A 252832-nucleotide genomic window follows, 5' to 3' on the forward strand; every position below is an offset into this window, starting at 1 on the left:
GCAAAAGTCAAATTTCGTATATTTGCAGCCGAGCGATACGCACAACACGTTCGCACGAACGAAACGTACATTTTACAAGATATACATAAATAGAGGGGACCTAAAGGCCCGGGCAGTGTTTTGAGGGATGCGCGGTGGGGATGTTGTGCGGAGTGTATAGTTGGGGGCGCGGGAAGAAGGGGAGGTGGCGGGGAACTGTTGTGTTGGGGAAATACGAGCTTGACGATTGCCGATACGTTGTCGTCACCGTAACCGCTTCCACAGCAAGACCCCTTCCCATACGCTCTACGTAAGGCCCGGCACAACGGTGCATGCGAGAGCAGTAGAGTTCATACGCACCACCCGCCATCCTTTCCTGCTCCCACAACCCTCCCCCCCCCCCCCCCCCCCCGCATCGCTCAACATCTCCCTTTCTCCCTCCACACCTCAATACCTGCTCGTCCTCCTTTCCCCACCCCCAGGCGACCGCGACCGTCTCCGTTCCCTATCCCTTCCATGCTCCCGGTCCCTCTCCCCACCCCCACCGCTCCCCGGCCGGTTATAATCCTCGCGTTGGTCGTATCGCCGTCCGCCACCCCGTCCATGATCCCCATACCCCCCGGGCCGGCGATCATACCCCCCATACCGTCCCTGCCCGCCCTGCGGGGGCCCGCCATACCCGCCCCTATCACCTCCGTACCCTCCACCGCCGCCGTATCCGCCCCTGGGGCCGCCACCGTACCCGCCGCGGCGCATGTCACCACCGCCTCCGTGGTGATCCCGGTTGTTGTAGTGCCCGCCGTCATGGGAGTTGTTGTTGTTGTTGTAGTTCCCCCCGTTGTTTTGATGAGAGAAGTGTCCGCCCCCGCCGCCGAACGCGCCGCCAGCGCTGAACCCGGATTTTTTCATTTCGTCGACTTGGTCGCGGATTTTGACAAAGCCCATGTGCATCTGTCATGGAGAGAGAGTGTGTGAGTATGGGAACAAAGGCAGCGGACTGAACAAGGAGGGGCGATGGAGTGATTTGGTTTACCTTCCCGCCAAAATGATCCGCCAGCCGCCTATCACTATCAAAGATGGACAGATACGCAGAGCACACCTCGCACACTCGCAGTTTCTGCTGTTGCGAGTTTCCCTCGGCGCCCGTCAACTGTTTCAATTCCCTCTGCAAAATGACACACCCGTCAATAACTCTTCCCCAACTTAAGAAGTCATTTTCTACCCCTTGGGGATGGAAAAAGCCCCTACCTCTTTGTCATCCTTCAGCTTTTGCAAATCCTCCACCTTGTTCATGAGCTCCATCGACTCGGTCACTTTTCCTTCCTCGCCCAACGTCTCCACCTGTCCCGTCAGCGTCGCGATCTCGTTCGTCAGGTCCCCGATCTCCCTGCTCTGTCGTTCATCAGAAAAACATCAAGTGCGTCAGTATGCATAAGAGAAGCAGACCATCCGGTGAAAGTCCCAAGTGGGGAGATACGCACCAACTGCACCGCCCGCGCATCCTCCGGCGTCTTATCCAGCCGTCTCTGCGCAGCATCCACCTTCCGATCGCAATCCTTGACAAACTCCGAAAGCGAGCGGAACCATTCCTCCTGGAACCCCGGGTGTCCCGCCTCGCTGACGGCGCGCTTGTATTCTTCGAGGAGTTTGGGGGAGTGGGATTTGTTGCAGGGGCCGATGTCCATCTTCGTGTTGGTGAAGAGGTCGTGGGGGCCTGGCCGGGGGTGAAGGGAGGGTGGTTAGAGAATTTGTGGAAAGTGCATCCCACGGATCAGCAGGGGTGATCACGTCGCCATACACAGCAACTGAGACATAAAAACACCCTGATATCCCCTCCGTCATCAACTCACATAATCCACAAAGGTAATCCTTGCAGACCTGCGGATCTGTAAACTTCATATTGTCAGGCACGCCGCCGAGGGCCTCTTTGCCCATCAGCTCCTCAAGGAGCTTGCGTTGCAGGGCGGCTGACATTGTCGGCTATGTAAAGGCTTGCTTTTGTGTCGACAGGTGGATGGGTGAACGGTGGTGTGGAGTGGGTGTTGTGTTGTGGAGTGATCTTCAATATTCTCACTGAGTTGTGGTTGAGGTTGGGGGGGGGGGGGGGGGGGGGGGGGGAGATCTCCGTGGAAAGGAAAGCCAGGAGAATCGGACGAGGAAGCGCGTCGGACGTCTCTTTTCTCTTCCCCACAGCACATCGACACATTGGGAGACAGACAGACAGACAGACAGACAGACAGACAGACACAGAGACCGGGCTAGATTCCCACATCCCCCTATGCCCATTGATTGATTAACTTACCCCCCCGAAAACCCCAACATGCCTATCTACATCCTACACCAAAGTCTACCTACTCCACTTCATCCCAACCAAAATGAACAGCCTTCATCCTACGCCAATAACCGAGCTACGCTAACATGGCCGCACCGACGCTCAAATGACAAACAAAGGCGTCTCAGTCCGCGTAGACGGCAAGGCGTCCAGCAGCCCAACAACTTTCGCATGCGACGCGAGTGCGGGTGCGGGTGGCGGAGCTGTTGCGTTGATCTTTTTGCGTGTTTCTGATTCAAAAAGCTGTTTTTGCATGAATAACGAGCGTGAGTGAAAAAGTACAAGTGCGAAAGGAAACGAGTCCCCAGCAGATACTTGGACAACATACCGAAGTATAAGAATGATCCAAGAAATCCTCCATATCATACATATGCTGTTTAGCGATCGGCTGCTCAAACACGCGCACTAGGCCCGAGATTGTGTGCAGGTAGTGCGTTTTGAGGGTTTGCATTTCCCAGAGTGAGCTTTCGAGGGCGCGCGATTTTGCGGGGTCCGTTTCGGTGGGGAGGTAGGGATCTGCACAGCGAGGGGAGAGATGGGGAGTCAGCGGGAGACATTGAGGAGTGTGGAGGAAAGCAGGCGGCAAGTACCTGTCATCTCCGCAGCCCCCGGTTCCTGCTCCCTATGGATAATAACCAAACACGCCGGATGCTTCTTCAACAGGTTGAACACAAACGGCACGACCGTAATAATCGCCGCCGGTGACGCATTCAGCGCCAAGCGCGTCAGTTTCTTGATGAACGCCGCAATCAGGTACGACGGTAACTGACTACTCGACAGGAACAGATCCACCAGTCTCAAAAACCTCGAGCGGTACTTGACATGCAGCAGATTCTTATCAAACAGCGCATACAGCTTCGTGTAGAAATCCGGGTAGTCGAGGTTATGTTCCGTCACGAGCGTGAACAGGCCGTTCAGGGCCAACATGCTGACGGCGCCGCCTTGGTCGTACGAGTCGACGAGGAAATCGATCAGGAGGGTCGGGCGCAGCATGTAGGGGATGAGGCGTTTGTGCATGGAGAGGAGCACGCGTTTGTGCATGTCGGCGGACATGGGTTGGCGGAGGAAGGAGAGCCAGGTGTCGCTGAAGACTTTGCGGTGCTCTTTGACGGAGGATGGGGGGTAGGTTTTCTTCTTGGAGGGGGTTGAAGTGGGGGGGAGGTTGTAGTAGTAGGTGCCGAGTTGGGAGTCGTCTGTTGCGGGGTCGCGGATGGCGGAGAGGATGCGGTAGCCGACGTTGACCACTGAGGAGAGCTTATCTGCTGGAATCGAGTATTTGCGGCGCTAGAGGGAGCGAACAGCAGTGTTCAATCCCATTCCTTCGTTGAATTCGGACTTCAAGCAGCCTTACCTTGGTGACTGATTTCACCCCTGCTCCCGTGCTAACTCCGTCAGTCAGAGAAGCCAGATATTTCCTATAACCATCTCCAATCATCAGCAACTGCATCATTCACACGCCTTCACGAGATAACGAAGAATCTACTCACCCAAAGTCCTTGTAGAAGTAATATCGCACATCATCATACTGATTCAAATCCTCCACAATCCTCTGCAACAACTGCTCGCTCATATTCCCATTCACAACCACATTCTCCACGACCGAGTTGAACGCCGCATTCTTGAATTCCTTGGACTGCACGGACATGTCCTTCACGACCTTCATCAGAGAGTCCATCGCCGCGACCTGCATCGCGGGCTCCGTGTGCGACAGGTACCGGTACGCCAGCTGGACGTACATCGTCCGGTTGTCACGCAGCCAGGTCGCTACTTTTGTTTTCACGTCCTCCTCTTTCTCCTCTTCGACCACATTCTTATTCCGTGCCAAGTCTCCTCGTTCTAAAAATCGAGAATAGACGTGTCGCATGGATGTGAACGCTGCGTAGGCGATTTCCTCGTTTTCGCTCTGTTTTTGGTTCAGTAGAGGGAGGACTTTCAGCGCTAAAGTCCAAGGCATGTCCGTGGCACAATACTGTCGTCAAGTTTGAACGTACCTCACATAGCTCCAGAAGCTGTGCTATATTGTTGAGCTTCCCCTTGCTCTCCAGGGCCTCCTTTGCAAGCTGGCGCACTTGTGCCGGTGTGATGCTCGGCCCCTCGTTCTTCGGAGGCACGTTGGGGTTCAAACGTTTGTTTAGCAAGTTCTCCACAGCTCCGCTCGTTGCAACTGGCGGAAAACGACTTTCTGTGAGACACATACCGGTTGGGTGGCCCCGCCTGCGGCTGCTGCTCTCTTCCTCTTTCCGGTGCCAGCCATTTCTGTATAGCCGTTGTTTGTGGTCGGTCGGTGGGTTCGGGCAAGGACTGTGAGAAGACAGCCAACGCCAATTATCGGAGGACAACCCGAAATCGGCTCTTGCGCGCTTACGTGCAATTAAATAGGGGCCTAGTCACGTGATGCAAAGAATCGAAATGGTCCTAACGCGAACCATGTGCTTACGTGAAGGGCTGGAAGGACTGAATGGGCGCGCGCCCAACTTTTGAAAGCGGTGTTCCCATCCGACTTGCTCAACGTCAGAACTCCCTCCCTCTGCTCACCGCCATCCAGCCAGCCGCATAGTCTTCACATTTTCGATGTTGATGCCCACTTCCGGAAGATGTGTGTTCGGGTCGTATTCCAGTCGACGTCGATATTCAATGCTTTCGCGGAGCACCTGGACTTTGAGAAGATGGGGGGTTCGGATCAAGCTCGCCCTTCACATAAAACGAGGGCGGCCGTGACGGTCTGCCGACGACTCGCTAACCGTGCAGAGTAGCCATCTGCCGTCCGTCCAAAAAGAACGCGTACAATTGTCTTCGTCATCCGCAGCTTTGTGTGAGTCCAGCCGCCGCAGAGAGTCGGCGGTTGTTTTTAGGGGCGTAGGTCTATGCGGCAAACGAGAGGGCGTCGCGTACATAGGCAGAGGGTGTAACATGTAAGGGAGCCATTGCTTTGAGAGAAATTATGAGATTATCTCTAAGAGATGCAGTTTATGTGTAAGAAAACCAATAATAAAAACGAGGATACGCTAGATCTCGATCTAGAGAAGGGATGAGAACATTGAAAAGAACGCGCCACAAGCCATGCTGGGGAATGATGACGCAGGTGGTTGTCTCCAAAACAAGCCGCGGCAGCCTCCGTCACATCTCACTGCCCCTTCAAGTCAGCCAAGTACTCCTCATGCAACTTCGCCTGACCCGCATGTTCCTTCTCCACCTTTTTCCGGCGCGACTTGCTAAGCGGTTCGCCAGCGGCATCTTTGGTCGGTATACCCTGCGCGTCCCACTCGGAATACTCCTTGCGCAGCTCGTCCGTCTTGAACATGTCCGCGGGTGCTAGCTTGCCCTTGGCGAGCTTCTCGGCGCGCTTGGCGGCGGCGGCGGCAAGGCGGTCGTCTTTTTCGCGTTGTTTTTGGAGTTCGCGCTGTCGCAGAGAGAGTGCGAGAAAGTATAGTGAGATGTGAGCGTGGGGTGCGATTGAGAGAGGGGGCTGAACAATGTCACGACAGGGGGCGGCCAAGATAGACTGCGAGACCCCTACACAAGGCTTCTACTAACCTCCTTCTTCTCCTCCCTCTGCCTTAACAACGTCGCCTTATCGATCAATTTGACAAGCGCCTTTCCATCGTCACGGTCGTCCAGAACAACTCCAAGCTCGACAAGGTCGTCGTCGCGGAGGCGGTCGCTGAGTTTGAGGAGCTCTTTGTAGTCTGGAATCGCACCAGAAGAAAGCGAAACAATGTGAGTTTCCCAATCGCGAGGCACCAGGGAAGCCAAAAAAAATAAAAGCGGAAACAACGCAAAAAGACGATACGAACCCCCCTTATTCTGCGCCAACTCCCTAACCGCATCCCTAAACCTCGCCAACACCGTCAAATACGGCATAACCGTCTCCTCCACATCCGCTCCTTTCCCTGCCCCTGCCGACACATTCCCAATAGAGGGATTAGCATCCCCAAAGACGCCAAACATACGCATCAGCTCCGTGACATATTTCGCGATCTTGGCGAGCACTTCCGCATTGGGTTGGGTGTTCTTTTGCTTGGATTGGTCAACGTAGTAGCTGTTGGAGGTAGAGATGAGGTCACGGAGTTCGGACATTGCTGTGGGGGTGTTGAAGGAGTCGGCGAGGGCGGCGTGGATGGCGGTTTTCTTTTCTTGAAATCTATTTAGGACGAGTTAGAATGATGGGATTGTCGAATTGGGGGGATGGAAAGGATTACGTACTTTGCGACCAAAGCCTTCTCAGCCTCTCCGTAGTTATGGGCGCCGGTGAAGACGTAGCTGCCGCTCTGCTCGCGAACAACGGCCTTTATCGTTGTCAAGAAGTTCTAAGACAAATGACAAGATTAGCCCTTTCCATCTCATCCCAGTCCATCAACACACAAGCCGCTTTGAGCCCCTACCAAGATGGTATTCTCAATCGCCTTAGCCTCAACCAAAGCCCCAGACGAAAAGTCCAGCACAGTGTCCCATTGATGCAAAAGGAAGAAGATGCGGATCTGTTCAGCGGTGTTATTCTCCAACGCTTGCTGTTGACAGACAGGAAGATCCACGAATGTGAGTTGATGCCATGCGAAATGAGACCGATGTGTGCCAGCATACCTGAATCGTAACAAAGTTCTTCAAACTCTTCGACATCTTCTGGCCTTCAATGTGCAAGTGGCCAGTGTGGAGGAAGTAGTTGACCCATTGTTTGCAGTCGTAGTGTGCCTACAACACATGTGCAGAAGAGCAATCACGTCAGCGAATCGTTGCACTCACACCACGTTTGTTCTTAGGCCAGTTCGCTGGTGCGTCACCTCTCCCTCCCGTAGGGCAGGTACGCCCCCAAACTCATTCGGTGAATGTGCGGGTTTTGGATTCGATCCGTAGGCAAACACTCCCGCCAACGGTCAGAGAAGTCCCACCAGGCCCCTGTGTCCTCTTACTACTCTCCCAGAAGGAGGAAACGCGCGAGAGACAAAAGGGGCCTCCGCTTTTGAAGGTGGGTATAATGTCCACGCCCACGGAGCACGACCCATTGGATCGTGCGAGCGTGGTCATGAGACTCGGGTGAGTCTTCCAGTTCCCGCCTTCGGTCGTCCGAGCCGTAAGCCTCCCAATCCCGTTGCTCTCAAGCTCTCCCTGTGCACGTGATACCCCGTTCTGGAATATCTAAACCCACCTCAGCCTGCGCAATCTCGTTATCGTGATGCGGGAACGCCAGATCGATACCACCGGTATGAATGTCGAGCTGGTCGCCCAACGCTTCGCCAGCCATGACGCTGCACTCAATGTGCCAACCCGGTCGGCCCTGGATGTGTGGTTAACGGGTTCAGCATCAATTTTGATATTCGATCCGAGACGCTTCTGGCATAGTTATGTACCTCACCCCATGGGGACGGCCATGCAGGTTCTCCAGCTTTCGACTTTTTCCACAGGGCAAAATCCGCCGGGTTCTTCTTCCCCTTCGTCTCGACCGTCAGATCACCTATCGGCGAGTGGGGTCAGGTGTCAACCGTTCTCGGGTAGCGACACGGTACAGGGACGCTCATACCCTCTCCCTCCTGCAAGAGCTTCGTGTTTCCCGCCGACCACGGCTCCAACTTTGCGTAGTCGTGGTTTGGGTGCTTCCCGAAGGCCACTGTGTTGAAGTAGACGGACCCTTCAGATTCGTAGCTGGACGACGTTTAGGGGGGGAAGGTAAGCATTATGCGGTACGTCAAGGTGAGGGTGGAAATACATACGCGAATCCGTTTTTGACGATATTTTCAACGTAGGTGACAATTTCCGGGACATATTCACTGACGCGCGTGAGGAGATCTGGCCGGCGGATCTGATGGGATAGAATGCATCAGTGAACGGCAGCAGAGGAAAGACCAAGTCGATATCCAAGCCAACAGGTCAAAACCTACATTCAGTGCATCCATGTCCTTGAAATACTCTTCTTCCCAGTACGCGGCAAAGTCACGGAAGACTTTGGGATCCGTGACACTTGCGCCCTCCTGTCAACGTGTAAGACAGCCGGATCGTGAGGGTGCGAACTGGTATGAAGAGACCGTAGTGAAACATGCACGCACCTTCACGTCAAGGAAAGCAGCAACGATGTCCCTGCTCTCATCGAGCAAAGCATGTGCGCTCTCGACGGAGCTCGATCCGCTTTTGATTTGTTCCCGCGCTACCGTTATGGCTTTTGCAGATCGTCCCTGATTCCCGAAGTGAACCATGTCAGCACCTCAATCGTCTCGACATGGCTACGGACTGAATTGAGTTCCCTCCTGCTCAAAGATCATCACGCCCTCACCGCAGTCTTGACAAACAGGTCATATTTCGCCTCCTCCTTGGCCTCTGGAATGCCTCCTCCCTCGTACTTTGCAAGAAAGGCAGCATACTCCTCAATCGACGCTGGGGCTTGCGCTTTGAACTTCGATTTGCTGTAATCCCTCCATGCTGCCTCCACCGTCTCGAGAAGAGAAGGGGAAAGAGTCTTCGTCTCGTTTCTCAGCCTGTCGAACAGGTACTTGAAGCGAGCCTCTTTGATGATCTAGGTTTCCAAATGGCGCCTATCAATTCGCTGTTCTTCTGCCTTCCCACGGGTGAATGCGAGAGATGATCACCTTATCATCGATGTCGGTAATGTTCATGACGTAAAAGACGTCATATTTGAAGTAGTCCTCCATGATCCTCCGGATGATGTCGAATGCGATGTACGTCCTATCAACAACGAAGACATCGGTGAGTCTCATGCGATTGCATATGGTAATGTCTAAAACGATAGCTGCTCGCACAAGGAGGTTCGGCTCAGTTCCCAGAGAGCATCTCCATGCGCCTTCGCATACCGGGCTCGTTTCGCTCCGTGCAAACATATTGATGCCGCTGTCGTTCAGGAGACCCTCGCTCCGCTCGGTCAATCACAGCTCCCTGTCGCTCGCCACCATCAAGTTGTCCTCCGCTTACGGCACTTCCCATGGTGACCTCCTCAACACCGTCTCCCAATAGCCCCACAAGCTCCCCAATGCCACGCACCTAGCATGCCCCATATGCGAAAAGTCATAAACAGTAGGTCCGCAGCAGTACCAGCCCACTTTGTTCCCATTTATCGGAATAAAGTCCTCCTACAAAAAACCATAATTCCGCCGTTAAGCATCGCCCAGCGTGATCTACAAACCACACTCTCAAACAATGTGCCGTACCTTGGACTTTGTCATAGAGTTGTTGACCCGCAACCGGGGCGTTTCAGAGCCCTGCGGCTTGTGCCACTGGGGCTGTTTTATTGGGTTTGAGGACATTGTGCGGGGTGTTGTCGAGTGTTGTCGGAGGGTTGGGGAGAGGTGGAATGCGGGTTGTGATGCCCAGAGACGGGAATTGCAAGCCGGGTGGAGGGAGAGGAGGCGGCGATAGAGCATGCAACGGGGACGAGTGGGACCGGTTCCTCTCTTTTGTATGTGTCTTCGAGGGCGGTAGTTGGACTTGAATTCCGGTCAATGTCCAGTTGTGTTGTTCCCAGGGGGTTGTCCGTTGAGGCTTTTTGCGAGCATGGGGGATTACAGGATTACTCGCCTGACTCATGCGGCTCAGTTCGCTCAACGGCCCCCTCTTCCCGCGCGTCGCTGGACCCATGGAGGCCTCAGACAGCCTTGACACTTTCCCAAATACTCCCGTATACATGTACATGATATCGCATTGCAGGGAACGCATCGAAGGGACAGCCTTGCGCTTGACTGGCCAAGCCGCATCCTAGGAAACCTAACCTGTCAAATGTCTCGGTCTCACACCGGTCCACCGCCTGGGAACTCTTCTTCCCTCGGCTGATACGGGTGATACTGGACGCCGTCGACTCAAGACTAACTGAAGGGAGCGTGAAGAGTGGGAGGATCCCTGCAGATCCCACAGCCGCTGTCTTTGATCATTTTGACGTTGCTGCTGTTGTTGCTGTTGTTCCTGCTGAGCGGGGGTGGGGGTTGGGCATGTGGAGGCCACGAACGACGGCGTCCTGTGACAACAGCGGAGACGGAGACTGGATGGCGCATAGTCAGGATGCAATTCCGTTACGGGTGATCTTTTTGTGATATGCTCGGATTTACAAACTGGTCCATTGAAATCTCGTGTCAACGGATTCGGTCAACCTTGCGCTCCCATGTCTGAGCTTGGCTGCCTCGCCAAACCAGATTGACTAAACCCGAGGAGGAAGGAGGATCGGGTCCGGGTGCGGGTGAGGCGACGAAGGCCCTCGTCGTCGTCTTTGTCTGTCGTTGTGTGAGGTTGGGCCGTGCGTGGAAGTAGTAATGCAACGTGTAAGAGACGACAGAACCCGGATGCATACCTGTTGAGTGCGCCTGATCCTGCCATAAGCATCCTTTTCCTAAAACGACATGTACGCGGGGTTCAGGGATAACAGTAAAGAAGCTACTGAGATGTCGACATGGAGTGAAATTGGGGGATGCGGGGACAGCGGTTCGGATGGTGCTACATGCCTACTTAGACCCCGAAAAGGAACGCAGCGGTTCCTATTCAAGAGGAACTAGAGACGGGCAAAACATCACACCCCACGAACAGACATGTGATATCCTGTCCCTCGGTAGCCATGCCCGGAGAGAACCACGCGAGTTCATCCCACTGCTTCAACTGTTTATCCCGTCTCTCGTCCCGAAAATAATCGGAAAAAAGCTCGGTCGCGTGATGCTACATGCCTACTAGACCTCGAGAGAGGAACTAGGGACGGGCAAAACATCACACCCGCAGACAGACATGTGCTATCCTGTCCCTTCGGTAGGCATGCCAGGAGATGCCCCAGTGATCCCCAACTACAGAACGTAGTTTTGCAATGCTTTTGACCAACGCAACGGACCTTGCAGGACTTACCAGCATATATTTTTTCACGGCGGCTCTGCAGGTCTTCAGCTTGAACGAGTTTTTCCGTTTCGACGAGTTAATTACGGCAATTGAGTTTGTGAGATAGGTGTGGTATTCGCTCCAAGTGTGGGTCGGGTGTTGTTTGGCATAATCTCCTGGCCCAGTTACTTCGATCTCAATGTCATCTCCGGAGTCGTTGTCAGCCGTATCAGACACATTGTCCTTCCCTTCCGTCCTAGTGTCCAGCGGCGGTAGAGTTGCTTGAGGAGTTGGGTGGGGGATGGGTGTCTTCTTCCTTCGGTGAGGAGCCTTTACGAGATAGTCGGTCGCTGGGGGGCAATAGCAGGATGGGAAGGGAGAATCAAACTGCAGCGGATAATATGAAGTTGGAAGTGGGCGGCGAAAGCAGGGAGAGACGTAGCCAGATCTGGGTGGGTTGCCGTAGAGTTGGGTGATGATATGAGCTACGGTGCGAGCGATGCTGAGGGGGCGGCGCTGTGCCCTGTATAATATAGGTCCGGTTGTCGGCGGTGAAGTCCACGGTCTCTCCTCAAACCTCCTGCGACTTCCGATTTCCCCACCTCCGACACTGCCCTTCACACACAACACAACACAAAATGTCCACTCCACGCCCACCAACCGACACCGTCGTCACCAGCGAGGAACTTCTGGCTCGTAAGGTGTGTGTTCTACATGCAGCAACCGTTGTTGAAGACAGCGTGAAGGGAACTGTCACACCTCCTGAGGATGCCGTGAAGAAGGGCCATACTGTCAACGGGAACGTACACACGGGCGGGCACATAGGCTGGGGGCCGAGCGGGAGAGCCGTCCGACTTGTACATCCGAACGGGGGAAAGCGTTGGACCCAGGACTGGGACGTGAAGAAATCGGGGATCTGATTGATTATCCTTCTCTCTCCCTCCCATCACAAAAACTCAAAACGGAAAACAGTACGACAGATGCCTAGCCAACGCCTCCGTCAAAGCCGGCCTGGGTCTCGGGATCGGGATCGGGCTTTCGTTCCTGTTCTTCAAACGTACGTCTCAAAGGGCCCTGTTCATATCCGCCCCTGTGTGCGGTAACCTACCGATCGAACGAAATGTACTGATGAAGTATTTTGGGGGCGTGCTTTGCAGGACGAGGCTGGCCCATCGCGCTGTCGACGGGGTTTGGGCTGGGTGTGGCGTATGAGCAGTGTGCGAGGTATGTTCCCCCCCCCCCCCCCCCCCCCCCCCCACACCGAGTTCGGGAAAGTGGAAGGCAGATGCTGACCTGGTGTGTTTTGTGATATGCTAGGACGTTCAGCCCGCACGCTACGCTGGTCAGAGTTCCTCGGCAGGCCGTATGAGCATGGCTTCCCTGTAGTCACCTACCCATCAACACCTGAAACACATTCATTTATTCCCGAGAGCCACATCAGTATCTGTAGTTGGGATTCGAAAAGCGGGTCCCCGCTCCGGAGTGCGTTCTCGAATACTATCCATCCCCGCCTCATGGAAGGAACCTCCGCGCCGTATGTAATGTATGTAATGTAGATATACCACAATGCATACCCGATCAACGAAAAATCAGGGAGCACATCGGAGGGTGCTGGACGTGCTGTGATGCGGGTTTGTGGATGTGCGGGCCGGGAGGACAGAGTGAGAAAACGACGGAGTGCCTACCGTAGGGAGGTTCGGAGACCCCTTAATGCCCAACCGTAAGCCGCACTTCATCCTGCGACCCAGTAGACAAACAAAAACCGATGTCACGACGCTTAGGAATGGGCGGTACCGCTGTCTTTGCAAATGATCCATATCCCACATGACATGATCGCTGCCCGCAGCTTCGACATCCGCACAATAACCGGGTGTGGGGACCCCATCGCCCGGAGGGAGAAACGACGGAGTGCCTATCGTAGGGAGGTTCGGAGACCCCTTAATGCCCAACCGTAAGCCGCAATTCATCTTGCGACCAAGTGCAAACAAAAACCGATGTCACGACGCTTAGGAATGGGCGGTACCGCTGTCTTTGCAAATGATCCATATCCCACATGACATGATCGCTGCCCGCAGCTTCGACATCCGCACAATAACCGGGTGTGCGGACCCGTGCCCGGAGCTCAACCGTGCCTATGCCATTCCCAGGCCCGCCTGGATGATCCCGCTCAGATATGGGATTCGGAGAGCCATGAAAGCCCGTCTCCCTGCGCTCTCGACGACGTGTGTCAACTTCCGTATCGTGCGGGCGGCGGTGTCAGAGACGATGGGGTGTGGACGTGCAGATGATCGTCCACCTGGGCGGGTCGGGGTATAAGATTCCAGAACCGGGAGCTCGTCCCGTCCGTATCGTAACATGCCGCAAGGCGCAGAGGGGTTGAGGTACAGTCCCAGGAGCCGCACGACCCTCAGACATCTCCTCCGCAGCATAGGATCGCTTGAAGGGTGCCCTGCGGGTGGACCTCCGACGCGAATGTGGATTTAGAGTTTCTACCTTTCGAATGTACGCCGGGTGTCTGCGGTGTCTTTGGGAACGCGTGCTTCCGTGGGAGACGACAATCGCCGCAGGAGACCGATCCACGGCGCACCCGTCTCAGGGGCACAACCGTCAAGCACACGGTGCCTTCGATGCCCCCCCGACGGAGGCAATGAGAGACGAAGAAGAGCAGATTGTGTTTTTTCATATCACGAATAGATAGGCGATATATACAGCGTCCCAAAAAGATATACAAATAAAAAAGCACAAAAGCGTCCATGTAAAGAAAAGGGTCCGAGGTAGAAAAAAGGTCTTAATGAGTGGTGGTATGCAAAAGGGTAACTGAGCGACAAACTAGTGGTATGAAGAACGTGTCCGGGGGGGTGGTATGCATAGGGGGGGGGGGGGGGGGGGGGGGGGGGGGGGGGGGGGGAAGGTGCCAGCCTTTTGATGTTGATGGGTGGTGAACATGTGGTTGTCTGTGTGGTGTGTGCGATGTGGAGGATCTCATCGACTCCCTGCAGGACTCGCCGCGGGACTCCCCGCGGGACTCCCACTCCCCGCACCGTTGACCCTCCCCGCCGCGGCCCTCGCAGCCGCCACGTTCGCCGGACTGACCCCACACGTCTTCCGCAGATGTCTCCGCAAGTTATCCGCTCTCAGGAACGGGCGGAAGCATCGTGGGCACTCGTGTGTTGTTGGGGTCGACGGTGTTGCGTGCGTGGAGGAGGAGGAGGGGTGGTTGGGGTTCTGGGTGGCGGTGGTGCTGGAGGGGTGCGAGGGGAAGGATGTGGCGTGGAGGGTGCGTTCGTGGCGGTAGAGGTCGGATTTGCGGCGGAAGGCGATGGGGCAGGCGCGGCATTTGAGTGTGGGTGCTGATCAGATCCAAAGAACATTAGACATATGTTATTATCTGGATATGTTGAGAGGTGGGGGGGCGAACTTACGTTTATGCGAAACCAAATGACTCCTCAACGCCTGCAAGCTCTTCAGCTTCTTCACGCACCCCTCCTGCGGGCACGCATACAGCAACAGCTGCTTCTCCGCATTCCCGCCCTGGTGCTGATTCACACCGCCCTGCTGGAGGCTCAGGCCGCCGACCCCACCCACAACGCTGACAACCGCGGCGGATTCCAGTGATGCGGAACGGGATCGGGTCGCCTCGGCGGTGGTGGTGGTCGTGGACGAGTTGATACTGCAGCAGGCTTCGGAGTCGGAGCCGGAGTCGGAGCCGAGGTAGGGGAGTGTCAGGGGGTATTGTTGTTGTTGTTGTTGTTGTTGTTGTTGTCCTCCCTGCTGCCCGTGCTGTTGGTGTTGATGATGATGTGCGGTGTTGGTGGGTGTCCCATGCGAGGTCAACACCACCTGATTCTGTTGATGCGGCTGCGCGAACAGGTCCCCGACCATCCCATACCCGAACGGTTGCTGAGTATTCGTATTCGCATTCGGATTCGCATTCCCGACCTGGTAATACTGCGGCGAACTGCTCGGCATCGCGTACTTCCCGCCATACCCGTGCTGACTCACAAACTCCCCCACCGGTAGATCAAAGTACCCGCCATACCCGTCGGCAGCCACCGCCGCATGTGCATGGGGTGTATATGCGCCCAGGGTGTATTCCGATCCGGGCGTGTATTCCGTTGCGGGTGTGACGACGGCGGGGGGGAGGAAGTAGGGTGTTGGTTGCAGATTAGTGCTGTCTTGTTGTTGCTGTTGGGTGGTGTAGTGGGAGGAAGGGAGGAGGATCATGTGCGGCGAGTGATGCGCGGGGTTGGGGTGGGGCGAATTCGTGAGCTGGTCAGCGAATTGAAGGAGCGGGGATCGGTTGATATGTTGTTGTTGTTGTTGCGTATTCGGATTCCCGTTATTCGATGCTGGGTGAAGACCGTGCTGCTGTTGATGTGGTTGATACCCGACGTGATGAAACACGACTTCATCGGGTTCAGGCCCGCTGGTCATGACCAGCTGCGAGAAATCGGCGTAAGCTGCGTCGAGCTGTTGTTGTTGTTGTTGTTGTTCTTGTTGTTGTTGTTGTTGAGTGGTTTGGGGGAGGTCGAGCATGGGTATCGAGAGGGACGTGACGTCGAGGCCCATTGCTTCGAGAGCAGTCATTTCCGGTGTCGGTTCGTGTTGTTGTTGGTTGGTGTATTGCGGAACGGGGCTTGAGTGCAGGACCGGCGGGGCGGAGGAGGAGGAGGAAGGGGGGTAGATCATATTTGAAGGCGGGGTATTCTGCACGACCTGGCTGCGGAGATCTGCGAGCATCCCTTGCATCCGTTCGACGTCCTGTGAGAGGGTGGAGATAGTGTTGAGGAGGGCTTCGTCCGGTTGTTGTTGCGGTTGTTGGTGTTGTTGGTGCGGTGTGAGGGTTTGTTGTTGGGGGGACGGCGTTGGCGTGTGGGAGAAGGCGAAGCCGGGGGCTCGGCTGCGGGGTAATGACATTTGGAGGCAGTCGAGGGTGTGTGTGAGAATGAAACTTTATTCTATGGAAGACGGGGCCGTGTCATCAAAGGGGGGGGGGGGGGGGGTGTGTGGGTGAGATGCGAAGGAGAGGCGTACTACGACGATGAATGAATGTAAAGGAGCAAGGAGGGGGAGGAGGAGGAGGCGCTCAGAGAGAGCAGGGATGCGTGTTATGAGCAAAGAGAGGGTGAGCCACCGATCGCCGTGGTGGAATAGTACTGTATGTAGCGAGAGAGATGTGCGCTGTCTGTGTGTTCGAACACCGTCTGGGATGTGAGAAGAAAGGAGGTTCCGCCGACTCCACCCGCGAGCCTTTTGTAACTCGCTGCGCCCAAGTGCCCGATCGGTCTGGAGCAGTCCGCTTCCGTGTGATTTCCACAACCCAAATTTTTTTGCCAGCGAAAACACTTTCAAAAATGGTTTCCTGGTAAATTGGCCCTTTGGAGCTTGAAGGCCTTGAACGGTGCTGCGCCTTGACTGCGATGCCTCCGAGCGTCCGCTCCCAGGGCACTCGACTCCTCGGTAGAAGCCACGGAGGGCCGCCGGCCACGGAGGGAAAGCGCCAACGGCATGCGCACTGCCACCTCCTCCAGCGTCCTCCTCCGAGTCCTCTCCCACGGCGCGACTGCGTAAACGCGAACTATTGCAACAATTGTAACCATTACGTTGCCTGCGCATGCTTGGGGGAGTAGCCCGAGGTGCCTGCCCCTCCTCACACAGTCTCACGTTCAACATGGAACTTCGTGAATGCCGTCTCCCGTTTCCCGTCTAGTACCAGGGCCCCAGCACCGAAATGGATCGGCTACTGTCATCCCATAATGATACAAAAACATTATGATACTAGAGGGGATGATGATGGAAAACGGCTTCCGCCTGTGCACGAGAAAGAATTTGAAGCTGCGCGAAAGACCATGGAAGTGAGTCCATGAAGTTCGTCCGTCGTGCGTGCTGCTGTCAGTCTGTCGGCGCCGTCTCCTGTCTCATGGTCTCGAGTTGATGCGCGTCAACTCAAAGTGCCCCGTCGGAGCGTGCGGAGCTCTGTTCGGTTCGTCCCCCGCGTGCTCGGTCGTGAGGGCCCGCGTCCGGGATGTCGGTAGCCTGCCTGCAATCCGCGTGAACGGGTGCACTGAGAATGGGGAAACAATGTCTCGCATCGTGAAGTTCGACAATCACCCCATTCATGGTTTCCAAACCTGCGTGTCGCCACCCCCCGCGTCCTGGTCACCGGTCCCATCGTGCAACAAAGGGATTCTCAAAACTGCATTCTCCCTGATCCCACCCACCCTCCCACGATCCCTTTCCCGACTGACGTGACGGCGGGAACGGTCAAACGGTCGTGTACCGTATACAGGAGAGCAAGCCGGTCAACGGTCAGAACGGTCGACGGAAGGAATGGCGGTCAGGACGAGAGCCGGCGTGCGGAACACCGGTCAAACGGTCATGAACGGTCAGCAACGGTCGAGAACGGTCGGGTACGACACGAACGGTCACTAACGGCCAAGCGGTCGCGGATTCGAACGGCCAACCCAGTTAGTTCCTCACAGGATTCCCGCCTTCTGCGAAATCACGTGCATCTGGGGTTAAACGCAAACAAAACACGTGAGTTGCCAGCACCCTCGATGGTCACGCCCGGTTTCGCGTCGCCCAACCGCACTCACCGCCCCGCCGTCAAGTCCACGCCAACCGCAACCTGCAGAAACGGCCAAAGAGGCTCCTTTGCATGCCGTTGCGCGGGGCAACCCCTCCATTTGCGCGGCTTCCCAACGGCCCCCTCGCCGTGGCAGTCACTCCAAACCGCAGCGGCTCGCGTCCGTCCCACCGAGCCTCATCGCGTTCTTCCACAATCCCCCCCCCCCCCACAGCCTTCCGCCGGGTCATCGCTCGGTTCTCCAGTCGCGCTTTTTCCTTGCCTGTGAGAGAAAACACCCGTTTAGGAGAATGCCCGCGAGATACCACCACCCCCACCAAAGCCCAAGTGCCTCCTCCGCTCTCCTACCTCCCGTGCCGTGCCTGCCTCGACCCTTTTGCCAATTTCCGCGGGGGGGCGACATCAAGCACCTTGGCTCTTTATACTTGGCGGTTCCGTCGATGCCGAGCTGCCCCCGGGTCCCCCTCTTGGCATCCCCATCCGAGGGCAAAAAAAAAGGGGCTTTCGCGGGTGGCGGGTGCGCCGCAAAGGCTATGCCACCTATCCCCCTTTCGTTTCCCCCGACTTGTTGCTCAGCGCGATCTTTGCTCCTCTTTCATCCCTACTGCATCGTTCTCCGATCGATTCATTCGCAATTCATTCGTCGTTCAGTTCCATTCCATTGCACCTCCCACGTACGGTCTCTTGTCTATCACGCATGATGACCATCGGCCGCCGTCGTCGGGACTCGTTGGACGGACATGCGTGACATGGCGGATGCGGCGGTGAGGTTCTATGCGGTGTGGGTTGGTGATGTTCTTTAGCGTCTTTCTTTCTCTCATGTATAGTTAACTATACAACGACACATCCGGAAGCAGTAGAATGCATGTATGGAATGGCACACACTTTCAAATCCGCATATCAAACGCGCCCGGGGGCAATGCTCCAGGGGGGCTTTTGTCGCTCGCTAAACAAGAGGGTGTGTTTGCCCACGGGGGTAGAGCGGTTCCCAGATGTCACAGCTAACAGTCGTGCGTATCTGCCACGTACCCGGGGGAGATGTGTACAGTACGCGCAAGGATGCGTACGGAACCTCATTGGGAAACCTCCAGTTGGGGGGTGAATCCTAAATCCTTCGATCGGCGGTGTGGATGTGATGCCCCCGAGAATGGGCGAAATCTCGCAAGGCCGTGCTCCATTTGTGTCCAACCTCTATCTTATACGACTACGCGTATATCCACGAACATGTCGGGGGCAAGATGGCGTCGAGCGTACATTCATCCCCCGTGTTCTGTCAGTGTATACATCAGATGGTGAACGGTGACCGTTGATGCGGCGGCAACAATCAAGTGTCCATCCCTGTCCTGCGTCCATGCACGCCTCTGTGATGGCCTGTCCGTTCGGCCCCCGGGTGAGTTACCTGGCCTTTCGCGGCAGGGTTGGCGGCTGGCTGTTTCGATCGAATCGGCCAAGGGGAGGCGGATCTTCTCGGAGTGGGGCTCCATTGTAGATGGTTTGTCGTCTGGGCCCCGCTCTGCGTCCTTGGAGGGCTGTCGGCGGATTGGGCCACTTCTCCTTCCTGCAGGATGACTTGCACAAAGCGAATGATAGCAAAATAAACCCTCAAAACGCCCCAGTTTAGACCGATTTCCTTGCGTTTTCTGTCACTGCCCGTCTAAGCACTGGCAACGGTGACTCGAATTGAAGGTGTTTGCTGCTACTGCTGCTGCTCGAGGAGCTGGTGCAAGATCTAGTCAGGACGGACGACTCGGGGGGGGCATGAAATCTCGTAAAACATGACATTCGAACGACTGCTGGTAACCCCGCCCGACGGCCGCGGATAGGGCTCTCCGTAAATGATGGTTGATTTCGAAACCGCAGAGACGGAGCGTCCGATGCAGCAAAGCAGTGAGACTGTCTTTAAGCCACCGATCATCCGATGCTGAGGGGTGCGATGCTGATGTGTCGTGGATAAGCAAATCATGGAGCGCTTTGCAGGTAGCTTAGCTACTCGAGTCCTGCCATGACGGTATTTCATAATTTCGGGGGAAAATCTAGAACGGGATGAGAGACCTGTTGAAGTCGGGCAAAGGTCGCATCGCATAAATAATAGGAGCGCGCCTCCAGCCAATGGGCGGCGTCCAGCACTTACTGTTATTATTAAGTCGCCTGATGTCACTGCTGGCCTTCCCGTTGCTCCCTGTGGCCTCTCGCTCGCTCGGTTTCGGTCGGTCCTCGTCCAACCCCTTGTCATTGTCGTTCGTCTTGGCCGGAGGGATTCCCTCTTTCTTGAGCTGTTTATCTATTACTCACGGAACTCTCCTCTCTCGGTGGGAACTACGCACTGCGGGATACCATATCCGTATCCGTCCACCCTCAACAACCTTCGACAGAAACGACCGCAGCACAGAAAAGTGACACCGCATAGCACACTCCGAAACATTCGATACACTGCATAAAAAAGGATGCGAACGCCCACTCTTTCCAGTCTGCTGACGCTCACGCTAGCCCTGCTCAGCATCAGCGTCTCCGCACTGGCCGCAACAGCATCCTCCGCACAGACCCTCCTCGACCAAGCAAAAGCGCACCTCTCCAGCGGCAACTTCAACGCCGCCCTCGACAGCTTCGACGCCGCGATCGCTTCCGACCCATCAAACTACCTTACCTACTTCCGCCGCGCCGCCGTCTACCTTAAGCTGGGCAAGTCCAGCCACGCCGTGAAGGACTTTGATAAGGTGTTAGCGCTCAAGCCTGAACATGCTCCGGCGCTCATTCAGCGGGCAAAGCTATTGGCGGGACGGGGGAGCTTACAGGCTGCGATCGCGGACCTGGAGCACTATATGAAGTCACACGGCGCAAACGCGGCGGATAGTACGGCAGCCGAGGCCGCAGAGTTGCTGCAGCAATACAAAGAGGCGGTCGTAAGCGCCGAGGAAGGCGAAAAGCTCTACAAACAGGGCAACCACGAAGCAGCGATCCAACACCTCTCCACCGCGCTCGCCAGCATGCCCTACTCCCACCACCTGCGCACCCTCCGCGCCGACGCCTACTTCAAAACCAATAGCAAAGAGATGGGAATCGCGGACCTGACCCGCCTCACCCAGCTCCCCGACTCGACCGACGCAACCACCCTCTTTGTCCGTCTCGCGAACCTGCACCTGGAGATCGGCGAACTTGCCCGCGCCCTCGCAAACACCAAGGAGTGTCTCCGGCTGGACCCGGACCATAAACAGTGCAAGAAGATATTTAGGCAGGTCAAGAAGCTGGACAAAGCGATCACGGCCGCTGAGGAGTCGTTGAATAAACGCGCGTGGAAACCGGCGGCTGCGAAATTGACGTCGGCGCCGAAACCGACCGTGTTGGAGCAGGTTGAGGCGTTGGGGAAGGAGGCCACGCCGTTGAGGAAACGGGTATACGGGATCATGTGCCGGTCCCATGGCGGGGCAAAGAACGAGAAGGAGACGATGAGCTGGTGCTCGAAGGTGCTGGAGATCGACCCGGAGAACGGGGATGCGTTCATGTACAGAGCCGAAGCGAAAATGCAGGCCGAGAATTACGAGGATGGTAGGTGGCGTCCCTCCCTATCCGATTTTTTTTTGACCACCCTTCCCCCCCCATATTAACCCTATCCTTCTCCACAGCGATGCGCGACTTCCACTCCGCCTCCCAACACGCCCCCACGGACCCGCACCGCGTCTCCTCGGGCCACACGCAATCGCAACGCCTGCACCACACCTCCTCGCAAAAAGACTACTACAAGATCCTCGGCGTCCCTCGCACCGCATCAAAACGCGACATCAAAAAAGCGTACCGCAAACTCAGCATGCAGTGGCACCCTGACAAGTACTCGGGCGATCTGAGCAAGGAGGAGGTGGAAAAGAGGATGGGCGAGATCAACGAGGCGTACACGACTCTGAGCGATGATGAGATGAGGAAGAGGGTCGATATGGGCGAGGATCCGAATGTAAGTTGGGCCAATGGATTCCCCCCGTTGACTCCCACTCCGTTTCGATTTCTGGATTTTTTAATCTCATTCTTGGGGGTCCTTTTTTTTTTTTTTTGTTTTTTTCAGAACCCGCAACAAAACGCATTCCCGGGCCACGCCGGCGGCGGCACCCCGTTCTTCTTCCAGGGCGGAGGGTTCCCGTTCCAGTTCCAGCGCGGCGGCGCGGGTGGGGGCGGCGGTGGTGGGCAGCCGTTTGAGTTCAAGTTCAATTTTAATTAGAATTTAAGCGGCGGGGGGGCGGGGTTGTTGCGACATGGCTGGGGGTTTTTTTTATTGGGTGCTGTGTTGTGTGAATAGAGGGAACACTTGGAGTGTTGAAGGATGTGTGAGGGGCCTGGTGTGTGTGTGCTTGTTGACGTGAGAGGCAGGCGAGCGGCGTGTTGAACAACCAGTTGAGATTGGGTGGGCGGACCTTCCCGTCACGAACGCGTTTTTGCTGGCTACCGTCGACTAAATCGATTCCCACCTCAGGACGCCGTGGTTTGACAGCAACTGACACTATTATGCGTCTCGCCGTTTTCTGCACCCCCAGTCAAAACTCATAGGTTCTAATACTAAAATTACGCCTCGCCCGTCGTAACGTCCATATTGCGTGCAAACCACGCCATTGTGTCCGTACTAATTTTGATGAACATACCCTGGCAGTTCCGACATATGCCCTCTGGTCCAATAAATGTCTCTGGGCACCCGCACGAGGCTACCGGCGGAAGGGCGGTCGTTGGCATGATGTTGGCCCCCAGGCCCTCCTCATGTTGAAACACCCCCACTCGCCTCCAAGCCGTCCAACATGCCCCACAAACAATTGCCTGCGTTGCTCCCTCGCCGAAGAAGAAATCCCTCCCCATTGCCTCTGCCCGAGCCAAAACCGGCCACGGCGCACGATAGAAGCGAGAAGAGCTCTTCAACCGGCAGTCAATACAACCCGCGCTGTATCGATACTGCTTCCCTTGCTTCAAAACCCTCACTGCCCCTGGCCTCACCGCTGCCCCCCTCACCGCTGCCCCCGGGCTCGGCTTCCTACTTTCTCCCCCTTCGTCCCGCTCCGGCTGCCCAAGGTCCTGTTGCAAGCCGTTTTGTCCTGGGCAAATATAAAAAGGTCGAAAGCATGCGTATCAGAACACTGTGGTGAACTCCTGGAGCTGTACGACACCCTTGTCCACCGCAATCAGGTACGCAATGCCAGCGATGCTTTACTGCTTACCTTCGTCACTAAAATCCATATTACTCAGCAGCCTGTGATTCAAATTGAGTGTTGTTTACTGGGAACCTCAAGCCTAGGAGGTCCTGAGCCCGAATATCGCCGGCGGAGGTTCTGTATGTGTATGTCTGTCGAAGCGATGGCAATGATGTTGGCAATGGCGGGTAAGGAAAAAGGCCAAAAACGGCGCCGCCGGCGTCGCGACGAACGTCCAGAAATGGGTGGCGCAGCAAGGGTCGGCCTGAGATTCCCACCCGTGCGTGACTCATCCCCGCTGCCAACCTCCATCCCGGTACGCGGACGCCCTTCCGTGCACCGAACCCCGAAGCCACGGGAGCCCGCAAGTGCGTGCTGTGGGGACTCGGCGGGAGGAAGCAAGTTGAAACTCTCTGGCCGTTCAACGGCACTTTCGCTCGCTGCAGGAAAGCCCTGTTTCCCCCAACTCCACTCGCAGCTTGCCGCCCAAAGCGAAAAGAAAGGAACCCCCTCGCTCCAACATACCTTCACCTCGGCCGGGGACACACACCCTCACACTGGGAAACCGTACCTCGCTGGGGAATTCAGAAAAACGAGAGAGGTTGGGGACACTTCCGGGGGCGACCAGACCATTTTGCAAATTGGGCTCGCAAGCGCCGAAACGCTGTATTCCGTGCGGGCTCAAGAAACAGGACACTGCACGATATTAGACCCATACAGACGCACGACAGAATGACTTACGTTAAGGGAGCGAAGGCGATTCTGCAGGTGCTGGCACTCACCGCCGTCCTCCTCACTTGGTCCTCTGTTGGTATGTAGGAAATGGTGAGCGGCGTGGAAAAGGGGAATGGAGGGTGGGAAGCTGTCCGAGAGCGATAGGGGTCGTATGCGGATGGCGGCGAGTGAGAGCGAGGGTTTTGCGGCGAGCAAGAGCAAGAAGCATGGTTGGTTGAGGCTGGTTCGCTTTGGGAGCCGAACGAGGGCGAGGGCGAGGGCGAGCGGAGTATTGCTTGTGAGCGACAGGGGACATCATCACTGTGAGCGAAAGCAAACGGTCGTTTTAAAGCACCGCACTGCCCCAACATTCTCGTCGCGAGCGGAACGGCCAGTGTATCCTTCAAGCATCTGCCGAGTTCGTGAAAGAGCAAGAAGGATGTCATCCTGTTCATCGGCCACCATCCCACTCATGTTGAACCCACTTCCCTCCCTCTCCTCCACACAGACCGAATATTCACAGCCATTACAGCACACGACAACTCCCTCCACATGTGGTTCGGCTCCCCCCGGACGCCGAAAGAGATCCACGCCGGCGAGATCTACAACGCCACTATCGAGTGGTCCTCCACCCTCGCGACCCGCAAGACCTACCTGAACGTCTCATGTGATTTTTCCCTCGTCTGCGCCGCGTCGGGAACGCCGAGCACGACTTATCGGATTGATAACTTATTGATCAAGAAGAAGGATGGTAAGAATTGAGAGCTACGGTGAGGAATCATGACTTGATCCTTTTCTAACAATGCATCCCTCACACAGGTTCAGCCTACATAGACTACCCGGTAACCCCCCTCGACGTCGACCCCGCCCTCGAAGTCGCCTCCTGCTACTTCGCCCTCGAGTACACATACTGGTCCAACGTCCCGGGTACCAAAAAATCCGCCGGCCCCTCCTTAATCCGCACAACCGACATTGCCCAATCCGCCGTCTTCAAATTTGTGCGCGCTCCCCGTCTCCTCCCGCTACCACTGGCCAACAGCACCGTGTTGTCAGCGGAAGATAGGAAGCTGAGCCTTCAGCTCCGGGTCGACGACTTCACCCCTGCCGTACCCACATCCCCCGCAACAACATCCCCACCACCCCCCCGCACAGTCCAATTCACCCCCCCTCTGACACCCCACTACTACTACACCGCCGTCTCCATCTGGCCCGAAGACGACCCCGACTGGACGCTCTACGAGCCGCACAACGTGTGGGAGCTCGGGATGTGGGGGTGGTGCGTGGTCCTGGGCGTTGTTTACTATGTGGTGAGGGTGCACCCGCGCACGGCGCATGTGATGCCGAGGGTGCGGGAGGCGGTGGGGGAGAGGATTGTGGGGTGGTGGGGGAATGACTTTGAGGTAGGGTTGGCGAATACTTGCGAGCGTCCATGCTTCTTGGGGAATTGGGAATTGACTCGTTCTTTTGTGATTTTTATAGGACCCCCTCGTCCCCCGAAAGACAGTCCGATCCCGCCGTCGCAGTATCCTGCGCGACCATATCCCGCAACACTCCCACGGCGTATGAACGTCATTCACAACACCCGGCTGTGGATGTAACGCGCATGACGTTCACGTTCGCGGCGTATAGAAACCCTGGAGATGGGGAGTTGGGATAGGGGACACCTTTTTTTGCATGTATTTCATAGATGGGTTAAGGGTATTTATTTTTGGCTGCTTTGAAGTCAGGGGTATTGAATGGACTGGGGTGCGGTATCCAGAACCCGTCTGTGTCGTTGTCGAGGTTGGTGCGGTCGTGTGATCCTACTTTGCCTCTGAGGGGGTATCGAGTAGCACTACAGTACGGGATGAATGCCCTATTGGTCTAGATCTACGCCGTTACGACGGGTCCAGTGGCACCGTGCGTAGGCGCGGATAAGAGGTTGGCAGCGGTGTGATGTCCAAGCCAGTGTCCAAGCCGTCGAAGATGTCGCACACTTCAGGTGTCCGGGAAGAAGTCGCGGATGAGAAAGCTGTTCCCAGAGCTGTTCCCACTTCCTCAACTTCTGCCGATCCCGCACCACCGGCCCGTCCCCCCACACCACACAACACCCCACACCACCTTCACACATACATACTACCCACAGGAGCGACAGAAAAGGAAAAATGTCTGAAATCACAACCCTCTCCATCCCAGCGCCCGACGATTTCCACGTGCATCTCCGTCAAGGCGCCCTCATGCGGGCCGTGACGCCGCTCATTCGGGACAGCGGGATCGCTACGGCGTATGTTATGGTGCGTTTTGCTATTCATGGGAGAGGGCTGGTTTGGTATCTCAGTATCATGGTAGAGGGTCCATATCCCAACCCAACTTACGAAATTGAACCCAGCCGAATTTGAAACCGCCAGTGACGACGACGGAGCAGGCGCTGGCGTACAAGAAGCAGCTGGAGGAGCTTGCGCCGGGGGTCAATTTCCTCATGACGCTGTACTTGTCGCCGGAGCTTACCCCGGAGGAGATCAAGAAGGCTGCTAAGGCTGGGATTGCCGGTGCGTCCAATCATATTCCTTATGTTGAAATCGAGAAGGAGGGAACTGGGGATGATTGACTGAGCCAGGATGTGAATCCCCCCCAGGTGTGAAATCCTACCCCCGCGGCGTCACAACCAACAGCGACAGCGGCATCGAATCCTACGAAACCTACTACCCCGTCTTCCGCGCCATGGAAGAATCCGACATGGTCCTCAACCTCCACGGCGAAGTCCCCAGCGACCCCAGCTCCGACATCTGCATCATGAACGCGGAAGAGAAATTCCTCACCCACCTCCGTACCCTGCACGCGGCGTTCCCCAAGCTGCGGATCGTGCTGGAACACGCCACCACGCAGGCGGCGGTCGAGACGGTGAAATCGTTGGGGGACACGGTGGCGTGCACGATCACCGTGCACCACCTCACGCTGACCGTGGACGACTGGGCGGGCCAGGCACACCATTTCTGTAAACCCGTTGCAAAGTTCCCCCATGACCGCGCGGCATTGCGCGGGGTGATCAGGGAAGCCCACCCGCGCTTCTTCCTGGGCACGGACTCGGCGCCGCATCCGCGAAAGAACAAAGAGGCCGCCGGCACCGCCGTCGCCGGCGTGTTCACCGGCACCCCGCTGCTGCTCCCGTACCTCGCATCTGTGTTGGAGGAGTTTGGCGCGCTGGAGAGGCTGGAGGGCTTCGTGAGCGGGTTTGGGAGACGGTTTTATAAGTTGGAAGAGAGGCATCCGGCGCCTGTTGCGACGCGCGCGGTGATTCGGCTGAAGAGGAGCGAGGTGGTCGTACCGCAAGAGTATGGGTTTGTGGATGACGAGGGGGAGAAGAGCTCGGTGGTGCCGTTTTTGGCGGGGAAGACGTTGCGGTGGTCGTTGGCTTGAGGCGCGCGATGGAAATACAGTACTACTCTGTGCGTCGTCCTCTCAAATGCATCTTAATGACCCACCACCTGAGGCCGCTGCGAAGCGAGTGCGATGTGGGAGTTGGTTCATTCCCGGTATGGGATGGGACGGGTCAGAGTCCTCCACCGCCACGCCTGCTACACACGATTATGTGCAATAAGTGCTATATAAGCAAAAGCTGAAGGGATGGAGTGCAGGAAAGAAAGAAGCGCCCATGGGAAATCGCATGCCGTCAATGAGTCACACCCCATCCTGTCAATGGGGTTCTGCTGAGCTTTCTCTCCCGGCCATTTCGGGGCCAGCATTGAAGTTCAAAGTCGAACTCGAAAGCCATTCCCACAAACATCACTGCAGCTATCACACAGAAGTACCATACCCTGACGGGCGAGAATGAACGGGGAGGACCCGCAGTCCCTCCTGAGGGAGGCCGACAGGTTAGGAAGAGCCGGGCCACTGTAGACACCGCGGCAGGATCATCACTCCCTTGGAGATGGGAGGAAAGCCATAAAACGTGGCCCTAACAATTCGCCTCCCTCCCACCAACCCACCCAGACTCCTGCACGAGTACACCCACCTGCGAGTCGGGTCCCGGTCGCACCGCAGCCTGCAATCCCATTTCTCACCATCCGACGAAGATGACGCATCCACCCGCCGCCGGATCCTCACCGCCTACAAAGAAGCCTCCGACGCCGGCATCGTCGACGCCGCGCGCAAGACCGCCCTCTGTCTCTGGTCGTGGGGCCGTCGTCGCAACGCCGTGCGCACGATGCGCGAGGTGGCTGCTGTGCACGGGGATGTCGAGGCGGTGAGATTGGCCGCGCAGTGGTTGTGGGAGATGGGCGAGCCGCGGGCGGGGGGGACGGCGAGGGTTAAGATAGAGGGGACGCCGATGAGGGAGGAGGAGGGTAGTGAGGGGAGTGAGGATTCTCGGGACGGGGATGCGGATAGGAGGACACGACGGGCGGTCAGCTCGCGGCGACAGGCGTTTAGGTTGTGGAAGGACGCTGCGGATCGGGTGCGTGATGTGCATTGTATGAGGAAGGTTGCGGAATGCTATTTGAGCGGGGAAGGGTGTCGGCAGGCCAATCAGGCGAAGGCGATGCGGTACCTCGAGAAGGCGGCGGATAAGGGTGACCGCGGCGCTATTATGATGTTGGTGCGGCTGTACCATGAACAGGCGATGGATTCGCTCAACGGGCAGGAGAAGAGGTCGTCGATGAAAATTGAAGAAAGCGCCAGGGGGATAGCGAAAACCGAAAAGATCAAAACGGAAACTCAGCACCGCGAGGAGGATGCAGACGATTCACCCACCTCCGACGAAGACGACGACGAAACCGAGTCGCAACCCGAAACAGCCCACACGCGTCTCTACCGCTACGTCCGCATGGGCGCTTCCGACGGCGACGCGATGTGTATCAGCAAGCTCGCCTACGCGCAACGGCACGGCCTCGACGGGATCGAGAAGAACGTGCCAGCCGCCCTGGAGCTGTACCTGGAGGCGGCGTCGCGCGGGGACGTGGAGAGTCGCGCGGCGGCGGCGGATGTGTTTTATCATGGCGAACAAGGGGTGCCGAGGGACCGGGCGAGGGCGTTTGCGATGTTTGCGCAGTGTGCGAGGGAGGGGTGGGCGCCGTCTTTCAGGGCGTTGGCGGATTGTTATCGGACCGGGGCGGGTGGTGAGCTCTTTGCTCGCTTTTAGACTTTCAGAGGTTCGTAGTGAGTATGGCAACACTGACCGGCTTTCTCTTCCCTCCTCTCTCTATTCTTCCTCCCTTAGCACCAAACGACAAACCCGACCTCCCCCTCGCGCACATGTACTACACCGAAGCCGCCTCGCTCACCCCCGACGCAACCTCCCTCCGCATCCTCGGCGACATGCACACAACCGGCCTCGGGTGCGCCAAAAACCTCCCTCTCGCCTTTGATCTCTACGACCGCGCCTGGTCCATCTGCTCGTCCTCTTCCGACGACGCGGACCTGGAAGCTGGAAGGTGTCTTGCACGATGCTATTGGTTTGGCCGGGGCGTTGAGAAGGATAGGGAGCGGGCGAAGGAGGTGTGGGCGGCGCTTTTGAGTAGAGCGAAAGGAAGCATGGAGAGGGAGGATGTGCGGCGGTTGGAGGGGATGGATGATGCGGGGTTTGAGGAGATTTTGGCGGTCGTGAATGAGTGATGAAGTGGCAGTTGCGTGTATGTAGGCTGTATGGATGTGGAGGGAAGTTGGGACCTATTACTTCGAGGGGGATGTGCTAGCCTCGCTTTAGAGTATCTATCGATTTGCCCCCATTGCGTGCATGCTCTATTTGAAGTACCCTACCCCTTGTGAGCCATGCCTGTTAATGCGCGTATAATCACACACCGTCTCGACGAGCCATATCAACGAGCCATATGCCTATTGCTCACTCCTTGCCTCTCCAGATCTATATACGTAGTCTGACCGTTGATCCGACTCTGGCCTTGGGGCTACCGGTTGTTCGCGCCAGTCCATCCCGCAACGCTTATGAGCCAAAAAACGCGTGGGAACCGACTGCTGTGCGCGCTCGCCACCCCCGCCTCGCTTGGCCCCGCTTGTACCCTGCTGCCATTTCGGGCTTCAACTTCCGGTCGCAGGTGGGAGACGCAGGAAGGACACGGACGAGCGCCAGCATCGCATCGACCCCCCTCGCCGACGGCTAGCGCACCGACAGTTCTCCTCTGTCTTCCGTCACCGCCTTTCCACCAAAAAACACCGCACCTTGCCGTCACCAGGATCACCACCCACCACTGCACCGCCCTGAACAATGTCCCTTCGGCACAGCCTCGCACGGACGTTAACCTCATGTCGGGGCCCCGGGTGGGCGTCTACGAAGCAATACACTTTACCAGCCCACCTCCAATCAGTATCATCGCCACGAATACTCCCATTCTCGCGTCTTTCCCAGCCATCATACACCACCACCACAACACCCACTCCCACCCCATCCACTACCCCACCACAAACCCCCCGCATCCACTACGAATCCTCCACCCCCTTCCTCACCCTCCCGCTCTCTTCAAACCCCGGCAGTCAAACAGTCTTCCGAATCTCGCCCGCGCGGCCGCTATCCTTGCTGCTGGAGCAGATACGGGAGGAGGATGAAGGGGTGCAGAGTGTTGGGGTGTATGATTTGGGGGCGGAAGGGCAGGGCGAGGGCGGTTTTCGGTGGGCTAGGTAGGTTTTCCGGGGGAAATTATCAACCTATAGTATGTTATTGGCCTCACATAGATCATATTCCCCAGATCAACAGCCGCCCGCCACATCCTCCGCACCGCGACCCGCCACGGCGGGTTCGTCCTCTCCATCAACGGACACCCGCACAAAGTCCTCGTCCCGACCGCCGACGAGCGCACGGCGCCGCTGATGAGGGAGCTGGATAAGGTTATGGCGGAGCTTGGGCCGCTGGCGGAGACGAAGAGGATGTTGGATGAGAAGGCGCATAAGACGGGGGTGAGGATGGCGTGGGCTGGGTTGGCGGCGCTCTGTACGCAGTTTGGGTTGATGTGAGTACGGATCGACTTTCGGGAGAGGGCGTTGGAAAACCGCGGCCCCCACGCGAAATCTGCCTGGACGGGATGGGGATCGAGACCTGCTGACTCTGGTTATTCACGCAGGGCAAGATTGACATGGTGGGAATACAGCTGGGACGTCATGGAACCCATCAGCTACTTCCTCGGTGTAAGTCCGCTTTCCTCCCCTTTCACCTCCACCACACCCTTTGACCCGCAACCCCCCGAACCCCAGGCTGGCACAGGAATCCTCGGCTACATGTTCTACGTCCTCACCTCCCGCGAATACACCTACGAGACGCTCACGGAAGTGACCGTCACGCGCCACCAGATGCGCGGGTACAAGCGCGCGAAATTTGATTATGACCGGTATCTGGAGCTCAAGGGGAGGGCGGAGAAGGTTAGGGAGGAGGTGGCGAGGGTTAGGGCGGAGTATGTCGGGGATGAGGGGTTGGAGGTGGGGCATGGGGGGGTGGGAGTGCAGGGCAAAGAAGGGAGCGCGGTTGGGGTAGGTGTGGGTGGGTAAGAAGGTGGGTCAGGGAAGGCGACGTAAACGATGCCTTGTGCTGAACACCTTTACGTCGTGCGACAAGGCATCCCTCCAGGATGGACCTAAATCAGTGCAGGTTTCGTAGGACTTGCAAATGGACAGTCAGAGACTTTACATACACGATCATAGAAGGGAGGAAACATACACGTGTTGTATCGGAGCTGAAAGAGAGTGGGACACGACGACCTGTCCCTATGCATGTTATCATTGGTTTACATCGGTCCTCCCGGATGAAGAGGTCCCGGACTTGTCGCATGTTTTACGCGGCGTGAAGCCGGGAAGGTGAAGTAAGGAATGAACACACTGCCCGTCACATCCCACATATCCCGAAAAGCCCTACCAAATTTCGACCGCAGACTGTGGTGCGGTTTGATATCCATGCAGTTGAACTTGATTCTACTTGCGGTGATGATGTCTTTTTATGCGGCAGTTCCGTTCTCGAAGGACCACAACCGGCCGCACATTCGTGAACGGCGAGGAATTAATCTAGTCGCACATTCGATAATGGAATTTCGAAGCTTTGACAGCTGCCAAACGCCAACAGTTGGGCGTTGGCCCCAGACTCCAGTACGCATGTATTGGTGGCAGCATGCGCCCAGCGTTCGTCCTCCCACTGTCCCACATATCATGAGAGGGATAAGATAAAAGAATGTCCGACTGCCCGTCGCCCTCGCCTTTCCCACCCCACAAATCTCCCGTCAACCATGCTCGCCCTACACATCAAACCTTTCCTCGCAACCATACTGGGTCTATCCCTGACGGCCTCCGCCGCACCCACCCCATCATCGCCCGGAAGCAGTGTCGGCTGTGGCAAAAACCCTCCCCTCGACCCCGGGTCATCCACCAGCTACACCCTGGCCACGCCAGACGGCCGCACCCGCCGGTACACAATCCACCTCCCCTCGAGTTACAAACCCGCCACCCCCGCCCCGCTTATCCTCTCGTTCCATGGGAATACGAAGACCGCGGCGAATCAGGAACAGCTGAGCGGGTTTGATAATGAGGAGTGGAATCCGGATGGGATCGCCATCTATCCCCAGGGTGTGAACGTAAGTTGACCCGTGGAGCCATCTCGACCGGATTGGTTCCTTACCTCTGACTCTCCCCAACTCTCCGAACCCCCATAGAACGCCTGGCAAGGCGCCCCCTACGCGGACGCCTCCATCTCCGACAAAGCCTTCATCACCGCCCTCCTCGACCACCTCGAAGCCCGCTACTGCATCGACCCGCGCCGGATCTACGCTAGCGGTAAATCCCTCGGCGGGGGGTTCACCAACGTGCTGGCCTGCTCTCCATCACTCTCGCAGCGCTTTGCGGCGTTCGCGCCCGTTTCGGGTGCGTTCTATACCGGGAACGCGGACGATGACTGTCACCCGAAGCATACCGTCACGCCGGTCATGGAGTTTCATGGGTTGGCTGATAAGACCATCCCCTATGCGGGCGGCGAGCACAAGGGGGTTGATCTGCCTTCCGTTTTGGATTGGACGGCCCGGTGGGCTGCCAGGGGTGGATGCCATGCCCAGCCTGTCGTTGAAACATTGTTCGACGGCAATGTGAAGCACTACTCGTGGACCTGCCCAGCGGCAAACGGGACCCTGGCCGTGCAGCACTATGCTATCGCGGGCCTTGGACATGCGTGGCCGAGCGTGGCTGCGAACAGCGATAATTCGAAGGGAACGTATTTAGACGCCACGCCGTTGATTATGGATTTTTTCAACCAGCATGTGAATGAGCTTGCTGCCTAATGTAGAGTACAGACATAGATAGACATGTATACAGACCTAGAAGCCATTGTATGTACGGCCGAATGTGACGGTGAAGCTAGTATACAGTACCATCGAAGTGCAAAAACGGAGAATTCTGAAGCTCCTGAGCGTCGCGTCTCCGCAGCTTTCGTTTCCTGACGGGGTTGGGAGATCATCCTGCAGCATTACCCACCAGAGCACTTGGAAGTACAGCACATACAGCTGCCCCTCTCCATTCAGGTACAGCTGTCATACCCCTGTTGCGCCGGAACAAACACCGAAACTAGCAATGTCCGTCCCCGACGTCGCCAAAGGAGGTACTTCGACCGTCCAACGCACTTTTTTCGCGGCCGCAATTGCCTACGCAATGGCGGTGGCTGATGTTGACATCCAACGCTAACCGCTTCACGGAGCGCAGTCCTAGTGGAAGCCACCCCTTCCTTCCTGTCCGAAATCACCAATGACATTGACGTTGAGCTTACCCCCGCGAGCGCCTACACAATCACCCCAACGAACGATTCGACAAAGGCGGTACTGCTGGCGTACCCGTCGGGCGTGTACACGGTTGCCAGGACGGTCCGCGGCAGTGGGGTGCACCAGCTGGACGCGCATCTGAAGCGGATTGTAGAGGGATGCCGGGGGGTTGAGTTCAACAGGGGTGCTGCTGGGGAGACTCACAAGCACGCGATGGGTGAGCCTGCGGAGATTGCAACCGCAATGCAACCCTTCCGTGACCCTCTATTGGGCGCGCGGCTCGTCCGCTCCGCAATGGGTGTCGCACTACGTGAATGGAGACAGGCCTCGCTCTCCCGCCACGATGTCGAGGCCAAAATCGCCGTCTTGGTCACTTACGACAAGCTGGAAAAGCGGGCACGGCTGATCTGCCATGTCGACGCACTATTCCCGCCTGCATCACAACCCGTTGGGGTTATGGTAGACGGCCCGCCCCGCCAGAACGCGGCTGTGAAGGACACACAATGGATCCGCGACCGCACCCACCTCGAACGCCACCTCTCTAGCGAGATCAGCGAAGTCGTCCTCTACGACGCGGTAGCCGGCACGCTCTATGAAGGCCTCACCACCAACCTCTGCGTGCTCACCAGCGACCCCATCGGAGGGCATGCGTACCTCGCCTCCGCGCCGGCAGGCACTGTGCTCGAGGGTACGATGCTGCGGCTTGTGCATCAGGTCTGCGGGGAGATGGGGCTGGAGGTTCGGCGCGAGTGTCTGGCGGTGGAGACGCGGGGATCATGGAAAGCGGCGTTTTTGACGAGTGTTGCTAAGCCCGTGGTGGAGGTCGGGTTGATGAGGTTTGCGGATGGGAGTAGGGAGTGGGTGCTTGAGACGGGGGATGAGGTTGTGCGGGAGATTCGGAGACGGGTGCGCGAGCATTTGACTAAGCTTGAGACTCGAGGGAAGTGAGGAAACGAGCGACGGCTGCAGGTGTTGGCGGAGGCTGGGGAGTTGGGCCACCATCCTTTTTGGGAACGACCATTCCGTTGAGTCGGCTCAGGATAGGTGACCCCGCTTCTATGCCCCTTCTCCGCGACGCAACGCAGCAGAATTCTCAACACTCGGACCGTCCAAACACACACCTACTCACACGCTTCGAAACATCCATCAGCGTATACCCCTCTTGGTCTCTTGGGGATTTGCGTCCCGTGTTGGGATTGGGTGGTGATCATCTGCGTTTCGCTAGTTCGCCGCCCCTCCTGGTGGGGGATAACTACCCCTTTCCGGATGAGGTCGTTCGAAGAGAGTGGGAGTAAGCGCGGTCGTCCATGGATCTGGACCTTTGCGAACGACGGTACATCCCCATCCTCGAATACTGTAGAGCACTTTAGATGATGCTTATAGAGTAAACTGTTTTTGGCGCACTTCTAGGCAGTGATGTGCACTGGACACACAATCATGGTCGGCCACAATGTAGACCAGGGAGATCCGGCGGACGTCGAAAGGGTAGGAGCAGCGTGGTGTTGTACCCACGCATCCCTGCGCGGCCTGTACTGTACATATAAGCACCACGCTGTTCACCGTCTCGTTCTTGTTCACATTCCTGCGGGTTGCCTATGGTGAGGTTCCGGATGGGCGGATGGAACAAATTGCGATTCGGTTCCATTTCTATCATCAAAAGTTCCCCTAGTAAAGCGCACCGGATGCTCCGGCGTTCTATGGAGCATGTGCAAGTGAAGTCGTGGTCGCAAACGAATTGGCTTGCATCGTGGACTGAATTCGAAGGGATAAGCTGGTAACGCTGAGTGACACGGAACCTGTCGAATGTTTCTATGTGCCCGTCAATTAGATCCTGTCAATTTGGAACCCACTTCAACAACTGACAGCTCACTGGGGAGCAGGGTGTACATCTCCCAGAACCTCTCCCTAAATCGTGGATCCATACCACTGATGGTTTTTCATAGCAGCAAAAAGAAGGGGAAAGTCCTTGCGACTTCGGAGAGCGAGGATGAGCAGATCGTTCCAAACAACGAAAGGAAAGGCCGTGCCATGTCCCCCGAGAGTCGTCTTGATTTTTTCCGCGACCCGAGGGAGCTCTAAATCACTAGGGAAAGGAGAAGCAGACGTCTCCTGCCAGGTAATTGTGGACACCGCCGCGATTCAGTTCCAACATCGCTGAAGTTTCTTGAAAATGTCAAATGTCAAATCAGGGATCACAGCGCCATATTCGCAGCTGTCCCCGCCGCGGAAACGGACACAAAGTACATCAAGCTCACAGAAACCCCGAAGAACAGTCCATCGAAAAGTGCTGGGTGGGAGAGGTCGGGATTCTGGAGAAGGTCAACTCTGGCCGACACATGGATATCAGGGTGAAGTAATATCCGGTTAATACTATTAGTTGGCAGGGTAAGAACAACGTTCAGGGAATGTCCAAGTAGGAATACGATGCGGCGTAACATGGGAATATGAAAATACGGATTTGAGGCAAATGCCCCGCAGGCTTGTCATTAGAGCACTTTCAGGACTAGGACAGGCTAGAACTCACGCCGGATACTGTCCCTGTATGTAGAGACGTATCTGGCAACGCGGAAATCATGCCACTATCATGAACGGCTAATCAAACAACTCACTCTCAAAATACAGCGGCATACCAGTCCCGCATGGTTCAACGGCTTCGCTAAATCATTGATATCCTCATTTGTATTATAATCGAGCAGGACAAGTCCCGCTTGCTTGATTCGTTTCAGCTCGTGCACGTCCTTCGTCAAGCGTTATAATACGCAGGAAGATATATCCGCTGTCGAGCTTCCAGATATCCCAGCCGTGGTCGGCTGGCGGTGGGAGAGACTTTCTCGGCGTGTCCGAGGACCCGTCCGCTCTTGCTAGACTTTTCCCGCTTCATTCCCTTCATGTCGGTCTTGTGAGCCGGCTGGCGTCCGTGCCTTCGTCTTCGAAGACCTTCACAGCTTGTCTGCCCCCGGAAGGGACCATCCGCTTCTTCAGCTGTCTTGACACACTCATTCAAGCAAAAGCGTCAGGGACGTCCGTACCAGATCCCTTCCACACTCGTCCCCGTCTGCCCCGGACGCGGCGGGACCGGAATATTCCCGTGCGGGAATAAGGGCGAAAACTTTTGCCACGGCGGCGGACCTTTGGATGTCACGTCAACGATAGTGCAGCCTGGGTACTTTTTGGCAAGAGTGGCAGGTTTTGTGCGGCGATTGGCGACTATCACGTAACCCCCTTCTGGGCAGGGCTTGGATATTGGAGGGTGCCATCGCCGCGGAGAGAGAGGGCGAAGCTGAGCATTTAAGCATAGTGCTATGCGAGAGATCGGATCCCTAATCGTCCAGAAAGTCCAGAAATGCAATTCCGTGCCGTGCGGGGAAGGGTGGAATGCTGAGTGGAATGTTGGAATGGTGACGAGCGAGACGAGCGAGCCCCAAGCCCCGTTCTGCATACGCACCTACGTACAGTACCATACGTACAGTACAGTAGGTTTATAATACCTACCTCCATCAAAGTACAGATAGTAACGCCGCACATACGCACCAGCAAAGTTTACCAGCTACCCTCTCACTTTCAAAACAATCCAGCACATTGTCAACAATGGGTATGCCGTGACACCATATGCAACTACGCGAATATGTCATCCCCAAACTGACCAGTTCTTGCAGCTGCCCAGAACCCAAATCCAGAAGAGGCACCGACGGCCCCCGATACGAAGACAGGAGAGGAATCGGATGTAGACCCCACCGCCGCACCTATAGTTGAAGCGACGCCAGTAGAATGCGAGGCGGTGATCTTGACCCCGGCGGAGCGAAAGGTGGGTTCAAGGAGAGGGAAGCCGCGGCCCATGCTATGTCTCCGAAAGCGACATGAAACTGAACGGGGGATCCATCTGTGTTTCTTCTAGGCTCTCATTGACGATGCGCGGTCACATAAGGCGAAAGGGAACAAACACTTTCAGGGCGGGGAGTATGCCGCGGCGATTGAGAGGTTGGGAACTACCGTCTGGACCGCTTGCGGATGGAGGGACTGACCTCGAGAATTTTTCATAACCATATTTCTCCAACATCACATCACAGATACGAGGAAGCCTTAGCGCTAGCTCCAGAAGACGAAACCGAAGAGCGCGGCATCTTCTTCGCCAACATCGCGGCATGTCATATCCACCTGGTACCCATCGCGCATCCCATCCTGTTCCTGGCCCTCATTCGCATCTTTACAAGCATTTTTTTTCTTATTCATGCAACAGAAAGACTACCCAGAAGCCGCACGGAATTGCACAAACGGTAAGGTTCCAATCCTCAATTTCGATGACCAAACAATCAGTCCTCACCTCAACCCGACTCCATTTGTCTTCCGGGCCACAGCCCTAAAATGCAAACCAGACTACCTAAAAGCCCTAACCCGCCGCGCCCTCGCAAACTCACATATCGGGTCCTGGGCATCCCTCAGTGATGCGTTGAAAGGTAACCCCACTATCCCCCCATCACTGCGGAAGTCAAATCGTTGACTGACTACTGACCGACGTGGATGGAAAGATTACAAACGCATCCTAGAACTAGACCCCCACAACCGCGAAGCCGCGCGGTCAGTCAAACTCCTCCCGGGGCAGATCGAGGTGCAGCAGGAGAAAGAAAAGACGGAGATGCTCGGTAAAAAAATCCCATATCACTCAGACCCGTTTATGTCGAGACGGGTTACTGACATGTGTGTGATTTGGGACTGTGGGGTTGTGTAGGAAAACTGAAAGACCTCGGCAACACCTTCCTGGGCAATTTCGGCCTCTCGCTGGATAGTTTCCAGATGAACAAGGATGAGAAGGGCGGGTTTAGTGTCAATATGAAGAAGTGAGAGGCGGGGAAAGGGAAGGCGTACGGCGCGAGTGGGGAGGTGAAGGAGCGCGGTGTGGGCTGCTGTAACTCGTGTGCGCCGCCAGGCGGCTGGCTCCTGGGGATACAGGTCGGAAGCGGAAAGCGCCAACGACAGGAAAGGCGACCCCACCCCGCGCCGTCGGATAGCCCTAGATCTAGAGTAGCCCCGACGTCGGCTGAGAAACCCGACACGCGCAAAACGAGGCGCAGAGTCGGGTCTCACGGCTTGGACACCCCGCTGGCTTGCGCACACCGGCGGAAATGCGGCGTAGAGTGATATCAGTATTTTTTGGGAAATTCATACAGTTACTGCAACAAAATGCGGGCCCCGGTCCGCTAACATCCACATTTCGACTCGAAGACGTTAAATGCAGCGTGTATCAGTGTCAGTAATAATGATATATGCGTGAAAAATGTGTCCGAGTCCGTTGTGTGGGGAGGAAGGAAGGGGATAGAAGGCGGAGGGGAGGTGGGTATGTTTGTATATGTGTGTGTGTCCTCCCCATCAACCCTCCTGTGCGAATGGTGGTGTTGCGGCGTGGGTGGGTGTGCGCGTGAGTGAGACGACCCACCCACGGGCCCTGGTTCGGGTGCGGTGCGGTGGCATGTCGAAGCGTGTGCGACTCCTCCCGTCCTCTCCAGCTCCCCACACCATACGCGCCCGCTCGGGTCCGTCCCCGGATAGCGTCATTGTGTCGTGTATCGCATACGCCCCCCCCAAAAAAAGTCCGGGCCGCGCATCTCCAGCCGGGCGCTCGTGCGACCGGATATCCGTGCGTCCAATACAACCGGGGTGGGGGTGTCATCGTCATCCCTCCTGAAACCCCCCATCCCATCTACGCCCCAACACCGACCCCCGCGCCAACCCCCGCGCCAAACGCCCCCGCCAGCAACACCTTCGCCCACCCAACCGCATAGAACGTCGCGGCGTTCGTCGGGAACGCCCTTACGGCCGTCGCGGCCCACCCGGAAAACAACACGCTCGGCCCTTCGGCGCGCACGATCGTGCGGAGGCATTGGAATGTGCTTGTGTAGGTTTTTTTGGATTCGTTTTCCGCTGGAGGGGGTAGGCACAATGTGAGTAGTTGTGAAATTGGGGGGGTAAGGGTGGAGGGAGGAGGAGGGGGGGATGTAGAGACATACCGGATTGTAATCGAGTCTTAACAACATCGAACGGATACGTCGACAACCACGCACACACGCCCGCGAGCCCCCCCGCAAGCAAGAGTTTGAGCGAGGGTTCGGACTGCGGCGGGGTGTTGGCGGGGATGAGGGCGCGGGAGAGGAGTTCGTAGGTTGCGAAATATGCTAAATTTCAAAAAAAAAATCAAGAATGGGTGGGGTGTGAGTGTGAGGTTCGAGGCGAAGGGCTACGCGAGAGGGGGATGGGGAACACGTTACCTCCATAACTCGGCGTCTCCCTGATGATCGTACACCCCAATCCGCGGAAGTAGCCTCGTATCCCCGCTTGTCTGTATATCTGCACGAGAAAACCTGTCAATTACATTGCAAACACACCCGCGCCGTCCCCAAATGTCTTACTTACTTGTTGCATGCAATCCACGGGTCCTTTGTACATCGGGATCCCGGGCGCGCCGCTTGCGGTTGGTGGCGCGTCGCGTTGGTTTTGGAGGCGGATTTTTACTGACAGGGAGTGGGAGGGGGGTCAGTGTCGGGTGCGTCGGCTGATGATAAGCGTGAGGGGAACGTACCTAATTCCATCGGACAGCTGGGAGGGGAAAGGATCGAGAGGGGTCAGGCCACTCGGATCGTCAAAGAAAACCCTGGAGCGTATACTTGCCCGCACGCACCTGAAAAACGCATTGATGAACCCGCTCGCCGATCCTGCGGCCGCGATGCTCAAAATCGAGTCTTCCCCGCTTCCAATATGTCGTAAGAAGTAGCCGTATACTCCGAATAACAGACTAGTCGGTTTATCCGAAATGTCAGCATCTTCTCGTCTTGCCTCGTGATGACCTCCTCCCCCCGCGCAATACGATAATTCGTTACCTGTTGATAACGGCTACCCCGACTAACGGCGACGCCATGCCTTTGTAGAGACCTCGAAACTGAGGGATGTCATCCAGGCGATGTTAGATTATCGTCCTTCGCGACCTCTCCGCCTCCCTCGCCCGCCCCTCACGCCTCATATTCCACAACACCGTACCCGCTCTTCCCGCACGATACTCGTCATGCAGTGTACCGTCCCGCGGTACCGTTTTCCTGTTTCGTGTTGGCTCTGGAGTCGGACTCTGTGGGTAATAGGAGGGGTTTTGATTAGGGATGGAGTGTGATGCTGATAATCGAAGGCGGCCCGGCCCGCCGGTGCGACATGCATACTTTATCGTATCCTGCAATTACATGTATCAGCCAGTGGAATGTGGATGAGTTTGGAACGGACTTCTACTCTGTCTGCAACTCACCAGAGGATGTCCTGCTAATACGCCGGCACACCTATGAACAAAGCAACGACAAGTCCACAGGCAACAAAGCGTTAGAGCCTTCGCCACCTATCCAACCGCTCGATATGACCTCCCCACAGCGATCCGCATGAAAACACACGCTCCTTACCCTAGACGAGCGAGAAAACCAAGAAACAACATAAGTGACCCGGATGATTAAGATGATAGACCAAACACGAGAAGGAAGGTTGTAGTCCCGCTGCACAGCAAGAACACGGAACCTCCATACATAGGTGTACACACCTCCAACGATACCGGCGGCAAAGTCTATCCCTAGAGCCGAGTGTCCGTGGACGTCGATGGAGAAGACACTTTCTGCTGGTTCCGCCATATTGGATGCGAGAAGTGGGTGGTGAAGGTGTGGGGAAGACGTTGGGATTGCGGGCAATGCAACGGACGACACGGCCTGAACAGCGAAGGCTACACTGTTGCGACGGGGTTATGCTAAACACATGCACAGCTGTCCTCATAGACTACCCCACTTTTACCGTCGTGTAGAACGGGATAGGAGCCAACAATGCTTCTGCAAAAGTGGACTTACAAGTTCCATCAAACGTTCATATATCGGTGTACAAGCGCCTCCCCAGCTGACCGCGGGCCGTCGAGCGAGTGACCTTCAATTGTTGACAAGATATACAACACCTCGCTGCCAACTTCATAAGAGTACCGGCGCACCAGGCCGTACCAGCGACACGCCGGCCATGCCTGTATCACTGGGCCAATGGCCATATTGTCATTTGGAAAAGAAGAAAAAAAATGGACGGACTGCGCTGCATTGGAGCCGCGGCCTAGTCAGTCACCTCTGGTGTTTTACAATTTGCTCGATCTGGCGTATACGGCGTCATGCTGCTATGAAGCCCCATGATGTCCAATACAAAGTTCCATACAGATATACAGTACCATACATGAGAGGCATGATGCCCGCATGCCATGATACAGCATATCGCATGCCATGATGTTTTACCCTCGCAGTTTGGGTTCTGTTGTTGCAGTGAGTTTCAAACGATGGGATTGAAGGACGGGCGGTCATGCGCGAGCTCTTTCTTGTCGAAATGGGAGGAGGCGGTTTCGACCAACGAGACGCCGGTCACGTGAGGAGTCACTAGTTTCAACGTGTTAATTAGAGCCTTCTTTCCTACCCAGCAACGTCACACTTTCCCTTCCGTTTTCCATTCCGTTTTTTCGCCCTTACGTTACACCTCTTCCCTGTCCTGGGAGTTCCCTAACGGCCGTTCAGGTCTCAGGCAGCAACGGCAATGGCTCCACCATCACAAAAAAAACAACAGCTGCCACAAGCAGGCAAGCCACCACCTGCCACCGACACACCAACTTCGGCATCCCAAGATGAACACCCCAACCCCAACAGCGACGAACCACCAGACAGCGTCAACATCAACCCCAACAACAACACAAACGACGACGACGACAGCGAAACGCAATCACTCCTCTCCTCCCGCCCTACCAATACCACTCCACTAATACCACCACCACTACCACCACACGGCCACGACGACGATGACACACCCACAACATCCCTCTCAACCATCCAGATCATCAACCTCAACGCTTTCTGGTTTGGGTACCAGCTGCTTTGGTTTCTCGTCTTTGTTGTCGTGGTGCCGGCTCAGGTGGCCGAAATTGCGGGTCCGCAAGGGAAGGGACGCGCACTGTCGGCGGTATCGCTTTGTGGTGGGATATTGAATTTAGGGTTGGCGGTTTTGGTAGGGGCTTTTAATGATCGGTCGAGTGGCGGGAAGTTTGGGAAGAGGTGGGTGAACGCGGACGGCGACGAGCGGAGCGAGGCGTGCTTCAAATTGATGCAGGCGAGCCCGAGGCGAGCCTTGGTTCGGTCTGGAAGACCGAGCGAAGCGAGGTCGACCTGAGCGAATGCCGTCGCGAGCGACAGCGGAGCGAGCCACATTGCGCCAAAGGCGCAATACTCCCCTCACGGGTTTTAGCGAGCGCCAGATCTCAACCGAGCGAAGAGGATATCCTTCATTGCACCGCCCGACTGACCGCATCGCCATAACTTTCCGGGCCGACACACTTCGAACCCTACCGGCCGCACATTCTTTTTTTTGTGTGTTTTGTTTTCGTTGAGCGCAAGTTCGAATCCTCACGGGCGTCCACTCTTTTTAGACACCCCTGGATCATCCTCGGCGCCCTCGGCATGTGCCTAACCCTCTTCCTCATGTGGCCCACCACGCCCCTCCCCCTCTACATCCTCTTCTTCACCCTCTTCACCGCCTCCACCGTCCTCTGCTCCGTCCCCTTCAACGGCCTCATCGCCGACGTCACGCCCGCGCACCAAAAGGCGCGCGTGAGCGCCATCATGGGCGGGATGAACCTCGCGGGGTACCTCACTGGCGCCGTGGTCGGGATTGTTGCTGCGGAGGTGTCGTATCTGGTGTTGTATGCCCTGATGACGGTGTTGATGGGAACCGCAACGTATATGACGGTGTGTCTGGGCCCGAGGGAGCCTGCGCATCATTATATTCCGCAAGAGGAGTTGCCGCCGATAGACTGGAAACCGTTCATGGTTGGGCTGGTGAAACCGCTATGGACGCACCGGGATTTTGCACTCGTCTTTGCGTCGCGGTTCCTGTTCCAGTTGGGGATCGGGACGATCCAGCAGTTCATGCAGTAGTAAGTCCCTTCATCACAATCTCACCCCCTTTTCCCAACTCCCATCTGATCTCTGTATTTTTTTTCTTTTACTTTCTCGCAAGCTTCATCCAAGACTGCGTCCCCACAACCCTCCCCCCCACCCGCGCCGTCTCCCTCGCCCTCCTCCCTCTCCTCCTCACCTCCCCGCTCACCGCCCTCCTCACCACCTCCCTCCCGCTCAAAAAACCCACCGTCTACACCTCCGCCCTCCTCTTCACCCTCACCTCCCTCCTCCTCATCTCCACCCGCTCGTTCCCCGTGGCGCTGGTCGCGAGCACGGTGTTTGGCGTCGGGTATGGCCCGTTTGTGTCGGTTGAGTTTGCGATGTTGATGGATGTCTTGCCGGGACGCGGCGACGTCGCGAGGGATATCAGTCTGTGGCATTCGGCCCTCGTGTTGCCACAGATTGTCGCGGTGCCGCTGGCGGGGGTTGTGAGGGATGTGGGACAGAGGTGGGGGGAGAAGGCGGGGGATAACGAGCTGACGGTGGGAGGCGGGATGGGGATGGGAGGTGGGGAGGGAGAGGAGAGGGGGTGTTTGGGATACCAGATGATTTTTGCGATATGTATTGTGTATTTCGCGGCGGGGGTTGTGGCGACGAGGGCTATCCGGGGTGTGCGGTAGGATCTGAACTCTCGGGACGTAGACTTATATATATTCCAGGAAAATGAAAGACAACGGCGTTTTTTCCCTCGAGATGGGGATTCTTCGTTTATGCGCGCTGGATATGCGATATGCAACACGTATGCACACTTCCCAAAAAAGACTGACCGCCAAACCCGCATCGCTCTACGCCGCATATATGTCCCGCCGGGGCGGATCCCGGTGTGTAGGTGGCGGATAAGCCGTGTGACCCAACTCAGCGCTCGCTTGTGCTAGTTGGATTCGCAGAAACCCTCATGGTGCCCCGGCGGATTTCCATCCTGACCGATCTCCCAAACCGAGTTTAATGTCGTCGTACGGCCCGGCTAGCTCGCAACTCCTCCGCCACCGTACGCCCGCACCTCCTTCGCTTGGAAATCCGCCATCTGCACCACCGGCTGTTGCGAAAAATGAAACGTCATTAGCCAAAACCACATCGACACGCACCCAATCTCAACCCCATATACCTTGTTTTGAAAACCCTCCCTCGCAATCGCCGCCAAACTCGCCCTCCTCACAACCTCCTTCAAATCCGCCCCCGTAGCCCCCTTCATCCTCCGCGCAAGTACCGCGAGGTCTACGTCTGGTGCGAGTGTCAGGCGCTTTGTGAGAGTCTGTAGAATGGACAGCCGGTCACGGTGCGTGGGGGGTGGGATTGATATGAGGCGGTCTATGCGGCCTGTGGGTTGTGTCACAAAGTGAGAGTCAGTGGAAACAAGAAAGTGTCGGAGAAAGAAGGCTGAACACATACCAGGCCTCAACAACGCCTTCTCCACCAGCCCGGGGTAATTCGTCGCACATAACAAAACAACACCACTCCCCGCCTCCAGCGCGTCGATCTCAACAACCAGCATCGAGAACAGCTTCTTGCCCGCATCGCCCATGTTCTCGTGCCGGGAGAATAAAGCTTCCAGCTCGTCGATGAAGATGATCGTGGGGCTCGTGCGGCGGGCGAGGGTGAAGGTGCGGGTTATGGCTTTTTCGGATTCGCCCACCTACGGGAGAAGAGGAGAGGGGGATAGAAGGTGTGAGGTGTGAGGTGGGGTGGGGTTGGGTGATGGATGGGGGAGGTGGGTTTACCTCGCCTTTGATAAGCTCCGGGATGGAGATGGGCATGAAATTGGCGCCGGATTCGGTCGCGACGGCTTTGGCGAGGAGGGTTTTGCCTGTTCCTGGTGGGCCATGGCTACGCATGCAATTACGAGGTCAAACACGTCAAGCGAAGTTGAATGGAGGTGGTACTGCGTGATTGGGGACCTACAGCAAGACGCCTTTGGAAGGCGCGATTCCGAGCCGTTTGAAAGCGTCGATGTTTTTGAAGGACCATACCACGCTTTCTTTGAGGAGAGTCTAGAAACCGCGGAAAACTTCGTTAGCACATTCTCGCGGCGGTACGGTTTCCCCCATTTTCACAATACCTTCGCCTTCGCATGGCCCCCAACATCAGCCCACCTCACAACCTCCACCTTCGCCCCCTCATACCGCCCGCCCTCACTCGCCTTGATCTCCACCGCCCCAAACGCCGCATCAAAGTCTTCTTGAACCAGTGTCACCGAACTGCCATATCCATCCCCTTGTCTGCTGAACGCATGCCGGAGGGCGGAGTCGCAGAGCTCGGCGAGGTCTGCTAGGCGGAAGGCTTGGGATCGTTCGGCGATGGGGTGCAGGTTGAGAGGTGTTGGGTGGGATGAGGAGGTGAGGTAGTGGAGGAGGGCGAGGCGGTGTGGGAGGGTGGGTAGTTCGAGGGGGATGTTTTCCTGGCGATGAAAAATTAAGTATGGTGCGGCGGATGCATTGGACACAGCAACGGTTAGTATGACACTAACCTCGAACCGCTTCAACACTTCTGGATGCAGCGAGGATGAATCGGAACATGTAGCCAGCAGCAACACGCCATTATCCGCATCCCGTATCCGTTGTAAACTACTGGTGAAGGCAAGGTACATCTCGTCGGTCGTGTTCCTCGCGGGAAACACGGTTTGCACTTCCTCGATGCATACTGGTTTATCAACGTTAGTTCCCCATCTGTACATTGGAGCATGGAAAGAGATTTCGGTCGCCTCACCTACGCACCTCCGTCGGTCGATGGCTTGTGCGAAGATGTCATCAAAAGCGTACGCTTGTGCTCGTCGACTCAGGGAAAGACTTGCACTGGACACCGTAATCAACTAGTCGATTTCGTCAGGAGTTGGACACTTGGGATTAAAGGAAAGAGGTGACTTTTACGCACCGACAAGTCCAAAGCCTGACAAAGCGCCGCCACTAGCGTTCGCTTTCCTACCAATTGGCCAAGCAGTCCGTAAGATCACCATCATCTTTGGAGCCCTCCGTCGTTCAGTTGACATTCTTGCCCACCTATCCCACTCAATCCCGTAAGGAGCCCACTACATAGCGCCTGTATCCCCGTATCCATGTAAACATCATGGTGTTCGCACTTGGCCGTGACAAGTCGCCTCAGCCTGGGGAAGTCATCCCGGTGAGAAAGGCCTTATCAGTGACTGAAATTCTCGTTCTCCCCTCCGCACAAGTTGCCAAATGACCAACCCAACCTGACATGAGCTTCACCGACGGCCTCGAGGGGAAAGCCACTGCCTTCATTGTTCCCGGTGGAGGGCATTTCGCAGTTTGTACTCGGGGTGTTGTAAAAGCAAGGAAATCGAAACCAGATGTGCCCGCGCCGCCGCGAACCTCAAAACACCCATGTCTCTGCAGTGGGAACACCATGGTTCTGCACAGACTTGGGACCACAATGCAATCGCAGGACATGACCGAACTTGAGAGGACATGTGGGCACAAACAGTGCAAGCTGGTAAGGCCTCTTGACACACACACGCACACACACGCACACACACACTCACCTCTTCTCGCAGATAGGACTTCCTGCCACCGAGATTGCAATTGCGACGGACGAGATTGCAATGACCAACGGGCCCACCGACAGCGACAGTGACACTCGACAGCAAAGCAGGAGGGACAGCAAAAAACCAAAGGCAACGAGGGGGATGGTTGCAAAGAGGGTTCTGTTGGGGGGTGGCTCCGGTGCAAGGGGAAGGATGGTGTTTGCGAACATGGGGGGTGGTTCCACCGACTCTGCTGTATGACGACCGAAGTCAAGAACCCTTGCTGGTGGTGTGAGGACTGTCGCCCCACCCGATATCACCAAAAAAGGATTTGGAAGGAATTGGAGGGAGCGAGGGCAGCGAAGGGGGCAAGCGATGCAGAGGATGCAAAGGGGGCAAAGGAGGGAGAGCTCGTGCGGGGCACGATGGAGCCTGTCACAGTCACCGATGGTGGAAGCGAGACAGAGGAGGATCCGACCTTTGGCACACCAAAGAAGAGGAGGGTGATGCGAGAAGGTGGCACCGACAGACGCAGTTACTTTCGCCCCATTGTGATGACTGTAACCCAACTGCCATAGCCAAAACTCGACGATGGAGCCCTTGCCCTTGGTCTATCACTGCCACCCCGCGTTCAGCAATGGTTCCTAAAGAAACGAACCCACTGCGTCATCGCCCAAATTCGCACTCGCCGGCCAGGATGCTTCCACATCACCCCTGCCGATGGGAACCTTGAGTCTGCAGTTCAGGTTTACGATTCCGACTGCATCATCTATGGCGTGGATGCAGAGGACAAGTTTATCATACTTGTTATGTACATGCCAGATGCCTTCGACAGCAAAACGATGACAAAGATGACTAAACTGTATGAGGATTGGAATGGAGCTGCGAATCCAGACTCACAGCCTTTCACTCGCCCACTTTGCTACATCCACAAGAGAGCTGGAAGGCACCGAGGTTTCGACGAGAGCCATCGTGTATGCCGTTCTGGTGTTTGGGTTGCTCCGGGTGAGAGTGGCATTACCCCTGTTAGCGACGTCACTGGAGACCACGAAAGAGCTGGAAGGCACCGAGGTTTCGACGAGAGCCATCGTGCATGCCGTTCTGGTGTTTGGGTTGCTCCGGGTGAGAGTGGCATTACCCCTGTTAGCGACGTCACTGGAGACCACGAAAGAGCTGGAAGGCACCGAGGTTTCGACGAGAGCCATCGTGCATGCCGTTCTGGTGTTTGGGTTGCTCCGGGTGAGAGTGGCATTACCCCTGTTAGCGACGTCACTGGAGACCACGAAAGAGCTGGAAGGCACCGAGGTTTCGACGAGAGCCATCGTGTATGCCGTTCTGGTGTTTGGGTTGCTCCGGGTGAGAGTGGCATTACCCCTGTTAGCGACGTCACTGGAGACCACGAAAGAGCTGGAAGGCACCGAGGTTTCGACGAGAGCCATTGTGTATGCCGTTCTGGTGTTTGGGTTGCTCCGGGTGAGAGTGGCATTACCCCTGTTAGCGACGTCACTGGAGACCACGAAAGAGCTGGAAGCCACCGAGGTTTCGACGAGAGCCATCGTGCATGCCGTTCTGGTGTTTGGGTTGCTCCGGGTGAGAGTGGCATTATCCCAGTTAGCGACGTCACTGGAGACCACGAAAGAGCTGGAAGGCACCGAGGTTTCGACGAGAGCCATCGTGTATGCCGTTCTGGTGTTTGGGTTGCTCCGGGTGAGAGTGGCATTACCCCTGTTAGCGACGTCACTGGAGACCACGAAAGAGCTGGAAGCCACCGAGGTTTCGACGAGAGCCATCGTGCATGCCGTTCTGGTGTTTGGGTTGCTCCGGGTGAGAGTGGCATTATCCCAGTTAGCGACGTCACTGGAGAGAATGCCTACAGGTATGCATCGAAGTCGCGTCTTGCACAACAGTGACCTTTTACTAAACCATTTGTCAGGGCTCCTGGAGCGACAGCAATACACAAAGCATATGTCAACCTTGGCATAGCAAAGGTTGTGCATGCGATGGCATGGATCGGTGCCCCCAAGGATTACGTTGCCAACCGAAATACTATCAGCAAGCTCAGCCGTATCAACAAAGCTTACCTACCAGCCAACGATTGCTGGTCTTCACACACGCACATCTTCAAATCGCTAGTCGACTGCCACTACGATGTCGAGGACAAAGGGTTCACAGCACAGTATCCGTTCGGCGATTTCGAAGGAGGGGGGGACTTGGAGTTTGTCGACATCGGCATCCGATTGAAGCAGCGACCAGGCACCCTTACCCTGTTCCGTGCCGATCTCCTGCGTCATCAGGTCACAGACTATCTGACTGGCAATCGCTACGTACACTCGGCATTTATGCAAGCAAGGGTCGCCAATGGAGTTGCAAGGGGAATGACGTAGACGGAGGTTTGGGGAGGTCGGAGCAAAAAAGGAAGGGATAAGCATTATAACATATACCCCGTGTACGAAAGTTTCAATCAGTGTCGCAAAGACCGTACCCTCACAACGATAGTTTCTCAGCAGAGTTTCCAAAACCGCAGGGAGATGTGGAACATATCGTGTCCCGATTACAAAGGGCTCTTTGCGTGTCGACCATCCATGGCCTTCTATCCCGGGGAGACTTTGCCTGCAGGAATTGTACCCGACGACCTTCTCATCGGCTTCCTTGGTGAGTTCACGAGAAATTCTGGATCCGATTCTGCCAGATCTCGAGACGGCGTCTCAGGTCGGAACCATTCTCCCTGGAATTCGACAGCGGGTCGTTCCCGTCACTGTCCGTATTCAACAACCACGGGCAGTACCAAATTGATTCTCAGCGAACCGTCTCGTAGCAATTTGACAATGACATCTCAAGAATAAAGACATACAGAACATTATTTACAACGTTGAAGAAGGACCTTCCTATATATGTCGGGAGCTATTTCTGAGGGACACAGACGGCCACTCTTGAGAAAAGAGGTGACTTCGATTTTCCTTCTTGTCTGATTTTTTCTTCTGATGATCAGAACGGCTTGTAGTTACTTTGAGAATGTTAAGGAGCATGCGTGGTCATCAGGACGCACGGTGAAGACGTCGCTTGTTTAAAGAGAAAAAAGGTGCTTCGCCAGTGCGTCCTGCTTGAGGTGCTTCCTCGCTTCTTCGAGTTCCTCTTTGTATTTCGCAATCTCCTCAATCATTTTCTTTCGCTCATCCTCCCAAGCGTCCTCAACGCGTGCTTTAGATTCCATCCCATATTTCTCAGACGGTTTCTGATGGTCCTCACGCACACGCCTGAGCTCGGTCTTGTAAGCGTCGTCCAGGTGTGCTTTGAATTCAAGATCTGCCTTTTCCTCTCCTCGTTGTTCCACCCGCCTCGCTTCCAACGCCTCTAGCAGACATTCCATTTCGGTTTGCCAGTGTTCTTGAGTCATTTCGACGAAGTGGAGGGGGCAGTAGTTCATTCTGCCGTTTTGTCGGTTGACGACGACGGCTTGTCGCCCTGGGTTCTGCGCGTTCGTGGACTGGTAATCGATGGACACGGAATCGATGTTGTCGAGGTTCAGGACCACTTCTTGACAGAAAAGATAGTAGGGAGACACCGCTTCGGTCTTCCCCTCGGTTGCAGAGCCCATCGCGAAGATTGTTCTGGCTTTTTGTGTTTGCTCTGAGACGAGAACGACGATGCCGAACCAAATCCGTGTGCTTGGAAAACTGGAAGGTTTTGAGTGTTCGAGGTTGTCACGAAGTCTCGGGTCAAGCTAACTTTCGCTTTCTCTGCCAAGGGCTTACAAAAGGGTGAACGTCTGAGATCTCGCGTCCGTCTCCACAATGTTTCTGGGGACATTGCCACATTCTCCTGGACGGCTCAAGTGATTCCGGCAGGGAGGTAATGCTTGAAATGGAAATGTCCACTCCTGCATCAATCCATTGCTGATAATGTACTGCAGAAACGAGGCTCCACATCGCATTCATATGATAGAAAGAGGCATTGAGTGATGCGCATCGGATTCATATTCCATGCATTCCCGTACTATAAACGGCTCCCCGTACTATAAAGAACTTCGAACCAATACCGAGAATAATATTCTAAATTCCCTGCCAATGCCCACTTCGAATATATACGACTAACACGGTGGGATAGACATTCAGGGCTTGCCTCTCCGCAAGAACGCGAACTTCCGACGAATGCTGGACAGTCTGTACAAAGCGAGCCAGATGCATTGTTTATGCAAACGTCCTAGCATTGAGCGAAAAGCCAGCAAGATCAATCATGTCAAGTTTGAGAGATCCTCGTCGGCGAAGATGTGATGAGGCCGCAAACTTTTTAGAAAGGACTCTAATCATCGTATGAAAACTCGGGAAAAGGGGCCTGCGCTCGACCCCTCTGCAACTATTGTATGCGTCCGAATATCCAAGTATGAAAGAAGGGCTGAGCAGAGACCGGGAGGACCGCAGAGGACCGCCATTCATTACAAGATGATATATCAATTTCAACACCTCCCCCCGCCGCAAACCGCTGTTCCCTCAGGATTCACAACAATCGCTCCGCCAAGCCGCCGCAACGGTCTGATTCATCGAGTGACAGGAATTCGACAGCGCGCCGCTTGAACACGTCACGCGAATCCCCGCCCTTATCCCTGCTCCCGACTTGGACCTCAACGGGCCAACTCCCAAACAGGAAATGGAAAGGCAAAATCGAACATTCCTTGCACCACATGCTCAGCAGCGTGTGGCAAGAGGGGCAACTTGGCACGGGCGGGGAGCATACGCCGAGAAAAAATGACACGGATTAGGTGGGAGAGTATAAAAGCCAGCGTTGGGGATCCATTTTCTCCGTTTGACCTACGTTCCGACTTACATCAATCTGTTCTTCGTCTGAGATATCTACGAACCATCGATTAGTCTACACAATATAGTAGCACATCACCATGCGCGCAACTGCTCGTCCCCAGTCACTCGGGCAGTCCGTCCTCGCCTTCCTCCTCGTAATCCTGACCCTCACGTCCATCTCGACATCTGCTCGTCCAGCGGCATCCAGAGAGGCATCACCCAGGCAGGAGGTTGCTACTCTGAACCCAGTTGACACTCCGCCAGCCGCTACCCAGGAACCCGTTGAAGATGCCCCAGCGCCCCAGCGAGCTACCGCACGTCCTCAACCGGTCGCGACGCAGGAACCAGTTGACGATACCCCAGCTCCCCAGCGAGCTACCGCACGTCCTCAACCGGTCGCGACGCAGGAACCCTTCGTTGTCGTGGTTCAGGCCTCGACACAGAAACCAGCCCCGGTTGCGACACGCACTAACCGGCCTCATCCCATCTCGACGCACAACACCTTCGCTGCTCATGCGTTACCATCAGTTGTGATCTCGCACACCGTCTCGAGGATCCCGTCGTCAACCCATAAGCCCGTCACGGTGGCTCATTCCACCAAACGCCATCATTCAACGAGGACCCGTAAAACTACTACCGTCGCACCAACCCCTTCTCATTCTACTACGCGCCCTCATGCATCGTGGACCCGCGAGACTACTACCATTGCTACAACACCATCCCGTTCCACCACGCGCCATCATGCATCGTCGACCCGTATAACTACTACTGTTGCCCCAACAACTTCTCACTCTACCACGCGCCATCATACAACATCGACACAGAGAACCACTACCCTTGCCTCAACGTCTTCCCATTCCTCCACAAGCCCTCAGCCATCCTCTACTCAGACGTCCTCCATCACCACCACCTCAACTGGAACGCACGCATCCACTTCGCACGCATCCACCTCTCACGCCCACTCATCCTCCACCCGCAGACACTCCACCGCCGCACCCCACAAAACCACCCGCGGGCACACATCGCCCACCCACAAGCCGATCGCGCCTATCCCTCCTCCCCGCAACCCCTCCACTGGCACCGGTAGTTCAAGCCCCACCTTCAGCAAAATCGTCGTGATAGGCGACTCGGCCTCCGATACCGGCAATCTGTTCAAAGCCGTCGGCGTACCGGTTGCACCGTACTACGAGGGTCGGCTTTCTAACGGGAAGGTGTGGGCCGAGTTTTTGGCGGAGAAGGTTAACGCAGAGCTTGTGGATTTGGCTTTTGCTGGGGTATGTATACTGTTCACATTAACTAAATTTGTGTTACTGAAGCGGACATTTAGCTGATGATTTGATCATTCTTTTTATTCACAGGCGGCAATCGACAGAAAACTCCTCCCTTCAAGCAACCCCAACCATTACATTCCTCTCCCCCCGGACTTCCACGAGCAAGTCACCAACTTCCTCAACTTTACCTATAACGACCACACGCACCATCATCATCACCACATCACCGCAAACTCCACCACAGCTCAGAAAGAGGCCGCCGAGGCCGAAGAAGCGAAGGAAGCCGCCGACCCCGCCGCACAGTACACGCTCAAATACGGGTTCCCCAACGCCTCAACGACGCTGTACGTCGTGTATGGTGGCGGGAACGATTACATTGGCGCGTTGACGGCGGCGATCGCGAGCCCGGTTGATCCTCAGAGCGGGTCAAAGGGCAATCCATTGAATAATCAGATCAATCCCAAGGAAATCGTGCAGTCGTTGGTAGACGTCGTAACCAAGATTCGCAGCGCGCCCGAACTCGCCGCCCAGCACATCCTTGTCGGCACCTTACCCGATCTCGCTCAGACGCCCCTGATGAAAGGCATCGCCGAACTCTCGAAAAATGTAGTCCCGCGCAAGCAGTTCCTCGCAACCGTTTCGAAGTACATCACCGAACACAACAAACTCCTTACCGCCGCGGTCAAAGACCTCACCTCCACCCACCCCAACCCCGGGACGCCCTTCCGTATCGACATCGTCGACGTCGCGGCCCTCACAAAAGCTGAATTTACTGGCTCCGCCGCCAAATCGCACGGATTCACCAACATCAACACGCCGTGCCTGTCGCTGAACCGCCCGAGCAACGTGAGCTTGACGCCGTGGTTAAACACGGATAAAAGCGCGTTCAAGGTTTGCAGGGATCCGGACACGCATGCGTTCTGGGACACGATTCACCGGCCAACCAGGGTGCACAAGCGGTATGCTGATGCGGCTTGGGACGTTTTAAGCAAGACGAACGATGTGTGATTTAGTTTCAGTTATTTTCGATGTTTTGGACTCGTTATCGCCCCCTTCCCAAGTGTTGTTGAGAGCAAGATATGTTTATATGATCTTCGCTCAATCTGTACATGTACAGTGTGTATTGTATGAGACATGTAAAATGGTGTATTGTATTGTGAAAATATGGAAAACATGAAAACATGATTTGAGTTATGAATCCATCTTGTCAACGAATGGTGACGGGGAGTACCTTCAATGTGGTTATCCCTGAAGCATCTCTTGTGGACATGGAATGATCACTCCAGTGAGCGAAGTGACTGGTGTGAATGCCTGCAGGTATGGTGATTGATGTGGTTGATGAAGGCTTCCAACTAATTTTGGACTCCCTGCAGGGCTCCTGGGGCAGCTGCCATTCACCATGCTTACATCAAGCATGGCATCGCCAAACTTATTCATGCGATGGCATGGATCGCCTTCCCCGAAGAATATTATTCCAACCGAGACACGATCAAGGGTTTCACCGATCTTAACAAGGGATATCTCCCAAAAGACGATTGCTGGTCCACCCATACCCACATTTTGGAATTCGACAGTCGATTGCCGCTTCGATGTGGGGCCCCGGGCAAGTGGCGGTGAAGGACACTCCGAAGCTGGCGTGGGTGGAACCTTCTTCTGGGCCGGATGCGTGCTATCGACCACCCGCTCACCATACGATGGCTTCATCAAGAAAAATCATTCAGTCCAACGAACCCTCGAACAGACCCTCGCCTGTGGTTTGTGCAGGTGCGAAAGCCCATCGATCTCACATTCTCGGGCGGTCATGCCGCCTGGGTACATTCCGCATACTGAACAACCCTGGGAATTTTTGGCCGGATCGTGCTATCGACTCCCCGGCGCACCATACTATGGCTCCATCAAGAAAATTATTCAGTTCAACGAACCCTCGAACAGACCCTCGCCTCTGGTTTGTGCAGGTGCGGAAGCCCATTGGAGTCACATCCTCGGGGGGTCGGTGCCGCTTGGGTGAATTCCGCATACTGAAAAAACCTGGGGATGATTCCCGATATCAGTCGTACGGTGTTGTGGGACTGGAAATTGACTGGAAATGCCCGAGTTGCGCGATTTGGGCAGCGCGCGTCACGCGAGAACGAGCAATGATGGTGATTCTGTCGAAGGTGAACACTCCGAACGCCCACGACGGCGATGCCTAGGAGGTCGCCCGGCTTCAGCGGCCCCGCGGACGCTCGAACGTCCTACTGCTCGCCTCGCGCGTGAGACGAGACGACAGATCCATGGCCCTGCGCTTCCGTTTGCGAAGCCATGGATCTGGAGGCTCGTCTCACGCGTGGAGCCTGTGGGTTCTCCGGCAGAGGGGCTGTTCTATACATATAGTACGGTATCAGGACCGCAATCAAGTGAAGCACGCTGGACGCGCTCTGATACATGAAGTTTGCCTGCGTCGACAGCGACTTTATCGCTGTCGTAAACGTGTCTCGGCAGGATCAACGAGACTGATGTACATACAACAACCCCGTCGCCGTCTACCCTCCTACATTACATACGATGTATACACCTCCGCTACATACGCCGGCCAACCCAACCTCGTACATATACCACACGTCTTCCACTTGCCCCCCTTCCCCTCCATCCACCCCCACTATAACTTACAAAACCCTGCTCCCTGCGTCCTCTACTCTATCATGGTACATCCCCGCATGAGATTTTCTATTTCCCCTTCATGAGCGTCAAGAACGCCTCCTGGGGCAACTGCACCCCGCCCGCGACCGTCTTCATGCGCTTCTTGCCCGCTTTTTGCCGGTCGAGGAGTTTCATTTTTCGTGTAATGTCGCCTCCGTACTGTTTTAAATCATGGAGGGGGGATCGGTTAGTGTTTGATGGGGAGGGAGAAGGAGGGGGTGTGCTTACGCATTTGGCTGTGACGTCTTTTCGTACGGGTTTGACGCTATGCCCACCACAGCAGGGTGAGTATCGCCGATTGGGGGGCCCAGGAAAGGGTTGAGGAAACAGCGAATTGAAAGCACTCACGATTCCCGACAAACAATTTTATTATTAACCGCAGCCTGGATGATGATCTCAAACAACTGGCGATTGATGACGGCTTTCAACCTTGCCGCCCAATCCTACATTTCAACCGAAAAGCAGTGAGATCTAACAAAACCCCTTTTCAAGAACCCGGGTGTGGAGTGATAGCAAGGACATACCTTCGCGACCCGATCAGCATGCGACCGATGCACAATGGTCGCCAACGCGTCGACGGGCTTGCTGTTCAGTAAGATGTTGACTTTGACGAGGTCGGCTTCGTCGTAGCCTGTTTCTTCGTAGTCAAAACTGTAGCCAAAACGTGATGTGTTGAGTTCCAGGGTGTGATATGATACACCGGGAGGGGGATTGTAGGGAGGGCTTTGGAGTTTACCTGGCGTATCCAGAAGTCCGCGATTTGAGCTGGTCGTAGAAATCGGTGAGGATTTCGGAGAGTGGGAGGCGGTATTTCATCATTACTCTGTTTCAGCGATTCCGGTGGTTTAGAGGGGGGGCCGTTTACAATGGGAACGCTTCGCCCAGGCTGATTTGAGAGTCTTACCTATTGTCGTCTATGTAGGTGTAGTCTACTTGTTCGCCTCTATGCGCCTGCCAAAAGTACAAGATCAGGAGGGGTTGATGGGGTACAAAACAACCACAGCCAACGTTTCGAGTGTACTTACCCCACACAAATCCATCAACGACCCCAAATGCTCCGCCGGAAAGATCAACGTCCCCATAACCATCGGCTCCAACAACGCCCCCACCTTCGCCAGTTCCTCAATATCCGGAAACTCCGCCGGATTGCGGACGATCTTCTCCTCGCCATTGGTGTATCGGACGATATAGGGTACCGTGGGCGAGGTGTTGATCACGGACGCGTCGTACTCCTCCTCTAGGCGTTCGCGGAACACGTCCATGTGGAGGGTACCGAGGAATCCTAGCCGGAACCCTTGTCCCAATGCGTTGGAGGATTCCCGGGCGACGCTGACGCTGGCGTCGTTGAGAGTGAGTCGGTCGAGTGCTTCCTGCAGTTTCGTGTAGTCGGCCGAATCGACGGGATACAAGCCAGCAAAGACCATGCTTTTGGCGGGTTCGAAGCCCGGGAAGGCTTCAACGGGGTGACCTTCACGGTAGAAAGTGTCACCGATATTCGCGTCGCGGGTGGTTTTCATGCCGAGGACGACGTAGCCAACCTGGCCGGCCTGCAGGGACGGCGTAGAGACTTGGGAAGGGTACATGATTCCTATATCAGTGACTTCGTAGGAGGTGCGGGTGTAGGCGGAGACGATGCGTTGGCCCTTTTTGAGACTGCCTTCGCGGACGGCGATGAGGCAGATGACGCCGACGTATTGGTCGTACCAGGTGTCGAATAGGAGGGCGCGGAAGGGCGCGCTGCGGTCGGCGGTAGGGGCGGGGATGTTTTCGATTACTTTGGGCAGGACTTTGTCGACGCCTAGGCCCGATTTGGCGGACATGGCGATGATGTCTGAGACGTCGAGGTCGAAGGTGGCTTCGATTTGGGATGCAACCTTTTCGACGTCTGCAGCGGGGAGGTCGATTTTGTTGATGGCTGGGATAATGGCGAGGTCTTGCCCGAAGGCGAGATAGAAGTTGGCGACGGTTTGGGCTTGGATGCCTTGGCCGGCGTCGACGAGGAGCAGGGTTCTAGGTACTATGAGTCAGTTATGTGATGACGCAAACGGATCTGAAAAGGGGAAACCTACCCCTGACATGCCGCCAGTGACCGAGACACTTCGTAGCTAAAGTCGACGTGTCCGGGCGTGTCGATCAAATTCAGAAGATAGTCTTCTCCTTTGTATGTGTACACCATCGACGCTGTCTGGGCGAATCGGAAGATGTCAGGTTCTCGATAGCCTATGGTTCATTGCCATCCCGGGATATGAAGTGATATCCTGCTCGCTACGCTCGTAAGATGGTCCTGCTCGCCACTCCTCCCGTTCCTCGCCATTCCTCGCTTTTCGGGTCGGCATTCCTCGTTCAATGGGCACCTTTCTGCATTCCCGCCCGTAGCTTCGCAGTCCACTAACGCCTGCCACCACCACCACCGCCACGCCCCATTCCTCACCTGCGCCTTCACCGTAATCCCCCGTTCCCGTTCCACCTTCAGCTTATCAAGAACCTGCTTATTCTCCGCATCTCGTGCGATCGTTCCTGCAACCACCATACTCCTTTGTTAGCGACCACCACCCTCCTCAATCGTAAACCCACGCATCCATGTCTCTCCGCACCTGTCATCTCAAGCAACCGGTCCGCAAGCGTACTTTTCCCATGATCTTTTCATGTAACTTGATCAGCCGCCATCCTCATGTGTCCCCAACACATGTATCTCGTCCCACAAGCGAGTTCGAACTGTACCTATATGTGCGATGATGCTGCAGACAGGGGGAGAGAGACGCCCAATGGTGAGGACCTCGGCGCCTGGGATACGCATTTGCTTTGCCCGCCCGACGCCTACATACCTGAAATTCCGTACGCGCTCCGGCGGAAACTCGGTCATATCCCATACCCGTTTCTTCTTCTGCGATTTCCCTTCCCATTCGTGAGTCGTCCCAAAACTGCATTTCCCCACGCTCGAAATTCCGCAGGCAACCCACCTTGGAGGCGTTCTCGGCGTAATTCCGCGTCTGTTGCAACTGGGACGTACTCCAAGTACCACGCTGAGTGACTCCCGCTGCCGCTGCTGCCCTCCGCTGCAGAGTGAGTGCGCATGAGGGGCATATGGTTGGTCGCCGTGCATTTGTTACTAGAGGTGGTGTTATCCGTGAGAATGGAGCCGTGGGCGAAAAGCGTGGTGGTGGCGGCATCCTGTCGGGAGTTATGTGGCTGAGTGAGACCGCTCGAGAGTGGCTTCTCTCTCTCTCTGGGAGGGTCTAACTCTAATGGAGCTCAGCGGGGGTTCCAGCCCGCAGTCGTTGAGGTTGTTGAGAGTGTTGAGGTTGTTGAAAGCCCTGTCCTTTTCCTTGACGAGGGGGAGATCGGCGCGTCGCTTATCTATCTGGCCCCATCAACGCTCCCATCCCATCTCCTTCAGCGTACATATACAGAAAGGCTGGGCTGGTCCCCCTACGTACGCAACTCTCGCTCACTACGGTACGATAGAGAAGAAGGACTATACTCTGTAAAACTCAGGACTTTATTCAGCGTCAAAAGGACCCGTCGAAGTAAGAACTCGGTCCATCCGCGCAAACGACATTCACATCCTGCCACCAACGGAATGAGCAACCCACGGTATACCCCAACGTCAGACGGACTGGTAAGTGGGCTTTGCAAGTCCGCTTGAACCTGAGGTCTCCGTCTAACCCCTCAACTCCTCCCCAGTCTCCCGGAACAACCCCGCACTCCACCCGATCACAGCTGACTCCCGCGCTCGACACGACAACAAACACTCCTGTCCTACTAAAACAGCCTCTCGAACAGCAAACGGGTGAACAGGAGGCTGTGATACTCAAGAACTTGAATGCGAGACGAATTCCGAACGTTGTCAATCTCCTTGATTGTTATGTCGATGAGGGAACGAAACGGCCGGTTCTCGTATTTCCGGTGCTCAAGCCGTTGCCGCCGGGGAATTTGAACTTGATCACTATTGCTCAGTTCTTGAGGGCAATGATGGAGGTTAGTCGCGAGCACTGGCGTTGGACCTTTGGCGGGCGGAGCGAGCAGCGAGCGAAATATTATTCAACCATCCATCGCATCACTGATCACACATCCTCAATCTCTTCACGCAGACCCTGGCGGCAATCCACGAATTAAGGATCGCACACCTGAACCTATCGACAGCCTCACTCATGCTGGATCCGGAGCACATCGACTCCCTGACCGTCATATCGTGGGGCCGTGCAACCTTCCACGGACCAAGCCCACCACCTCATCCACATACCCCACCCCCGACCGCACACCCCCAAACCGCCACCGAAGCCCACCTTCTCGCACACCCCCCACCACCCTCCTTCACATCCCCCGACATCTACGCAGCCGGCTGCATCCTCGGCCAATGGCTCGACCCGTACCTCCCCAACTGCTCCCTCACCTACCTCCGTTCCCGCCTCGTGCGCAAATCCACCACAACCTACATCTCCCGCAAGCTGATTGACCACCTCTCCGCGCAACGCATGCAGGCCGAACCGCCCTGGATCCCTATTGTCGCCGACGCCGCGGACTTGCTGAGCCGCATGCTGGATCCGGATGAGGAGATTAGGATTGGGGCGGGGGAGGTGCTGAAACACGCGTTTTTGACAAAGGGGGAGGAACATTTTGCGGGAACGGATTGGAGGAGTTGGAAGAGTGAGATGGATCGGGTGGCGGTTAGGGGGCGTCCGGCGTGGAAGCCGAGTATGGCTGCTGAGCCGATCATTAGGATGCGGGGGTGATGATCGTGGACACATGCTGAATTCCTCGCCGCACTACTGATATCCCTCCCCCGGCGTGGTCCGACCCGGAATTAAACAGTCGTACACAGCACGTTGATGCCTCCTTTCAACACCATTTTTTTTGTTGTAAATATGTACATACATCTTCAGCTCTGGCTTCGTTATACAAAGCTGTCTGCCCCATGGACTCAATGGTATTCTGCCTACTCTGTCACTCTCCCTTGTCTGGATCTATATCGTGGGTCAGAAGCTCCCGGATCCGCCGCTTTTGTTCGGACATCGCGTCTCGAGCACTTCGCTTCGACATTGGGCAGCATTGGGACTGGCATCGGGTAGCCATTGCAGCATCGTATACGAACGCAACACAGAGAGCTCGCCACCCTTCCCTTCAAGACCTGCCAGGATTCATCCCACCATCCCACTCGGGCCATCATGGAGGTAAGGGAGCCAGCCGTCGGGGCAGATATCCCGCCCTATCCTCCCTGTCTCGCCATCACTAACCCCTCCCCCTCCAGCACGCACCCCCCCATCTCCGCCCGCACCTCTCCCGTCTTCCGTCATCCACCTCAACACCCCCGCGCGCCCCTGGGCATCCCCCTGCCTCATCCGTTTCATCATCACCCGACTCGGACCAATTCGAGCGCGACATCCTCACCCCCCTCCGGGTCGCGAACCAGCAGCGGTGGGCGGAATGGCAGCGGGATGAGGAGATGAAGGATCGGGAGTTCGAGGAGCTGGAGAGGGGGGTTGGTTTGTTCGGGGCTGATGAGGGGAGGTCACATGGTTCTGAGGGTGGGGGGGAGGATTCTGGGGGGGATGATCTTGATGGATGGCGGGAAGGGGAAGGGGGTACGAATACGACTGCGAATACGACTACGGGGGGTCATAATGGGATGGGGACTGACGGCGGACAGACACAGACGGGGAGTGGTGGGGTACGGAAATCGGAGAAAGGAGCGGGCGGGATCGCGCCGTTGTGCGTGGATCGGATGCGTGGGGTTGGGTGAGTGCCTTCCCATTCCCCCCGTCGTTGCTGCGTAGGGCGGGCGTGATGTATGGCGAGAGTGGGCTCTATGTCCTCTGGTATACTTACAAGCTATTGGGATTCAGGATCCAACTCGGCGCAGAAGATGGGGAAGGGATCGCGGCTGATGGGGGGTTCGCACCGTACGCGGCAGCGGCAGAAGGGGACAACACGATGGAATCATCGTTTGAACCCGTCGGGTTGTTGCGGGATTTCTTCCCGGATATGCAGCGGAGGAGTGGGGGGAGTTTGAAAGGTGGGGTGTTCACAGGTTGGAGAGAGAGTGGGGATATACGGTCTTCTGATGTCGTGTCTGTCCTCCGATGCAGTACGGCGAGACGACGTTGGGGCCGTGCCTTTGGACGAGAATGCAGATGCGAGGGTGCGAACGGAGGGCGACGTCCGCGCGCTGGTGAGTTACCTTTCTCATCACCCCCACCCGGTCCCGGTTCAATCAGTTTGTTGACAGCTCCTCTGCAATTGGTGTATAGGCAATGGCAAAGGCCGTGCAGCACCAGCATGTGAGTTTTTCCGAAGATACACGAGGGTGTGGTTGAGGTACCATGGTGGTTGAGGTACCATGGACAGGGAGTTCTGATCGCATTCTCGGAAACCTAGGTCGGTGACCTCCACCACGCCAGCCGCGGATCCACGGTTCAAACCGCACCCCCATTACCAGCACCAGCACCACCAGCACCGGTACCGGCGGCGCAACCAGTCCGGACCATAGCGGTGGAGTACGAGCACTTTCAAGCAGAGAAGGCAAGCCTCTTGACAGCCGAAACACAACACTGTCATATCTTATACTCACCCCGTACCGTACACCAAAAAAGGAAGCATTTGAGCGATTCAGACACAACGAGGAGAAACGGCTACGAGAGATATGGGAGCAGAACCAGGTTGCTATGAAGCGGGAACGGCAGGGTTTGGAGAAACAGCGGAAAGCGGCGGAGATTCTGCCGACCAAGAGGTTTGCATCTTCCGATCCGTCATCCCCATTCCCGCTGCGCTGCGTGAGAGAATCCCGCGTATTAACCCGCACACCCACAAACCAGGGAACGCAAAGAAGTCGAACTGCTCAAAACGGCCCACCAGGCCCTCCAAGCCGACTTCAAGGAAAAGGAAACCCGCATGACGCACGCATACGAGCGGCTCAAACGGAAAGCCGACGACCTCAAGAAGGAAAACAGCGAGTTGCGGATCCGCGTGGAGGAGCTTGCGAGGGAGAACGCCGGGCTGGTTAGTCTGGAGCGGGAGAGGGAGAGGGAGAATCGCGTTGGTGTCCGTAAGATGGCTAGTTTCAATAATAAAAGCAGCGGGGTGGCTGTGGTGAGGCATACCCATCCCAAGACGCCGGAAACGGTTGTTGGGGCGCGGCAAAGGGAGGGGAGTGAGGAACCGCCGGTGAGGGTCAAGTCGAACGCGGGGGTGAAGCCCGCCCCCACCTCGGCTGTGACGAAGGTGAGGGTTGGGACGGCGATGACGAGGATGCAGCCTAGGAGTCCGCCGGGGGAGGCGGTGGACGCTTTGGGTGCCAAGGCGAGGGAGTTGGAGTTGCCTGAGATTGTTGAGGTGGGTTTGTATATCGTAGTCACGATCGATGATGAATTGGGAAGCTAATGGGGCGAATGGATCCTGCAGCAATGGGTGGGCGACGGCGGAAAGACCGAACGGCGCTACGCGAACGGGACGTGCCTGACGTGGTACCAAAACGGCACGATCAAGGAGACGCGCGAGAGTGATGGGATCACTAAGATTCATTATGCGATTGGGGATTGGAAGGAGGTGCGTTTTTCCGTCCTTCTTGCCCCCCAACAATACCACCGCCCGCAAGTGAGAATCATGTGCTAACCGGCCCCATCTCCCCCCAGATCCTCCCCGACGGCGACACAAACTACTGGTTCGAAACCAACAAAGCGCTGCAAACCCGCTTCGCCGACGGCCGCACGCGCACTCGATACACCGACGGCCAAGAAGAATGGCAATACACCGACGGCAGTTCGGAGATTGTGTTCGCCGACCGCACCGTCCGAATCACCTACGCCGACAACGGGTCGTTACAGGAAGAGACGCATTTCCCCGACGCGCGCGTGCAGCGGTTGGAGCGGACGACGCGGAGGGCGGTGGTGCATGTGGATGGGACGGTGGAGCTGGTGTATGAGGAGGGCGTGAAGGTGGTGAAACGCGCGAACGGGAGTGTGGTGACGGTGGCGAGGTGTGGGACGCGGGAGACGAGGTATTTGGATGGGAGGGTTAGGGTTAAGGCTGGTGATGTAAGTTTTTGCTTGGTTTGCGGTGTTTTTTTTTTCAAGGAGTGGGTGGATTATGGAATGGGCGGGGAGCTGACGGGGTTTCGATTGTGGCATCCGGTTGCAGGGCCGGCTGATATACGAGACGTATATGGATGACGCCGAGCATGAGCGGCAGTTGCAGGCTCTCAAGGCGTAAAAAGCACACCTGATCCAACTCGCATCCACACCGCCCTGCAAGGGCACCTGTCACTGGGATGAGCTGCCGGATGGTCAGTCCCCCCCCTACGCGGTGCCTCCGGCACCCCTCCGTCAACTGCAGCTCTTGGATCATCGCGCCCATATACCCCGACCCCGCGCATCTCTCCCATGGACCCGGCTGCCATGAAATGCGACAAGACTGCACATGTATTTCCCGTGGTTGTTTACCACGCCCTGCATCACCCATCCCCCATCTTGTCGGCGATGCGTGGGATGTGGAGATGGAAGTGATTGGACCTGTTTGTAGAGCTCCTGTATAGTTATTTGGGTCGGAGCGGCGCAGACAGTTTTGGGGTCGAGGGGGTTTTGTGATTAGAGATACAGTTCTTGGGATTGAGGTTCGAATGAAAGGCGTGAGGATTCTTATCCTGGATACAGCTTTACCGTTGTCAACCGCAGTACCTCCTGGTATTGAGTGCTCATTTGACCTCGAAGCGGGGTAGGCGGAGCTACTGCGTCCAGATGTGAGATACCACCACGACGTTTCAGGCTCGAACGCCGTGAATACAGGTGGCTCCGACTCCAACTCGCGGCCAGCTCTCACATCCTGATCAGAAACCTCAAACCGTCTTCGCGCTTTCTCATCGACGCATACCAACGCCAGCTCCCTGCGCAAAGCAAAATCAGCCCCGATGTCTCGCAGGGCCGAGGATACCCTTTCCTTTTCCTGTTTGAGTCGCACGTCGAGACAACGGGGATCATTTGCGGGTAGCAGCGTGAGCTTCAAAGCTTATGTAACCCAACGCGTCGCCCCTCATCTTCCCTTTCCCGTTCGCACATGGCATCCCGAGTGGGCCTTTCGATACCATCAAAGCAACGCCCCATACGCACACCAACAAGCCAAAAATGGCCACAGCACCGGCACCCGCCTTCTCCACCACCGCCCAACCATCATCATCATCATCATCATCCTCAGACCTACCACGCAGCGGGTGCAAAACGACTTCAACATCACAGCGACGCTCTCCGGCGTACCCGGGAGGGGATGCACGGGCGGGGACCAAAAGAACGACAGCATCACCCAACCTACGAGAAGCGGCAGCTGTCAGTCCTCCCCACGCCAAAGAGCCCAAATCAAATCGCGCACACGGAACGGGAGATGTGCGGATAGAAGGGCACGGCGGAGCGCATTCAGCGGAGGAGGAGGAGGAGGAAGGCGGGTTTGATGAGCGGCCGAAGACGGGCGGGCTGGAACCGAACGTGCTGGAGATGTTGAGGGATATCAGCGCGTATATTTCTTGTGCTAGTAGGTTTTTCCCACCGTGCGTTCACGCCGGAGCGCCGGTGTATTCTGGACTCATAGTTCGATTCCTTTCTCATGTATATGATGCAGACACGGCAACGGTAACGCAATGGGTATCCGAGGAACGTAGCCTCATAAGTAGGTACCAGCCATTCCACATCCGCCCGTATCACTCCCCGGCTAACGTCTGGCCCGGCAGCCCCAAACGCCCAACCCCCCGCGACCCTGTCCGCCGGCTCGCGCTTCACACAGATCCGGGGTCCCCGCGCCGCCTCCACGTCCCCAGACTCCAATGGGAGGAACAATGCAGCTGGGGGTGCCGCCGACAGTGGTGAGCTGATCTGCGGCTTATGAGAGCCGGGTGAATGGGGAATTGATTGGAGATGGTCTGATTTTAGCATGGGCGGAATGGACGCTGGAAGCAGTCTGCAAGTGGCTTGAAGGCAGCGGGTTCGGGGAGGAGGAGGAGAAGGACTTGATACAGCGGTTTGCGGGTGCGTTTTGCTTCCTGCCCTTGCCTTGCCTTGCCTTTCACCACGTATCCCACTCACTCACGCGAAACCACTATTCATGATTATGGCAGACCACGCAATAACAGGGCCCCTCCTCTCAGCCCTCAGCAGCGACAGCCTGCAAGCCATGGGCCTGAAGTCAATCGGGCGGCGGACGAAATTGTTGGAAAGGATTCGTGTGCTTACTTCTGAGGATATACCTAGCGCCACTATCGCGGGTGCTGATGGGACGGGGACGGGTGCGCGGGAGGGGGACGAGAGTTGAGAGCTTGCATACCGTGGCGGGTGGGGAGATGACACTGGCTGCGCACATCATACGAATCGGACAGTGCGGCCCTGTTGATCGGGGTCTTTTCCGATCTCTGTACAGATTTATGAGGGGCTTTGCGGGATGATATATACCCCCACGCTCTTTCTTTCTCCTTTCTTTCCATTATTATTTATCATCATCATCATATTGACCTTTGGCCGTTGCATATGTGCATTCGAGCAAAAAGACGAACGCCAACGGAGGGGCGCAAAACCCGAATCTCTTTTCGAAGAATATTCATGGAGGCACACATAAAATGGGGTATAAAGAGCAAATCTCATTTGATTCAGCCGCCTTGAGCACATCTTCCCATCCACCCTCCACCCCCTATCCACCCACAACCCCCCTCCTCTCAACCAACTCCAACGTGACCCCCGCCAAAAACGCCGGCACGCTATTCCGCTCCTGCAAATAATACGCCATCCCCGCCGCCAATCTCCTCCTCACCTCCTCCCGTTCCAATTCCGCCGTCTCGGGGTTACTTTGATCGTCGACGGACAGAGAGGGCGGGTCGATGAGCTGCAGGGTGCCTTGGTCGCCGTCGCCGGAGGTGAAGAGAAACCCGGGCACGTGCGCGTCGGCGTAGGTGGAAGTGAGGCGGACGCGGCCGTCGGGGTCGATTTCGAGCTTGTAGCCTGCGGGTGGAAGTAAAATCGGATGTCAATTTGATTGTGGCCATCGTGAAAACATGCAATTCAAGAGTATGGAAAAACCCGTACCTAGCAGCGAATAAACAGCCTCCCGATACTCCCTCGCCTTCAACTGAAACTGCTCCTTCAATCTCACCACCCGTTTCTCCTTCTCATCCACCGCCAACTGCAGTTTCGTGCATTCCAGCTGCACGCTCCTCAAACTCTCAATCGGGACGTTCGCACCCCCCTCACCGCCCAATGTTCCGAGCATGTTCGAATTCGAAGTACTCGAAGACGACCCCAACCGCGTAACCTCCTGCACAAGTTTTTGATTCTCCTGCTTGAGCGCATCCAGCGTGCTTTGTCGGATAGCGGCTTCGGCGAGTTCAGGGTTATGAGCGAGTTGGAGGATCCGCGTGGTTTGGGTGTTGTATTCGCCGCGGCCGAGGGATTGCTCCAGTTGCCCGACTTTGAGGTCCAGGGCGGTTGATTCTTTGTGGAGGGCGAGTTTTTCTTGGCGGAGTTGGGACACGATGGATTCGAGTTCGCGGATTTTTTCGAGGAGTTGCGGGTCGGGTGTATTTGAAGAGGCGGTGGTCGGTGGGAATGGTGTGGAGGTTGGTGGAAACGAGCGGGATTCGGAAAGTACGGTTGCCCCACCTGTTGCGAGCTGCTTCTCCAAGAGAGCGACATGTTTCCGGTACTCATCAAGCATCTCATCCGATTTTGCGATCCGCTGCGCCTTTGCGCGGTCATACGTCTCGCTCACCAGATGTTCTTCTTCCACGTCGTAGCTCTTCAGCTGTTCCCGCAGGTATCCAATCTCCTTCTGTGCCAGATTGCGGCTAAGCTCTAATCGTTTCAGAGCTTGGCTTTCACTTAGGCGCTTTCGCTCGGCGGCGGCTGCGGCCTCTTTGGCTTCCTGGAGCTCGACTTCTAGTCTTTGAATGTGGGACTTGTGACCCATGTGATGTGCGTCGTCCGTTCCAGATCGCTCCTTCAGCTCCGCCAACTCCAACCGGACCTGCGCGAGCGTTTTGGCCAGCGCGTATGGAGAGTCGATGCCGACATCATCCCGTTCGCTCAGGTACGCTGTCCACTGGGCCTTCTCGTCCTGGTACCGTTTGATTTCGAGTTCCAGTGTATTGACTTTCGCCTGATACTGCATCAAGCGCGTGATTTGCGTTTCCAAATGCTGCTTTTCGTCTTTCAGGCGTTCGTTGTTTTCTTGCATGCCGCGGAGGTACCGGATCTGCTGAGCTGCTTCGTGCAGTTTCGCCTCCAGAGAGCGGACTTGAGACGTTTGCTCCGTCAGCTGCCGGCGCACGACGGGCAGTTCATCCGAGGCGCTGCCATTCGCCTGTAAGTGGGCGATCGTGGCTTTTGCCTCTGCATATCTCGCATCTGCTAACGCGAACTGTTCTCGTCCCGCTTTGATAAATTCAGATTGCCTCTCCCGCTCCGCATGGCACTCGTGTAACTGTTCCTGAGTGCTCTGTAACATATGTTCGAGCGACTCGTTATCCATGAGGAGTTTCTGCGTCCGCGAGGCTCCCTCTCGCCTGCTGATCGCCAATTGATCCCGCAGCTCAGAGACCTCACGCCGCAGCGCACTGGATGACATATCCGCCTTCTTTCTCAGCTCGATCGCATCTTCCTCCTGCGTCCCCAACCGAGCCAACAGGTTCTTATTGGTGCTCGTCAGAAACTCCCGATCATGTTCCAACTGGTCTATCCGTAACATCGCTTCCTGTAGCCTGCTCTCCTTCTCCTCGCCATTCTTCTCCAGGGTATGAATGGTGCGCTCGAATGTGGCTTTCTCTTCCATCAGCTTCCGTCGCGCATCTCGGAGGTCTCTGATTTCCTTCCGGGCTTTGATGAGCTCCGGATCAGTATAGAGGTCTAGCGAGGCATTCCCATCGCTAGCAGCGCTTCTTCGAAACGAGTCATCCGTCCCTGTACTTCGCAAAAGCATATTTTGCGACTTTGACTGTGAGGCGCCGGCCGTCAGCCACCAACCGCGGGAGAAGAAAGAGGCATGATGGTTCAATTACCTTCCCATTGGTCGAGCGTAAAAGTTCCCTCCGCGTCACGAATTGGTTGAACTCGCCATATATATCTTCAGAGCCACCTGGCCCCGCCGACTGGGAGAGTGATAGGAGCCTGTTTGTTCCATGGGAACGATCAGGAGAGGCCAGGCCGCTCGTCAACGACCCTGAGCTTCTTTGGTAGGGATGAAAGTGGGATTGCCTGTTCGCCGGCATCCAGGTACAATTTGAGGAAGAGTTCCCGGCGGGACACCGTTTGAGTGAGTGGCAGACTGACAGATGTAGTAGTGAGCGTCTCCAGGTCTCGTATATGCAGCGGTTTGGGAGATAGTGCGAGGGAGTTCAGTCCATTATGGCGATTCATAGGGGGTGGAACCCGGCAGTGGCCAATTGACAGCACGTTTACCGTATCAAACATTCGACAGCTTCCAGACTGCTCCCCGTTCCAAGGCTGCTGGAGCTCGACAAGAAAAGACAAGGGGCAACTACATGCAGCAGTATATGCCCAACACATTCCCATACATAAAACTACTTCCCTTCGCAATTGTCCTTCCTCACTAGATATCACCGCTAATCATGATGCTTGTCACACCACTTGGATACCCTCCTACTCCCCGCGGTAAATGAAATACTTCCCACCGGGGCCACCCTCGATTCTAGGTTTGCAGCCCGTGAGACCGAAAATCTCGTCGACGACAGCGTTGTGGAACCGCTGAATGGTGTCAATTGTGGGAGGAATAAGGTCTGTCATGGTACCGTTGGGAAGCTCGTGACCCGAATCTTTCAGGAAAACCTTCAGAATGCTGACAATCAAGACACTGCTGTTGCAAGCGGTCTGATATTTGCCATAGTACTGGAACGCGCCTAACGGGACATTTGCCATGGTAAGTTGCAGCGAGGTCAGCTTGAAGTTCGTCTCTTGCGTTTCCGAAGCAGTGGTGATAGCTTTCTCCAGCTTCTCCAAGCGGTTCATGACTTCGTTGTTTGTTTTGCGTTGCACTTCCTGGTGCACTAGTTCTTTCATGGCGCTCTCCAATTCATCACTTGATCCAGTCAGCATGTTGACGATTTGCTTGAAGGTTTGTATGGTGGATAAGGAGAGAAGCTGTGCTATAGGATGGGATCGGAGACTTGTGTCGGACTGGTTGTGGGTAAGACAGAAAGTGAAAATCGTAGCGAAGCAGAACGAGCAACAGACTATATAGTGCGCTTGACAGCCTCTCTCCACAAACCGTCTGAAACCAATGCAGCTCTCTATCAAGCTCGTGGATGATCTATTCTTGCATAGGGCCGCTTTCGAAGGGTTGGGGATGGGGTTGCCATGTGGACTATTGTACTGGAATGTATGCTTGCTGTCCGACCAATATGACGGGCCTTGGGGCGGAAGCGTGTCCGAAGTGTCCGAACGTGGCTGCATGTGTGCTTTGAACGCTCCCCTCAGAACTCGCCTCCCCATGGACTTTGTTTTCAGGCGTCTGGCCAGCCGAAGCGATATCAATAGGGGCCCCCTTCAGATACCGCACCATCTCTTCCGAGGGACGTCTAGCTAAGGAGAGTGTTTGTACGAGTGCATGCGACGAACACACTCGCGTCCTTGTGAAATATACACAGGGTTCCCGCATGCCCTCCGGAAGAGGAGACGACGACATTGCCCATAGAAGTCCAGGTCAACTCTTCACCTTCCGCCTCACACCCTTCTTCTTCGCCCCCACTTTCCCACCACTGCCACCACCACCCTCCTTCTTCCCCGCCGCCGACGACGGGCGTTTTGCTCTCCCTTTTACGCGTTTTGATATTTCACCACTATCTCCCGGGTCTACAGTCGCGTACCCCAGCAAACCACCAACGTCCGAAGTTCGCCACTGTGATACTACGGCCTCCCACGGGTCTTGATGGACCAGGCTGTGCGATTCGATTTGGAAGTTGGTGTCTATGAGGAGAAAGGAGGGGAATGTGAGGCCCATCCATCCACCGTCCATCGTTTCGCGAGCAGGGTATCGTTCCAACCATCCGCCGAACCGTCGCTTCGCTATCTTCCGGCCATCCGGCCATGCGATCAATCCTGGCTTCCCTCGGTACTCACCACCGAACTGCAGCAGCCTGCCATACGTCGAACGCGCAAAATCGCCGTAGGACGCAGCTGCGTGCACGACCACGCGGAGAAGACGGAGGTTGTGCAACGTCGAGAGGGTTGTTGCGTACGGTTCTGCAAACGGGCATGCGGATCCAATCAGTCATCGATTCATCAACCTTCCGGGCCCACGAGATCCCGGGACTATAGTCTGGCCCACTCACCCTCCTCAGCGAACGGCTTAACAGCTCTCAACAACTGTTCCAGCAACGCGATATTGTATGCCGTTAACGCGTCCATTAGTGCAGGGAGGACATCGCAGTCCACCATTGTTGCGCGATGTCTACGGAATTGATGTCAACGGCCGTGCTAGGAGAAGTTGTAATGTAGTGACAAACGTACTTGTGATGCGCGGCGAGATTCGCGAGCGAGCCGGCTGCTTGCGCTGCGATATGGTCTGCATGCACAGCCAAGGATGGTCAGTGAGATCTCCAAGAAAATAAGAAGGCCCACCCACATGCGACCTAAATAGTCGTACCTTCATCATCCAACAACGCCATCAAAGCCCTCGTCAGCGTCCGAATCATATCCGTCGTGAAGCCGCCAGTGCTCGTCTTTGTCACTGCGGCAAAAGATCAGCCTCGCATTCGAGGAACAGCCTCGCCTCCCATAACAGGATATACCCCTCTGAGCAGTCGTCCTCCTCACCACGCCCACCGCTTCAGCCCGTATATAAAACTCCGGAGCATTCAGCAGCGCCACGAGCCGCCGGATCGCGTCTTCGGAGATTTCGGTTTCCATGCCAAAATCTGTGAAGAGAGGGTCAGTCGGAGATCGATTTGGATGCGAGGAGGGGTCATGGGATGTTGGGAGTACGGGCTTACCGATGACAGGTGCCGGCCGATCCTCTTTCGGCGGGGCTGGCACGGGCTGCGGCGTCAGCGGAGCGTTGGCGACGGGGATCGTGACCGCGGAGGCGAGCTCGCCCGCCCGTTTCTTCTCTTCCGCACCTAGGAGCACACCGATTAATCAATTAATCCCACGCCTCCAATCGCTCGCAGAATCTCTCAACAACCCACCTCTCCCCTCCCACCCCTCCAACGCCCTCCCCGCTTCCCCCCTCACACTCTCCCCAACCTCTCCCATTTTCACAACACCCCTCAACAAAGCCCCTATCCGAGTTTTCAGATGTGGAGGTATCCCAGTTGTGTGCGCGATACTTCCCAACCGACCAATGAGTTTGAGTAACGTGAGTTGTTGAGGGGGGGAGGTTGAGAGGAGGTGGGGTTGCAGGAGGCGTTTGGAGAGGAGTGGGAGGGTATAGAGGCTTTGGTTCGGCGTCAGGATATCGTCTGTGAGGGGTGCCTATTAGCTTCACTACACGGAACAGGAATGGAAAAGCGAGGGTTGCTTGTTTTGAGGCCATACCGGCTGAAAGCAAGAGCATGAGGTCGATGATGGCATGTATGACGGGTTCGGATGGGGTTTGCGACCATAATCGGATAAGTACATCCACGATACTGCATTGCGCAAACTGCTCGGCGGATACATCTATAAACGATGCATATCAGCCATCCGCGGTAGCACATGCGTAGTGCAGCCGGACTCACCACACCGTTGCATATCGGTCAACATCTCGATGACATGGATTTGGAGCGCGTCGGAGGAGGAGCAGCGGATGAACGGGTCGATGAGACGGGTTAGCGGGTGCAAGCTGTGCCGGTCCGCGAAAAGTTTTGCATAGTGTGCTATGAAACAATCCACGGCCGTCAGCGCACAGACCCCGACTCAGAAGGCAAGTGCGACACGAAAGAAGAGATGGAAATGCAAACGTACGTATCGACAACCACTTCCGTATCTCGGGCATGATTTGGAGAAGATGCGGCTCGGGGAAGGTTTCGAGCCAGTGCGCGAAACAGGCTACCAAGCTGATCATCTGCTCTTCAACCAATTCTACCAATAGAATAGATTCCCATCAACCCTGCCCTCCCGCACGAGAACTCAGATGTCATAAAACCACATACCGGACTCGGACAACATATTCAAGATTCCCACGCAATCCCGCGCGAATTCCGCTGTTGATATTGCTTGGTGCGCAATGTGGGGCGTGATTTGGTCCGTGTCGGCGGCTGGGGGGATGTTGGAGGAGGTGGGGTAGGTCCAGCGGGAGAGGAATGAGATTAGGGCTGAGGTTGTTGGGACGTTGGAGAGGGTTTGGGCGGGCGATTTGTCTATATGAGCGTAAGACCGATGCACGATGCCATAAGCTTTCGATGCGCTGTCGTAGTGGGTTGAGGCGCTGACGAGGTTGAGGAGGGTGTCGAGGACGGTGGGGGGGAGCTGTGGGGGAAGGGGATGTTCAAGTTTCTGGGATTATGTGATTGATGGAGCGCCGGGAGGCAAGTTTAAGGGATGTGCATCCTCCTTCCTTGCATCGCCCTACTTTTTCTACGCAAGGCCCGTTTGGCGGACAGGGTGGTAGCGAAGCGTCTGGTTCCTCCGCCCTGCTACTATTGTCGCGGATACCATCAGATCCGGGCCATCTTTTTCCGACCAGAACCGTCCATTCTCCCTTCGGAGTCTCCCTTCCATTATTACCACAACTCACCTCCTTCCCCACCTCCTCCCCATCCCCACTAACACCGTCCCCATCAACAAAAACCCTGGCAAAAATCGACCGCGTGCCCACCCTTCCATCCCCTTCATGTCCAGTCTTTGAAGCCTCGCTCTGCCGCCATTGCTGCAGGAGACCGACTAGCGGTGGGCGGCCGTGTTCTGTAAATGATTGGGGGGAACGGACAATGATCAGACATGGGTCAAGGAGGACAACATGGAAGGACGTGGCACTTATTCACCGGCCCATTTTAGGGAGAGGTTGTGTGTGTATGTTGGCGTGGGGTTCATCTTTATCTTTTGCTTTTTGAGCCACACATAACCAGTATCAAGAGTGTTTTTGGGTGAAGGTGGATCTGGAGGTGGAATATGGAGCAGGATGAGAAAACCGGACACTCGAAATGGGGACTTGTCCGAAAACGCGTCGGTTGGGATTGATTACGTGTTCGTTTCGACGCGACGCAATTGCCCCCGTGGGAAGGCGAGCTTTTCTCCCTGGGACTCGATTGGTACAGGGTTTGCGAGGTATGTGTGGGAGTGGGAGTCCTATGCCAGGAAAGGGCTATCGCTGCAAAAGCAATCTCTGTTCGCTAGGGTGGACGAACGAGTCCTCCAACGGTTTTGTATTTGTTCCCCCACCACTTCCTCCTTGTTCGACGACTGTCGAGAACCACCTCGGTTGTATTCGCTGCGTCTCGTTTTGCGCCGCTCCCATGCCTACGTCAGAGTTCCTCGTGATTATGCTGCTGCGACGGAGACACAAGTAAGCGATTGAAGTGTTGAAAACATCACAAGCTGGCGTCGACCTTAGGCTCGTCCCTCACGTCATCCAAAGGGCTCTGGCCTGTCACCAGTTGTCCATCAAAGCCCGTTTACCAAGACGATACGACCGTCCCGGATGCCCCCCGTGCGAGCAGTCTTCGATAGCAGTACCCGTCCCATCTTTTTTAGGGTCGGGTAATTCGGTACGATCGTTCTTGTGTTTCTTGTCGATGACAACTTGGGAGGCACACAGTTTGTGACACGATGGTGGTCGATGAAGGTGGGAATGGATCCTCCAAGGCAGATGGCGAGACCGCTTGGCACTACCAGTCGCTAGGCTGTTGCATTTTGGAATGGTGGAGAGGCGGAGGTGGGTCCAGGAAGCATCTCAGGCGATTCCGGATGCTGGACTCTTTGGATTTGAAGGTAAAATGGTGGGGAGGGTCAATCCGGTTTCTTGTCCCTTTTTCCCATTTTATGCGTCTCCCACTGTTTCCGATGTCCGAAAGAGGGCAGTAGTGTGGGCGATAGAGTCGCGAGGCCACCCAAGAGGTCGGACTGGTCGAGGGGAAACCAAAATAATATTCCGAATGGCAAGATAGATGAAGACGGAGGTTACACGATGGAGGGGTTGAAATGCATGACCTTGAAAAAATTGTACTACAGATGGGATGAAGAAAAAGAGGGCAACGGGACGTGGTACGCTTAGCGGCGACTAAGCAGATTCGGATGTCGCAACAGGCGTCTCTTCAGTCCCTGCGGTGGTGGTAGTGTAAACATGATACATGACCTCCTTCGCCGTCAAATACGAAAACGAGTTGTTGAACTTCATCACAAACACCTCCTTCACCGCCTTCACAGCGCCCTTGGTGCTCTCAACGCGTTCCTCCGATCCCAGGACGCCGTCAGCAGGGTTCTCGCTCGACACAGGCGCCGCAGCAGCGTCTCCCTCCGTCGGTGATCGAAAACCGTAGGAGAAGTTGATATCGTCTGCGATGGTGGTGAATTCGTAGTGGACAGTTGATCCGGGTTTCACGGAAACGGTGACAACACGGAACTGCCGGGCGGGGATATCGAGCCGCGTGACAGCGTCCAATTCCTGGATATCCGTCCCCGACGACGACGGGGTCGTGAACCCGCCATACTGCGGCAACAATTGCGCCGGCGGGATCTGGTCCAACAACGCCGCGCGGGTGCCTCGTTTCCCGACCATCACAAACTTGCTACTCGTGCGCTTCGACACCAGGCTTCCAAACACGTTAAACAAAAACTCGAGGTACACCGGCACGCCGAGGAAGAACTTCTTCTCGAGGAACTCCGGGTAGTACTCCTGGAAGATATTGATGATGTCCTTACTCGTCGCTTTCAGCCGCCTGTCAAGTGACATCCCCGTCGTGGAGTAGTCGTGCACCTGCGTGATGGTCTCGACAGTGGTGCTCGGGTTGTTAAAGTCGAGTAAGGCGATGGCTTTTTCGTGGAGTTGGATGCGCCAGCGGAGGAAGTGGGCGGGGTTGTTGGCGACTTCGGGGGAGGAGATGTGCGTGTAGAAGTTCCAGGTGATGGGGGCGTTATGCTTGTCGACGCCGTGGATGGTGCCGAGGTTGGTGAAGATGGGGTCGAAGGTTTCGGTGGGGAGGCTGGTCATGCCAAATTCTTTCCTCCACTGATTAAATGAAGGACCCATGAGTATGGAAGTCGAAACGGCCTAGAGGATTTTCGGCCACGGACGCACCTTCAAAGTCCCAACCAACATCTTAACCGCATCCTCAACCTTGAACTCCCTCGCTCTCAAAAACTTCAACAAGATCACCGTCTGCCCTTTCGTCAGGTCTCCCTCCGCGCCAAGGTTGTCGACCGGAACACTCCATAACTTCAACTACCAAACAATCCAGAAATGCTCAGTCCACAACCCACAGTGAAACATGAAAGATACTCTCAACTCGTTACACACATGCTCAGGCTCGAAACCAAGGGCAGCGATCTGCGTCGCAGCCTCCTTGCGTAAGGCTTGCAGGGCTTCCTGCTGCGTGGGCGTGAGATTGCCGTAGTAGCCTCCGGCTGCCATTGTGTTGTTTGCGTTCGGGGAGAGTGTGCGTGAGAGGTGGAGGGATATGCGGACAGCTTCAGTGTGAGCTGGGGGATGCTGCGGGATGGGGTGCTCGTCGGAAGAGGCTTTCTTCGCATGGCGGAAGGCGCTTCTCAGGGAGCTGTCGACGCGTGCGCATGCGAGTGTGGCTTTCCGGGAATTCGACAGCGCGTATACAAGCCAACACTGTACTGTATAACTTCATACAATATAGGGCTTCGTCTCCCCTACATAGGGTTCAGCTCTCTGTCTGCATTCCTTTGCCAGCTACCGCTAACTCATCTCGAAGCGTTAATCAAATGTCATGGGGACTGATTGAGCAAGGAGAACAAAATGTATCCAGGAGAACAGAATGTACATCACGTCTGTACCACTAGGCGCTACATAGTAGACCGGATGCCCTAGCTACCTAGACCCATCCATTCTCGGGATGTCCGCTCGAACCATCCCTTCAGCATGGGAGAACCTCAACAGAACAGTACGCCCGACCCGTTACAGGCCCCGTCAGTCTTACCAGACTACATTGAGCACCAGACCTTCCTGCAACTCTCGAAGTACAGTCAAGGAAAGATCATCTCACTACTCGTGAACCCCAAGAGTCCTCCAGCAGACCTGGACCCTACGGAGTTGGCAAGGGCTGGGTATCAGGATTGGACGCATTACAGAGTGATGAGGATACTAGACCATTCTCTATACTGAGCTCGGCTGTTTCGTCTGTGGAATCCGACTTGTGATCTCAGCTAGATAAGAAGATACGACAGGCATATGCCGTTGAGTGTATAATTTGCTCTCTTGTTAACTAAAGAATACGTACGCTCAAGTATGGGGATCGACTTTGAATTCCTCTTCCGGGAGCTGCCAGACTGTCAGATCCTTCTAGGCAGACAGTTCGTCATAGTCGCCGCTACAGACGCATACGTGACTGCAACAGATATTACCCGTGCTGACTTGGTAGGTAAGTTCATCTTCGAAATGTTCCCGGAAAACACCGCAATCGATGGGGCTTCCGAGGGTCAGAGTGCGACTTCTAACCTCTGTGCGTTGACCCCAGTCCTAAAGACTGGTGTTAGCGCGAACTTCAACACCATCAGATATGACCTTATAGAACGGAGCACAGGCATGTATCGGCCGAGGTACTGGATGATCACCGCCCTTGCTCTTCCTTACCAGGATCCTTCCTTAGCACCGAAGGACGAGATCGCTGAATACATTGTCTATCGGGTGACGGACGTGACGAAGACCGTACTGCACCAGCAAGACATGGACGAGCGCTTCAAAGTTGTTGGGATCGTCAAGCTCTTGGTGGACAGCGTCAGGGAGCACGCTATCTTCATGCTGGATCCAAAGGGAATCATATGTACCTGGAACAGGGGCGCACACCGGTTGAAGCAGTATGAAGATTTCGAGATCATAGGGAAGAGCTTTTCTGTGTTCTACGTGGAAGAGGGACATCCAGAGGGGCAAACCTGCCAAGGGGTTGAAGTTGGCGCTGGAGTTCGGAACGTACGAGGACGCGTTCTGGAGAGTGCCAAAGGACGGGTCTCAATTCTGCGCCAACATAGTCATCACAGCGGTGCATGATCGGGATAAGAACCTTATCGGGTTCGACAAGGTAACAAGGGACTTGACCGAGAGGAAGAAGGCTGAGCAAAAGATCATCGATGCTTATGAGGACGCTTCTCGATTGAAGTCCGAGTTCCTAGCAAACATGAGCCACGAGATCCGCACGCCCATGAACGGGGTCATGTCGGCTGCCACGTTGCTCAACGGATTGAAGGTAGAAAATGAACAGCGCGAGCTACTTGACATTATCGTTGAGTCAGGGAAGACCTTGTTGAAGATCATCAACGACATCTTAGACTACTCAAAGATTGAAGCGCATGAGTTGAAGCGGACGCTAGTGCCGATGGGAATCCAGCGTGTTGTAGAAAAGATCGTGAGTCTATACCGACTGACGGTACAGAAACCGATTGAGATCCAAGTTTGGCTTGAAGGTGACCTGCGTCCCGTTTTGGGAGATGAGCTCAGGATCCATCAGGTTCTGCTGAATCTCCTAGACAACGCCGTGAAGTTCACCGATCGTGGACGGGTCGATATAACGGTGACCGTACCAACCCGATAAGAGCAAGGCCGATATCCGGGTGAGCGTGACAGATACTGGCATGGGAATGAACGATGTCACATTGGGAAAGCTGTTCAAGCCCTTTTCGCAAGGAGATACGTCGAGTCGCAAACGTTTCAACGGGAACGGTCTAGAATTATCCATTTGTAAGCAGCTTATAGAATTGCTGGACGGAACCTTGGCCGTGAAAAGCAGGGAAGGGAAGGGTTCGACGTTCACTATACATCTGCAGTTGACTTATGTATCAGATACGAGGAACACAAACACGCCGAACGGAGGAATCATCAACACGACTCCGAAGGAGCCTGTCAAAGCTTCACGACCACATGCCAATATCCTAGTGGCAGAAGACAATCCTATCAACCAGACAGTTGTCCTGAGAGTCCTCCGCAAGTTAGGATACGATAATGTAGACATAGCAATTGATGGTTCAGACTGTCTCGATAAGTACAAGCGGAAGCACTATGACCTCATATTGATGGACGTCCAGATGCCTATCATGGACGGGATAGAGACAACGAGGGCCATACGCCAGCTCCAGTCAGACATATCCATCATTGCGATGACGGCCAATGCCCTGAAAGGTGATGATGACGTGTGTATATCAGCGGGAATGGATGACTACATGTCCAAACCTCTAGATATGCGACTGCTAGCCACTAAACTTGAGGAGCATCTGAGCCGAGTGAAGTCCAAACCAGGCTAAACTTGATCAGCGGGGAGGACACCATCCAAATTGTGGCCTCGCCTAATGCTTTATAGACCGTTTGTTATTGATCTCACGTCTGGTAATAGTGCGATACATGATGTCCTACAAATCGGTTCTAAGGTACTCCGAAGAGTGCAGCTTCTTTCAGAAACTCGCCACAGGGGTCAACCTCGTCGCGACGACATTTGGTGAAGTCAATCCCAACATCAATCGTCGGTATGGCGGGGGAGCGGTATGATTCCAGAAATAGTAGACCTTCTGCGATGTCGGCAGGCGTCCAACCTGCATCCTTCCGCTCTATCTGGGTGTGGAACGCTTCCGTATATCCTGCGTTTGCGGCGCTTGCTGTGTCGCCATTGCTACACCCGTTTAGCCACAGCGAAATTCGGCTTGTCACGGGGTCTACACGAGTCCCTCCGTTTCGCTGATCGCTCGATTCAGAATCGTCGGATGGTACCACTGATGGTTGCGTCGTAGAAACTGAGCGTTGCAGTCGCCTGATCAAACCTTGTAGGCGAGCATCTTCTGCCTCAGACAAGCGGGGAACGGGTGTTCGGCAGGCTCGGATAATGCGTACACGTACAACAACGCCCGGGTCCAAACACAGATATGAAGGATTGCTGAACGTACTCGGAAAAGTTTGGAGCGCTCGTTCTGAGTTATGTGACGGAGTGGGGCTTATAGCAAGGAATAGATTCTGCCTTTCCGGATGGTCAAAGAATTGCGTCGTTATGTCCGATCCGTCAAAGCTTGTTACCAAGTGAAGAAGATATTCGTTCGGAGAGGGAAGCTTCTGCGAGACGTAGCATATCCTAGGAGTGTGTTGAGCGTCGGCTGCATTGTTGATGGAAGTTGGGGCTTGTGAAGCCGCTCCTCGTGAGTACGCAGCCGTGGCCACTTCCTCGGGGGTGACGATCAGAGCGGTGCAGAAAGAACCTATCTCAAGGGACATGATATGCAAGTGACAAGTGATGCAAAGAAGGAAGTTTGACGTGGGATCACATGTGGCGCAGTCTGATTTACGCGTACCGACATCCCTGCGCGTTACGACTGCAACGGCCAGTCTTCCAATTTCCGCTGCGAGTCCCGAAAGCACTGAAAGCACTGATATTCTTGGCAATATCCTGAATTACCAATTTTCTGGAAACAACATCCAAGCAACCTTGCAGCCTTATGGTGATGGAAACTTCAAAGGAATTTCCAACGACAGCGGTGGCGCTATTGGCAGCGGTGTGATTGATATTGAGCGGTTCTTGCGGCGTCGCGCGTGTGATATGATATGAGATGATCGGTTCTTGGGTCGTCGCGCTGGTCGGGTGCGTTTATGCTGCTCGTCCCATATGACCAAAGAGTGTGGATGTGCTTTACGCCATCGTTTGTAGGCAGGCGTGTATCGGAGTGTGGCTTCAGGTTCCCATGTAGGGTCAGGATAGCCGGTCCATTTGACTAGAAGATTTCGTACGGCGCGTCGCTCCTCAATGATATCCGGATGAGCGTGACAGATACTGGCATGGGAATGAACCATGGAGGCCTCAGACAGCCTTGACACTTTCCCAAATACTCCCGTATACATGTACATGATGGGCAGGTAGGTTGCCCCGAAGAAGGTAAGCCTCAAAGCCGTCTGCGCTGCCCACTCTCGCTGGTCATGAACTTTATATGTATACCACACCGCACGATCATGCACTCATTCGATACAAATCCAACCGTCGGAATGGGCTGCCCGGATCTTGTCATAAATCACAGGGCCTCCGCAGTCACCCGTATCAGCGCTGTTTAGACGACGGATTTGATACTTATCCTGCATCCGTAGATGACTTGATGCACCGATAGGGTTGCATTGTCCTGAAGTGCGATGACGCCAAGGATCCCCGACTACCATCAGGGAGAAGTCCGATGCTGTCGGACATGCAGATGCACCCCCTCGTTGAGTGTCGTTGACCCCTGGTACTCATTATACTGACCGCCCTAGTCTCGTACAAGTGGCTATTCAGCGAAGCTTCGACGAAAAAGGGAAATTATAAAAGGAGTATGAAACGGGAAATGCAATCATGACCATTTGACTGCGGTTCTGCCTCAGTTGGGCCGTAAACCCAAATTACAAATGGCAGATATACCCGAGTCCCATACTCCCAAGACAATTGGTGGTGCAGCAGCTGGGTATTGTAGAGTTGTTGCAAGATCCTTTTCCCCCGATCGCCTCGGACAAAGTTCAACGCGTAAAAGTAAGGGAAAAGGGGACGCGTCAAAGGAGTCACATCCTGCGCAGTCCCCAGGCCTTAAAACCTTGCCCTTCCATTCCGCAAAAGATATATCTAACCCAAAGGTATCTCGAAGTCCGCCGTCTTTGTGCTTCGTCCTTTTGTCTTTGAGCAAGGCTTCTACTCTATTGATATCTGCCAGCGTTCTGTTCAAAATACAGCAACGAACGGTAAGATGCCGCACCCCAACGACTCCTCAGAAACGGTCATCCTACGCGTCAAAAGCGACGACGACGACGACAACAGCGGGGATAGCGACGACAACGGCGACAGCTCGAATAGTAATCGGCGTCAAAGCGTTGATGCCACGCTCAATCACGATAATGGGGAAAAGGTAGCAGAAGACGAAGACGATGACCGCACGGCCCCAGGCAGCCCCAAATCCTCCTCCAGCTGCTCCTCGCCCGAAACCACGCCCATGCTCGGATTCCCGGAGAAGCAAGGGTTCCATAGTACCCGCATAGGCACTCCAAAGCGATCGAGCCACCCTAAACACCTCCCCGGATCCTCCAGGAAGACCTGCAACCCCCTCCGCACCTTCCTCAGCAACCCGACCCACTCATCCCCAGGTATCCTTTACATCTCCATCGTAGCCGCCTCCCTACTCTCCATCCTCTCCATCCTCGCGGTGCTCAGCACCGCGACGCCGCTGCAGGAATGGCGGCAGACAATTATCCAACATAAGCTGATGTGGTGGGATTCGTGGCTCCTCGGTCGTATCTCGGAACAGGAGTTGAAAACCCTACCCCCGATGTGTCTGAACTACAAGCTGAACGCGATACATAACGAGAAACGGCTCATATTTCCGTTGGCGAATGAGACGTCCTACACCCCCGACCCGCAGCCGCGCGGGACCAGCAGCGCCTCAGGGCACGCGAACCTCAACCTCCTACCGCCACCGCAGATCTTCGCCGACGTGCCGAAAGATATCTTCTTCCTACACTACAACCCAACCTTCACAACCTACCGCTACCTGTGCTCCGTCGAATCCGCCGCAAAGAAGAACCAAGACCACGCAATCACCATCCTCGCCAAAAACGTATCCGACCTCGACCACAAACTCACCCACTGGCGCTCTTTGGTCGGCTCGCAGATCGCCGACCGCATCACCGTCATGCCCATGCGCTACGCCCACCATTTCGCCGATACGCCCCTCCAACAATGGTGGGAATCCGGCGCGTGGAAACAGAGCACATGGGTTGGGCAGAACCTCGGCAACGCGTTACGGTTGGCCGTCGTGTGGAAATACGGTGGAGTGTACATGGACCTGGATATCATCTCGATCAACCCGTTGAGGGGCATGGGGCGGTCGATTGCGAGGGAGGAGATTAATCGGGTGAATAATGCGGCGTTGAGGTTCCCGAGGGAGGATCCGCTTGTCTGGGCGTTGATGGAGGAGTTTGTGGAGGGGTGGAATGGATATATGTGGTGGGTATCGCTGCGTGCGCGTGTTTTTTTTGACCGGGTCATCTTATTAAACGTCTCTTCCCTTCTCATCATTAGGGCGTACAACGGCCCCTGGGCAATGACACGCATGTTCTTCAAACGATGCCAGAAGACGTGTCTTAAGCTCGGCATGATCCCCGCGGAGACGCAGGAGGAGATGGCCAAGAAGGGAGAAGAGAAAAAGGATGAGAAGAAGGATGAAAGCAAGGATAAGGAAGGGAATAAGGATGAGAAGAAAGCAGACGATACCGAAAAGAAGGAAGAGAAGAAGAAAGAAGAAACCGAAGAGAAAGATGCGTCAAAGAAAGACGACGCGAGACCACATGAGGATGCGAAATCTCAAGAGACTGGTGAAAAGACCGAGGACGCGAAAACTGAGCACGGTGACGGCAAGGAGGTGCAGCCGTTGTCGGCTTCGGACGGAGGAACTCAGAAGGATGGTGAGAGGCATGAGGATGATACGGTTCCGCTCGCTGCTTCGGAGAAGAAGGATGATGATGGCAAGAAGGACGAGGGTGATGACAAGAAGGCAGATGATGGTGGTGAAAAGGACAAGGCCGCCGAGCCAAAAGAAGGCGGATCCCCCAACAACAACAACACAGAAGAGAAAGACAAAGCCTCCCGACACCCCCGCCACCTCACCGAAGTCGACCCGGACTACGCCGATCCGCACACGCCCCAACCCCCCTCCTCCCCTTACCCCCAAGAACACCCCCACCCCACCCGCCGCTCCCCCGACACCCCCGCAACCCTCCCCTTCGGCATGTCCCACTCCGACTACACCCCCGCCCACTCCGCCCAACTCCAGGACGCCCCCTTCTGCCAAAATCTCAACATCGTCGCCCCCTCCCGTTTCTACCCGATCCACTTTGGAACACGCGCAATCCTGATCGAGCCCTGGACCGAGCATTGCGATAAGATCCAGAAGTTGGAGATGGAGAGCGTGGGGTTGCATTGGTGGCATAATCTGGTGAATGATGGGGTCGTGTTGGGGAGGGAGAGTTTTTTGGGGAGCGTGTTTGGGATGGCGTGTCCCGCGGTTGTCGAGGCGTTTGGATTGAAGGCTTTGGAGATTGTTTGAGAGGTGGGACGGTTTGAGAAGGCCAATTGCTTTTGTGACTATTTTTTTTCTTGTATTTAGTCTGCGGCTCATTTTGCTGTCTGATTAATGTGTACAGTGGTCTCTATGTATGTGAAACACAACCAACCTATTCATCTATCTGCCGTCCTGTTCGATCTGCGGGCCTGAACATGGATTGTACTCGACGCCGCTCCCCATGCGGATGTTCGGCATCACCCGCACCCAAACCGAACTCTAGTCGTCGCCGCTCATCTCCATCGAGGATCCAGCCCCTCCATCGTTCCCACCCCCTCACAGCTCCATAACCATCCTAACATGCTTAACCCCCTTCTGATCACTCTCACTCCCCTCAACAACGCTCATCCCCCTCTTCTCATAAAACCCAACCTGGTTCACCCTCGCGGTGCACCACACCCCCGTGATCCGCTCGTTACGCTTCGCATCCTCAAAGACATGCGACAGCAACGCACCGCCGTATCCTTTCCCCTGGATTTCCGCCGCCGTTGCGAATTTGCGGAACCGGGCGATTTTGCCCTTTGATTGTTGTTGTGGTGTGAAATCTGAGGCGGGTGGGGACTCGATGAAGAGGGAGATGACGCTCACGGGGGTGGAAGAATCGGAGGCGAGGAAGAGGCCGTAGTGGAGGCCGGTGGGGTCGGCGGCGAGGGGCACTTCGGAGGGATGGTTGGGCCAGAGGATGGCGGTGCGGAGGGGGTAGGTGAGGAGGTAGGGGATGCGCCGGATTTCGAAGTCGGTTGGTTGGGGATGTGGGACGGTCATTGTTGTGGGTGGGGTGTCGGAGTTGGATTGGGGGATTTTTTGGCGTTGAGAGGGCTGTGCTGGCAGGCCTGGTGCCTTTATATGCGAGTACTGTAAGCCTGTGTTGGGGCAATGGGGCTAACTGTCGTGGTCAACCCTAACCCTAAAAACTCCCCAAAATCCTGACTCCCGAAGAAGGCAACTCAATGCAATTTCCAAATGACCGCAATTGCGCAGCCATCTATAACGTTTGTACTGTATACCACGGATGCAAGCGGCCTCTCCCATCTTTGTACCGGGGTCTCACGGGCAACTCATCATTACCGGGGAGCAGCTTCAGCCGTTTATCGTGTGCTGATGGGAGAAGAGGAAGGGCGTCTTGACGCGTAAAACACCATCGACATTCAAACGTTTTGTATTGACCAGACCACCGTTATGTTTACCACTGCCTATGTACATATTCAAAGGGGTTGCCACATTGGGAGCTGAAGAGCTCTCTGGTATAATACCTGGCTCCGTCAACATTCCTCCCTCCGTTCTCCCTCCGCCCGAACTCACCGAATCTGCATACTAGCCCGCTCACTCTCCAATCTCGCATACAGCATATACAACGCCATCTGATTCGCCTCCGGGCTGCCCTCCACAGTAACAAGCGTTTCAGCATGAACCGAGTTATTGTTGCTCATAACTTTAACCCTGCACCCGCTCGCGACCCTGATTTCGTTAATGCTCGCCCCTTGCCTGCCGATGACGGCGCCGACCATGTCGTTCGGGATGTACATTTGCACCACTTGGTAGGTCCCGTCGGCGGGTGGGCCGGGTGGCGCGCCGGGGTAACCACCGTAGCCAGCGGCCGGGTGCATTGCTTGTTGGTTTGATGGGTGATGGTGGCCGCCGGGCTGCGGGTGGGGCGAGCTGGAATGGGGAGCTGGGTAGCCGCCCCGCGGGTCGCCTCCGATGTAGTCTGAGTTCCTGAGGGGAGCAGGGATGTATGGTGTAAAGTTGCGGATCTCTTCGCGATGGCCGTGAAGGGCGGTTCCAATGTGGTAAGCAGCTAGATGGATCGCGTCGACATGACCATACACGCTGACGACGCGTTCGGTGCTGTTGGGCAGTGATCCATTCTCTGCGTAGATCTGTGCCGCGGACTGTTTCATGATATCCTTAATGTTTTCGCATTGTCGGCCCATCAGCATACCCATCAGCTGGGTCGGAACGAGGAGCCGGAGTTCAGTGGAGCCGTCTGTTGCTGGCGCGCCGTTGTTTGGTGTTTCCGAGACTATCTTGGCAGCGATCAGCGCAAAGGCTTTGGCGACGCTGTTCATCACGCCAGTAACCACAAGGACGCGATCTGAAGCCCTGGGGATCGAGTCTGATATCTGCACTCTCGCTCCGGATTGAAGGCGGATGCCACTGATGCTCCTTCCCTGCTTCCCGATGACGATCCCAGCGTCCCTTGTCCTAATCAAGCCGCGCATGCGGAACTCCTTTTCACCCAAGGGAGCGAACTTAGTCTCAGCGCTACGTGATGACCGCCTCTCTCTTTCCGCTCTGACTTCCGAGCCCGAAAGTGAGGCGTCGGTGACGATAAGCATCTCCCTGGGCGCAGGGCTTGAATGTTCGCGCGCGTCCTCCATCTTCGTATTGGTGGCGACTGAATCAGATAGGGCTATGTATTCATCATTCGTGCGTACGCCATCGCCTACCGCCTGTCGCTTATTGCTGCGGCCTCTTTCGTGTTCGTCATCCGAAAAGCCCTCAAACTCGAAGGATCGTTTGCGATCAGGGTCGCGCGCATCTGCAGAGGTCTTTGTCATTATGTGAAAATGTTGGTTGTTCTTTCGGTTAGGTATAATTTTGAGGGTTGGGGTTGGGGTTGGGAGGAGGATCAAGACGTTGATGGCGGGTTGTTCAAGTGGGAAGAATTCCACCCAACGACGGTCAAAGGGGGCCAGCACCAAACGAGGAACGTGATAGGACAAAGTTCAGGTGACGGGACGGGAGTGATATACAAAGTTCTGCGTACCGTTTGTATAGCATAATATGGGAGGAATTCACCGCAAAACGTTCATACAACACGGATTTTCTCGCCGATGCTCACAGTTTGCCTTCTCTGGAAGTGGTTGCAGAGAAAGGGTAGGACTCGGTTGAGACAATTTTCCCACGCTATCAGTCACGCGATCTCGAGCAGTTCCTATTCCACCCTAGGCCAGACAAGTCTCGCGTACCTTTGAGAAAGACCAACACCACTGGATTGAGTAATACAAGCGTCGTTGGAACACAGTCGTGGTGCAAGATGATGGCGTGGGAACCAACTTCAACCAAGGCCTTTTGTAAGGTACGTACAGTAGTGTGAGAGATCCCCATCCCCATGACGTCCACGTGACACTACCGTAGTTTATTGTTTTCTTCCCTACTTGTCGGAGTACGCTGTACCTCCCTTTTCGGATATGTCTCTCCTTTTTGCTTCACTACAAACCACCATCTTAGTCCCGAGCGGAACCTTTCAAGGCGGAAGCATCTTGCGGCGCTCTCCTCTGGTGGAGGCAGCACTGTGGTTTTGGGTACCATAAACAATGCGCCCGCCATTTTGAAGATCATGCCGCCGACAGATCCTCTATCGGAACGGGAAGGAGATATTCTTACCAGGCTGAAGAGCCAGGTATTACATACTGAACGACAACGGGTTCAGGGAACAACTGGCTCGAATTGCCACCGGCAGTCAAATGCCGCAACAATCACCAATCGCCCACGACAATGGACTGAAGTGCTCCCTGACTGGAGTCGGCGGGGCCTGGACGAAGGAAGCGTTTTTTTGTCATTTGATCGCCTCTCTGACAGTAACGACTACGTGTACGCATACAAGACCGGTAAAATCCCCGCCAAAGTGCATCCTGCACATTTCGCCGACAATCTCCGTGTCGTACTCAGAGGAGTGAATCAGTATCTTGGTTTCCAACGTAGCGGTAACGTCAGCAATTCCTCTCAGTGCCAAATGGTGCAAAGATGGATAGCACACATAAGGACCCACGCGTACCGCAGCGCGTATCACTGGCAGACTCCCCAGCACTGTTTACCGCTGTCCACAATATTGAACCGCCCTGCCATGTCGACGGTACCGGCCTGGTTAGAGGAGATAGAAGATGTCGACCCCGAGGAAAATGACTCTGATGTCGAGGAGGATAGTTCCAACATTCCGCGTCCTGCGTTGATGGAGCTTGATTTGGGCCGGATCGCCAACACCAACTGCGACGGGATCACCAACACTAAATGCGACGGGATTGCCAACGAGACACTGCCCGATCGTACTCGCTGGTGAGACTCTATGTGAGAGCATGCTAATTGTGAACAAGGAACTACCCACGTCTCTTTCTCTATATCCAGGCAGGTTTATGAAGCCTTCTCGGTTCAGGCAATGAGGAACGAGTGTAAGGCAAAGAAGCTCCAATCGGTGGGCAATCGCGCTCAACTGTTGAAGCGATTGAACGACAAGCAAGTTTTCAACTGCCGGCCAGCCAATTTCGCGACCTTCTCGTCCCCGCGGTTAACGGCCAGCGGGCCAGAGCGGATATCCCGGCATCGGCTATCGCCGACTTATTCCGCACCCTTTTACTAGCTTCATGGCACCGGCGCGTCGAATTCTAATGCGCAGCTTTTACTTCGCCTGTACCTCGTGTTGTCGGCTTATATGCGTACTATGGGAGCATTAGGGTCAGCGCCAAACGGGACATTTCAATAGAAAGGCTGCTTTTCCCTCTGACGTGTGAAAAGAAAAACCAAGCATCTGTATGGAACGAAATTGAGAAACGGTTGAACAATCTTTATTAAACGAGTGAAATAGCCCACATGTGGGTCCTAATTGTACTTTGAAATCAACGCCAGCCGGAGGTTTTCCCGCAGACGGGCTGCATCTTCATACTCCCCTGTGGGTCAGGAAGTCTTTGACTTCATCGGGATGTTCGAGACAGGTTCTACATGTACTCTAATCATTTTCTCCACATTCCGCCATAACGACGTCGCACTGATGATAGTCCTTGCAGATGTTCAGGTAACCCTTCAGCTCGATGTCTCCTGCCGTAGCGAGTCTCCCAATTCCTCTACTTCTGCAAAATCTCCAATGATGAGTGGGCAAAGCTCGTCTTCATTCTCTTTCGTCACCCAAGTGTCTTCAAATGTCTCCAAGATCTCGTTATTGTTGCTGTTGAGCGTCAGAGGCTGCGGAAGTCTTCTTAGAGTTCGGTGTCGAGGGTGTCTTCATCATATATCTGTGACGGATGAACAGGAAGCGGAAGAGAGCTCATTTTTTTATTGCACGGTCGGATATCCTCATACAGAAAGGCGAAAAAAGCTGAATTCATAGACCATGCCGGATATAAAATCTGAGGTAATATTAGCATTCGATGCCGCCAATCTGACCTAATCTTGGATGCATTCTGTGAAACCCGGGTTCGCCGAAAGCGCCGCTTGCTCACCAAGAAAGCGTCCCAAAGACTCGGCGAGGGGGCCTGACGGGCTTCGTGGAGCATCGTAAACGCTTGAACATCTTGACCCTATCTGTTCAGTTGTAAGCAAGGCAGCATAACGACAGCATAACGACATGACCGAAATTCAACAAGCCACCCTTTCAACGTACATTCCGAGAGTTTTGCCATATCGAAACACTGTCTACCGGCTATTGATGCCAGGAAGAAGATGCACATATATGATGCGTACCTTGCACCGCAAGCACATTTGCCGATTTGACAGGACGTCGCGCTGTCGGATTTAGTTTACCGTCCGCTTACGCCGCTTTACGCTTACATTTTGTTTGCTGCACGGAAACAAGCGTAACCTGCTTAAGCTTATCCTAGTCCCAGAGGCGCATGGACCCTTCGACAAAATGTGGGGAGCCCGTGTGACGGCCAGTGACATTGTAATGCAGCACCTGCAAAACAGGATAAAAACAGTCGTCACGTCCTGGAACCGGGATTTACTTCGAAAGGCTCGGCCACCAGAAGCTTATCAACATACACATCTTCAGAGGCGGCCCAACTGGGTGAGGAGTCGTCTTGGCTTTCTTTCCTCGAATGGTGAGCGAGGGTTATTGGGGTTCGCGTTTGGGCTTAATCTATGCCCGTTTGACCGAGGCTTCTCAAATGACCGCCAACGCCCTGTGTTGCTTTTATAATACTGTACAAGAACGGAACAGAGGGTCGAAATCGCTGTTACAATGTAGTAGTCACCTCCCTCCACCCCCCGCCATAACAGGTGCTCTTCTTGCTTTCACTCGGGGTGCTTGTCCGCTTTATGGGATGTTGAAGCGCATAATGACGGGCCTTATCGCTGAGACTCGGCATGCATATGCGTCATCAACGTTAGAGGGAGGAGTGTCACGTGATTATAAAACGCGCGATGGAATGTTCGACAGAGAGAACGAAAGAAGGAGGGAAGGAACCGCAGATGGAAGAGGGATGGATGACGTAATGTGGGTAGTACCGATTCCATTCCGATTCGATCGAGGCTGGCGTCTCTGTCTGAGTGCGACTGCGACTGCGAGTGGCAAGTGGGAGCCCCCGCCGCAATGATCGGTTATAACTTACTTATGATGGGTAAGGAGCACTGACTCCCTTCTCAGTATACGTACTGTCCATATTTATACAGAACCCACCACGCTGCAAACACTGCAACGACTTGCACGCACCCACCGTCCGTTCGTTGTCAAAAAAACATTCTCAACCCGTCGGATCTCTCCCCCAGGAAGAACGACTTTCAAACACCGTCTCTCCCAATATGTCTTCTTTAGAGGAGCTGGTAACGGCAAGGGCGGCTCCGGGAGATTCATCAGGCCCCGTGGAAAACATCAGGTTGAGGCCATACAATCAGACGTTGTACGAGCGGCGCAAAAGCTCCGCTTCACAACAACAGCAACAGCAACAGCAATCGAATTGGGAAGCCCATTGGGCACTCCGCCGTCAGCAGTATCTTCGTCCATTGCTGCAACCTGTCCCATGGATTCTGCCGCGTTTCGGGATCCGCACCTCATACGGTGAAGCTGGATTCTGGACCCTCTATACAATTGTCTGCATCGCTATTCTTGTTGCTATGCTGCCCGCGGCCATCACCTTTCTCCCGGATGCAAATTCCACTCGTCACCACAATGATGACAACCCGGTCAACGATCCTGCCAGTTCACTAGGAACCCTCGGAACCCTTCTGATGACATTGGCACTATTGCCCGTCAGCCGCAACGGAATCCTCACCCTCTTGCTCAACCTATCATTCGAACGTGGAATCAGATTTCACCGCTGGCTAGCGTACGTCGCTATCGGCTTCATCATCGCGCATGGAGCCGCCTACATCGGCTTTTACGGTCGGACCAACGTCTCTCCTGACGGCATAGGGAGCCTGCTCTGGGACGGCGTATTCAGCGTCAACTTAAGCGGGTTCATTTCGTTGTGCTGTGCCGTTGCCCTCGCTCTAACCTCGCTACCATGGATCCGTCGCCACATGTTCGAATTCTTCTACCGCGTCCACATCCCGCTGTTCCTAGGCTTCGTAGTGTTTGCGGCCATCCACCGTGGGACAGCAATCGGCATCCTCGCCGTGCCCATCCTCAACTGGGCTCTCGGCGTCGCCTTCCAAATCCGCAGCGTCCGCAAAAAAGCAAAAATGCTCTCCCTCAAACTCCTGAAAGACGGCGTCACCCGCCTCGAATTCGACAAGGAGAAATTCAACTATCATGCCGGACAGTACGTCTTTATCTGCATACCCAAACTCAGCTGGTTCGAATGGCACCCTTTCTCCATCAGCACCTCCCCGCACGACCAGCACGTCTCCCTACACGTCCGCACCCTTGGTCCCTGGACAGCCTCGCTCGCCAAACTCGCCGTATCTCTCGAACAACAGCCCGCCGGCGAACCCCTCCCTATCCTCCTCGTCGACGGCCCCTACGGCACCAGCACGATCCCTCTCAACGAATACAAGAACTTCCTCCTCATCAGCGGCGGCATCGGCGTCACCCCCATGCAATCCATCTACAACGACCTCGTCCGCGACTGGCGCGCCGCACACCGTGAGTTGCGTCACTGCCGGTTCATCTGGTCCGTCCGCGCGACCGGGGCGTACGATTACCTCCTCGACGAAGAGACCCAGCGGTCGCATAGCAAGCACAACGGGCTGGGCGTGCTGCCCCCGTTCCATACACCGATGCTGTTGGATGAGTATCATGCGAACCGCGCCGCGAGAGGTGAAACACAACCCACCAACGAAGCCCCCGTTCTCGCAACAGAATTCTACCTCACCAGAGGCGATGTCGCAGCAGTGCAGGAACAAGCCACGGAGGAAGGGAGGCAACTGTGGGTTCGGCCAGGCCGACCGGATTTGAATGCGGCGTTTGAGTTGATGAGAACCCAGCATGGCGGGGAACGGAGGTGTGCGGTTTTGGTGTGTGGACCGAGGGGGTTGGTGAGGGAGGTGAGGAGGAAATGTTTGGAGTTTGGGAATGCGGGGATGGAGTTTGATTTGCATGTGGAGACTTTTGAACTGTGAGCAGTGGGACTCTGCATGTGGATACTGTATATAGGCCGAGTGACTTTCATCCCCCTAATTCTTTGTATATACTCCTTTGTACATCCCCTCCTTGTCTTACCATATCGTCTGCCCCTTTCAACTTTTCGGACTGTTTACCCAGCTGGTGTCGTCACGGTAAGATTTGCAAACCGTCCTATGGTGGTTCTTCCCTCCCGCTGCCTCCAAGCTTGAACGACGCTGGGAGAAGGCTACGAGTAAAGTCTCGGGCGGCAGCGACCGCCGTATTTCCAAATCGAACAACATCGAACCGGCGTCGCCCAGTCGGCTTTATTGTCCACCATTTGGCATGGACGGCGGTCCCGTGAACCTTCTTGTAACAATCGTGGTGCCAAAAGTGAAGTAATCCGTCGTCCAGGGGTTTTCCAGCTCGGATGTTCCTGACAAGCCAACACCGGCGCGTCTCACAATGCTTACCGTCCTACTAACGTCGTCATAAACGACCGAGTCCAACGAAAGCTTGTGAGTTCCTGTACGTGCAGGTGGCATGCCTGAGCAAAACCGCCCGTCCCGTCATAGCCTGCAACGTGCAGCCCCCACACGGCTTGCGCAGCTTTGCACCTGTCCGTCAATGTGTATGGAATACCGAGGCGCTCGTCACGGTCGAGGCACGCATGGACAATGAGAGCAGCGAGGTGGAGGAAGGTCAAGAGGCAACGTCGGGAAAGGTCGGCGGAGGAAGCGACTGGGCCAGTGTCTCGCAACGCTACAAACTCGGTGGCGTTCTGCCAGCCATTGGCTGTGTGGTCAAACTGGGGCGAGAAGGGCAATGCGTCCCGTTCTCTGCTTGACTGGAGTGCTGCCACTCGTTCCACAAATGGAAGTGCGGCGGCTTGCGACACTCGAGAACAATTATGATCATCCTTCCATCGAGCAGCAGGTATTCCGTGGTATCTACACCTCGCAAAACTCTGTACCCCCCCTCTAATTGAAATCAATATTGGTCACTCACGTGAATTTGGCGTCGCGGCAGTCGCTGATTTATTTCAGCGGGGGGTACAGAGTTTTGCGAGGTGACTGTACATACTCCATATATACAGTACAGTACAGTACACTTAGTATACCCCACGCGACAGAATCAACCGATTATATGGAACGAGCAACTGGACGGCCCGCATAAGCCTAATAGCCTATGCGAACATCGACGGAGACCCTGTCCGATAGATTCCGGACTTCGACGAGTATTGTGCGCGTGCGCGCTCGTTCGGACACTATCAGCCCTGGGAAGAAGCGCAAAATGGAATGTCCAATCGATACGATCACCAATTTGCGTACCCGCATCTAAGTGCCTGCTTCCCTTTGGTCATGTCCAGCGTTACGCTCGCTGAGGCAATGTCTTTGCGGCATGTGTGTAGCTGTGCAACAGCTTTTCCATGTCGTCCGGGTTCTCTGATGGTAACGTTGTCCATCCCGAAATATGGATGGTTCATAGATGAAATAGAAGGCCGACATACCCGACCCAGTATATGGGACATGGGACATCTTCACCGTCGATGAAATAGCGGTGATGTCCCCCTATTTCATCGAAGCTGACGTTCAACTGCAGGAGTTGAATGATGCGGACTGCGATCTGATTTTTCGAGTAGTTGACGACGTTGGCAGCGGCTGTGTTAGTGCTGTGTTAATGCGCAAAGTTAGTGTCGGACGCGAATATGGGTCCCGATGTTTTGGCAACTAAGTTCGAGGAACTAAAAGGGACTGAGCAGCATAACCGTATGACGGCTGGCGGACGTTGTTGACAAGTCGATGTGTGTATATGATGATATGGCCAGAGTGGAGCCGTCACATAGGAGAAATATCCAGAATTATGCGATTAAAGTGATGACTAAAGGAAGACATGCACCGCTCAATTTCATCAGGGAACAAATAAGGCAGTTTTCGAAGGCCGGACAGGCAAGGATTGAACCCAGTGCGCAAAGCTCACACCATTGATATTCCGCCATAAAGAGGAGAGGGCAAGTCTCTTACAATTGCCTTGTGGTTTTCGGTTTCTTCACTGCGGGGGTTTTGGGAGGCAGAAACGACGGACGCCTAGCGGGATCTGCCCTTGGCTGGTAGCGATCCATCTGAACTCTAATCTCCGTCAGCCGACTCATGATTGCTGACCCGGTGGCAATTGCCGTCGCCACTTCCGCGTCTCGCCCAGAGGTGAGGCACAGGGGGATGGTCCAAGTGCCTACTTCCACCGCCAAGAAGACTCCGCAATGTAGGTACAGCTCAAAGATCGTGCCCTCATTGCCGGAGAAGGGGATGCATACCTTCACAGGAGTGCTCTGTGGAGAGTATAGATGCATATCGATTTTGAGGTGTTCCATGCTGTGGAAGATTGATCGTCCCACGTCCTTTTTCTTAGCTGCAGAACCTGCCCACTGAGTTTTGACTTCCCAGCAGGCCATCCCCCTGTTATTGGCGTCGTGGACAAAGAAATCGGGCCGGTTGTTGTCGTAGTTGGTGGCATTGTCGTACTTCCAGTTCAACGCTGGATCTGTGAGGAGATGAAAGTATGGCAGCAGCAACTTTGCGCACCAAGTTGGCTCATTAGTGGTGCGGTCCGGCTTCTCCGCTTTCAAATTGTGGAACAGGGTGTCCAACACCACCCCAACAGCACCCTGTTCGAGATTGGTGTCATCTTCAACACGAGCACGGAAGCCGACACCCGCCTTCTTCGCCGCGATCATCCTCTTGGCTTCGATCCGCGCTCGGCTCCACAACGTATCATCCTGCTGAAGGACACGGTTTTCAAAGAAGCTTCGCAGCGAGGCCCACTCCTTGTTGCTGAAGGCTTTGTCCCACAATTCGGCCTTTGCCTCAGTCAGAACCAGACAGCTGCAACTGAGCAAGTGTTCCTCGCTGTGCACCTCTACGGTCGCTTGTGAATCGGTGATCTTTCTGAGGAGAGCTTTTTGCATCTTGCGGATTGCTGCAACGAGGTCAACGCCGTTAAGCACCCACTCCTTCCCCTTCTGAGCTTTTATGGCACTTCTCAGACGGGCAACCACCTCACCCTCTGGCTCAGTCTGGGACACATTGCTGGTCTCGGACACATCGCTCATCTCAGACTTGGACGGACTGAGCTGGCAAACTCCGAAACCAAATTTCAATGCAGGAGTCCCGCATTGGCGAGAAGGGGCCAAAGTAGAATTGTTTTGGCGGGAGCTGTTCCCAACGGTCCCATGGGCTTTGGAGGGGGTGGTGTTCGCGGGATGCTCAATTCCTGCTTTCCGGTAATGATGTCGGTCTTCCGCATGCTTCTGGTTTTCCTTATCGTCCTTTGCCGCGTCCTCGTCGTCCTCGTCTGATTCCTTATCGTCGTCCTCGTCATCATCGTCATTCTCTTCTTCTTCCTCGTCATCGTGACTCTCATCCTCCTCCAACTCCTCCGCCTTCCGCTTTCGACCAACAACTCCGCCGACCAACACCTCGTGGCTTCTGGCGAGAGCCGAGTGCGCATCCACAACCTTGGCTACACGACTGTCCCCCTTCTCGGCAACGAATTGATTCTTGCTCTACAAATGCGAACAAATTGATAAACCTGTCTCATTCTTCGTTTGTTGAAGGGTCTGGTCTCACGTACGTGTAGGAGTTTGTGGAGTTTTCTGAGCTGTCTCTGCTTCTTAGTTTGAGAGGATTTTTTGTCATCCTTCCACCTCGCGACCTTCTTTACGTTGCTCCTGATGACGGCGGTAAAGTCCTCCCAGGTCCCTGACGGCGTCCGCTCGAAGAATTCCTCTATCGTATCCGGCCACATTGTTGCTATTGTTTCGGGAAGTGTTCGCTGGTACGATGTGGGTACGATGTGGGTACGATGGACAGAGATGGACAGGGTCCATTCGCGTAAGAAGGGAGTTCGGACACCAAACGCGTTCGGACAATAATATCACGTGACCTCTCGATATTGTAATGCGTAATGGCCCCGTCCGAGCTTTCACCTTCGTCCTTATCGGCAATCCCAGATTCCACCCATCACCCATATAATACGCTGCTCTAGCGTTCTGCACCGCAACAACCCTCCGCCTTCCGCCTAACCCTGAAGCTAAAGCGACCGCAACGAACACTAGGACAGTGCCCCAGCTCTCGTTTGCGTGTACAGAAGATAAGTGTGTAGATGAACGCGTGCAAAGCCAGGAGGCTTCGTGGAAGCTGCTTGTAGCAGAATGGGATTGTTCGTCATGGGCCTCGTGCAGGTCGGGTCGGGTAACCCTGGCAAGGTTTCGTGGATGCGTAGCACTTGTCCGAAAGAGAGGTCCCTAGATAGTCGGAAGCGACTTTGTCTAGCATAAGATCGACTCTTTCCGAGTCTTCTGGAATGGCTCCCCTGAAGAAAGCAGACTTGAGCGTGAAGCGCTGCCTCTGAGCAGAACGGGATTGCTCGTCATGGGTCTCGTGCAGGTCGGGTCGGGCAACCCTGGCAAGGTTTCGTGGATGCGTAGCACTTGTCCGAAAGAGGGGTCCCTAGATAGTCGGAAACGACTTTGTCTAGCATAAGATCGACTCTTTCCCGCTCATGTTCTGTGGGGGAACGCTAGCTTTTTCTTGATCTGGCATAAGCGATCCTCAACTTACCTCCCGCATTGGCATCATCAACAGACAAGTCGTAGTCGTCGTCTCCCTATAAGTCCGCTCATTTCGCTTCCGCAAAACGAACGCATCCCACTCCCCTCTTCGTTCGCGACATCTGAGGTCCTTGCGAGCTGCAGCTGTTGATTGATGGAATACCCGTAGGCCTGGCGGAGAAACTCGGTAGGGATGGTCTTCGTTTCCGAATGCACGTTGACAGAACAGGGAATAACCATTTCTCTCTGTCTCCCTCCCTCTCCTGGGTCACTATCAACAGCGTCATGGGGGTTTCGATCTGCTGGACTGCGTTACACGATGGTATCCTACAGTAATCACACGTACATGTACCTGTACATGCAGCAGCTCATAGGCAACTATCGAAAGCTTCTCAGAGAGAGAGAAAGGGGCAGTGCAGGGAGTGCGCCATGATGTGCTGGGTGTCGGTAAGTCATACCGCCCGTCCATTCGCACCATCGAAGGGCTCATCGCAAACATCATATACTCTTCCTACAGACGCCCAATCAAAACCTCTATAGATACCTGTACGTCCGCTTCTCGCACCAATGGATGGAACGAAGGAGACCTAGGAACGTGCCAAATAGAAGGGGGGAGTGATTCGTTCATATGAGCTGGGTGGATCTTCCATCCTGAGGTTCGGGCGTAGCTAGGAATGCATAACTCGCGGAAATCCAACTTGCCTGCCTCTATTTCGTCCATCGGCCGGGTTCAAACTCCTTTGTCTGAGCGCATTGCATGAGTTCTTTAATTCCCTTTGGCTATTGCCACACCCAAATTGGATCACTTCCAGGCTGAGTTCCAGGTACTTTGTCGGTGCTTTTCCTGGCATGCGTTGGAACCAATCACCAAAGAACCTCCTGAGCGCGTCGTCACCGAATTTCAAGGTGACTCTGTTGTAGAACTCGTTACTCTATTCTTCCTCACACACATCGCCAGAACAAACCACCCCAATGATGGCAACTACCGTCCTCCCAAAGCCGGAGGTCAAGGTCCCGTCCTTCAACGAAGTTAGTCGCCATAATATTATAGGTCTGCAAACTCAGATACGCAGTACGCTCGACAAGGCCCACCACGTCGCCATAGACTGTGAATTCACAGGGCTGGGAAGTACTAAGAACACTAGAGCTACGTGAGTATTGAGAAGGAGCGAGGCGGTGAGAGAGCGAAGATGCGGGTGTTGCAGAGAGAACGCAAGAGCCTCCGCGGACTTGTTGGAAGGGCGCAGGAGTTCGGGCGCAGGAGTCCGAGCGAAGCGAGGGATGCTTGAGGATGGCGAGCAGTAGCGAGCCGCAGGTGCGGGCAAGGCCCGCTAATTGCACCGTAAGGTGCAAGGATTACTTGAAGAACTGCGCCGCCGGCGCAAGGGATGCTTGAGGAGCCTCGACACAAGCGACTCTCGAGACTTCCTGTCGCAAGCGAAGCGAGCGGGATGCCGTTCGCTGTGTGGTGTTGGTATGGCTGGCTAACTCACAACGCTCCTCGATTCAGAAACATAGAAGAGCGATATGCGGCACTCGTGGACGTGGCATCCAACCATGCAATGGTATCCTTTGGACTGTCCGTCTTTGAGGCAACCGACCCTGCGCCGCGGATACCCGACTCCCAAAAAACGAGCGTAGAATATGCATACAAAGTGCATAACTTCAATTTCTTAATGTTGAAGAGCACGATGTTTAGCGTCTCGCCGGATAGCGCCATCTTTCTTGTCGACAATGGATTTGACTTCAACAAACAATATCGCGACGGCATCTTCTTTACTGCTGGGAATGATCCCATTGTCGAGGTAAGTATTTGAAAGCGTTCACGCCCATTGGACACACATTCTAACCAGAAGTCTCCATCGTTCCTAGGAAAACGGGCATCCCCCAGCACATGCAGACACAAACCAGATCATGCGCAACATCTTTCTCCACATCATAACGCGCAACGTGCCCATCGTGGTCCACAACGGCTTGCTGGACTTGCTTTTCATATACCACTCGTTGTACGCAGAATTACCCAAAACACTGGAGGTCTTCGTCGCCGACCTCTCGGATATGTTTCCAGCTGGCATCTACGACACCAAGTACGTGTCGGACTATGTGACAAAGGAGAAGGCCAGTTTCCTCGCGTATCTGTTTCGGAAGTAGTGAGTTCGGAAGACTGCCATGTGTTCTACACGATCGAACTTTGTCGCTGATCAAATAGACATCTTCTAGCGAGCGCGAACAAGCAGCTGCGAAGATCGAGGGCAAAAGCGCACATGTAACCTGTGCAATAGAAGACAGGATGTCGGTGGTTGAGGAGAAGTGGCGGCCGCCTCCATCCGGCAAGCGAAAGAAGAAGATGTATCCCGAGACGGGGAAGCCATTCTGCGAGCAATACGCGGTATGTCCAGTCCAGTCCTTCCTTCCTTGCGATGCTTTTCTTGGATGGCAGCTCATGTGTTTCTTGATGTTCAGGCGCATGGATATTGTAACCGCGGCCGGTACTGCACAAAAAGCCACGACCTAGATCTCATCCTGGACTACGAGCTGGGAGTGATCTCGCCAACCAGCAAGAAACGCCGGCACTCGGATAGCCCCGGCCTTGGCCCAGACGCCGAGGCTCCGTCCCAGAACGGCATAACCGATTCAGCGCCAAAGACTCCAGCAGCTATCACAGGGGCAAAGTCAATGACTGCCTGCAAAAACCAACAAGTCGCCTTCACCTCCAGCGACACCAATACACCCACATCCGCCCCAACTCCTACCTCCTTCCCCTCCAGCACACCTCAACCACCCGCCGTCACACCCGACGGCACCCTCTTCGAAAAGTACCACTCGGCCTGCTTCGACGCCTACATGACGGGCTTCATATTCGCGCGGCAGATCCTCACACACACGCCCCCGCCCGCGAACAAGATGGAACTCGCAAACAAGCTGTACCTTATGGGCAAGTCGATGCCTCTGCTCGTGCAGAAGAGCGCGTTTGCGAAATTGAGCCCTGCGCATTTGGCGAAGAAGGATAAGGTGCTGTTGGCGCAGTGTGAGCCTAGGGGGCGGGCGGTCGTTGAGGGTGGCGTAGCCGGCGCTTTGTAGGATGTGAAGGTAAATAGAACGCTCTAATTGTAAAATTAATGTCAAATTTACTTTTGGATGGCGAGCGTTTCACAAATGGTCTTCTTGTAGGTGAAATAACAATGTTGTCCTTGAATTTGAAAGGCCATCGCAATGCAAGTCAAAAACGTGAAAGATATTCACTGTCCGAGCAGACGCGTGCGAAGCGACCAGACGCGGGAGGGAAATCATGTGTGCTGGCGGATTGGCTTCAGGTTTGGCTTGGCGCGCGGGGGTGACAGGGGCGGGTGCGGATGAATATCGTTGTTCGTTAGGCTCGTGAGGTCGGGATGAAAGAGGGCTTCTTGGCTTCTGCGGAAGGGCTCAAGATGCTGCAGGAAACTCAAGGCCGTAACCAGTGAAGTGATATGATCCCATCAGGACCTCACGAAACTCCGACTCCAACACCGACTAACAAAAAGGAAACAAAGGGCAACGGAGCAAGACAGCAATCGTTCAAACACACCAAAACGCAAGGGAGATGGGGTGGCGGGCGGGGGGTTCCTTTCGCTGTTCATGACAGGTTTCACTTTGTTATGTCGGGGATGTACATAGCTCAAGTATATCTGGAATGCAACCACTGCCGCAAAGAACGCGTGCCCAAATGTCCGGTAAACGTAGTGCGGTGCCGACTAGTTTTTGACATTTCCTATAATCGTTAGTTGACCGTAGACTATAGATGAATTTGTTGATGCAGACTGATGATGTACGTCCGAGGAGGAGCAGGTGATATGCATGTGTGTGGAGGTCGGGATGTATCGGAGCACTGTAAACTGTAAAAGTCAAACCTGGATTGCGTTCTCTTGTCCTCCACACACTGTGAATGCCGTTATGACTGAGGCTAGATTGATATGGTGGCTTGCAAACGAGGCCCATCAACCAAAATATGATTTCGTTTGCACATAACCGTCGAGTGCGAGTTCTATAGCCATCTCTCCAGTCAGTGAAGTGAGTCCCCCGATGTGACAGCTCGTCGCTTGCATTTCACAAAAACCGCCTCACCACCTCATTTCTTGAGAAACCACACCAAATCCGTCTGATACGGAAAATCATGCACGCGGCGTACTCCATCCCTTTCTCTCACCTCCCTCCACACCACATCGGGCCCTCTCAAAATCTCCCTCACCCTCCTCTCCAACTCCGTCTGCGTCCCTTCATCCAGACACGAAATATAACTCTTGCTCAAAATCCTCAACCACGACTCCTCCTCCGTATACTGCACGATCCGCTCAAACGACACCTCCCTCTTCTCCGTAAACAAAGCTTTCACGCTCGTATCCTCAAACACCTTCCGCCACAAACCGAGACGATACTGCGGCGTGCCCATCTCGTACTGCTCATACAACTCCCGGAGCTGCCCCGACAACCCTGAAGGCGACTCCAGGTTCCAGATCAACGCACACCCCCCACCCGGTTTGAGCACGCGATGGATCTCGCGGAGAGCTGCGGGGGTCGCGAACCAGTGGAATGCCTGTGCGATGCAGACCGCGTCGAACGATGCATCTGGAAATGGGATACCCTCCGCCGTCCCCTCCACAATCGTCACATCAGGCACCACCTCCCTGAACTGCGCCCGCATAGCTTCCACAGGTTCTACCGCCACCAAGCGTTTGAATCTGAACGGTGTAAGCAGGCGGGTGAGTTTACCCGTCCCCGCGGCGAGGTCCAGGACATGGCATTCTGAAGGCTGCGTGGACAGACGCGGGAGGGCGTGTTGGGTAAGGTGGGTGACGACGGTGGGGGGGTAGGAGGGGCGGGCGCGTTCGTAGGCGGTGGATTGGAGGTTGAAGCCTTGTGAGGCGATTGTGTGCATTGGGTGATGAGGGGTGGGTTTGAAAGGTGTGAGATGCAGAGGGGCGGTGTATTGTGAATGGCGTTTGCTGTAGGTTGCGAGGGAAGACGAGGCTAAGCGAGTCCAGCGCATGACGGGGTCCATCAAGCGGGCCCCCTGAGTACTAATACACACGTGCTCAGAACGATGGTGGGTGACGCTCGGCCGGTTGGGATTCCCTGTCAGATGGCAGGATGGGCAGGGATGCAGAGGGAGACGGCTGGAGACGTGGGGATCACGCGTCGAGATGCCAATAGGTCATCGACAGAACTGAATGTGATGCCGACCGATATGCAGGGCCCCTTTCTCGTAGACTACCCTCGCAAACTTGATCTCTGTACAATTACGACGATAAAGAGCTAGATCCAGATCCACCTAAGAATGGTCTATGATTCTACGTCTGCTTCCCTCTACGTCTAACAATGATGAGGCAAATGAACATCAACGCCGCTAAGTCCTCCGCACCCCGCTCCCAAAATCCACATACACCGACCCCGAATTCCCATTGAACTCCAACCGCTGCTTGCCCAATCCATCCCCCACATGGCCAACCCTAACCACGGGATACCCCGGAAAATGTGGCAACGGAAACCCCTTCTCCAAATGCACATCCTCCCCGCTGACCTCCGCCTCGCCGCCCGAGACCATAAACGTGCCCAAGAACGCGTCACGGAACTGCAGCTTTGCGTCCCCATAGATGAAGAAGCCGTCGATATTGGACGGCTTGGGCTTGTCACGGATCCAGCCAATGGACAAGTCGATGTCACCAAGGTACAGCGCCATGCTGAACCTGTGCGCGGAGACAGAGACTTGGCCCGTGATCCCGCCGTAGTTGGCGCTAGAGCCCGCGACGAGACTGATGTTTTGTGCGATCATGTTCCCAGCAACAGTAAGATTGCCGCCGACCATACCGAGCCCTCCAATCGTGCAGTCGATAGACCCGGTGGCTTGGATGCCCTTTGCGAGGTGGATGTTGCCGCCAAAGTTGGTCAAGTCGACCGATGATTCGGCTTGCAGGTTCTGTACAGGGAATGGTCAGCGGAGGGATCCATTGAGAGTGGGCGAAGGGGAACACGCCCACATACCTCCAAGACAGTAATGTCCCCGCTAAAAGTGAAGACGTCGGCATAGTCCAGATGCACCGGCCGTCCATTCACGCCGATCCGCACGTCCATATAGTTCGTAGCGAGAACATAAAGACCTAACCGCTTACTCGCCCCGGCGGGAATGTCGAGGTAGATATCGGCCGTGACACAGTCTGCGGGGCTCTGAGACGCCTGAACGAGGAGAGTGAACATGCCGTTGGTGCGCTCGATTGTCCCACTGATGTCGATGTCGGACGGTATGGTGTTGTGGACTTGGAATCGGGTGGAGAGGGTGACAGAGCGCGCGTCGGATTCGGTGATGAAGAGGTGTCCGAGTGCAACCCCGTGGACCGTTATGTTTACTCCGGAAATAGATGCAGGATCAACACTCCAGTGGTCCGGAGACGGAAAGTAAGGGATGAGGTTTGCGGGATCGCAAAGGTTGTCGTCGGGACCGTATGGCTTTGCTGGGACCGTCTGCTGAGCGATGCTTGGTGGGAAGGCATGGTGGTCGCGCTTGAAGATAAAGACGGGTTGTGCGATGAAAAGAACCGTCAGACCATCAAGAACGATCAACCCATCATCCCACAGAGGTCAACCATCAACCACCCATCAACCAAACAATACCGTGCTCGCTCCGCTCGCGATAAGATGTTGGGCGAGAGATGCAAGAACGAACTGGGGTCACTGACGCTCGCCTTCTCCCCGCTTCGCTCGGCCCTCAAGCATTCTCCTCGCTATCGCTCCGCAATCATCGCTCACTTCGTTCCACGCACGCGTACTCACCAAATTCGACCCCAACAGCACAAACAACAGCACGCACAACGCCACTACCATCACCACCCACGTCCGTTTGGTGAGTCCAGCGGGCGCAACAGTAGATCGCCTGCGGTTGTCCGGAGTCGGGGTGATGAGCGGCGTGTGTTTCTCGCCTCCTAAGAGCGGGGAAAGGTCGTCGGACATCTTGGAGTCTGCCAGCCCGAGCAAGGAGAGATGAGGTACTGGTTGGAAGCTGCTGGGCTCGGAAGAAGGGGCCTATGTACTGTAGGTATGCGAGGCCCTTGAGAGCTCTGCACGCAGTCCACACGTCGCCAAGCCCATGTCACCATGGTCCATGTCCAAGTGCGAGAAAAGTGCACACCTCCTCCAGATAGATCCAAGTGATGATGAGGCTCACGGAACACGAACGTCAACGCGCAACTACGTACAGTACACACACTCATGTTCAACTTCTTGGCCCACGGCAACTTGAACTCATGTCCATGTCATAACCCCCTTTCTGATGGGTCTCTGCTGAGGTTGTTATTAGCTGGTGGGGTGACAGGTCCAGATCACAGGAACGGACGCCCGCAAACGCCGCCAAGCTTCCCCCAGCGACCCATCCCCCCCCTACATGAGAAATCCGCCTCAAATCCTTCGCAAATTGCCCGCCTAACCCGTCAAAGGGAGCCACTGATGGCACGACCTTACCGCCAAAGGCCAAGACGGAGTTTTCGTGGACACGAAAATGGGTGGGCACGGAGCATGTTGCCATTGATGAGAAGGATGGACAAGAGGACCGAGCTTGATCTATCGATTGCAAGCAAAGGCAGCGATATCGAACGGGGGCCGAATTTGAAATGACACGATGGAACAACACCACCTACGTAATGTAAACTTACTGTATGCAATATGTTGTTCCCTTGCTCGCCGCGCGTTGCGATGGGCGCCCCGATATGGATAGTGGTGTCCAGGAGAGGAGGGCGGTCGGGCTTGCACATGCTTGGAATTTGCTGGAGAGACGCGACAGACCGCATTCCAAGAACAATATTCTATCTTGCGGCACGTTGTACAGAACTTGATGGAGAGAACGCAAGGCGCAATCGATGGTTTGTCATCCAACATGAACGTCAACACTTCCCTCTGCCCGCTAACCGTGTATAGTAGGCCTATCACTTCGCCTCTGTCCATGTTTCGTAATTCGAATGAATCCCGTTGTGTGATGTGCGTCCCTCCAAATGTCTTCAGAATCTCAGATTAGATCTCTCAGAAGTGTATATGTACAGTATACAGCCCTCATCGATGATGTGCGGTCATCGGCGCACTGCTAATCGTTCTACATACTGTCATACCCACGGCGCTGCCTCAGCTTTGCTTAATATGTCGTCTTGCACATTTCTCCATGTTCTCAGTTCTGGTAGCTCGACCTCGGCGAACATAAAAGACTGAGACTCGTCCATCCTTCCCTTGCGCTCCACTGCTCTACTACTACCGAAATCGTAAATCACGATACACCATCCCATTAGCGACATCTTCCCTGACTTCACAAGATGACCGTGGCCATCCTCAAGAATAACGCCGTACAGATCGCGGCCAATGGCGGGCCTGAAGTGCTCGAGTTCAAGCAGCTGGATGTACCGTCCGGGCTTGCCCCGGGGGAGATCTTGGTGAAGAACTTTGTTGCAGGTGTTAACTTTATTGGTAAGACTTGAGCAAAAAGAAGTCCTTTGATCCGCCCCCCGCTCTTTGGGCGAGTGAATCGTTGACTGACGCCGCCGCGCGGGTTCGCAGACACAAATGTCCGCAAAGGCGCAATGCCCGCCAAGCTTCCACTCACCGTCGGAATGGAAGGCGCCGGTGTCGTCGAAAAGGTCGGTGAGGGCGTCACTGACTTTGTGCCTGGGGACAAGGCCGCGTAAGTGTAAAGATATCCATGGTCCATTTCAAAGGTTCTTCTCTTAATCAGTTGTGTTCCCCCAGCTACGTCGGCGTGAACCTCCACTCCTATGCCCAATACACCATCATCTCCGCCACAAAAGCCGTCAAGATCCCCGCCTCCGTCTCCTTCGACGCCGCCGCCGCCTCGATGATGCAAGGCCTCACCGCACACTACCTCCTCACGGACTGCTATCCGGTCAAGAAAGGCGACACGATCCTCGTCCACGCCGGCGCCGGCGGTGTGGGCCAGCTTCTGACGCAGGTTGCAGCCGCGAAGGGTGCGACGGTTATTACGACCGTGGGATCGGATGCGAAGGCGGAAATCTCGAGGGCGAGGGGAGCGAAGCATGTGGTGAACTATGAGAAGGAGGGGTGGGAAAAGGAGATCGAGGAGATTACGGGTGGGAGGGGGGTGAATGTGAGTATACTATCTTTCATTCTGATCCTGAATATCAACACCTGACGGCCTGCTAATGTCGCTTCCTTCCTCCTCTCCCCTTCCCCTCCCAAACCAGGCCGTCTACGACTCCATCGGCAAAAACACCTTCCCCTCCTCCCTCCACCTCCTCCGCACGCGCGGCCACCTCGTCCTATTCGGCGCTGCCTCAGGTGCCCCAGACGCCATCCCTCCCCTCTCTCTCGGGCCCAAATCAATCACCCTCATCCGCCCCATGCTCTTCCACTACATTGAGGACACCCAGGAGTATCGAAACCGCGCACGCGAGGTGTTTGAGTGGGTGGAGCAGGGCGTCGTGGCGTTTGAGTATGTGAGGTTCCCGCTGTCGAAGGCGCGAGAGGCGCATGAGGCGCTGGAGGGACGGAAGACTGTGGGGAAGATTTTGCTGGAGGTTGAGCATGATGCTTGATTTCTTTGTGTATCATATCAATTACTCGTTTACATTGGAATCCAGAAATCTGCAATATATTGGTTTGTGAACGGACGTTTGCGGGAAGTCCACTGTTCATGGGAACTGACAGGATTGGACTCTTATCATAGAGCCACACCTTTGTGCGTGGATACTGTCAATGTGCGGGCGCCCGCTGTCAGTCCGTTGCTTGCGGCGCCTCCCTCCGAATCTCGAATTTTCATTTCAACCCTCTATAAGCGAACGCCTTCGTGGGGCAACGGCATAAAAAGAGGCAGGGCAACCAACACCCCCCCCCCCCCCCGAGATTGACATCTATCTCGTGCAGAACAACTAAATAGCAATGGGTGCTAAAGCATCCCGACCCAAACCCGCCAAAGCCCTATCTTCGACAGCATCACATCCCAGCGCTTCACAACCACCCGTCCTCGCCATGCCCAACCCAACCCCATCTCTTTCAGACTTCCACGGCCTCCCCGTGCAAGACCTCGAACCCTTCCTCGTCCCCAAGCACCTCAAAATAAACCAACTCTCGTTCGGAACCAGCTTCGCCCTCCTTTCCAACGACGAGAGGAGGTATATCCACCACTTGTCGAGGGCGATGCAGTATGGGTTAAGGATTTCGAAGAGACAGATGTGTAGGGAGTTTGAGCAGGTTGAGAGGCTTGTCAGGGCTGTATTTAGGCCTATGGAGGGGGAAGCGGAGGTGGATTTCAAGGGGGTGCGGGAGAGGGCGGGGGTTTCGGAGGAGGAGTGGGAGTATTTTACGAGGTGGGGTGCGCGCGCCGCATGCTTCTTGCTTGTTTTGATCCCGTATTCCTCCCCTGCTCATGTGCTTTTCCTCGTTCCCACAGCTTTGTCGTATACACCATCAGCAACCGCAGTCTCTTCTCCTTCTGGACAAAAACCAAAAACGTCCCCCGTCTCACCCCTTCTCAATTCGAGCGCATCGTCGCGGCATCCCACAACGCCAAGGAAGCACTCGCGCTGTTCGAGCAGGCCTCGCCTTACCTCTTCTCCGTAAAACCCATATCTCAGAACCGCACCGGGTTTCCAGGGGAAGGCGGCCATTGTGACCTCTACGAAGGCCCTGTCACCGAAGACGATGCCGAGCGTGTGAAGAAGGCATGGCAGGAGTTGGGCAAATCTGCTGATGGGCTGGCCAACACGTACCTTGTCAAGCACGCCGATGGGAGTTATGAGGTTAAGATTGCCTGCATCGAGGTGAAGGAAAAGGAGACCCAACAACTGGATGATTTGAAACTGGTCGTTTCGTACGGAGCGGATAGGGAAGAGCTCCAGCTCATGGTCGACGAAATCAAGCAGGCTATCCCATTCGCGCCGGGCGAGCTCCAACCTCAGATTCTGCGCAAGTACATTGAATATTTCACCACTGGCGACTTCCGCATCAAACGGGAAATCGGGAGATTGTTCATTAATGATAAGGAAGCAATCATCGACTTGAATATCGGCTACGATTGGACCTACGGCGACCCTGACGGAAGCAGGGGTGTTTTTGATGGTTTCGTTGGCGCCGTCAACAAGGAACATGGCATCAAGTACCACAATCTGGTCCTCAAAGGCCCCGAGATCCTCCGCGAGCTGCCGTACCCCGACCAATACCACGGCGAATTCATCGCACCGTCCTTCAAAGCCATCGACTTGTTAACCACCCGCGGCTTCATGTACGGCATCGCGATCGAAGCCACCGACGACATTGGAAACATATGTGGGATGAAGCAGTTTGAAATGTCGAATATTGCAAACGCGATGAAATCTCAGGAGAACTTGTACCTCTCCGACGAAGATCATGCGTTGGTTGTGAAAGCCGGAAACGGGATCATGTGTTTGATGTTGGGGTTGCATGAGTTGTTGGGACATGGGGCCGGGAAGGATTTCAGGGAGGATGAGAATGGGAAGTTGAACTTCGATCAGGAAGCGACGAGGGACCCGTTCAGCGGAGAGTTTGTAAAATCTTGGTACAAGCCGGGTCAATGTGAGTTCTGATTTGAAAGGGCAGGGTTTGCTTAACCATGCGTCTATCGTTCGTGGCTCATATCCTGCGGCGTCTGTCCTCCTTCATCGTCTAGCCTTCAACAACGTCTTCAGCAGCATCGCGTCCGCCTACGAAGAATGCCGCGCCGAACTCGCAACCCTAGTCCTCGCCCACAACCCCACCGCCCTTCGCGTCTTCGGCTACGAAAAAGAGACCCAAGCCGCGCACGACGCAACTTACATCGTCTACATCAACATGTGCCTGCAAGGCCTGGCCGCCGTCGGGTCCTACGACCTCGAATCCCAAAGAGTCCCCCAAGCGCATGCAATGGCCCGTTTCGTCATCCTCCGCGCCATGCTCGAGTGCGGGTTCGCGACCGTCACCAAAGAAACAGACGGGAAAGTATCCCTCCGTTTCCGCCGAGACCTCCTCGACACCGCCGCCCGCGACGCCGCGAGGGATCTGTTGGCGAAGATGCAGGTCGCAAAGTCCACGGGCGATCTCCACGCCGTCGGCGCGAGGGAATATGTGAGGCTTATGGGCTTGACGGAGGAGTTGAGGGGGGTTCGGGAGGTTGTTGCGGGTAACGCCGCGAAGAAGGTGGTTCCGGTTTTTGTGCAGGGGAATACGGTGCTGCGGGAGGACGGGGAGGTTGAGTTGAGGGAGTATGAGGCGAATTGGGAGGGGGCTGTCAAGGCGTTGTTTGAGAGGGTGGGGTGAAAGGATGTTTGGTGTAATGGTGGAGCTCGTAGACTCGTAGCGTGGACTGAATTTCGTACCTTTACCCGGCGTAATATGGAGATCTCTAGAAATGTTATGGCGACGCACTGGAATGTTCGGATATTAGCCCTGCTGAGAGAGGGGATGGTGGAGAAGGCGGTGGACAACTTGAGTGCGAGCGGCTGTTGTCTTCATTGAGTCCAAAAATGGTTACCATCCAAAACGGACGGGTGGTGTTGGGGAGGTGGCTGCAGTAGTAGGCGGACTTCCCATCTCAAGTCCCGGTGTAATGCGATTCATGGGTGCGTGGAATATGATTTTGAGCATTTGCATTCGGAAAGAGGTATACATTTACGGGTACATCGTGCGCCATCCAATGGGAACAATATTCAAGAACGGTAAACAGGGAGTAGATGCTTACATCTACGTAGGAGCGGGAATGATCAAACCCAATATTCATGCAGCAGCGGCCCGGGTGGCAACCCTGGGCGCTCGCTGTCTGGTCAACGGGCCGAGCTCCACATCATTGTACTCGAACTGGTTTCCAGCATCCGTCTTGAATTGGTTAACGTAAGGCGAGTAAGTGGTTACCGAGATCTTCCGCGCGGCGGCGTCGAACGTCAGCAGCCGGAGGAAACCGTTTCCACCCTTGACACCGTCCTGGTAGTCGGCCAGCATCTGGAACACCTTGTTTCCGGCGTCGCCGGTGCCCGTGAGGCGACCGTAACCGCCGTCCACGCCATTGTGCATGTGGCCGTTGAGAACCATCAGGATGTTGGGATGCTTTCGGATCAGCTTGTCCCACACTTTCTGACCGTTGTTGGCGCCACTGCCGATACCGTAGCTCTCCGGGTTGGAGACGTGCGACGACTTGCTGCCCTGCAGGGTGTTGTCAAAGTAGGTGTGGGCGTGCGACGTGACGATCACCCTACGCGTCGGGTTGGCGGCAATGATGCGGCTCGCCCACTGCAGTACGGCATCGCGGGGCCCGAATTCGAGGAAGAGAAGGAGGTAGTCCGTGCCCTCGGCGGAGAAGGTAAAGTAGTTGTTGTCGATGCGGTTGGCTTCAAACACCCCGCCGAACCCGGGCTGCTTGGACAGTTTGGACACGGGGAAGTGCTTGTTGAGCCCGCTGGTGTCGCGGCTGCCGGTGAGCCCGAGGAAACCGATGTCGTGATTGCCTGGAAGCACCGAGTACGGGACCTTGCCGTCAAGGACTGACATGGACTTCAAGCCACGCTTCCATTGCGAGTCGGTGTTCCGGTTGGTGACGTCGCCTTGTTTGTTTTCGTAAGCATTCGGAGAACAATAAGCACAAGACCCATATGAGAGCAGGTTGATAGTCCAAAACTGCATACCTTCGTGAATAACAAACAAGATGTTCTGCTTGGCTAGGTTGTCAACGATCCATTGGGTCTGGCTGGTGAAGATCTCCGGGTAGGACTCGCTGTAGTGCTGCGTGTCCGGGAGAATCGCCAAGACTGCACGCAAACCCGAAAGACCAGTTAGCGTCGTTGGGTGAATTCCTCCTACGAAACTCCGACTGCGGGCATAAGGCCCGAGAACTTACCAAACGGCTTCGGGGCCGCGGCAACGGGCGCCGATCGGACGCCCGCGACGACAACCAGCAGCAGGGCGGCGGTGATTTCCAAGACGCTCCTCATGATGCGGTGTACGGATGTTTGACGACCTTACTACCTTGCGAGAGAAGAGCCCCCCCCCCCCCCCGAAGAAGGCCGGCTTTTATATCCCAAGGACTCATTATCTGCGCTATGTTGCCACTCTCAACAAACGGCGCTTCCGGTCAAAGAGTTCGCGACACACGACGGGAGCACGTTTTTTCCCCTGCGCTCGTCGTGCCGGCCATCCAGCCTGGACGTTCTCCGGGCGAGTATGTGTGAATGACATCCCTTTCTAATGCCGTCCTCCGTGGTTGGGGGAACGTGGCCGAGCTTTGATGCCGGTTACGGAAGTCAAAGTGATACCGTTGATCGCATTGTGCAACATCTGGCTCTACCCTCCCGACGAGACTGACACTGCGAACGGATGCACTGCATATCAATCGGAAACCTTAAAAGCTTGGAGGGGCTCACGAATTGATAAGGGAAACCTTGAAAAGGGACGAGGTCACGTAGCCTGTGGTTCTCCGATCGAACAAACGTTGACGATCAAAAAAAACCTTCACAATGAGAGCACTAGGATGACACCGGTCAAAACGTGCTGACACTATTCAACAGTGTGTACGCGTTTGGCGCCGCCCTGACAGACCGTCCGTAAAGAAACGTGGTGTTCTTCTTTTTTCCCGAGCACTGCAACGGTCATAAATGACATGCCCTGACAATCATCGGCAAAAGCTGGCTGATCTTCGAGGATCCTTCATACCAGCCGTTGTACATACTCTAGCAACGCCCACACCCACAATGACCGAAGGCCAAACTATCCAGCGGCTGAAGGAATTCCCTGATGTTTTGCGGTACAGTAGGTGGTGGCATGCCTTGGATCCATCCCCGCAGGTCGGTTGCGTTGGCTGAGGCGGAAGGAGTAGGTGAAGAGCCTCTTGAGGCGTCAGACTTGGATTCTTCGTTCTTCTTCTTATGTGGTTGAGCGGAAGTAACGTGGACAGCTTTTATCATGCGGGGGGGTAGGTGATGGTTCACTTCGTTGTTGGACGTGACGGGGTACGCCTTGAATAGGTGGAGTACGTGAGTCAATGCCAGAGTGCCAATTAGAAGATTCGGAGCTCTTAACAGCGGTTTGAACTTTCCTCCTCCTCTAGTAGCGGGCGGCAGTGGATCCAGGAGAGCTCTCCCTTGGGAGAATGGACAGCAGTAACCGAAACGGGGCGAGCAGCGGGAAGACGGAGAAAGACGAGGCACTGCCGAGCGAATGCTGACATTGCGATATACTACACACGGCAGACAGCATAGTGGCACGTAATGGACGTAATGGGCACGTTAGGAAAGCCCAGGAAGATCATCACCAGCAAGCTCCTCCATCATTCAGGCCGATGCAAACCCCCTTCCCCCGTCCAACTCCGTCTGTCCAATCACCCTGATGAGCAACGTTGGAACCGCGACACGTCAGTTTCGGTGTTTGATACGTACTTGTTTTAGCATTCTGGTCAAATGGTTCCATAGTCAATAGACAGACAGAAGTGTAGCTTATACCTACCTAGGTCGCGTAATGCTATGGAGAGGCGAAGGATTTCCTCACTCGAGTATTAACGAATGCCATGGTTATTCCCAACGACAGCTAACTTTCATTTATGTACAGCGCATACACATGGGTTCATATCATACTACATCTGATTTTCGGGGATAGGCTGATAGCCGACGGTCGCTACTTAAGCTCGGAAAGTGGGTGTTCTTTCACATCCAGGAAGCTGGAGACCAGCAATCTGCAGGAGACCTCATCAAACTTCTTGCTTGCCCTGGCTAGGTCCGCAACAATCTCAGCTTTACTCGTATCCCGCGTCTTAGCCCAGATCTCCAATACGCCGCCTCCGTTGTACTTCGACAGTGCCTCCTGCCACTCCGTCTGCCATTCTTCGTTCCAGAAGAGGAGGACATATCTAAGCAACCGCTTCGGCATCAGATTCGACCATCGCGGAAGCGTCAACTGGCTCCCACAGAATGCCACATCAAGGAAGCGGATGCATTTGGAGAGATACAAGAGGACCACATGAACAGAAGGGCCATATAATTTCAGTCGGACGTACACGACAGGCGGGCGCTGCCACCAACGAGATCTGCTGCTTGGAAGAAGTTCCCTAGAGGTCCCTGCCGCCATCCGCAAACAAGGAAAGTTGGGCTTCCGGTTGAAGAATTGCCAGCCCAGGCCAAGAACGTGAGTGGTCTTCAACGCGTATTGCCAACATAAGGTGTCGACAACGGCTGAGAGGCCCCCCTCTAGATCGTCACGCACTACGTTGAGGAGCAGGCGTCCGTTGTCCCAGCCAAAGTGGGATTCGTCTCCGGGTTCGGTGGATGCGAACATCACGCGTTCAGGGCGGCACACGGTGAGGATGGTGTGAATCTGTCCCAAAGCTCTGGGATTCCAGTTTATTATGTCGAAATCGACTTCCTTCACCCATGCGAAGCGTTCAGGACGAATGATAAGAGTTGTGAGGAGTATATCCAGCTGACCGCCGTTCGAGATGTGCATGCGAGCGTAGAGGTTTTTGATAAGCAGATCGTGCCATGTCCGAGACACAAGGGCCATCCTCGCCTGAGCCGTCTTGTCGGCGCGGTTTAAGATGAGGGGTATAAGCTCCAAAGGAAGGCGCGGAGTGTCGCTGCCGGTCATGATGGTGCTCGCTCCTTCCGTTGCACGTTGGGGCCCGCGGATGTTCTATGCGGCAAGTGAACAGGCCAAATGTTCCCAGAGATGTTCCCTTATAATCGTCCAAAAACGGGTACAGTGGGAACAGGCGGCCGAAAAGGCCGAAAGCGCCCTCATCTGACTCATTGACAGCACGCTGTCAGTCGCAACGTTCAGCTTTCCCCAAGCATAATTATGACCCAACGCCCCGGCGTCTTTTAACCAGTTGCCATGAAGGCCGTCATGTATTCAACCGATCTATACCTGCTAAGGAGCTTTGAATGCGGAATGCATCGCATTCGTGTATCAAAAGAAGGGTGTAGCTTGCGGGCCCATTCAATTTCCTTGGCGGCCTGCCTATGCGCCGAGCCAACCCCGATCCTCATCGCGTGCACGTAATATAGATACGTAAAATAAGAGGCACCCGATAGATATACATAAAACAACGAAAAGAAAAGGAACAAGAAGAAAAGTGGGATAGTTGTGTGCTCAAAGCGTCCTGTCTAGCCTGAATAAAGTTGTATGCATGCGTGGTGAAATAAGGCGGTATGCATGCGTGGTGGTACTGAATAATGCCTGAATCTTCTCCCCATCCACGTGTCCGTTGAGACGACACGCAGGGTATATATAATGTCCCCGGACTCTCACAGCATTCAAGGCCTAGCCATAATCGGCCGATAAGCAATCCGCAAACACTGGATTCCCAAATGGCTACAGAACCGGTCAATCACCGCGGTCGCCCAGTGGAGGTACGAGGTTGCTGCGTAGGCGAGGAATAGGTACAGGTAGGCGATTTCTAGGGCGGGTGGCAGGATCGCAGTGCTGGGGAAAGAGATGGGAGGTGAGTGGGTGAGCGGGTGATGGGGGAGAGATGGGGATGGGAAGGGAAGGGGCTTACCTGTTGAGGAGGTAAGGCAAGTTGGTCAACCCGGCGCCGATGAAGACAGGGATCATGAGTTTCCAGAAGGTTGGGTAGGAGGAGTGGGTTACGTGGGCGAGGATAATTGCCGTCTACAAAAAGTCCACCATCAAAGCCATTGAGTATTACAGCCACGAGCACCCCAAATGTCGAAGAAGCCCCTACTCACCGCGATCCTCCCAAAAACCAACCCAGTAGCAATCACAAACGCCACGGTATGCGTGCCGTTGATAGTCGAGAACGCCGAGTTGAACCACAGGCACATGGCGAGCACGAAGGCGGTGTACGGAACGAGTTGGCCCATGGCTTTGCTGGTGGAAGTGTTTTTCTCTTTGCAGACTTGGGCAACGCGCCAGACGCTGAGCAAGAATCCGGGTTAAATGAGGTGAGCGGCAAGAGGCGACAGGGATATGGGAGGTGATGTTACTTACCTAACAGGCAACTGCGTGAAAAGCATCATAGCCAACATGCCCGCAAGACAAACCTCACCTAACGGCCAATCACTTGGCGCAAACCACGTCAAGATCGGTGCAGATGTTCCAATCTCCTGCCACCAGATCCCCGGTCCCCAGATCCCGCTCGCGACCAACAACCCGCAGGCGATGATGAGACCTTCGGTGGGGCCGTTGATGTAGCCGAGATAGAGGGAGCCAGTGTGGTAGTTTTCCCAGGTGGAGAAGTAAAAGGTTGTGATTGCTGTTGTGGGGGGAAGGGGCAAGGTCATAAACGATGGAACTTCGAAATGACGGGCTTTGAAACCGGACACATACCCATCAGCTGCATGATCATGCATCGCCAGCCTAAGCCCATTCCGAGACCTGCGGCTTGCACGATGGCACCGAACTGTTTGAATGAGAATGAGTGAGTCACATCAAGATGCGGCTATGAGAATCGATGTGGTAGCACAAAACGACACTTACGGAGCAGTTCAAAGAGTCAACACCACTAAAAAAACAAGAAAAGAGGTGTCAGTCAACCATCCACCATTCCAACGCAATGCGACGGAAAACATACTGGTCAAAGAGCTCCCCCAAAGGCGAACTGCTTCCCGTCCGCCTCGCCTGCTTTCCATCCACATTGTCGAAGGTGGAGTATAACCACATTCCAGCGGCGAAACTGAAGTAAATCCAGGACGGCCCAGCGGAAGATAGATCGGGGGTGTATATCAGCGCGATGCCGACGTTGGCGAGGACGAAGAAGAATCCGAGGAGGGTGATCAGGTTGGGTCTGTCACGAGAATTGGGTTAGCTCCCAGCAGTTTTTTCTGTGCGTGAATCACGAGCGGAACGTACGCAAGCCACATAGGGAACAGAGTTGTGCAGAATTCCCAGTACGGTTTCAGGATGTACTTTGAAACCGGCGACTAAAGAGAAAAAAGAAACACGGATGAGCCTCGGCACGAAATCAAGAAATCATTGACTTCCCAGGCGCATACCATGTCAATAGAAGAGTACTTGTAGAACCGAAGGTTCCTGAGCGCCTCGTCCGAAACGTAGGACTCTGGCGTGGGGAATAGCATTGAGGCGACCATTTCTCTGCGAGAGCGAAAGATGGTTAAGGATACACTGGCGAAAAGAAAACCCCCAGGAGCAGACTGCGGTGTGGTTGTCGGGGAGGCACACACGACAGAACTCTTCCGACAGTGAGCTAGACAACCATCTACTCAATCACCATCAGGATATCATCCACCATCATTAGCGATCATAACCACGATGCGAAGCGGGTCAGTTGGATGGTTTAACTACTTAGGTGAGGAGAGTATTGCGCCTTGGGCGCAAGGTGGGCTCCCTTCGGTCGCAGAAGATCTGACGCTCGTTGAGGCATGCTAAGAAGTGCGTTGAGAGGAGTATTGCGCCTTTGACGCAATGTGTCTCGCTCCCCTCGCACTTCGCTATCGCTCGCGAAGGCGTTCGTTCTGGGCGAACTCGTGGCCGCTCGGTCTTTTAGACCGAACCACCCGCTTCCCACCACCATTCTGATCATCCACAGCCCTCCATTCAAAGTCCCATTCCCACTCCCACTCCCATTCCCTCCCATACCATACCTCTTCCGCCTCCTCCGAACCTTCTCCGCGGTATTCTTATTCGCCTTCCCCAACGAACTGCTCAAAACAACCTCCTTCCTCCCACTTCGATTCTGACGGGCCGGTCTCTTTCTCGCTGTCGCTGCGTCAGCAGCCTTAACAGCTTTCGGTGATTCGGATTTGGCTTTGGCAGCAGAGGCGCGGGTCTCTGCCTCGCTGGCGGGTTTTTTGGTGTGGGCGGCCAGGGTGGCGATTTCGGCGGGGGATTGAGGGGAGCTGTGCTTTGGAAGGGTGTGAGATTTTTGTTTCTCACGGGGCGAGAAAAGGGTGATCTGCTCTGGGAAGGTCAGAGGAGGAGAGGAAGACGGACCTGCTTTGTGTCGCAGAACTGGTTGCTTCTACTACGGGCGCTACGCTTGCAGCAGTGAGTGCTACGGCGGTGAGCGGGATGCGGGCAGCTTGGCAACTCTCAACACCCTCTTGGACCCAAAACGGCGAGAGAATACTTACCACTTATTCATGTGGGACATAACGCATGCAAGGCCTCAATATAATAATGGTTAAGTGGATCCAAAGCTGCGGCAGCACCCGCGACTTCACAGAAACAACCGCAGACCAACACGCCAATTTTACAACAATCCCATCGTGACCCAATTGGTGACCGGGTGGAATCCAGTAAAGGATTAATAGGGAACATAAGCTTCCCGAGGTCCAACGGTCCGGTACTGTCCAGCCTGGGTTTAGGGTTATCGTTAAGAGTGCAATGGAATGACGGTAAAGTGTGCTGTCAACCCAATCCGTCCGTGTACTGTATGCGACATGTGATATCCGAATACATGCGATATGCGACATGCGATGTCCACCTTTGGATTTCCCATACCACTTATATATACAATCTATGTAGTCTCTACTCTGCGAAGAATAGTCCCTCGTTCATCCTCTCGCCATAACATACCCCACCACAATCCCCACAACCCCCAATGCATACCACCCCCAACCCGTCCTCACCGTCTCATGCCGTCTCGTCCGGTGCACATGTCTAGGCGCAGGTGCTTCCACCTCGCTCTTCCCTTCCTCCCCACCCGCCCTCCGTCCCCTCAAACTTCCCACAACCTCCCTCGCAACCCTCTCCCCACTTCCCACCGCCCCCTCCATATACCCACACCACTCCGTAGCAGTCTCCGTCCCCGCAAAATGCACATTCCCATGCACGGCGCGGATCTCGGTACCGTACTGTGTTAACAGTCCGCATCCCATTGAGGCAACGGGGCAGCCGCCGCTGTACTCTTCCGCACTCCAGTCTTGTTCGATGTATTCGATCGGGTGCAGGGCCAGGTCCGAGGATGTTAATGTCCGTAGGTGGTGGAGAATCACGCTTTTGCGTTGTGAGGGAGGTTGAGCAGACCACTCCCTCCCCGCCCCACTCAACAAAAACGCCGTCAAACACGCAACACCCGCATCCCCACTACACGTATCAAACACCAAGCTGACAGGTCCGCAATGGCTCACCATCTCCCCGCTTAAACCGTTATCGCGCCAGAAGGCGGTGGAGTAGCGGAGGACGACTTTTGTGTAGTAGCCCATTGCTGTGCTGCGTTGCGTGAAGTGTTTTTTGAGAGCGGGGAGTTCGGGGGACCATTTGACGCGCGTGTACTGGGGGGGTGGTGCGGTGAAGATGACTGTGCGGGCGCGGTAGGGGATGTTTGTTGCTACAATCAAAGGAGGTTGGTGAGGTTGAGAGCTGACGATTGGGATGTGTGCGGATTACACGCTTACAGTTGGTAAAGACGGTGACGGACCCGTCGGGTGATAACTGCTCAATGCTCTGCACAGCAGCCGACAATATAATCCGTGACTGCGGAAGCAACGCCGCAAGTCGTTTCGATATCGTCGCAGCTCCCTCCTCCAACCGCATCTTCTGCGCCCCTTCCACCTCAATCAACGACAACAACCCTTTCCCGGAATGACAATAGAACAAAAACCACAGAAACGAAATCTCCTCTGGGTCAACGCCGATGATCGACCGGCATGCAATGTCAAACATCTGTTTGGATTCGCGAGTCCAAAGGTTGCGGCGCATCCATTCGGCGAGGGTTATTGAGTCGTGCGCAAAGGCGTCTTTTGCCTGCATTCGGTGTTAGAGAGCCGTTAGGCGGGTTCCCAGAGGCTTGCTGGTTGTAAATGGGTCTACCTTCGTGGGATCATCCAGCGGCACCTTGCGACACATACTCTCCAACCTCGTGATCCCCTGCTGCACATCAATCAACGACGGGATCGATATGCTGGGAATATCGCCCGTATATGTCCGGAGTTTGCCGGGTTCGAGTTCTAGGACCGAAGAGCCTGTCCGGTATTGCGGGAAGAGGTTGAGATCGAATTCTTTGACAAGGGCGCCGACAAGGGGTTGCGTGTCGGGGTTGATCCTATGCGACGTCGCGTATGATGATGAATAATCGGTCCATTGATCGAGGGAGGGGGATTGACACTAACCACATCCCGCCTAGATCGTAGACTACGCCGTTGATCTGTCTGGTCATCGTGCGGCCGCCTACCCTGTCGCGAGCCTCGAGCACGAGGACGTCCAGCCCTGTGGGAATTGGGTGTGAGAAATTCACATTATCTTTCAGCACACTGCGTGGTACGCCGCCCGGGGTGACCACACCAGACGCTGCTAGTGTATTGACGAACGACGTCCTCCATGGTGTCTATATCCATATCCACCACCGTTTCCCACGCGCGGCGTGCTCCAGGATGAAGCCACGTTTTGACATGGAAACGGACGACACTATATACAGTACTCACCAGCTTCTAGACATCTTCGGGCGGCGGTGAGGCCTGCCAGCCCCGCGCCGACCACGATGACGTCGTAAGTCTTCTGCACCATCCTATAAGCTGTTTGGGGGGTGGTGGTGCTGTCCGTCGGCGTTACCGTGGGCCTTGCCAAGTGCCCCTCGAGTTAAGGAAGGCTTCTAATGCATGAGTTGTGTCATGCAATTAATCTGCATATATCACGTGCCCCCACCTGACACCCGATCTTGTCTCCTCCGCCTGTTTTCCCTCACGCTCTTTCTTCAAACTAGGCCTAACACACAAAGGACGACCAGGCATTCGCCAACAACACCGACACCCTCGCTTGGGCTTCAACACAGCATACGTAGTCGACATGGCAAAGAAAGGCTCAACGAAGCCTCGCCCCGCAGCCGTCGAGCAGCGACCCACCAAAAAAGCAAAAGTCGTCCAGGAAGAACCTGCCGAGGAACCCGAACATGACACCCCCGTCGACGAAGACGCCTTTGCAATGCAAGGCGCTACCGCTGACGACGTCGAGAGCGGTGAAGAGGAGTTCGACAGCGACGACGACGAGGAGGAAGCGGACGAGCAGGACGAAGAGGAGGACGAGGAGCCTGTGAAAGTCGGTTCCAAACGGTCTCGGTCTGACTCAGACGACGGCGAGACGAAGGAGAAGAAAGAGTCGAATATCGTGGACCACTATAAGGGCGAGGGTGTTATCGAGCTTGATCGTGAGTTACCCAGTTCTCATAGTGAACGACCCACAATACAGTTCACGCGGTCCAACCTCTTTCAATCCCCCCACCAGGCTCAACATCCATAACAGCAGAAGTGAACAGGGACTTTTCCTCTCTAAAAGTAACCGAACAGACCGCAAAAGCGATCGCGGAAATGGGGTTCACGAAAATGACCGAGGTGCAGGCGAGGAGTATTCCGGCGTCGTTGACAGGGAGGGATATTTTGGGTGCGGCCAAGACGGGGAGTGGGAAGACGCTTGCGTTTTTGATTCCGGCTATTGAGATGTTGGTTAGATTGAAGTTCAAGCCTAGGAATGGTGAGTACCCGAGCGGAGCGAGAGTGACCGACCAACCGAAGGAGCCCGAGCGATAGCGTGCGCGACCATCGCAAACGCCTCCACCCGCGACAGCGAGTTCTGCGCCGCAGGCGCAATCCTAGGCGACCGTAGCGAGCCCCTGTCTGTGAAAGAAAGCGAACAATCGTTCTTTCAAGGCGAGCGAAGTGAGCCCCTGTCTTCAGCTGTGAGCGATAACGAACAATCGTTTTTATTGCACATCGCCGACCAACATCCTCGTCACGAGCGGAGCGAGCAATTGACCGTCCATCATCTATACCCACCACTTTCACAAAGCGATGTACTCATCCAGCCCATCTATTCTATTTCCATAGGCACAGGAATCGTCGTCATCTCACCCACGCGCGAGCTCGCCCTACAAATCTTCGGCGTCGCAAAAGAGCTCATGAAGCACCACCACCAGACCTACGGGATCGTGATGGGCGGTGCGAACCGCAAAGCCGAGGCGGACAAGCTGGGCAAGGGTGTCAATTTGTTGATTGCGACCCCCGGACGGTTGTTGGACCATTTGCAGAACACCAAGGGGTTTGTGGTCAAGAACTTGAAGTGTTTGGTTATTGATGAGGCGGATCGGATCTTGGAGGTTGGGTTTGAGGAGGAGATGCATCAGATTGTCAAACTGCTTCCCAACGGTACGTGTTATGCAGCTCCAGACCCGCTTTGCAAATGACGCTCACGTTTGTTTCTTTCTCCCTCTTCTTTCCTGCAGAACGCCAAACTATGCTCTTCTCCGCCACCCAAACCACAAAAGTCGAAGACCTCGCCCGCGTCTCCCTCAAAAAAGCGCCGCTCTACATTAATGTCGACGAACACAAAGACATGGCAACCGCCGAAGGCCTCGAGCAAGGCTACGTCGTCTGCCCCTCCGAAAACCGGTTCCTCCTTCTCTTTACCTTCCTCAAGAAAAACCTCAAAAAGAAGAAAATCATCGTCTTCTTCTCGTCTTGCAACAGCGTCAAGTACCATGCGGAATTGTTGAATTATATCGATATACCGGTGTTGGATTTGCATGGCAAACAGAAGCAGCAGAAACGGACGAATACGTTCTTTGAATTTGTCAATGCTGAGAGTGGGATATTACTTTGTACCGATGTCGCCGCACGTGGGTTGGATATCCCCGCTGTCGACTGGATCATCCAGTTCGACCCGCCAGATGATCCCAGGGTACGTGGCTTTCCCCCCTCCCCTCCCCTCGCTCCGGGGACTCTATAACTCACACCTCCTACCTACCTTCCAGGAATACATCCACCGAGTAGGCCGAACCGCCCGCGCCTCCGCCAAAGGCCGCGCCCTCCTCTTCCTCCTCCCCCAAGAACTCGGCTTCCTCCGTTTCCTCAAACACGCACGCGTCCCCCTCAACGAGTACCAATTCCCCCCTACGAAAATCGCCAATGTCCAATCACAGCTCGAGAAACTGGTCGACAAGAATTACTACCTGAACCGCAGCGCCAAGGATGGGTATCGGTCGTACCTCCAAGCCTACGCATCCCACTCGCTCAAGAAGATATTCGATGTCGCGGAATTGGATCTACAGAAAGTCGCACGGGCCTACGGGTTTACCGTACCACCGTCTGTGAATCTGGTGGTCGGCGCGAGTGGGAAGACGGATCGGAAGGCGAGGAGACAGGGGGGTGGACAGGCGGGGTACCAGGGGAAAGGTGCGGGGAAGGAGTTTTTCAAGAAGAGGGAGCAGGGGGCGCCGGTTGGCGAGAGGAGGGATGGGAGGCAGTGGACTCGGTAGAGGGGCGAGTAGGGTAGGGTAGGCTTTAGGGTAGGGTTTAGGGTAAGGGTGAATTCAGAAGGAGACCCGCACACACACACACACACACACACACAACGAGATATGCAACCCATCTCACACGCACACACACACACGTTTATCATTATCACAAGCTCATTTTGTCTAACGAAATTGTAGATCGTATTTAAGACTCTTTCTTTTCCTTTCGCATGAGTGCTCAATGAGAATGGTGCGAGGAAACATGTGAACAATATGCGGGTATACGACGTGCGGAAGAATAGGTACAGGAGACGAGGGTTCCCAGAGTGGAGGATCATATAAGGATATAGTTTGATCAGTGCGTGCGAATATCGGCTCTCATAATGATATAAGGGAAATAGGGTCCTTACCGCCATGGATTAGATGGATTGTTGCCAAGCGTGAAATTGTCGGCGACGCAAAAGACGCAAATCGGACACTTCCCCGATCACAACTCCCGCTCCCATCTGGATTTCGCACAAGTATCCCAGGAGTGTTCAACCACCCGTCTCTAATGCAACAGAAGTATCCACTCAGCAGGAAGCCTTAGTTCATCATGTACGGCTCCTCGCCCCACCCATTTCAAATCAATCAGCCCGCATATGCCTACGGCGCCAATGCGACCCCCGGATCGTTAAACCCCCAGCGCCAGACTTTCCCACAGCAGCAACTGCAGGCCCAACAGCAGCAGCAACAAAACCTGCAGCAATCCATATACCAACGGCAATCACAGTTCCCTCAACAGAATCTGGGTGGGGCCGGGTACTTCAATAGCCCTGCCCTAGGCGCTCAGAATGCGCCCTCGCCAGCGTACCACACGCCGTATGAGTCTTTGTCCCCAAGGCAATCAACCTACCTCGGCGCCATCCCGCCGTACCGCCCGGACAACGGAATCCCAGCGCAGTCCCCGTACCAGCAACAACAACAACAACAGCAGCAAAACGGTACACGTCCAACCAGTGCGCAGGGGTTCACGCCCGGATCGCCGACACAGAGACACGCGAGTATGTTTATGAACGGGCTCCAGAACGGGGGTGGTGGTGGTAACAGCGGCGGTAGTGGGGGTGGAGGAGCATCAGCCGCCACGTCTCCTCAGAAGGAGGGGCAGCCAACAGAAGACCAGTTCGTGCCCTCGTTCTTAACCGATGCGTTACTGGGCGGCCGCCGGAACGCCGGCCGCTCGTCACCGAAACAGAGCCCGGGGGCGATACCGCATTCTCCGACGTCGCCGCATTCGCCGTCCGCGCGAAGGAGGAGGTCTACGTCGTCGATGAATTCTTCGGGGTCGGGCGTGAAACGGGGCTCGTCGCTGTATGGGGATGAGTATAGTGGGTATGGGTCTAGCCCGTCGTCCGTGCGGTCGCATCGGAACGGTGGGTCAGTGGACGATGATCTGCCGCCGGTCATGTCGCTGTTTGCTGATGGGGACCATTTTGAACTTGGCCCGGGGGATTTTGGGAGTTATGGGTACGGTGCGGGTGGAGGGGATGGGTATGGGAGTTATGGGGCGGAGTCAGCGGGTCGATCGCCTTCACACAGACGGACGTCTGTCACGTCTGTGAATTCGGAGACGGGCAGTGTAGGTACAGCGGCTGGAGGACGATCTCCCTTGCGTCATTCCCCAGCCTCAGTCAACACCGCCAACGGCAGCACAACCACGGCAAGCAGCGCACCCGAAACGCCCTCCCCTTCCCCACCCAACCTAACAGTAACCATCTCCGGCCCCGACGAAACCGCCCGCGACCGCCTCATCGACGACATCAGCAAAAAAGCCAAAATCACTTACCAGAAAAAGGGCAAGAACTGGGTCGTGCTCCGGTTTGCGGAACTCCAGTCTGTCCGCGAGGCCCTGATACTCGACGGACGGCTGTGGCAGGGGTACTTGCTCACCGTCAAGAGCGGGGACACGACCTTGGCGCCTGCTGCCCATGTCGCGACGCCCTCCGCGCCCTCGACGCCGACGAGGGCGCCTATCTCGCCGATCGATATACCGCGCCGAGGCCGGCAGCTGTCGGGTCTGGGCCTGACGTCCTCGCCTAGCCCGAGCGGTCGGTCGAGCGAGACGGGCGGGTATTTCCCGGCGAACGGGGCTGGTAAAAATTCGGAGGAGTCGAGAACAGCGGAAGGAGGAAAGGCGGAAACGAAACCCACCAACCCGGCGTCTAACCCGTTCGCTCCTCCATCGTCGTCGTCAGCCAAACCAACCAATGGCGAGGCGTCTGCGTCATCATCGTCTGCCACCGCGCACCGTAACGGCGAGAATAAGAACACCACCAAAAATGAGAAAAACGCCCCGTCACCGCCCGCAACCAACAAACGTCCCCGCACCGACCCCGACGACGACGACGACGCGGGTAGCGGGACACTTTTCCCTCCCACCCACGCGCGGCGCACAGATACGGCGGATCTTGGAACGATGAAGGGTGCAAAGACGTTGTGGACCAAGAGCGGGGGTGCGAAGAAGGCGAGGCGTGCGGGTGGTGGTGACGGGAGGGGTGGCAAGGGAAAGGGGGCCCAGAGCGATAGCGAGGAGGAGGATGAGGTTAGAGTGGGTAGGGGTGGAGGGGTGCTTGCAAGGGTTGGGGAGTGGATATTTGGGTGGTGATGATGAAGCGGCTGGGAAGTGGCTCGGGATGGGGGTTGGAGAGAAGGGACCGCTCTCATTCGGCAGCGGTTTTGGAGGCGGCTGGTGGCGGATCGAGAACGGTGGAGGTTCACGGAGGATTGCACAATCGTCAAGCCCGGGATATGGAGGGTCGCTCTGAATCGTTACGTGGAGGGAAAATGCTCTTCTCTCTTTATTTAAAATATTACTGGAAATGCTCACATTTACATCGCGCAAGGGATATCACAAACGGTGGAGGAATATATCTACGTGTCGTATCGTCCCCACATGCATTCTTTATCCTCCCGCCCAGAGAGACAATGACGGTACAAAAAGTTTACGCAAGCGGAGGCCCGAACCTCTCTCGCCTCTACTAATCACTGACGCTGACACTGACGCTGGCTGCTACGTGGACTGAATGAAGTGAATGAAGTAGGTGTGGTGTATCAGAAGAAGAGATCGTCTAGGATGTCGTCGATGTTTTTGCGGGGTTGTGAGAGTGAGGATGATGATGATGGGAATGTGGGTGTAGAGACGGATGGCGCAATCGCCGTGGCTGTGAGGGGTGGTGTCGAAGCTGCCGGGCGGATAGTCGTTGCAGGTATTGGAGGTTGTGGTGCGCGATGGATGTGCGCCGTACTCGTCCTCGAGGCCCCGAATTGCGTCGTCGGTGCCGGCGGCTGTAATTCCCCCGCTCCTAACCGCCCACTCGTCCCGGCCCGTATCCCCACCGGTGCCGCCCCCTTAGCCCCTCCCCGACCATCATCTTCATCTTCATCTTCATCCTCCGTCCCGCTCTCGTCATCCCCCAAAAGCATCGATCGCTGCGTCTGCGTCCGTGGTTGGCTTTCACTATAGCTTTGACTATAGCTTTGGGTGGCGTGAGTAGGTCGTTGTGCTTGTGATTGTGAGCCTGATAAGGATACGGATGCGATGGGTTGGTGGGACGCTGTGCGGGGACGAGGATGGGAATGCGGAGGTGGTAGGGCTTCGTCGTCGGTGGTTGCGTCGGAGTCGGACGACGGTTGGATTGGAAGAACGGGAGTTAAGCGAGATTGGGAAGACGTCCTGGTATACGCGGAAACAGCAGGTCGAGTATCGACATCATTGCCCGTCTCCGATATAGAGGCATCCACAACCTTCCCCACCCCCTCATTAAACCCGCGCAAACCACCCCAAAACTCCGCATCCATACCCAACCTCACATCCCCCTCATCCTCCTCCACCACGCGTCCCCTCCCTCCTCCTCGCCGGGGCTTCACCCTCGCCCGTCGCCTCCCCCTCTGTGGCTGGTCTCTCTCGCCATCACTTGGATGAGGTTGAGACTCGGCTAAAGCGGCAGCGGCAGCCGCAGCCTCCTCGATGAAAGGCTGGAGGTACTTCCGAGCGGCTTCGAGGCATTCGTCGTCAGTTTGGTGGTACAGTATGGGGAGCGCCGGGCGCGGTTGTTGTTGTGCAGCGAGACCAGGTGGAGGGGCGGGGTCATCGAAGTGGAGGATGTGTTCCCAGAAGTTTGGGTCGGGTGCGGGTTTGAGTTCGGTTTTCACTTCCGGTTTGACCCATGCGTCTAATGACCGCTGCCCATTCTTTATGAGCTCGTGCTTGATGAAGAATTCTTCGTGCTTTATATCCACGTCCATAGGGTCCAACCCCGACTCTGCTTTGACTCTCGGAATCTCATCAGGCTCGTGGAAAACGGATGCCTCCGCTGGCTCAGCTTTGACTTTCTTGGCACCCTCCAATGTAGAGAGTGACCAGGGGAGTTTCCGTTTGGAGCGTTTGCCTGGCGTGGGTGGGGCTGCCGTGGTGGTGTCGGTGGGGGGTTTGCGAGAGAGGGTTTCGGTATCGGTTTCGGTTGCCGTGCGCTGTATGCATACGGTACGAGTCATGCCGTTCACAGGCAGTTCAATCTGTCGCACCTCCTTGCATGTCATTGCAACACAGATGGCGACGCTATTGGGCGACGGATTGTTTGCCGTGTCAACTTCCCGCAAATAAATTGGGACGCAAGGTTCCTCCACACCACAATCGTCAACAATTCTTTGCCGCAGAATAACCCCGCCCAATGCAACTCGTTTGTTTCATCGTTTTGGGTGATGGTGAGGTGACTAAGTTTGGGCTGCGCTGAGCCCAAGAAGTTGTTTGTCGATGGTTGATGAACCGATGATCCCCTCGATTGTCATCGTGGAGAGATTCTCGAAGTTGGGAAAGCACCGGGAGTCCCGCCCTCCAGGCCCTCCTTGGACGCTTGGAACAATGTGACAGCAACCCGTCATTTTCGACATTTTACCGCACAAGGGCAAACGCTTTCAACATCCAACTCCGCCTCGACAAGCTTGAACTTCTTGTCTGTCTTGCGCCGAGAACAAAACCCGCCAGCGCTGTTCCTCGTCTCTTTCTCTCCCCAAACCGCTCTACGAGGAATCTGTGCTCGTCCTCTTCCGGGTTGTCATTGGCTGTCGGCTCTAGCGGACAACGCCGAGCACATCGGCAGTCAGTGCAATTTTCAGGTAACGTCGGTGGAGGGAAGTCGGCATGTGATCGTGCTCGGGCTATACCAAGCTGCCAAAGCTGGTGGTCTCCGCCGCATGTATGTGGGGCATTTAGGTGTCTCTGCTTTCCCTTATGACCATGCGCCTTTGGGATTTCTTTTGGTTGTTAGGATTGGATGCTACACACATCTTCCGCATTCTTCATTGGCGTGCACATTTGTTAAGAATGGCGCCCTTCCGCTCGCCTTTCCTCGGAAAGGTCCGGTTGTGGACCCGGGGTCTTTGAAAAGATCCTTCTGGAAATACTTTTGCGTTCCGCAGATGTTGCAAAGATAATATTGAATATATATGCTCTTGAAAACGGTATACATTCCGTTCCTCTCAAATGTCAATGGGACTGTTCTGAGACAGCGGTGGAAACTCGCTGCTAGCGGTTTGCACGATGATGAATATTCAAAGCTTATATCCGGCAATGACTTCTTGCGTTTCGATGCATCCGCAGAAGCCGATGCATCCAAATGAGGTTGTGGATTGTCCTTGTGATGTTCCAAATCGCACTTGCAAGAGACGGTATCCACGTCCTCCATACGAATGTCTCAGGAGACGGAGTAATGGATAAAGCTCCTGGCGCCTACAGGGATGATGGAGCCAAATCACTCCAGGTGGATTGCAGTCGGCTTGCCGTCTGCGCTCGCGCATTTCTGCTCTCGACGCCGCCAAAGGAGAAATATGACCATACTACCCGTTCACAATGCCACTACCAATTTTGGGTCGGGGCTGGAGGTACCTGGACGGAGGGATGATCTCTTGTGGAAGGGACGATATCTCTTCACGATCGTCCGCACTCCGCTTCATGACCGTAGCCTTGGCGTACTACCCGGCACAGGATGGGAGATTTCTCTTCGGAGCGGCGACATATCATTTGGACAGCTTGTGACTCGCAAATATTATACGCTTCCTTTCATGCGCACGATCGCGCATCTCAAACGTGCTAGTGTGCAAACCGTCATGCGGCAGAAACAGTGTCCACCAGGAGCTGCAAATCCCTCTTCCTGAGCTTGGATTCACTCTGAATAAGCGCTCGTGGAAGACTAGTACCCCGCAACATGGTCTCGCCGCACCCGTCAGCAACGCCATCGAGTGCATATGCAGCATCAAGATTAGATTTTAGGTCAAAAGGAGGAGGTGCTGAATCCACCCGTCTTGACGCTCTTGACGCGTCCCCATCCGACGCGTCTTCCAGTAGAAAGGACAAACACCTTTCGGCATTCGCATTTTTCGCATGACAGACGGCGATGCACATGGGGCGCCCAAGTCAGTACAGAGAACTATCCACAGTGTGGGTATACATTGCCCCATGTGTGACATGTATGCGAACCATAACCTGTGCCAAGATTCCTCTGCTTTGGCCGCGTTGTAGGACGTGGCGTTCGCATTGTCAAGGATCCAAATGGAGGCATCAACGGGTGAGGATACAGACGCAATCAAAGGACGATAGCAAGTCATGAGAGATGAAGCTATTGAAGATGGGGAGACTATGAAACGTGGATGTGGAGTTGGGAGTGGGAGAAGGAGGAGCAACGCCCAAGTCCGCCGGGCGAGGAACAACAATCAACACGTCCCAACGCGCAAGAAGCGCACCTTCACATGCGTCCGCCGTCCAGCCGCAAACTTCACACTAAACAGAGCGCCCATCTTGCAACCACCCCCCGAAGCCCTCCCTCATCCTCTTGCCATCCCCCTCACTCCCCACTGTTACTCGCTTCCCTAATTCCCTCCAACAAACATGCCCTGGTTGAAAGCACTCGCGGGGAACGACTTTGACTCCCTCAATGAGGTCGCCCAGGTCAACAGATACCCGGTCGTCATCAACAACGACCTCTTTGTAAGTTCAGAACTCCCAGAACACTCCCAGGAGGTGTGACCTTCCCCTTTCCCACTTCCACAACAACTCACTCCCACTCCTGTATTCCTTCAGGAAGGACTCCTCATCATCCGCATAAACAACTTTGACGAGTCTAAACTCCCTGAACCGCCTGCAACGCTGCCCTCGGAGACTTTCCTTGACGCCGCTAGTTATTTTGGAACAAGATCGAGGCAGTTTAGTTTTCAGGTTGAAGGGAGGTTCAAGAATAGCGTCAACGGGGATGACCTTTATTGGGATATCTCGTTTCCGTATCCTTTGACGGGGTTGCCTTTTTTTACTCCCATGGTCGTGAAATTCCTGCAGGTATGCGTGTGCGAGCAAAGTTAGGAGAATGCTTGAGGTTCGAGCGCTAGCGAGGAAAGAATGCCCGAGTTTCGGGAGCGAAGCGAGTGTTGTACTGCAACGAGCGAAGCGAGGTGCAGGGTTGGTTCGGTCTGGGAGACCGACAGGTCGATCAGAGTGAACGCGTTCTGGTTTGCAATGGGAGCACGAGCAATAGCGAGCGGAGCGAGCTCACATTGCGCCAAAGGCCCAATGCATTCCTAACCACGGCTCTTAGCGAGCCTCCGCCTCTTCGCAAATCGATGGTGGTGCCTCGATCTCGATGGGCGTTCGTTGATGGCGATTCATGCGCGGTCGACCCCACTTTCGAGTCTCACCAGGATTTTTCTTCTTGTCTTTAGTACCTGGACCCAGCGACGGAGATTGATTTCTATGCAAAGGAGCAATATGTGCGGTCATCAGTGTTGACCATGATGAATGCGATTTCAGCATGGAAACCGTTGAACCTGGACAAGGACGACCAGGATGCGATCGCGGAACCTATCGTGGCGCCGCCCCACTCACCCAAACCGTTGTCCAAAACGGCCGGTCCTGTAACCTCCTCGTCCTCTTCGTTGAAAGGAAAAGCGAAATCCGTGACAAAACTGACATCCAAACTGTCGATGCACTTCAAACAAAAGTCATCCGACAGTTCCAAAAGCGACAAAAGCAGCAAAGGTAGCGCCGATCTGAACCCCACCTCCCCCAAACAAGCCGACTCGGACGACGAAAACTTCGACACCCAATCCGTCGACTCGCTCAACAGCATCCCCGAACCCCCGGCCACAGTCACCCGCAACGGCTCCACCGAGCGCGTGCTGCAGCCTGATACCCTCCGCTCCGGCGTCCACGAAGACCTCGCGCTCATCATCTCCTCCCTCCGGCGCGCATCCCACGCCGCTGCCCTCACCCCCACATCCCCAACAGCGTCGACCGGATCCCTCCCCGCCGACGCCCCGCCGACGTCCCCAACCTCCCCCACCGGCAGCGCAACCAGCCTAAACCCAGCCGAACCCCCCCGCAGCGACGTCAACAAACGGCGCAAATTCTACCTCTCAAAAGAGAACCGCGAGCGCGTGACGTTCTCGCCCGAGTACGTGTACGCGTTTGAGAGCTTCAACCCGCATATGTGCTGGACGGATTTCACGGCCAAGATTCCCGGGTTCAATATTGATGTCAAGAAGTACTTTCCGATTAAGAGGATGGTGAGGGTGCGGATGTGCTCGAAGGATGGAAAGAAGACGTATTTGGCGATGCATTTTGAGCTGGTTGATGAGGAGTAGATGGATGGAAGGGGGAGGTGTCTGAATGACGAGATACTTATGGGCCGGACTATGGGGAGGACATATGAGCGGGCTGAGGATATCATGACTTGACGGCCCGGCAACTGTAACTTTGTTTAACATGCCCTCTCGTTTTTGGACCTTTTCACTGTTTACTTTACACCCGTTTTCCGCGTGCATCTTTTTCCTGTAAGTAATGGTTCATCCAAACACTATGAGATCTTTCTCTACGATTGATCGATGCGTCTGTTTCTGTGGGGTGTGGGTGTGGTGGGGACAAGTGCATGACTTTCCACGGCGGAGTTCAAATCGCACAGCCAAAACCTGCCCTCTCCACCACGTTTCCCATCAGCCATCCGCCACCCTAGCGTCGGACCCCTTGACTAAGTTAGCTCAAGACTTTTCGTTCCCTTTCTGAGAACAAGATGAAGAGTAGACTCTTTGTGAATATTGCAGTCGGAGATTGTATGATCCGACCCTAAGTTGCTTGAGACCATGCTTCGCCAACGTGAACACCAAGATTGCCGGGGTGCGACATAGAGTTAATAAATCTCGATCTCACACGGAAGGCGACGTCACTTATCGGTTACAAAATGGCATCACTAACCGATAAGTGACGTCGCTTTCCGTGTGATATCGAGAGAAGAATTGAGTTTCTGCCATTCTGATACACTTCGCAAGGGACTCGAATACCAATTGTAAATCGGCTAACACGCTTGCGTCCTCCGTCTGAAGGCAAAATGCGATTGCCTTATCCCAATCAGCGGCTGCAGGAGATTGAGGTCTGGCGCCTGTAAACCATTCGTGCACTCGGTCCAGCCCATTCTTGACTTGGAACAACGACAGTGCTTGCAATGCCGGAGAAGCGAGGCTGACGAGTACGCTGATCAGGGCAAATGGTCCATCATCCAGAGATGCCAGTGAACGGACTTGAGCCACATTGACGTCCATTAACCTCTGTACATCGAGCGGACCTTTCAGAGGTATGACGTTCGGGAGCACGTCGATTCTATCCTGCTCAAGCATCAGAACCCGCCATGACGCAGGACTACGATATTTTAGCATTATTTCGACTCAAATGGAGTTCTTTACTTACTGGAGGAACGGGTCTGGTCCTTGTTTCGCACGCTCGATGATGTAAATGATGCTTGTTCCAACACCTGACTCAACCTCATCTAAGCTCAAGTGCTCCTGCAACAGATGCTGCTGCTCTGCAAGTTCGTCGTCTGCACGGAATGAGACTGGTCCTTGTTTCACACACTCATCTTTCGTTTTGCCTGATTCGTCTGTGTGATAAGCCGGCGGTCGGTCCTTGTAGATTGCCGAGTACTAGTTGCAACACGATTTAATCATTAGCGCGGTAGTGCGGGTGGAAATATTCATTGACTGACTCACCTGGAGGCTTAAGATCCATCCTCGTCATTGCAAGAACCGACGCAGTTGGCGGTAAAATGTCGCTATATGAAGATGTTATACATTATTGTCAAGGAATTGTCATGTAGCCCTGGGTTTTCTCTGCCCACTCACAGTTTGCCCTGACGTTCTCATCCGGATGCCCGGCCGGAAGTCGTTGGACAATGTCCACAAACAAATCGTATATTATTGTATCACGGTTAATCCCGTTTACAGGCGGCGGGAGGGGAGGAGGGAACACTACTCCAACCCTTCCATGTTTGGTTTTTTGACCCATCAGAACCCATCAAATGGCCGCCTCTACGCCATTCAACGGGAACGCGTCGAAGCTCTGAATTTTGAAGGCGAGACTCATCGAGTCGCATGGAGGATCGCCACTCAGCAGCAACCGGCAGGCCACCGGCGCAAGTAACGGGACAAAGGTGCGGGCTGTGCGAACAGCTTGCTGGGCCGCCGCTCAATCGCATATTGGCGACTCCCGCTTTTGCTAGATGCGCTTCCTCCACTCTTGCTTCCCATTCGCCTTCCCCAACACGCACCTTCCGTCCACAGCCACCGTCTCTCCACTTAAGCCACCCTCAGAACCCGTTCCAATCACAAAAACAGCAGTAATGTCAACCACCGCTTCCTCCCGTCCAGTCGACATGCTCATCCTCGGCATGGGCTGGTCCGGCACCTACGTGGCGACCCTCCTCACCTCTCTCGACATTTCGTTTGAGGCTACTACGACAACGGGACGCGATGGGACGCTAAAATTTGAATATGACCCGGACTCAACTGACCCGACGCCGTTTGAACAGCTGCCGGATGCGAAGACTGTGCTTGTTACGTTTCCGTTGAGGTGAGGGTTCGGGCGAGGCCGAGCGGAGCGATGGCGAGATTGCTTGAGGACTGCGGCGTAGGCCGAGAAATGATTGAGGGTTCCGAGCGAAGCAAGGAAAACGCTTGAGGAGCGGGCCGGGAATGATTAAGGGTTCAGAGCAAAGCAAAGGAAGTCCTTGAGGAGTGGGCGGCAGGCGGAAGGCTGCTTTTTACACCCGAGCCCGACATGCTCGTCGCAAGTGGAGCGAGCAGCATGTCGTTTTATCCTTGATCAAACAGGTTGATGGGTTGATGATCATTTAGGGGGAAGCAGTCCGCTCTCAATCTGGCAGATCTGTATGAGCAGACCCATGCAAGTACCGCAGTGACGCAGCAATATATCCTGCTAGGCTCGACGAGGCCTTACAGCACGACCGCAGGCGACGCAGGCGACGTCTGGGTAGATCGCAACAGCAACCCGGACCTGACTATCGACGCCCCGCGGCAGGAGGCCGAGGCCGCTCTCCTTGCTCGTGGAGGCCGCGGCGGGCGTGGGAGTGGGTGCGTCCTAAACCTCGCGGGTCTATATGGCGGCACCCGGGACCCGCGCAACTGGGTCCCCCGCGTTGCCCCCGATCTCCCCGCCTTACGTGGAAAGGGCTCCCTGCATGTGATCCACGGGGAAGACGTGGCGCAAGCGGTGCTGGCAGTGTCTCGCGATTTTACGCCGGGAGAAAGGTGGTTGGTGACGGATACGAGGGTGTATTGCTGGTGGGATTTGGCCGCGGCGTGGGGTGACCGCGATGAAGCCCGTTGGGTGTTGCGGTTGATGGAGGAGGCGGGTGTACGGGGGCTGCCGAGGCCGGTTGAGATGCTTGGTCGCGCTGTCGATTCCACTGCTTTCTGGAGGAGGTTCGGAGTGGTCCCGCTCAGGCCGTCGCTGAAACCGTAAGGAAGTATCACTGGGCGTAGTTAAGGATGTGGCGTATGGGTCTGGTCGAACTGCCTTTTGAAGCACACATTCTTTTTGGCGAATTGAATTCTTCGCATGAACAAATCATTATGCCCTCCGCACCTCTAAACAATGGGCGTCGATAACTTACGACCTCGGAGCGACCAAAACTGTTCACCAAGTCAGACTCAGAGTTAACCGATCGCAACCTTGCGGCGTGCTACATCTTCGCGCATCGGCGCGCACCTCGGGCTGCGAACCCAGTCCCAAACACAAAGATGTCCACGTTGATGGCGAAGAGGATGCCAGAGAAAGAGTGTCCACCAGGACAAGCCTGGTCGGACAAACACGGTATCTCCGTCGGCTCCTCATCCTTAACGCACGCAGGGACGTCCACAGTCAACGTGCACACACACCCAGCAGGACAAGGTCCAGGAACAAACACGTCCGGGGAGCAGAAGCAACGAGTACGGGTCCTCGCTTGCCGGCCCGCAGCTATATCGCGTGCCGAGTCGAAGTCCCACAACATTCGATCTATTTCGCATCTAACGGTACCCTAACTGCATCTAACGGTTGTAACCAGCGTGTGGGAAACGCGTTCATGCTCACGTGATCTGAGCGGGTCGCCTGCGGGTCCTGTCAAATCGCGGCGAATGAGGGCGGCGGGTTCACAAACTTAAACGGCGTGCCGCTGGATCTGGGAGCCGCTGGGCCGCTGGTGCCGCCGGTCATATATATATCAATATATGGAGCTTGGCGAGATCCCTTCCCTGCTTTGCAGCCAAGGCAAGAACGGAGGAGCCCCACCGCCCATGGACCCCACACTCTCTCTCGAGGTCATATGCGACATCGCAGCTTACTTGCAGCAACCCGACCTCATCAAGCTCGCCCGCGCATGTAGAAAATGGCACGACGCGCTCATCAAGCGAGCATATCGCAACGTGGTGCTTAATTCGACCCGATCCCGTCAGCACAAAAACATTAAAGCATTCCACCGAACACTTCGTGCCCATCCAGACCGAGCCCAGTGGGTGGAACGCTTGGAACTGCACGCCTTGTGGGATTGGAACCGTAACGGCATCTTCGTGACTTCTCCGTTGTGCAAGGTTTTGAACCTGTGCTTGTCGGCGAAAGAGATAGACTTCTCCTTGACGGTGGACGACTTTGTCAACACCTTCGCTCTCAAGAATCACACTCTTCGCCTTGGGGCGTCCCGCGTTTTCGAAGAAGGGACACAGCACTACCGGGAGCAAGTCCTCCGCGCCGTTCTGCCAGAACTCCCAAAACACCATCCCGAGATAACCGAACTGAGACTCGCGAATATGGGCCTAAGCTTCGGCGACGTGAGCGACAAAGCTACCCACTTTCCGAACGTGACGGACCTCTGGCTGGCCAATGCGACGTTGAACCTGACCGCCCTCTGGCTGACCAATGGGACGTTGTCCATGAGCGGAGCGGGGCGAGGCTACTATCACGCCTTCCCAAATTTGAAGCAAGTGATGGAGAGCGACAAGAGAGACAATGGAAACACCAATGAGCCGCCGAAAACCTTCCGAGTGTACGGAATCGACCAATGGATATCTATTCATGAATGAATTCGCGCGCACCTCGGAGTAACGGATTAAAGTAGCGTCGACTGCATCCAAGATCAGTAGGGAGAGTGGGCGATCGGCTCCCACAATTCACGTCCGAAACGCATTCCTAACAACTGCTCAGGAGGAACGCATCTACCGAGTCCGTACAGACCGAACAGCATCTCTCACGAAATGCTCATAGACTAGATAGATGCGAACAATGCAGCGGACTTAGCATATGTAGAGACACCGCTTCATTGCGGGAAGAAATCGTTGAAGGGTCGACTATGGGCAAAGACGAAATGGCAGTGCTACTCGGCGTATAGTATAGTTTGGCCGTATTCTGGGCGCCAAAACACTAGCGGCGTTTGGCTCCCACAGATGCAGATAGCCCTTTTCGCAACGCCCTAGACTAATCTGAACTACAGTAGTCATCTTATCTATCTCCACTATTCAATTCATCTACCTCCCCTTTCGTTCGTCAGAGCTCCGAGATACCACGGGAGGTAATCTGCTTCATTGGCCAACGCGGCGCAAAGAGGAAGAGAAATTTGGAGAAGCCTAACATCGTCGCACACTGATGTTGACCAGAAGGAATGGCCGCAGGAAAGACATACGAAGGAGTTTTTTTTGTTTGATTTTGCCTCCTGTCCTTCGGTGTGTGACATAGAATGACGCTATTCTTGTCGTAATACCAAGTTCTCTACGTATCCTCCATGTTTTGGCAGAAGAGCGACAGGAGTCTCTGTTCCTGCAGGAGAGCGACAGGGGAGTAGCAAGGGTACCGATCTCGTGAGTGTTGAATGGACCGCTTTTCCGCAGGAGAGCGACAGGGATGGATATTCTATCTCCTGCAGGAGAGGGCAAGGAGGACAAGCTACCCTTTCCCGAATACTTTTCGGACGATAACGCGTCGGAGAAACTGACGGCAAGGGCTTATGTCAGCGCGACGCGTATTCGAACGCGACGCTCAGCTTCACTGGAATGGCGTTGGGAAAACTTGCGGGGATTGCAACCGCTTCCCGCTGCTGCTGAACAGGCTGCTGTGTATTGAATTTCAGACCTGCGCAGGTACATATGCAGTATAATTGTCCGGTGAAGCGTTATGGAAACATGTTCGGGATAGAACTCGTGAGGCTAATTTTCCTAGGGGATCCTGATGGGTTATCAAGTCAGGTTCTTGCGCAAGTCCGAAGGTATATTTACGGTGCCGGAGTCTAAAGCTTGATGGACAGGATGCTCATTTTTCTATAGCGTGGTGTTCGTTTCCTAGCACTACATATTGCCGGATGAATCGCATAATATCGGACGAGTAGAGTCTGTTGATATGAAACTTCATTATTGCGGCACTATGCATAACACGCACATTATATCCATCATCCCCTTCTCAAGCTGAAGTCGAAGCTCCGCTTCTCTCTCAAGCTGAACAAGCTGAAGATGATTCCCCCCTCCCCTCCCCCCCGAGAAAAAGAAGCAGGCCCGAAACAACTGTCAACATAGGATCGAAATCAACGATTAGCTCATTATCTTCGCATCCGGGAAGTGATTTCCGCCTCTCAGTTCAAGAAGATCACCAGAGGACGGGCATCCTTGCGAAGGGGTTACGGGACGCTAAAGGCGATAGACCTGGGGTGGTTCCGGGAGACCAAACATACGTACGGTGTCCCGCAAACACCTCAGGTCTAGCACTCTTCGGGACGATCTTGTGCATTGACCTCTCACCACCGCATACGGGTTGTCATTTATGTTCAGCAACGGCCCCACGACAGTCCCCGACACATCCAATATGAAGAGACTCCATCCCAAGTTGCAAAGTTGCAAACGCGTCCCCGTCGCGTTCATGCTCACGTAGCGATTAGTCTCGTTGGGCAGTCACGTGACTCTCGATTAGTCTCGCTGGGGGACGCCGGTGGTCCCTCACATTGGGAACAGCCTCGCGTTCCCCGGCTTTCTCACCCTTTCCGTCGAACAGTATAGCAAAGATGGTACGTATTCGGACGACGACACAATACACCCGCCAGGCGCAGAGGGAACGTATGCTCGACACGGGACGAAACGAACGACATGCTGCGATCGGAACGGATGGATGGATGGATGGATGGATGGATGGTGCGAGCGGTGGATTGATGGACGAAGTGGGTTGGAATGGAAGCAGACGATTTTCCGGCACAGCACGTAACGGCGACGAGGGGGATTTAGGGAGCATCGGCGAGACTCGGCAGACAGTGCTAAGAGCGTCTTGGAAGCACTATCACCACAATTCGAAGTTGCGATTTTATTCCACATTCCGACCGGGGCTAGGAATAGAGAAGTGTGGCATACGAAGCGGATCGGTCATAGAGGGAACTAGACGTTGAGGCGGTGGCGACGGAAGCGGACTTGTGGACTCCGAGGAACGTGGGAATGCATGGACGAGATTCTGATCCGAGTTACCCTCTTTGTGCCAATTAGGCCGACGAATTTGACCAGGAGTCTGCTGCGGACATCAAGAAGAAGAGGACTTTCCGCAAGTTCACCTTCAGGGGCGTTGACCTCGACCAGCTTCTCGACCTCTCCAGCGAGCAGGTACGTTACGAATTGCCAATTTCAGAAAGTTTCGGGATGGCAGGGGAGATTTCGCAGAAGCTGAAGTGCTAATGTTCTATCGTTTCGCATAGCTTATGGACATCGTCCATGCCCGTGCTCGCAGAAGGTTCCAGCGCGGTCTTAAGCGCAAGCCTATGGGCTTGATCAAGAAGCTCCGCAAGGCCAAGAAGGAAGCCCCCGCCGGCGAGAAGCCCGACGTTGTCAAGACCCACCTCCGTGACATGATCATTGTCCCCGAGATGATTGGCTCCGTCGTTGGTGTCTACAACGGAAAGACCTTCAACCAGGTTGAGATCAAGCCCGAGATGATTGGACACTACCTCGGCGAGTTCTCTATCTCATACAAGCCCGTCAAGCACGGTCGTCCTGGTATTGGTGCTACCCACAGTTCTCGGTATGTATTTTTTTATTCCAGATGCCACTTCTAATACTTGATACTCATCTCGTTCCCTTCCTTCTTTCTTTCAACCAGTTTCGTTCCCCTCAAGTAAAAACTGGGAAAACGGACGAGCGACTTGCCCTTATTGTATATGTTACTTTTTGTGCGGTAGTAATCAACAAACACACACGAATCCATCATCTCCAATTTTGCCCACGAGGGGCGATCTAGGTAATCTGCCCACGAGGGACGCTCTGGGTAATCTGCAGCCGCGCTGGATATACAGATCATTTGTCTTTGGAGCCCGGAAGGGATATGGCGGATGGTATTGACCTTGCATTCGGAGGGAAAGCGGTTATTGAAGCAAGCGACGGCACGGACAGCTTTGGAAGGGACACTTGAGCTTTGACCAAAATGATGGACATCTTGGAAAACGTGTCGTTTTCTGTGTCATCCGGGGGGTAACCATTCTATCACTGCTAGCGGGCCCTCTTGCCCGACGCGGATGGAAGCTCCGTCGTCCTTCTAGAGTGTCGCCCTCCGTGTATCCCTAACCCCCATTCTGCATGCATCGTTCCGTAAAGGTGTTACCGGACAGAATTGGGGATAGGTAGGCCCGGCATGAATTTTCCCATCTGGGGGTGCAAGCTTCAGACTTCAACGTAAGGCCTCATCAGAGTGGTCGAGCAGGGGGATGGCTAGAAGTGGGTAACTCGTGCTAAATGTGAGTAACTCGGGTTAGGGTCAGACTAGTTAGACAGTTACCGGGCGGAGCGTGGTAGTAAGGCCGACTCACCGAAGGCAAAGGGGTTAGGTTTGTTAATCAAATGGTTCACTTTGGCTGTAAAAAGTCTTATTCTTGAGGTGGGCTTACCACATTTAGCACGAGTTACCCATTCCGGTCCAGCAGTGAGTACTACTTACGTCATGTCCAGTCCACTTCCAATCCGCGTCGCTCAAGTATAAAAACCCAGCAAACGTCAAAACGACGCACTCCAACTCCACCCAACGCAGAGCCAATCTAGTCTCACCTTACATACACATTCGTCCCCATAGAACCCACCACCACCCCACACTCCATCCACCCTTACCATGTCCCGCCTTCTCCTCCGCCCCGTTACAATCCCCCTCCGCCATCTCTCCACCACGCGCCCCCTGCTCGCCGCCGTAACGCCCACCCCACCCAAACCGACCCCCCCACCCCCCGCCGACAAACCACAAGACGAGTCCTGGATCTACAGCAAGGAGAAGGACCCGATGGCGAACATGTCTGAGGAGGAGAAGGATGAGATTCGGCGGGATGTGAGGAGGGAGAGTGCGAGGGCTTTCAGTGTGGGGTATGCGATTTTGGGTGGAGGGGTTTTGGCTGTGGTAGGTTTTTCTGAGCGCGGGTTTGTAGGGAGGGTGTGGGATGGTGTGCCGTATGAGGGCAGGAGGAGTATTTACTTACAATTCCGTTTTGTTTCCTTTCAACTACAGGGCGCGGCAACGTGGTTCAGCCTCGCCGACAAGAGACGCTAGACGTATGCATCGCGAACCATACGGCGCAATTGCACCCAAAACCCACATTCATCACCATCGGCGAAGAACAAAAGGGTGGATCTCACAAAGCGGTCCCCTACAACTTCCGTGATGGAGTATTTCGGATGAGAACGAATCTTAACCGTAGCGTCCCTTCGGTCGCTTTCCCCACCATGTAAATAGCTGAGGCGATTTGAAGGATTTATCAGATGTACATGTCTCTTGACGCACCATTGTGGGCGAACTTGAATGGTTTTCGGGCTGTGATCGCCTTTGCAAGAGGGAGGGACGGAGAGTGATCCTGGATTGTCCACCGGGACACGTAGATGTGGAAGAAGCGGCAGCAATTCCGGCACCCCCAATCCCCATGCCAATCTGGCAAGCATCCTTGGCTACACGCGACCACGACAACGATGTCGAATGCGGTTGACTCCCTTTCCAGGCTTTCCCAAAACGACCACGACCGACAGTCCGCTGCATCCCAATCACGACCAGCAGTCCCTCCCCTCCCCATCCCCACTCCACACCAAATGCCACAATCCCCGCATCGCCTCACACAGCAATGTGTCAAATAATAATTTGATGGAAAGAAACTGTGTACAAGGAAAAAAGGGCGACCATCCCGTTTGTTGAATTGATGCGTCGTGCGCTCACGATGGAAAGAAGAGCAGATGCCGAGACCGAGGTCCTCCATCCATCGAAACCACCACCACCACCCCACACCGAGCGTTCTTTCCGGAGCCCTCCCACCGTGACATGACAGGTATTGAAGTTGAGGACCAAGTGAATAGCTGTGAAGGAGAGGGAAGTGAGTAAGGAAAGACAAGTGACCTCTAGGGGAAATCAGAGGTCAAGAAGTGGGTTGGATATCGAGACGTACCTTACTTGGAGGCCGCAACCTTGGCCTTCTTGGTTCCACGGAACTTCTTTGCCCTGTTCTTGCGCTCCTTCCTTTGCTTGCGAGCAGTCTTCTGCGTCTCGGCAAGACCGTCCTACAATGACCCCACCAAAAACCGTCAGCAGCCAATCTCGTCTGCAAATCCCCACTCTCGCCCCGTCTATCGTGCCGCTGGCCATTCCGAAAGCGGGTGGTACATACCCGCGCAAGCCTGTGCTTGGGCTCGAACTTCTTGGCGGCGTCCAAGGAGTTGTAGATGAGGGCGAAACCAGTCGACTTGCCTCCACCGAACTGGGTGCGGAAACCGAAGACGAAGATGCTCTACAAGAGAAATAATCATCATAGTCAACACCCCCAATCCTCGAGTTATGCAATTCCATTTCCAAAATGCTAACCTCCTGCTCAGCCTTGTACAGCTTGGCAAGCTTCTCGCGAAGCTCCTTCTTGCTGACGTTAGCGCGGCCCGGGTGGAGGACGTCCACGAGCATCTGCTTACGCTGCAGGAGCGGGTTCGTCAAGAACTTGCGGGTACGGATCGTGACGCTGTCGGCCTGCAATTTGGTGGGAAATGGGAGTCAGCGAATTTGTCCTGCATGGGTTGCGCTCTGCCCAAGCCCAGTACGGCTGTTGCTGCTGCTCCGCTGGGGTGTCCCTCAGGCCTGCCCTAGTTATCCAAGCCGAAGGTACCGCCATGCCGATAAACCGTCCTCCCAGTGTGGACGAAATGCCGATTCCATTCCCCAAACACAGCCCACCAAAACGAGCCGTAGCGCAGTGTCGTCCCTCTGCCGGTCCCCTTCGTCCCTCCCCTTCGTCGTTTGTCATCGAGCATGGTCATCCCCCCCTCCTTCTCACATTCCCACACCCTCCCTCCCTTCAATCCATCCATCCATCCACCCCATCCATCCGTCCCCTCTGCCGTCGTCCCATCCATAACCCCTCACTCCTCGACGCTGTTCTCGGTGTACCGTCGTTTTGTTCGTACCATCTTGTCTATAGATGCTGATTATGCCGCGGTTTTGCGAGAGGGCTTTCTAAGACGTTATGCCGGGCGTATTGTGGTGATGGAGGCCGGGCAGCGCGCGCGGTTCACCACTAAGCCACATGCGTTATTGTGAGTCACCCCATGTTATGTGGCTGTTAGGAACAGCGACGAGCAGTGCCTAGACTGGGTCAAGCGGTGCGGGAACTCGCCCTCTTCCCTTGTTTCCGCTCTTCGCCGGAGAAGAAACGGCCCCACTCATACACTACACAATATGCAACACATGGATGAGAGATATAGACGGTCGTAACTTCGTATGTAAAGTGTACACAAAAAATGAGAGACCATCTCCATCCCTCCCCTACGCAAAACAGCTCTGCCACAGCTGTTCCATGCAAGGCAAACTTTACATCTCTTCAGACTATAGAGGTTCAGCGCTCCACTCGTTCTGCGTCCGCCACGTCATCGTGGGAAGCAAAGTTCCTCTCCTTGTCACATGAAGCGTGCGGTACAGAACAGCCAACAGAAGAACCCTTTGCTCTTCACTAACCTCTCTCTGCCTTTGATGCCCACTCTTTCTTCCCGATTCATTCCATTCATGTTTTTAACGTGTGGCGCGTTCAATGTAACAACGCGCAGAGCACACACGGGTTTTGTTTCCTCAGCTGTTTTGTTGCTTCTCTTGTTCTACGTCCATTCCACCAACCTGCTCCTCGTCATGCAATGCCCTACCACTACGCCCACACCCCTCAATCAAGGCGCCACGTACAGCGACTTGTCAATGACGGGCGGTATGGGTGCAATCTCCGTTCCAAGCTCCTGTTCAATTCGGTACAAGTTGAATCGATCCTCGTAAGTGATCAGGTTGATAGCGAGCCCGAGGTGTCCGAACCGTCCCGAACGACCGATACGGTGCAAGTACGTCTCAGCTGTCTTTGGGAAGTCAAAGTTGATGACGACGTTCACGGCCTGGATGTCGATACCGCGAGTGAGCAGGTCGGAGCAGACCAGGTGACGGGTCTTACCGTTGCGGAAGTCGTGGAAGACTCGGTTACGGTGGGATTGCAGCATTTTGGCGTGGATGTAGAAGCAGGAGTAGCCGAGTTCGGTGATCTTCTTGGCTAGTAGCTCGACTCGGCTGGTCGAGTTGCAGAAGATGATGGATTGATTGATTTGTAGCTGTTTTGCAGGGTGTGAGTATCAAACGATGCAACTCTTAGACATCAACATATTCGGATGTACCTTGGAGAAGAGGGTGTTGAGACAGTGGACCTTCTGTCGCTCCTCAACATACGCATAGTACTGCGTAACACCCCGGAGGGTCAGGTCGTCCATAAGATTGATCTCGTACGGCTTGTTCAAGAACTTGTCCTTGAAGGCCTTGACGATCATTGGGAATGTTGCGGAATAGAGGAGGATCTGACGGCCAGGTTTGCAGAAGCCGATAAGTTGCTCGATGATGGGCTGGAATTCCGGGGACAAAAGCTTGTCGGCTTCGTCCATGATAAAAAGGGTACAGTCGCTCAGGTCTGCGACACCTTTGCTCGCGAGGTCGAGAACACGTCCTGGCGTCGCGACAAGGATGTGGACTGGAGAATAAATGAGGAATGCTGGATCAGTATCATTCATGCACAACGGCGACATGCATATGTGGGACACGAACCTTGCTGGCCCAGACGTAGAATGTCATCTTTGAGAGTTGTGCCTCCGGTTGTCACCATGACCTGGACACCAAGGTGCTTGCCGAGAGTGCGACACACTTGTGATGTTTGCAGAGCCAACTCTCTGGTGGGGGTGAGGACAAGGGCTGTTTCAAGAATAGGGTTGGTCATCGGATGTCAACGCGTGCTGCAACAAGCACCAAACGCAATAGCGAACCAGTCTCTTACCTTGGATGCGATTCTTGGAAACATTGATCTTCTCGAGCATAGGGATGGTAAAAGCAGCGGTTTTCCCCGTGCCGTTCTTCGCTCTGGCAAGAATGTCTCGTCCAGCGAGAGCAATTGGAATCGACTCTTCTTGGATGGGAGATGGCTTTTCAAAACCGGCCTCGAAGATTCCCATCAACAACTCTCGCTTGAGGAAGTAGTCCTCAAAGTCGTTTCCTTTGGTGGCGGTGACATCTTCCGTTTGCGGCCGGGTGTCCTTGGGAGGTGCCTTCAGGTTCTTTTTCCACTCGTTGTTGTTGTTTGAGCTGGGAGTGAAGCATTTAGACACAGACTCAAATCCCTACTCCTAGCAACCGCTGCTCATGTAGTACCTAATATGCGTATTTTGCAATTGCATGGCAAGTCCATTAGCAGACATTGTGATGATGATGGATGCGATTTGAGGTCGGGTGACGGAGAGATATTTGCCTCGTGCGAGATGTTAAGGGACAAGAGGAGGAAGATTGACTTGTAGCTGCGTCAATCGTCTTCTACAGAAAGCGATGTGACTTCGTTTCCAAAAGTGTAGGATGCAGCGATGTTGGTGACAACTGCCGGGGTGGGACACGCGAGGTTGGGTATCCGTTTTTTCGAAGACAAACGACTACGAGTATAGGTGTGCGCGACGTAAGGCGCTCTCCTTTACCAAAAACTTAGCCAGTCTAATATGACCAGACAGATAGGGTGAGGTTGGCGACTGAGGTATTCTTGACGCGGGTGATATATATTTACACCAGGTTCAATTGGAACGGAATTTACAAGCCCACTGAGATTCGCGGCGAGTCGGAAGTGATCGCCGGATACTGGAACGTGTGGTTGCTGCTGTGTATTGACGTGGCTTCAGCGCCAGACTCGAGGCAGTATGGTAGAGTAGGTGTTTGTGGATGCCCACGGCGCGAGTGATCTGCACGTAAGATGTGTTGGTGAGCGAGATGCCGGCTTGCGTTTGTTGAGGATAGGGTTGCTAATAGTGAGCAATCTAAAGACCGGATGGTGAACGTTCGTAAAGAGTTAGCGACGGTGAGTTGTGGTGGGCGGAGCGAGCGTTTGACCACGGCAGTATTGTTGTTGTTTTGTTGTTGTGCGTGGGGAACCAATCTGGCGAAGAAAAGAAAGGGTGTTGGTTGGGGCACCTTGCCTGCGAGAGGCGGTTTCTCGCTACATAGGAGACGTATAAGAGCCAAGCCACCAGGCACTCACAGCTGGGTGGAAGCCACGTGATATGCATTTGATTCAACTCGGTTTAAAAAACCCTCGTATGTCTTTTCCTCCCTCCCTGATGTGAAAGAACTTTGGGTGGCTGTGCACTCCATTCATTTAGCAGTTGCGTCGCGCCGCCATCATAAGGCGACTCATTGTCCGAAGCTCGTCAGAAAGCTCAGCAGAAACAGCTCCTCAGAATTAAGCAACCCCACACGTACTGCACAGATCGGAAAAAACGGGCCGGCACGCACTATTCGGTATCCTCTAGTTGCCCGCAATGCCCAGGAAGGCCGCAGTGGTAAAGAACCGTATTGAGTCCAGCTCGACCGTCGAGTCGGACGCTACGCATGAACCTTCACTGGACGCTCAGGTGGACAATGGACACGAAGAGATTACACCGACTGGCCCCAGGCGGTCTGTGAGAGCTCGCGTGAGTAAGAGCTTATCGTCAGGCGCCTCACTCGGGAGCCCGGCTCCAAAACCAGCAGTTAAAGGTGTGTGTGTAAAGCTGCTTCTGGCGATCGGTACCCGCTTGAAAACCTCAATGGAGTGTTTTGTAGCTGCAGTTCCGAAGAAGGTTACAAACGCAGAAAACGGAGGCTCCTCTCTATCACTCTCTGGAAGCGATTCAGGCCTCTCCGAAGTGGAAGTTTCCGAAGACGATATTGTAGACTCGAGTGACGATGAGGTCGCAAAGCCAACATCCAAGTCTCGCAACACCAAAAGCAATGCAGCCACCCGTGCAAACACGCCAAAGCCTAAGAAACCTAGAGTGTCCAAAAAGAAAACAACGGCCGTTCCACCCGAGGGCTCGCTTTTCGACATTGTCTCGAATCATGAGGATGCCATTGAGGCGCAGATATCAGATTGGATCGCTGACTACAACGAGAATAAAGTAACGGCAATGGTTGAATTGATCAATTTCTTGATCGAGGTAAGTGTGATGAAGGTTCGCTTTAGCTACTGTTGAGCGATTGCTAAATACGTGTCCGTTTGCAGTCATGTGGATGCTCTGGACGCGTAGATGCATCGGTTTTCGAGGACCAGGATAGCATTACCGAGCGGCTTACGGAGTTGCAGGAGCAAATCGAGGCTGTGAGTTATTGTGAGCGAGCGGCTTTCAGGCGTATGCTGTCTCTCACTCAACGTGAATCACTTCACAGCAACCACATTCCGAATATCCGATTGTGGCGAAAGGACGTGGACGGGGAGGGAACAAGTTCCGCAAGCATTTTGGCGACTTCTGGTCCAAATGGATAAGCCGGCTGAAGCACAACTTTTTGTTTGGAGACGATGGATGGTGCTTCGAGACGGTCGTCGTATGGCTAGTTGCCATGAGCTCGTCGGTGTTCAGACCATTCCGACACACGGCGACTGCCACCGCCTTAGTGTTACTGACGGGCTTGTGCGACATCGGGAAGCAGATACTGGACGAGTTGACGGTAGCGAAAAGACAGTTGGCTGCGGAGACAAAGACCGCGAAATCGAGGGTTACCCCGAAGCAACAGCAATTGGATGGCAGGGTGCAGACGCTGCACGACAAGAAAGTGAAGGTGGAGACCTTCATGGACGATCTTTTCGACAGGTGCGAGGGAGCTGTCAAGAACGGAAGTTTGAAAATCACTCAAGTTCACATTCATATCCTTCGTCCTGTAGTGTGTTTGTGCACAGATATAGGGACAGCGAAGCGATTATTCGGATGGAATGCATCCGAGAACTTGGCTCCTGGATATTGCACTTGCCAGAAACGTATCTGAGCCCTCAGTACCTCCGTTATCTTGGCTGGATGTTGTCAGACAAGGTGGGTAAAATAGTGGCATATGGTGGAAATGGCAATGCCTGACCAAGAGACGGCTGTAGAATGGGCAAGTACGCCTCGAGGCGCTGAGCTCCCTATCCCGACTCTACGCAGTGGAATCCATGGTCTCGGGTCTCCGCGAGTTCACCGAACGCTTCAAGCCCAGAATCATGCAAATGGCCATCCGCGAAGCCGATCTACAAGTGCGCTCTCAAGCGGTGCATTGCGTCACGTTCATCTCCCAGTCCGGATTCTTGGAAGACGACGACACCCGTTCCCTGATGCCCTTGATATTCGACGAAGATGCCAAGATCCGCGTTGGATTGTCAAAGCTGGTTCAAGAGATTTACACTGAGGAGTACTTGCAGGCCAAGAAAGATGAGCTGCGGACTCTGGGGGACAATGCCGTGCCTATCGGCGCGCAGGACAAATGGGTCGAGATCAAAGCGCTTTGCAGCATGTTTGTCGAGTTTGGGGAGATGCTGGCGGAAAATGAGAAGGAAGTCCAAAAACAGCAATCGCCGGGTGCCGCTTCAGCAACGCAGACCCAGTCACAGAGCTTAGTTTATGCCACGGAATCCCAGCAGCTAATGAGCCAGGAGGGCGACGACGATGACTTGACTGAGGAGGAATTGGAAGAGCGAGCCCAGCGGCTAGCAGACCTGAAAGGGTTCCTTCAATGGGTCTGCAAGGACGACACCGGCAGCGCCGCTGGACCCGACGCTATCGGGTATAAGAAAGTGGAAGCGGCCGTTGCGGCTCTGTGGAACCATATTGACGTGGTGCAGGATTGGCAGGGGATGTGCGAATACCTTTCTCACGATCTCACCAAAGGCACTGGCGATACGCAATCACAGAACTTGGATTCAACGCAACACCCATTGCAGCTCACCGATAACGAGGAGACGTGTCTCGTGTACCTCATCAACGCCGTCATTTCGCGATTCCTCCAAATCCATGCCGACGAAGCCGCTACCGGGACGAAGAAGAAGGCAGCCGGGGACAAAGAGGACTCGAGGAGTGAAGTCAGCCGCGGGTTAATCAAGCATTTGCCCAATATGATAAACAAGTATGGGTTTGATTACACGAGTGGCGGGCAGAAGCGGGCTGCTGAGATTGCGATCCTGGTGCGACATGTGGATGTGGGATTGTACCTTGAGATGCGGATGCTAAAGGTATGTTGACCCGCAAGTCGGCTGGCTTGGTTAGGCGGAGTGGCTGACACGTGCGTTTTGGTTCTGTAGGCGTACGACAGCATGTTTGATAGCGTCAAGAAGTTGTTCATGAAGCAGTTCAGCAGGGAAGTCCTGACCGAATGCGCGCAGACCCTCCGACATCTTTCCGGTGAAGGTAGCGGGGATGGACTGGACACGAACGGCAGCAGCGTCCTGCAAAACGGAACCGATGACGCGGCTGCCGCTAGCGTCCGCAACTCTGCTACACAGAAGGTCGAAGAGCTGGCAGAAGACGTCATCAACAACCAACTCGCCGAGGCCCTCCGGACCCTTGAAACCGCCATGAGCGACCAGGTCGAGGTCGGCATGGACACTCTCTACTCCCTCCGCAACTCCCTCCGCCGCGCTTCCCAGCTCTCGAAAGTGATGGGGCTAGGCGGCATGACGAAGTTGTTTGAAGCCAAGAACGATTCGGAATGGCGGGGTCTGTTTGACTTGCTGCATGCTGTGCTCAACGTCTGCCTGGCTGCTGCGACCAAGCAGCCGATGGTGGATAAGACCGCGGAGGATGGGGAGAATCTTAACCTGGTTTTGGACGATATCCTTGAAACCGCTCTCAATGTCATGTGCTACGATGTTGGGTGGGAGTTGCGGGAGGCGTTCAGCAAAGCTGTCGCTGCCACGGATGAGGATGGAGACCAGGAGGAAACGGATAAAGCTATTCCACCCGTCGAGCCCGGCCTGGCAAAGGATCTCCTCTGCGGCCACGAAGAGAAAAGCAGCAAACTCCTCCCGCTCGCGGAAGCCATCGTCGCCGGCAGTGAGGAAATGATCAACTTCAGCATCGGCGTCCGCTTAACCGCGTTCCAGGTCCTCACCTACATGTACCGCATGGTGAACGGCGACGCCGCGTTTGCCTTCCCGCAGATCCGTAAACTACCCCCGGACGACGTTCAAGCCGCTTCGGTCGCGTTGATTGGCGGTGTTGCGGATGCGTTGTGCAGGGATGCGCGTGCTTTGTACCTCAACGACGTGAACGCAAAGGAGGCAGGGTTTCCGGTCCTCAACGAGGTGCAGAAGGAAACCGCCCGTTTTGAAATGTCCCGATTCGCCGCTGCGTTGTCGGAGCTGCTGTTGATGGGCTCGTATGACCCGCAGCATGCAGTGGTGCTCTGCAAGTACTATGGCCTGGAAGATTCGGACGCGCAGTTGGCGGCCATGCAGCCGTTTGGGACGCTTTGGAATGGGGTGACTGATGTGTGCTTGAAGCATTTGTTGGTGGATCAGATGGCAGATGCTGTGGGGGAGGTTTTGGAGAAGGGGGAGGAGTCGAAGCAGGGGAGGTTGAAGAAGTTTAGGGCGACTGTTAGGGGTATGGCTGATGTTGTTTTCGACGGGCTTGTTCAGGTACGTTTTTGCTTCGTTCAAGAAGTGGTTGAACAGTGTGCTGATCCAATCTCTCGCCGCATAGGCGACGGATCTCTACCTCCGCTCGATCGTCGCTACACCCGACAACGCCCTCACCCTCGCCAAAGTCCTCATCACGCACCTCAAAACCTGGCTCTCCACCGTCAAAAGCACCGCCGATCTCAAAACCACCCATGGCATCGTAGTCGAGACCCTCCTGGGCCTTCTCAAACGCGGCGGCGACGAAATGATTCTCCGCGTGCAGGAATGGGGTGTTGTCCATGAAGGCGTCGAAAGGGACGACATGGACTTTGTGAGGCCAAGGGATGTTAGGGCAGAGTTGGGAAAGGTTAATGAGGCGTGGAAGGTTTGGGGCGCCATTGGGGGGGCTGTGCAGCAGATTGTGCTCGAGTTGGGGATGTTGAAGCGGCCGAAGGCGGATAAGGATGAGGAGACTATTGATAATGTTGAGGATGTGTAAGTTGATCTTTTCCGTTTCCATTTGTTTCCCTCTTCTGTGTCGGTTACTAATGAGCATGGTTTTGAACTTTCACAGCGTCGGTCATATCTCGTCCAGCCTCCTGGAGAAAGGGTTCAAACCTGTTGAGACGGATAAGGAATGGGCTGGGTACTGGACGTTTGTGAAGGCCTTGGAAAAAGGTGACTCCACTGTGCGCCGGCGAGGTCGCAAAGCCAAGGTTGTTGCGAGTAGAGGTGAGTTCTCGTTTGCAAAGGCCTTTGGCGCCGAGTGGAAGGCTGATTTTCGCCTGGTCCGCTATAGACAACTCCCCAGCGCGAAAGGCAAAAGGCAAACGTGGCCGACCCGCCGCGAAGAAGAAAACTGTCAAGCAAGCTGCGCAGGACGATGAAGACACCGAAACAGGCACACGCCCAAATAAGAAGGCCAAACGTGGCCGACCCTCCGCCAAGAAACTGACCAAACAAAAAGACAATGAAGAAGACGACGAAGACGACGCGGGTACACCGGCAAGAGCTCCACAACGTCGTTCTGCACGGGCCTCTGTGAGTGCCAAGAAGAACTACAGGGAAGCGGAGGACGAGGAAGCGGAGGAGGAAGAAGTGCTCGAGGCCTCCGGGTCCGAGCCTGCAGATGGAGGCGGCGCGTTGGCGGGAGGGTTGGATGTAACGTTGGACACATCGGATATTTTCAAAGGGATGCCGAACGCCATGTCAACGCCTTTGTCGACGTATAAGCATCGACACAATCCCAACTCTGCCCGGTCGGTCGGAAGCCGTCTCTCGTCGGTACACGTTCAGGATGATATCGACGATGAGGAGGAGGAGGATGATGAGCCGACGCCGAAAGCCAAGCCTGTGAAGACTGGAAAGGCCGCCGGACCGAAAGCGAAAAAACCTCCACCCCCACCACCATCCGATGACGACATCTCAGACGAAGATTCCGCAGACCCCACCACCGACGGGAAGCAGACCGAGAACCGCGCATTCCGTCCAGTCGCTGCAGCACGCGTACCCGCCAAACGGACACGCAGCGACACGCAAACACCTCCACCGCGGAACCGTCGCGGCGCGGCAGGCGTGGATACGGGAAGTTCAGGCGATAAGGAGAACACGAATGGGGACGAGTCGGAAACCGGGTTCGTTAGCTCGCCGGAGATCAGGGGGCCCAAGAAGAGGATCCGCATTTGAAACTTGCAAGCGAGGATGGGGTTCCATATTGTGTATCGTATGGTGGCTTTACGCTACCCTTGCTGCTTTTGTGAATATTGTGTTTTGAACACAGTATGGTATCCTTTTTTCTTCGCTGGTTTTGGCCTCGTTGGGGCTTTGCTCTACGTACCACTTTGTATCATATCATTTTTCGAGTTTGCTCTGGCAAACTCAATCCAATAGACTGCTTTTCCGTTTGCCTTTCAATGGGGGTCATCCAGAACGCGCTCGGAACGTCAGAGGACTCAGAACTTAGAAGCTAGAAACATTGTGCTTTGGCAAATCGCAAGTTTCTGACGCCATCGCCATAGGATGCAAGTGGAAGCATTATGCGGAGTCGACAACTCCTTCGAGAACGACGAATATTCTCGTACTCGCTTTCCTATGACACGGGGAATATACATAACAACACATTTTGTGCTGTCCTCTACTGACATCCGAGGCATTATGACTGTCTGACGCCTCTTGTTCGGTGTCCAGCGGTGCCTTAAGCTGTTAGTAGGGACCCTTTCCAGCGTGAACCTACCACTTCTAACGCTGACACTTTCTACTAGTCCGACGATGTCCGACGATGCCACAGACACTGCACTTGGAGGGGACCCTTCTTGGTTTCTTAGCTACGGGTTCCCCTCCGAAGGGTCTTTGCAAGTAAGCAGTTGAGAGCGGCGGAGCAAGCGGTGCAACCGTTGGACCGGTAGCGATGCTCGTTAGCCCCATGGTGTACATCTCACTCATACTTACAGGCGATCCGTGCACGGGGCTACCACCAAGCAGAACGTTTTGTCGGTACATCTGAACAGAAGGAGTACAAACGGAAGGTGAGAAAGGAAAGACCAAAAAAAACTAAACATACTGGTCTGGTGCTCAGAAGGGGGTTCTGCGTGGGAAGGCAATGTTCGTGACATGCACTTACAATTCTTGTAACGTCTTCACCGGAGCGTAATTCTTATGCAGGCAGATCACCGCCGCTAGGGGGCTGCCAGGGAGTGTCTCATCACATCGGTTCACATTCCAGGAAAGGAACGTCCCTTCCTTACTCCCGCATCTGCCCAGTAGTTGTTCGGTGGGCTCGCTTGCGTTTCCTGAACAGCGTACAAATGCGATGCCTTCTCCCGTCGGACACCGGGATCGTAGCCGCCCACCCATCTCCTAGAGGTTGCGTTCCAAGTGTGAGGTGGAGGTAGAGAATTCGAAGTCATGTGCCACCTCCAGTCCTTTGCTGCCGAGTAGTATATCAGGCCACTTCGTTCCTTCTAGACGTCGATGTATGAGGGCTGAATGTTCCTCCAGATAATTGCCCATGGACTTGGTCGCCTCGAAACGCCAGAGGCTGAACGGCATACAAAGAGTAACACAGCTCATCGATGAGCAAAACCACCCACCGTCTTTGAGCATGGAGAACACCGAAGTCCTTGCCGAGCAAGTTCTGCATTCCAGATGTCCCGTGTTAGATGTCGAATAACCGTGTCTAACCCAAGCATAAAATGAGGGCAGCAACAGGCGCGCTGGTGTTACGTTACAATCGGTCTCAGGCTTGCTTGTTGTTGAGTGAAGGGTTTGTTCGCTTTTTACCAATGTTTATCGGTCTCTTCTGGATGTAAAACCACTGTGTTCTAACCCTAACAATCGAATTGGCAAAACGCGGACGCCTCTAATCCGTCGCTTGTTGCGGTTCTCCTTCCTGTCCTGCAACCTTTCCATACCAAAGTCATTTTGGTCGAAACAGCAAAGCCAAAATGTCTAAGCGAGGTCAGTAAGCCGCACCACGACGACGACACACAGGACTGCAGGGACGACGTACGAGCCATCAGAGTGGATGGATGGATGGATGGTTCGGGTGGCTGGATGGATGGATTTTTGGTGGATGGACAAGTGAGACCGACATGTCGACACTTCAATTCGGAGGAACTATGTCGAGACGACTATGACTGTGCATACGAAGGACGACGACGGGGGTTGCGTTGCGGAGAAGGAGACTGGCGCCATGGTGGAGGGTCTAGCAACACTCTGCGGCGGAATGAATGTCGGAGCGGACCTCAACGACTTTCTCCGAAGTGCAACTGCTAACCAGAACTATCGCACTCCTTTTTCCTTTATCGCTACTTGGAATGAACAGGACGTTCGGGAGGTGAGGACGACTGTGCAGTTTTTTTTTCGTGATGGGAATGAATTCGATTCTAAATGGGTGTATATAGCTTCCGGTAACAAGTTCAGGATGACCCTTGGTCTCCCTGTCGGAGCAGTCATGAACTGCGCCGACAACAGTGGAGCCAAGAACCTGTACATCATTTCCGTCAAGGGAATCAAGGGACGTCTCAACCGTCTTCCCGCCGCCGGTGTCGGAGACATGGTTTTGGCCACCGTGAAGAAGGGAAAGCCTGACTTGAGGAAGAAGGGTACGCAGACGTGGAACTAGTTGGGCGGTTGGGAACGTAGGATGTGGAAGGCTAACATTTTGGAATTGTAGTTATGCCCGCCGTCGTCATCCGTCAAAGGAAGCCCTGGCGCCGTCGTGACGGTATCTACCTTTACTTCGAGGGTATGTATTTCAGTTTTCACCGCGGCATGGATATGGATGCGAGGCTAACGACGATCATTCCCACAGACAACGCTGGTGTCATTGTCAACCCCAAGGGAGAGATGAAGGGATCCGCCATCACCGGTCCCGTCGGAAAGGAGTGCGCTGACTTGTGGCCCAAGATCGCCTCCAGCTCCGGTACCGTCGTATAGAGGCCCTGGGGTTACACGCATGTATCATAGGAGTAATATACGCTCATGGGCAAAAGTTTTGAAATGGCGGATGCAGTTTGGGGTTGGACCTGGGCTTGAGCTCGTTGGAGGAACGCAGAATGTAGGAGGGGGACCGCTGAAGCAGTGCAATGTGGACGTTGTGGGAACTGGAAAATAACTGGACGCCGGTGTCGGCATATATTGTGGTTTTTTGGTCGATGTCGGGAGTCGGGCTCACATCCATGTTGACTGTGACCTGGGTGTTTCCGCCGTCTTCCAGTCCCGTCCGGATGCCTGTTAGTCGCCGATTCTCGGACACACATCAAATGCGTGTTTCGATTGGTTTGTTGTTTCGGCAAGATCACCTCCCCAGGCAAATGCTATAGCGTAGTCTTTTACCCTTCCCAGGTACCCCGCTCAGCAAACAAACACAAATCTCCGTACACTGCCAGCAGCAACCCGCCAGCGTCACTCTTGCACTTTCTGCTACTCCTATGCAATTGTGAATTTCATCAGCGACGCGTTAGCTCGCAAGCAGGATTCTCATAGGTTCCGAGGAAGTAGGGAACAGCCATGGAGGACCCCAAGGAAGAGCCCTTCGCCCAGAATGCTGTGGTGGTAGACCCACAGCTGCTTCTTCGCCACATCGAGAAACTACTTCCTTTAGTCATAGATTACGACGGTTCGGAAGCATTCAGTACTGCCGACGCTATTGAGAAGGCAGGCCGGTTTTGCGCCGACTCGCAGACGCAAGTTCTGTACATCGTAAAGGAGAAAGGGGATACCACCGAGGGCGCCGATGAGGGTACATTGCCCAGATGCTCTATCATTTTGCAGTTCCGCTCCCGATGAACTAACGTGTGCTTTTCCAGGAGAGAACGAGAAACCGGCAAACCCGCTTTCGTTGGGGTTTGATTTGACATATAGCCCGAAACAGATCGCAGCAGTAGCTGTCATCAAGCGATACCCATATCTCGATGCGACACGTTCGCTGCAGCAACAGCTGCAGATCACAAACCTGCCCGGCCCTGGGGAAGGGGGGAATCCGTACGAGATATTACACTCGTACATTCATAATGCCATATCGCCATTCTTCGATGCATTCGCCGTTTCTAAGAACGCCGCCACTTCGTCGGAGAGGTCGACCCGGGATGAGAAGGAAGGGAGAACAGGTGGGAACATGTTGAGCTTTGTAGGGTGGCAAATGCGGCATCCCGTGGGACTGAACTTATGCCTGCAGGAATACCGATGGCGAAGAAGAAGATTGCAGAACTGGAACTCTCATTGCTACAGCTTCAGCAGAATGTGGAGATCCCGGATGTGGTGCTGAACTACAATCCCATTGTGCAGCGCACCGTCGACCATTGTCATGAAAGTGGGAAGCGAGTCAATGCGGATGCTGTGGGGGACCTGGTGGACGATTCTGCATTCCTTAACAGACTGCAAGCGGATGTGAATGGCTGGATCAAGGAGATACAAAAGGTGACGAAGCTGAATCGTGACCCGTCGTCTGGCACGGCGAATCAGGAAATCAGCTTCTGGCTGAATCTGGAGCGGAGTCTCAACTCCATCGAAGAGCAGCTCCGGAGCGATCAAGTGGTGTTGACCCTTGACATTTTGAAACATGCGAAGCGTTTCCACGCGACCGTTAGTTTCTTGGCGGACACGGGTTTGAAGGAGGCGATGGAGCGCGTGCAGAAGTACAACATCTTGATGAAGGATTTCCCGCTGAACGAGCTGCTAGCCGCTACCGACCTGAGGAAGATTCAAACATCATTGGGAATGATATTTGGACACCTTACGAAGAAGCTCAAGCTCTCTCCATACCCTATTCGACGTGCTCTCCCGCTCGTGGAGGGGATATCCCAAGACCTGAACGATCAGCTACTTCGTGTTCTCAACAGCCGTCGATTGATGTACATGGACTACGCGGAGTTTGAGAGGATTGCGTTGGGTTGCGACGAACTGTTCCGCACCTGGGATGAGCAAGTGAAAGAGTTCACGAATGTCGCGAGAGACCTTACTCGGAAACGGTCCGAGAAGTTCTTACCGATTAAGCTCACGCCGATGCATGTCAAGCTGCAGGAGCGAATAAAGTTCATTCATGCGTTTAGGAAGCAGCATGAGCAGCTTTATGAGACTATAGTGAAGGTCATGCGTACGGAGAAAGGCGCGAAGGCGAAAGATGGGATGGGCGGGAGATCGGCTAGCTTATCGGATGGCAATGCGCTGGATGACGTGCGGCTGGCGTATGATACCATGAAGACTGTCGATGTGCTTGACCTCACACCTGGTATGGTACTTTTCGCCAAGTTTTCTAACCAGCGCCGAATTTGACATATCTTGTACAGATGGAACGGAGCTCTGGGTATCTGCGGAATCATCGTACAATGACAAAGTCGCACGGGTGGAGAACCAGATCATTGCACGATTACGAGACAGACTGGGCACAGCGAAAAATGCCAATGAGATGTTTCGCGTGTTCTCCAAATTCAACGCGCTTTTCGTGCGGCCAAAGATTCGGGGTGCGATCCAGGAGTATCAGACGCAGCTGATTGACAGCGTCAAGGAAGATATCAAGAAGTTGCATGACAAGTTCAAAATGCACTACAGCAACTCGGAGGCTCACAAAATGAGTCAGCTACGAGATCTGCCGCCAGTCGCGGGTGCTATTGTGTGGGCTCGGCAGATCGAGCGGCAACTCGGACACTACATGAAACGCGTTGAGGATGTTCTTGGAAGGGGCTGGGAGCTATATGCGGAAGGGCAGAAGCTTCAGATGGAAAGCACTTCTTTCAAGAAGAAGCTGGAAACCCGCCCAATATACGATGCGTGGCTCGCAGACATCCTCAAACGTGATGTCTCCGTCACAGGCCGCATTTTCACCATCACGAAGAATCGGGCGCAGGGAAACGCATTACAGCTCGCGATCAACTTCGACGGTCAGGCAGTCGATCTCTTCAAGGAGGTTCGAAACTTGATCTGGTTGAACTTCCAGGTTCCGCATACCATCACTAGCATTGCGAAGGACGCAAAACGTGTACATCCTTTCGCGGTCTCACTCACTGAAACCGTGCGCACTTATCTGCAAACGCTGCAGAAGGTTGATCGCATGAAGGATATCCCGCAGCTGGTCGTTGTGTATAGGCGGGACATACACGCGTTGATCTCGAAGGGGATTCAGCTACGATGGGATTTTTTCGTCAACGTGGTACGAGCCATGCTACGATTTCCCTGGGTAACTTTGCAATGGCCACTTACCAAGCTTGCGGTCGTAGTACGATGTTCGCGCGATGACCGCAAACAACATTGAGATCAAGGAGAACCGACACGTCGTTTTCGTCCGAGACTTTGCGAGCACGGTGTCGCTCTTCCATGACAAGGCTAACGCTGCTGTGCTGGTGTCCGAGGACGTCCAACAATTGATCAAGCAGTTGGAAGTATGTCCGTTCGAGCTGGCTGCGTTCCAAGAGCTCCTTGGCAAAGTCCAGAAGCTGGTAAGCGACAGGGTTGAGGGCTGAGTATGACTCGACCAAAGAGGGATCTGACATTTTCTCCAAGATCGATCAACTGAATATTGAGGGATACTCGAACCTTCGAACATGGACGCAACAACTCAATGACCGGATCGAGAGCGTGCTTTCCGTTCGCTTGGACGCAGCCATGCAGGTACCGGTTGATGGTCACGTATGTTTGGAAACCATGGCCCGATTGTAATATTCGTCTCCAACGTTTAGGCGTGGATATCTGCGTTCGTCGGCCAAAAGCAAGATGCCGCGATGGATACCAAACGGCGAAAGCTGCCCGGGGCTGGAAAAGATTCCAAAAATGTTCAGGAGACGGACAATGAAGCCAAGACGCGGTCCACGTATGCCCCGAACCTCGAGACCTTGGTGCATGAGATCATCCTCAAGGATCAAGTCATGTCCGTGTCTCCGCCCATTGAGGAAGCAAGGAAGAACTGGATACAACAGCTACATTCCTGGTTAGGTACGTGCCGGCCATATACTTTGCTGATTGTACGATCGGATCCCCTGTATCGCGGGATCGTTGACTGATGTCGCGTCTCTACAGCAAACGTTTGCTCGCTGACCTTCATCCAAAGCTCAACCTACGACATGGCCGTTGCTACAAAGACGAACGAGCCGTCGTCATTCGCAAAACTGGTGAGTTCCTCCCGTTCATTATTTGCTGACCGAAATCGTTACTTATCTGCCGTCAGTTACACCGAGTTTCCTCAAAAGTTGAACAATGTTACGATGCCATTGAGCTCAAGACGAAGGAATTGCGGGACTACTGCGATATCTGGCTCCAATACCAGTCCTTATGGGATTTGGAATCATTCTATGTCTTTGAATTCCTGGGGGATAATCTTCGGAACTGGCAACAGCTCGTGCTGGAGGTCAAGCGAGCTCGGTCAACGTTCGACACCTCCGAAACCTCAAAGTCCTTCGGATGGGCAGTTGTCGATTACGAGCAGGTCCAGTCGAAGGTCAACACGAAATATGATCAATGGCAACGTGAGATCCTCAGCAGATTCGGAGCAAAATTAGGCACGAGCATGAGAAGCTTGTTTGACTCTGTGGCACATGCCCGAACAGAGCTTGAGCAGCACGCCATTGACGGGAGCTCCACGTCGGAGGCCGTTACGTTCATAACCTTCTTGCAGTCAGTTCGCAAAAACGTCGAAGACTGGGCGGACTCGGTATCCATCTTCAAATCTAGTCAACGGATTTTGGAGCGTCAACGCTTCCAATTTCCGAATGATTGGCTATACTACGACAACATTGAAGGAGAATGGGGAGCTTTCAATGAAATTCTTCGTCGGAAGAATGATGCTATCAGGCAGCAGATAGGTACGTGGAGGAAGTGGTCACTCCTTGCGCAAAAGCTCCCCCTGACGAGTCGCTATCGTTGATGTAGGATCACTGCAGCAAAAGATCATAGCGGAAGACAAATCCGTCACCAAAAAGATCAAGGAACTTGCTGCAGATTGGGAAGAGCGCAAACCTGTGCAAGGTCAACTCAAACCGGCCGAGGCGTTGGCTCTGCTGAACCTGATGGAAGTTCGTGTCACGCGAATCAAAGACGAGTACGATCAGGTGTATCGAGCGAAGGACGCTTTGGACCTCGATCGCAAGAAGGACCCTCGCCTGGAAATTGTTCTGGAAGAGCTTCGCGATCTCAAAGAAGTGTGGACTTCACTTTCCACGCTGTGGTCCGGAATCGGCGAAATCCGTGAAACTCACTGGAACGCTGTTGCTCCTCGCAAAATACGTCAGCAGCTCGACCGGTTACTTCTGTCCATGAAGGAGATGGGCAATCGCGTTCGGCAATATGCTGCATTTGACTATGCGAGGAACATCCTTCAGCGCTACCTAGATGTAAATTCGCAAATCACGGAATTGAGATCTGACGCTGTCAAGGAGCGCCATTGGAAGCAATTGTTCCGTGACCTTGGGTTGGAGAGCCAAGTCACCCTTACTGACCTGACCATCGGGCATCTGTGGGATATCGACCTCCGCAAAAACGAACTAAAAGTACGAGATGTCTTGACAGTGGCACAGGGCGAAATGGCCCTCGAGGTGTTCCTCAACCAAGTCAAGGAAACGTGGTCCGCATTTGAGTTGGAACTGGTGGCCTATCAGAACAAGTACCGGTTGATCAAAGGATGGGATGATCTGTTCGCAAAATGCTCAGAAAACCTCAATTCTCTCGTCGCTATGCGGCATTCGCCTTATTTCCGAGTTTTCGAAGAAGAAGCTTTGGGTTGGCAGGATAAGCTGACACGCGTGCAAACGTTATTCGACGTCTGGATCGATGTGCAGCGACAATGGGTGTACCTGGATGGTATCTTCTCGAACAATGTGGACATCAAGCATTTGCTACCCGTTGAAAGTGCAAGGTTTCAAAGCATCAACACTGAGTTTATGACTTTGATGAAGAAAGTTTACAAGTCACCTTTCGTGTTGGACGTCCTTAATATTCCTGGAGTTCAGAAGGCGATGGACCGACTGGCGGATTTGCTTGTGAAGATCCAGAAAGCCCTTGGAGAATATCTGGAACGAGAGCGATCGGCCTTCCCCCGGTTCTACTTCGTCGGGGATGAGGACCTTCTCGAATTGCTCGGCAACAGCAAGGATATTATCAGGCTGCAAAAGCATCTGAAGATGATGTTCGCTGGGATTTCAAGTCTGATTCTCTCTGAAGACACGCTGACCGTGGAAGGAATCAAATCCAAAGAAGGCGAAAGCTTAAGCCTTGTTCACCCCATCTCGATCAAGGACAACCCTCGCATCATCGATTGGTTGAAGATGCTTGAGCACGAGATGCAAGTGTCGCTTGCAACGCATCTGTCGGAAGCGGTTGCAGCTCAAGCCACCTATTGCGATGGCACAAAGCTGGATGGACCTGCATTTTTGAAATGGATTCAGGCCTATCCGGACCAGTTGGTCGTTCTTGGAATGCAGATTTTGTGGACGAAGTTAGTGGAGGACGTCCTGCGAAGTTCCGGATCTCTCGCGCATACAGCTGGAATAATCGAGTCGGCTCTGAACATCCTCGCGGACTTGGTGCTTGAAGATTTAGAGTTGACCTACCGGCGCAAATGTGAGCATTTGATCACGGAGCTGGTGCATCAAAGGGATGTCATCCGGACCCTACTCAAGCGCAAAGTCACAAGCCATTTCGACTTCCAATGGCTCTACCATATGCGATTCTACTTCGACCCCAAAGTTGTAGAGCCGATGGCCCGCCTATCGGTGAGGATGGCAAATGCTAAGTTTTCTTATGGTTTCGAGTATCTGGGGATCACCGATCGCCTCGTGCAAACCCCTTTGACAGACCGGTGTTATCTGACACTCACACAAGCTTTGGCCGCACGTCTGGGAGGAAGTCCCTTCGGACCAGCTGGAACGGGAAAGACCGAGAGTGTGAAGGCGCTGGGTACTCAGCTTGGTCGGTTCGTTTTGGTCTTCTGTTGTGACGAAAACTTCGACTTCCAAGCGATGGGTCGCATCTTCATCGGCTTGTGTCGAGTTGGAGCCTGGGGATGCTTTGACGAATTCAACAGGTTGGAGGAACGCATCCTATCAGCTGTATCTCAGCAGGTCCAAACCATACAACTGGGCCTTAAGAGCGGCGCCAGCGTCGAGCTGGTTAGCAAGTTAGTCACCGTGGATCCGAACACGGGAATCTTCATCACCATGAATCCCGGGTATGCAGGACGATCGAACCTACCCGATAACCTGAAGAAGTTGTTCAGAAGTGTCGCGATGACCAAGCCGGATAGAGAGCTCATCGCTCAAGTCATGCTATTCTCTCAAGGCTTCCGATCGGCCGAGCTTCTCGCGTCGAAGGTGGTACCACTTTTTGTCCTCTGTGCGGAGCAGCTATCTGCTCAAAGTCACTACGATTTCGGGTTGCGTTCTTTGAAAAGTGTACTCATCAGCGCCGGTAATTTGAAACGAGAGGCGTTGCAAGGTGCTGCACGTGGAGGGAAGACGATCGGAGCGTCTGGCGACGTATCCGACGCCGCTGGAGAGCAGTACCTGCTTATTCGAAGTATTCGGGAGACGATGGTTCCAAAGCTTGTAGCCGAAGATATCACGTTACTGCACAGGTGAGTGAGAGCTTCAAACGTCTCTCATGTGGTTCCCTAGCAACTGAAAGTGTTACTCGTTAGTCTACTCGAAGATGTATTCCCAGGAATCAACTACAGCCCATTCGCGTTGGACGAGCTACAGCTAGCGATCAAAGGAGCCTGTGCGAAACGCCAACTGGTTGCCGAGGGACCTTGGCTGGACAAGGTCATCCAGCTCTACCAAATACACAATATACATCACGGGTTGATGATGGTGGGTCCATCCGGTTCGGGGAAGAGTACCGCCCATCAAGTTTTGCTGGAGGCGTTGCAGAAAATCGATGGAATCGAAGGTGTCTCGTATGTTATCGATCCGAAGGCGATGTCTAAAGAGTCGCTGTATGGAAATATGGACTCGACCACCCGCGAATGGCACGATGGTCTTTTCACGCAGATTTTGAGGAGGATCGTTGACAACGTGCGTGGAGAAGCCGCGAAGCGCCACTGGATCATCTTCGATGGCGACGTCGATCCGGAATGGGTCGAAAACCTCAATGCTGTCCTTGACGATAACAAAATGCTGACGCTGCCCAACGGTGAGCGTCTGAACCTGCCACCCAATGTCCGCATAATGTTCGAGGTCGAGAATCTGAAGCAAGCAACTCTTGCCACCGTCAGTCGATGCGGGATGGTGTGGTTCAGTGACTCCACTGTGGATATGGAATTGTCCATCGCCCACTACATGGAAACGCTTCGCACGGTGTCGGTCACAGACGCAGATGATACAGTCGCATTCGCTTCTACCCAAGTGGATACGCAAGCTCCGGCGCTGGAAGTGCAGCGCATAGTGGCCGATATTCTATCGGCTCACATGCAGAAGGACGGTCTTGTTCACCGTGCTTTACGGAAAGCCGAAGCTATGGAACACATCATGGATTTCACAAGAATTCGGGCCCTCAAAGCGCTGTTTGGATTGATCAATAGTTCGTTGCGGAACATTTCGGACTACAACCTGTCCCATCCGGACTTTCCCCTGACCGTGCAGCTTCTCGAAGATTACATCACCAAGCGCTTGCTGTTGGCTATCCTCTGGAGTTTCACAGGAGATTCGAAGCTGGAGACTAAGATTGAAATGGCGACGTACCTGCGGACTCTGACCGCAATAGATCTTCCCGGAGGAGGTTCTTCTTTAATCGACTTCGACGTAGATGTGGCCACAGGGGAATGGATTGCTTGGCAATCCAGAGTGCCTACGGTGGAAATCGAAACCCATAACGTTTCCGGTGCAGATGTCGTTATCCCTACCGTCGACACAGTTCGACATGAGGAGACGCTTTACTCTTGGTTGTCTGAGCATAAGCCACTGATTCTCTGTGGACCTCCGGGGTCCGGAAAGGTAATTCTTTCAAATTTCGGTTTTCACTCAACGTTTCGGTCAATGACCTTCCGTCTTCCCATAGACTATGACTTTATTTTCAGCATTGCGAAAGTTACCGGAGATGGAAGTGGTTGGTCTCAACTTTTCCAGTGCCACTACTCCCGAGTTGATCATGCGCACTTTCGAGCAACATTGTGAATATCGCAAGACCCCTTCTGGCACAGTGTTGGCACCCTTAGCTGTGGGCCGCTGGCTTGTTTTCTTCTGCGATGAAATCAATCTTCCGGCCGCGGACAAATATGGAACGCAACGGGTGATATCTTTCATTCGGCAGCTCGTTGAGCACGGAGGCTTCTGGCGACGTTCAGACCATTCCTGGGTTCGCTTGGAGAGGATCCAGTTTGTCGGAGCATGCAATCCGCCAACTGATCCAGGCCGAGTTCCCCTATCTCATCGATTCCTCAGACACGCGCCAGTACTTATGGTCGACTATCCAGGCGAGGCGTCGCTGCTACAAATTTACGGCACGTTCAACAGGGCCATGCTTAGAGTTGTTCCAAGCCTTCGCGGCTATTCAAACCCCTTGACTGCCGCAATGGTCGAGTTCTACTTGACATCGCAGAAGCGGTTCACGCCAGACATGCAAGCACATTATATGTATTCGCCCCGCGAACTTACTCGATGGGTCCGAGGGATCTTCGAGGCCATTAAACCGCTGGAAAGCATGAATGTGGAAGGGTTGGTGAGAATCTGGGCTCACGAGGGACTTCGACTATTTCAAGATCGGCTAGTCGAGCAAAAGGAGCGAGAATGGACAGACAAGCTCATTGATACCGTCGCTGGACAGCACTTCCCCGGGATAAATTCCGAGGACGCCCTATCGCGTCCCATCCTTTTCTCTAATTGGCTATCGAAGGACTACGTTCCAGTGGCCGCTCAAGATCTTCGAGTTTTCGTACAAGCTCGGCTCAAAGTCTTCTACGAAGAAGAGCTCGATGTCCCACTTGTCTTATTTGACGATGTTCTGGAGCACGTCCTGAGGATTGACCGGGTGTACCGGCAAATGCAGGGTCATTTGCTACTTATCGGCATTAGTGGTGCTGGAAAGACAACTCTAGCGCGTTTCGTCGCATGGATGAATGGTCTCAGCGTCTTCCAGATCAAAGTTCACAACAAATACTCTGACCTTGATTTTGACGAGGACCTCAGAACCATTTTGCGCCGAGCAGGCTGCAAGGGAGAGAAAGTGTGCTTCATCATGGATGAGTCGAATGTTCTCGAATCGGGCTTCCTGGAGAAAATGAACACCTTGTTGGCGAATGCAGAGATTCCTGGCTTGTTTGAGGGAGACGAGCTTGCGTCGGTTCTCTCAATATGCAAGGAAACGGCGCATAGAGAGGGAACGACATTGACAACCGCGGAAGAAACCTACAAATGGTTCACAACACAGATCATGAAAAACCTTCACGTCGTTTTCACCATGAACCCGCCACAAGATGGCTTAGCCTCTCGAGCAGCTACATCTCCTGCGCTATTCAATCGTTGTGTTCTCGATTGGTTTGGCGATTGGTCCAACCAGGCTCTTTACCAGGTTGGGCAGGAGTTCACGCATTTATTGGATATTGAGCATCGACGCTACGAAGCCCCGCTCCCGTTTCCTATCGTTTACGAGGATCTTGCGATGCCGCCAATTTATCGCGACGCAGTCATCAATGCCTTCGTGTTCGTCCATAGGTCACTGCGTGACGTGAATGAGAGGCTTCTCAAACGGCAGGGCCGAGTTAATTTTGTGACGCCTCGACATTATCTGGATTTCATCAACCACTACGTCGAACTCTTCCGCGAGAAGCGTGAGGACCTGGAAGATCGACAGCGCCATCTCAATGTCGGACTTGACAAACTCAAGGAAACTGTTACCAAGGTGGAAGAACTGAGGATAAGTTTGGCTTCGAAAAGACGAGAACTCGAAGTGAAGAACAAAGAAGCGAATGAAAAGTTACAACGAATGGTAGCTGGGCAGCAGGAGGCGGAGCAGAAAAAACAGGCCTCTCTGGAAATCCGGGCTGAACTCGAGCGACAAAATTGTGAGATTGACCAACGCAGAGACATTGTTCTGGCTGACCTCGCCGAAGCGGAGCCAGCCGTGCTCGAAGCACAAAACAGCGTCAGCGGCATCAAGAAACAACATTTGCAGGAGGTCAGAACCATGAGTAACCCGCCGGAAGCAGTCAAGATGGCTATGGAGTCCGTATGTATCCTTCTGGGCAACAAAATCGATTCATGGAAAGCTGTGCAACAGGTCATCAGAAAAGACGATTTCATCCCGAGCATCGTCAACTTTGATACTGACAAGATGAACACGAGGCTTCGAGAAGAGATTGAACAAAACTACCTAACGAATCCGAAATTCAACTTCGAAACGGTAAACCGTGCTTCGCAAGCTTGCGGGCCTCTAGTCCAATGGGCTATCGCGCAAGTGAAATACTCTGGCATTTTGGAGCGAGTTGGACCATTGCGGAGAGAAGTCCAGCAGTTGGAGGCGAAAGCAGAGGTCGCCCAGCAGAGAGCGACTGCCATCGAGGCTATGATTCACCAGCTTGAGGAGAGCATTGGGAAGTACAAGGAGGAATACGCCGTTCTGATCAGCGAGACGCAATCTATCAAGACAGAGATGGAGACCGTCCGCACCAGAGTGGACAGAAGTTTGCGCTTACTAGACGACCTCTCTTCCGAACGGGAGCGTTGGGAGTCGGGAAGTCAAACTTTTGGGGAACAGATGGCGACCATCGTGGGAGACGTCCTAATCTCAGCAGCCTTCATCGCGTATGCCGGATTCTTCAGTCAAGAGTACCGATCCTTACTGGTAAACAGATGGACGCAGCATTTGAAGCTGGCTGGGATCAACTTCAGAGAGGAGCTTTTCCTTCCGGAATACTTGTCAACTGTGGACGAGAGGATCGATTGGCAGACGAAGTCGCTTCCGGCCGATGGTCTTTGCACTGAAAATGCCATTATGCTGAAGCGGTTCAATCGATACCCTCTGCTCATCGATCCATCGGGACAAGCGACCACTTTCCTCACAAATCATTACAAAGAGCGGCGTTTGACCATCACCAGTTTCCTGGACGACTCGTTCCTGAAGGTGCTAGAGTCGGCCCTTCGATTTGGCAATCCGCTACTTGTCCAAGATGTCGAGTACTTGGATCCTATTTTGAACGCAGTGTTGAACAAAGAGCTGCGTAGAACTGGGGGACGAGTTCTCATCCGACTTGGGGGCCATGATATCGACTTCTCACCATCATTCACTCTATTCCTATCCACTCGTGACGCATCCGCCAACTTTTCTCCCGACTTGTGCAGTCGCGTAACGTTTGTGAACTTCACCGTGACGCGTGAGAGCTTGCAGAGTCAATGCCTGCATGAGGTCCTGAAGGCGGAGCGTCCAGATACGGACCAGAAGCGCACCGATCTCATCAAGCTGCAAGGAGAGTTCCAGCTGAAGCTCCGTCATCTGGAAAAATCCTTGCTCAAAGCTCTCAATGACTCCGAAGGCAACATTCTGGAAGACGATCACGTCATAACGACGTTGGAGACCCTGAAGTTGGAGGCGGCGGAAGTCACATGCAAAGTTCGGGAGACGGAGACAATTGCGCAGGAAGTGGAGCACGTCACGAACATGTACACGCCGTTAGCTCAAGCCTGCAGTGCGATATTCTTCATCATGGAACGCATGAGCACTTTGAACAGGTGCTATCAATTCTCGCTGGAATTCTTTCTGGAGATCTTTCGGAGTGCATTGTATAACAATTCCGCACTGAAAGACGTGCGAGCCCCTACTCAGCGCCTGCCCATACTGACGGATGACCTGTTCACCATCGCTTTCCGGAGGGTTTCCCGCGCTCTTGTCAATGACGATCGACTGGTCTTGGCCATATTGCTTGCACGGCTCAAAAGCCTTGGAGTGTCGAGCGCCTTGAGACCCGATGATTTCACAGAACTGTATGGAAGCATTCACCAGGGTGGGAATGGAGCGATAGTTTCGGACAAGATATCTCACACTTTCGGGGATGATATGGGGAGAAAGATTGCGGCACTGTGCGCATCGCCTCGGTTTGTGGGCGTACGATCTCAAATTGAGGGCAACATCTCCGAATGGACAACTTTCCTACAAGACGACAATCCGGAAGTGGCAAGCTTGAAGATAGGAGATCGGAGCACCTCACAGCGTAAGCGTTTTGTGAAAGCCTTTCGAGTCTGGATGGTCACTGATAATTTCTGCGATTGACTAACAGTATCGGAGAAACTCGATCGACTCCTGATTGTCAAGCATTTGCGACCGGACCGTCTGATACCGGCAGCCGCCGAGTTTGTCCAAGCGATTTTCGGTGGAACCCTAGAGCTGACGGCAGAGCACGACGTCGAAGCGGTCATTGCGGAAACCGACTCCTCGGTTCCCGTAGTTCTATGCTCAGCCGCCGGATACGATGCAAGTGATCGCGTCGAAGCTCTTGCAGCTAAACTATCTCATCGCCTAAGCTCCATCGCTATGGGGTCTAGCGAAGGGGCCGCTCTTGCTGAAGCGGCACTGTCGTCGGCCAGCAGATCTGGGCATTGGGTACTATTGAAAAATGTGCATCTTGCCATCGCTTGGCTCTGCCAGCTGGAGAAACGGCTTCAGAGTCTCAAGTCCCACACAAACTTCAAGCTCTTTCTGACCATGGAGCCGCATCCGAAGGTGCCTACAAACTTGCTGCGCATGTCCAGAGTGCTCATGTTTGAGTCCCTTGCCGGCATCAAGGCGAACGTCTCCGAGTCATTTTCTTCCATCGCATCATCCACCATCAAAGCACCAAGCGAGCGGTTGCGCCTGCACTTTCTTCTCTCGTGGTTGGACGCCGTCGTCAAAGAACGGATGCGATATGTCCCACTTGGTTGGTCCAAGACGTATGATTTCAACGACGCAGATCAGTCGATGGCGTTGAATGTTATCGATGACTGGGTAGATTCGATATCCCAAGGTCGCGCCAATATCGCCCCGGAGAATATCCCATGGGAAGCTATTCGAACAATCTTGAAGGAGACAGTGTATGGAGGCAAGATCGATAACGATTTCGATCAAAGACTGCTGGACACATTCGTCGACCGGTTGTTTACCCCATCGAGCTACAACGTCAATTTCGCCCTGGTCGATGCGGGCGAAAACCAAGCGGCGGTGCCAATACCGGATGGGATTCGCAAGGAGCAGTTCACATCTTGGATCAAAAGCTTACCGACGCAACAGCCTCCTTCTTGGTTGGGATTGCCGAACAATGCCGAGATGGTGGTTATGGCAGCCAAAGGTACGGGACGATTTGGCAGAAAGACTTCGTCCTTCTCCCAAAACTGACGCCTTGCATTCTAGGAGCGGATTTGCTGTCAAATGTTCGAAAGCTGGCGACAATCGAGGAAGACGAAAGCGGAGGTGCGCCGACACCTGGAACTCAAGCTGTCTTACACGAACAAGCCGCTTGGTCGAAGAGCTTGCGTAAATTGGTCGATGAATGGTTGAGCATCCTCCCGTCGGTAAGAACCGGAAGACCTGTGAACTCTGGTATACTGCAATGGCTAACATTTCGCGCAATCCAGACTCCGCCGGACCTTACGTACAGCAAAGCATCTGCGGCTGATCCACTTTTCCGCTTTTTTCATCGGGAAATCACCATCGGGAAGGAATTATGGCGTATCATTCGCGATGACCTCTCGGAGTTGCGTAAATTATGCGAAGGACAGCGGAAACAAACCAATCATTTGCGTTCTCTGACAGCTTGTCTGTTACAAGGTACAACGAGAGTTACTTGAGTGTGCTGACTTGATTTTGCACGTGTTGGAATTCACCGATTATATTACTCCAACTTAGGCTCTGTACCTCAGCACTGGCAAAAGCACAAGTTTCCAAAGCGGTTGTCCTCCACTCAGTGGATCCATGACTTCGTCAAACGTCTGGAACATCTTAATCATGCTTCGAAATCAAGCCGGTACCATGAATTGGATATCTGGATCGGCGGTTTCTTCATGCCCGAAGCTTTCATCACCGCAACGCGTCAGTCGCTTGCGCATGTGCACAAATGTTCATTGGAAGAGCTGCAGCTGGATGTTGGAATAGTGAGACAAGGTCAAGCTACGTCAGCAATCAAGGACGAAACCAGATTCGTCCTAACAGGTACGCGTCAAGTGTTCATCGATGGCGGCCCTACATGTAGTAACCTTCCCGTTGCTTTTACATAGGGCTCGGAATTGATGGTGCAGATTGGGCACCAGAAGGCCTCGTTCTTTCTTCCAAGCCACAAACGCGGCCTGTTGCCATTCAAATCCAGTGGATCAAGAAGGGCTCCAAGGTACCTGCGACGGGTAGTGTCGTCTTACCGGTATATGTAGATGAAGACAGGAGCGCCACACTCTTCACAGCCTCTTTACCATGCAAGGCCCCATCCGACGCGCTGAACATGATTCAGCGCTCTGTAGCTATCCTAGCCAACATATATTGATCACCCTCTCATTGTATGTATATATACACACCGGCCGAATCTGTAACTTATGGTAAATCATGGTAACTTATGGTATCGGCCTGGATTTCCAATTCCTCGAATTCGACCTTGCGACACAATGGACAACTTTGTGACGCTGCAAACTTTTTGATGCCGGCAAGACAGCGGGCATGGTACACGTGCCCGCAGCTCGTGATGGAAAGCGTTTTGGCTTTGGTCGTTGCTTGGGAGGTGCCGAGTAACGGCATGATGCAGATGGCGCAATCGTCCGATTTCACGGTTGCGCCGGCTCGAGTAAGGATTTGCTTCCAGTCCGTTTCGTGATGTGGGTCGGTGGGTGCGAGCTTGAGGCTTTCCAGCAGTGCACCGGTTCTGCAAGGGAGGGATTTCAGTGGGAGAACCGAGGCGTACCAACTTCCTGACATTTCATACATATCCATGGAGTTCCTGTTCTGCGACAGCTGCCGATCGACATTCGTAATCAAGTTATGCACTTCCCGGTTCTCGGCCGCAAATCGAGCCTGCAGCTTATCGGAGTAGCGAGCCAATTTGTCCATGTGCCATTTCGCCAGCAATGCCGGATGTTCTGGCGGATGTGTTTCACAGTAGCGCAAGTACTTCTTCCGTTCGATGTAGCCTCGATAGGTTTTCTGGATGAGCGTGGCGCTTACGTGCTTGTGCTGTGGGCAAGAATCGTATCGGTTAGTACTAGAGTTTATGGAAAGGAGGAGGAGACATCGAAGGCACTTACATGCTTTTTCCCTTCGAAGATGAGTCGTTTCTCGTACGAATCGTCTCGACAGATGGGACAAGATGTCCGCTTGGCGTACCTCTCGAAGGAGTCGAGACATGCCCTATGAAAGGTATGACTGCAGGAGAGGAGGACCTATAAAACGTGAGGAAAGTTTCGTACTGCATCCTCCTATACATTCCAAACACACCTGATCCTCGCAACCAAACGGCTCCTGACATATGGGACATCCACTCTCCATCTCGCCTCTTTCCACCGCCCTTTCCTTTACAACCTTCCAATCTTCCTCGCTTATGCGATCCTTCGGCTTTCCCACCAGTCCCATCTTCTGAGCCAACGTCAACGGCGGCCGGGGTGGATCCAAGCTGCGTTCCTTCTCAATCGGGTCTAATGCGATGTCCGATCGAGCGAGTTGCGGTTTGGTATCGACGTTGGTAGACCCCGCGGCGGGTGCGATGAGCTTTGAGTGGGCGGTGAGGCAGTGTGCGTGGGCGGTGAGTGCCAGCTGTCGTTCGCGCTGCCATTTCTGGAGCTGGCGTTTGTGTGGGTTGAGCGGAATCTGTGGAAGTGGAGCTTTGCGGAGTTGAAGGTGTGGTAAACTTGCTGAAGGGTCAGACGGCTCCGCTGTGGATGATGCATGGCGTAGCGGATGAGATGGTAGCAGCGCTGGGATGGACGCCGACGAACGCAGCAGTGTATTCAGGTTCAGGGTTCGAACGAAGTGATCTTGCAGAGCTGCGCTCTTGTAGCAGTGTTCGGATGTTGAGACGGCATGCTTGCGATGTTTATGATTGGGCATGGCTTTTCTTCGTTTTCTCGCAGAATATCGAGCTCAGAATCGTTGGCAGATCGTGCGGCAATGCGAAATGACAGCATCGGATGGAACTGACAGTTGGCCGAAACACGTCCGTCACAGCCTGTCAAAACCTCTTCCTCTGTTTTCCTGAGCGTTTCGCCATGTCCATCTTGTTCCTCCGTCAAGGCGTCTTATCCAGACTCCGAACTCGATGACAGTCGACGGCAAAGCCCGCTTCGGTACAGGCGCCATTGTCTTCCAGCAACGGGCTTCCGAGCTCGGTGATCCTTGGGCATTGGTATACCATTCCTTGTACTTAAGCTGTTGTCCAACCGTTTGGCATGCTGAACCTCAATTACCCAGCGCTACGCAGGCCAGGATGTTTATTTGACCAAGAGGGTAGATATGCTTGTTCCGGGAAAGGAAGGAACGTCACAAGAGGAAGGTCGAACGGATTTGGAAAGTCAGTTCAGCAAGAAGTGACCCTGAGAACTCGAGCTGACATATATTCGCACAACTGCAGTGTACGAGCCAAAAGAGACGGCTATATCCGATCCAGCGGAAGCCTCCGGCAAATATACCAGCACTTATCTCAGCATAGAGTTCCACGTGCTATTCTCCACAACATGGCAATGTCCAACCCTCTACTTCAACGCCTGGGACGAGTCCGGGAATATGCTTTTCCTATCCGATATGCAAACGGCGCTGCAGGGGAATGTTCCGATAGCGCTTGATGAGAACCATCAGCGAACGTCGTATGACATGCCGGCGGTTACTCAGCAGGTAAAGCGGGCGTGTGGTCTAAATAGTTCTCTACATCCCAGCTGACAGAATGGCGGTTTGCGTACGACAGGAACATCCATATCTCGGCCTGCCATTCTTCTACCTGCATCCATGCCAGACCTCGACGATCATGAAGGAGATACAGGATGGTTTGCGAAGCAATGATCTGGGGCTGCTGACCTCGTGGATGAGTTGGATGAATGCGATGATTTACCCGTTGCCGTTGTTGCCGTGCGTTAGCGACGATGAGGGCCGAGTGAGCCTAATGGGGCCTGGTGCAGGCCTTGGCGAGTGACACCCATGCATGGCGGTGGGCCCATCGTTAGACATCCTCTGTCTCGAGGGATGGTGGTCGGATTCTGTGCCATCTAGTATCGTGCATTGTCGCGCCTGCGATCGGATCCGTTCGCCCTCTCCTTCGGGCCTTGGAGAGACGGCTCGACTTGGAGTTCGCTCGAAACAACATGTCAGCCGTCTTCAACTCGCAGGCTTCTTCTTTGCTTCCTTCGCGACTTCGTTCCGTTTCGGCTTCGCAACCGGATCGGGTGTCTCCGCGGCACCTTTCCCGGGTAACGCAGTATCGGTGCCAAGCGCCTCCTCATTCCCTTTCCGGCTTTCTTCCGTTTCGACTTTGGTGCCGTCTCCGGTGCCTCTATACCAATAGGATCGGCGCACCATCCGCCGCTTTCTTCCTTTTCGACGTGGACTTCGTCGCTGGGGCATTCGGCGCATTTGCTGCATCCGTTATCGACACTGCTTCTGCATCGACAAGTTTGTCTGACTTTCGCGCCTTCTTTTTCCCCTTGGGCGCTGGGGATCCCGCGTCCGCAGATTGAGGTTCCGATGCCGATATCCCCCCCTTCTTGAGCTTTTGCGATGCCTTCTTGCGAGAGGGTCTCTCTTTCAAAGCCCCAACAACGCCCCCGCCTCCCTCCTTGCTCGCATCCGCCTCCGGATCAAAATCCACCCGTTCCCCCATATAAGTAGCAAACCTCGGCACCCCACCCTGCGTCAACCCCATGTATCGGAACGTCACGATAGTCCCCTTCTCCGGCGGATTCTCCCTGACATGATCGTCCAACCCACTGCCGAGAACCACGAGCCTCCCGTCCCTCATCAAACACACCAACGCCCCGACTCTGCCTGCATGCTTCCCTTTGCCCGCTGTGTAATCTAGCACCATGCATTCGTCGTCCATGAAGGTTTTGACTTTGAGGAGCGTTTTGGATCGTTTGCCTTCGTAGACGCTTTCCGCTTGTCGGAGCATGAGGCCTTCGCCGCTATTCTTTTCGACTTTTTTTAATTCGGACATCAGATGTTCTCGCGACGTGCATAATCGTTGCGGGACGAGACGTAGCGTCTTCTGATCCGGTGGGAGTTCCGCCATGAAATCTTGCAGAATGGCCATGCGCTTCTCGAAAGGTTCAGACGCATGGCTGGGCGTGTCGAAGATCTGGTACGTCAGCGCTCGCCAGGAATCGTCGGAAACGGGCTTGATGGTCCGTCGGGCGATGTTGTCCAGCTCGGTTTTGACGATACCGGATGTGGTTTGGAAGCTACCGTGGCCGCCCCAGAGTTCGCCATCGAGGGTCATGTTTAATGGAAGGTCTTTTTGAAAAGGAGAGGGTGGGGTCAGTGGTTGGGGTGGGTGGTGAGGTGGAAGGGAGGTGTCGCACCTTTGGTGAACCAGGCCGGCGCCTGGAAACGGTTTCCTAGCCGCGATACGAACGTTCGCTGGCTATGATCCCACAGCGCTCTTACTCCATCAAACTTTTCGGACATGTAATAGCCTGTGGGGTCTGCTTGAGAGAAAACACAATGGAAAGTCAATCATGGTCAGAAGGTGCCCTCGACAACAAGACGTTAGTCCTTGTGCCTTCCAACTCTCCCCCTATACATATACACGAACCCACCTACTTTATCCGTCCACGTATGCGCCAGCAGAACCGCAGGTTTCTCTTTGGGCATGCCTGCATCGTCATCTAGCGGTGATTGCTTGGCGGCTAGTGACGCAGCGGAGCGGAATAGGAGTTCGGACAGCGAATTGATATTCTTCGTCCGAGGTATGTGTGAGTGGCGGAGGCATAGCATTACTGAGGTCGTGAAGCAACGAACGAGAGAGATGGGTCTGCGCATACCCTCACCCTTATCTCTGGTAATTTGAGCTCGCAGTTTCCAATGCTGCAGTGCCTGCCAGAGTGCCTGCTGTGCACTTCTTCCCACCGTCAAACGCGTCGAGGGTTTCCTCTGCTCTTCCTCATCCCTTTTTTCCCCCCCATTTCCCGGCGACCCAGACAAGTCAAGGCATCGCTGCCAGCTACCCGACGAGGACGCCCGAGCAAACCTCCGACTACAATATCCGCCGACTGCCAACCTCCACACCATGCCCAACAAACCACCCCCACACAAACAACCCACCCCACCACGCCTCCCCAAATCCGGCTCCCTCCCATCCCTCCGCACCCATCGCCAACCCACACCCTACTCCTCCTCTCTCACAACCCTCGCCTCACCCTCCTCCTCTACCACACCACTCTCCTCCCTCCCCGCCCTCCCCACAATCCAGACCTCCCTCTCCGCCGCCCCGCACCGCCGCACCCGCCGCCCCTCCCTCGTCTACATCCTCCCACCTTCGCCGCGCCGCCGGTCTGCTCCGCCGCTGTTTTTGGTTGATGGGAGGGGCCTGGGGGGCAGGGGTAAGGGGTGGATGTTGTTGGGGGTGACGGCGTGCTGGTTTGTAGGGGGGATGTGGGCTCTGGTGTGGCCGGGGGTTGGGAATGGAGGGGATGGGAAGGAGGGTGTGAGGATGGAGATACCGGTACCGATGAGCACGAAGATGTATTATGCGATGCTGGTGCCGCTGTTGCCGCCCGTGACGATCTTTTTTGTGTTTTTCAATTGGTTGGGGTTGAAGTTCTTCAGGCATAATGCTTGATGATAGGGGGGAAAGCAAAGCCGGTGCAATTTTGGGATGCAATGTTATGGTTTTTGGATGAGAGATCATAACCAACACATGTATACAGTTAGAACTATTAGAGGGTATAGGGGATCGCAGTATTTGCGTGATGAAAGCTGTACAAATGCCAAACTTCAGGGCTAGGAGTCTGCGGGGGATGTTCGTGGGCCGTGCGATATTTTGGAACGAGGATTCTTCACGCTGGGGTGAAGATGCGCTCGACTTGAACTGCGGGTGTGAAATACAGGAAAATCGAATCCGTTGTGAGGGTGCGCAGAGGAATGCCAGGAGTCATCCATCGTCAATTCAGCACCTGACATCCGCTCGCTCAGAAGCAGTGGCCGAGATGCCTTCCCCAGCTCCTCAATCATGCGTCATGAAACCGTACCGACCGCACCGAATCTTGAGGTTTAGCGAAACGTCATGTCCTCTTCCTGCCCCCACTTAAAGACGCAGCCGATGGCGCATTGTGGTACTGTTAAAGCTAAGCAGCAGGTGTCGAGCGCATGGGATGGAAGGCATGGTATTCCAGGTTTGGGCGCATGTGCTACCTAAATGTGTGTGTTGAGCCCTTTTGCTGCCTCAAGCATCCATCGGAGTTGGATACAGATGCGTCGGCGTCGAGGAGCATGAGACATATCGGGGCACGGGACGACATCATACCGCGACCACCGTTTCCTTTGCCCCTTCCTTTTCCGGCTTCGTCTCCTCCACTGGCGCCGTCGATCTCCTCTTCCGCAGCCTATCTCGTTCTGTAACGTACTTCCGCTTGCGTACTTTCCCCGCCAATAGGTCATACCGAAGTTCACATTCGTGCGGGTTTCTCTTCGGAAACGCCTTCCTCAACTTTTCATAGCCCACTCCTTCGTTCTGAACAAGATCCAGCAACCGCTTATCAGCCTCCGTCGTCCACGGATTCGGGTTCTCGATGTTATGGGCCAGGAACTGCCTTATCCGAAGACGAACCGCTTCTGTGGCTCTGTGCGGGAAGTACTGGCGATGGATGAGGCGTGATTTGTCGCCGTACTCTCTCATAGCGGCCTTCAAGGTTCGTTCCTCGGCCCTACTCCATTTGCCTTTCCTTAGCTCCGGGTTGTGAAGGGCCCACTGCTCCGCGAGCTGCTTGGGTGTGCGGTCCACCATCGTTTCGGCGATCTTGACCCATTTTTTGCCTGTTGCCGAGTACTTCTTGACCCCGCTCTGGACCAGTTGCATCTCTTCCTTCGTGAGCGAGCCGGGCTTGCCAAAATTTTTGTTGAGACGGTGGTAGAAATGGTACGAAATTTGCCATTTGGTCCGACCGGGGAACTCGCTCGTGAAGAGGGACCACTGCGGGCCCATTTGGTCATGGTAGGAGATGAGTTTCTGGTCCTCTTCAGGTGTCCATTCCGATTTGGGCACCTTTCGGAGCCATGTCCGCTTCTCATTCCGTAACTCTTGCGCGATTTCCCCAGCGATCTTTCTGAACGCCATGTTGCGGAACACTTCGGTCGATACGGCGCGGGGGTCCGTCTTTCCCAGCTGCTCCAGCCGTTCTACCAGCTCGGCCCTCCACCGCCGCGCGAACCGACCCGAGACCGAGCCGATGAATCTGTTCAAGCGCCTAGCCGCCCGCGCGAACGGGCTGTCCAGTTTTTTGGCCAACTCTTCAAGCAAAACCTGGTCTTCGCGGGGCGACCAGTACCCGGTCACAAGCCCCGGCACGATCTGGGTGTATCGTTGGTTTAGATCTGACCTTTTTCGGCCGGGAAAGTGTATGGCTATGGCTTGCCAGTCAATGGTTCTCCTTTTCTTGTCTTCCTCTTTTTCTTTCATAAGTTCCTGCTGCGCTGCTACGAGCTTGAGCAGCTTTTTGTCTTGTTCCAGTGTAAAGTTGGATCTGGGACGACGTCCAAATCTATCGGCGACTGAGTCCGGTGTTGTTGCGGAGAAAGGGTTTTCGACTGCATGGTGCTGGTTGGCGGTTTGTCGTTCGCGCAACAGTGGGCTTTCGACTGCGTCGGGCAGGATGGGGGTTTGTTGTTCGCGCGATAGTTCTTTTTCGACTGCATCGGGTTGAGACGTGGTTTGTTGTTCGCGCACCAGTGGAATGTCGCCTGCATCGGTCTGGGTGGGGTTTTGTTGTTCAAGCAACGGGAAAGTGGTGCATATCGTCCGAATGACAGCTATGTGTGAGAGAAAGGTTAGTTTGGCTGTTTTTCAACAGAAACCCAAATGTTTCCTGGCAACGGCCTTACTCTATGAAGTCTCCAACCCATACGCTACTTGCAGCAACGGAGACTTACCACAAGGGCGAGGTGCAAAGAACGCCGAACATGGTGAACGCCGCGGTAGCTGAACCCCAGCCCAGAGCACTCTTGAGTTCCGCAATACCATGCCACCTATTCCCACGGAGGTGTCCGGAGTGACTGCGAGAGGAGGACGTTGTTATGAATATATATAGAGGAGGGTCTGTCTGGGAAGCAACAGGATGCCGTTTTGGAAAGTCGCAAAAGTCACCAATGCAGTTCGGACGCGGAAGTCAGGATTCTTACGCAACGCCCCTGTTGAATGTGTTGAACTTGTTGAATGTTTGGCCCTGATAGCGGCCGCCCTTCCACACTCCCTTGCCACACGGCGTCCTCCACAAAACACACACAGCGCTCAGTCAACCTGAGCATACAAGGTCGCTCGCCACTCGTCCACTCTCGCTCGCCACTACTCGGGAAACAACACACGTATAGAGGTGAGTAAGAGGGCCGGCAGCTTTGCTGGCAGCGTTGGGTAGCAACACTCCGCCCGTGAAGATTGCTTTTTCGCGTTTGGGGGAACAAGTGGAGAAGCATCAGGCACACGAGCGGAAGGGTCGGTCGGGATACACTATAGGTGGCAAAAGTCACAGACTGTTAGGATTGCACGTATATCAGTAGCGACTGGAAGGGGAAGGGGAGACCCGGCTTTCACCTCGCCCTGAATCTCCGCTAGCCACCCATCAACTTCTCAAGTTCCTACGCTCGCAATCACTCACATCCAGCCACTATTCCCACAGCCATACCACAATCCCAAGGACCGCGTTGATCGCCCTCGTCCTCCCACCAACACCCGCCTACCATGTCAGACCGGAAAGCCGTCATCAAGAATGCGGACATGAGCGAAGAGATGCAGCAAGACGCTGTAGACTGCGCAACGCAGGCCATGGAGAAATACAACATCGAAAAGGACATCGCGGCCTTCATCAAGAGGGAGTTTGACAAAAAGTACAACCCTACATGGCACGCTATCGTCGGCAGGAATTTCGGGTCTTATGTTACCCACGAGACGAAGGTGTGTTTTGGAGTTCGGTCTCATGTAGTTGATATGACGCGTTTGTCTCATCCCTTCTTCTGCGTTTTCAGCACTTTATCTACTTCTACCTCGGTCAAATCGCTATCCTTCTGTTCAAGGTAGGCTACAGAATGCGCTCTTATTATTCTCAGTTTGGTACCCTCGCCTAACCACCCCTCTCCTTGTCTAGTCCGGATGATACATCCCTGAGACATCCCGATGTTCCGACGGAAGACACTGAAAGAATTCGATTTGCGAAAACAGAATCAGTTGTACTATAAAATAATTTATGTTTCCTCTTTTCTCTTGGCTGCTGGTGTATCGTTTCGTGTTGTGGAAATCACTTAGCGAGTGGATCTGGAGGACTCCGGGATTTCTCCCGGTGCTGGGCTATGTTTGAATCCCTCCCGCCTGTGAAGCTTCATTCCAACCACACCAGCTTCGTCTCAATCCAATGATGTACATGATTAAAAAGAGTAAATGAACATGACAAAATAAAAACAAGTAAGGAACAAAGATGAATGCGCACATCTAATCGTGAGAACGGGATATCGCAAGGAGTCGAGGGAAGAGGGGTATCAAAAGCGTGGAACCAAAGATGCTACCTAAACCCAGCAGCAACCCCCGCCGGCGCAGCCGCAGTCCCATTCCCGCTAACAACATTCGCCGCCTCCATCCGCATATCATCCGCAACCAACTTCCACACCTTCCCCTTATCCTTCCACCGCATCCGTTTCGCGTCCCGTTTCGCCACTCGGGCAAGTGCGAGCAGATCACCCGCCGGTGGTGCGGGTGGTGGTGCATGTCCCGCAGACAAGGCAGGCACGCTCCGCCGCCTCAGTTTCCACAACACGGGGCTAGAGGCCTTGAGCAGGGACGCAATCCCGGGGAAGATGTAGTGTTCCCCGGCCCAGGAGAGGGCCCAGTCGAGCATGGCCACGGTGAAGATGGTCATGCGGGCGGGGAAAGGGATGGGAATGAGGTCGAGGATTTTGGCGATCGGGGCGGGTGGGGAGAGGGTGATGAAGGTGGCGAAGGAGAAGAGGGTTATGACCGTTGTTAGGAAGGGGACTGATGGGATGGGAGAGGAAGATATGATTCAGTTTACGGCGGAAAATAATAAGAATAACAAACCAAATACCCAACTATCCCGAAACTCACCATTCTTCCACATACTAGCCCGATAAGGCGGCCCGACACAAAACGCGACCGCGACCGCAATATACTGAAAACAACTCAACAAGAACACCGTCGTATTCTCATAACTCTGATACTGGCGGTCATCCACATCCCCCTTCGGCTTCTCATAAAAAGGCTGTCGTCGGATCCACATAAACATCGCCAGTTGGAACCCGGCTTGGATGACGACCTGGCAAATCAGCGACGTGAGGACTTTGCGCGACACGAGGCTGGCGGTGGGGCGTTTGCGGAAGATCCGCGGGTGGGCGCCCGAGCGGCCCATGAAGACCGCGATGGGGATGATGAGGGCTAGGTCGATGAAGAGGAACTGGAAGTCGCCGAGGTTGCCCGCGAGTGAGTAGAGGAGGGAGACTGAGGTGAATTGGATAAGCGAGTAGAGGGCCATGTACTTGAAGCAGCTGAAGGAGGTGACCAGGGCCGCGCGGCCTTCGCGGATCACCCGGAGGACGCAGTCGAGGTCGGTTGAGCGCGAAGTGAAGGGCGCTGCGACGGAGGCTTCGGCTTCGGAGAGGGAGAGCCCGACGTCGGCGGCTTTGAGGGCTCCGCAGTCGTTGGCGCCGTCGCCACAGAAACCGACGCAGTAGCCTAGTTCTTGGAAGTTCTCGACTAGGAAGTGCTTTTGGTCGGGGGACATTCGCGCGTAAATCTGACCCTTGACGAGCATCTACAACGAGGCGGCTCGTCAGTTTTACAAGTCAAGTTGTGAAGACCGTAGTGCACATACCCTGTTGAAACTGTCATCCGAGCCACACTCCAACATCCACTGGAACACGTCTCCCGTAACAGCGAGATTGTACTCTCCAACCTTCGCAGCCACAGAATTGATATCCACTCTGAACTCATCAGTCTCGCTCCGGTTGGAACTACGGTCATCCACGTCGTTGTACGGCACGACGAGGGAGTCGTTGTTGGCTTGCCCCGGCTCCGACGGGGGTCGCGTTAGGCGTGTCGGTGGTAAGACAGGCTGGTAGACGGGCAGAAAGAATTATCATCAGTGCTTGTAAGAAGTTGACATTGACTCCATACCCATTTAACAGTAAACTTGTAAGGTCCCTTACCAAAAGCGTCTCAGGGTCAAGTGTAGCACCACTCCCATCAACATCTTCCCACACCAGCTTCGCATCCTCAGACGACGGTGGTATGCCAGGTAAAAAATGGGGCACAAATGTCTTTTCCGAAGGGTCCACTAGCCCACACTCTCGCGACACCGAGATGGCCGTCAGAACATTGTCACCTTTTCGAGCAAGCCACAGAGTTAACACTACTCCTTCACCATTCATCAGGTATCTCCAGACATCATACCTGTGCACATGACCTCCCTAATCCTCGCCCTCCTCAATGCATTCACAACCGGCGCAGTCCCCGGCTTAAGCTTATTCTCAAACACAATAAACCCAAGGAACTGCAATTCACACTCCACAAGCTCGCGTTTCATCCGCAACACTTTCGCATTTGTCAGTCCATCGATGCGGCGCCACGCACAGGCAATCACGCGATAGCCGTGGTGCGCGTAATCGTTCAGTTGCTGGTCATAATCGCCCGGTAGGGATTCGGGGGTGCAGATGGAGCGCATGATTTCGGGTGCGCCCTTGACAAAAACCTCGAATTCCTTGTCGGCGGTCGGGCTGTGGGCCGTGCTACGGCCGTTGGCGGTAGCGGTGGGCGCTTCATCGTAGCGGAGACGGCGGACAATGACGGACATGCGGCGGAGGGTGGACACGAACTCGAAAGATTTGATGACTTCGAGTTCCGTGTAGGTCTTTTTTGTGGGTTTGTGCGATCCCGTGCCGTTGACGTCCCATTCGGCGCGTTGGAATTCGACCGAGTCCGGCGGACGGACGATCACCCCGCCTTTTTGTTTGGCGGAGAGCGGCCGGCCACTGTTCAGTACTTCGACATTGCCGCCCTCGTCTATGTTCCAGCCCGTAAACTCAAACATTTTCAGGTCCATCGGGTCTCCAATCAGTTCGTCGTTCACTACCTTGATGGAGTGGCAGGTGGCCATGACGCAGACAATCAGTGGGTATGGGAAGTCCGGCTCGGAGCCGTTGGGATGGCCCGACGTCACACCCAGAGCGACGGACATGCCCGACATCGATCGGTCGAGGAGATCTGGCCGACTGCGTGTGAACGTGTCGTACGATGTCTCCACTTTGCGTCCGTGAAGGGCACCAGAGGGTATCACGTCAACTACGGCGCGGTACAGGGTTGAGAACCGCAGCGGGACTTTGACGGCAGCGTCTCCCCCCGTCGTGTTGGGGACAGTGAAACGGAAACCGAGGACATCGAGTCCTTCCTCCGTTAGAGTGCCAGTCTTGTCGAACGCGATAAGGTCTAGTTTCCCGCACATATTGACGCGCGGTGGGCTAGTGCAGTAAATATCGCCCTTCCGGAGGCGACCGATGGCGAAACTGGTTCCAATAGCCATGGTAGCTGGCAATGCCGGCGGCACAACGATGGTAATCAGATCCAACGCACGAATGATGATCATGGCGGGGGCGACGTGGAGCAGGATGAAATTGTAGAACGAGCCGAGGAATCCGAACCCAGCGATCAGTCCCATGACGCCGATGAACCGGAAGGAATCTCGATAGAACTTGAACGTGTTGGGTTTGGGAAACATCATGGATCGGACGAGACTGCCTTTGGTGGTGTTGAACCCGGTGCGGACAGCAAGCGCGAGCGCGCCTGGCTCGGCTTGTGTCGCCGTACGTTGGAGGTTCTGGTCACTACCATTGGGTGTGGTAGTTCCCGACCGATTGTTGCCCGCGCGGACACGGATGATCTTTGTTCCCGCAAAGACGAAGAACCGAGACATTCGGCTGCTGCTCGCTGGATCTTCTTCCCAGATGTCCATCGTGCGCAGTTCCGAGTCCTTGATAGGGGTCTTTGAGACTGGAACGCTTTCGCCCGTCAACATACTTTCGTTGACGATGCAGTCTCCCTGAAGTAAGACGCCGTCGCACGGGAAGACCGGCAGCATGCCGGGTGTAACTTCGTATATGTCACCAGGCACGATATCGTCTGACTTCATGACGCGCCATTGGCCAGCACGGAACACTTTGACGTCGCAACTAAATCGCGACAGTTCGCGCAATCGCCGCATCGTTTCCCTCGTCTCGATCAAGGTCGCGATAGCAGACGTGGTGGATATCAAAGCGATACACGCCGCGTAATAGTAGTAATCATCCAAGCACCACAGGATGATACTGGCGACTTGAAACACGTAGAAGGGGTTGAGCACTTCGTCCATGAGCAGACGGAAGACCGGCTTCTCGGCGATAACGACGGCATTATCCCCAAACACCTGGTGCCGTTGTGAGGCAGTAGGAACGTCTATGCCTCGGAGAGTCTTCTCCACTGATGTCCACCTGTGATCTCTCCAGTAAGAGTTTTGCGCAAATTGTCCAAGAATGGGGTTATAAATAAAGCGCATGTATCGGTAGTGGAACGAGATCAGTTGATGAAGAGGGCTAGCGCGCAAATCAACGTCGTTCGTGAGAGTGGTGGCTTGGCCCTCCCTGGAAACAGGCCCTTGTTGGAACACATCGGCGATCGAGCCATCGAAGTCCACGCATGCAACGGGGAGAACTTCCATCTGGTTCCATTGGTTTGTCACGGCGACGTGACTAGCCTCCACAAGTGGGCACTTGCGCATGGTGAAGGCCAGCTCCCATTTCGGTATCCAGCGACACAGCAGCCACAGTATTCCGGCAGTGAAGAAGCACAGCACTTTGTAAAGAATCCTTCCATAGCCAGAGACGCGATAGCCTTTGATGAAGATCCGAACATCCTCATCCACTTCGTATTCCTGCTCACAGAGATGGGCAGCCGCGCCATCATTGACCTCTGATCCAGACAAGATCGCGTATCCATTTCCGGCGGCCTGGCCTCGCGAAGGGGTATCCGCTCGAGCGGTGCGACTGGCCATGGCGGCTGCTCGCTGTGGTAGACGTGCGGCCGCTTTTCCTTTGAGCATCTGCACTTTCGACTTTTGCTGCCGAACCAAATCCTCCTCGTCGTCATCGTCGTCGTCGCCTTCTCCATCATCTTCTACGTCCTCGGCAATGATAGGTGGGATATCGATAGGCGCTTCGTCGTCTTTGCCGTTTTCGTGACCTACACCATTCTCTTCAACACCAAGGGCGGCATCCAAGGTTGATTGGGGTGCGAAGCTGCCATACAGCAAGGTGTCAGGGTCCGGAGGAAACTCGTTTGAACGCGACGGAGTTATAGCCAGGTCCTCGAGGTACTCTAGTCGTTCCCCGTAGGACTCTGACCGAGACGACCGCCTGACTTGCGGAACCGGGCCCATTCGAAGGGCCTCTGTCGGACTGACTGCCGTTGTGATGGAACTGGGATGTTACAAGAGTTGGAGGTCCTTGCAAACTCACGCACAGTACCAATGCACGAAATAGAAGGTGTGCGGTACTTGAAGCTGATACTCGTCCTATAATGAGCGATAGTTGTAGGTATGGGTCAGTGTCAGTCGAAAATTCACAATCGAGGATCTAGACAAGAAAAAAGCGACCCCCGGGCTGCTCATCCACCCGGTCCACCAAGGAGGTCTCTGCGCGTCACACACAAGTCTAAACTCACGGCCATACCTGAATAAAAGACAAAAGGCCTAGGAAATGGGCGGCCCAGTTGTCGACGAGGATAGTTGAGCAAGTGTAAGTGTGTAGTCACCGCATTTGTGTATGCGACGAGGATGATCCAAGGGACTTGGAGAGTGAAAAAACACAGGTTTCGAGAAGCCGAAAACTTCGGGAAAGCGCTTCTTCAGATTCCTCTCCTGAGTCTCCTCAGCGTGTGCACTGTGCATGATAACGGATGACTCACTATGACTATATACACGGACCCGCTGCGCATGACATCGACAGGTGGAACCAATCGACTGACAGTTTCTGCGTTGAAGATCAATCGAGATGGACGCAATACCCTCAGTGTATACAGTACGCTCGCTCGGTCTTCAGCGACCTTGCAATGCTAAATACGGCAACTCTTTCTAGCCTTGCGTCGCAAGGGATTTTAGCATCTGAGCCCGCCCGTCCGTGTGACTCCAGATATGAGGTTGCTCAAGACGAGTTGAAGCGGCGCTGGTGAGGCAGCGAAAAGACAGGCCCAAATCCCCATGCATCCGGCGAAATGTTCGAGATAAGTGACATTGGATCGCTCGACTATACTACCAATCATATTTTCAAAACATCACTACGCTTTTCTCATCACAGCCCGCTATAGCGCCTGGTAGCCTTGCGTGTCCCCGATCGGATTGTCTAATAACGCCTGAAGATAAAATCAAATTGGTAAGCGATCCATACACTTGCCTCATCTTCTAGTTTGACCCGAGAGTCCCTCAAGATCCAGTTCCTGGTAGAGCGTTCGACCATCTAGCATCTCCATTCAATGATGGCCGACAGCTCATCAAGCCCGGGTAGCTCCAGAGATGGGTCCACTGCCAGCTTCAGCTTAAGCTCCAGCGTTCCTAGCTGAGCTCTTTCCCAGGTCCGAGGTCCCAAGCCCAGAATCCCCGTGTCGAGTCCCAAGTTCCCCAGAAACGACTCCAGTCCGGATGCCAGACTCTCTTCCGAGCGACCACAGAAGACCATCATGCTATTGCGTACCTGGGGGATGCGGGACGACGAGAGTCGTATCCGTCTCGAGGTCCATCGCGTGGACCATCGCGTCCTCGAGGGCCGTCATCAAAGCGGCGCGGAGGAGAACGACCACCGTCCCTGTAGCCGCCTCCACCCCTAGGAGGCGAGTAATCACGGCGGCTACCAGATCGGGGTTCGCCACCGCGGTAGCCTCTAGGGGATGGAGAACGACGACGGGGCGGGGCACCACCAGGCGATCGAGACCTTGAGCGGCCGTAACGAGGAGGGGGGGAACGGTCCCTGTAACCACCACCACCACCGCCACCACCACCACTTTTGTGCAATAAGTTTTGAAAATGTTAGTCAATGCTATGAGCCAACACATCGGAATATGTGCCCTTACCGGCAGTATTTGGCCAAATGACCAACGTTTCCACACTTGAAGCAACGACCAGAACGGACATCCAAGCCTTTATCCTGGTTCTCAGGGCATTCCCGCACCCAGTGGCCAGTGCCACCACAGATGAAGCAGCTAGAGTTGTTGGCAGATGACCTCCTTGAAAACTCTACGATGAGCCTCCTGCCTTCGAAAGGATGATCATGCAGATGCTTGACGGCGTCTTCGGCATCCCGCGGGTCGTCGTATTCCACGAAGCCAAAACCGGCCGGCTTGATCTCCACGTTCAGGATTCTTCCGTAGCGGGCGAACAGATCTTCGAGATCGCGAAGACTTCCGTGAGGGGAAATTTGGCCGACGTACAGCTTGACTGGACCAGGGCCCGTAGGGGCAGCGGGCGGCTCATCTGAGCGTGGACGAGACATAATTGCTTTGGGATTTGACGATGATCTGCTGGGGTCGTCACGGAATTAGCAAACCGTACTGAAGCTAGTGATGCGCAGTGCCGTTGTGATGTCAACGAGTGCCCCGTCCAAACTACCCCAAACTGAAAAATAAGACTAACCGTGAGTGACAGTGACAAGAGCAAGGTTCCCCAGGGATTTATCGTTGGGAGGAGTGTGTTGTCCAAGTGTTGGGGAGAGCAAAAAGAGACTCGCAGGCAATTCCCTGGTCAGGTCGCGGAGGCACGTCTGGAAACTTGGAACGCTTGGAATTTGCCAGGGAATTTGCACTTCTTCAAGGCTTCAGACTGGCTTCAGACAGCTTCAGAAGGCTTCAGACCTCAAAGATTAGTTCTCTTTCCCACATTACAGCACGGGCATAACACCTAGAATTTTGCAACTGCCAGCGAAGACTACGGGCATATTCCTTTGATATCCGCAACTACCTATAACCGGTACAGCTTTCCCACTAAAATAACAACCAATGGACGTCGACAATTCCTCAGGGACGACCGCCAACGGGGCCGTCGCCTCCTCCAGCTCCGCAGGCGGATTCTCCTTGGACGCAGACACGTTCAAAAAGATCCACCCTACGGAATATCACAGAAGATTTCTTTCGCAAGGGGTTCGGGCTGACGGCAGGGAGCTACTGAGATTCCGGAAGGCAATAGTCACTGTAGGTGCGTACAGTAGCGTGTATGTGCGAGGACTAGGCGATGGAAAGGGGAGAGGCAGCAACTGGGCGTCAACATGGGAAGGAGGCTGGAATGATATGGAGGGCGTTTGGAAGGCGGCGAAACCCGCCGAAATATCGCCCTACTTCGCGTGTTGACATTTTCCTGACTCATGGTCGTTTCGTAGGAGTAATCAGTACAGCGCATGGATCTGCAATGGTTCGCTTGGGTGATACTACGGTCATATGTGGTGTGAAAGCTGAAGTCACGGAGCCGAAACCCGCTGCCCCAAAGCATGGATTTTTGGGTATGTTGCAGGTTCCTTCTGTCAGTTCCCGCTTCGGTTCCCTAACTTACTTGATTCCACAGTGCCTAATGTCGACCTCCCACCGATCTGCTCCCCAAATTCCCGACCAGGACCTCCTAGCGAGCTTGCGCAAACCGTTAGCGAGTACATCGATCAAGTCGTGAAGGGCAGCGAGCTTCTCAATGCCCAAGATCTGTGCATCGAACCCGGGCACGCCGTCTGGGTGTTGTACGCCGACATTGTGTGTCTGAATCATGATGGGAACATTTTGGATGCTGCGTTGATAGCATTGGGAGCCGCATTGCGGCATGGTACGTGGAATGCGTTCTTGGTGTGCTTTGCGATATCCAACTCACTTCCTTCTTTTGCAGTACGACTACCGAAAGCAACCTATAACGATGAGTTGGGAGGGACAGTTCGTGTCGCCGAGGAGAAGACGATCGCATTGAAGATTAGGAGGTCACTGGTACCCGTCACGTTTGGCGTATTTGATAGGTATGACTCCTTCAGCAGGGCTTCACACGTGGTTGGCGAGAATGTGGCGAGAAGGTTGGCGATAAGGTTGCCAAGGGAGATTCGCGCGGGAAGACGCCGAACTGGAGGAAGGAGGCGAGGCCATGGCAGCCATGGCCAGAGGCCAGCTCAGAATAAGACCGAGGAGACGTCGAAGACTTCCATCTTTGTCGCAAACTTGCCGGAAAGCCTCGAGGAAGAAGAGCTAGCCTCCATCTTCGAAGACTACAGCGTCACCTCGGTCAACATAGTCCAGGTCCACATCGGCCGCTCCAGAGGGTTCGGGTTCGTCGACCTGGCGAATTAGGGAGCAACAGAAAGAGTTGCAGGAGCTGGTCATTAAGGTCGATATGGCTTGCCAGACCCCGCCCGCGAAGGATGGGGACGCTACATCTGCTGAAGATCGGGAGCGACGGTCTGGAGAGGAGGATGAGCCGGAGTCTTTGTTAAGATCAGGAGCAGCCTTCTGGGAAGGAGGAGGAGCCGAAATTTGCTGAAGATCAGGAGCCGTAGGCAGAAACCCTTTTATCAAGATGACTTACAAATCCTTACTTCTTGTTTTCCGTTTCGCACAGCATAACGCCGTTAGCCGACCCGACCTTCGATGAAGAACCGCACCTGTCCTCGCGCATCAGCTACATCCTCTCCCACCTATCTACCTCCACACCGTCAGACGCCATACAACTTGCTGGCTTGTACAACCCAGGCGGGGCACCCGTTACGCGAGCAACAATGACTACTTGCTTGGCGCAAGCGAAGAAGCGGGCAAAGGAAATCCTGGCGCTCGTTGATGAGGCGTTTACGGATGTCATTGGCGTATAGATGTCGTAGTTATGGAGCTGTATGTAGGGTGACTGCAGGGTCTCGCTGCCATGTCTTCCGTGTGAACGCTTTCACACTTATATCCTTTGCCTTTGACGACCAGCGCGTAATTTATGGATTGTTTAGAGGGACTTACCTTGTGTCGCCTACCGACTGAAAGCAGAGGGTGCTCAGGGAGCAAAGATTTGGAGACGCCGACCGACGATGGACATCATTTCCAACGTCGGATCCAACGTCTGGCAGACGTTCGTTCGCTTTTTGATGGGCAACTTGATCATTAAAACTGTGTCGGGTGCCTCACTGAAAGTCCATCCTCTCAATTTGCGACAGAGCGGAAATAGGATCTAGGGAATGTTCTGTGCTTACGTCACGGTCGCGGCGAGTCGTGGACTGGCGGCCTGCGATCGAACCGTGAAGGCAGAAACCACACCGCAATTGCTGTCCAACGTTTCAAAGAGTTCATCAGGTTGTAAAGGCTCACGAGACGCATCCACAGTGGTAGGTTCAGACGCTTAGTTGTTCACCTTCATCGAAGCTTCCTGCTAATGCGGTTGGTCTGCTCCGTTTTAGCACTGAGATCACTGAAGCGGAGTGGGAAATCCGTCGAAGCGGAGTCGATCTTGCGGAACAGACGAAGGATGGGCGTTGTAACTAATTTAACGTTATTCGCGGAGATCGGGGTGGCCGCTGTAGCGGCAGTAGTGTCGCTGATATTAGCACTACGACTGGTATCGCCATCACCGAGGAGCGCAACAGAGGAGGAACTGCATTATGCAGACGTCGTCACCAACGAACGGCGGCGATTCCCCAACCTTCTCGAAAAGCAACCATTCAACGACGCAGCAGGCGCCACATCACCCAACCGGCGGGCATCCCTCGACATCACACTTTCCGTCATCGTTCCCGCATACAACGAGACCGTTCGGCTGCCGACCATGCTCGAAGAGACGTTAACGTATCTGGATAAGCGGGCCACAGGGGATGCAACTTTCAATTACGAGATCGTGGTGGTGGACGATGGGAGTAAAGACGCGACTTCGGAGACTGCGAGGAAAGTCGCAAAGGCACATTCACAAAATTCTGGTGTGAAGGCACCGTGGGAGCGTCGGGAGTTGCGGGTGTTGACGTTACGGAAGAACAGGGGAAAGGGCGGGGCGGTGACGCAGGGGATGCTGGCGGCTAGAGGGAGGCTCCTGCTCTTTGCAGACGCGGATGGTGCGACGAAGTTTGCGGATATTGAGAAGTTGGAGGGTGCTTTGGAGAAGGTTTCTGAGAACGGGTTGGGAGTGGCTGTCGGTTCGAGAGCGCACATGGTTTCCGCTGCGGCTGTTGTGCAGGTGCGTAACCCTGTACTTTTTGCAAGTAGTCCGAAAGCGAGCAGTTTCATTGACGCCTTGTCCCTCCAGCGATCCTTCATCCGCAACTTCCTGATGCACGGCTTCCACACCATCCTCCTTGTCCTCGGCATCTCCAGCATCAAAGACACCCAATGCGGCTTCAAGCTCCTCACCCGCCCCGCCGCGCAACACGTCTTTCCTAACATGCACGCCGAGGGCTGGATCTTCGACATTGAGCTACTGCTCATCGCGCTCAGCTTGCGGATACCCGTCGTGGAAGTGCCTGTCAATTGGCATGAAGTGGAAGGCACGAAGATGTCGTTGATGAGGGATTCGGTTGTAATGTTGATTGATTTGTTGGTTATTCGCGCCAACTATGTTCTTGGGTTTTGGAGGGTTAAGAGGCATAAAGTGAAGGATTCATAGAGTGGGGTGGGATTGGAGAATTGCGGGCCCATAGAGGATAGACAAAACAAGAGTTGGAGACAAACGATAGATGGAAAAGCATTTTAGACTCTGCTGGATACCACTTTGTACATCACTTCACATTAGCACATCGATTGCTCGTCTCATACTCGAAGGATACACCAAATCCGATTGATTGACGTTGGAAAAAAATCTATGTGACGATTCTGCCCCAAAGGCAAAGTATACAAAGGATAAAACATACCCCGAACAGGACGAAAGCTAGCCGTCCAGCGTACGCAGTCCCGGGGTCAACCACGACGACCTCAGCCAATGGGATCCACCCATGGACATGGACGTGGACATCAAACCTGGAAACTCAGCCGATTTTCTCGTCGCTTGTGTCGTGGCCGATATAGTGTGTAGCAACCGGTCAGGAAAGCGAAGCCGAGGAGGATGAAGATGAAGGCATCGTAACCGTATTGGATTCCGCGGAGGTTTTGCATTTGGACGCCGAATATTGCTGTGGGAGGGAATTGGGGTTTTATCAGCCGCAATCTTCGAGACAGCGTTAGAGGAGACCCCGGCCGTCTCCTTACATTGATTGGAAGTATATCGCGCAAACTTTGCGAACGCCAACGTGCAGAATTGTGCCACCGACATAGAGCAAATGAGCACCACTCCCGTGTTGAAGACGATAGAGTTCATCAACGACTCGCCCACCCTGAAACGCACACAGAAGTCAACATCACCCATCCTCTCCACCACGCAACATCAGCAATCAGTCATACCTCAGAGGGTGAATCGGCAAAAAGAACACCTTCATCCCCAACGTCGCCACGCCCTTCAGCACGCACGCAAGAAGGTAGAACGAGAATAGGGCGTAAAACACCGTTCCGACAAAGGGAACGTCGTTGACGGCGTTTAGGAAGTTGTTGAGGAAGGGGTGGTACGGGTTTTGGTGGAGTGCCCAGGGGATTAGATAGAGGATGATGTGGATGAACCAGACGAGGGAGAGGATAGAGCTGGGGGCAAGCCATCGTCAGTATGGAGGCGAGGGGTTTTCAGGGGCCCAAATGAAATAGCGGTCTCATCGAACTTACCCGATGATCCCCGCAATGAACAGTCCCAGCTGGAGCAAGAAATTCCCCCCCTGGTTCCTATAACAATCTTCTAACGTCCGATAATGCAGCTCCAAAATAATAACATCCTTCCTGAACTCATTCTCCCTATTCTTCAGCCTCCTCCAGCTCCGCCCACTCAACCCACTCCGATTTGCCGCCCTCAACTCCTCATTTAGCGTTTTCCCAGCCTCCATGAGCAGTACGGAGTTTCGGCCGATTTCCTTTTTTGTCTCTTTGTACTCGTTCGCTGTGATGGGTTTTGGGCGGTGCAGGAACTGGGAGACCCAGTCGTGGGGCAGGGCGACGAGCCCGACGCCGCCGAAGATGGAGAAGAGCACCCAGCCGACGAAGGAGACGATGGCGACGATGTAGACTAGGACTGAGACGCTGGCGTGGATTGTGCCTGGTTGGCGATAACACTATAAAATACACATCGAAGGTGAGTGAAACTATATTAATTCCCACTGAAGGCTCTCGGAGCGCACCTGAGTAAAGCCCGTCAGCGCCACATTCGTGGTTCTCCCACAATACGCGACTGAAGCCGCAAAGCTCATGTCGGACCCGGGAGTCAGCACCCCAGTCAATCTCGTCGCTTTTACGTCCGCGTATCCCGAAAACCAGTAAAGAGCTGCGATAACTCCAGCAGAAAAGACAAGAATTGGTACGAGCCATTTGAGTGCGTATCCGAAGGCGGATGGCGTGGATCTGCATTAAGAGGCGTTTGTAAGCCGTTCAACTCCCGGCTATAATGAAAGGGCAGTCATGCGAAGACAACACATACTTCTGATCCCCATCATCCTCGTCAGATCCCTCGTAGAAGAACACCGTGAACGGTACGATGACAAGACACCATATAACGGTGACGATGTAGAATGCTATACTTATTTGCGTCATCGGTATTTTCCCTGGTGCGTCTAATTGTCCCTTTTGATTCGCGACGTCCAGTGGTAACAGGAAGATATTATAACATGCTATTGACAGTCCGAGGACCTGTGATTCGAAGGATGCAATCAATCGCTCGTTCACAGCGCCGATCACCCGAGGCAAGCTGGGCAGCTCAAGAAAAGCGCATCAGAACGTACCACTATGACTTTTGGGAACCAGGCCACCCATTTGTCGTCCGGATGTTGAAAGTATACCAAGAAGTAGATCGACGCTATGATCACCAGTATGGCAAAAACCACCGTCGTCAGGACGAGGACGACGTCAACGTGGACCATTTTTGCTGAGGCCTGCCGTGTAGAGGCCTGTGGGCCTCAATGCTAGGGGATGTTCCTCAAACCGACGGATTTGGTTTGGTCTAAGCACACGCCCAGAATACTGGGTGAAGCGTTCTAGTGAGAATTATAATAGCCGAGAAATCATCGAATGCGCTGTTGGTTCAATAATCTGCCACCCGTCCCAAAGTCTAATAGTATCTGATCTCGAGGATTGGGGGCACTGTCAAACCCAGTCCGCTCGCTTACCAAATATATTCGGCGCGATACTTTAAACTTAGTCCAAAACTCGTGGTCTCACGGGACTCTTGTGGCTTGTGACAAGGGCCTACCCCCGAGGAGATCGTCTGTCGGCGTATCTCTCTGTGCGGCGTCTCAGAAGAGGATGATTTAAGATGCGTCATCACCATGTAATCGCGCTATCTCCCATTGGCATGCGCGAGTCCCCCGTTCAGTTCCCAGCACCACCACACGTTTTCTCTGTCTTTTTCTCGAGGGAGTTTCTCCGACCTTCATCAACCAAAAAGAAGGGAAATCCCTACTCTGTATATTTTAGCGCATCCCGTTCTCCGTCGGGCCTCTTGTCACACCGATCTCCTTCTGCCTCTTATTACGCTCTTTCGCTGCTGCGACTGACGTTTTGCGACTGACGTTTTGCTTCCGTCGCCTTTTACTTCCTTTTCCCAGCGTTCTTTCCCACCCGGCTGAACGCTCCTCAACTTACTTCAACTCAGCCCACCTTGCTTTGCGGTTCGCCATATCGAATGTACTCCCACTCTGCCGAAAAGGTTTCAAGCGACTATATCAGCGACCAGGTATGTGCACCGCGACGACGGGGAGAGTGGGAGCTTTCACGCGTATTGTGACCTTGTCGGCCCACGCAATGACAACTATTCCAGCCTCCTCTAACGCCATTTGCTTTTCTTCACCTCCCTTTTTCCGTCATGCCAGGTTTACAAGACTGCCGAATACCAGTGAACTCCTTTGCTCAGCCAGTCATATATCTTTTTGAGATATAACGTTGGCCACATTGAAAATCGTCTAGCAACACCTACGAAACCAAAAATTCGCACTGGTTATTCTGTCAGAAATGCAAACCGTAGTCAAAAAGGTTGCTCCCTCGACCCTCTTCGGGGTGTCCCGAGCCCTGATGCGTCGCAGCTGCACTCCTCTGGCTGTGACAGCGTCCCCGGTCGCCCTGAGCGGGACGCGTCTCCTTGCTTCCGTATCAGGAGGAAACCCTCGCCTCAAGGCCCAACTCGACAAGACGGAAAAGGCCAAGAAACACCAGCAATACGTCGCCCAGTCTGTGCCAGAACCACCTCGCTTGCCTGCTACTTTGCGGTTACAGACGGGCCAAACTTTCGCTGCTACTTCTTTCGGTGCGCCTCTCAAAGGAAAGGAAAACAAGGTCGGAGGCGAAATCGTCTTCACGACGGCCCTTGTCGGTTATCCCGAGTCCATGACCGACCCATCGTACCGTGGACAAATCCTCGTGTTTACCCAACCTCTCGTCGGCAACTATGGTGTACCTGGCCAAACCCGTGACGAATTTGGCTTACTCAAGCACTTCGAGGCCGATGGGATTCAAGTTCAAGGCATCATCGTCAGTGATTACGCAGCGAAATACTCCCATTGGAATGCCGTCGAGTCGTTGGGCCAGTGGTGCGCTCGTTACGGAGTTCCTGCGTTGACAGGCGTTGACACTCGCGCCGTCGTCACATTGTTGAGGGAACGCGGATCTACATTGGCAGAAATCTGCATTGGTGACAACTCCCCGACAGACCTGCGGGAAAGTGCCCCTATTGAGACGAAAGACCCTAACGCGAAGAATCTCGTAGCTGAGGCGTCAACCAAGACGGTGACATTGTACAATCCGGACGGCGATAGCACAATCCTGCTCATCGACTGTGGCGCCAAGCAGAACATCATTCGCTCGCTCGCCAAGCGCGGAGCCCGCGTCATGGTCGTCCCATGGAACTTTGACATCGTTCGTCACTACAACGCCATTCAAGAGGCAAGCAGCACTTTTGCGAAACCTGGTGCCAACACCTCACACGCATTCGATGGTATCTTCCTCTCGAACGGTCCTGGTAACCCACAAGCGGCCTACCAGACTGCTCGCAACCTCCGTGCCTTCATGCAACTCCCACAAGCCAAGACCTTACCCATGTTTGGCATCTGCATGGGCAACCAACTCATGGGTCTGGCCGCCGGGTTCGGTTCGTACAAGCTCAAGTACGGCAACCGCGGCCACAATCAGCCTGCCATCAACCTCGTGACGGGCAAATGCGTCATCACGTCTCAGAACCACGGTTACGCCCTCGACGATACGAGCGTCGCGACCGGACACCCTGTTCCTGAAGATTGGATCCCCTTCTTCCGCAACGCTAATGATGGTTCAAATGAAGGAATTCGTCACGTCGCCCACCCATGGTCGTCCGTCCAGTTCCACCCCGAGGCCATGGGAGGCCCTCTCGACACGGACTACCTCTTTGACGAGTTCTTGAGCGATGTCAGGGAATACAAGAAGCGCCGCAACCTTAACCGACTCATCCCGGGTCGCGAGGCTGAGATTGGTGCCACTCGCATCGAGGAGGAATCACAGCCGCTGTTGAAGAAGCGCGGAACTGTTGCATGAGACTCCGTGTGTCTCTTCCTGGCCTACGTCAGTCGCCTTACGTCGATATGTAGTGCTCTATCCTCTCCCTCTCTGTCATGTGATCCTTCATCATTCGTTTCTTTTGCATCACTTTCTACTGCTAGTCAGTAGCTTTGTCTTCCTCCTTGTGCATGTTGTCATAAGAAGCTCATGTCTTCACACTTTCTGGTCAAAGTAATAAAGCTTTTCTTGGTCCATATCGATGCTTGTGATCCCACCGGCTGTGTCGCTCAGTTGGACTGCCACGACACCCACCACAGAAGGAAAAAGGAACTCGATGGCACACCAGTCCTTCAAGATTCGACTGAGAATAAATATGACGTCTAGGGTATACTCAAAGAAATGCACAAAAATCCTTGAAAATCCAAAAAAGAAAATGGAAGCAATCGTCCTAAAACCGCCAGCAGTGAACGCCAGCGCTATGAGCCGACGATTGCTAAAGGATTCTCATCCCATACGGGGAGCTATACGGAGGGTTCCCGTAAAAAAAAACCAGTGCGCCACGCCCCGTCGTTGCATCTATAGTGCGCCCGTGAGAAAGACAGGCGCTACGTCTTCCCGTCCTTCATCAGCCATTTGGCCAAAACATGCGCGAGGGCGCTCAGCTTGACCGGCTTTGCCACATGATCGTTCATCCCGCAGTCGAGGCATTTCGCCACATCGGACGCGAGAGCGTTTGCCGAGACTGCTATGACGGTCATGTCGCGCAGGTTTGGATTGTCGGATTGGCGGATGCATCGGGTGGCTTCGTACCCGTCTTTCCTGTTGAATAATGTTCATGAGCATTACGCATATCACAAGAGACGTACAGATAGAGGCCGGGGAACCGTACTGTGGCATATGACAATCCATTAGAACAACGTCGAACCGGGTGTCGCTGTACAGATGCTGTAGGGCTTCGTTTCCATCTGCTGCAATCGTATACTAGAATCACAGAAATGGGGATGTTGGATTATGGGTTGTGATATTATGAATACAGCATGTTCACTCACCCGCATTCCCAGCTTTTGCAGCAATTTCGAGAGGATGATCTGGTTGATTTGATTGTCCTCGGCTACGAGCGCGTGGAAACCCGCCAAACGCTCTGAGTCGGCTCGGGTGAGCTGCGGGCGCAATTGAAGGCTGTGCGATACAATACACTGTCAGCTCGACCGACACACGCACAATGCGAATTTTGTTCAGCGGCATACCCATTGGAAGATTTCCCAGCAATCCGAAATGGGATAATGAAATAAAACGTAGACCCTTTCCCTTCGACACTTTGCACCCATATTTTGCCTTTCATGAGCTCGACGAGGCCCTTGCATATTGACAATCCGAGGCCAGTGCCGCCGAAACGCCGGCTAGTCGAAGCTTTTACCAGCACGAGATCTCGAGATCAGTATCGGGTCACATCAAAACAGTATGAAAGTGAAAGAGCGCCTTGAACCTACCTTCTGCCTGATGGAAAGGCCGAAAGAGGCCCTGTATTGCAGTTTGCGAGATACCTATCCCCGTATCCTCACATTCGAAGTGGTATGTGACGGTTTGCCCATCGGTTGAGACTTCATCCTTTAGCCGTATTGTGACTCGGCCACCCGGTGACGTGAATTTGATTGCGTTGCTGAAATGTAGGCTGTGGGTCAAACCGTCCACATGAGCTGGTTCTAGAGTGGCAAACACCAACCTTACAACGTTGATCAAAATCTGTCGAATCCTTGGTGCATCTCCCAAAGCCATCCTTGCCGAAAGAACCGCAGTCTGCAAATCCAGTTGAATGTTCTTTTTGTTCGCAGATTGCTGGAGAATTGTTTGCACTTCTGAAGCTAAAGCTCTCGCATCGAACGGAGCTGCCTCGATGGACAGTTTGCCAGCCTCCACCCGGCTGAAATCCAGTATGTCCTTGATGATCGTTTCGAGACATTCAGCGGACAGACTGATGTTATCTGTCCACGCGCGCTGCTCTTCGGTAAGATTGGTTTCGCGCAGTAGCTCAGCCATCCCAATCACCCCAGCTATTGGCGTCCTGTTGAGAAAGCTCTTAGACGAGAAGCGCCATGGTTCATAGCCTCATCGAATGGGAGGCTTACCGAATCTCATGACTACAAAAGGGATTAGTTAGTACTCGTTTTCGTATTTTGCTAGCCAAGCATCGAAAACCAACCTCATGGTCGCCAGGAACTGGGACTTCAGCACGGATGCTTCCCTCGCCGCCTGCTCACGGGCTAAAGACTCCTTTTGCTCGTGGACATCCGTGACCGTGCCGATCCAACACTTGATTCTTCCGTCAGCCCTTACGACCGGCATTGACCGGGATATGTGCCATCGATACGAGCCATCCCTGCGCTTGATTCTAACTTCTTGCTCGAAGCTCCTACCCTGCGCGATAGCTGCTCTCCAATTCGCGTTACTACTTTGCAGGTCGTCGGGATGGGCCACCTGCGTCCATCCCGAGCCATCAATCACGGCTTCCATCGTGATGCCCAGATACTTATCCCAATACGTGTTTGCCCATATGCACATTCCTGTGTCATCGGTTTGATAGATCAACCTGGAAGGGGTGAGGGGATGTTATTGCCCGCACTAAGGGAGAAGGTACGAGAAGACAGACTTACTGAGGTATAACGTTTGCCATCTCCTCAAAGTTTAACGCTCGGTGATACCGCGACGATGCCTTTTGGGGGTCCGCATTCTTGAGAATGAATCTTTTGTACGTCTTTTCCACTGTCAATGCGGGGGTTCGAAACTTGCGCTTCGGCAAATGCAGAACCGCTCGCACCCGCCTTTTCCGACAAGCGGCGCATCCTTCAGGCCGGCTGTGCAAAGGTAGTGCTACACGCCTGCCTTGCCAGTTGAATTTGTTTCGTTTCGACGGAGGCCCTAACGACGAGTTTTCCGATACCATAGATCTTGGCCGTGGTTTGCGGGTGCTCTCTACGGCAGTCACCACGCTGTCCGTTCGGCTCGGGCTGGACGACGGTGGTTGCTGACCTCCAATGTAGGAATGGCGGCAGAGGGATAACCTGAAGTATGCTCCGAGAAGCAGACACAAGTCGGAGGCTAATTGCTCCACGACGGAGGTGGAAGGAAGATCCCCAGCACCTCTGGTCGGGTGCAGGCAAATGCGTACGATAGTATTGCTTAGGTCTCGACAGACCACAAGTGCGTCGGACGCTGACGTTGCCTTCTGCCCGCCTCTCTCAGCATGATGCTGCAAATGCTGCAAACACCACCCATCCTCTTTTGCCAGTTGAGATCTTACCTCAACCGGCACCTCCAGAAATGGTGAAATTATACGGACCTCCGTATGAGCGCCCGTCACCAGCTGGATTCCGTGAGCGAGGCAACTTGCCGCGGATTGTACGGTAAAATGGTAGTCTGACGATCCCTCCGCAAAAAGTGTGCCGACGATCTGCGAGTAGACTGAAGTGTACATTGGGGTGGACTGTCGCTGGAATCGGTAGGAAATGGGCATGCCGGGGGAGTTGAGAGCCCTCCCTTCAAGCGCGGCTTGCGCGAGGGCGGGATAGATAAGTACAGCGACGTCTTGGGGGCTGATGGAAGGCTCCAGGCCCAGATGGTCACCGCAGGAGTCGTAAGGTTGAAGGCCAGCGGCGCACAAGAAAGCAACTCGGAGTGACTTGTGCTTACGCGTGCAGATCGGGGGATGCTCTCCTGGCTAAATGTACAGTATGAAGACGGACACTCACAACGTGCACAAATCGATACGCAGGAGGTACAGTACAGTACATATACACATGCGAGCGACTCGGCGACCTGCCACACCACTGCTGCTATATATCGCTTTCATGCGATATTGTGTGCTTCGGGACTCACATCACAACAACTCCGCTGGTTTGCCACTTTCGAGCGTTCGAGGCTTTTGCATTTCACAAGAGCCTCGGAAGATCGGCATGGACTAGGCCCCTTTCATTGTGTAGAAACAAGGTCGAGGAAAGTTAGAGGGCTATTAGGGTGTGCTGTGGGAGCTTCCAAAGATTCTTTTGAACGCTTTTCCAGCGCCCACGGGTCCCCTCAGCCAACGGATGTACGCCCGGAGGACAATGGCACTCCTGCCGAGACTTAAGTTGCACAAGCTATACGCAGAAACAGTACATAGTGTTTAGCCTGGGTTCGAGACCATCGACAAGACTACCAAAAAGATAAAGAACGCGCAGATCCCTGCTGCCCCTGCCCCAGGTCCCAACCCGCACGAGAGGTTTTGAAATGGATGTAGGTTACCCAGCGCCATCAAGGAATGTGGTTCCGACCCTCAAATGACATTTGTTTTAGTCCCACAGGCCGTAACTGCAGGGGACTCAAGGCTACCTAGTGAGTGAGTTCGATGCCACAGATGCGCCAGGAGAAGCGATAAGGAATCCGCTGTTTCTTTGACCGCGACAGTGCTCAAATTCGACCGTTATATTTTTCATATAAGAAATAAGAGAATTTTGTTAATATGCCATGGTTTCGCCGAGCATGCCACGGTTCCAAAATAAATGACAGAATGCCACTCTTCTGCGCCGCAGCTTCCTCCTGCATTGAAGAGGCCGCGTAGGCCGAAAACCAGGCGTGTGGAGAGTGGAAGTCAGGCAAGCCAGGCAAAGGCATTGGCGGGCACAGGTAGCTCCCAGAACCTCTGTTCAACCTGCGGACAAGCTGGTCATAACCGTAGAACCTGCTGAGAAGCACATTCCTGATATGTTCTGTTCACTTGTAAGCTTCCCACTTTCATATTGGTGGTATGATGAACCTTCCTGATCTCAATTTGCCTGCATTCTCCTGGTTTCGGAGCATCCTCCTCTATGTACCGCTTTTGCATCCTACCGTGGGAACCCAAAGAAACCCTTCAAAGTTGGGGTAGTCGGTGGGTGCGGGACCCGCGGACATTGACGGCTGGCTGTTCCGCACATATCTTATACGTATTTCAAGGTCTGTAGAACTGTGTAATTGGGATATGTATCATGCAGAGCGTAACAGAAAGATGGCATGAGAAGCGATCGGAAAGGAACAAATGTACACATGGAATGGATGGGATATCAAACCACGATGAAACGAGGTGCCCAGTGCTCTAGAGCAGCATGGTTAACGGGTTCTCCAGGTAGCTCTTGAAAACACCCAACCATTTGGCGCCAACGGCGCCGTCGACGACACGGTGATCACAGCTGAGCGTCACGTTCATGACCTTAGAGGTCCTGAAACCCTTCTCGGTGGTGTCATCAAGAACCAGTTTGTCCTGGGCACCGCCGACGGCCAGGATAGCGGCATGTGGTGGGTTGATGATCGCGGTGAAGTGCGAGATGCCGTACATGCCCAGGTTGGAGATGGTGAATGTTCCGCCCTGGTATTCGTTGGGCTGCAGTTTGTTGGCGCGTGCCTTCTCGGCCAGGGCCTTCACCTTTGCGGAAATGTGGGATAGCCCGACGCCCTCGGCTCTGTGGACAATAGGCGTGATCAAACCGGTTTCTGAGAAGTAAATCAAACGTGAGCATCCCTGCAAGAACCGCTATGATCTCGAACAGGAGTTTGATGAGAATGCGTACCAGTAGCAACGGCAACAGCAATGTCGGCGTTGGTGAATCTAAGGAATTGCCCGATCAGCTCATGTCGAAAATATACCGAATAGCATTGCAACATGGTGCTTCAGTCCACTCACTGTCGGATAGATGTTCCTTGCCACGAGCTGTTAACTTCTGGGACAGCCTTCAACGCCAAGGCAGAAGCCTTGATGACAAAGTCATTCACGGAAAGCTTGTACTTTCCGTTGGCCTGGCTGTTCAACAGCTCACGAAGCCTTGATTGTGTGCAAAAGGGTTGAGTTCATCCGTCCACTGGCCGTCACGGAACTGCTGATTAAGTCTCACCTCAGAATCTTGTCCACGTTGATTTCTTGTGTCAGGTAGTAGTGGGGGATTTGTTGCTTCGATTCCTGGAGGCGAGAGGCGATGACCTATGCGAACCATCTGGTGAGCTACCGTTTCTCTACAAAGGCTGGGCGAGACGATACCCACCTTGCGAACGTTCGAGAGAGGGATGTCAACGTAGCTGGCCCCGGGAGCAGGAGCAGCAGGGGCGGACGTAGGCGATGCCGCACCAGGCTTCGTTGCAGCGGAAGCTATATCAGGATCAAATCGGTCAGTACCCATCTTTCCAAACCGTCATGCGCATTCTCAAAACCGCATGCTCACGTTTGAAGTTCAGCACGTCATCCTTGACGATGCGTCCGTTAGGTCCGGTTCCCTGGATGCTGCCAAGATCTATCCCCTTCTCGGCTGCCAGTTGTTTTGCGAGTGGACTGGCGAAGATACGATCTGGACACAGAGTCAATTGACGTGTTTTGACATTCACAAGGCATCTCGATGGGTACATACCACCAGAGCTGGCAGGTTTCGAACTTGGAGCAGTCGCGGGAGCGCTCTCCTCCTTCGTTTCCCTCTTCACCTCCTTCTGCTCGTCCTTGGCCTCCTTCTTTGGCGGGCTTTCCACCTTCTTTGGCTCCCCTGGGGCATCAGAGCTCTCCTCAAGCTTGTACTCAGTAAACTTGCCAACATCGTCCTTGTTCTCCACAAGGATAGCGATCGGCTATCAATTCCAAGGACCTGAAGCGTGAGTTCCTTCGCTTCCGCAACATATATGATAACAGAGCCACTCCTGACCTTGTTCACATCGACATCCTTTGTGCCAGCATCGATGAAGATCTTTGCGAGGAAACCCTCGTCTTGACATTCAAAGTCCATGGTGGCCTTGTCGGTCTCGACCTCCACGAGAACATCCCCAGGCTGAATCTCGTCCCCAATCTTCTTGTGCCACTGTCCCAGGTTTCCAGCAGTCATAGTGGGTGAAAGTGCAGGCATGTTCAGAATCGTATGAGGTGGGTATGCTAAATACATCACAGTTAGCATTGCAGACCACAGAAAGTACCATCTACATACACTTACAGTCAGATGCATAGCCTCGGCGGGCATTGCTGAAGTGCAGCTCGGAGGTAACAGCCCTTCGTAGACGACGGGAAGTGGCCACGCTAAACCAGGAGACGAGCAAGTGAGCACTTCTGTCGCAGGAAAGTAATACCGAAATGCCTGAAAGCACTTACGTTGCAATGCTGTATGCTCTGCCATTTGGCGTAGGCACCCGCGAGCTGGAGCGAAGAACAGCGGTAGCACATCTTGTTGCGCTCCTCAAGCTGAGCAGGGGCTTTGCGCCGGCCGCTGACCGACACACAGCACGGCTTATGATAGGTTGCATGTTGTCTCAATACCGGTCTGTCGACTCGCGATGGGTGTGGGAAGCGATGTCGTTGCAAGGAGACCGAAGGCAGATTTATCGCCGACCAGCTAAAGAAAAGCTTCAAAGGTTTGGCCTCGCATTTTAAGGCGCGTCGATCACAATCACATCGATCACATCATCGATTACGCTTGCAAACGTTCAACATGGTAGCGTTCTTCCCACCGTCACCATGCAGACGACTACTGTATATCAAACCGGTGAGGGAATACAGCCTATACAGGGACGATTAGATCAGACCCTAGAGTAGCAGCAAAAACGCCGAACCCGCAATCGCTCCCTTCGTGGAAGTGCTGAGGGAGTAAGCGATCCTGGGCACCAGTATCTCCAGTGTTCAAGTCGCCGAACATATGGGCGACCGCCGACATTGAGATTGATATATATCCGTCGCATACAACGAAAGGACGAAGGATCGCTCTTCGTTGCGAACAACTGGCACCTCGCGAAGGTGGCGATCTTTTGGCCAGTAATTTAAGATTTAAGATGGTCAAGCTCGCAAAGGAGAGGCCACCCGAAATTTCGATCGCTCTGGAGCCACGAACGAGAGGTCACACTAGGCAATCAAGCAAGCCCCACTCTCGTTACGACCCCTACCAACATGCATAGTGGTATGGGTACACCGCAATGTCCATAGTGAGTACTGATAGTCACGGAATACTGCCCGATTGTTGGTCTTGCCGGAATCGAGGGAGAAGTTGGGAGAAAAGTTGCGAGAGGTCCGGGCATTCATCATACATGGAGCCCTGCAGCCGTTTGGGCGCGTTTTTGGCAGCACTCACACTTGCCCTCATCAGCTTGCCAAATGCCCTCCCTAACCTGTCCGATCGTCGATTGTATAAGTATCCAAACCGGGCTGTATGAGGGACGGGAAACTTGAAAGGGTACGAAGAAGCTGCACGCGGAGATGTGTTGAATGATTACATAAGCGCGAATTCTTTCCCACCGACCTTTTCTCGTCAAAGTCCCGTTGCGAGTTCGACCACTTCTTTCATTCACCAGGACGCTCCAGAAACAATGCCACCAAAACGCAAAGCACCCCAACGTTCAAATCCCCGAGACTTCTCCTCCAAGAAGCGGCGGATAAAGCCCAAACACACCCAGGACGACTATGTCTCCCCCAACGAAGACGAGGAAGAAGTGGCCGACCTCCTAGAAGTTAACGACGCGGAATTGTCCAGCGACGACGAGGCTGGTGGGGTTGTTATTGAGGGACTGGAGGCCCTTGACGACGGAGGGGAGGGGGAGGAGAGCGAGGATGATGAGGGGGCTGACGGAGGGGATTTTGGGTTAGGGCATTTGGATGACGGGGAGGAAGAGCCGGTGGTGGAATCGGAGGAGGAGGAGGAGCAGGGCAATGTCAAGTCGAAATCGTCGAAAATGGCTAATGCCATTGGAAAGATTCTGGCGGCGGATTTGGGTGGAAAAGATGCACAGGTAGGGTTTCCTCTTTGCGGTGTGACATGAAGGAGGTTTCTCCTTGGTCTTGCAAAGCCGAGCGGTGGAGCGGTGAAAGAGTGCCGACGCTCACCCCGGTATACTTCCTTTTTTCCCTTCCTTAGCGCCCAATTCTAGCCAAACAAAAACATATCGAACGCCAAATCGATAATGACAAACTAGAAGCAAAAGCCCGCAAAATCATCTCCGCCGAGCGAAAACAGAAAGCCGATGTGGGACACGTTACGCTTGACCATTCGACGACCGATTATGAGAAGCGGTTGAAGAAGGTGGCGACGAGGGGAGGTGCGTGGTGTGGTTTCGATCTAGGGTGTGGGAAAATGGGGAGCAGTGGGTCTGACGTTTTCGATGCGCTCATTGATATAGTCGTGAAGCTTTTCAACGCTATCCGGGTTGCACAAAAAACCGCTGAGGAGACGAAGCTGGAAGGAATCCAGAAGAACAAAGACGCTGGTTAGTGGATGGTTTTGGCGTACTTAGGTTGCGTTGGAGTGTGTTTGGAGAACCGCCGTTGATCGTGACTTGGGCTTTGCAGCACCGGTAATCACAAAAAATACGTTCATGGATATGCTGAAGGCGCAGGAGAAGCCAGCGGCAGGGAAGGGCGCGGAAACAAAAGCTGAGGAGCAGAAGGTAGTTCTCCGCCCTTGCGTCAACAAATAGTGGGAAGTAGATGCTTACCGTGCTGTCCTCACAGAAAACCGCCGCGGTGACCGATGCAGGTCCATCATGGATTAAGCAGGACTTCATGATGAAGGCCCCGAAGCATTGGGACGAAGAAGATGAAGACGAGGGCGACGGCGACGTAGTATAGAATTGTTTTTTTTTGGCTGGAAATTTCCTTTTATCTATTCTCCCCATTCCCACAATTCATTCACACGATATACAACTTCCAAAGGGGTTTCAACCACACTTGACGGAGGTAGCTTTCACAATATAGCACAATATAGCCTATAGTTCGGCCTCGATTAAAGTTCATATATATATGGCCCATGAAGGGTCGGCTCTCCGCTGACTATCCATTCAAGCCTTGGTTGCCGAGTCGCGGAGTCGCACCGTCCGGCGGAGAAGTAGATGTGAGCTTGGATGGAGCCTGCGCGATCCAGTCTGGTCGGCCCGGTGCGATGCCATGCTGCCACTCTAACAGTCTGTACAGGACCGCTTCGTAGCAGAAAGCGAACTGCTCGATCATCTGGACCGCGGCGATGCGGGATTCTCGTAGCTTCTCGACCGTCTTCCTGATGATATCTTCGTCGATATCCGAAGGGGATTTGGTCTTCTCCAGCAGTCGCAGAACACCGTCGATGGCGCAGAATGTGCCGGTTCGTCCACACCCCGCGCTGCAGTGGATAACGACCGGTCCTGTTGCCCCAGCGCTTGCGCCTTGCTTCTGAAGTTCGCGGGACAGGTCGATAACGGAGAGGACGCTTGCGGGATTGCTTGCGCTGTGATCCGGCCAAGCCGTAAAGTGAAGCTGCCACAGCTCTCGAGACTTGCCTCCCGATGAGATCGTTAACCTCCGAAGAATGACTTCGCCGTTGGAGTGTGATTCTTCGCTCTCCATTTTGATCAGGATCTCACCGAGGTTGGCGCAAGTCAAAGTTCCTCCAACAGATTCAGGAACGTATCTGCTACACTTCACCCTTCCCCGCTCTTCTTCCTTTGTCAGCATCACAATCAGACTGCTGTTTTGCTCCCAGACCATCTGCCAAAAGTCGCCGATTGTCTCAGGAAGCGGCCCTTGAGAGAAGATGCAGGGGATCGTTCCTGGCAGTCCGTGTACGTGGCTAGCATTTATATAGTCGGACTCTTCGGGTTCTAAAGGCGTCATCAGGACGACCCGGGTGCTATCGTAGGGAACAATATCTGAGTAGCGATTGCGGGACTCATTTCCGGGTCCCCATGCCGCCGAAAACTCGAAAGCGCCGCCTTCATCCTCCGCGTCGTAGGCCTCTTGTATTCGTGCGGCTTCTACTTCCTGAATGTTTCTGTAGGAGCTTCGCAGATATTCACTTATGCCGGGGCCTAAGTCCACAACACCCCGCAGCCACGTAGGCATGTTGGACCCGAGAATGAGTTTCCCAACGGAAATAATGCCCTCCCCGAGGTGGTTTCCAGCGGTCATTCTATTCGTGGGATATATGCTCGGAGCGCGAGAGAAACCGGTAGATATCAAGCGGAGGTGCTTGTGTGCGGACCGAAGTCGAGTTTCAAGTAGACGCTGAGTTTGAGCTTGAGTTGCAAATGCTGCAAACTCACTAGTTGCGAAAGTGGAGCAGCCGCGACGCAATGCTTCTTTTGCAGTGGAAAGATAATGACCTGCCCGTGGGAAAATGTGGCCCCGGATCTTATGACTTCGCACGTTCGACAAAACGGCTCTCCTTCCAGGCAAGTAGGTCTAAGCGTTTTGACCGGAGGTGCAGATCGGGGCGTTGAGAGTATGCACACGAAGCTGGTGGAAGACAACGAAAGACGCGAAGGGTCCAATCATGTCCAGGATCATGTCTGCCTCTGTCATAGCTGTCTGTCATGTCCGAAGGGCGGCTTCGCGACGGTTTCCAACTCGGCCACTGCATTCCATCCTTCCATCGGGAAACAGCGACAGCAGCGAGTCCTTCACCCTCCCACAGATACCAGGCGAACGCTTGGTGAGTACAGCATTTCACTCTCTAGAGATCGATTTGCGCTCACTGTCCCTTGACCCCGACAGAGTTTGCGAGGATGACAACAATACAAACAGAGGACCAAGTGCGGCAGGACAAAGGCGTTTCCCTCATGGGCACCTATCTACTACAGGGCTGGGTCATGACAGACAGCCCTTGTCCCTCCTCTGGATGCAACCTGCCCGTGATGCGAACAAGAGACCGCACTCGCAGTCTCTGTGTGCTATGCAATGATCCCAAAGACCCTTATCCCCCCGCCTCCGTGGATGTCGCACCCACGGCACCAGTAGTGATTGGACAACTGAACGCTGGTGAACTCTCCGGGCCAGCTCACCACTTTGAGGTGACCCCTGAGGAGGACGCAGAACTGGAGGCTTTCCTCAAGACTGAGAAAGACGCTGAAATTTCAAGCCACGCGCCGACTACCGCTCGCAGCGAACGAGCGCAGAGATCGGACCGTGCAAGCAAGTTGCTTGGTGAAAAGCTGCTGGCCGGGTGGAGCTTACTCGACGTTGTGTGCGACGATTGCGGCGGCGTCCCGCTGATGAGGAATCACCAGAAGAAGAACGTCTGCGTAGGTTGCGGTGCTGGTTCTGGAATCCCGACAACCACTACGCTGCCCTCCGCGAACGTGTCAACCTCGGTTCCTTCCAAAGTAGCCCCATCCCCTACTCATATCGAGAAGACCCCACGTTTGGACGACGCGATCCAGCGGGATCTACCCGAAAGCAAGCGACGCAAGACGGACTCTGCCTCACCATCTGCACGATGCGACTATGAACACATATCTATCCAACTGGCCAAGACATTGACAACCATACGGAAGCGCATGGAGGATTTTAGACAGTCCATAGAGAGCAGTGAGGATGTTGAAGGCATTAGAGCTCTGTGCGAAGGTATCGAGAGCTGCGCGAAAGCTATCAGTGCTCTGGAGAGTGCTAGAAAGGCAACGAACTGAGATTGGCAAAGTCAGGACCTACCTGGTCCATCTAATTTGAATACGTACATACATTGAACGATCAGACCCGCTGCTTTTATCAGCTGCTCTCGTCGATTCACCTCTCCGGGAGGCGGTCGATTATTATGACTATCACGTGACGCCATGTGGACGCGCACTCACTAGATGTGTGTTATTGCGAGGAGACAAGCAACACTCACTACCCGAGCACCGATCAGCGACCGATTATCCCCGCCGAACTCTGTACTTCGCAGCCAGCCTCCCATCTTACGTTCCCACCGCAAAACCGATACGCAGAGTCCCCTCCGTTCTGTTGGATTGAAGATAAATCTGTCCCAAAATGAAACTCGTCAGGTAAGGACCACCTCAATCACACAGACGCTGGCTCGCTTATGAGAATCACGCCGGCACCAACGGCTGTGGACTGTGCGGCCACCTGGACCTCGGCGCGACAATGCTATGCGGCTTGCAGAGGGGAACTTTCTTGATGGAAACTGTGACGCTTGAGGCAAAGTATGGAATCTGACGGTGATCTCCGTGTTCTTCCTTCGTGACTTCCCCAGATTCCTTATGAAGTGCAACAATGAGACGGTAACCATCGAGCTGAAAAACGGCACCATCGTCCACGGCACGATAACAGGGGTAGACATGCAGATGAACACGCATCTGAAGACAGTCAAAATGACCGTCCGGAACAAAGACCCAGTCAACCTCGAAACGCTCTCGATTCGTGGAAACAACATCAGATATTTCATTCTGCCCGATTCGCTGCCACTCGACACCCTGCTGGTCGACGACTCGGTGAAAAGCAAAGGACCGAAGAAGGAAGGAAAGCCGGCTGGAGGACGCGGACGTGGGACTCGAGGACGGGGCGGAAGAGGTGGACGGGGTGGAAGGGGACGAGGAAGGGGTTAAGCGGTTCTTGGGATACCCGGGGAAGTGTCCGAAGGCGGTAATGTTTCCCCAGGGTCTTTTAGTTGTAGGAGAGAACTGTCCGTCCGCGAATCATGCGTCTTCTGGAGAGGGCATATGACAACCGTATGCCATTGGCCCAGCTTAACCCTTTCTTTGGCGGCCGCTATGCCGCAGGAAAGCTGGAGTTCCATATCCTGCGAAGAGCATCCTTGGTTCCGCCTCTTGTGCATGTAGCTCACATTCTAGGTGCAGGATAGCGTCTTTCTCCTCTTGTATATTGTTTATATATTCTCCCTGAGCGTTGATTCGGATGTTCAACACTGTGCGTACCATGGCATACTCGGAACTCCCAGTCAAGCATGATTTGCTTTTGCAGAAGCTTTTGAGAGTTTTCCGACTGAGGATTTACTCCTTTGTCCGTCCAGCTGGGTCGATTTTTTCCTACAACTAATTACGGGCTAATTCTGCAACTATTCTACGAAGTCGAATGGTATGAAAATCTATGCACTGCTATCCGAGATTCTAATCCCAAACTCTTTCCGCAATGCCCGTCGCACATAATTCTTGATCTTGATCGCATCTACCTCACTCTCCCCGCCATGTCCACCTTCCCCACGCAATTTCGACCGTCCCGCGAGCCTGGAGATGCAATCAAGGTCGATGATCTGCTCCAACACCACGTCCAACTCCTCGTCACGATGCAGCTTGGTGCGAAGCATCGCGTCAAGGAACGTCTTTCGCACGCTCAAGACCGCGGCTTTTCCATCGGCAACCCAATCCAATCTGTGCACGTCTCTTCTCCGAGGCCGGGTGTTGGGTGTGATCATATACTGCCAAGATGTGTTGGGCTGCTCAATCTCGATGATCCGCGGAACATAGCGACCTTGCTTCCTAGCCAACTTCGCGATATCCACCAAATGACCGATGGTGGAACTTTTCTTCATCTGGGCCCACGTCTGTGCATCGAATGTCCGTCGCCACACATGAAACCTGTTAAGCGTGTGTTCCGCAGCTTCGAATGCCGCCGGGTTGGTGAGGTCGGAGATGTGGTAGTAGCGACTGCGGGGGCCGAAGCGGGTCCAGACGGCGCTCCAGACTTGGTAAAGAACTGTGAAGATGCGGTACTGGGTAAAGATGCGGAGGGTTTCGGCTGGAATGCTTTGGGACTTTTTGGCAGTCCTGGACGCCGCGATCACTGGCGTTGGTTTCGAGACTTCGGCTGTCTGAGTCTCTTCTGCGCCAGCAAGCGGCAGGGGAGGCTCTTCCATCGGTAGCCTCTCTGAAGTTCCCGTCGCCTTTTGGGGTTCACTTGCCGACTGCATCTTTTTTAGAGCTACTTGGAGGGCTTCCACCTCCAACAGAGCGCTATCGAGTTGCGCAGAGAGAATCTTGTTGTACTTTACATATCTAGCGGGTATCGTCCTTATAACGTGCAGCATTGCTTCTATTCCCATCGTCAGCTCATCGAGAGACTTCTCGACAGTCGGTGTCGGCGTAGTGTAAATTTTCAGGGCAGCGGGGTTCGGTTGTTCATCCGGTTGTTTCCTCGACCTGGGTTCAACATCCTCTTTCTTCTTCGGTGCTTTCCACGAGTCCTGTTTATCTTCCCATTGTACTCCGTCTACACAGTCCAGTTCATACAGGCCCGGCACAAGTTTCTCGTCTAATTGGCCGGTTGCCTCGGAAAAGAGCAGGTTCGTGTCCGTAAGGCCTCGAAGTCTCGGTGACGCTCTTGGCGAGATTTGCAGCGCGGAAAAGATGAGGCGGCAAGAAGTGGGGTGTATTGGGCCGTACGTCGTCCTTTTATGTATTATGCGGATTGACATGGTGCCTCGGTTTCGATATGTATAGTCGACTTGTCTGGATTTCGATAGGAGGTGGGGATATGAAGACGTCTGGATGTTGAAGGTCGTTGGGTTGGAATGCTGGTTTCGATCGGAGTTTTCTCGAGAAGAGGCGCAGCACATTGACAATTCTGACAGCGCGGCGCGGCTTCCGACAAATTGCGCTGGGATAGGTATGGACGTAGAAAACAGTTACATTTCATCTACGAGTACGACAAGGCAATAATGCATACGTCCATTGGCAATGCAACGCAAAAGTACACGATATGTTCAAGAAGTACTATCGCCGCCCAGTAAGTCTGTCCACAAAAACAAAGTCATGCAAGTAGGTAATAACGTCCGAAATCCATGGTGGAAGGACTCTTCGTCCTGTGGCTCCCGTTCGTCCACCTGCTGCGTCGTGCGCCCGCTCGTCTTTGAATACACCCGTTGCTACTTGCAGAGCTGGCAAATTCGCGCTGGCGATGGCTCGCTCCGCTCCCGGGAAGACGATAAGATATGAGGCTGCTATAAGTGGGGTCTGCGGCGATCCTGCGTGCATCTCATGAAGCGCAAGAGGCCGGCGGAAATCCCGGCATCTGAGGCCGGCGGGCCTTGCGGCTGGTTGACGGCCTTCCGTGCCATCGCTTACACGTGCCGAACGAAGGATACGCAGCTCATCCAAGTCCCTCAACTCCACGTCCTCCTTCTTACTGCGGGTGTCTGCACCCCGTCGTGAAGTCTTCTCGGCATCTGATATGACAAGCTCTCGATCGGGAGGGCTCAGCGAGAGCTCTACTTCATACATCTTCGGTGGCTCCTTGGGAAGAACCGCGACCTTTCCTTCCCTCATCAGTCTCACGAGGAATACCCTTTCTCGGCACCGCCTGGCCAAAAACGTCGCGAGGAGGCTCGTCACAATGGCCGAGAGAAACACGATAACGAAGGTAGCGATATCCGACGGTTGTATGCCGTCGGTAATTGCACCTGTGTTTCCGCCAGGTCCGTTCGCAGTAGAGCGAGCTGCTGTAACTTGCACGCTTACTCCTACCGAGGAAGGTGTATCTCGTTTCCGTGCTGTAACCCTCGCAGGGTAGCTAACCCGAAGCACGTAATCCGCGGACATGTGATCATGGCTGTACGTGGAAACTGTTAGGTCACCACCTAGCGTTGAGTAACTGCCCACTGGCTGGATCGACAACAGGGTGAGATTCAGTTTCACGTCTCCGTTGTCTGGCTGCGCGCGGAATGTGATCTCTGCAGCGGCGATAGAGCTCGTGAGTCAATATCGACTGGTGATGCCAGTGTGTGCGCCAGTCTTACCATATCCTGGCATGTCGATGTATACTTTATAGTCCACAAACGCGCCTTGTAACAGGACCGTCGAAATGGGGTCGTGACCCACTACCAAAGGTTGCCCTGTGATGTCACAGCGTGAGTTTCAACGAAAAGGTAAAAACCATCATGGCTGCAGTCCTATTTTCCACTCACTTATTGGACATTTGGAGGCATCTCTCGTGAACGTCGAACTCTGCGGACAAGAATTTGGAGTCCCATTGCCCGACGTTGCATTGGCGAACACGCAGCTGTCCCCGCACCACCCGCAGAACGGGCGCGCTACACAGTCTGTGCAGTCATACCACGATGCACACCACTTCGTTTGTGCGCAGACGTCACGGTCAGCTTGCGATCCGAAGTCCGGCAAACTTGCAATGGGGTATGAGTAGTTGTCGTTCAGGAAGACTCCGTTAGCGCCGGCGTGCATCAGAATGTTGTCGTTGCGTAGGACGCTTGAAGCGCCTTGACGGCGGGCTTTTCCGCGACTCGGACTCCCGGCATAGACAACATTCATGCATGCTTTTGGGTTGCGACGCGCAAGGGAGTATCAGATTGATTGAAGAGCGTGATCAAATCAATAATGGCATTCCCTTACCTACATCCAGCAGCAGGACGTCGCTCGATAGGCATTCTTCATTCACCATATTGGAAGTGAGTAAAGGACGGATGCCCCCGTTTATCGCAATAACATCGTTCCCAATGTAATGACCGGTTGCATCGATAACAAGAGGTAAATTGTCTTGAAGCGGTCCCAGATACCAGTTTCCGGCGTCTATCGAAAAGTAGTACGTCGGTAGCCCATATTGAAGATTTGGTATCCACATGTGGTAGCTGCCCCCGATCAGATGAAGCGAGTTGCTTCTGGGATGGTATACAAGGAGGCCGTCGCTCATTGGCAACGGGATTGGTCGCAAAACCCTCCATTGGTTCGAACCTGCCAAGTCATCGTTAACACGTCCTGCCGTTGAAAAGCAGCGGAGATTCTCCACATACTCGATGTGTATTCGTACAGATTCCTCGAGTAGCTTGGGCCCGGAATAATACCGCCTACTACGTAAATCTTGTAACCGGTCGGCGTCTCCACCAAAGTGGCTGAGAAACCGACAGCAGCGGTTGGAATGTCCCCTCCTGTTCGCACGGGGCTCCAAGTGTTGCGGTCTGAGACAGTGAGTTTGTGAACGTTGTCATCAATAAAGGATGTCCTTCTGACTCGCACGAACCTGGGGAATAGTTCCAGATGTACCTCGTCGTCAATGGTCCACTCTCGGTCACCCCTCCGAACAACACTAGTGTCCCGTTCACCATCCAAGTAAAATGTCCATAGAGCGCCCCAGGCGACGATCCGGTTGTTCTGGAGATGCTCGACCATCGGCTTGACGCTGTCGCTCAGATCGGATGAACTGTCAGAGACGTCAGCGAAAAAGCATTCACTCGGTAGAACGCTCACCAAAATCGTGAACGAGAATATCATTCAGCAAGGTGGGCTCTTCTCCATATCCAAACGTGACGTATAGTTTCTGCAATGAAACGTCCGTATGTCAGCCGATCCTATTGTCAGCAGACAGACTTCCGGAGTACGATACCACTACTTACGTCGCTTGTCCTGTCGTATGCTCCAGAATGGTACGCTCGTGAAGTAAAACCAGGGTATCCTACAGTGTCTGAGCTCGAAGTTTAGAACCCGCACCTGTGGAGAGTCCTCGTGGGATGTACCTTTTTGACAGAGGTCTCCTGCATGATAGAGGTCACATCTGCAGGTACCAGCGACACAGGGAAACCCGGCACATTCTGACGATGTGCTGCAAAGCTGCGATTTATCTAGACATTCTCATCTTGAGTTCGGCGGACGGAAAGGACCCCGGGTATTCTATAGTGGACTCACCCCTAACTCGGAAATGCGCTGTGAACCCCGTAGTGGTGACCGCGGAATCCGAATTGAAGACCACTGTCATCGCATTCCCCGTCGAGACCACTACGGTCTTGTTTCTGACGCCACAGAGCTCGGCGATACGAGGGCCAGACTGATCCGCTCCATCGTAAATCACCACGTAGTCGTACCCGCATTCCGTGTGGAACGATTCAAATGACAGCTGGATGCGAGTAAATCAGTCCCTGGTGTAGGCTTTTCACTGCTTGTGCCACAAGGGGCCTACCACTACAAGTGACTGGTCGCTCCGGGGAGTGATTCTCCATACGCAGTTCATATCGATATCGTAGTTTGACATCGAGTTCCCCGCTGCGGTCGCGATCCATCCTTCATCATCCTGAATATCGGTCAGGGGGGTGCAATATCCGTCGGCGGGGTACTTCGGGATAGTTGTCGTTCCGCGAACTGCTAGTCGGCTATTTCGATCATCTGTGGAAAGTTCCTTGCATTGTACTTTTGCTTGAAGCAGTACGACTACTGCTTCAAGCAGAAAGTACCAACAAAAGTTTCGCATTTGTTTTGATGTTGTGAAAGGCTAAATGCACGAAAGGAGGTTTCGACGCACGATCTGCGCTGCATCGTCGCCAGCTACGACGAGATCTGGCTTGTACTGGCTGGCACGGACGGACAGACGCACGCTAAATTTCCCGCGCCTTGTCCACCGCAGAAACTCTGGAGGAATGACGGTTAGCGGAGGATCTCCGCAAGCTGACGTAAGGCGCGTGCTTTCCACTCTTCTGAATCAGCTTCTGAATCTAGTTTTCAGACGCACAGTTCCGAATGTGGTCTGCCCGAGAGTTCCGACAACTCTGGCACGGTGGCATCTCCCTCTCCCAGCCAGCAAACATTTGCAATCGTCATGGACGGCCAACAACAAGACGCAGGGAGGCTCTACACACGTTGCTACTGCGAAGAGAATGTCTACAACCTCGTTCGCTTCGTAAAAGAGTTACCGCAGACCTCCAGCGCCCCAGATTTCACAGACCCTTACGCAAAAGAAATCGTCACTTTCTTCCGCGCCAATCAGTTGACTCTCAGCGATGTGCACGTTGTGTTCGTGTCGTCTGACCTGGGCTGGGTGGACATAGCAAAGCAGAAAGCGGGGCAACCTCCGAGAGGGGCCGTCATTTGGGATTATCACGTCTTTGCAATCGCTGTGGCGGAAAACCGCAAAGTTGTTTTCGACTTTGACTCTACTTTGGGCTTCCCTGCGGATTTACCGACGTATATCGAGGAGAGTTTTCCGCACACTCGCCTGCCCGTCCCCAGGTGAGTGAGAGCAACGCTGGAGGCTCTAGCTGCTACTACCAATCTGCTGAGTGCTCCGCAACCAGAAAGTTTCGTGTTGTCTCGGGCGAGCAATACTTGGCCTTTTTCTCCAGTGACAGACGACACATGAAGAAAACCGTAGATGGGATGTCGACATGGTCTGCCACCCCTCCAACACACGCCCTCATCAGGTCACATCGATCGGAGTTGATCCATGCACAAGAGCAGGAGTACGACCGCGAATGGTCTAAATGTTGGGGTCCAGCTCACACTGCTCCGGTTGACAGCAGCCACACTCTGCCCTTATACATTCGGATGCCGCCGGATGGAGCCGAAAATGGCGGGATCTGTAGCTCGAACCCCTTGGGAGAAGTAACGGATCTAGAGCAGCTAATCAAATTTTTTGAATAGCGCTACCCATGGTACAGTTCCGGTGGAAAGCTTTCCGCCCGTTGCAGTCTTTGTTTCTGGCCAGGGCGAGGTTCCACAGCCCAAAGTTTCATCCGGACAGACGGTCACGAGATGGGTAAAAAGTGGAGACTTCAAGAGTGCGCAACATGCGAGATACCTCCTGATATTCCGCCCATCTTTGACCGAGACATTCAAGCCGCCGCCAACTTTCGTTTCCTGATTCATCAATATTCACGACACAACGGGCGTCGACCTCCAATGGAATGCCTGACTGGGTACCTAATGTGCCGTTGTGGTGAAGTTTGCCCATATTCCCCTCCTTAGATAAGTATCCCGTATCTAGCTATTCCCACCCGCGATGGCACACGACCTGCGTGCATCGCAAAACATGCGACTTTACTTTTTGTAATTTGTAGATGAGAGTTTTCATGGCACTCTAAATCGAATGCATCTGAAATTTACTGCATCTTCATTTGGGTAAGTGTCTGGTAGATAGTTATTTGAGCCCCGCGCCCCTTCCCCGATGGCCGTCTGATGCGACGGCATCTGAGAAGGCTGAGCGCGAATTTGATTGGCATTCGGTAATATCAAGCTCAAGCTTAACTGCCTCCATGATGAACGCCTCGAAGGGTAGCCAGGCACAAAAGTAAACCATTTTGAAAACCCAGGGTACCGCGAATGACCTGCGTTATGTAAGCAACAAGCGGGAAACTCCGACCTATTTTTGGGATACGCTTTAGCAACCTACTCACCCATATTTAGTTCCTCGCAGTTCACCATTGTCCTTTGGCATCAGAAGGGAGCGACGTAGCAAGAACCACAGTTCCTAATTTTGTCCAGGCATCATTTAGACTTAGCATCGGACCCTGGTACCCGTAATTATAGCTCTTGTATTTCGAACAGCCTTGTTTCTCAAATTTGAGGGATCATCAGGCAGGAAATATAAAGCCGGAGCGCCTGACTCACGGCTGTCAGTTAGCCAAGCGCCATTTCTTTCCAAGCCTACGGCCAAGTCGGACTTTGCAAGTGCGTCATTTCTTATCGTACGGGGCGTAAAAGCAGTCACAAGGCATATACCCAAGGCTGCCAGGGAATTCCTGCTAAGAATCCTCGTTTTGGACGGGCGAGACTTCACGGCCGTTTGTATTTTGCAACTTCGTATATACAACGACTTCCACAGATCCGCAGATCCCACAGCAAGGAGTTCTCCTTCGATTTCTCCAATACCCATCGACTGTTTACCGCCACCGTTCTCTGTTGGACTCCTCCTCGAAGCTCGAATCGAGCCCAAGTAGCTCTCGATAGCACGCTCGCTGCCTCACATCATGACTTCCATAAACGACGATTTCCTGAGAGAAATGTTCTCGTCGTCCCCGTTCCAGGCGCAACAACAAATTTACATGCCCCAAGACTGGCACCAGCCTCGCAGCGTGCCGACGGACAATGTCCTGACCGCCGAAACGGCTGGAATGCTTTCCGGAGGAAACGTCCCGGTTCCTCGCTATACGCATAGCAACAACTACAGGCCGATCAGCACCTTGACGTCTCGACACTATCCGCACTTCAGGCCGGTCCCCGATAGACAACAGCCTCTGGCTGTCCCTCATAGTTTCCATAACCAACAGGCGCAATCGTACAACGACTTGTACACGGCATATCCTCCAAGCCCGTCATCACCGCTATCCGCCACCATGCACTCGATGTATCAAAGCGAGCGCCTCCCAATTATGGCGTTGCAAGCAGCGAACAACAATGTCGGTGCCATCACTCCCACCACCCCGGCATCTTTCGGAAGCCATGGGGAAGACATGTTGCACTCGAGGGGTATTCGTCCTTTTGAGGTGGAATTCCCCAACTTTCAAGGGGACGGCCGTAACAAGCCCCCATACCCCTACGTTGAGTTGATTTCGTACGCCATCAATAGCCATCCGAGCCAGAAGATGGCGCTCTCCGAGATTTACAACTGGTTGCTTGTTCACTTTCCTTGGTTTCAAACGGCCACTAGCAACTGGAGGGTGAGCAGCATCTGCCGTGGTGATGGTCGATTTCAACCGCACATTGACTCACTTTGCCTTCCCCCTTCACAGAACTCCGTAAGGCACAACTTGAGTCTTAACAAGAAGTTCGTTCGAGTTCCACGAGAAGCCGCCGACGGAGTCGGGAAAGGCGACCTATGGACCGTAGAGCCTATGGCGGAGCTCGCGCCGGGTCCGGCACGGAATAGAAGGAAATCAAGCGCAGCGAAAGTGCCCTACGAGCGAAAGAAGTCAAACGCTGTAGCAACCTCCGTGCAAGTCAAGAAAGCCGCCTCAAAACCTACCAGAAGATTGTCGCAGGCAGCTCCGGCGCGACAAGCCCCCGTCACATCCCCGGCGGCAATCGATCTGCCTGAGGTTCCTCCGTTGGAGAATTTTGAAGAAGAAGTGCTCGCTTTCTTCAACAGCCAACCACCAACACCCTACGTCGGACATCCCTTGTCTTGTCCGCTGCCAGCCATGGAGGGCTCCAGCGAGAGCCTTGAAAGCTTGCTGGTGGACCTTGCGTGAGGACCTAGTATAGGAAGAGCCTGATCGTATTGTTGTCAGCTTGATCAATCCTGTATACCCAACCGCAGTTATCGGGTCTCATTCAAGAAATTAGGAAGTATAGGCATAGCCGTTGAGTGAGAGTAAACTTTCTCCGTGAATCCTGCGTACAATTTCCCTATACTGCCAATTGTTTGCTACATACATACTGTACGTCCGCAACGCATACGTGAAGAACTCGGCTATTTCAGTTTGATGCACATTTCAGGATCCGTTGAATCTTATCAGGATAATGATGTCACTGCTGTCCGATCACTTCTTCATTCGAGGTGATGAGCCTATGGCAAAGTGTCGACTTCGTTGGCATGATATGATATATCGCCGGCCGAATTTGCGATCAAAGATGAGAAAGTCGCCACGAACCCTGGGCAACTGTGATCGATATGGATCTCCGCAGTGTCTCTGATCCTTCTCCTGCAATACTTACACATGATCTACATAGCGCGCGTCGAGTGGCATGCATGTACGTGAAGTATTGCGCAACGCAGCCATACTGTAACAAGCCCACCTGCGTCAAGCTTGATATCGCCCAGGCCGAGGGAGGTGCTAGAGGACCAGTGGTGATGGAGGTGTTACCCCTGGCCCGCATGTTTTCTGCCCTGGCCGCTAAACAGCCTACCTGAGGCATATGGACGCGTCGATCACAAACGAGCTTGTTTGCAGCAATATCCGGTGGGACAGTTTCCAAAGGAACTGCGGATCCGAACTTCCGAAGGGGGCACAAAGACGACTAATTCCACGCCGACTCTCCGCGGACCCGGACGGCCATTCAATGGCATACAGTACTTACTGTAGAGGTTTGCCGGCCGCCACGACCATCTCTGTTTTCGCTTCCAACTTAGCAGCTTGAGGACATGTTATTCTATCCTGGTGGCCAAGCGAGAACCAACACGCAGTTTTTTTTGCGTGCGCAGACATCGCCACCACCTACGGTCACAACATGCATAGCCTCGCGAGGTCATACAACACCGCCGAGCGTCCATACAGCGCAGCCAGAGCCACTCCCAACGGGTATAAAGGTCAGGCAGCTACGTGGCCAAGCGAGAACATACCAGTCACTGAACCGCAGCTACCGGGCCCTTGCCCAGTTCGCTCATGAGGCTGGTAATGAGCCAGGTTCCGTCTTTGAAGACGTTGATGATGCGGACGTTGAGGAGTAGATGCCCAGATACCCGTAATACCGTATGATCTCGCTCGGCAACGTATCTTGTTGTATAGCAGACTCGTAGCTAGTGGCTTCCTTACCGTTGTATGTTATAAAAATGAATCGTAGCTTGACGTTGACCTATGACGCATGTAAAAAAATCTGCGTGTTGGTTCTCGCTTGGCCACCAGGATAGATAGATGTGGGATAGCCATCGGTCTCGCCGTATCATGCACACGCCTGCCAGAACCGAGTTCCGGTCAGGTCCAACGCAAAAAAGGTGTCTGTCACCTTCGAACGCGGCCACCAGGCTTCGGAAACGTATTTGTACCACCCGGATCATTAACGTTTCCAGAGTCCGCCGTTGCTTTACGGACTTGTAGACTGTTGGAGATCCGGATGTCGTTCTTCGTTGAAAGTCAGTGCTGCCTGGACAACCGTCGTGCAAAGTTCTCTCGAGTAACCCAACAGAGAATCGTATAAGGATCATGGATCAGCTTCTCCTACTCCCTTCGGTTGATCGAGATCCAGTGCGTTGTACACTTTTTCGTTCGACAACAATCACATACGGTTCTTCTTCGTGGGTGTCAATACAGAGCCATTTTGATCCCACAGTTGAATGTTTTGTGGCCAGATCACCTTCTGATATTTGTGTGCCGCTCCTTTGTGAGACTGGATACTATTCACCTCACGAAACGCAGAACGGAATGGAAGGAAGACCTGGGGAGAGCTGGCTGCGTGTTTATGCACTCATCGTTGACAGTCTGAGACGGAGAAAGCCATAAAAGGGCGAGGAGCGCACCTCACACCCTTTCCGCACATCAGCAAGCTCCTTCATTTCTTCTCACCCCCTTGGTCCTATCCGAAATGTTCGGCTTCGTCAAAATCGCCAGCTTCCTTGTGGTTGCCGCCAACCTGGTGGCTGCCGCTCCCAGTGCCGCCGTCGCCGGAACCGCTGTTCCCGGCGAATACATTGTGGTGTTCAAGAAGAATGCCGCTGCCGCAGCTGGTAAGCTGCGACGCTCCAGTACCCATCCGTTGTATATGATCGCATTAACATCTCTTCGTCTGTAGTTCAGTCTCACGTTAGCGCGCTGAAAGGGGCGAATTGGGCAGGCACCGCTTTCGCTGGCCAAGGATTCGGTCTCAAAGCGGAATACAGTTTCGGTGGGTTCCGTGGCTACCATGCCAAACTTCCTCAGAGTGCCGTCGAAAAGCTCTCGGTAAGGCGATTGTCGCGTGATTTGCGCCTGAGTATTGGAATTCTCGCTAACGTCTATTCACCTTCACTCAACAATCGCAGAACGATCCCAATGTGGAATACTTTGAGCCCAACAAGATCGTGACGGTGCAAGGCACGCAGACCAACGTTCCCTCCTGGGGCATCTCCCGTGTCGATCAACGCGCTGGTCCCGCGGATTCAACCTACGTATACCCTGACTCCGCCGGAGGTAAGACATCTGGATTGCCTTCGTACATCTGATTCGCAACTGGCGCTCATTTATCTGTTGATCCTTTGCTCAGCTGGTGTCGACGCTTATATCATCGACACTGGCATCTACATTAGCCATCCCGACTTCGAGGGACGTGCGAAGGTCGGTGCCTCTTTCGTGACCGGCGACGGCGATGCCGATGGAAACGGACACGGTAATGCTCTCCTTCCGTTTCCACCATGAACCAGAACAAACCGCTTACTGTTGTCATCTTTTAGGTACCCACGTTTCTGGAACCATTGGATCCAAGACTTACGGAATTGCCAAGAAAGTGAACCTGATTGCAGTCAAAGTCCTGAACGCGCAGGGATCTGGAACGAACGCTGGCGTTATCCAAGGCGTTCAATGGGTTGCCACCAACGCTCCAAAGACTGGCAGGAAGTCAGTTGCCAACATGAGCCTCGGCGGCTCGGCCTCCACTGCTCTCGATCAAGCGGTTCAAGCTGCCATTCAAGCCGGCGTGAGTTTCGCGATCGCCGCAGGCAACAGTGCGGGTGACGCCTGCGCCCTTTCTCCGGGTCGCGTCCCAGAAGCTGTGACCGTCGGCGCTTCAGACTCGTCTGACACTTTCGCCAGCTTCTCCGAGGGTGGTTCCTGCGTGGATATTGTCGGACCTGGTGTCTCGATTACGTCCACTTGGAACAACGGCCAGACCAACAGCATCAGCGGCACATCTATGGCCACCCCTCACGTCGCCGGCGTGATTGCGCTCGTCCTCAGCGAGGGCAAGGCGAGCTCCCCAGCCGAAGTTTCCGCCTACCTGAAGTCCGTCGCCACGAAGAACGTGATCAAAAATATCAAGGCAAACACCCCCAATTTGCTTTTGTCCAACGTTTTCGGTGACGTTGTGCCCCCATCTCCCACTGCCACCGCCACCACCGTCCAGCCCACTGCCACCGCCACCCAGAAGCCCACACCCACCCCTACCCCCTCCAAGTGCCGATTCCCGGCTTGCTTGTGGACTCCCAGCTGCTCTACCTGCGATTGGGGACGCTGAGCGCCGGGACTAGATACAGATTGGAGTATATAGATCACAGATCCAGTTTGCCGCTTGTTTACACTTCAGGTATCAATATACACCAGTTTGTTCGATCAAAACGCTTCGCCATGTCTCTGAGAATTTGTATGATTTGTATGACGGGATGTATTTCAAATGATAATATATGCGTCGACCAATTTCGCAGAACAGGTCTTTCCCACCTTACCTACGCGGGCTACGATTCTACGCATTGACCTATCATCATCCCTCACTAGGCTCAGTATGGAGCTCACCTCTCCACCAAGCGGCGTGGACTGAGCTGCTTCAAGAGTACGATTCCGCAACGTACCCGGGGAAACCTATACCTTCGCCACCTATTACTCTCTCAGAGGCCTTTCCATCAGAAGCGCGTCTCGGACCAATATTCACCACTTCCCGACTTCGCGAGTCACGATTCCTCTCCTATCTCTCCTATTCCCTGGTTCGCATCCCGAAAGCACCGATTCTCTGGCCTTCAACAGTATCCCGATGGCAGCGAGCGAGCGACGCGTTAGTGAGGGGTCCGCCGCAAAGCGTCGAGCTGTATTGTATGTATGGTACGTCCCGGACTCGGAACCAGATGCGCCAAACATCGATGGAGGCTGCATTTCGAGGCAAATACTCGAAACTTCCTCTTACATATCCTCTGTGACTGTAGGGAGCGGAAGGGAGGGTCTTTTCCCAGGTCCACCAGCTAGGCAGGAGAAAGCTGCAAGGCTCCAATCGCTCGAACCTGGAGGCTCCAATCGCTCGAACCTGATGGCCAAGGCTGTCGGGGATATCTCATATTCACTTCTATTTCATATTATATTTCTTTACTTCTACACGATCCGACATTTTTCTTCACTCCAATACATAACTTACAGTAGAGAGGGGCCACGCACTCTCGCGCGCGCCTTTGGAGCCCGGGGCCGCCGCGGGAGACCGAGATCCTTCTCACCATCGCGCACGCTTGCACCCTTGCACATCAAGGCAAACTCCCAACCAATCTCTAAAAGCCTTCACCACAGCGCATGTAAGCAGACACACACCGTAGCTTGACATAGCACTCGATAGCTCAAAAGAGTTCTTTGATTTGCATCCACGTCGTGGTGAGGTGCCACCATGCTCACCATGGAACACTGAGAAAAAATGGTTTGCCGTCCACGTTCTCCGTCCACGAGTTGACGTCAGCAATGACAATCCTTCTCTTTGGGATGGGACGAACTTGAATCTCAGGCGTCGGAGATGTGGGATAGGCTTTGGACCAATATAACTCATAGACCGCGGTTGGCCACATCCTGCGGCAAGTTGACGTCCTCATCCACATCCTCATGCTCGTCCAGGTCCTCACCGTCCACGTTCGCCACAGCGACGTGGTCTTCACCACCACATTGATGAAATGGTGTGGTCAGCATCATATGCCATCCACAGGGCTGCCTCCCCAACACCTTTATCCACTACGGCCGCACCACACAGGGTGCCCTCACCACGTCCACAAACGAAAGATATGTGTGCATGTTGTTGCATAGCTATGGTACCCGCATCTTGGGCCCCAGGGATGCTGGTTTCCAGGACGTCCACACACAGATTGGGCATGTGGCCCTCAGGCTAATATATGTGAGCACGGCAACGTTCTTTGATCCACATCCACGTCGTCCACGTAGTTCTCGTCCGCTTGATCCACTTGGGTCACGTCCACATCGTCGCTCCATTGTGGTGGTGGCCGGCAGAAGCGACGGTCTGTCGAATACAGGGTTACGGTCGGGTGTCGGGAAAAATAAGCTGCCGGTCTCTCAATAGCACAAGAAGAGATCTCAAGCAAGAGCGTCGTCTTGCCACCTTAATATCCAGGTGCTTTGAAAGGAGTCCTTCTTCTAATACGGGGTCTTGAATTACGGGTACGGGTACGAAATACGAAATTGGGAATATCTGCGGGGTTGACTACAAAACAAAACAACGGGGTTATCCAATCTCACTCTCAGCTCTTCTTACAAGATTCCTGAACTATCAAGTCCTCGGCGACGTCAGCAAAGTACATGTCGCGACACTCGGGGTCGTCTTGTCTATGCTCTCCGGGTCTATGAGCGCGCCTTGAAAGTCTATCTGAAACTGAAAGAAGTCGTCGGGAGTAGAGAAGTAGAAAGCTCTGTTGTTGATCGGGATCTGAGTTCTGCGTACACGGATCTGAGTTTTGCGTATCATACAAAGGTCTGGGGAAAACAGGCGGGTTTTTATATGGAATTTTCTAGACTACGGGATTTTGTCGAAGTCCAAACTCTCTACTAGTCGTCTCTAGAGGATCTAGCTACGTCGGGGTCTTTTCCTCTTTTCCTGCGGCGGTCTACATAGTTTTCCCTTGTTCCATTCGCAATTTTGGCGCTGATACAGCCTTATCGCTAATCTTTTCTCGGGGTTTTCTGCAACGTTCGGCGTATACGGCCACCGGAAATTGGTTTTCTCGTTTTGCAGTTGATTTCTTCAGCGTTTCGGGCGTCGTGGGAGCTTCTGGTTGGTTAAGAGTCGGGTCGGGGGTACTTTCATGTGTGAAATCCTCTCCTACGCCTACATTTTTCGCATGTCAGTCGTATCCGAGGACAAAACGTCGTTGTGAAGCAAGGTTTCGGTAAAGGTAGTTGTATTTGGTAATCGTCGGAGTGTCGGGAACGCGAGTGTGTCGATTTAATGTAGGAAGTTTTGACGGTATTTTGACGTTGTCATATAAAGGTGATTTCATTTGCTCGTCGAAGATTCTAGGCGTATCATTGGGGTCAGAATATTACCGATTTCATGCGCAGTTCGAAGCGCACTACTACACCGTCCACGTCCACCGTCCAGGAGAGTAGATGACAGAGGGATGTAGGTGGTGGAGGTCAAGCGTTCTGGTATAAGTGGGTGGGGTTTGGACCACGATAACTGATAGACCGCGGTTGGCCATATCCTGCCCCATGTTGACGTCCTTGGCGACGTGGTCTTCACCACAACGTTGATGAAATGGTGTGGTCAGCATTATTTATTTCACCAGTGCAAATGGATGCAGAAAGAGCTTGAATTCTGCGGCCATGTCCTGGGTGAGGATACGATGGCCATTGCATCCTCGAAATTGGACGCCGTGCAAAACTTTGCACATCCTACAAAACAGAAAGAGGTCCAATCTTTCTTAGGGTTGACAAATTACCTAAGTCAGTACATCCATCGTTATGCATACATTGCATATTCATTGACAGAGTTACAGTCGGGCAAAAGGCCTTGGCACTGGGGCGATGTCAAAGATGTGGCTTTTGTTAAGCTGAAGGAAGCTATTATTACAGCTCCTACTCTCCCGTCTTATGACCCAGAGTAAGATTTATACGTGTTCACAGATGCATCGAGTTTTGCGATAGGCGGATGGCTTGCCCAGCCGGCGGATCCATCGGAGCATTACCCATCACCGTTGCATACCTCAGTGAAGGGATATAAGAATCTGCCACCGTTAAAGCCGATAGCTTTCTTTGGGCGGAAGATGCAACCCGCTGAAACACGTTACCCCGTGCACGAACAAGAGCTATTAGCTCTGGTTAGCATATGCAAGGCGAACAGCCATTACTTGCAGGATCGGACGAATGACCGCCCGTTTCGCGCGTTCACCGATCACGCTAGTTTGGTCTGGCTGCAGACACAGCCCTTCCTGAGCCATCGCCAAGCACAATGGGTTGAATACCTGCAACAATTCAAATTTGATATTGAATATCAACCTGGTCGCTGGAACACCGTCGCTCATGTGTTGAGTCGTAATCCTTATTACGCTCCTCGCTGCGCCAAGTGTAACAAGCGAGTGGAAATCGCTGCGGCCATGGGGATGTCTGTTGAGTATATTCCTTTGGGGAATGTTATGCTTGAGGATTGGATACGAACCTTGGAGGCTGATGAGTACTTCGCTTCGCGGAAAGATGCGTTGCTTTGTCACAGCCAAAGGAACGACAGTCTACATTCGATCGATGTTTCTCGATCGATGACTATAGTTGTTTACTGTACCACAATAAGTTCTATGTGCCAGCTGCTTTATGAGGGACTGTATTGCAGGCGTACCACGACTCGTTGCTCTCTGGCTCGCATACGGGGGTTCAAGGTACATTGGGCAAGCTCCTATGAGAGTTTTACTGGCCCGATATGGACGCCAACGTGAGAGGGTCCATCAAGACTTGTGGGTTTTGCCAAAGGTTCAAGTCGCCGAAGAATATGCGTGTTGGCTTACTTCGTTCGCTCCCAGTTCCCGACCGACGTTGGCACACGATGGGTATGGACCCTGTCTCGATGCCAATAACACGGTCGTGGGGGGGGAAGGTGCATAGTGATGCGTTCTACAACAGTATTATTGTCTTCATCGACTCTCTGTCAGGGCACGCATACTTTATACCTGCGGCATCCATGATAACTGCCGAGGAGTTGGCCCAGCTTTACTTCCGTGAGGTATGGCACCATACAGGTACTGTAGCTGTGATCGTCAGAGACCAAGATCCCTGCTACCTGGCAGACTTCTGGAAGGTGTTTCAATCGTTGTTGGGCTCTAAGCAGAGCTTGAGCACGGCACAACACCAACAGACGGACGGAAAGGTCAAACGGTGTATCGCTATCTTGAAGATTAAACCGTACCTTAATGTAACGGGAGACGATTGGGTTGACAAACTGCCATTGTTAGAGTTTGCCTACAACCGTACGCAGAACAGCACTGGATACTGCCGTTTCGAAGTTGATTTGGGTAGAATTCCGCAGGCACCGATGCATTGGCAAGTTGACGCAAAGGTGTTGCAACGTATGGATGATACGACGATCCCATTCTTGCATAAGTCACGATGTGAGCTCATCGTACAGATGGAGAAACGTGCTGAGGCATACCAATCCATTGAACTCATAGTGCAGCAGAAATTGCGGGAAGCTCAGGACAAACAAGCAAAGTATCATGATCGTGGACGTTGTGTACAGAGCTTTAGTCCAGGGGATAAAGTCCTGTTGAACAGCGACGGGATAACGATCCCTGCTTTCAACAAGAAGCTGCTCAAGTTTAGACAGAGCTGGCTCGGACCCTTCATCGTGAGGAAGGAAGGACCGCACCCGGAAACGTACGAGTTAGAGCGGCCAGCTTTGATGGGTGCTTTATACCCGGTCTTCCATACGGATATCATGAAGCCTTGGCACGAGCCAACTTCAGATCCGCTGCGCATTGACGATGTAGAGGACTCTAACCCAGGGCCCGTCCAAGTCAAAGGCAAGGAAGAATACTATGTCGATAAGATTATCGGACGTAGGTTGGTCCATGGAAAACTTGAGTACCTCGTTCAGTGGGTTGGTTACTCACCTGAGCAGACGACATGGGAAACGCACGAGCGAGTGAAAGACTACCCTGCGTTAGATGACTTCATCTTGGTCCATGGTGGAGTAGAATCCGTTACAGATAAGCAAAAGCGGAAGCGCTCTAAGGGAACTGAGGCTCTGCGACGCAAGAGTGCACGGTTGGCTGGAAGCCATGCATGATCTGTAGCTGGATGGGACTTTCTGTCCATCAAAAACTTTGGATATCGCTGTAATCGAGCAGAGAAGTTCTCGTTCACGATATCGTTGGACATAAGTCAAAAGCTGTGAAAGGGATTGCAACATGCTACACAAAACGAGTGTTAACACGACCCCTTGATGGTAGACGACATCCGCATAGGGTAAATGCGTTTACGGCCGCCGTCCGTAATGAGTAAGCAGGAACTGATCACTCCTGGAGACTCGGTGGTGTGTACGCCCGGAGGTACATATAGGCGTTGACTCTGAACGACAGAGCTTCGTTGGCTCAATGCTTGTGTACATCCATTGCCCGACAACTTTCTTTAGGCAACGTGCGATACAGCACACCCGTTGCATTCACAGCTGGGATATCCGCTGCCGGTAGCAGGTAGCGTGGATGGCAAATACCATTAAATTGGAATGGTTTGCAAATGTCGCTACCCACGACGGTCTTCTGGAAAGCTTTCCTGAATGACACACTATTCTGACGTCCATTTGGCGAACCATGGCTTTCAGCGAAAAAGCCATGGCTTTCAGCGAAAAAAGCCATGGCTTTTTGCATGGTTATTTGGACTGACGACCACGAGGACCATCAAGGATTGCGCTGGGTGCGATCCGGGACACCTTCATATTCTACTCTGCTTGAGCTTGCTGGGCAGGTTCGCGTCGTAGAATCTGGGGGGGGTGTAATGTGGAGTGTCTGGTCTTATTGGAGAACGACACGTCAGCGGAACATGTATCGCCGTCTAAGTAAAACATGTTCCCGAGGTCAGCGAAAGACCTTTCGCTGTCCAAGGAAAGGTCTTTCCAGACAGTGTTCTCCAGTGGACTCCGACCTCATGGGTACTTTAACAGTGCTCGTCGCGCGTTCCTATGCACAACAAGTAGTTCTTTTACTGCATATCGAATAGCAGCGCCAATGAACACCCAGTCCGTCTTCAATGCCTTACAGCAAAGTAGTTATTGTATACAAACATCAGTTATACAACCCGTTTGGAAGGTAGTTCACATCACAAATCCGGCCAAATTGGCAATTTGGTCCTCGAGACGAAGGAGCACGTCTTCCTGCTTGATAGGAATGGGGTCCTGATCGGAATCCATATGGGGGTCCGACAGGAATGGGTTGATTTCGGTTTCCAGGAGTCCGCGCAATTCAGGCGCATCTACATATGGCGTGTTTGCGTCCTTCAGCACTGCAATAGTCGCAGAAAACTCCTCTTTCCTCTTCCTTTCATCCACAAATCCACCAGGCATCTTATGAGGGGGGGTAGGAGACGGTTCACTTCGTTGTTGGATGTGACGGGGTATGCCTTGAATAGGCGGAGTATGTGAGTCAATGCCAGAGCACCAAGTAGAAGATGCGGAGTTCTTAACAGCGGTTTGAACTTTCTTTCCTCCTCCTCTAGTAGCCGGCAGCAGTGGATACAGGAGAGCTCTCCCTTGGGAGCGCGTATTGGGGGCAGAGGGCTTGCCGGCTGCTAAGCCGGCAGAGCGTGCTTTCTGAGTTTGGTTTGTTGAATCCTTCGCTTGCATGGTGCTTTCTGAAGGAACCGGCGACGGGAGACCGAGCTCTCCATTTTGGATTCGTCCGCCGGTAGCAAGTGAAGCCAGGGCTCATAACCAGTTAGCGGTGGCTCGCAAAGGAATGCAGACAAAGAGCAGAACCGTATGTAGGGGAGACAAAGCCCTGTATTATATGAAGTTATACAGTGTTGTCTTGTATGAAGAAAGGAGGAGGCAAGGTCCGGGAAGTAAGAAAAGGGTGAAGTCCCGTACATGGAAGTGTGGCGTTAGCGGGAGGGAAGTCACGTGAGGAAATAAACAATGGGAAACCCTAACCAGGGACTCAGGAGGATGATACCTCCAACAGATATGTCCATTTGGTCCATTTGAAGGTCTTGAGCTGCTCCCCATGTGAGCAGGAGTCTAATGGTGGCAAGCTTGGCTACTGGAGCAAAGGTTTCGTTGTAGTCAATTCCCTCTTCTGGTGAGAAGCCTTGGGCAACTGGTCCGGCCTTGTAATGTTCAATACTGCCATCAGCATTTGTCTTGATCTTGTAGACCCACTTGCAGCCGATGAGGTTGCAATCTCTGGGTGCTCGGCAGAGCTCCCAGGTCCCATTCTTGACTAGGGAGTCGTATTCAGCGTCCATTGCTTCCTTCCACTTTGTTGAAGCATTGGAGTTGAGTGCCTGCTTGAATGCTTTGGGCTCTGTGTGCAGTACTTCGGTTGCAAGAGCATAGGCAAGGTTGCTTTGTCAAATTTGAGTGCTCTGAGAGCGTGTGATGCGTCCGTAATGCACCAATCTATCGTTTTCAGGTTTCTCCTGGTCATCTGAGGCCTCTGTGCATTGATCAGTGTCCGGTTGTGGGTTGGGAGACGCGTCAGGAAGCTCAGAATGCCCCTCCGCAGCGTGCGAGTGTGACTGTTGTCTGTGTTGTCGGTGTTGTCTGTGGACTTGGGTGCGCGTGCAGCAGTGTTGTCAGGTTCTGGGTCAAATTCAAAGCTTGCCAAGCTGTCATAGGAGTGAGCTGATGTGTCTTTATGCGTATCCTCATTTTCGAGGCTGTTGTAGAACTTGTTCTCATTGAACTGAATGTCTCTGGGTTCGATCATGGTGCCTTTGTAACGTCAGAGGAAACTTGGACGATAATGAGCCCTTCCGAGAGGGCTGCAAACAGTGCCCTGGGCCCATGGAACATGGGAACAAGGCCTTTCACACGCGAAATTCGTGAATCCTTCCGGCACGTGAAGTACCATCTTTTCCACTTGGACGGCTTCACATAGAGTTTATGCTCAGCGAGAACAGCCAAAACGCTATCCACATGAGCAAGATGCTCCTCGGCCGTTTCCGAGAAGATTTAGATATCATCCAGGTAAGATATGACATACGCATCATACATCTTGCCCAATATCCTATTGGTTAACCGTTGGAACGTTGCTGGCACATTCGTCAACCCAAATGGCATAACCAAGTACTCAAAATGACCAAACCGCGTCCGAAACGCTGTTTTGTCTCTATCAGCCTTGCGAACAGAGAGGCGGTGATACGCATCTTTGATGTCCAACAACGACTTGAACTTCTTTCCACGTATGCGATCCCGCATCTCTGCAAGATTCAGTAACGGCGTACGATCCTATATCGTTGCTTTATTCAGCCCACGATAGTCGATGCACATGCGGAGACTGCCATCCTTTTTCTTACCAAATAACACGGCGGTGCCCCACGGGCTCTGCGAGTGCTGAATCCAACCGCGCTCGAGCATGAGAGTAACCTTCTCATTCAGCTCTTTGAGTTCGGCTTCGCTCATATGTTGTAAACGATTAAAGACTGGTTTCGTACCAGGCTCCAGCTCGATATGGAAGTTGTCATCTCCTCTATCGGGCGGCAACTCTGCGTGCTCGACAGCCAAACTATCCACGTACTTCTCTAACGTTGGATGAAGAAGGTGAATCGATGGCACGCCCAAATCCACCTTCTGTCCTGTAGCTTCGCACATCTGAACCTCTGGCTCTGGTTCGGCGCGATTGCTCTCATCCACGGGGACATAAGCTGGTGACGCATTCACTGCAGCCTCTATGTCCATAGCGTACGCTATGTAACACTTCCCATACACCTTTTTTCGAGATAAGCGAGTGAACTTCTGATAAGTTACAACCCCTACACTCGAGTCTTCTCGTTCAGGCATCGCCGCCTTGAATCGTTTAGACTTCTTTCTGGTGTCAAAGGACCGCAGATCGGCCGCATTACAGGACGACTGGGATTCCCATTTCCTAGTTACTGGTCTGGCAACCAGGGTATGTTCAACTTCATCCGCACGGAATCGTAGAACAGGAATCTTGTCTTCTATGTTTTCGAAACGAACATCGTCAACATATAGATCCATGGCAATCCGAGGATAACATCTACACGCAGAGGAGCGACGACAAATGGAAGCGCTTCTTGCGAGTAGTGTCGTTCAGCTCCCCATAACCGAAGATCGCCACAAAATAGCTTGATGGCGTTGAATGTATGGCCGTCGTCGCCCCAGGCGACATCAATGGGCATTTTAGGGTTATAGGTTTGGAAACCATTTTTCGACACCCATCCCTGACGTACCATCAGTGTTGTGCATCCCATATCGATCAGAATACGACAAAACTTGCCATTCAACTTGCCATGAACTACAAATGCACATCGTGCGATCAACGCATCGGGTTGCAATTGCAGTGCTTCAGGCCTAGTCTTCAAAACGGTTTCAGTCTCGTCTGGCCGGCACAGGCGCGTCCCTGCAGCAGACGTATTGCTACAATCAACCAGTATACCATCAGCGGACTCAGGGCGTATAGCCTCAAGTTCCTCTTCAATGGACACCATTGCACAATGAGACGAATAAATGGTGTCTTTATTAAACGTCTCTACTGAAAACCCTTTTTCTGACCAGCATCCCAACATGGCTTATCTTTAGCCTCGTCGGACTTCTTATCCTTCTTCTTAGGACAATCTTGCGCACGATGACCCATCTCGCCACAATCAAAACATTTCATGTGCGAGAGGTCTGGGCGTGCGTCAGGTTTAGCAGCTTCATCCTTCTTAGCTTTCCCCCCCTTCTTGCCAGCAGTACCCGCGGCAGAAGAGACATTAGCACATTTAGGCGCACTACTACCAGAAGCAACCGCTTTATTGTTTGCGTCGGTTCCCTTATCGGTGAGATGAGGTACAGCAAACGAACTAAGCGCACGATCCATCAAACGAATCAATGGAAATGCGAGCAGAGGGTGTTGCTCCCTATAATCGACCATCGTATGCAACAACGACTGGGCGATCTCATAGCAAACGGTATTGTTCTTATCGCGAGTAAGACCACGAAGGAACAGGTTATTCAAATCGTCGGGGGTATTAACCTCCAGGTTGCGCTGTGCCTCGGCAACGATACGTTTGAACTCCGTCACATACGAATCCATCGACTTATGAAGAGTCATTTGGTGCAGAGCATTGAGCGCATTTGTTTTCGGGTTCGTAAGATAGAAGGCTAACTTGAAAGCCGTTTGAAAATCCTCTTTCCGCATGTCAAGCCTGCATGCGGTGTTGGACCAGGTAAGTGCGTCGCCTTCAAGCGAGCTAGATACCTTGTGCATGTACTTAAAGTCGTCAATCGGAAGACCAAAAGTAACCATGAAGTCCGTATGCTTCTGCAAAAACTTGTCGACAAAAGCGGCCTCACGCCGTTTACCATTAAACGGATGCTGCGAGATCCATGTACCATGGTGTCTACGCTGCTCGATATAGAATGGATCCACCAACCCATCCTGCAGCACATCACGGCGCATTGCAGAGTCACGCTCCAACGTAGCTTGCAAACGATCCTGTTGAGCCTGATGTTCCTCGGCATGTTGATCGCGAACTTCTGCTCGAGCGGCAGCCGCAGCAGCCTTCATTCGGGCATTGAGCTCCTCAACGGAGATCGTCAACATAGCCGTAGCGGGCGGGTGACCAGGAGGAGGTGGAGGAGGTCCACCCACCTGGATACCCTCCATTGGAACAGGTCCCGTTGTTCGAGGAGGAAGAGGAAGGCGAACTTCAACACGAGGTTCGTCAACAGAAGTCTCCAGCTCCTCAACGATCTCAGTAATAACAGCTGTACCCCCAGGAGTAGTTTCCTCACTCCTGGTAACTGTACTACCCGTTGATGTAATCATGACGACCTTCTGGCCAGTGTAATCCCGTTTTCAGGTTGAATAACCTCAAACAACGACGAATACGTCCAAAATGCGGACAGAAGTACTCCGCTGATGTTGTATAGCTCAGTACCTCAAGCAAATACACACAAACAACTAGGTTCTCAAATCAGGTATATGCCATATGCAATAACCAAAATTCGGGCATAGATATTCCCTCTTTTTGAGCGAAAAATCCCCAAAATCCACCGTGTCCAATGTCGGCGGGTTTTGGCTACATTGATCCTAGACAGGATCTGAAGCTATCAGTTTAAAGAGGTCTTTGAGAGGATCAAGAAGAACCCTAGCGGCTTAGCTCTGTCCCAAAACTGAAAGACTTTTCCTATCCGCCCGTTTTCGCTTAAGTATCGAATTAACGACGAAGGCGATGACGGATTACTCGTTTTGCAGTGATTCAAAAATCCCAAAACGTTCAGGTAAATTCAAGGTAATTCTCGGGGTCGGGAAGAACCTTATGGGGGTCATTTTGTTCAAAACTGTGATAATTTTGCTATATGGAGGTTATAATGGCGACGATTTAGCGCGTTTTTCGATATCTCCGTATCCGTAGGTCGAATTTCTTTGAAACTTTCACAAGTCTTCAAGCTCAGGGTACTCTACGAGATTTCCGAGTTGGAAGGGGATCAAATTACTGGGGTAGATTTCCGATCCGTGAACGGGTTACTAATTGGCTACTAGTAAACACGCGTTTATGTCGGCTACGTGTCGACCGTTGAACGTATACTCTCAAGGGGTTGATATACCGAAAGATTGAAGTATGGATGGCAACCTGTGAGTTACGGAGGTTTGCTTAACCATCCAGGTGCGAAAAGCAAGGTGGTTGCGACGTATCGGTCGTTCCACTAGGTAAATAACCAGGAGGTCGGCGCTTTTTGACTATAGCGCACTAGGGGCTTCAGGAGTTGCAGTGGACGTTGTCCTGGACGTCCCAAAGGCTATTTGAATCGTCTAGAAGGGTTGTATCAACGTTCTGTTACGATTGCTACGTCCGCAATTTCGAGATGCTGAAGTTGCCGACGTGTTTATCTACTAGGGAGCTCGTTTTGTTCGAACAAGTGGTGCTACCATGTGATGTGAACTACCTTCCACACGGGTCGTATAATTGATGTTGGTATACAATAACTACTTTGCTGTAAGGTATTGTAGATGGACTGGGTGTTCGTCGGCTCTGCTATGCGATATGTAGTAGAAGAACTACTTGTTGTGCATAGGAACGCGCGACGAGCACTGTTAAAGAACCCATGAGGTCGGAGTCCACTGGAGAACACTGTCTGGAAAGACCTTTCCTTGGACTGCGAAAGGTCTTTCGCTGACCTCGGGAACATGTTTCACTTAGACAGCTATACATGTTCCGCTGACGTGTCGTTCTCCAATAAGACCGGACACTCCACATTACACCCCCCCCAGATTCTACGACGCGAACCTGCCCAGCAAGCTCAAGCAGAGAAAACTATGAAGGTGTCCGGGATCGCACCCAGCGCAATCCTTGATGGTCCTCGTCGTCGTCAGTCCAAATAACCATGCAAAAAGCCATGGCTTTTTTGGCAGAAAGCCATGGCTTTTTCGCTGAAAGCCATGGTTCGCCAAATGGACGTCAGAATAGTGTGTCATTCAGGAAAGCTTTCCAGAAGACCGTCGTGGGTAGCAACATTTGCAAACCATTCCAATTTAATGGTATTTGCCATCCACGCTACCTGCTACCGGCAGCGGATATCCCAGCTGTGAATGCAACGGGTGTGCTGTATCGCACGTTGCCTAAAACAAGTTGTCGGGCAATGGATGTACGCAACCATTGAGCCAACGAAGCTCTGTCGTTCAGAGTCAACGCCTATATGTACCTCCGGGCGTACACACCACCGAGTCTCCAGGAGTGATCAGTTCCTGCTTACTCATTACGGACGGCGGCCGTAAACGCATTTACCCTATGCGGATGTCGTCTACCATCAAGGGGTCGTGTAAACACTCGTTTTGTGTAGCATGTTGCAATCCCTTTCACAGCTTTTGACTTATGTCCAACGATATCGTGAACGAGAACTTCTCTGCTCGATTACAGCGATATCCGAAGTTTTTGATGGACAGAAAGTCCCATCCAGATACAGATCATGCATGGCTTCCAGCCAACCGTGCACTCTTGCGTCGCAGAGCCTCAGTTCCCTTAGAGCGCTTCCGCTTTTGCTTATCTGTAACGGATTCTACTCCACCATGGACCAAGATGAAGTCATCTAACGCAGGGCAGTCTTTCACTCGCTCGTGCGTTTCCCATGTCGTCTGCTCAGGTGAGTAACCAACCCACTGAACAAGGTACTCAAGTTTTCCATGGACCAACCTACGTCCGATAATCTTATCGACATAGTATTCTTCCTTGCCTTTGACTTGGACGGGCCCTGGGTTAGAGTCCTCTACATCGTTGATGCGCAGCGGATCTGAAGTTGGCTCGTGCCAAGGCTTCATGATATCCGTATGGAAGACCGGGTATAAAGCACCCATCAAAGCTGGCCGCTCTAACTCGTACGTTTCCGGGTGCGGTCCTTCCTTCCTCACGATGAAGGGTCCGAGCCAGCTCTGTCTAAACTTGAGCAGCTTCTTGTTGAAAGCAGGGATCGTTATCCTGTCGCTGTTCAACAGGACTTTATCCCCTGGACTAAAGCTCTGTACACAACGTCCACGATCATGATACTTTGCTTGTTTGTCCTGAGCTTCCCGCAATTTCTGCTGCACTATGAGTTCAATGGATTGGTATGCCTCAGCACGTTTCTCCATCTGTACGATGAGCTCACATCGTGACTTATGCAAGAATGGGATCGTCGTATCATCCATACGTTGCAACACCTTTGCGTCAACTTGCCAATGCATCGGTGCCTGCGGAATTCTACCCAAATCAACTTCGAAACGGCAGTATCCAGTGCTGTTCTGCGTACGGTTGTAGGCAAACTCTAACAATGGCAGTTTGTCAACCCAATCGTCTCCCGTTACATTAAGGTACGGTTTAATCTTCAAGATAGCGATACACCGTTTGACCTTTCCGTCCGTCTGTTGGTGTTGTGCCGTGCTCAAGCTCTGCTTAGAGCCCAACAACGATTGAAACACCTTCCAGAAGTCTGCCAGGTAGCAGGGATCTTGGTCTCTGACGATCACAGCTACAGTACCTGTATGGTGCCATACCTCACGGAAGTAAAGCTGGGCCAACTCCTCGGCAGTTATCATGGATGCCGCAGGTATAAAGTATGCGTGCCCTGACAGAGAGTCGATGAAGACAATAATACTGTTGTAGAACGCATCACTATGCACCTTCCCCCCCCACGACCGTGTTATTGGCATCGAGACAGGGTCCATACCCATCGTGTGCCAACGTCGGTCGGGAACTGGGAGCAAACGAAGTAAGCCAACACGCTTATTCTTCGGCGACTTGAACCTTTGGCAAAACCCACAAGTCTTGATGGACCCTCTCACGTTGGCGTCCATATCGGGCCAGTAAAACTCTCATAGGAGCTTGCCCAATGTACCTTGAACCCCCGTATGCGAGCCAGAGAGCAACGAGTCGTGGTACGCCTGCAATACAGTCCCTCATAAAGCAGCTGGCACATAGAACTTATTGTGGTACAGTAAACAACTATAGTCATCGATCGAGAAACATCGATCGAATGTAGACTGTCGTTCCTTTGGCTGTGACAAAGCAACGCATCTTTCCGCGAAGCGAAGTACTCATCAGCCTCCAAGGTTCGTATCCAATCCTCAAGCATAACATTCCCCAAAGGAATATACTCGACAGACATCCCCATGGCCGCAGCGATTTCCACTCGCTTGTTACACTTGGCGCAGCGAGGAGCGTAATAAGGATTACGACTCAACACATGAGCGACGGTGTTCCAGCGACCAGGTTGATATTCAATATCAAATTTGAATTGTTGCAGGTATTCAACCCATTGTGCTTGGCGATGGCTCAGGAAGGGCTGTGTCTGCAGCCAGACCAAACTAGCGTGATCGGTGAACGCGCGAAACGGGCGGTCATTCGTCCGATCCTGCAAGTAATGGCTGTTCGCCTTGCATATGCTAACCAGAGCTAATAGCTCTTGTTCGTGCACGGGGTAACGTGTTTCAGCGGGTTGCATCTTCCGCCCAAAGAAAGCTATCGGCTTTAACGGTGGCAGATTCTTATATCCCTTCACTGAGGTATGCAACGGTGATGGGTAATGCTCCGATGCATCCGCCGGCTGGGCGAGCCATCCGCCTATCGCAAAACTCGATGCATCTGTGAACACGTATAAATCTCACTCTGGGTCATAAGACGGGAGAGTAGGAGCTGTAATAATAGCTTCCTTCAGCTTAACAAAAGCCACATCTTTGACATCGCCCCAGTGCCAAGGCCTTTTGCCCGACTGTAACTCTGTCAATGAATATGCAATGTATGCATAACGATGGATGTACTGACTTAGGTAATTTGTCAACCCTAAGAAAGATTGGACCTCTTTCTGTTTTGTAGGATGTGCAAAGTTTTGCACGGCGTCCAATTTCGAGGATGCAATGGCCATCGTATCCTCACCCAGGACATGGCCGCAGAATTCAAGCTCTTTCTGCATCCATTTGCACTTGGACGGCTTCACATAGAGTTTATGCTCAGCGAGAACAGCCAAAACGCTATCCACATGAGCAAGATGCTCCTCGGCCGTTTCCGAGAAGATTTAGATATCATCCAGGTAAGATATGACATACGCATCATACATCTTGCCCAATATCCTATTGGTTAACCGTTGGAACGTTGCTGGCACATTCGTCAACCCAAATGGCATAACCAAGTACTCAAAATGACCAAACCGCGTCCGAAACGCTGTTTTGTCTCTATCAGCCTTGCGAACAGAGAGGCGGTGATACGCATCTTTGATGTCCAACAACGACTTGAACTTCTTTCCATGTACGCGATCCCGCATCTCTGCAAGATTCAGTAACGGCGTACGATCCTATATCGTTGCTTTATTCAGCCCACGATAGTCGATGCACATGCGGAGACTGCCATCCTTTTTCTTACCAAATAACACGGCGGTGCCCCACGGGCTCTGCGAGTGCTGAATCCAACCGCGCTCGAGCATGAGAGTAACCTTCTCATTCAGCTCTTTGAGTTCGGCTTCGCTCATATGTTGTAAACGATTAAAGACTGGTTTTGTACCAGGCTCCAGCTCGATATGGAAGTTGTCATCTCCTCTATCGGGCGGCAACTCTGCGTGCTCGACAGCCAAACTATCCACGTACTTCTCTAACGTTGGATGAAGAAGGTGAATCGATGGCACGCCCAAATCCACCTTCTGTCCTGTAGCTTCGCACATCTGAACCTCTGGCTCTGGTTCGGCGCGATTGCTCTCATCCACGGGGACATAAGCTGGTGACGCATTCACTGCAGCCTCTATGTCCATAGCGTACACTATGTAACACTTCCCATACACCTTTTTTCGAGATAAGCGAGTGAACTTCTGATAAGTTACAACCCCTTCACTCGAGTCTTCCCGTTCAGGCATCGCCGCCTTGAATTGTTTAGACTTCTTTCTGATGTCAAAGGACCGCGTGTAAAGAAGCCATGTGGCTCAGATCTCTACTCAGAGAACTGAGCACACACCAAGACAAGACAGAACTCGTCCAAGGCCCCACAGTCATCTGGGAAGACAACCAAGGAGCTATGGCACTCGCCATGAACCCAGTTCACCATGCACAAACCAAGCACATCGACATCAGATACCACTTCATTCGTGAACAAATCGCACACAAGACAGTTATCCTCCAGTACTGCTCAACAAAGGAGATGATAGCTGATGCGCTCACCAAACCCCTCCCCATGCCGGACTTCACACGTCTGAGAGCTGCGATGCACTTAGAGACTGCAGAGCCTTCAAGTGAAAGGGAGTATTGAGATAGCATTAAGATGCGGCACTTAGAAGGCTCTGCAAGACTTAGGACGCGTCTTGGGAGGCTCTGAAGATGTCTGGACCGTTTCCCAGACATCCAGGCGTCAGCACTGCGCTTTCATGATGTTCTTAGAGGTCATAGCGGTCAGTAGTGCCCGTATGGAGTTCTGATTGGGTCGTAGTAGCTAGATTGGGCTTGATTGAGCTTGTGGAAGCCTGTAGCACCCGGACTTGGCAGATGCCCATGGGTTATACATGGCACTCACAGACGCCTGTAAAGAAGCCATGTGGCTCAGATCTTTACTCAGAGAACTGAGCACGCACCAAGACAAGACAGGACTCGTCCAAGGTCCCACAGTCATCTGGGAAGACAACCAAGGAGCTATGGCACTCGCCACAAACCCAGTTCACCATGCACAAACCAAGCACATCGACATCCGATACCACTTTATTCGTGAACAAGTCGCACACAAGACAGTTACCCGCCAGTACTGCCCAACAAAGGAGATGATAGCTGATGCGCTCACCAAGCCCCTCCCCATGCCGGACTTCACACGTCTGAGAGCTGCGATGCACTTAGAGGCTGCAGAGCCTTCATGTGAGAGGGAGTATTGAGATACCATCAAGATGCGGCACTTAGAAGGCTCTGCAAGACTTAGGACGCGTCTTGGAAGGCTCTGAAGATGTCTGGACCATTTCCCAGACATCCAGGCGTTGGCACTGCGCTTTCATGATGTTCTTAGAGCTCATGGCGGTCAGTAGTGCCATGGAGCTGTGATCGGGTTGTAGTAGCTACATTGGGTTTTATTGAGCTGGTGGAAGCCTGTAGCACCTTCCGCGGGCTCCGCGGACTTGGCAGACGTCCATGGGGGCATCAGCAGGCTACACAGACTTGGCAAAACCTTACCAACCTTAACTGCGGCGCTCAGAGACGCCTTGGGCGTTCTGAGGGGGTCTCAGAGGGTGCTTTGGACGTCCCAGCACTTCGCTAAATCCCCAAGAATGAAGCCCCCAGATTCCTATAAAAGGCAGACCTGTTGCCCATCCCCTCTCTTCACGTTAACCTCTTCAATACACTACTTTCTATCGCACTACTCTAGCCACACTACTGTCTTCTACATCACAACACTGCCCTTTGGGCAGTTACGTCCCTCAGTCATCGGCGAATCAGTCTTGGTGACCTCTCAGATACACCTATATCAGCTAAGGTGTCAATATGTGGGGCCTTGGATGAGCGCCATCGTGTTTTGGTGCGTGCTCAGTTCTCTGAGTAGAGATCTGAGCCACCTGGCTTCCTTACAGGCGTCTGTGAGTGCCATGTATTCGCCTTCAGTGCTGGAGGCGTCTCTGAGTGCCGCAGTTAAGGTTGGTAAGGTTTTGCCAAGTCTGTGAAGCCTGCTGATGCCCCCATGGACGTCTGCCAAGTCCGCGGAGCCCGCGGAAGGTGCTACAGGCTACCACAAGCTCAATCAAGCCCAATCTTGCTACTACAAACCGATCACAGCGCCATACGGGCACTACTGACCGCTATGAGCTCTAAGAACATCATGAAAGCGCAGTGCTGATGCCTGGATGTCTGGAAAACGGTCCAGACATCTTCAGAGCCTCCCAAGACGCGTCCTAAGTCTTGCAGAGCCTTCTAAGTGCCGCATCTTCCCACACTCTTTCGCTGAAGGGGAGGAGGAGGAGTCGATGGAGAGGAAGGACGAGAGGGCTTTGGCATACATCTGCCTCAGTCTGAACGACACGCAGCTTATGCATGTGCATACAGCTCAGACGGCTTGGGAAGCCTGGTCTAAGCTAGCTGAGGTGCACGAACAAAAGGGGCTCGCCAGCAAGCTCTTCCTAGGTCGAAAGTCCCTTACCATCACCATGGACGAGTCTGACTCGATCACAAACCACATCAACAAAGTCAGACAGCTTGCACAACAGCTGGAGGCTATCGGCGCACCAGTACCCGAAGACGATATTACGACGACCTTGATATACAGCTTACCAAACAGGTGCGAACAAGTCATCACGAGCCTCGAAAGCAGGGCAGATGACTTAGACATGGAGTTCCTGACGGCCAGACTTCTGAATGAAGAAGCTAGGCGCAAAAAGGATAACTCGAAACCAGTCAGATTGACTGGAAACGCCTTCGTTGGGGACGGGGGACACCAGCAGGAGGCTGGGGGTTCAGCCAGGTTCGCCAGGAAGAAGGGAAAGTGCCATCACTGTGGTATTGAAGGGCACTGAAAGAACGAGTGCAAGAAGCTCAAACGAGAGCTAGCTCAAGCCAACAATGCAAATCAAGCCGAACCACAGCAGGCCAGCCAGGGAACCGGGTTCCTCTTCATGGCAGCTATGAAACGCACGGAAATTAGCCCAGGGTGCTGGATTATCGACTCAGGAGCCTCCTCACACATGACACACGTCAGGGAATGGCTCCAGGACTACAAGACGGTGGAAACTGAGATCCAAGTCCAGCTAGCTGATAACCGGTCAGTCCTAGCCATCGGAACAGGCTCCATCTCGATTAGAACACAAGGGGAGCACGCTGGCACCCTTCGAAACGTCTGGTTGGTTCCCAAACTGGAAAAGAACCTCATCTCAGTAGCCCAGCTCACTGAGAATGGAGCACAAGTCGAGATCTCGAGTGCAGAGTGCAAAATCAAGATCAGAGAAGGTGCTATCGTGTTCAGAACTCTCAAAGAGAACGGTCTCTACACCATCAAGGCCCAAGCTACATTGAAACCTTAGCTGATATAGGTCTATTTGAGAGGTCATTAAGACTAATTTGCCGATGACAGAGAGAGCTGGGCGCCCAGAGGGCAATGTTGTGATGCAGAAGACAGTACTGTAGCTAGGATAGTGTGAGAGAAAGATGTGTATCGAAGAGGATAAAGTGAAGGGAGGAGATGGGCAACATGTCCGCCTTTTAAAGGATTCTGGGGCTACTCTCCTGTGGATCTAGTTATGTGCTGGGGCATCCAACACACCCTCTGAGACCCCCTCAAGATGCCCAAGGCGTCTCTGAGGCGCCGCAGTTAAAGTTGGTAAGGTTGGTAGGTTTTGCCAAATCTGTGTACCCTGCTGATGTCCCATGAGCCTCTGCAAAGTCCGCGGAGTGCCCAGAGAGTGGTGTAGCCCATCACAAGCCCAATTTAGCTACGACAACCCAATCACAGGTCCATACAGTCACAACTGACCGCAATGAGCTCTAAGGACATCAGGAAAGGGCAGTTCTGACACCTGGATCTCTGGTAAACGTTCCAGACATCTTCAAAGCCTTCCAAGAAGCATCCTAAGTTTTGAAGAGCCTTCCAAGTGCTGAATCTCGATGCCATCCCCATACTCCCTCTCGCTTGAAGGCTCTGCAGCCTCCGAGTGCATCCGAGTTCGCAGACATGTGAAGTCTGGCATGGGTAGGGGTTTGGTGAGCACATCAGCCAGCATCTCTTTTGTTGGGGGCTTGTTTAAGACCATAGAGTGTCTTCTGGAGTTTAAGCACGAGATGCTCTTCTCCTGGCTTAAAGTAGCCTGGTGGCTGCTTCACATAGATCTCCTCACTGAGTGTCGGGTTCAGGAATGCGGTGGACACGTCCATTTGGTCCATTTCGAGGTCCTGAGCTGCTCCCCACGACAGGAGTAGCCGAATGGTGTCAAACTTGGCCACTGGTGCGAATGTTTCGTTGTACTCAACTCCCTCTTCTTGTGAGAAGCCTTGGGCGACTAGTCTGGCCTTGTAGTATTCGATACTGCCATCAGCATTCGTCTTGATCTTGTAAATCCACTTGCAGCCAACAAGGTTGCGATCTTTGGGTGCTGGACAGAGCTCCCAGGTGCCATTCTTGACGAGGGATGCGTATTCAGCATCCATGGCTTCCTTCCACTTGGCTGAGTCGTTCGAGTTTGAAGCTTGCTTGAGGGTTTTGGGCTCTGTGTGCAGTACTCCGGTAGCCAGGGCATATGCAAGGTTGCTTTGGCATATTCGAGTGCTCTGGGCGCGTGTGATGCGTCCGTAGTGTACCAAGTCATCATCTTCCTGGTCTTCCTGGTTGTCTAGGTCCTCTGGGGCCTCTGCCCATTGATCAGTGTCAGGTTGTGGGTTGGGAGATGCGTCAGGGAGCTCAGAATCCCCCCCTGCAGCGTGCGGGCGTAATTCGGTGGTGTCTGTGGGCTTGAGGGCGTGTGAAACGATGTTGTCAGGCTCAGGTTCGAATTCAAAGCTCGCTAAGCTGTCATAGGAGCGATCTGCCGTGTCTTCATGTTTATCTTCGTTGTCCAGGCTGTTGTAGAACTTGTTTTCATTGAACTGGACGTCTCTTGATTCGATAATGGCGCCCTGATCATCGGGTTCGAGTGACTGGAGCCTCCAGGCTTTGCTGGAAGAGCTATAGCCGAGAAAGAGGCACTTCTTGGCTTTGTTGTCCAGTTTTCCTCGGTTTTTCTTGAGTACCATAGCGTAGGCTATCCATCCAAACACTCTGAGATGAAGGAGGATGGGTTTGCGACCGAAGAAGGCTTCGTATGGCGTCTTGGAGTTGTCTAGGGCAACCGTAGGGCAGCGATTTCTAATGTGGACAGCTGCAAGCAGCGCTTCTCCCCAGTACTCGTGTCCAAGACCAGCCTGGGTGAGTAGGCAGCGTGCCATTTCGACTAGAGTTCGATTCATAAGTTCCGCTACTCCATTCTGCTGTGGGGTGTCGGTAGCAGCGCGCTGATGTTGGATTCCAGCCTTTCTGAGTGCGAGGGCGAACTGGAGGGATTTGTATTCGCCTCCTTTGTCTGATCTGAGGACTTTGATGGATTTCCCAGTCTGTTTCTCCATAAGTGCCTTGTATTCCTCCCATGCATCAAAGGTATCGCTTTTCTTGCGTAGGAGCTTGACCCAGACGATTCTGGACTTGTCATCAATCCATGATGCGAAGTAAGTACATCCCCCAAAGGTAGACGTCCTCATGGGGCCACGGAGGTCAGTGTGGACGAGTGCCAGGACATCTGTGGCTCGGGTAGCTTGTTTCTTCGGGAAGGGAGCTCTTGACTGCTTGGAGAGCGTGCAGACTTCGCAGATGTGGCCATCAGGATGTCCGGTGACTCTGATGTCATGTTGGTAGCCGTTGGTGAGCTTCTGGACGTCTTGGGCATTCAGATGACAGAGTCTCTGATGCCAGATATGAAAGGGTGTGCTACGAAGTGCTCCTGCTGAGTAGGCGTGTTCAGGGATAGCCTGGGCTGTCATGGTGTACAAACCGTTCTCCTTGAGAGCTCTGAAGGCGAGAGCACCGTCCCTGGTCTTGATTGTGCAGTCTGCACTCGAGAACTCGACTTGTGCTCCATTCTCAGTCAGCTGGGCTACTGAGATGAGGTTCTTTTCCAGTTTGGGAACCAACCAGACGTTTCGAAGGGTGCCAGCGTGCTCCCCTTGTGTTCTAATCGAGATGGAGCCTGTTCCGATGGCTAGGACTGACCGGTTATCAGCTAGCTGGACTTGGATCTCAGTTTCCACCGTCTTGTAGTCCTGGAGCCATTCCCTGACGTGTGTCATGTGTGAGGAGGCTCCTGAGTCGATAATCCAGCACCCTGGGCTAATTTCCGTGCGTTTCATAGCTGCCATGAAGAGGAACCCGGTTCCCTGGCTGGCCTGCTGTGGTTCGGCTTGATTTGCATTGTTGGCTTGAGCTAGCTCTCGTTTGAGCTTCTTGCACTCGTTCTTTCAGTGCCCTTCAATACCACAGTGATGGCACTTTCCCTTCTTCCTGGCGAACCTGGCTGAACCCCCAGCCTCCTGCTGGTGTCCCCCGTCCCCAACGAAGGCGTTTCCAGTCAATCTGACTGGTTTCGAGTTATCCTTGCGCCTAGCTTCTTCATTCAGAAGTCTGGCCGTCAAGAACTCCATGTCTAAGTCGTCTGCCCTGCTTTCGAGGCTCGTGATGACTTGTTCGTTCCTGTTTGGTAAGCTGTATATCAAGGTCGTCGTGATATCGTCTTCGGGTACTGGTGCGCCGATAGCCTCCAGCTGTTGTGCTAGCTGTCTGACTTTGTTCATGTGGTTTGTGATCAAGTCTGATTCGTTCATAGTGATGGTAAGGCACTTTCAACGTAGGAAGAGCTTGCTAGTGAGACCCTTTCATTCTGCACCTTGGCTAGCTTAGGCCAGGCTTCCCAAGCCTTCTGAGCTGTATACATGTGCATATGCTGAGTGTCCTTCAGACTAAGGTAGATGTATGCGAAAGCCCCTTCATCCTTCCTTTCCATCGATTCCTCCTCGTCCTCCCCTGCCCCCTTTCCTTTCGATGTGCTTTCCGTAGCAGTACTCCCTTCCTTCTCCTTCTTTCCAGCCTCCACCGCTACCCAAAGTCCCTTCGCCTTCAGCATCATGTTTATCCTCAACTTCCACAGGTGGTAGTCCTCTACCTTGAAGTTATTCACCATATGTTTCAAAGTCTCTGAGTCTCCAGCGATTGTGCGTGTGATGTTGAGCTAGATTCGTCTATTTTCGGGTGTGGGGACGTGTTCCTGATGATGTTGTATTGTTGGGCGTGTTTTGGATGTCGACTAACGCGCATCTCAACGAAATGAGCACTTTGGCGCATTTTTGGTCGAAAATTGGTCATTTTGGAAGGACATATGGAGGATGGGGCGTAAGTAGCGCTCGTACGGGCGAGCAGCTAGGGGCGTAGGCTGGGTCGCAAGTAAGAAAGTCCGCAACGTGGTTGATAGGGCCCAGCAGGTACTTGATGCGGAAGTCAAACTGCTGCAGGTATTCTACCCGGCCGGCTTGTCGTTTGGGTGGGGCTAGTCCTGGAGGTAAATTGGGGATTTGTGATCGACGAACGCTCGGAATTCCCGATTGACAAGGTGGTGGCAAAAGGACCTGATGGTCTTCTCGAGGGTGAGAAACTCCTGCTCATGTATGATGCATCGGTTTTCCACAGGAAGTAATACGAGATGACGTGAAGCTTGGGTAGGTTTTCTAACCGGTCTTCATCATGGGGAGTGGGTATGGGTACGGGAAGTTGCCATTTTGACGTCGGCGAGCCAACCACCGTAGGCAAAACCCGACGCATCGGTGACTAGGTAGGGGGTGAGGCCGGAGTTGAAAAAGCGTGAGGACTGGGGCCATTGCGCATTACTACTTGATCATGTTGAAGGCCAGGGTTTCCGCCGCACCCCATTCCCAGTTGACCTTCCCAGATTGCAGGCAAGTGAGGGGTAGGGCGAGGTCAGCATAGCTGGGGATGTATTCCTTGATGCACTTGACCAGGCCCATGAAGCAGAGCAGTTCAAATGCCATTGTAGGCATGGTGCGTTCCCGAGCTGCAGCGGCCTTTGAGGGTGCAGTCCGAATGGCATCCCAGCTGACCATATGCCCGCAATATTTGACCTCTGGCACAGCCCATTGGCACTTGGATGGTTTCACATGCACGGAGTGCAGCGTGAGGGTCTGGAGGACCTCATCGGCATGCTGCTTGTGAGATTTGAGGTCCACACTGAAAATGAGGATGTGATCAAGGGATGAGACCAGGTACATATGATACAGTACACGACAAAAGTTTTCGGAACGCGCGTTGGGTCTACGTAACACCCCCCCCCCCCCCCCAAAACTTTAAAACCCCACCCCCCCGGGGCCCCCTTTGGTCTGCACGCTCGTCATGGCTCCGCACACCACTGAACTGCAACGCCACGCTGTTTTGACACACCGCAAGAGTGGCATGCCCCTCCGGGACATTGCCGAGCTTGAGAACATCCCAATTTCTACCATCTCCGATATCATCCGCCGTTTCAATACCCGTGGCACTGCCGCTGACCAGCAACGCAGCGGACGCCCTCGGAAGATCTCTGAGAACGACTCTCGTTATCTGCGCCGGCTCACAACACTCAACACGGACGCACGACGGACCCCGTTGGGTCAGATCACTCAGCAGTTCAACCGAGGGCGTGATGATCCAGTCAGTTCCCATACAATTCAACGCCGGTTGAGTGACTTAGGACTTCAGCGGTCTTTTGCGATCACAAAGCCTCGTCTGCTGCCCCATCATAAGCGGAATCGGCTCGCATTTGCTAGAGCATATTGCGACTGGCACGTCATGGATTGGGCAAAGGTTGTGTGGACAGACGAAACGTCGTGGGAGCTTGGACACGAGAGCCGAATTCGAGTCTGGCGTCGCCCTGGAGAACGTCTTCATGAAGACTGTGTTCAGGCACACCCTCCACGTGGACGTTTGATCATGTTTTGGGGATGTTTCATCGGCGACCGCGTCGGCCCTTTTGTTAGCTACCGTGGACGCCTTAATGCGGAGGCCTACACGCAAATCTTGCAAACCCACTTCCTTCCCTTCATCGAGAGGGTCCCCGAGGATGAGCCCGAGCTTGCAAACTGGATCTTTCAGCAGGATAACTCCCCCGTTCACACCGCGCGAAGATCGAAGGAGTTTTTTGACGAAAACTTCATTCCTTGCATGGAAATGGCCTGCATATAGTCCCGATTTGAATCCCATCAAGAATCTCTGGGCTATTCTGAAGAATCGAGTCGAAAAACAGCGCCCAAGCACTCTCGATGAGCTTGAACGGATGGCGACGGAGGAATGGGCACGTTTGGACCCTGCGATGATTTTTTCACTTGCTGACAGCATGCAGCGGCGTATGCAGCAGGTTATTAATCCAAAAGGCGGCAGCATTGACTACTGAACCATCCCCGATAATAGTGCCGAATAGGTTGTATAAGTATGTTTTCATGTATTGTATGAAAATATACCCTTGCCGCATATAAAACCACGCGAAAATTCCGAAAACTTTTGTCGTGGTACTGTATATGTCGCCAAGAAGTTTCTTTGTTAAGCGTTGGAATGTTGCAGTTGCCTTGGTCAGTCCGAATGGCATCATGTTGTATTTGAAATGCCTGAAGCAAGTGCAGAACGCAGTTTTTTTGTGATCTTCCTTGCGGATCATCCGGCAGTGGTATGCATCCTGAATGGCAATGCCGGTGAAGGCAGTCGCGCAGCTCCTGGACGTTGGAATGGGGGGTTGCATCCTTATGGGTCATCTTGTTCAGGGCATGGTAGTCGATGCAGCAGTCGTACACCACCATCCTTCTTGGGGGTAAAAAGCACCGGGGTGCCCCATGGGCTGAGGCGTGTGAGCTGTTTCCAGGGCTCATTGAGTTCATCAGGACCGAGGTGTCGGAGGGGCTGCATCACAGGTTTCGACCCTGGCTCAAGGTTGATTGGAAAGTTATCTCCACCGCTAGCGGGGTGCATGCCCTTTTGGTCCTTAAAGAGTGTATGCTTAAATTTCTTAAGTATTGGTCTGAAAGGGTGATCCGTAGCGAGGGATGCGAGTGGGTCTTCTGCCGCTCAGGTAATGCCTCCTTGTTCTGGCACCAATGTTCGAGGATTGCATGGTTTGTCGGGGATATCTCATACTTGTATTTCATATTATACTTCTTTCCTTTTACACGATCCGAGACTCGGGCTGGCCACCCAAGCTCTCGGTGATACATTACCTAAGGCTCCAAGCCTCATTGAAGCCGTGCAAGCCTCACTGGCAGCCGATATATAAAGCTGTCAGTCGAGCGGCCGCTGCGGATGACTTCTTACTTTTTTTCTTCACTCCAATACATCGTTTCCAGCCCTCTCGGAAGGGCCCATTATCGTCCCAGTTTCCTCTGACGTTACAGATATGCTTTCTCGCAATCCAATCTATGCACCTTGTTGTGTAGATTGTCCACGTCGCCTCAACATGCATACGCAAATCAGCAACATGCTTGCTGGTGACACTTCCTCCAACGCTACGACAGACAATCCCCAAAGCTCACCTACCTACTCTGAAGCAGAATGGAGAAAAGCGCTACGGGAAGATCCATATGTGGATTACCTTGATGAAATTTCTCGGAAACCTCAACACGAGAAAACTTGTAGAGAATTTTGCTACGCCTTTGAAAGTGGAATAGTACGACATGAAGGACGCTTATAACATTGGAACTTGCAAATCCTGTCAACAATTCAAACCTGGTCATCATCAATACGGATTTCTTTGACCTCTTCCTATTCCATAAGGAAGATGGCATACGGTCGGATTTGATATTTTTGAAGTTGGAAGAACTGCAGATCAGCTTAATGCTTGTCTTGCCTGCATCGTTATCTCTCCAGACGTGTGATCCTAACACCACTCAAGAAATGTTGGAGGTATCATCCTCTCGAGTTCCTGTAGTTTATTTCCTCACGTGATCCCACTCCCGCTTACGCCATGCTTCCGCATACGTGACTTCACCCTTTTCTTACTTCACCGGACCTCGCGTCCTCCTTCCTGTTTTAAGACAAGACTGTATAACTTCATAAAATATAGGGCTTTGCCTTGCCTACATGGGGTTCTGATCGCTATCTACATTCCTTTGCCAGCTACCGCTAACTAGTAGACTATCACTGGACGCAAATTAGCTCAAGTTTTCTTAGATTGTGTATGGAAACATGTCCGTATGCCAAAAGTCTTTGTTACTGATTGTGAACGTTGCGCACTCTCCGACTTCTTCCTCGCATTTGATATTCTCCTTGGTGTCAAACACGAATTTGCTACCCCTCGACATCAACAGACCGACGGTAAAGTTGAGGGAGCCATCCAAACCCTCAAAACGATTTGGAAGCAATATCTCACAAAACCAATAGACAAAACCAATTGGGTCAAGCTATTGCCCTTAGTCAAATTCGCTTACAATACCGCTCCAAGGGAGGAATATGAAGGTTTATCGCCATTCAAAGTAGATCTTGGACGTTCTCCAATCCTACCGGATTGGAATCCCACTCTCAAAGGACAAGAACTCAAACTTTGAGCTGTTGATTGGAACGAAATCGAACTCTACAAGAAAGGGCAGGAAGACATCACCTGCATCGTGCGCGAAAACCTTCAGAGTGCACAAGACCAATTTGCACGTCAACACAACAAAGGTGTTGTATCCATCCTTTTTCGAGCATAACAGTGATTTGTTTCCTGAGCTCATGAAGGTTTATCGCCATTCGAAGTAGATCTCGGACGTTCTCCCAAGGTTGAACGCCAATTGCCTATAAAATCAGTGATCTTGTTGATTTAAATCGACAAGGTATCAACCTAGAAATCAACAAACAAAGAGGGCTTTGATTCTCAGCTACATGGATCGGACCATTCAAAATTATCGCACTCGGAACACATCCGGATACCTACAAACTCGATTTATCGCCATCGAAGATCAGCGGCATCTGGCCTATCTTTCATGTCGGTATTTTCTCGCCACATCGCAAAGAAGAGTACCTGCGACGTGTTGTTCCACAGCCTCCTGAACCAATTGAAGTACGCGGACAACCTTTTTGGGTTGTGGAAGATATCATCGACGAACGACACGCCGTACAAAACTTTCTAGTCAAATGGACGGGATATCCTGACCCTACATGGGAACCCAAATCCGCACTTTGTCAAACGCCTGCCTACCGACAATGGCGTAGAGCACACCCACGCTCGTTGGTCTTACGGAAACAAACAGCATAAACGCACCAGACCAGCGCGACGACACAAGAACCGATCATCTCATATCACATCACACGCGCAACGCCGCAAGAACCGCTCACTATCAATCACACCGCTCCCAATAGCAAAGTAAACTACATCACATCACATGTGGCCTCGCCAGAACCGACCTGACACACATCACACACAACGTCCGCTTAGGGACGCCTTGTGTAACGCCAGAGGAAACGTGGACGTAAGAGTTTCCCATTTCCTGTTTGTGGAACGTGTCTTGATGGTAAACTCGTCCGTGCCTTGCGTGAATTTAAGTGCGGGGAAGTCATCGTCGGTCCAGAGTTTCGCGATGTTGAGTGCGAGGATAAAGGGTAGGCCAAGGATGATATCCACACAGATGGGGGCGATAACGAAGGGTACGTTTTCCTTGACATAGGAGGTTTTCCCTTGGGTGAAGACCGAGAGCTGGCCGGCGACCATCCGGCTGGCTCCGTGCTTCCCAGTCTTATCGCCCCAGCGTACTTCGAGTTTGGTTCTAGGTGCATACGATTCGAACCTGTGGCGGTCGACCCACGTATCGCTAATAATTACAGTGTTGCATCCGATGTCGATCAGGATTCAAGCGCACTTCCCCTTGAACTTGCCGTGGACCATAAAAGTGTTGGCTGAGATCCGTGGTCCAGGGTGATCGTCTGGGATATGGTCCTGCAGTCGTGGTGGGAAGTTTGAGATGTTGCAGGCGGTCAACTTCAAACCCGAAAATCTGCGCTTCGGACGGTGCTGCAATCACTTTGGTCGCCGTCGCCGTTCCCCATCATCTCGCCATCTTCGTGGAGCTCAGCCTCAACCATGTCGATAGCCGGGCCCGGGCCTTTTGTTGTTCTTTTCCAGAGGGCACTGGGGTGTGTAGTGGTCCGAGGCGCCGCATAGCATCCAAAGGTTGTTATCGCGGCCATGTCTCTTCGGTTCCCATCGGTCGTGGTCATGGTCCCGATTCCCGATAGGGGTACAGTTAGCGCTATTGCCGCTTAACTTCTGGCGCTTGGCTACATACGTCGCCGTGGCTGAGGCCTGTCAGAGAGGCCATCGGGGGTAACACCTGCGACGTCGTTGGCATAGCCCCATGCGTTGTAGATGGCACAGGCCTGGACCTGGAGGTCATTGATCGTGAGCTCCCTGCCCTCGCTATTGGCGCGGGCGATTTGTTCGAATAAGTAGTTCGCCACGACCCTGCCGACTATATAGGTTTTGAGGCCATTGCAAAAGTACACCCTTTGCTGTCTGGGGGTCAGGGCCGCCTCTTTCGCATCCACCGTGGCGATCTGGGCGAGGAGAGTGTTGTAGTTTGCGATGTATGTGGCCAAACTATTCGTGTAGGTCAGGGCTTTGAGCCGGGCCTCGATCAGATTTTGAAGGTTCGCTGTGCTGTGGACTACCTTCAACACGGGTTGTTAACTGATGTCGTATACGATAACTACGTTGCTGTAAGGTATTGGAGATGGACTGGGTGATCGCCGACGCTGCTATTCGGTATGCAGTAAAAGAGGAACTGCTTGTTCGATAGGAACGCGCGGGAGCACTGTTAAAGTACTGTACCCGTGAGGCTGGAGTCCACTGGAGACACATGCTCAGACCGTCAGACGTCTCACAGGCGCGTGGTTCCCCAACCGGACAACCCACATTACCCCCCCCCCCCCCCCCCCCAGATTCTACGGTGCGAACCTACTCCAGCAAAGCAAAGTAGAATATGAAGGTGTCCGGGATCGCACACCAGCGCAATCCTCAATGGTCCTCACGGTGGACATGTCCCGGTCCTCATGGTGGAACATGTTCCGGTCCTTATAGCGGAACATGTTGCGACCTCGGACGTCAGGATAGTATGTCATTCACCTGGAGAGACCGTCGTGGGTCTTGCAAACCATTTGATCCTATGGTAATTGCTGTCCACGCTGCCTGCTACCGGCAGTGCGCGTCCCAGCTGTGAATGCAACGGGTGTGCTTCATATCCCACGTTGCCTAATACAAGTTGTCGGGAAATGGATGCATTGCAAACTCCGTAACTTGTACTACCCGTTAGAAAATGTATACGACGAAAACTATCGAGCTTCCCAGCAAAGCTTTGCAGCGTTCTTCGTCGAAAAAGTGTCTGAGGACAGACTTCTTCCGTTCATCCTGCGAGATATCGAATTGAGTCGAAGTCTTCATGTGCATGACGTAGAGGAAGATACGGATGAAGAGGAGCTGATGATGAGGGCAATGAGGACAAGGAAGAGAATGAGCGCGGGGAGGACGATCATTACGAAGCTGACGACAAGGTAGAAGAAGATGATAAGGAAGACGATGACAACTGGTGGCCTTAGATTCCGATGAGGACGACATGCATTCCGACAGGGACGCAGACTAGCCAAGCTATTATAAGATCCTCCCGTATCTGGCGTTCCATCCGAGCCTCCGCGCTAAAGTTTTCGACTACCTCAACAAGATCACTCAAGACCCGGAACTCGTCATGAAGGATTTTATCCCTTAGGACACCGATTACCCAATAGAACAACATATTTAAAATACCAAGGTTAAAAGCGAACGACAAAGTGAGCGATGATGAAGTTCATAAGGATCAGAAAAGATGAACGCAATGCAACATCCTTTCCTCTCTCCAGCGTATTTTGCAGAATGTCAAGCGCAAAATGATGGATGTCCGCAAATGCGCGTCGGAACCGGTTTATGCCTGTTTTTTCCGGCGTATGGTATGCCAACTAGGCTGCAGATCAAGTTAGATCAGTCCCAAGTCGAGGAGCTGCTACGGATCCGTATACATATTGACTAATTAGGCACTCCTACCCACTATCCACCATGTATAGAGCGTGCAGTGATTTTTTTCGTGTTCAATCTTAGGTCGTATCATTATTCCCCGAATGTTTTTCACATCTCCGCTTTGTATGATAGTTTCCTCTCTTCAAAGGGTACTTCTTGAGCAGGGTCGCATGTATGTACTGTATGTAGGGCCTGTCATTCGAACGGGGTAGATTGACATAAACGTAGTCGTGTCAGAGGGAAGGGGCGGTTGGGACCATTGCCGCATGCAGCCATTTAAAGTGATTCCTGTAATTTCGGACAGCTTAAATGATGATGCAGAAGCAAGGGGAAAAGGCAAGGGGTAAAATGGCCGCCAGTTCCGTAGAATTCGCGTAAGCAGGAACGCGTCGGACGCGTAAGACCCCGTCGCTCTGGACGAACCCCTTCCCTTCTTGCGCTTACTGCTGGGCTTGGTGAACGTGAAGCCTTTGCGTATTTATAGAGCCGAAAGATTCCGCGACGCTTTTCCGCGGTGCGGCTTTCCTTCGAAAATAGTTTCTAAGATCCGCCTTCTATGAGTGCAAAGGCAGGCCAACATCACATCGACACATTGTTCTACAGGCGATCTAAGACCACCCTTTCGCACGACAAAACCTTCCCTTATCCTCGAACTATTCGGTTTCCAACAGTCCGTGTGCGCGTGGAAGCACCAGAATCTTGCTTTCTTTCCTTGCTGCTTATCTACTCGGTATGTTGTGAATTGACTGTCAAATATGCATCGGTCTTCTCCCTGACTGTCCCAATAGATGAATTTTACTCTTGACCTCATGTCTCGCACCGAGTGCCCTAAGGCGAACGACCTTACCAGCGCCAGTGCTGTGGAAAACAGCAGTGAAACCGTATCCAGGAATGTGGCGCCGGTGAGCCACACAGGTCCCAATGTAAATACACGAGCACCGCTATCCTCAGCTGTTCAATCACGGGATCGGGGACCCCGGCGGAAAGAAGTGACCAATCATATCGAGATGGA

General features: G+C 53.7%; 86 protein-coding genes across 86 annotated transcripts in view; 50 read left to right on the forward strand and 36 right to left on the reverse strand.

Annotated features, from left to right (window-relative positions):
* Positions 1 to 360: 360 nt before the first annotated feature.
* On the reverse strand, positions 361 to 2072 carry EV422DRAFT_537920 (uncharacterized protein). The gene is made up of 5 exons (XM_053070945.1): positions 1830 to 2072; positions 1461 to 1693; positions 1228 to 1371; positions 1013 to 1144; positions 361 to 930 (listed from the first exon to the last, which is right to left on the reverse strand). Exons 1-5 carry the CDS (start codon positions 1951 to 1953, stop codon positions 427 to 429), a joined length of 1137 nt encoding a protein of 378 aa, XP_052923251.1. The 5' UTR covers positions 1954 to 2072; the 3' UTR covers positions 361 to 426.
* A 118-nt stretch (positions 2073 to 2190) lies between these two features.
* On the reverse strand, positions 2191 to 4812 carry EV422DRAFT_537925 (CBF/Mak21 family-domain-containing protein). Its single transcript, XM_053070946.1, has 7 exons — positions 4749 to 4812; positions 4303 to 4671; positions 3799 to 4214; positions 3663 to 3726; positions 2902 to 3595; positions 2640 to 2827; positions 2191 to 2554 (listed from the first exon to the last, which is right to left on the reverse strand). The coding sequence occupies exons 2-7, from the start codon at positions 4504 to 4506 to the stop codon at positions 2414 to 2416; spliced, it is 1707 nt and encodes a 568-aa protein (XP_052923252.1). The 5' UTR covers positions 4507 to 4671; positions 4749 to 4812; the 3' UTR covers positions 2191 to 2413.
* A 623-nt stretch (positions 4813 to 5435) lies between these two features.
* Positions 5436 to 9558, reverse strand: EV422DRAFT_508165 (tRNA synthetases class I (C) catalytic domain-containing protein; the record flags this gene model as incomplete). Its single annotated transcript, XM_053068720.1, has 16 exons — positions 5436 to 5711; positions 5846 to 5997; positions 6106 to 6452; positions 6515 to 6618; positions 6694 to 6819; positions 6893 to 7000; positions 7455 to 7583; positions 7657 to 7760; positions 7827 to 7948; positions 8017 to 8105; positions 8185 to 8274; positions 8350 to 8475; positions 8574 to 8813; positions 8887 to 8983; positions 9227 to 9384; positions 9463 to 9558. The coding sequence occupies 16 exons, from the start codon at positions 9556 to 9558 to the stop codon at positions 5436 to 5438; spliced, it is 2364 nt and encodes a 787-aa protein (XP_052923253.1).
* Positions 9559 to 11739: 2181 nt separating this feature from the next.
* EV422DRAFT_602206 (uncharacterized protein) lies at positions 11740 to 12674 on the forward strand (the record flags this gene model as incomplete). The annotated part of the gene is made up of 4 exons (XM_053073715.1): positions 11740 to 11904; positions 12074 to 12158; positions 12259 to 12325; positions 12419 to 12674. 4 exons carry the CDS (start codon positions 11740 to 11742, stop codon positions 12468 to 12470), a joined length of 369 nt encoding a protein of 122 aa, XP_052923254.1. The 3' UTR covers positions 12471 to 12674.
* Positions 12675 to 14003: 1329 nt separating this feature from the next.
* EV422DRAFT_537952 (uncharacterized protein) lies at positions 14004 to 14863 on the forward strand. The gene is made up of 2 exons (XM_053070947.1): positions 14004 to 14451; positions 14524 to 14863. The coding sequence occupies exons 1-2, from the start codon at positions 14027 to 14029 to the stop codon at positions 14714 to 14716; spliced, it is 618 nt and encodes a 205-aa protein (XP_052923255.1). The 5' UTR covers positions 14004 to 14026; the 3' UTR covers positions 14717 to 14863.
* EV422DRAFT_537955 (uncharacterized protein) lies at positions 14834 to 16104 on the forward strand. Its single transcript, XM_053070948.1, has 2 exons — positions 14834 to 15043; positions 15122 to 16104. The coding sequence occupies exons 1-2, from the start codon at positions 14894 to 14896 to the stop codon at positions 15740 to 15742; spliced, it is 771 nt and encodes a 256-aa protein (XP_052923256.1). The 5' UTR covers positions 14834 to 14893; the 3' UTR covers positions 15743 to 16104.
* A 3782-nt stretch (positions 16105 to 19886) lies between these two features.
* EV422DRAFT_602214 (uncharacterized protein) lies at positions 19887 to 21706 on the forward strand (the record flags this gene model as incomplete). The annotated part of the gene is made up of 2 exons (XM_053073716.1): positions 19887 to 21230; positions 21308 to 21706. Coding segments are annotated over exons 1-2 (1498 nt in total), but the record flags the coding sequence as incomplete, so codon positions are not given.
* Positions 21707 to 22098: 392 nt separating this feature from the next.
* Positions 22099 to 23116, reverse strand: EV422DRAFT_537974 (uncharacterized protein). The gene is made up of 2 exons (XM_053070949.1): positions 22874 to 23116; positions 22099 to 22750 (listed from the first exon to the last, which is right to left on the reverse strand). The coding sequence occupies exons 1-2, from the start codon at positions 22890 to 22892 to the stop codon at positions 22233 to 22235; spliced, it is 537 nt and encodes a 178-aa protein (XP_052923258.1). The 5' UTR covers positions 22893 to 23116; the 3' UTR covers positions 22099 to 22232.
* Positions 23117 to 23293: 177 nt separating this feature from the next.
* On the forward strand, positions 23294 to 25271 carry EV422DRAFT_177707 (uncharacterized protein; the record flags this gene model as incomplete). Its single annotated transcript, XM_053065127.1, has 4 exons — positions 23294 to 23657; positions 24069 to 24311; positions 24380 to 24960; positions 25040 to 25271. Coding segments are annotated over 4 exons (1275 nt in total), but the record flags the coding sequence as incomplete, so codon positions are not given.
* Positions 25272 to 25431: 160 nt separating this feature from the next.
* Positions 25432 to 27162, forward strand: EV422DRAFT_177650 (uncharacterized protein). The gene is made up of 3 exons (XM_053065126.1): positions 25432 to 25833; positions 25929 to 26088; positions 26175 to 27162. The coding sequence occupies exons 1-3, from the start codon at positions 25705 to 25707 to the stop codon at positions 26954 to 26956; spliced, it is 1071 nt and encodes a 356-aa protein (XP_052923260.1). The 5' UTR covers positions 25432 to 25704; the 3' UTR covers positions 26957 to 27162.
* A 696-nt stretch (positions 27163 to 27858) lies between these two features.
* EV422DRAFT_537991 (uncharacterized protein) lies at positions 27859 to 29353 on the forward strand. The gene is made up of 2 exons (XM_053070950.1): positions 27859 to 28653; positions 28755 to 29353. Exons 1-2 carry the CDS (start codon positions 27867 to 27869, stop codon positions 29147 to 29149), a joined length of 1182 nt encoding a protein of 393 aa, XP_052923261.1. The 5' UTR covers positions 27859 to 27866; the 3' UTR covers positions 29150 to 29353.
* EV422DRAFT_580053 (uncharacterized protein) lies at positions 29354 to 31027 on the forward strand (the record flags this gene model as incomplete). Its single annotated transcript, XM_053073333.1, has 4 exons — positions 29354 to 30166; positions 30235 to 30495; positions 30607 to 30670; positions 30737 to 31027. Exons 1-4 carry the CDS (start codon positions 29757 to 29759, stop codon positions 31025 to 31027), a joined length of 1026 nt encoding a protein of 341 aa, XP_052923262.1. The 5' UTR covers positions 29354 to 29756.
* A 389-nt stretch (positions 31028 to 31416) lies between these two features.
* On the forward strand, positions 31417 to 32796 carry EV422DRAFT_589639 (putative ferulic acid esterase; the record flags this gene model as incomplete). Its single annotated transcript, XM_053073509.1, has 2 exons — positions 31417 to 32100; positions 32179 to 32796. Exons 1-2 carry the CDS (start codon positions 31756 to 31758, stop codon positions 32794 to 32796), a joined length of 963 nt encoding a protein of 320 aa, XP_052923263.1. The 5' UTR covers positions 31417 to 31755.
* Positions 32797 to 32941: 145 nt separating this feature from the next.
* On the forward strand, positions 32942 to 34462 carry EV422DRAFT_177787 (uncharacterized protein). Its single transcript, XM_053065128.1, has 2 exons — positions 32942 to 33113; positions 33215 to 34462. Exons 1-2 carry the CDS (start codon positions 33086 to 33088, stop codon positions 34216 to 34218), a joined length of 1032 nt encoding a protein of 343 aa, XP_052923264.1. The 5' UTR covers positions 32942 to 33085; the 3' UTR covers positions 34219 to 34462.
* A 1398-nt stretch (positions 34463 to 35860) lies between these two features.
* Positions 35861 to 36993, reverse strand: EV422DRAFT_178602 (uncharacterized protein). The gene is made up of 2 exons (XM_053065131.1): positions 36300 to 36993; positions 35861 to 36215 (listed from the first exon to the last, which is right to left on the reverse strand). Exons 1-2 carry the CDS (start codon positions 36707 to 36709, stop codon positions 36014 to 36016), a joined length of 612 nt encoding a protein of 203 aa, XP_052923265.1. The 5' UTR covers positions 36710 to 36993; the 3' UTR covers positions 35861 to 36013.
* Positions 36859 to 38109, forward strand: EV422DRAFT_508174 (uncharacterized protein; the record flags this gene model as incomplete). Its single annotated transcript, XM_053068721.1, has 7 exons — positions 36859 to 36862; positions 36927 to 37075; positions 37166 to 37248; positions 37338 to 37428; positions 37508 to 37724; positions 37797 to 37910; positions 37997 to 38109. 7 exons carry the CDS (start codon positions 36859 to 36861, stop codon positions 38107 to 38109), a joined length of 771 nt encoding a protein of 256 aa, XP_052923266.1.
* An 856-nt stretch (positions 38110 to 38965) lies between these two features.
* EV422DRAFT_499123 (mitochondrial carrier domain-containing protein) lies at positions 38966 to 40467 on the reverse strand (the record flags this gene model as incomplete). The annotated part of the gene is made up of 8 exons (XM_053068065.1): positions 38966 to 39186; positions 39273 to 39437; positions 39531 to 39609; positions 39676 to 39773; positions 39842 to 39858; positions 39941 to 40054; positions 40140 to 40198; positions 40297 to 40467. The coding sequence occupies 8 exons, from the start codon at positions 40465 to 40467 to the stop codon at positions 38966 to 38968; spliced, it is 924 nt and encodes a 307-aa protein (XP_052923267.1).
* Positions 40468 to 41562: 1095 nt separating this feature from the next.
* EV422DRAFT_178511 (uncharacterized protein) lies at positions 41563 to 42618 on the forward strand. The gene is made up of 2 exons (XM_053065129.1): positions 41563 to 41582; positions 41735 to 42618. The coding sequence occupies exon 2, from the start codon at positions 41848 to 41850 to the stop codon at positions 42472 to 42474; it is 627 nt and encodes a 208-aa protein (XP_052923268.1). The 5' UTR covers positions 41563 to 41582; positions 41735 to 41847; the 3' UTR covers positions 42475 to 42618.
* A 509-nt stretch (positions 42619 to 43127) lies between these two features.
* Positions 43128 to 43882, forward strand: EV422DRAFT_551241 (uncharacterized protein; the record flags this gene model as incomplete). Its single annotated transcript, XM_053071825.1, has 2 exons — positions 43128 to 43237; positions 43321 to 43882. 2 exons carry the CDS (start codon positions 43128 to 43130, stop codon positions 43880 to 43882), a joined length of 672 nt encoding a protein of 223 aa, XP_052923269.1.
* A 344-nt stretch (positions 43883 to 44226) lies between these two features.
* On the reverse strand, positions 44227 to 46007 carry EV422DRAFT_508177 (P-loop containing nucleoside triphosphate hydrolase protein; the record flags this gene model as incomplete). The annotated part of the gene is made up of 8 exons (XM_053068722.1): positions 44227 to 44298; positions 44368 to 44579; positions 44652 to 44895; positions 44981 to 45086; positions 45162 to 45250; positions 45319 to 45657; positions 45727 to 45899; positions 45974 to 46007. 8 exons carry the CDS (start codon positions 46005 to 46007, stop codon positions 44227 to 44229), a joined length of 1269 nt encoding a protein of 422 aa, XP_052923270.1.
* Positions 46008 to 46128: 121 nt separating this feature from the next.
* On the forward strand, positions 46129 to 47275 carry EV422DRAFT_178656 (uncharacterized protein). The gene is made up of 3 exons (XM_053065132.1): positions 46129 to 46376; positions 46479 to 46709; positions 46771 to 47275. The coding sequence occupies exons 1-3, from the start codon at positions 46323 to 46325 to the stop codon at positions 46999 to 47001; spliced, it is 516 nt and encodes a 171-aa protein (XP_052923271.1). The 5' UTR covers positions 46129 to 46322; the 3' UTR covers positions 47002 to 47275.
* EV422DRAFT_178666 (uncharacterized protein) lies at positions 47201 to 49450 on the forward strand. Its single transcript, XM_053065133.1, has 2 exons — positions 47201 to 48616; positions 48674 to 49450. The coding sequence occupies exons 1-2, from the start codon at positions 47550 to 47552 to the stop codon at positions 49122 to 49124; spliced, it is 1518 nt and encodes a 505-aa protein (XP_052923272.1). The 5' UTR covers positions 47201 to 47549; the 3' UTR covers positions 49125 to 49450.
* Positions 49451 to 49486: 36 nt separating this feature from the next.
* On the reverse strand, positions 49487 to 50857 carry EV422DRAFT_178567 (uncharacterized protein). Its single transcript, XM_053065130.1, has 2 exons — positions 50493 to 50857; positions 49487 to 50414 (listed from the first exon to the last, which is right to left on the reverse strand). Exons 1-2 carry the CDS (start codon positions 50669 to 50671, stop codon positions 49805 to 49807), a joined length of 789 nt encoding a protein of 262 aa, XP_052923273.1. The 5' UTR covers positions 50672 to 50857; the 3' UTR covers positions 49487 to 49804.
* Positions 50858 to 51631: 774 nt separating this feature from the next.
* Positions 51632 to 53812, forward strand: EV422DRAFT_569726 (uncharacterized protein; the record flags this gene model as incomplete). Its single annotated transcript, XM_053072795.1, has 3 exons — positions 51632 to 52117; positions 52424 to 52807; positions 52892 to 53812. The coding sequence occupies 3 exons, from the start codon at positions 51632 to 51634 to the stop codon at positions 53810 to 53812; spliced, it is 1791 nt and encodes a 596-aa protein (XP_052923274.1).
* Positions 53813 to 55160: 1348 nt separating this feature from the next.
* Positions 55161 to 58789, reverse strand: EV422DRAFT_538068 (P-loop containing nucleoside triphosphate hydrolase protein). Its single transcript, XM_053070951.1, has 13 exons — positions 58444 to 58789; positions 58309 to 58378; positions 58205 to 58221; positions 58078 to 58122; positions 57915 to 58000; positions 57553 to 57668; positions 56509 to 57493; positions 56388 to 56434; positions 56220 to 56306; positions 56008 to 56134; positions 55832 to 55926; positions 55712 to 55748; positions 55161 to 55642 (listed from the first exon to the last, which is right to left on the reverse strand). The coding sequence occupies exons 1-13, from the start codon at positions 58565 to 58567 to the stop codon at positions 55511 to 55513; spliced, it is 1968 nt and encodes a 655-aa protein (XP_052923275.1). The 5' UTR covers positions 58568 to 58789; the 3' UTR covers positions 55161 to 55510.
* Positions 58790 to 59063: 274 nt separating this feature from the next.
* On the forward strand, positions 59064 to 60216 carry EV422DRAFT_569728 (kinase-like domain-containing protein; the record flags this gene model as incomplete). The annotated part of the gene is made up of 3 exons (XM_053072796.1): positions 59064 to 59102; positions 59168 to 59461; positions 59575 to 60216. The coding sequence occupies 3 exons, from the start codon at positions 59064 to 59066 to the stop codon at positions 60214 to 60216; spliced, it is 975 nt and encodes a 324-aa protein (XP_052923276.1).
* Positions 60217 to 62055: 1839 nt separating this feature from the next.
* Positions 62056 to 64068, forward strand: EV422DRAFT_178847 (T-complex protein 10 C-terminus-domain-containing protein). The gene is made up of 5 exons (XM_053065134.1): positions 62056 to 62210; positions 62296 to 62812; positions 62882 to 63025; positions 63112 to 63513; positions 63617 to 64068. Exons 1-5 carry the CDS (start codon positions 62146 to 62148, stop codon positions 63686 to 63688), a joined length of 1200 nt encoding a protein of 399 aa, XP_052923277.1. The 5' UTR covers positions 62056 to 62145; the 3' UTR covers positions 63689 to 64068.
* A 74-nt stretch (positions 64069 to 64142) lies between these two features.
* EV422DRAFT_179002 (uncharacterized protein) lies at positions 64143 to 65921 on the forward strand. Its single transcript, XM_053065136.1, has 4 exons — positions 64143 to 65131; positions 65193 to 65324; positions 65392 to 65487; positions 65577 to 65921. Exons 1-4 carry the CDS (start codon positions 64597 to 64599, stop codon positions 65768 to 65770), a joined length of 957 nt encoding a protein of 318 aa, XP_052923278.1. The 5' UTR covers positions 64143 to 64596; the 3' UTR covers positions 65771 to 65921.
* Positions 65922 to 66040: 119 nt separating this feature from the next.
* EV422DRAFT_178930 (spindle assembly checkpoint component Mad1) lies at positions 66041 to 68865 on the reverse strand. The gene is made up of 3 exons (XM_053065135.1): positions 68502 to 68865; positions 66535 to 68437; positions 66041 to 66450 (listed from the first exon to the last, which is right to left on the reverse strand). Exons 1-3 carry the CDS (start codon positions 68709 to 68711, stop codon positions 66143 to 66145), a joined length of 2421 nt encoding a protein of 806 aa, XP_052923279.1. The 5' UTR covers positions 68712 to 68865; the 3' UTR covers positions 66041 to 66142.
* A 214-nt stretch (positions 68866 to 69079) lies between these two features.
* Positions 69080 to 70169, reverse strand: EV422DRAFT_179178 (uncharacterized protein). Its single transcript, XM_053065138.1, has one exon. It carries the CDS (start codon positions 69949 to 69951, stop codon positions 69103 to 69105), a length of 849 nt encoding a protein of 282 aa, XP_052923280.1. The 5' UTR covers positions 69952 to 70169; the 3' UTR covers positions 69080 to 69102.
* Positions 70170 to 71876, forward strand: EV422DRAFT_179282 (uncharacterized protein). The gene is made up of 2 exons (XM_053065139.1): positions 70170 to 70907; positions 71105 to 71876. The coding sequence occupies exons 1-2, from the start codon at positions 70388 to 70390 to the stop codon at positions 71578 to 71580; spliced, it is 996 nt and encodes a 331-aa protein (XP_052923281.1). The 5' UTR covers positions 70170 to 70387; the 3' UTR covers positions 71581 to 71876.
* EV422DRAFT_179148 (uncharacterized protein) lies at positions 71720 to 73880 on the reverse strand. The gene is made up of 7 exons (XM_053065137.1): positions 73622 to 73880; positions 73422 to 73535; positions 73175 to 73341; positions 72591 to 72906; positions 72177 to 72519; positions 71995 to 72117; positions 71720 to 71918 (listed from the first exon to the last, which is right to left on the reverse strand). Coding segments are annotated over exons 2-6 (876 nt in total). The 5' UTR covers positions 73471 to 73535; positions 73622 to 73880; the 3' UTR covers positions 71720 to 71918; positions 71995 to 72116.
* Positions 73881 to 74656: 776 nt separating this feature from the next.
* On the reverse strand, positions 74657 to 76006 carry EV422DRAFT_508186 (CRAL-TRIO domain-containing protein; the record flags this gene model as incomplete). The annotated part of the gene is made up of 3 exons (XM_053068723.1): positions 74657 to 75604; positions 75674 to 75817; positions 75893 to 76006. 3 exons carry the CDS (start codon positions 76004 to 76006, stop codon positions 74657 to 74659), a joined length of 1206 nt encoding a protein of 401 aa, XP_052923283.1.
* A 451-nt stretch (positions 76007 to 76457) lies between these two features.
* EV422DRAFT_574365 (sensor histidine kinase/response regulator Fos-1/TcsA) lies at positions 76458 to 78855 on the forward strand (the record flags this gene model as incomplete). The annotated part of the gene is given in 6 exon segments (XM_053073187.1): positions 76458 to 76505; positions 76588 to 76693; positions 77211 to 77464; positions 77484 to 77963; positions 77991 to 78134; positions 78157 to 78855. The coding sequence occupies 6 exon segments, from the start codon at positions 76458 to 76460 to the stop codon at positions 78853 to 78855; spliced, it is 1731 nt and encodes a 576-aa protein (XP_052923284.1).
* A 2078-nt stretch (positions 78856 to 80933) lies between these two features.
* EV422DRAFT_538113 (uncharacterized protein) lies at positions 80934 to 83686 on the forward strand. Its single transcript, XM_053070953.1, has 2 exons — positions 80934 to 82547; positions 82623 to 83686. Exons 1-2 carry the CDS (start codon positions 81295 to 81297, stop codon positions 83644 to 83646), a joined length of 2277 nt encoding a protein of 758 aa, XP_052923285.1. The 5' UTR covers positions 80934 to 81294; the 3' UTR covers positions 83647 to 83686.
* EV422DRAFT_538114 (GCN5-related N-acetyltransferase) lies at positions 83686 to 84566 on the reverse strand. The gene is made up of 2 exons (XM_053070954.1): positions 83774 to 84566; positions 83686 to 83707 (listed from the first exon to the last, which is right to left on the reverse strand). Exon 1 carries the CDS (start codon positions 84424 to 84426, stop codon positions 83938 to 83940), a length of 489 nt encoding a protein of 162 aa, XP_052923286.1. The 5' UTR covers positions 84427 to 84566; the 3' UTR covers positions 83686 to 83707; positions 83774 to 83937.
* Positions 84567 to 84959: 393 nt separating this feature from the next.
* Positions 84960 to 86222, reverse strand: EV422DRAFT_508190 (uncharacterized protein; the record flags this gene model as incomplete). Its single annotated transcript, XM_053068724.1, has 1 exon — positions 84960 to 86222. One exon carries the CDS (start codon positions 86220 to 86222, stop codon positions 84960 to 84962), a length of 1263 nt encoding a protein of 420 aa, XP_052923287.1.
* A 398-nt stretch (positions 86223 to 86620) lies between these two features.
* EV422DRAFT_179608 (uncharacterized protein) lies at positions 86621 to 88191 on the forward strand. Its single transcript, XM_053065141.1, has 3 exons — positions 86621 to 86743; positions 86803 to 87720; positions 87790 to 88191. Exons 2-3 carry the CDS (start codon positions 87005 to 87007, stop codon positions 88019 to 88021), a joined length of 948 nt encoding a protein of 315 aa, XP_052923288.1. The 5' UTR covers positions 86621 to 86743; positions 86803 to 87004; the 3' UTR covers positions 88022 to 88191.
* A 1880-nt stretch (positions 88192 to 90071) lies between these two features.
* EV422DRAFT_179599 (FAD-binding domain-containing protein) lies at positions 90072 to 92158 on the forward strand. The gene has a single exon (XM_053065140.1). It carries the CDS (start codon positions 90175 to 90177, stop codon positions 91930 to 91932), a length of 1758 nt encoding a protein of 585 aa, XP_052923289.1. The 5' UTR covers positions 90072 to 90174; the 3' UTR covers positions 91933 to 92158.
* Positions 92159 to 93769: 1611 nt separating this feature from the next.
* EV422DRAFT_538155 (uncharacterized protein) lies at positions 93770 to 95776 on the reverse strand. Its single transcript, XM_053070955.1, has 2 exons — positions 95546 to 95776; positions 93770 to 95477 (listed from the first exon to the last, which is right to left on the reverse strand). Exons 1-2 carry the CDS (start codon positions 95717 to 95719, stop codon positions 93936 to 93938), a joined length of 1716 nt encoding a protein of 571 aa, XP_052923290.1. The 5' UTR covers positions 95720 to 95776; the 3' UTR covers positions 93770 to 93935.
* Positions 95777 to 97499: 1723 nt separating this feature from the next.
* Positions 97500 to 99605, forward strand: EV422DRAFT_499002 (ribonuclease CAF1; the record flags this gene model as incomplete). Its single annotated transcript, XM_053068057.1, has 5 exons — positions 97500 to 97675; positions 98035 to 98333; positions 98416 to 98674; positions 98745 to 98913; positions 98988 to 99605. 5 exons carry the CDS (start codon positions 97500 to 97502, stop codon positions 99603 to 99605), a joined length of 1521 nt encoding a protein of 506 aa, XP_052923291.1.
* A 1024-nt stretch (positions 99606 to 100629) lies between these two features.
* EV422DRAFT_499102 (S-adenosyl-L-methionine-dependent methyltransferase) lies at positions 100630 to 101436 on the reverse strand (the record flags this gene model as incomplete). Its single annotated transcript, XM_053068064.1, has 1 exon — positions 100630 to 101436. One exon carries the CDS (start codon positions 101434 to 101436, stop codon positions 100630 to 100632), a length of 807 nt encoding a protein of 268 aa, XP_052923292.1.
* A 295-nt stretch (positions 101437 to 101731) lies between these two features.
* On the reverse strand, positions 101732 to 103631 carry EV422DRAFT_180387 (uncharacterized protein). Its single transcript, XM_053065142.1, has 3 exons — positions 103228 to 103631; positions 102540 to 103074; positions 101732 to 102474 (listed from the first exon to the last, which is right to left on the reverse strand). The coding sequence occupies exons 1-3, from the start codon at positions 103500 to 103502 to the stop codon at positions 101905 to 101907; spliced, it is 1380 nt and encodes a 459-aa protein (XP_052923293.1). The 5' UTR covers positions 103503 to 103631; the 3' UTR covers positions 101732 to 101904.
* Positions 103632 to 104848: 1217 nt separating this feature from the next.
* On the forward strand, positions 104849 to 106102 carry EV422DRAFT_508196 (quinone oxidoreductase; the record flags this gene model as incomplete). Its single annotated transcript, XM_053068725.1, has 4 exons — positions 104849 to 104999; positions 105090 to 105213; positions 105279 to 105654; positions 105752 to 106102. The coding sequence occupies 4 exons, from the start codon at positions 104849 to 104851 to the stop codon at positions 106100 to 106102; spliced, it is 1002 nt and encodes a 333-aa protein (XP_052923294.1).
* A 753-nt stretch (positions 106103 to 106855) lies between these two features.
* On the forward strand, positions 106856 to 109142 carry EV422DRAFT_538176 (peptidase family M49-domain-containing protein). The gene is made up of 2 exons (XM_053070956.1): positions 106856 to 108098; positions 108193 to 109142. The coding sequence occupies exons 1-2, from the start codon at positions 106892 to 106894 to the stop codon at positions 108816 to 108818; spliced, it is 1833 nt and encodes a 610-aa protein (XP_052923295.1). The 5' UTR covers positions 106856 to 106891; the 3' UTR covers positions 108819 to 109142.
* On the reverse strand, positions 109133 to 110546 carry EV422DRAFT_621860 (uncharacterized protein). The gene is made up of 3 exons (XM_053074153.1): positions 110389 to 110546; positions 110177 to 110299; positions 109133 to 110095 (listed from the first exon to the last, which is right to left on the reverse strand). The coding sequence occupies exons 1-3, from the start codon at positions 110480 to 110482 to the stop codon at positions 109275 to 109277; spliced, it is 1038 nt and encodes a 345-aa protein (XP_052923296.1). The 5' UTR covers positions 110483 to 110546; the 3' UTR covers positions 109133 to 109274.
* Positions 110547 to 112157: 1611 nt separating this feature from the next.
* EV422DRAFT_508199 (uncharacterized protein) lies at positions 112158 to 113123 on the reverse strand (the record flags this gene model as incomplete). Its single annotated transcript, XM_053068726.1, has 1 exon — positions 112158 to 113123. One exon carries the CDS (start codon positions 113121 to 113123, stop codon positions 112158 to 112160), a length of 966 nt encoding a protein of 321 aa, XP_052923297.1.
* Positions 113124 to 113791: 668 nt separating this feature from the next.
* Positions 113792 to 115576, reverse strand: EV422DRAFT_499124 (CDP-alcohol phosphatidyltransferase-domain-containing protein; the record flags this gene model as incomplete). Its single annotated transcript, XM_053068066.1, has 9 exons — positions 113792 to 113960; positions 114037 to 114149; positions 114227 to 114416; positions 114489 to 114753; positions 114828 to 114900; positions 114978 to 115002; positions 115072 to 115284; positions 115350 to 115420; positions 115493 to 115576. The coding sequence occupies 9 exons, from the start codon at positions 115574 to 115576 to the stop codon at positions 113792 to 113794; spliced, it is 1203 nt and encodes a 400-aa protein (XP_052923298.1).
* A 1092-nt stretch (positions 115577 to 116668) lies between these two features.
* On the reverse strand, positions 116669 to 119016 carry EV422DRAFT_180527 (uncharacterized protein). Its single transcript, XM_053065144.1, has 5 exons — positions 118883 to 119016; positions 118571 to 118667; positions 118272 to 118503; positions 117857 to 118205; positions 116669 to 117789 (listed from the first exon to the last, which is right to left on the reverse strand). Exons 1-5 carry the CDS (start codon positions 118962 to 118964, stop codon positions 117014 to 117016), a joined length of 1536 nt encoding a protein of 511 aa, XP_052923299.1. The 5' UTR covers positions 118965 to 119016; the 3' UTR covers positions 116669 to 117013.
* EV422DRAFT_538196 (ATP-dependent RNA helicase HAS1) lies at positions 118926 to 121857 on the forward strand. Its single transcript, XM_053070957.1, has 6 exons — positions 118926 to 118946; positions 119161 to 119601; positions 119679 to 119924; positions 120278 to 120595; positions 120673 to 121127; positions 121201 to 121857. Exons 2-6 carry the CDS (start codon positions 119244 to 119246, stop codon positions 121702 to 121704), a joined length of 1881 nt encoding a protein of 626 aa, XP_052923300.1. The 5' UTR covers positions 118926 to 118946; positions 119161 to 119243; the 3' UTR covers positions 121705 to 121857.
* A 287-nt stretch (positions 121858 to 122144) lies between these two features.
* EV422DRAFT_180576 (uncharacterized protein) lies at positions 122145 to 124639 on the forward strand. Its single transcript, XM_053065146.1, has 2 exons — positions 122145 to 124191; positions 124310 to 124639. Exons 1-2 carry the CDS (start codon positions 122279 to 122281, stop codon positions 124485 to 124487), a joined length of 2091 nt encoding a protein of 696 aa, XP_052923301.1. The 5' UTR covers positions 122145 to 122278; the 3' UTR covers positions 124488 to 124639.
* EV422DRAFT_180544 (uncharacterized protein) lies at positions 124631 to 126348 on the reverse strand. The gene has a single exon (XM_053065145.1). The coding sequence runs from the start codon at positions 126259 to 126261 to the stop codon at positions 124774 to 124776; it is 1488 nt and encodes a 495-aa protein (XP_052923302.1). The 5' UTR covers positions 126262 to 126348; the 3' UTR covers positions 124631 to 124773.
* A 2087-nt stretch (positions 126349 to 128435) lies between these two features.
* Positions 128436 to 130590, forward strand: EV422DRAFT_538199 (uncharacterized protein). Its single transcript, XM_053070958.1, has 3 exons — positions 128436 to 128704; positions 128798 to 129049; positions 129430 to 130590. The coding sequence occupies exons 1-3, from the start codon at positions 128606 to 128608 to the stop codon at positions 130348 to 130350; spliced, it is 1272 nt and encodes a 423-aa protein (XP_052923303.1). The 5' UTR covers positions 128436 to 128605; the 3' UTR covers positions 130351 to 130590.
* Positions 130591 to 132142: 1552 nt separating this feature from the next.
* EV422DRAFT_180647 (uncharacterized protein) lies at positions 132143 to 133626 on the forward strand. Its single transcript, XM_053065147.1, has 3 exons — positions 132143 to 132185; positions 132316 to 132604; positions 132889 to 133626. The coding sequence occupies exons 2-3, from the start codon at positions 132375 to 132377 to the stop codon at positions 133514 to 133516; spliced, it is 858 nt and encodes a 285-aa protein (XP_052923304.1). The 5' UTR covers positions 132143 to 132185; positions 132316 to 132374; the 3' UTR covers positions 133517 to 133626.
* A 449-nt stretch (positions 133627 to 134075) lies between these two features.
* EV422DRAFT_180680 (uncharacterized protein) lies at positions 134076 to 135329 on the forward strand. Its single transcript, XM_053065148.1, has one exon. The coding sequence runs from the start codon at positions 134263 to 134265 to the stop codon at positions 135109 to 135111; it is 849 nt and encodes a 282-aa protein (XP_052923305.1). The 5' UTR covers positions 134076 to 134262; the 3' UTR covers positions 135112 to 135329.
* A 1693-nt stretch (positions 135330 to 137022) lies between these two features.
* Positions 137023 to 138270, forward strand: EV422DRAFT_538211 (40S ribosomal protein S15). Its single transcript, XM_053070959.1, has 4 exons — positions 137023 to 137075; positions 137542 to 137655; positions 137748 to 138070; positions 138149 to 138270. The coding sequence occupies exons 1-4, from the start codon at positions 137073 to 137075 to the stop codon at positions 138165 to 138167; spliced, it is 459 nt and encodes a 152-aa protein (XP_052923306.1). The 5' UTR covers positions 137023 to 137072; the 3' UTR covers positions 138168 to 138270.
* A 694-nt stretch (positions 138271 to 138964) lies between these two features.
* EV422DRAFT_180809 (uncharacterized protein) lies at positions 138965 to 139679 on the forward strand. The gene is made up of 2 exons (XM_053065149.1): positions 138965 to 139426; positions 139535 to 139679. The coding sequence occupies exons 1-2, from the start codon at positions 139148 to 139150 to the stop codon at positions 139574 to 139576; spliced, it is 321 nt and encodes a 106-aa protein (XP_052923307.1). The 5' UTR covers positions 138965 to 139147; the 3' UTR covers positions 139577 to 139679.
* Positions 139680 to 140135: 456 nt separating this feature from the next.
* EV422DRAFT_538216 (40S ribosomal protein S24) lies at positions 140136 to 141525 on the reverse strand. The gene is made up of 5 exons (XM_053070960.1): positions 141460 to 141525; positions 140870 to 141025; positions 140676 to 140795; positions 140457 to 140568; positions 140136 to 140367 (listed from the first exon to the last, which is right to left on the reverse strand). The coding sequence occupies exons 1-4, from the start codon at positions 141460 to 141462 to the stop codon at positions 140458 to 140460; spliced, it is 390 nt and encodes a 129-aa protein (XP_052923308.1). The 5' UTR covers positions 141463 to 141525; the 3' UTR covers positions 140136 to 140367; position 140457.
* Positions 141526 to 141755: 230 nt separating this feature from the next.
* Positions 141756 to 143763, reverse strand: EV422DRAFT_602318 (P-loop containing nucleoside triphosphate hydrolase protein; the record flags this gene model as incomplete). The annotated part of the gene is made up of 5 exons (XM_053073717.1): positions 141756 to 142635; positions 142699 to 143045; positions 143120 to 143263; positions 143346 to 143650; positions 143717 to 143763. The coding sequence occupies 5 exons, from the start codon at positions 143761 to 143763 to the stop codon at positions 142210 to 142212; spliced, it is 1269 nt and encodes a 422-aa protein (XP_052923309.1). The 3' UTR covers positions 141756 to 142209.
* Positions 143764 to 144766: 1003 nt separating this feature from the next.
* Positions 144767 to 150876, forward strand: EV422DRAFT_181064 (uncharacterized protein). The gene is made up of 10 exons (XM_053065150.1): positions 144767 to 145081; positions 145154 to 145521; positions 145587 to 145682; positions 145751 to 146172; positions 146244 to 146388; positions 146448 to 147560; positions 147630 to 148967; positions 149032 to 149444; positions 149524 to 149681; positions 149749 to 150876. The coding sequence occupies exons 1-10, from the start codon at positions 144865 to 144867 to the stop codon at positions 150633 to 150635; spliced, it is 5157 nt and encodes a 1718-aa protein (XP_052923310.1). The 5' UTR covers positions 144767 to 144864; the 3' UTR covers positions 150636 to 150876.
* A 1446-nt stretch (positions 150877 to 152322) lies between these two features.
* On the forward strand, positions 152323 to 153498 carry EV422DRAFT_538223 (ribosomal protein L14 domain-containing protein). The gene is made up of 5 exons (XM_053070961.1): positions 152323 to 152405; positions 152773 to 152784; positions 152852 to 153052; positions 153124 to 153195; positions 153262 to 153498. The coding sequence occupies exons 1-5, from the start codon at positions 152393 to 152395 to the stop codon at positions 153384 to 153386; spliced, it is 423 nt and encodes a 140-aa protein (XP_052923311.1). The 5' UTR covers positions 152323 to 152392; the 3' UTR covers positions 153387 to 153498.
* A 211-nt stretch (positions 153499 to 153709) lies between these two features.
* On the forward strand, positions 153710 to 168935 carry EV422DRAFT_621875 (dynein heavy chain). The gene is made up of 17 exons (XM_053074154.1): positions 153710 to 154191; positions 154259 to 154558; positions 154627 to 155679; positions 155738 to 156597; positions 156665 to 156883; positions 156948 to 157055; positions 157124 to 157376; positions 157461 to 157552; positions 157609 to 158242; positions 158310 to 161007; positions 161071 to 162364; positions 162429 to 166572; positions 166639 to 167685; positions 167748 to 167908; positions 167972 to 168164; positions 168243 to 168545; positions 168611 to 168935. Exons 1-17 carry the CDS (start codon positions 153960 to 153962, stop codon positions 168868 to 168870), a joined length of 13851 nt encoding a protein of 4616 aa, XP_052923312.1. The 5' UTR covers positions 153710 to 153959; the 3' UTR covers positions 168871 to 168935.
* On the reverse strand, positions 168764 to 170589 carry EV422DRAFT_181335 (uncharacterized protein). Its single transcript, XM_053065153.1, has 4 exons — positions 169812 to 170589; positions 169622 to 169756; positions 169303 to 169550; positions 168764 to 169242 (listed from the first exon to the last, which is right to left on the reverse strand). The coding sequence occupies exons 1-4, from the start codon at positions 170418 to 170420 to the stop codon at positions 168918 to 168920; spliced, it is 1317 nt and encodes a 438-aa protein (XP_052923313.1). The 5' UTR covers positions 170421 to 170589; the 3' UTR covers positions 168764 to 168917.
* Positions 170590 to 170628: 39 nt separating this feature from the next.
* Positions 170629 to 171495, forward strand: EV422DRAFT_569762 (uncharacterized protein; the record flags this gene model as incomplete). The annotated part of the gene is made up of 4 exons (XM_053072797.1): positions 170629 to 170715; positions 170781 to 170880; positions 170941 to 171200; positions 171271 to 171495. 4 exons carry the CDS (start codon positions 170629 to 170631, stop codon positions 171493 to 171495), a joined length of 672 nt encoding a protein of 223 aa, XP_052923314.1.
* Positions 171496 to 171501: 6 nt separating this feature from the next.
* On the reverse strand, positions 171502 to 173112 carry EV422DRAFT_182305 (uncharacterized protein). The gene is made up of 2 exons (XM_053065156.1): positions 172877 to 173112; positions 171502 to 172808 (listed from the first exon to the last, which is right to left on the reverse strand). The coding sequence occupies exons 1-2, from the start codon at positions 172980 to 172982 to the stop codon at positions 171853 to 171855; spliced, it is 1062 nt and encodes a 353-aa protein (XP_052923315.1). The 5' UTR covers positions 172983 to 173112; the 3' UTR covers positions 171502 to 171852.
* A 339-nt stretch (positions 173113 to 173451) lies between these two features.
* EV422DRAFT_182303 (uncharacterized protein) lies at positions 173452 to 174474 on the forward strand. The gene has a single exon (XM_053065155.1). The coding sequence runs from the start codon at positions 173584 to 173586 to the stop codon at positions 174133 to 174135; it is 552 nt and encodes a 183-aa protein (XP_052923316.1). The 5' UTR covers positions 173452 to 173583; the 3' UTR covers positions 174136 to 174474.
* EV422DRAFT_182302 (uncharacterized protein) lies at positions 174475 to 176655 on the reverse strand. Its single transcript, XM_053065154.1, has 2 exons — positions 176442 to 176655; positions 174475 to 176321 (listed from the first exon to the last, which is right to left on the reverse strand). The coding sequence occupies exons 1-2, from the start codon at positions 176530 to 176532 to the stop codon at positions 174814 to 174816; spliced, it is 1599 nt and encodes a 532-aa protein (XP_052923317.1). The 5' UTR covers positions 176533 to 176655; the 3' UTR covers positions 174475 to 174813.
* A 591-nt stretch (positions 176656 to 177246) lies between these two features.
* Positions 177247 to 177658, forward strand: EV422DRAFT_569766 (cytoplasmic dynein light chain 2; the record flags this gene model as incomplete). Its single annotated transcript, XM_053072798.1, has 3 exons — positions 177247 to 177459; positions 177531 to 177578; positions 177650 to 177658. 3 exons carry the CDS (start codon positions 177247 to 177249, stop codon positions 177656 to 177658), a joined length of 270 nt encoding a protein of 89 aa, XP_052923318.1.
* A 289-nt stretch (positions 177659 to 177947) lies between these two features.
* EV422DRAFT_621882 (uncharacterized protein) lies at positions 177948 to 183466 on the reverse strand. Its single transcript, XM_053074155.1, has 6 exons — positions 183267 to 183466; positions 179962 to 183109; positions 179718 to 179893; positions 179384 to 179623; positions 178621 to 179323; positions 177948 to 178530 (listed from the first exon to the last, which is right to left on the reverse strand). The coding sequence occupies exons 2-6, from the start codon at positions 182972 to 182974 to the stop codon at positions 178061 to 178063; spliced, it is 4602 nt and encodes a 1533-aa protein (XP_052923319.1). The 5' UTR covers positions 182975 to 183109; positions 183267 to 183466; the 3' UTR covers positions 177948 to 178060.
* On the reverse strand, positions 183467 to 185344 carry EV422DRAFT_538260 (uncharacterized protein). Its single transcript, XM_053070962.1, has 3 exons — positions 184660 to 185344; positions 184284 to 184589; positions 183467 to 183945 (listed from the first exon to the last, which is right to left on the reverse strand). Exons 1-3 carry the CDS (start codon positions 185076 to 185078, stop codon positions 183936 to 183938), a joined length of 735 nt encoding a protein of 244 aa, XP_052923320.1. The 5' UTR covers positions 185079 to 185344; the 3' UTR covers positions 183467 to 183935.
* EV422DRAFT_181321 (ribosomal protein S5 domain 2-type protein) lies at positions 185323 to 187811 on the forward strand. The gene is made up of 5 exons (XM_053065152.1): positions 185323 to 185776; positions 185958 to 186077; positions 186140 to 186388; positions 186449 to 186572; positions 187166 to 187811. Exons 1-5 carry the CDS (start codon positions 185581 to 185583, stop codon positions 187410 to 187412), a joined length of 936 nt encoding a protein of 311 aa, XP_052923321.1. The 5' UTR covers positions 185323 to 185580; the 3' UTR covers positions 187413 to 187811.
* Positions 187812 to 188281: 470 nt separating this feature from the next.
* Positions 188282 to 189142, forward strand: EV422DRAFT_489993 (nucleotide-diphospho-sugar transferase; the record flags this gene model as incomplete). The annotated part of the gene is made up of 2 exons (XM_053067456.1): positions 188282 to 188749; positions 188819 to 189142. Coding segments are annotated over 2 exons (792 nt in total), but the record flags the coding sequence as incomplete, so codon positions are not given.
* A 205-nt stretch (positions 189143 to 189347) lies between these two features.
* EV422DRAFT_182364 (LMBR1-like membrane protein) lies at positions 189348 to 191758 on the reverse strand. The gene is made up of 7 exons (XM_053065157.1): positions 191361 to 191758; positions 191060 to 191268; positions 190764 to 190983; positions 190258 to 190697; positions 189946 to 190179; positions 189754 to 189878; positions 189348 to 189677 (listed from the first exon to the last, which is right to left on the reverse strand). The coding sequence occupies exons 1-7, from the start codon at positions 191496 to 191498 to the stop codon at positions 189520 to 189522; spliced, it is 1524 nt and encodes a 507-aa protein (XP_052923323.1). The 5' UTR covers positions 191499 to 191758; the 3' UTR covers positions 189348 to 189519.
* A 171-nt stretch (positions 191759 to 191929) lies between these two features.
* On the forward strand, positions 191930 to 194268 carry EV422DRAFT_551256 (class I glutamine amidotransferase-like protein; the record flags this gene model as incomplete). Its single annotated transcript, XM_053071826.1, has 4 exons — positions 191930 to 192040; positions 192802 to 193485; positions 193513 to 194056; positions 194138 to 194268. The coding sequence occupies 4 exons, from the start codon at positions 191930 to 191932 to the stop codon at positions 194266 to 194268; spliced, it is 1470 nt and encodes a 489-aa protein (XP_052923324.1).
* Positions 194269 to 194335: 67 nt separating this feature from the next.
* On the reverse strand, positions 194336 to 197903 carry EV422DRAFT_538274 (uncharacterized protein). Its single transcript, XM_053070963.1, has 10 exons — positions 196916 to 197903; positions 196752 to 196852; positions 196301 to 196687; positions 196227 to 196238; positions 195824 to 196162; positions 195591 to 195760; positions 195348 to 195510; positions 195150 to 195279; positions 194990 to 195081; positions 194336 to 194919 (listed from the first exon to the last, which is right to left on the reverse strand). The coding sequence occupies exons 1-10, from the start codon at positions 197609 to 197611 to the stop codon at positions 194706 to 194708; spliced, it is 2304 nt and encodes a 767-aa protein (XP_052923325.1). The 5' UTR covers positions 197612 to 197903; the 3' UTR covers positions 194336 to 194705.
* Positions 197904 to 198977: 1074 nt separating this feature from the next.
* On the reverse strand, positions 198978 to 201493 carry EV422DRAFT_181157 (2-oxoacid dehydrogenases acyltransferase-domain-containing protein). Its single transcript, XM_053065151.1, has 10 exons — positions 201230 to 201493; positions 201075 to 201157; positions 200793 to 201016; positions 200508 to 200718; positions 200325 to 200447; positions 200148 to 200251; positions 200001 to 200086; positions 199793 to 199930; positions 199680 to 199717; positions 198978 to 199602 (listed from the first exon to the last, which is right to left on the reverse strand). The coding sequence occupies exons 1-10, from the start codon at positions 201379 to 201381 to the stop codon at positions 199208 to 199210; spliced, it is 1554 nt and encodes a 517-aa protein (XP_052923326.1). The 5' UTR covers positions 201382 to 201493; the 3' UTR covers positions 198978 to 199207.
* A 941-nt stretch (positions 201494 to 202434) lies between these two features.
* Positions 202435 to 203689, forward strand: EV422DRAFT_569775 (Rrp15p-domain-containing protein; the record flags this gene model as incomplete). The annotated part of the gene is made up of 5 exons (XM_053072799.1): positions 202435 to 202854; positions 202980 to 203160; positions 203242 to 203328; positions 203411 to 203508; positions 203573 to 203689. The coding sequence occupies 5 exons, from the start codon at positions 202435 to 202437 to the stop codon at positions 203687 to 203689; spliced, it is 903 nt and encodes a 300-aa protein (XP_052923327.1).
* A 201-nt stretch (positions 203690 to 203890) lies between these two features.
* EV422DRAFT_508227 (protein-tyrosine phosphatase-like protein) lies at positions 203891 to 204934 on the reverse strand (the record flags this gene model as incomplete). The annotated part of the gene is made up of 1 exon (XM_053068727.1): positions 203891 to 204934. The coding sequence occupies one exon, from the start codon at positions 204932 to 204934 to the stop codon at positions 203891 to 203893; it is 1044 nt and encodes a 347-aa protein (XP_052923328.1).
* A 434-nt stretch (positions 204935 to 205368) lies between these two features.
* On the forward strand, positions 205369 to 206697 carry EV422DRAFT_538294 (uncharacterized protein). The gene is made up of 2 exons (XM_053070964.1): positions 205369 to 206579; positions 206659 to 206697. Exon 1 carries the CDS (start codon positions 205597 to 205599, stop codon positions 206494 to 206496), a length of 900 nt encoding a protein of 299 aa, XP_052923329.1. The 5' UTR covers positions 205369 to 205596; the 3' UTR covers positions 206497 to 206579; positions 206659 to 206697.
* Positions 206698 to 207761, forward strand: EV422DRAFT_538296 (Sm-like ribonucleoprotein). Its single transcript, XM_053070965.1, has 2 exons — positions 206698 to 206850; positions 207060 to 207761. The coding sequence occupies exons 1-2, from the start codon at positions 206837 to 206839 to the stop codon at positions 207409 to 207411; spliced, it is 366 nt and encodes a 121-aa protein (XP_052923330.1). The 5' UTR covers positions 206698 to 206836; the 3' UTR covers positions 207412 to 207761.
* Positions 207762 to 207911: 150 nt separating this feature from the next.
* EV422DRAFT_569779 (uncharacterized protein) lies at positions 207912 to 209237 on the reverse strand (the record flags this gene model as incomplete). The annotated part of the gene is made up of 1 exon (XM_053072800.1): positions 207912 to 209237. The coding sequence occupies one exon, from the start codon at positions 209235 to 209237 to the stop codon at positions 207912 to 207914; it is 1326 nt and encodes a 441-aa protein (XP_052923331.1).
* Positions 209238 to 209525: 288 nt separating this feature from the next.
* Positions 209526 to 213159, reverse strand: EV422DRAFT_621891 (uncharacterized protein; the record flags this gene model as incomplete). The annotated part of the gene is made up of 12 exons (XM_053074156.1): positions 212726 to 213159; positions 212455 to 212662; positions 212286 to 212390; positions 212166 to 212233; positions 212020 to 212089; positions 211793 to 211951; positions 211566 to 211730; positions 211168 to 211506; positions 210726 to 211091; positions 210558 to 210653; positions 209646 to 210491; positions 209526 to 209554 (listed from the first exon to the last, which is right to left on the reverse strand). The coding sequence occupies exons 1-12, from the start codon at positions 213011 to 213013 to the stop codon at positions 209526 to 209528; spliced, it is 2739 nt and encodes a 912-aa protein (XP_052923332.1). The 5' UTR covers positions 213014 to 213159.
* Positions 213160 to 213358: 199 nt separating this feature from the next.
* On the forward strand, positions 213359 to 214179 carry EV422DRAFT_589719 (N-terminal glutamine amidase-domain-containing protein; the record flags this gene model as incomplete). The annotated part of the gene is made up of 2 exons (XM_053073510.1): positions 213359 to 213760; positions 213820 to 214179. The coding sequence occupies 2 exons, from the start codon at positions 213359 to 213361 to the stop codon at positions 214177 to 214179; spliced, it is 762 nt and encodes a 253-aa protein (XP_052923333.1).
* Positions 214180 to 216056: 1877 nt separating this feature from the next.
* On the forward strand, positions 216057 to 216365 carry EV422DRAFT_480015 (uncharacterized protein; the record flags this gene model as incomplete). Its single annotated transcript, XM_053067289.1, has 2 exons — positions 216057 to 216194; positions 216267 to 216365. Coding segments are annotated over 2 exons (237 nt in total), but the record flags the coding sequence as incomplete, so codon positions are not given.
* A 2410-nt stretch (positions 216366 to 218775) lies between these two features.
* Positions 218776 to 220398, forward strand: EV422DRAFT_508233 (peptidase S8/S53 domain-containing protein; the record flags this gene model as incomplete). Its single annotated transcript, XM_053068728.1, has 5 exons — positions 218776 to 218917; positions 218983 to 219131; positions 219212 to 219359; positions 219433 to 219555; positions 219620 to 220398. The coding sequence occupies 5 exons, from the start codon at positions 218776 to 218778 to the stop codon at positions 220396 to 220398; spliced, it is 1341 nt and encodes a 446-aa protein (XP_052923335.1).
* Positions 220399 to 252274: 31876 nt separating this feature from the next.
* Positions 252275 to 252832, forward strand: part of EV422DRAFT_538337 (HSF-type DNA-binding-domain-containing protein) — a 2919-nt gene continuing 2361 nt past the window's right edge. The window contains exons 1-2 of the mRNA XM_053070966.1: positions 252275 to 252550; positions 252609 to 252832. The exon at positions 252609 to 252832 is cut by the window's right edge and continues 33 nt beyond it. Of these exons, the coding sequence (XP_052923336.1) occupies positions 252377 to 252550; positions 252609 to 252832 (398 nt within the window). The 5' untranslated portion in view covers positions 252275 to 252376. The remainder of the gene's footprint in view (positions 252551 to 252608) is intronic.

This window comes from Fimicolochytrium jonesii, assembly GCF_025526975.1.
Source record: "Fimicolochytrium jonesii strain JEL569 chromosome Unknown EV422scaffold_22, whole genome shotgun sequence".
NCBI lineage: Eukaryota > Fungi > Chytridiomycota > Chytridiomycetes > Spizellomycetales > Powellomycetaceae > Fimicolochytrium > Fimicolochytrium jonesii.

Coding starts and splice junctions, on each gene's coding strand:
- EV422DRAFT_537920 (XM_053070945.1), bottom strand. CDS start 1,953: ATGTCAGCCGCCCTGCAACGCAAGCTCCTTGAGGAGCTGATGGGCAAA. Junction 1,145..1,227: donor AGCTGAAGGATGACAAAGAG/GTAGGGGCTTTT, acceptor GTCATTTTGCAG/AGGGAATTGAAACAGTTGAC. Junction 931..1,012: donor CGGATCATTTTGGCGGGAAG/GTAAACCAAATC, acceptor TCTCCATGACAG/ATGCACATGGGCTTTGTCAA.
- EV422DRAFT_537925 (XM_053070946.1), bottom strand. CDS start 4,506: ATGTGTCTCACAGAAAGTCGTTTTCCGCCAGTTGCAACGAGCGGAGCT. Junction 2,828..2,901: donor GGGGGCTGCGGAGATGACAG/GTACTTGCCGCC, acceptor CTCGCTGTGCAG/ATCCCTACCTCCCCACCGAA. Junction 2,555..2,639: donor TGGATCATTCTTATACTTCG/GTATGTTGTCCA, acceptor ATGCAAAAACAG/CTTTTTGAATCAGAAACACG.
- EV422DRAFT_537952 (XM_053070947.1), top strand. CDS start 14,027: ATGTTGATGGGTGGTGAACATGTGGTTGTCTGTGTGGTGTGTGCGATG. Junction 14,452..14,523: donor GCGGCATTTGAGTGTGGGTG/CTGATCAGATCC, acceptor GGGCGAACTTAC/GTTTATGCGAAACCAAATGA.
- EV422DRAFT_537955 (XM_053070948.1), top strand. CDS start 14,894: ATGATGATGTGCGGTGTTGGTGGGTGTCCCATGCGAGGTCAACACCAC. Junction 15,044..15,121: donor GGATTCGCATTCCCGACCTG/GTAATACTGCGG, acceptor CCCCACCGGTAG/ATCAAAGTACCCGCCATACC.
- EV422DRAFT_177650 (XM_053065126.1), top strand. CDS start 25,705: ATGTCTGAAATCACAACCCTCTCCATCCCAGCGCCCGACGATTTCCAC. Junction 25,834..25,928: donor TCGCTACGGCGTATGTTATG/GTGCGTTTTGCT, acceptor AATTGAACCCAG/CCGAATTTGAAACCGCCAGT. Junction 26,089..26,174: donor TGCTAAGGCTGGGATTGCCG/GTGCGTCCAATC, acceptor AATCCCCCCCAG/GTGTGAAATCCTACCCCCGC.
- EV422DRAFT_537991 (XM_053070950.1), top strand. CDS start 27,867: ATGAGGGAGGAGGAGGGTAGTGAGGGGAGTGAGGATTCTCGGGACGGG. Junction 28,654..28,754: donor TTATCGGACCGGGGCGGGTG/GTGAGCTCTTTG, acceptor TTCCTCCCTTAG/CACCAAACGACAAACCCGAC.
- EV422DRAFT_177787 (XM_053065128.1), top strand. CDS start 33,086: ATGTCCGTCCCCGACGTCGCCAAAGGAG. Junction 33,114..33,214: donor CCCCGACGTCGCCAAAGGAG/GTACTTCGACCG, acceptor CACGGAGCGCAG/TCCTAGTGGAAGCCACCCCT.
- EV422DRAFT_178602 (XM_053065131.1), bottom strand. CDS start 36,709: ATGCAGAACGGGGCTTGGGGCTCGCTCGTCTCGCTCGTCACCATTCCA. Junction 36,216..36,299: donor ACGAGTGTGGAAGGGATCTG/GTACGGACGTCC, acceptor GGGGCAGACAAG/CTGTGAAGGTCTTCGAAGAC.
- EV422DRAFT_178511 (XM_053065129.1), top strand. CDS start 41,848: ATGGCTCCACCATCACAAAAAAAACAACAGCTGCCACAAGCAGGCAAG.
- EV422DRAFT_178656 (XM_053065132.1), top strand. CDS start 46,323: ATGGTGTTCGCACTTGGCCGTGACAAGTCGCCTCAGCCTGGGGAAGTC. Junction 46,377..46,478: donor AGCCTGGGGAAGTCATCCCG/GTGAGAAAGGCC, acceptor GACGGCCTCGAG/GGGAAAGCCACTGCCTTCAT. Junction 46,710..46,770: donor GGCACAAACAGTGCAAGCTG/GTAAGGCCTCTT, acceptor CTCTTCTCGCAG/ATAGGACTTCCTGCCACCGA.
- EV422DRAFT_178666 (XM_053065133.1), top strand. CDS start 47,550: ATGTACATGCCAGATGCCTTCGACAGCAAAACGATGACAAAGATGACT. Junction 48,617..48,673: donor ACTGGAGAGAATGCCTACAG/GTATGCATCGAA, acceptor ACCATTTGTCAG/GGCTCCTGGAGCGACAGCAA.
- EV422DRAFT_178567 (XM_053065130.1), bottom strand. CDS start 50,671: ATGCGATGTGGAGCCTCGTTTCTGCAGTACATTATCAGCAATGGATTG. Junction 50,415..50,492: donor TCTCAGACGTTCACCCTTTT/GTAAGCCCTTGG, acceptor AAAACCTTCCAG/TTTTCCAAGCACACGGATTT.
- EV422DRAFT_538068 (XM_053070951.1), bottom strand. CDS start 58,567: ATGCCCCTCATGCGCACTCACTCTGCAGCGGAGGGCAGCAGCGGCAGC. Junction 57,494..57,552: donor TCACTGGCGGCATGTCAGGG/GTAGGTTTCCCC, acceptor CATAGTACCTAG/AACCCTGCTCCTCGTCGACG. Junction 56,435..56,508: donor CGTTGATGGATTTGTGTGGG/GTAAGTACACTC, acceptor TACTTTTGGCAG/GCGCATAGAGGCGAACAAGT.
- EV422DRAFT_178847 (XM_053065134.1), top strand. CDS start 62,146: ATGAAGCGGGAACGGCAGGGTTTGGAGAAACAGCGGAAAGCGGCGGAG. Junction 62,211..62,295: donor GAGATTCTGCCGACCAAGAG/GTTTGCATCTTC, acceptor CCCACAAACCAG/GGAACGCAAAGAAGTCGAAC. Junction 62,813..62,881: donor AGTTGCCTGAGATTGTTGAG/GTGGGTTTGTAT, acceptor TGGATCCTGCAG/CAATGGGTGGGCGACGGCGG.
- EV422DRAFT_179002 (XM_053065136.1), top strand. CDS start 64,597: ATGGCCACAGCACCGGCACCCGCCTTCTCCACCACCGCCCAACCATCA. Junction 65,325..65,391: donor TGGGGGTGCCGCCGACAGTG/GTGAGCTGATCT, acceptor GTCTGATTTTAG/CATGGGCGGAATGGACGCTG. Junction 65,488..65,576: donor CTTGATACAGCGGTTTGCGG/GTGCGTTTTGCT, acceptor TGATTATGGCAG/ACCACGCAATAACAGGGCCC.
- EV422DRAFT_178930 (XM_053065135.1), bottom strand. CDS start 68,711: ATGCCGGCGAACAGGCAATCCCACTTTCATCCCTACCAAAGAAGCTCA. Junction 68,438..68,501: donor TACGCTCGACCAATGGGAAG/GTAATTGAACCA, acceptor GGCGCCTCACAG/TCAAAGTCGCAAAATATGCT. Junction 66,451..66,534: donor GGCTGTTTATTCGCTGCTAG/GTACGGGTTTTT, acceptor TTCCACCCGCAG/GCTACAAGCTCGAAATCGAC.
- EV422DRAFT_179178 (XM_053065138.1), bottom strand. CDS start 69,951: ATGGGGAGGCGAGTTCTGAGGGGAGCGTTCAAAGCACACATGCAGCCA.
- EV422DRAFT_179282 (XM_053065139.1), top strand. CDS start 70,388: ATGGACCAGGCTGTGCGATTCGATTTGGAAGTTGGTGTCTATGAGGAG. Junction 70,908..71,104: donor GTCCACCATTGTTGCGCGAT/GTCTACGGAATT, acceptor AAATAGTCGTAC/CTTCATCATCCAACAACGCC.
- EV422DRAFT_179148 (XM_053065137.1), bottom strand. CDS start 73,470: ATGAACCCCACGCCAACATACACACACAACCTCTCCCTAAAATGGGCC. Junction 73,342..73,421: donor CCTCTCCCTAAAATGGGCCG/GTGAATAAGTGC, acceptor AATCATTTACAG/AACACGGCCGCCCACCGCTA. Junction 72,907..73,174: donor GGGAGGAGGTGGGGAAGGAG/GTGAGTTGTGGT, acceptor CTTCCCCCACAG/CTCCCCCCCACCGTCCTCGA.
- EV422DRAFT_538113 (XM_053070953.1), top strand. CDS start 81,295: ATGCCGCACCCCAACGACTCCTCAGAAACGGTCATCCTACGCGTCAAA. Junction 82,548..82,622: donor GGGTGGAATGGATATATGTG/GTGGGTATCGCT, acceptor TCTCATCATTAG/GGCGTACAACGGCCCCTGGG.
- EV422DRAFT_538114 (XM_053070954.1), bottom strand. CDS start 84,426: ATGACCGTCCCACATCCCCAACCAACCGACTTCGAAATCCGGCGCATC.
- EV422DRAFT_179608 (XM_053065141.1), top strand. CDS start 87,005: ATGCCGCCGACAGATCCTCTATCGGAACGGGAAGGAGATATTCTTACC. Junction 87,721..87,789: donor CTGCCCGATCGTACTCGCTG/GTGAGACTCTAT, acceptor CTCTATATCCAG/GCAGGTTTATGAAGCCTTCT.
- EV422DRAFT_179599 (XM_053065140.1), top strand. CDS start 90,175: ATGTCTTCTTTAGAGGAGCTGGTAACGGCAAGGGCGGCTCCGGGAGAT.
- EV422DRAFT_538155 (XM_053070955.1), bottom strand. CDS start 95,719: ATGTGGCCGGATACGATAGAGGAATTCTTCGAGCGGACGCCGTCAGGG. Junction 95,478..95,545: donor AACTCCACAAACTCCTACAC/GTACGTGAGACC, acceptor TCGCATTTGTAG/AGCAAGAATCAATTCGTTGC.
- EV422DRAFT_180387 (XM_053065142.1), bottom strand. CDS start 103,502: ATGTCCGACGACCTTTCCCCGCTCTTAGGAGGCGAGAAACACACGCCG. Junction 103,075..103,227: donor CGGGGAGAAGGCGAGCGTCA/GTGACCCCAGTT, acceptor TTTCATCGCACA/ACCCGTCTTTATCTTCAAGC. Junction 102,475..102,539: donor GGGACATTACTGTCTTGGAG/GTATGTGGGCGT, acceptor TTCCCTGTACAG/AACCTGCAAGCCGAATCATC.
- EV422DRAFT_538176 (XM_053070956.1), top strand. CDS start 106,892: ATGCTTCTTGCTTGTTTTGATCCCGTATTCCTCCCCTGCTCATGTGCT. Junction 108,099..108,192: donor TTGGTACAAGCCGGGTCAAT/GTGAGTTCTGAT, acceptor TTCATCGTCTAG/CCTTCAACAACGTCTTCAGC.
- EV422DRAFT_621860 (XM_053074153.1), bottom strand. CDS start 110,482: ATGAGGAGCGTCTTGGAAATCACCGCCGCCCTGCTGCTGGTTGTCGTC. Junction 110,300..110,388: donor CGCGGCCCCGAAGCCGTTTG/GTAAGTTCTCGG, acceptor GTTTGCGTGCAG/TCTTGGCGATTCTCCCGGAC. Junction 110,096..110,176: donor CTTGTTTGTTATTCACGAAG/GTATGCAGTTTT, acceptor AAAACAAACAAG/GCGACGTCACCAACCGGAAC.
- EV422DRAFT_180527 (XM_053065144.1), bottom strand. CDS start 118,964: ATGGTGCAGAAGACTTACGACGTCATCGTGGTCGGCGCGGGGCTGGCA. Junction 118,504..118,570: donor TACGATCTAGGCGGGATGTG/GTTAGTGTCAAT, acceptor GACGTCGCATAG/GATCAACCCCGACACGCAAC. Junction 118,206..118,271: donor CGCTGGATGATCCCACGAAG/GTAGACCCATTT, acceptor CACCGAATGCAG/GCAAAAGACGCCTTTGCGCA.
- EV422DRAFT_538196 (XM_053070957.1), top strand. CDS start 119,244: ATGGCAAAGAAAGGCTCAACGAAGCCTCGCCCCGCAGCCGTCGAGCAG. Junction 119,602..119,678: donor GGGTGTTATCGAGCTTGATC/GTGAGTTACCCA, acceptor TCCCCCCACCAG/GCTCAACATCCATAACAGCA. Junction 121,128..121,200: donor ACCCGCCAGATGATCCCAGG/GTACGTGGCTTT, acceptor CCTACCTTCCAG/GAATACATCCACCGAGTAGG.
- EV422DRAFT_180576 (XM_053065146.1), top strand. CDS start 122,279: ATGTACGGCTCCTCGCCCCACCCATTTCAAATCAATCAGCCCGCATAT. Junction 124,192..124,309: donor GGGGGTGCGAAGAAGGCGAG/GCGTGCGGGTGG, acceptor AGGGTTGGGGAG/TGGATATTTGGGTGGTGATG.
- EV422DRAFT_180544 (XM_053065145.1), bottom strand. CDS start 126,261: ATGACATGCAAGGAGGTGCGACAGATTGAACTGCCTGTGAACGGCATG.
- EV422DRAFT_538199 (XM_053070958.1), top strand. CDS start 128,606: ATGCCCTGGTTGAAAGCACTCGCGGGGAACGACTTTGACTCCCTCAAT. Junction 128,705..128,797: donor TCATCAACAACGACCTCTTT/GTAAGTTCAGAA, acceptor GTATTCCTTCAG/GAAGGACTCCTCATCATCCG. Junction 129,050..129,429: donor TGGTCGTGAAATTCCTGCAG/GTATGCGTGTGC, acceptor TCTTGTCTTTAG/TACCTGGACCCAGCGACGGA.
- EV422DRAFT_180647 (XM_053065147.1), top strand. CDS start 132,375: ATGTCAACCACCGCTTCCTCCCGTCCAGTCGACATGCTCATCCTCGGC. Junction 132,605..132,888: donor CTTGTTACGTTTCCGTTGAG/GTGAGGGTTCGG, acceptor ATGATCATTTAG/GGGGAAGCAGTCCGCTCTCA.
- EV422DRAFT_180680 (XM_053065148.1), top strand. CDS start 134,263: ATGGAGCTTGGCGAGATCCCTTCCCTGCTTTGCAGCCAAGGCAAGAAC.
- EV422DRAFT_538211 (XM_053070959.1), top strand. Junction 137,656..137,747: donor TCGACCTCTCCAGCGAGCAG/GTACGTTACGAA, acceptor CGTTTCGCATAG/CTTATGGACATCGTCCATGC.
- EV422DRAFT_180809 (XM_053065149.1), top strand. CDS start 139,148: ATGTCCCGCCTTCTCCTCCGCCCCGTTACAATCCCCCTCCGCCATCTC. Junction 139,427..139,534: donor GTGGAGGGGTTTTGGCTGTG/GTAGGTTTTTCT, acceptor TTTCAACTACAG/GGCGCGGCAACGTGGTTCAG.
- EV422DRAFT_538216 (XM_053070960.1), bottom strand. Junction 140,796..140,869: donor TGTACAAGGCTGAGCAGGAG/GTTAGCATTTTG, acceptor TTTCTCTTGTAG/AGCATCTTCGTCTTCGGTTT. Junction 140,569..140,675: donor CCAAGCACAGGCTTGCGCGG/GTATGTACCACC, acceptor GGGTCATTGTAG/GACGGTCTTGCCGAGACGCA.
- EV422DRAFT_181064 (XM_053065150.1), top strand. CDS start 144,865: ATGCCCAGGAAGGCCGCAGTGGTAAAGAACCGTATTGAGTCCAGCTCG. Junction 145,522..145,586: donor TGATCAATTTCTTGATCGAG/GTAAGTGTGATG, acceptor GTCCGTTTGCAG/TCATGTGGATGCTCTGGACG. Junction 147,561..147,629: donor TTGAGATGCGGATGCTAAAG/GTATGTTGACCC, acceptor TTGGTTCTGTAG/GCGTACGACAGCATGTTTGA.
- EV422DRAFT_538223 (XM_053070961.1), top strand. Junction 153,053..153,123: donor GCCTGACTTGAGGAAGAAGG/GTACGCAGACGT, acceptor TTGGAATTGTAG/TTATGCCCGCCGTCGTCATC. Junction 153,196..153,261: donor TATCTACCTTTACTTCGAGG/GTATGTATTTCA, acceptor TCATTCCCACAG/ACAACGCTGGTGTCATTGTC.
- EV422DRAFT_621875 (XM_053074154.1), top strand. CDS start 153,960: ATGGAGGACCCCAAGGAAGAGCCCTTCGCCCAGAATGCTGTGGTGGTA. Junction 154,192..154,258: donor CACCGAGGGCGCCGATGAGG/GTACATTGCCCA, acceptor GTGCTTTTCCAG/GAGAGAACGAGAAACCGGCA. Junction 168,546..168,610: donor AACCAGATTCGTCCTAACAG/GTACGCGTCAAG, acceptor GCTTTTACATAG/GGCTCGGAATTGATGGTGCA.
- EV422DRAFT_181335 (XM_053065153.1), bottom strand. CDS start 170,420: ATGCCCAATCATAAACATCGCAAGCATGCCGTCTCAACATCCGAACAC. Junction 169,551..169,621: donor TCTTCGAAGGGAAAAAGCAT/GTAAGTGCCTTC, acceptor TCTTGCCCACAG/CACAAGCACGTAAGCGCCAC. Junction 169,243..169,302: donor AACAGGAACTCCATGGATAT/GTATGAAATGTC, acceptor CCTCCCTTGCAG/AACCGGTGCACTGCTGGAAA.
- EV422DRAFT_182305 (XM_053065156.1), bottom strand. CDS start 172,982: ATGTCCGAAAAGTTTGATGGAGTAAGAGCGCTGTGGGATCATAGCCAG. Junction 172,809..172,876: donor GCCGGCCTGGTTCACCAAAG/GTGCGACACCTC, acceptor CTTTTCAAAAAG/ACCTTCCATTAAACATGACC.
- EV422DRAFT_182303 (XM_053065155.1), top strand. CDS start 173,584: ATGCCCAACAAACCACCCCCACACAAACAACCCACCCCACCACGCCTC.
- EV422DRAFT_182302 (XM_053065154.1), bottom strand. CDS start 176,532: ATGGTATTGCGGAACTCAAGAGTGCTCTGGGCTGGGGTTCAGCTACCG. Junction 176,322..176,441: donor CTTTGCACCTCGCCCTTGTG/GTAAGTCTCCGT, acceptor TCTCACACATAG/CTGTCATTCGGACGATATGC.
- EV422DRAFT_621882 (XM_053074155.1), bottom strand. CDS start 182,974: ATGGGCCCGGTTCCGCAAGTCAGGCGGTCGTCTCGGTCAGAGTCCTAC. Junction 179,894..179,961: donor TAGGGAGGTCATGTGCACAG/GTATGATGTCTG, acceptor TTGCTCGAAAAG/GTGACAATGTTCTGACGGCC. Junction 179,624..179,717: donor TTGACCCTGAGACGCTTTTG/GTAAGGGACCTT, acceptor CCCGTCTACCAG/CCTGTCTTACCACCGACACG.
- EV422DRAFT_538260 (XM_053070962.1), bottom strand. CDS start 185,078: ATGTCTCGTCCACGCTCAGATGAGCCGCCCGCTGCCCCTACGGGCCCT. Junction 184,590..184,659: donor CATTTGGCCAAATACTGCCG/GTAAGGGCACAT, acceptor ATTGCACAAAAG/TGGTGGTGGTGGCGGTGGTG.
- EV422DRAFT_181321 (XM_053065152.1), top strand. CDS start 185,581: ATGGACGTCGACAATTCCTCAGGGACGACCGCCAACGGGGCCGTCGCC. Junction 185,777..185,957: donor GAAGGCAATAGTCACTGTAG/GTGCGTACAGTA, acceptor GTCGTTTCGTAG/GAGTAATCAGTACAGCGCAT. Junction 186,573..187,165: donor ACGTTTGGCGTATTTGATAG/GTATGACTCCTT, acceptor CGTTTCGCACAG/CATAACGCCGTTAGCCGACC.
- EV422DRAFT_182364 (XM_053065157.1), bottom strand. CDS start 191,498: ATGGTCCACGTTGACGTCGTCCTCGTCCTGACGACGGTGGTTTTTGCC. Junction 190,984..191,059: donor GAGGATGATGGGGATCAGAA/GTATGTGTTGTC, acceptor CTCTTAATGCAG/ATCCACGCCATCCGCCTTCG. Junction 190,698..190,763: donor CGCTGACGGGCTTTACTCAG/GTGCGCTCCGAG, acceptor TGTATTTTATAG/TGTTATCGCCAACCAGGCAC.
- EV422DRAFT_538274 (XM_053070963.1), bottom strand. CDS start 197,611: ATGCCCATTTCCTACCGATTCCAGCGACAGTCCACCCCAATGTACACT. Junction 195,761..195,823: donor ATTTTGATCAACGTTGTAAG/GTTGGTGTTTGC, acceptor CCTACATTTCAG/CAACGCAATCAAATTCACGT. Junction 194,920..194,989: donor ATGGATTGTCATATGCCACA/GTACGGTTCCCC, acceptor ATTATTCAACAG/GAAAGACGGGTACGAAGCCA.
- EV422DRAFT_181157 (XM_053065151.1), bottom strand. CDS start 201,381: ATGCAACCTATCATAAGCCGTGCTGTGTGTCGGTCAGCGGCCGGCGCA. Junction 201,158..201,229: donor AGAGCATACAGCATTGCAAC/GTAAGTGCTTTC, acceptor CTCCTGGTTTAG/CGTGGCCACTTCCCGTCGTC. Junction 201,017..201,074: donor CCGAGGCTATGCATCTGACT/GTAAGTGTATGT, acceptor TGATGTATTTAG/CATACCCACCTCATACGATT.
- EV422DRAFT_538294 (XM_053070964.1), top strand. CDS start 205,597: ATGACAACAATACAAACAGAGGACCAAGTGCGGCAGGACAAAGGCGTT.